This window comes from Hyla sarda, chromosome 8 (assembly GCF_029499605.1).
Source record: "Hyla sarda isolate aHylSar1 chromosome 8, aHylSar1.hap1, whole genome shotgun sequence".
In the NCBI taxonomy this organism is placed as follows: domain Eukaryota; kingdom Metazoa; phylum Chordata; class Amphibia; order Anura; family Hylidae; genus Hyla; species Hyla sarda.
The window spans coordinates 138,664,010-138,952,367 of NC_079196.1; the positions used below are offsets into that span (position 1 = coordinate 138,664,010).

Here is a 288,358-nt window from a genome sequence, read left to right on the forward strand (position 1 = left end):
CGTCTTCTCTATAGTGAAGAGAATACACAATGATATCAGTGATTACAGGTGACGTCTTCTCTATAGTGAGGAGAATACACAATGAAATAAGTGACAACAGGTGACGTCTTCTCTATAGTGAAGAGAATACACAATAAAATCTGTTACTACAGCTGACATCTTCTCTATAGTCTTTTCTTATCTAATTCAGATGGTACATTCCACCAGGACTTGTTTCAACTATATGTTCACTTAGCAGAACTTGATGGTTCCTCACTATGTTAGTGCATTCTGATCCTCTATATGAAAACAATAATTATTATAATACTGCCAAACACCATATCCTTTGACTATAATACTGGCACACACTGTACCCTCTGAATATGATACTACTACACACTGTATCCTCTGAATATGATACTACTACACACTGTATCCTCTGAATATGATACTACTACACACTGTATCCTCTGAATATAAGACCGCCACACACCGTAACCTCTGAATATATTACTACAACACACTGAACCCTCTGAATATAATACTACCACATACTGTGCTCTCTGATTATAACCTTGCCATGAACTCTCTGAATACAATACCGTAATTATGTGGCCAATAAAAACCATACTACCCCAAAATTCCTTATAATATACACTATGGCCAACATGTATAATTGTCTTTAGACTGTTTTTTTGTGTCTAAAAATGGTACAAAAAAGGCGCAAGCAGAGTTTATTTGTGCCTTTTTTGCGCTTGAGTTGTAATCCACTGATTTTGGCAATACACATAATATGGAAGGGTTTTATGAACTGCACCTTTTTGTGAAAAGGCACAAAAAATGCGCGAAACCACTGAAAAGTCTCTAAAGTTACACCAGCCCAGACTTAGCTTTTTGGTGTATGTGAAGAGTGAAATTTTAGAAAATGTGACCTGCACAAAATTTATCAAATGGTCTGCTACCTTTTAATACATTTGGTGCTCCTACACATTACAGCACAAAAAAAGGTGTAAAAATGCTTCACTTACACCTACAATGATAAATGCCGGCCCATACCTCTGAAATGCAAAACACTCTGTGCCCCTCATATATGGTAATAATGCCTCATCCTGTGCCCCCACATATAATAATGATAACCCGTCCTGTTCCCCCCAAATAATAATAATGCCCTCTGTCCTGTGCCCCTCGCATATAATGCACCCTGTCATGTTCCCCTCACATATAATGCCCCCTGTCCTGCCTCCTCAGGGGGCATTATATGTGAGGGGCACAGGACATAGGGCATTATATGTGGGGGGCACAGGACAGCCCAACCCCACCCCGTCATGTGCCCATATAATGCACATATAATGCCCCCTGACATATGTCACTGACTTATAATGCCCCCTGTCCTGTGCCCCTCAAATATAATGCCCCCTGAGGGGGCAGGACAGGGGGCATTATATGTGAGGGGCACAGGACATGGGGCATTATGTATAAGGGGCACATGTCAGGGGGCATTATATGTGAGGGGCACAGGACATGGGGCATTATATATGAGGGGAACATTTCAGGGGGCATTATATGTGAGGGGCACAGGACATGGGGCATTATATATGAGGGGCACAGGACAGGGGGTATTATAAGTAAGCGGCAAATGTCAGGGGAGCATTATATGTGCATTATATTGGCACATGACAGGGGGGCCCCTGTCATGTGCTCCCACATATTATGCCCCCTGACATTTGTCCCTCACATATAATGCCCCCTGGACATGGGGTATTATATATGGGGGCATTATATATGAGGGGCACAGGACATGGGGCATTATATATGAGGGGCACAGGACAGGGGGTATTATAAGTAAGCTGCAAATGTCAGGGGGGCATTATATGTGCATTATATTGGCACATGACAGGGGGGCCCCTGTCATGTGCCCCCACATATAATGCCCCCTGTCATTTGCCCCCCACATATAATGCTCCCTGACATGTGCCCCTCATATATAATGCCCCCTGGACATGGGATATTATATATGAGGGGCATTATATATGAGGGGCACAGGACATGGGGCATTATATATGAGGAGCACATGTCAGGGGGCATTATATGTGGGGAGCAAATGACAGGGGGGCATTATATGTGAGGGGCACAGGACAGGGGGGATTATAAGTAAGCTGCAAATGTCAGGGGGGCATTATATGTGCATTATATTGGCACATGACAGGGGGGCCCCTGTCATGTGCCCCCACATATAATGCCCCCCTGTCATTTTCCCCCCACATATAATGCCCCCTGACATGTGTCCCTCACATATAATGCCCCCTGGACATGGGGTATTATATATGAGGGGCATTATATATGAGGGGCACAGGACATGGGGTATTATATATGAGGGGCATTATATATGAGGGGCACAGGACATGGGGTATGATATATGAGGGGCACATGACAGGGGGGCATTATATGGACACATGACAGGGGGGGGGGTCCTGTCATGTGCCCCCACATATAATGTCCCCCTGTCATGTGCCCCTCATATATAATACCCCATGTCTTGTGCCACTCACATATAATGTCCCCCTGTCATGTGCCCCTCATATATAATACCCCATATCCTGTGCCCCTCACATATAATGCCCCCCTGATATGTGCCCCTCACATATAATGCCCCTGAGGGGGCAGGACAGCCATGGGCATTATATGTGAGGGGCACATGTCAGGGGGGCATTATATGTGAGGGGCACAGGACAGGGGGGCATTATATGGGCACATAACAGGGGGCATTATTTGGGCACATGACAGGGGGGTTCTGTCATGTGCCCCCACATATAATGTCCCCCTCATATATAATAAACCATGTCTTGCAACCTATAATGCGGTCGCTGCCCCCCTGACATGTTAAATTGTGCCCCTCACAGTGCCTTACATTATAAATGGCCCCAAGGGCTGTCACCTTTCTCTCCGGGACCGGGGGACTCTGACTGACACGCTGCGGCTGCTCATGCTCAGTCCTTGTGTCAGTGGGAGCCGCGGGGACGTGACTTCCGGGCGTCAACGTGAAGTGGATGATGTCACCGCAGCTCTCACTGACAGCTGCCACAGTGCGTGTGACTGGCGGAGGTGACGACGGCCCGGGTTGTTGTGTCGGCGTTAGGTGTTGGCGGCAGAACGGGAGGCGGGTCACCGGTCTGGGCGGCCTATGCGGGCCGCTTGTGCAGGCCACTGGGCCTATTTTAATGTAAGGGCCTGGAGCGGCAGCTCCATCCGCCCCTACATTAATCCGGCCCTGGCGATACCATATATGTTTATTTTTATTTACACTGTTTTTTTTTTATTTTTATGGGAAAAGGTGGGTGATTCAAACTTTTGTTAGGGAAGGGGTTAAATGACCTTTGTTAAAGGGGTACTCTGCCCCTAGACATCTTATCCCCTATCCAAAGAATAGGGGATAAGATGTCAGATCGCCACGGTCCCTCTGCTGGGGACCCCTGGGATTGCCGCTGCCGAGTTCGCTCTGTGCGTAATACAGGGGACGGAGCAGCGTGATGTCATGGCTCCGCCCCTCGTGACATCACGGCCCGCCCCTTTAATACAAGTCTATGGCAGGGGCGTGACGACCGCCACGCACCCTCCCATAGACTCGTATTGAGGGGGGCGGGCCGTGACGTCACGAGGGGCGGAGCCGTGACGTCACGATGCTCCGGCCCCTGTACTGCCCGTCATTACGTGCAGAGCGAACTCGCTCTGTGCAGTAATGACAGCGGGGAGCTGCAGCGGCAATCCCAGGGGTCCCCAGCAGCAGGACCGCGGCGATCTGACATCTTATCCCCTATCCTTTGGATAGGGGATAAGATGTCTAGGGGCAGAGTACCCCTTTAACTTATTTTTTTTTTACTTTTTTCTGTAGTGCTATAGCTCCCATAGGGACCTAAAACACTGCACACACTGATCTCTTATGCTGATCCCTGCAAAGCCATAGCTTTGCACGGATCAGTGAGATAGGGGCTCGATTGCTCAAGCCTGTAGCTCAGGCTTGCAGCAATCAAACCCCGATCGGATGCCGCGGAGACAGGTAAGGAGACCTCCGCCTGCGTCCCAGCTGATCGGAACATCGCGATTTTATTGCGATGTCCCGATCAGCCCGACTGAGCTACCGGGAAGCGTTTACTTTCACTTTCAGACGCGGCAGTCAACTTTGACCGCGGCGTCTGAAGGGTTAATAGCATGCGGCACAACGATCGGTGCCGAGCGCTGTTAGCCCAGGGTCCCGGCTATGAATAGCAGCCGGGACCGACCCGCTGTGACCCCGTTTTAAACACCGGGATTGGGGTCAGGGCGTATACATACGCCCTGCATCCCCAAGAGGTTAAAGGGGTACTCCGGTGAAAAACTTTTTTTTTTTTAAATCAACTGGTGCCAGAAAGTTAAACAGATTTGTACATTACTTCTATTAAAAAATCTTAATCCTTCCTGTACTTATTAGCTTCTGAATACTACAGCGGAAATTCTTTTCTTTTTGAAACACAGAGCTGTCTGCTGACATCATGAGCACAGTGCTCTCTGCTGACATCTCTGTCCATTTTAGGAACTGTCCAGAACAGCATATGTTTGCTATGGGAATTTCCTTTTACTTCGGACAGTTCCTAAAATGGACAGAGATATCAGCAGAGAGCACTGTGCTCATGATGTCAACAGACAGCTCTGTGTTTCAAACGGAAAAGAATTTCCACTGTAGTATTCAGCAGCTAATAAGTACAGGAAGAATTAAGATTTTTTAATAGAAGTAATTTACAAATCTGTTTAACTTTCTAGCACCAGTTGATTAAAAAAAAAAAAAAAAAGTTTTTCACCGGAGTACCCCTTTAACCCCTTAAGGACCAGGCCATTTTACACCTTAGGACCGGAGCGTTTTTTGAACATCTGACCACTGTCACTTTAAACATTAATAACTCTGGGATGCTTTTACCTATCATTCTGACTCCGAGATTGTTTTTTCGTGACATATTCTACTTTATGTTATTGGTAAAATTTTGTCGATACTTGCATCGTTTCTTAGTGAAAAATTCCAAAATTTTATGAAAAATATTTTAAATTTTGCATTTTTCTAACTTTGAAGTTCGGATATTCCAAATTAAAAAAAAATTATTCACATATACAATATGTCGACTTTATGTTTGCATCATAAAATTGACGTGATTTTACTTTTGGAAGACACCAGAGGGCTTCAAAGTTCAGCAGCAATTTTCCAATTTTTCACAAAATTTTCAAACTCACTATTTTTCAGGGACCAGTGCAGGTTTGAAGTGGATTTGAAGGGTTTTCATATCAGAAATACCCCACAAATGACCCCATTATAAAAACTGCACCCCCACCCCCCCCCCCAAAGTATTAAAAATTACATTCAGTCAGCGTTTTAACCCTTTAGGTGTTTCACAGGAATAGCAGCAAAGTGAAGGAGAAAATTCAAAATCTTAATTTTTTACACTCGCATGTTCTTGTAGACCCAATTTTTGAATTTTTACAAGGGGTAGAAGGAGAAAATTGACACTTATATTTGTAGCCCAATTTCTCTCGAGTAAGCACATACCTCATATGTCTATGTAAAGTGTTCGGCGGGCGCAGTAGAGGGCTCAGAAGCGAAGGAGCAACAAGGGGATTTTGGAGAGTACGTTTTTCGGAAATGGTTTTTGGGGGGCATGTTGCATTTAGGAAGCCCCTATGGTACCAGAACAGCAAAAAATCCCCACATGGCATACCATTTTGGAAACTAGACCCCTTGGGGAACGTAACAAGGGGTAAAATGAACCTTAATACCCCACAGGTGTTTCACGACTTTTGCATATGTAAAAAAATATATATTTTTTTCACTAAAATGTGTGTTTCCCCCCAAATTTCACATTTTTTCAAGGGTTAATAGCAGAAAAGACCCCCCAAAATTTGTAACCCCATCTCTTCTGAGTATGGAGGTACCCCATAAGTTGATCTGAAGTGCACTACGGGCGAACTACAATGCTCAGAAGAGAAGGAGTCATATTTGGCTTTTTGAGAGCAAATTTTGGTCGGGGGGCATGTCGCATTTAGGAAGCCCCTATGGTGCCAGAACAGCAAAAAAAAAAAAACACATGGCATACCATTTTGGAAACTAGACCACTTGAGGAACGTAACAAGGAAAAAAGTGAGCCTTAATACCCCACAGGGGTTTCACGACTTTTGCATATGTAAAAAAAAAAAAAAAAAAAAAGACCCCTTGAGGAACGTAACAAGGGGTACAGTGAGCATTTATCCCCCACTGGTGTCTGTCAGATCTTTGGAACAGTGGGCTGTACAAAATATTTAATTTGCACAGACCACTGTTCCAAAGATCTGTCAGACACCAGTGGGGTGTAAATTCTCACTGCACCCCTCATTACATTCCGTGAGGGGTGTAGTTTCCAAAATGGGGTCACATGTGGTTTTTTTTTTTTGCGTTTGTCAAAACCGCTGTTACAATCAGCCACTCTTGTGCAAATCACCTCAAATGTACATGGTGCACTCTCCTTTCTGGGTCTTGTTGTGCACCCCCAGAGCATTTTGCTCCCACATATGGGGTATCTCCGTAGTGGGGAGAAGTTGCATTACAAATTTTGGGGGGCTTTTTCCCTTTTACCTCTTGTCAAAATGAACAGTATAGGGCAACACCAGCGTGTTAGTGTAAAAAATTTATTTTTTTACACTAACATGCTGTTGTAGACCCCAACTTCACCTTTTCATAAGGGGTTAAAGGAGAAAAAGCCCCCCAAAATTTGTAACACAATTTCTCCCGAGTACGGCGATACCCCATATGTGACCCTAAACTGTTGCCTTGAAATACGACAGGGCTCCAAAGTGAGAGCGCCAAGTGCATTTGAGGCCTGAATTAGGGATTTGCATAGGGGTGGACATAGGGGTATTCTACGCCAGTGATTCCCAAACAGGGTGCCTCCAGCTGTTGCAAAACTCCCAGCATGCTTGGACAGTCAACGGCTGTCCGGCAATACTGGGAGTTATTGTTTTGCAACAGCTGGAGGCTCCATTTTGGAAACAGTGGTGTACCAGACGTTTTTCATTTTTATTGGGGAGGGGAGGGGGGCTGTGTAAGGGTATGTGTATATGTAGTGTTTTTCACTTTTTATTTTATTTTGTGTTAGTGTAGTGTTTTTAGGGTACAGTCACATGTGCGGGGGATTACAGAGAGTTTCCCGCTGCGAGTATGAGCTGCCGCGCAAAATTTGCTGCATCGCAAACTTGCAGCCTCACTGTAAGCCCCCTGCCCATGTGAATGTGCCCTGTACATTCACAGGGGGGGGGGGGAACCTCCAGCTGTTGCAAAACTACAACTCCCAGCATGCACAGTCTATCAGTGCATGCTGGTAGTTATAGTTTTGCAACAGCTGGAGGCACACGGGTTGGGAAACACTGAGTTAGGAAACAGACAATGTTTCCCAACCAGTGTGCCTCCAGTTGTTGCAAAACCACAACTCCCAAACATTCTCAGGCATGCTGGAAGTAGTAGTTCGGCAACATCTTTAGAGCCAGATGTTGCCGAACTACAACTTCCAGCATGCTTGGAGTTGTAGTTTTGCAACATCTGGAGGACTACAGTTTGTAGATCACTAATACAGTGGTTCCCAATCTGTGCCCTTCCAACTACAACTCCCAGTATGCCAAAACTGTCCAGGCATGCTGGGAGTTGTAGTTCTGCAACATCTGAAGGGCCAGATGTTACAGAACTACAACTCCCAGCATGCCTGGACAGTAAGGGAATGCTGAGGATGTGTAGTTTTGCAACATCTGGAATGGCACAGTGGTCTCTAAACTGTGGACCTCCAGATGTTGCAAAACTGCAACTCCCAGCATGCCCAGACGCCAGGGGCTGGCTGGGCATGCTGGGAGTTGTAGTATACAGGGTCCCATTACAGCAATGCATGTCGCTTTACGGCGACGTGCATTGCTGTAAAGGGCCCGACCGCGGCTGAAGAGGAACTCACCTGTCGCCGCAGTCTTCATCGCCGGGATCCGGGTCTTCAGGGACGAGGTAAGTACAGGGGCACTCCATTGAGCTTTTGGGAAAAAAAATGTTTGGAATGGAAGTCAGGTGCCATGTGCGTTTACAAAGGCCCCCCCCCGTGGTGCCAGAACAGTGGACCCCCCCCCACATGTGACCCTATTTTGGAAACTACACCCCTCACAGAATTTAATAAGGGGTGCAGTGAGTATTTACACCCCACTGGCGTTTGACAGATCTTTGGAACAGTGGGCTGTGCAAATGAAAAATTAAATTTTTCATTTTCACGGACCACTGTTCCAAAAATCTGTGGGGCGTAAATGCTCACTGTACCCCTTATCACATTACATGAGGGGTGTAGTTTCCAAAATGGGGTCACATGTGGGTATTTATATTTTTGCGTTTATGTCAGAACTGCTGTAAAATCAGCCACCCCTGTGCAAATCACCAATTTAGGCCTCAAATGTTACATAGTTAGTACGGTCGAAAAAAGACATATGTCCATCAACTTCAACCAGGGAATTGAAGGGTAGGAGTGTGGCGCGATATTGGGGAAGGGATGGGATTTTATATTTCTTCATAAGCATTAATGTTATTTTGTTCCAGGAATGTATCTAATCCTGTTTTAAAGCTGTAAATTTTTCCCGCTGTGACCAGTTCCTGAGGTAGACTGTTCCATAAGTTCACAGTTCTCATGGTAAAGAAGGCGTGTCACCCCTTGAGACTAAACTTTTTCTTCTCCAGACGGAGGGAGTGCCCCCTCGTCCTTTGGGGGGGGTTTAACCTGGAACAGTTTTTCTCCATATTTTTTGTATGGGCCATTAATATACTTATATACGTTTATCATATCCCCCCTTAAACGTCTCTTCTCAAGACTAGACAATTGTAACTCCTTTAATCGCTCCTCATAGCTAAGATGTTCCATGCCCCATATTAGTTTAGTTGCGCGTCTCTGCACCCTTTCCAGCTCCACAGTGTCCCTTATATGGACAGGTGACCAAAACTGAACAGCATATTCCAGGTGAGGCCGTACCAATGCTTTATAAAGGGGGAGTATTATGTCCCTGTCCCTTGAGTCCATGCCTCTTTTGATACATGACAATATCCTGCTGGCTTTGGAAGCAGCAGCCTGACATTGCATGCTATTCTGTAGTCTGTGATCTACAAGTACACCCAGATCCTTCTCTACCAGTGACTCTGCCAGTTTTATCCCCCCTAAGACATACGACGCATGCAGGTTATTAGTACCCAGATGCATAACTTTACATTTATCCATATTGAACCTCATTTGCCAAGTGGATGCCCAGACACTTAGTCTATCCAAGTCATTTTGTAAGCTATACATCTCCTCTATAGACTGTACCATGCTACAAAGCTTGGTGTCTTCTGCAAAGATAGAAACAGAGCTGTTAATGCCATCCTCTATATCATTGATAAATAAATTAAACAACAGCGGTCCCAGTACTGAACCTTGGGGTACACCACTAATTACCGGAGACCAATCAGAGTACGAATCATTGACCACCACTCTCTGGGTACGATCCATGAGCCAGTGTTCAATCCAGTTACAAACTAAAGTTTGCAAACCCAAAGACCTTAACTTACCTGTCAGACGTCTATGAGGGACAGTATCAAATGCTTTAGCAAAATCCAGAAACACTATTATGGACATTTATCAACGGGTTTAGTCAGGTTTTCTTTACTATAATTGTCGCAAAATTGTCGCAACTGCGACTACGCGATTTTTCGTGCGACATTTTGAATGGAAAGCGAGAAAAGCAAGTTTTGCAAAAATTAACTACGTAGTAATAATTTTAAAATGGACTACGGGTAGTCAGGTATTTACTAACTGCGACAGTCGCAACTGCGCAAACAAAAGTCGCAACAGGGTTAAAAATTGACTAAATTTACTCCAGCTCAGACATAGAGCAGAAAAAGCTACTACCAAAGTAAAAAAAGGAAAAATTGCTTACATGAAAGAAAATTATCAACAGGCTGAAAGCAGTTGATAAATAAGTCACACACGCAAAATGAAAGTAAGGAAAAAATTACTAAAAAAAAGAATAAATAAGCAAACATTGATAAATGTCCCTCTATATCCACAGCCATTCCTCTGTCAAGGCTTCTACTCACCTCTTCATAAAAGCAAATTAGATTGGTTTGACAACTTCTATCCTTAGTAAACCCATGCTGGCTATCACTTATAATACAATTATCCCCTATGTATTCCTGTATGTAATCCCTTATAAGCCCTTCAAACAATTTACCCACAATGCACGTTAAACTTACCGGTCTATAGTTTCCTGGGGAAGACCTAGAGCCCTTTTTGAAGATTGGCACCACATTCGCCTTGCGCCAGTCCCTTGGCACAATACCAGACACCAGTGAATCTCTATATATCATGAACAGGGGTACAGATATTACTGAACTTACCTCTCTAAGAACTCTTGGGTGCAATTCATCTGGCCCTGGAGATTTGCTTACATTTATATTACTTAACTTACCTTGTACCATCTCTACATTAAGCCAGTTCAGTACATTACATGATGTGTTACCAGCACTGACCTGGCCAATGTCAGCTCATTCTTCCTTAGTATATACAGAACTAAAGAACCCATTCAGTAGCTCTGCTTTCTCTTTATCGCCTGTGACAACCTCCCCATTATCATTATTAAGGGGTCCTACATGCTCTGTCCTTGGTTTTTTTGCATTTATATATCTAAAAAAATATTTAGGATTAGTTTTGCTTTTTTTGGCCACCTGTCTCTCATTTTGAATTTTTGCCGTTTTTATTACATTTTTACAGATTTTATTAAGCTCTTTGTACTGTTTAAATGTTATAGCTGATCCATCAGATTTGTATTTTTTGTAGGCATTTTTTTTGTTGTTTATTGCTCTTTTAACATCATTTGTCAGCCATGTAGGATTTAGTTTTAATCGTTTATATTTGTTCCCCTTTGGTATATATTTAGCTGTATAGTTATTTAGAGTTGATTTAAAGATGTACCATTTACCTTCTGTATCAGTATTTGACAACACCTCCCCCCAGTCTATGTCCTGTAGTGCAGCTCTCAGCCCAGGGAAATTTGCCTTTTTAAAGTTATATGTTTTTGCCTTCCCCGCCAGTCTTTGTTTTCTACATTTTAAGTCAAAAGTAACTATATTGTGGTCGCTATTACCAAGGTTTTCCCGCACAGTTACATTACCAACCAGCTCTGCGTTGTTGGAAATGATCAGATCCGACAAGGCATCACTTCTTGTTGGGTCCTCCACAAACTGGCCCATAAAATTATACTGCAATAAATTTAGGAACTGTCGCCCCTTTGTAGTTTTAGCAAACCCCGGACCCCAATCTATATCTGGATAGTTAAAATCTCCCATTATTATCTTCAGTGATATTAGGGGGTCTGTAGATTACACCAAGTATTATTTTTTCAGTATTTTCCTCCTTTTGTAATTCTACCCACAGTGATTCCACATCCTCAGAATCATCACACACTATGGCATCGTTCACACTGACTTTCATACCACTTCTAACATACAGACAGACTCCACCACCTTTTCTGTTCATTCTATCTTTGCGGAACAATGTAAACCCCTGCAGATTGACAGCCCAGTCATGCGAGGAGTCCAGCCATGTCTCAGTGACCCCAACTATATCAATATGTTCCTCCAGTATCTAGGCCTCAAGCTCCCCCATTTTATTTGCTAGGCTTCTGGCATTTGTGAACATACACTTTACATTTCCATCCTTTATGTTATTGGGGTTAATGGGATTCAAGAGTGTAAGTTTTATTTTCCTATGAAGCCTATTCCTATTAACTATTCTAACCCCTCCCTCAAGTCAAAAGTCAAAAGTAACTATATTGTGGTCGCTATTACCAAGGTTTTCCCGCACAGTTACATTACCAACCAGCTCTGCGTTGTTGGAAATGATCAGATTCAACAAGGCATCACTTGTTGTTGGGTCCTCCACAAACTGGCCCATAAAATTATCCTGCAATAAATTTAGGAATTGTCACCCCTTTGTAGTTTTAGCCAACCCCGGACCCCAATCTATATCTGGATAGTTAAAATCTCCCATTATTACCACTGTACCTGCCCGGGCGGCCTTCTCTATTTGTTTATGCAGCCGACCTTCTATGTCTTCAGTGATATTAGGGGGTCTGTAGATTACACCAAATATTATTTTTTCAGTATTTCCCTCCTTTTGTAATTCTACCCACAGTGATTCCACAACCTCAGAATCATCACACACTATGGCATCTTTCACACTGACTTTCATACCACTTCTTACATACAGACAGACTCCACCACCTTTTCTGTTCATTCTATCTTTGCAAAACAATGTAAACCCCTGCAGATTGACAGCCCAGTCATGTCTCAGTGACGCCAACTATATCAATATGTTCCTCCAGTGTCAAGGCCTGAAGCTCCCCAATTTTATTTGCTAGGCTTCTGGCATTTGTGAACATACACTTTACATTTCCATCCTTTATGTTATTGGGGTTAATGGGATTCAAGGGTGTAAGTTTTATTTTCCAATGAAGCCTATTCCTATTAACTATTCTAACCCCTCCCTCCGCTCCACCCTCAGGTACATTTATAATTCCCACCTCTCTATCTACACTATCTTCCCCCTCTTTGCTGTAGGTTCCCTCCCCCCAAGTCCCTAGTTTAAACACTCCTCCACCCTTCTAGCCATCTTCTCCCCAAGCACAGCTGCACTCTCCCCATTGAGGTGCAGCCCGTCGCTACGGTAGAGCCGGTAACCGACAGCGAAGTCAGCCCAGTTCTCCATGAATCCAAACCCTTCCTTCCTACACCAGCTTCTGAGCCACTTGTTTACCTCCCTGATCTCCCGCTGCCTCTCTGGTGCGGCTCGTGGTACTGGTAGTATTTCAGAAAATACTACCTTGGAGGTCCTTGCCTTAAGCTTGTGGCCTAAGTCCCTGAAATCATTTTTAAGGACACTCCACCTACCTCTTACTTTGTCATTGGTGCCAATATGTACCATGTACATAGTGCGCTCTCACTCCTGAGCCTTGTTTTGTGCTCACAGAGCATTTTACGCCTACATCTGGGGTATTTCTGTACTCAGGAGAAATTGTGTTACAGATTTTGGGGGTCTTTTTTTCCTTTTAACACTTGTGAAAATAAAAAGTATAGGGCAACACCAGCATGTTAGTGTAAATTTTTTTTTTTTTACACTAACAAGCTGGTGTAGCCCCAACTTTTCCTTTTCATAAGGGGTAAAAGGTGAAAAAGCCCCCCAATATTTGTAGTGCAATTTCTCCCCAGTTCGGAGATACCCCATATGTGGCCCTAAACAGTTTCCTTGAAATACTACAGGGCTCTGAAGTGAGAGAGCGTCATGCGCATTTGAGGACTAAATTAGGGATCGCATAGGGGTGGACATAGGGGTATTCTACGCCAGTGATTCCCAAACCGGGTGCCTCCAGCTGTTGCTAAATTCCCAGCATGCCTGGACAGTCAGTGGCTGTCCAGAAATGCTAGGAGTTGTTGTTTTGCAACAGCTGGAGGCTCCGTCTTGGAAACACTGCCATACAATACGGTTTTAATTTTTATTGGGGGGGACAGTGTAAGGGGTGTATATGTTGTGTTTTACTCTTTATTAAGTGTTAGTGTAGTGTAGTGTAGTGTTTTTAAGGTACATTCGCACTGACGTGTTATGGTGAGTTTCCCGCTAGGAGTTTGAGCTGCGGCGAAAAATTTGCCGCAGCCCAAACTTGAAGCAGGAAACTTACTGTAAGCCTGCCCGTGTGAATGTACCCTGTACGTTCACATGGGGGGGGGGGGGGGAACCTCCAGCTGTTTCAAAACTACAACTCCCAGCATGTACTGACAGACCGTACATGCTGGGAGTTGTACTTTTGCAACAGCTGGAGGCACACTGGTTGGAAAACCTTCAGTTAGGTTCTGTTACCTAACTCAGTATTTTCTAACCAGTGTGCCTATAGCTGTTGCAAAACTACAACTCCCAGCACGTACTGATCGCAGACGGGAGAAGTAGTTATGCAATAGCTGGAGGTACGCAACTACAACTCCCAGCATGCCGAGACAGCTGATTGCTGTTTGAACATGCTGGGATTTGCAGTTTTGCAACATCTGGAGGGCTACAGTTTTAGAGAACACTGCAAAGTGATCTCCAAACTGTGGTCCTCCAGCTGTTGCAAAACTACAATTCCCAGCATGCCCTGACAGCAAACAGTTGTTTGGGCATGCTAAGAGTTGTAGTTTTGCAAGATCTGGAGGGCTACAGTTTAGGGACCACTATATAGTGGTCTCAAACTGTAGCCCTCCAGCTGTTGCAAAACTACATATTCCAGCATGCCCAAACAGCTGTCTGGGCATGCTGGGAGTTGTAGTTTTGCAACATCTGGAGGGCTACAGTTATAGACCACTGTATAATGGTCTCAAACTGTACCCTGCAGATGTTGCTAGGCAACTCACCGGCTTCCGTCGGATCCAGCCGCACGTCATCGCCGCCTGCCGATCTCCGTCGCCTGCAGCCTCCGTCGCCCGCTCGGATCGGTAAGTGGATCTTCGGCGCCAGTCCCCGTCATTTCCCCGTCCTGCCCTGCCTATTGTGGGAGGGCAGGACGGGGAAAACGAAAGTAAACCCCCCCGCCCTGCTATTGGTGGTCGCGTCTAGACCACCAATAGCAGGGATAGGAGGGGTGGCACCCGTGCCACCTCACTCCTATAGCTTCAGGGGGATCCTGGGTGTCTTAGACACCCGCGATCCCCCTTACATTCCGGGTCACCGGGTCACTATAGACCCGTAATGACCCGGAATCGCAAGTGTGAATCCACTTGCGATTTGCCGCGATCGCCGACATGGGGGGGGGGGGGTCTGATGACCCCCCCTGGGCATTTGCACGGGATGCCTGCTGTATGATTTCAGCAGGCATCCCGGTCCGATCTCCGCCCGGCGCACGGCAGGGACCGGAACTGCCCATGACGTAACTGTATGTCATGGGTCCTTAAGACCAAGGGTGTCGGGACGTAACGTTACGTCATGGGTCCTGAACAGGTTAATAAGGATGGTTGGAATAATCTTTTGTAAGTGACTCAATTTTTTTGCTTGTGGTTGTGTATGTATTTGGGAGGTCATATAGCAATATATACTATAGGGGTATTTATCATACTATAGGGATATTATTGTGTAAACCCCGATATCTGAAAAACTTTTTTCATAGTGATTTATTAGGGTTATAGGTTGAACTTGATGGACTCTGGTCTTTTTTCAAACTTATGAACTATGTTCCTATGTTACTATGTATATCAGTTTGATCCTGGCTGCTTTTAGCAGCTGGAACTCATGGCTAATGCCAGATATTGATCAGTTCTGGTAGCTCAGTGGAGTTGATCAGGACACTTGCAGCTAAATTGCAGGAGCCTGAAGGAATAGCCTTCCTGCCCAAGTGGTAGCTGCAAATACAGTGAAGGAGCTTAACCCCTACCGTATGAGTATGTCCTAAGTCCGGTCCCTGTCTACAACGCGGGGTCCCAGCGGGACCCCACGTCATAGCGGGATGGTCCCGGTGCCTATTCACAGCCGGGACCCGCGGCTAATAGTGCGCGGCCGCGATCGTTTGGCCACACGCTATTAACCCTTCTGATGCGGCGCTCAAAGCTGAGCGCCGCATCGAAAGTGAAAGTAAATACTTCCCGGCTGCTCTGTCGTGCTGCTCGGGGTCATCGCGATAAAATCGCGATGCCCTGATCAGCTACCCGGAGAGAAGGTCCCTACCTTCTTCCATCGGTGTCCGGGCTCCGATTGATTGCTCCATGCCTGAGTTACAGGCTGGAGCAATCAACCGCCGATTACACAGCTTGTTGCCATACAATGGCAAGGCAACAATCTGTGTATGCAATCAGCCATTGCAAGCTCATAGGTCCCTATAGGAGCTATGAGCTCGCAAAAAAAAAAGTGTAAAAAAAAAGTTAACTGCCCGCTCACATAAATTGGTCCCTGTTTAAAAATTAATAAAAATGTTGTTCTAAAAAATATAAATTCGTTAAATACAATTTTTTCCATCCCTTCTGCATCTTTTATTAAAAAAATTCGTAAAAAAAGGCCAAAGGGACCAAAAATGCAATTTCCACACAAAAAAAAGGCTGAAAAAAACACACCAAAATGCAGTAAAATGCTCTGGCCAGAAAAAAAATAAGTGTAATAAACATAGCCATATGGTACTTTCAGGCGAGCGGATTTACAGCGTATTTTACGCGGCAGATCCGCCGCTGAAGGACCTCTGTGTGGTTCCTTTACATGTGCCTGCTCGGAGCGGCAATATGCCGCTACGTGCAGACACACTGAAGCGATGTACAAGTCGCCGCGCATGCGCGGTGTACTCGCACACATCGCGGCCGCTCCCCTTGCTCAATGAGCTAGGCTGAGAGATGCCACGATGTGCGCATGCGCGTGGTGACTCACACATCGCAGTGTCTGCTCGTAGCGGCGTATTGCCGCTCCGAGCAGACACATGTAAAGGCAGCATATAGAGGTCCTTCAGTGGTGGGTCCGCAGCAAAATACACACAGAAAATCCACTCGTCTAAACATACCCTAAGGCTGGAATTCCACTTGTGTTTTTGGGGGTAAAACGCCAAGAAAAATGCCAATTCTGCCGCATGCCGTTTTTTTTTGGGCAAAAATGTTTACAAATTTTAGCTGTAAATCAATGAGAAATTGCAAAATTCTTTTTCCACTTTGCGTTTTTCAGTTTGCTGTTTTTAACCTCTTGGGGATGGAGGGTTTTTCCATTTTTGTACTTTCGTTTTTTCCTCCTTACCTTGTAAAAATCATAACCCTTTCAATTTTGTACCTAAAAATCCATATGATGGCTTATTTTTGGAACCACCAATTCTACTTTGTAATGACATCAGTCATTTTATCCAAAAATCTACGGCGAAACGGAAAATAAAATCAATGTGCGACAAAATTGAAAAAAAAAATGCCATTTTGTAACTTTTGGGGGCTTCCGTTTCTACGCAGTACATTTTTTGGTAATAAATGACACCTTATCTTTATTCTGTAGGTCCATTCGATTAAAATGATACCCTACTTATGTAGGTTTGATTTTGTCGGACTTCTGGAAAAAATCATAACTACATGCAGGAAAATTTATATGTTTAAAATTGTCATCTTTTGACCCCTATAACTTTTTTTATTTTTCTGCGTATGAGGTGGTATGCGGACTCATTTTTTGCATTGTGATCTGAAGTTTTTAGCGGTACCATTTATGTATTGATTGGACTTTTTGATCACTTTTTATTCATACTCCTTGGTGGTTTTGCTAAATCACAGCATGTTGAGCCTATTGTGGCATTTTTGAGCTATCGTGGCGTTTTTCTCCCATAGAAGTCTATGGGAGTAAAGAAATGCCAAGAAAAACATCATGTGGGTTTTACCCTTGGCGTTTTTGCAGGCGGTTTTTATTCTTTCTGGACTCTAGCAATCCAAAAAAGTGATGGAGATACCTTTTTTAATAAAATTTCGTAGGGTACCATTAAAAAATAATACTAAAAAAGATACAGTAGTGATGTCAAATTTTTTATTTAACGTAATGTATCTTTTTTATAACTAAATTTATGTGGGCGGGCAGGGCACTAAAAATGTAGCAGACAATAATAAAAATGTAGTAAAATAAAAAAAATTTCCATCACTACTGCATCCTTTTTTTTTTGGGCCAACAAAGCAATTTCCACACAAATGAAAAAACACCTGAAAAAACGCCAGGAAACGCAGGAATTTGCACTGGCGTTTTTTCAGGCGTCTTTTCTTGCGTTCTGGCGTCTTTTCTTGCGTTCAGGCGTCTTTTCTTTTTTTCAACCCAAAAAACGCAGGACAAAAAAAACAAGTAGAAACAGCCTATTGATGTTTCTTTGTTTCAATTTTGCCCCACAAATAACTTTTTTTGACTTCACCATACATTTTGTGGTAAATGAGTCATTATAAAGTACAATAAGTCCTGCAAACAACAAGCCCTATGCATGAAAAATTGTTGAGAAATTGGAAGAATTATGGATTTTAAAAGACAAGGAGGAAAAAAAATTTACGCAAAAAACAGAAAAAAAAAATCGCTGTATCATTAAGTGTCAAAGTAGTACAATAATAGAAAAACTATTTAACTTGGGTATCGTTTTTAATTGACCCACAGAGTAAAGAGAACATGTCATTTTTACTATAAAGTGCACTGTGTAAAAACAAACCCCCCCAAAAGTAGCAAAATTGCCGTTTCCTTATCAATTTCCCACACAATAATAATTTCTTGGTTTTGCGGTACACTTTGGTAAACAGTAAAATAAAATGTGTCATTACAAAGTACAATTGGTTGCGCAAAAAACAAGCCCTCATATGGTACTATAGGTGGAAAAAGAAAGAGTTATGCCTCTTAGCAGACGAGGAGGAAAAAACTAAAATGCAAAAATGAAAATTGGCTGTGTCCCCAAGGCCAAAATGGGCGGTGTCCTTAGGGGGTATTCCAGTTATGGAAAACTTATCCCATATCCAGCTGATTGAGGATAAGTGTCTGCAGCAGGTCTAACCTTTAGGACTAGAGATGAGCGAACTTACAGTAAATTCGATTCGTCACAAACTTCTCGGCTCGGCAGTTGATGACTTTTCCTGCGTAAATTAGTTCAGCCTACAGGTGCTACGGTGGACTGGAAAAGGTGGATACAGTCCTAGGAAAGAGTCTCCTAGGATTGTGTCCACTTTTTTTCAGCCCACGGGAGCACCTGAAAGCTGAACTAATTTATGCAGGAAAAGTCATCAACTGCCGAGCCGAGAAGTTCGTGACGAATCGAATTTACTGTAAGTTCACTCATCTCTATTTAGGACCCCCGTGATCTCGTAAACTGGGCTCGGCTTTCACTATTTTTGCCTCAACACGTCTGCGCTCCGGTCCCCACCATTCAGCCAATCACCGGTTGAGACGGACCCAGGATACGTTTTTCTAAAGTGGATAACCCCTTTAAGGCAAAAACAAGCTGCATCCTTAAGAGGTTATTACTGGAATGTAGGTACAATTGGTGAGGCAGGGTTTGAAGCAGGTAGAATATGGCTCCAAAACGCCATTCTATTATTTACAACAGAGTCAGTACAGTTTCTGCAGTGATTTTTCTCATTGCGGATTTCCAGACAAGAGACAGGAAAACACCTAAGTAACAATAACTAAAATGAAGTCAAAGGTAACCTTGCAGAAATTGCCCGTGGCAACAAATCACACACAAGCGGCCGATGTAAGCAACAAAGTTTTTTCTGTCTTTTATGATACAAAAACCGCTGCATAGCAAACAGCAGGAGACTTCTCCTCTACCAATATGGTGTCATTGTAACGTCACGCTAACAGGAAATAGAATTGAATGCCGGAAATATGTGGCGCATCAATTATTTCGCTCTTAACTGGATTGAGAATGAGTGTCACGGAGTGAAACATCGAGGAAGTGAGATTATTTTTTTACAGGCAGTATAAGAAATGGATGACTCACAATGGTGTGAACTAATGTGACTGGAGATTTCCGTTCAAAACGAGACTCGTCACTTTTACACAACGCTGTGGACGGCTTGCTTTCAGTCATTATGTCCTGCAGCTCTGCTGAGGTGAGCGGCACTCTCTTTATTTCTTTGTAAAGCGCAGTATATCAGCATAGCTGTAAGGTGTGCACTTGTTTTGTTTCAGCACTTTACTTCAGGGGGCGCTGTTATTAATGTATGTCCCTGTTACTTACCCACAATGCAATGCAGTACTAGAGCAGATTTTATTACGATTGTTCTTTACATATCGTCTGACAATGTCCTTAGAGATCTTGATGTAGCTGTATCCTTGTAGACTGATTTGGATAGTAAGTGATGAAACAGTCCACTAATCTGTTAGGCAGGGTTCACTCTGTTTAACCTTAAAGGGGTACTCCGCCCCTAGACATCTTATCCCCTATCCAAAGGATAGGGGATAAGATGTAAGATCGCCGGATCAACCATGCAGCACGCACCTGTAGCGGCTTCCGCGATGGAGGTCCTCAGGCTCAGTCCATCTCGACCACCGGGACGGAAGATCGTGACGTCACAACTCCGCCCCCATGTGATGTCACACCCCGCCCCTCAATGCAAGTCTATGGGAGGGGTCATGACAGCTGTCACGCCCCCTCCCATAGACTTGCATTGAGGGACGGGGTGTGACGTCACACGGGGGCCGAGTCGTGACATCACGATCTTCCAGATAAACTCAGCCTGAGGACCTCCAGCGGTTCCGGAAGCCGGTACAGGTGGGTGCTGCATGGTAGATCCAGGGCGTCCCCAGCAGCGAGTCCATCTGGAAGATCGTGACATCACACCCCGCCCCTCAATGCAAGTCTATGGGAGGGGGAGTGACAGCTGTCATGCCCCCTCCCATAGACTTGCATTGAGGGGCGGGGTGTGACATCATTCGGGGGCGGAGTTGTCACGTCACGATCTTCCGTCCCAGTGGTTGAGATGGACTCAGCCTGAGGACCTCCAGCGGTTCCGGAAGCCGCTACAGGTGGGTGCTGCATGGTAGATCCAGGGGGTCCCCAGCAGCGGGACTCTGGCGATCTGACATCTTATCCCCTATCCTTTGGATAGGGGATAAGATGTCTAGGGGCGGAGTACCCTTTTAACCCCTTGGGGACGGAGCCCATTATGACCCTAAGGACGGGAGCATTTTTTGCAAATCTGATCACTGTCACTTTAAGCATTAATAACTCTGGGATGCTTTTACTAATAAATTTGATTCCAAGATTGTTTTTTCGTGACATATTCTACTTTATGTTAGTGGTAAATTTTCGTCGATACTTGCATTATTTCTTGGTGAAAATTTCAAAAATTTGATGTAAAATTTGAAAATGTTGCATTTTTCTGACTTTGAAGCTCTCTGCTTATAAGGAAAATGAATATTCCAAATTATATATTGATTCACAAATACAATATGTCTACTTTATATTTGTATCATAAAGTTGACATGTTTTTACTTTTGGAAGACATCAGAGGGCTTCAATGTTCAGCAGCAATTTTCCAATTTTTCGCAAAATTTTAAAAATCTGAATTTTTCAGGGACCAGTTCAGTTTTGAAGTGGATTTGAAGGGTCTTTATATTAGAAATACCCCATAAATGACCCCATTGTAAAAACTGCACCCCTCAAAGTATTCAAAATGACATTCAGTAAGTGTGTTAACCCTTTAGGTGTTTCACAGGAATAGCAGCAAAGTGAAGGAGAGAATTCAAAATCTTCATTTTTTACACTCGCATGTTCTTGTAGACCCAGTTTTTGAATTTTTACAAAGGGTAAAAGGAGAAAAATCCTATCAAAATTTGTAACCCAATTTCTCTCGAGTAAGAAAATACCTCATGTGTATGTCAAGTGCGCAGTAGAGGGCTCAGAAGGGAAGGAGCGACAGTGGGATTTTGGAGAGTGAATTTTGCTGAAATGTTTTTGGGGGGCATGTCACATTTAGGAAGCCCCTATGGTGCCAGGACAGCAAAACCCCCCCCCCACATCGCACACTATTATGGAAACTACACCCCTCAAGGAACGTAACAAGGGGTACAGTGAGCCTTAACACCCCACAGGTGTTTGACAACTTTTTGTTAAAGTTGGATGTGTAAATGAGAAAAAAAAAATTTTTCATTAAAATGCAGTTTTTCCCCCCAAATTTTACATTTTTTTTTACAAGGGGTAATAGGAGAAAATTCCCCCCAAAATTTGTAACCCTATTTCTTCTGCGTATGGAAATACCCCATGTTTGGACGTCAAGTGCTCTGTGAGCGCACTACAATGCTCAGAAGAGAAGGAGCGCCATTGAGCTTTTAGAGAGATAATTTGTTTGGAATGGAAGTCAGGGACCATGTGCATTTACAAAGCCCCCCGTGGTGCCAGAACAGTGGACCCCCCCACATGTGACCCCATTTAGGAAACTACACACCTCACGGAATGTAATAAGTTGTACAGTGAGCATTTACACCCTACTGGCGTTTGACAGATCTTTGGAACAGTGGGCTGTGCAAACAAAAAAATTTTAATTTTCATTTTCACTGACCACTGTACAAAAATCTGTCAGACACCTGTGGAGCGTAAATGCTCACTGCTCACTGTACCTCTTATTACATTCCGTGAGGGGTGTAGTTTCCAAAATGGGGTCACATGTGGGTATTTATTTTTTTGCCTTTAGGTCAGAACCGCTGTAAAATCAGCCACCCCTGTGCAAATCACCAATTTAGGCCTCAAATGTACATAGTGCGCTCTCACTCCTGAGCCTTGTTGTGCGCTCGCAGAGCATTTTACGTCCACATATGGGGTATTTCCGTACTCAGGAGAAATTGCGTTACAAATTTTGGGGGTCTTTTTTTTCCATTTACCTCTTGTGAAAATAAAAAGTAAAGGGGTAAAAGGAGAAAAAGCCCCCCAAAATTTGTAGTGCAAATTCTCCCAAGTACGGAAATACCCCATATGTGGCACTAAATTGTTTCCTTGAAATATGACAGGGCTCCGAAGTGAGAGAGCGCCATGCGCATTTGAGGACTAAATTAGGGATTGCATAGGGGTGGACATAGGGGTATTCTACGCCAGTGATTCCCAAACAGGGTGCCTCCAGCTATTGCTAAACTCTCAGCATGCCTGGACAGTCAGTGGCTGTCCAGAAATGTGTGGAGTTGTTGTTTTGCAACAGCTGGAGGCTCCGTTTTGACAACACTGCCGTACAATACGTTTTTAATTTTTTGGGGGGAGACAGTGCAAGAGGGTGTATATGTTGTGTTTTACTCTTTATTATGTGTTAGTGTAGTGTAGTGTTTATAGGGTACATTTGCACTGGCGGGTTACGGTGAGTTTCCCGCTAGGAATTTGCGCTGCGGCGAAAAATTTGCCGCAGCTCATACTTGAAGCAGGAAACTTACTGTAAACCTGCCTGTGTGAATGTACCCTGTAAGTTCACATGGGGGGGGGGGGGGGGCAAACCTCCAGCTGTTTCAAAACTACAACTCCCAGCATGTACTGACAGACCGTGCATGCTGGGAGTTGTAGTTTTGCTACAGCTGGAGGCACACCTCCTTCAGTTAGGTTCTGTTACCTAACGCAGTATTTTCCAACCAGTTTGCCTCCAGCTGTTGCAAAACTACAACTCCCAGCATGCACGGTCTGTGAGTACATGCCGGGAGTTGGAGTTATGCAACAGCTGGAGGCACACTGGTTGGAAAACCTTCAGTTAGGTTCTGTTACCTAACTCAGTATTTTCCAACCAGTGTGCCTCCAGCTGTTGCAAAACTACAATTCCCAGCATGTACTGATCACAGAAGGGCATGCTGGGAGATGTAGTTATGCAACTACAACTCCCAGCTTGCCGAGACAGCTGTTTGCTGTTTGGGCATGCTGGGATTTGCAGTTTTGCAACATCTGGAGTGCTACAATTTAGAGACCACTGAACAGTGATCTCCAAACTGTGAACCTCCAGATGTTTCAAAACTACAAATCCCAGCATGCCCAGACAGCAAACAGCTTTGTGGGCATGCTAGGAGTTGTAGTTTTGCAAGATCTAGAGTAGGGATCGACCGATATCGTTTTTTAGGGCCGATACCGATAATCGGTGGAGGTTAGGGCCGATAGCTTATACCGATATTCCGGTATAAGTTATCAGCTATTTATCCCCCCGCGACACCGTTGCAGATCATTGATTTATAGCGGGCGCTTTAAATCCATGCACTGCAGTGGCTTTTGCGGTGCCATAGGCCGCTGCCGCCACCCGCTTCTCTCCCCCTGCCTGTCCGGGGGTCCTGAGACCTATCACCGCCACCGCCGTTGGCTGTCCGGGCATGCTGGGAGTTGTAGTTTTGCAACAGCTGGAGGGCCTCAACAGCTGGAGGGCCCACTGTAGGTATAGTATATTATACAGACCCCTGTCAATCCCAGAACCCTGACTCACCTTCCCAGTTGCTGCAGGGACCGTCCGGGGAGGCCGAGCCTGGCCATCCATCCTTCCTGTAGTGTCCAGCGGCATTCCGGGTGGAGGGTGAACCGGTCCGGGCTGTCCTTCTTCTTCTCCGGGGGTCCTCTTCTCCACTCCGGGCAGGCTCCGGCCTAGTAACGCTGCATAGACGCCGCTGCGCAGCGACGCACCTGACGTCACGGCGTAGCGGCGTCTATGCAGCGTACTAGGCCGGAGCCTGCCCGGAGTGGAGAAGAGGACCCCTGGAGAAGGACAGCCCGGACCGGTTCACCCTCCACCCGGAATGCCGCCGGACACTACAGGAAGGATGGATGGCCCGGACCACCCCCATTACGGGTAAGTTTATTTTTTTTTATTGACTCGGAGGGTGGGGGAGGGGCCCGATCGGTATAGCGGCATGGGCAAAAATCCATACCGTGGGAGAAAAAAAACGGTATCCGGTTCATACCGGTATACCGCCCAGCACTACGGTGGGGGGTGCGACGCGGTGGGTCGGGGCGGCGGGGCGGGGCATTATTGGCTTATCGGCAAGGTAATTGCCGATACCGATAATGCCCAAAATCGTGATTATCGGCCATACCGATAATCGGTCGATCCCTAATCTAGAGGGCAGTATAGAGATCACTGTGCAGTGGTCTCTAAACTGTAGACCTCCAGCAAACAGCTGTAGACCTCCAGCAAACAGCTGTCTGGGCATGCTGGGAGTTGTAGTTTTGCAACATCTGGAGGGCTACAGTCTAGAGACCACTATAGTGGTCTCAGACTGTAGCCCTCCAGATGTTGATAGGCAACTTACTGGCTTCCATCGCATCCAGGGAGCCGTCCTCTTCTGCCGCCCGCCGCCCGCAGATCTCCGTCGCCGCCCGCCGATCACCGTCGCTCCGCTGCCTCCGGATAGGTAAGTGGACGTCGGCACCCGATCCTCTTCGTTTTCCCCGTTCTGCCCTGCCTATTGTGGGTGGGCAGGACGGGGAAAACGAAAGTACCCCCCCCCCCCCCCCGCCCCCGATCTGCTATTGGTGGTCGCGTCTAGACCACCAATAGCAGGGATAGGAGGGGTGGCACCCCTGCCACCTCACTCCTATGCCTTCAGGGGGATCCTGGGTGTCTTAGACAACCGCGATCCCCCTTATATTCCGGGTCTTCGGGTCACCATAGACCCCGAATGACCCGGAATCGGCGCAAATGTGAATTCCCTTGCGATTTGCGCCGATAGCCGACATGGGGGGCGGGGGTGTTTAATGACCCCCCTGGGCATTTGCACGGGGTGCCTGCTGATCGATATCAGCAGTCACCCCGGTCCGGTCCCCGCCGCGCGGCATATGGATACGCCCTTCGTCTTAAGGACCCATGACGTATGCATACGTCATGGTCTTTTCCTGGTCTCCGCCGCTCACCCGGCTGAGATCGGAAGCGGATCCCTGCTGAAATCCTTCAGCAGGGATCCAGGGCAAACGCCGAGGGGGGCCACGTAGGCCCCCCATGTCGGCGATCGCCGCAAATCGCAAGGGAAATCGCCCCTGCGATCTGCAGCGATACCGGGCTGATCGGGTCTCTGGGACCCGACCGCCCGGTAATTTTGCATGATCCCGGCTGTTACAAACAGCCAGGACCATGCCAAAGTATAGGAGCGAGGTGGCAAGCCTGCCACCTCCTCCTATCCCCTGCGATTCTTCGGTTAGCTACTTCCTCCCGCCCTGCCCGGCCCCTGGAAGTCCGGAGAGGATGGGAGGAAGACCGGAGGACACGGCGGGGGACGGGGGAGTGCTGGGGCCTGGCCCCGGTACTTACCTCGTCCCTGAAGACCCGGATCCCGGCGATGAAGACGGCGGCGGCGACAGGTGAATGGATCTTCAGCCGCGGTCTGGCCCTTTACAGCAATGCACGTCGCCGTAAAGGGACATGCATTGCTGTAATGGGACCCTGTATACTACAACTCCCAGCATGCTCAGACAGCCCTTGGCGTCTGGGCATGCTGGGAGTTGCAGTTTTGCAACATTTGGAGGTCCGCAGTTTTGGGACCACTGTACCCTTCCAGATGTTGCAAAACTACACATCGTCAGCATGCCCTTACTGTCCAGGCATGCTGGGAGTTGTAGTTCTGTAACATCTGGAAGGGCACAGATTGGGAACCACTGTAGTGGTCTGCAAACTGTAGACCTCCAGATGTTGCAAAACTACAACTCCAAGCATGCTGGGAGTTGTAGTTCGGCAACATCTGGTTCTGTTTGGGAGTTGTGGTTTTGCAACAACTGGAGGCACACTGATTGGGAAACATTGTCTGTTTCCTAACTCAGCGTTTCCCAACCCGTGTGCCTCCAGCTGTTGCAAAACTATAACTACCAACATCCACTGATAGTTTTGCAACAGCTGGAGATTCCCCCCCTGTGAATGTACAGGGTACATTCACATGGGCAGGGGCTTACAGTGAGTATCAGGCTGCAAGTTTGCGATGCAGCAAATTTTGCGCAGCAACTCAAACTCGCAGCGGGAAACTTGCTGTAATCCCCTGCCCATGTGACTGTACCCTAAAAGCACTACACTAAACTACACTAACACACAATAAAATTAAAAGTAAAAAACACTACATATACACATACCCCTACACAGCCCCCCCTCCCCAATAAAAATGAAAAACGTCTGGTACGCCACTGTTTTCAAAATGGAGCCTCCAGCTGTTGCAAAACAACAACTCCCAGTTTTGCCGGACAGCCGTTGACTGTCCAAACATGCTGGGAGTTTTGCAACAGCTGGAGGCACCCTGTTTCGGAATCACTGGCGTAGAATACCCCTATGTCCACCCCTATGCAAATCCCTAATTCAGGCCTCAAATGCACATGGCGCTCTCACTTTGGAGCCCTGTCGTATTTCAAGGCAACAGTTTAGGGCCACATATGGGGTATCGCCGTGCTCGGGAGAAATTGCCTAAAAAATTTGAGGTGATTTGCACAGGGGTGGCTGATTGTTACAGCGGTTTTGACAAACGCAAAAAAAAAAAAAAAAAAACCACATGTGACCCCATTTCGGAAACTAAACCCCTCACGGAATGTAATGAGGGGTGCCAAGAGAATTTACAACCCACTGGTGTCTGACAGATCTTTGGAACAGTGGGCTGTGCAAATTAAAAATTTTGTACAGCCCACTGTTCCAAAGATCTGGCAGACACCAGTGGGGGGTAAATGCTCACTGTACCCCTTGTTACATTCCTCAAGGGGTCTAGTTTCCAAAATGGTATGACATGTGGGGGTTATTTTGCTGTCCTGGCCCCATAGGGGCTTCCTAAATGCGACATGCCCCCCCCCCCGAGCAAAATTTGCTCTCAAAAAGCCAAATATGACTCCTTCTCTTCTGAGCATTGTAGTTCGCCTGTAGTGCGCTTCAGCTCAACTTATGGGGTACCTCCATACTCAGAAGAGATGGGGTTACAAATTTTGGGGGGTCTTTTCTGCTATTAACCCTTGCAAAATTGTGAAATTTGGGGGGGAAACACACATTTTAGTGAAAAAAACATTTTTTTTTTACGTATGCAAAAGTCGTGAAACCCCTGTGGGGTATTAAGGCTCATTTTATTCCTTGTTACATTCCTCAAGGGGTCTAGTTTCCAAAATGGTATGCCATGTGGGTATTTTTTGCTGTCCTGGCACCATAGGGGCTTCCTAAATGCGACATGCCCCCGAGCAAAATTTGCTCTCAAAAAGCCAAATATGACTCCTTCTCTTCTGAGCATTGTAGTTTGCCCGTAGTACACTTCAGGTCAACTTATGGGGTACCTCCATACTCAGAAGAGATGGGGTTACAAATTTTGGGGGGTCTTTTCTTCTATTAACCCTTGCAAAAATTTGAAATTTGGGGGGAAACACACATTTTAGTGAAATTTTTGTAAACATTTTTTTACATATGCAAAAGTCGTGAAACACCTGTGAGGTATTAAGGCTCACTTTATTCCTTGTTACGTTCCTCAAGGGGTCTAGTTTCCAAAATGGTATGCCATGTGTTTTTTTTTCCTGTTCTGGCACCATAGGGGCTTCCTAAATGCAACATACCCCCCAAAAACCATTTCATAAAAACATACTCTCCAATATCCCCTTGTCGCTCCTTCGCTTCTAAGCCCTCTACTGCGCCCGCCGAACACTTTACATAGACATATGAGGTATGTGCTTCCTCTAGAGAAATTGGGCTACAAACATAAGTATACATTTTCTCCTTTTACCCCTTGTAAAAATTCAAAAATTGGGTCTACAAGAACATGAGAGTGTAAAAAATGAAGATTGTGAATTTTCTCCTTCACTTTGCTGCTATTCCTGTGAAACACCTAAAGGGTTAAAATGCTGACTGAATGTCATTTTGAATACTTTGGGTTGTGCAGTTTTTATAATGGGGTCATTTGTGGGGTATTTCTAAGATGAAGACCCTTCAAATCTACTTCAAACCTGAACTGGTCCCTGAAAAATTGTGATTTTGGAAATTTTGTGAAAAATTGGAAAATTGATGCTGAACTTTGAAGTCCTCTGGTGTCTTCCAAAAGTAAAATCATGTCACCTATAAGGCAGTACAACAAAGAATATGTTGTCGAGGCCACCCACTGGGAAAATTCAACACCAACAACAAAATCGTCAGCAACAAGGATGTATGAAACATTACAAAAGTTTATTTATTGAAAATCATATAAAAAATGCATCATAGCAATTTAAAAAGCACAGTGTACACAGCTGGAAGAAAAGGCAGAAACATACAGGCTCAAGGTGAGGGGTATTTGAATAAAGAGAACACTGACAAATGTTGTATAAACAAGGGACTCATATGAAGAGATGCAAACTTATGCAATGAGGTTCAATAAATTGAGTACAAATACAACAGCAGTCAGAAACAATGACAGATGTATATTACCACAACCGAGCCATGTAGTTACCTGCACCTACCCCAACGCACGTTTCACGCCAATGCGCTTCGTCACGCCCCCTGACGAAGCGCATTAGCGTGAAACGTGCGTTGGGGTAGGTGCAGGTAACTACATGGCTCGGTTGTGGTAATATACATCTGTCATTGTTTCTGACTGCTGTTGTATTTGTACTCAATTTATTGAACCTCATTGCATACGTTTGCATCTCTTCATATGAGTCCCTTGTTTATACAACATTTGTCAGTGTTCTCTTTATTCAAATACTCCTCACCTTGAGCCTGTATGTTTCTGCCTTTTCTTCCAGCTGTGTACACTGTGCTTTTTAATTGCTATGATGCATTTTTTATATGATTTTCAATAAATAAACTTTTGTAATGTTTCATACATCCTTGTTTCTGACGCTTTTGTTGTTGGTGTTGAAAAGTAAAATCATGTCAATTTTATGATGCAAACATAAAGTAGACATATTGTATATGAATAAAAAAAAATTATTTTGAATATCCATTTTCCTTACAAGCAGAGAGCTTCAAAGTTAGAAAAATGCTAAATTTTCTAATTTTTCATCAAATTTTGGGATTTTTCACCAAGAAAGGATGCAAGTTACATAGTTACCAAACATTTTTACCACTATGTTAAAGTAGAATATGTCACGAAAAAACAATCTCTGAATCAGAATGATAACTAAAAGCATTCCAGAGTCATTGATGTTTAAAATGACAGTGGTTAGATGTGCAAAAAATGGCCGGGTCCTAAGGTGTAAAATGGCTGGGTCCTTAAGGGGTTAAGGAACGGGCGTTTTTCGGTTTTTGCTCTTTCGTTTTTTCCTCCTTCCCTTTAAAAAATCATAACTCTTAAAATTTTGCACCTAAAAATCTGTATTATGGCTTATTTTTTGCGCCACTAATTCTGTTTTGTAATGATATCAGTCATTTTACCCAAAATTCTACGGCGAAACGGGAAAAAAAATCATTGTGCGACAAAATTGAAAAAATACAGCCATTTTGTAACTTTTGGGGCTTCCGTTTCTACGTAGTACATTTTTCGGTAAAAATTACACCTTATTTGTATTCTCTAGGTCCATACGGTTAAAATGATACCCTACTTGCATAGGTTTGATTTTGTATTGCTTCAGAAAAAAATCATAACTACATGCAGGAAAATGTATACGTTTAAAATTGTCATCTTCTGACCCCCTCTAACTTTTTTTTTTTCCGTGTTCAGGGCGCTATGAGGGTTCATTTTTTGCGCCGTGATCTGAAGTTTTTGTCGGTACCATTTTTGCATTGATCTGACATTTTGATTGCTTTTTATTCATCTTTTCATGATATAAAAAGTGACCAAAAATACGCTATTTTGGACTTAGGAATTTTTTTGCACGTACGCCATTGACCGTGCGGTTTAATTAGTGGTATATTTTTTTTAATCGGACATTTCCGCACGCGGCGATACCACATATGTTTGTTTTTATTTACACAGTTTTTTTTTATTATTGGAAATGCCGGGTGATTCAAACTTTTTTTTAGGGGAAGGGATAAGTCAAAGGGTTAATGATTTTTTACACTTTTCTTTTGCAATATTATAGCCCCCATAGGGGGCTATAACATTGCATTTACTGATCTTTAACTGTGTTCAATGCATCTCCATAGGGGTGCATTGATCAGGGTTTTCGGCGATTGATTGCTCAAGCCTGGATCTCAGGCTTGAAGCATTCAATCGGTGATCGGACTGCAGGAAGGAAGGTAAGAGACCTTCTCCTGTAGTACAGCTGTTCGGGATGCCGCGATTATACCGCGGCGATCCCGAACAGCTCCCTGAGCTAGCCGGGCACTTTTACTTTCACTTTTAGCCGCGCGGCTAAAGGGTTAATAGCGCGCGGCACTGATCACGGCTATTTGAGGCGGGTTCCGGCTTCACTATGATGCCGGGCCCGCCGTGATATGATGCGGGGTCACCGTGGGACCCCGCGTTATATCACGGGAGCGGGACCAAGGATGTACTCATACGTCCTTGGTCCTTAAGGGGTTAAGTACCAGGACGCAAGGGCGTATGCATACGCCCTTCGTCCCCAACAGGTTAAAGGATCACTCTGGTATGTAAAAACGTATCCCCTATCCTGAGGATAGGGGATAAGTGTTAGATCGCGGGGTCCGACTGACGTGGCCTTCACGGTCTCCCGAACGGCACCCCGGTTCTCACCATGAATAGGGCGTGTCGATTCCACTGCAGGAGGCTGCCAGCTGACACATCCCCTCCATTCAGCTCTATGGGAGAGCCGGAGCGCTGCTTTCGGCAATCTCCGGTTCTGCCATAGAACTGCCTTTGAGGGGGCTTTCTGTGAGAAATACCCCATAAATGACCCATTATAGAAACTGCACTCCTCAAAGTATTCAAAATGACATTCAGAAAGTTTGTTAACCCTTTAGGTGTTTCACACAAATAGCAGCAAAGTGAAGGAGAAGAATTTGGCTGTCATGGTTTTTGGGGGGCATGTTGCATTTAGGAAGCAGGAAAAAAAATCTCCACATGGCATGCTATTTGGGAAATTGCACCCCTCTAGAACATAAAAAGGGGTATAGTGAGCCTTAACACCTCACAGGTGTTTGATGGGTTTACGTTAAAGTTGGACGTGAAAATGAAAAATTTGATTTTTAACACAAAAATTATGGTGTTACTCCAAATTTTTTATTTTCACATGGGGTAATGGGAGAAATTGGACCCTAACATTTGAATCCCAATTTTTCACGAGTAAGTCAATGCCCCATATGTGGACGTAAAATGATCTGCTGGCGCACTACAGGTCTCAGAGCAGAAGGAGCGTCATTGGGCTTTTGGAAAGAGAATTTAGCTGGAATTGAAATCGGGGGCCATGTGAGTTTACAAAGCCCCCATTGTGCCAGAACAGCAGAAATCCCCCACATGTTACACCATTTTGGAAACTACACCCCTCAAGGAACATGGCAAGTGAGAACCTTCACCTCACAGTTTTTATTTAATTTTTTTTAACAGTGGGCCATAAAAATGAAAAATATTTTATTTTTAACACTAAAATGATGGTGTTACCCAATTTGATCATTTTCACAAGGGGTAATGGGAGAAATTGGTTAACAAATTTTGGAGGGCATTTTCTCCTGAGTATGAAAATACATCCACATATTGGGTAACGTGCTGGGCGGGTGCACACCAAGGCTCAGAAGTCATAGAGGTCTTGTTTGTATTTGAGGCTTATGGCATATCAGTAACTGACGATTACATACATTCAGAGGAAAATACAAAAAGAAACACCCCCATGTGACACCATTACAAAAAGTACACATCTCCCCCCCCCGGGAATGGATGAAGGGTAGTTTGGGAAAATTGCAATTTTCAACCTTTGCTCTGCTTCATCATTCTGTGAACAACTAACACGTGACCCCAAATTGTTGCCTGGAAATACGACAGAGCTAATGAGTGAGAACTCTTAGCATTTGAGGCCTATGTTTCTTACAGTCTGCGGCGTGGATCGTCAGCCGCAGAATAGGTTTATCCTTAAGAAATGCCATTTTTGGGGATTGGTATATCATTAGTGACCGTATATGGTGGCTTTAGCGTTTATATCTGACACCTAAAGCTATACTTTATCTAGGCAACTTTGAATCATCTGAGCCTATCTAATTTGTAAATACTGGGAGGGTTTGCACTAGTTTACATAATTTATATTAGTGCTGTTCTGGACCTGTTTTTCGGTTTACTGGGGAAAGTGTTTGTATCAGGCAACCTCTAGTACACAGAGGGATCCTATTCGGTTGATTTCTTTGAGGGGATTCATCTATCAGTGTATCGCTGTTTTTTTCAGGGCAGCAATTTTTTGGGATACTATTGTCTGGAGCACTAATATTGTGTAAGACGCTACAAGCAATTCGTTCAGCCTATCATCTGTTTCTACATAATCCAGTGAAGGCTTAGCGCTATATGTCTATCTGTGCCACTTTGAGTCTGTATTGCTACTTGCATACATTGAATTTATGTGCTTTATTTTATGTGCATTATTCCCCTTATTTACGTATATTTATATGTATTTATTTGTTTATTGTACTTTGTGATCCCCTGATGAACTGCTGTAGGTCAAAGGATACATGGGGAAACGAGTCAGGATGTACAGGTGTTCATCATAGGAGAACTTTTTTTGTGTATATGTTCTTTATTATATTTTTTCAAAAATATTTTTCTCTATACCTGATCTATATGGGGTTTTTAGCTCAATGAGATGTTTTAGTTCAATGAGATTTTGTACATCTATGTTTCTTACGGACGTAACTGACAATTACATATATTCAGAGGAAAATAAAAGAAATTGACACCCACATGTGAGCCTATTACTGACCGTACCCCCCCTGAGGAAGGTGTATAGGGGTGAAGTGGACATTTGGAACAGACAGGTGTTCCCTAAATTTCTTTTCCAGGAATAGATGAAATGTAGTTTGGGGAAAATGAAAATTGCAATTATACTACTAATATGCCAGTTATGTTCCCTGAATGATGACCCAGAGTATAGCCAAAAGTAAAAATGATGCCCGCCCCAAACCCTGTGCTCTGAATCATCATTCTGGGAATGTGATGTGTGTGGCCGTCCCTATTCTGTTACCTCAAATACGCACACCGCTCAGAGGCCACATTTGAGGCAACATGCAAACCCCCAATGCTATTGACTCTGTGACCCATTTTTTTGGGGAGGAAAAAAAAGAGATATTATCAGGGGTATTATGATAGAGGTTTTTTTTTTTTTTTTTTTTTTTGGGGGGCGGTGTTGAGAGTGTTTGGGTTTAATGTTTGGAAGACAATGTGCTCAGGACTGGACTAGAATTCTGGGAAATTAAAATGAAAGAAAAGGATTATAAATGTAGTACTCCATGGAAGTGTGATACTCCCTGAAGCAATCTTTAATGCAAAGGCCTGGATGATCAGGGCATGTGTCACACTGAGTGGTGGTGTCTTCCCATATCCCCCTCCTGTGACACACTCTGCATTTTTTCTGGGATCGTCCCTTCTTTCTAGCCTGGGACAATCCGGACGTCTACAGTTTCAGTGGTGCTCTGGCCCGCTCTTTCACGGTTGCCAGAGATTAGGGCCTTTAGAACTTCCTCTTGGAACTAAAGGTATGTCCCTGTGTTGCCAGCGTACTGGGAAAGTACAAAAGAGTTGTACATGGCAACCCGTACCATTTAGACCGCAACTTTTTTGTACCATACCCCTGTTCTACGCATGGCGTTATGTGGCTTGAGGACTTGATCAGAGAGATCAACTCCCCCCATATACCGATTGCTGTCCAGAATACAATCGGGCTTGAGGACAGTTGTTGTGGTACCTAAGACAGGGACAGGTGAGCTGCCGTTACCATGAATTGTAATCAGCATAAGGTCATCCCTCTTATCCTTATACCTGACCAGCAACAGGTTTTCATGGCACGGGGCTCACCTGTAGGGATAGGTGTCCGGAAGGGATAAGTGGGGAGGCCTCTTTGATTCTTCCGTACTGTCCCACAAGCAACTGTGGATCTTTGGCGGCGAGGGATGTGAACAGAGGGATACTAGTATAAAAGTTATCCACGTAAAGGTGGTAACCCTTATTCAGAAATGGGTGCAAAAGGTCCCAAACAAGTTTCCCTCTAACAGCCAGAGTGGGGGAATATTCTGGGGGTTCAAGACGGGAATCTTGTCTCTCGTACACTCTAAACTTGCAAGTGTACGCCATACCTCGCCTGCTTAGAGGGAATATATTGGCGGAAGCTGAGTCTCCCGTTAAAGCTGATGAGACTCCTCAATAGAGACCTCCCTTCCAGGAACATAGGCCTCCCAAAATTTGGCCCCGAAGTGATTGATGACCGGCCTTATTTTATACAGGCGATCATACGCGGGATCACTTTGGGTGGGACGTGCTGCATTATCAGCGTAATGCAAATATTTCCGAATGGCCTTGAACCAGGGGTGTGTCATGGCGATACTGTAGAGTTGGGTCGGGTAGAGGATGTCCCCACTCAAGTATTGCCTCAAACAGTTTTTTTTTTTAACCTGTTAAGGACCCATGACGTAACGTTACGTCATGAGTCCGCTCCTGATCTATAACGCGGGGCCACAGCGTGGCCCCGCATCATAGCGGGTCGAGCCCCGCCTCTAACAATGGCCGGGACCTGTGGCTAATAGCACGCGGCACTGATCGCAGTGCCGCGCGCTATTAACCCTTTAGATGCAGTGTTCAAAGTTTAACACTGCGTCTAAAGTGAAAGTAAAACCATGCCGGTAAGCTCAGGGAGCTGTTTGGGATCGCCGCGGCATCCTGAACAGCTGCAGGACACGAGGAGGGTCTCCTACCTTGCCTCCTGGTGTCCGATCGCTGAATGACTGTTCAGTGCCTGAGATCCAGGCATGAGCAGTCAAGCGGCAGAATCATTGATCAATGCTTTCCTATGAGAAACCAGTGATCAATGTAAAAGATCAGTGTGTGCAGTGTTATAGGTCCTTATGGGAGCTATAACGTTGCAAAAAAAGTGAAAAAAAAGTGAATAAAGATCATTTAACCCCTTCCCTAATAAAAGTTTGACTCACCCCCCCTTTTGCCATTTAAAAACATAGACAGTGTAAATAAAAATAAACATATGTGCGTAAACGTCCGAATTATAAAAATATATTGTTAATTAAACCGCACGGACAATGGCGTACGTGCAAAAAAATTCCAAAGTCCAAAATAGTGTATTTTTGGTCACTTTTTATTAATGTAAAAATGAGTAAAAAGCGATCAATAAGTCCGATCAATACAAAAATGGTACCGCAAAAAACTTCAGATCACAGCGTGAAAAAATAGCCCTCATACCGCCCCATACCCGTAAAAAAAAAAAAGTTATAGTGGTCAGAAGATGACAATTTTAAACGTATACATTTTCCTGCATGCAGAAGTACGACAAAATCCAACCCACATAAGTAGGGTATCATTTTAACTGTATGGACCTACAGAATAAAGATAAGGTGTCATTTTTTACCGAAAATTGTACTGTGTAGAAACGGAAGCCCCCAAAAGTTACATAATGGCGTTTTTGTTTTTTTTCAATTTTGTCTCACAATAATTTTTTTTTTTCCCATTTCACTGTAGATTTTTGGGTAAAATGACTGATGTTTTTACAAAGTAGAATTGGTGGTGCAAAAAATAAGCCATCAAATGGATTTTTTAGGTGCAAAATTGAAATTTTTTAAAAGTAAGGAGGAAAAAATGAAAATGCAAAAACGGAAAAACCTTAACTTAAGGGGTTAACTTGGCCCATATGCAGCACGAGGCCCCAAAATGTCCTCATTTCGGCTGCATTGACTGGGAACCAGCCATTGGGCCTAGCTAAAAATAGCCCGGGTTTGCAGCGACGAACTGTTGGGCGTACAGGTTCGTTTGGTCAACCATTAGATTGACAAAGTCATCACTGAAAAAAAAAAAGTACATTTCAGTGAACCCCACAATGTCTATTGTCGCCAACAAACTCAGGGATCCCAGGCTCATGGTCCGCTGACTCAGTCCAGACAAGTTCACCAGTACGGCACCAGTAAACGTGACTGGGGGGTCTGACTAGTACAAGCGCCAGGATGACTTGTACTAGCATGGGTCACAAGGTCAGTAGCAAGGGGGGTTTGTGGTTCTGCATGGCGGCATCTCATCATCACTACAGTGCCAGATGGCACTAGATTTCACTGAGGGGGGAAGTTTGAATCACCCCCCTTTTTCCCATTTAAAAAAATGTGTAAACCTATGTGATATTCGCCGCGTGCGGAAATGTCCGAATTATAAAAATTTTATTGTTAATTACACCGCACGGTCAATGGCGTACGCGCAAAAAAATTCCAAATTCCCAAATTACCACTAAAAACTTCAGATCACGGCGTAAAAAATGAGCCCTCATACAGCCCCGTATGCGGAAAAATAAAAAAGTTATAGGGGTCAGAAGATGACAATTTTAAACGTATAAATTTTCCTGCATGTAGTTATGATTTTTTCTAGAAGTACGACAAAATCAAACCTATATAAATAGAGTATTCTTTTAATTATATGGACCTACAGAATAATAAGGAAGCCCCCAAAAGTTACAAAATGGCGTATTTTTCTTCAATTTTGAAGAAATAGAACTGGTGACACAAAAAAAATAAGCCATCATATGGATTTTTAGGTGCAAAATTCTGAGTCCAACCACCGCCACTACCCCATTGCCTCCCCCCTCCTCGGTTTTATAATTACCTGTTCCTGGGGTCCGCACTACTTCTGGCTCCGGCGGCGTCCTGAGCTGTCACTGTGCGCACTGACGGTGACGTCGCGTTTAGGACAATAGCAATAGCGCAGGACGCCGCAGGAGCCAGAAGTAGCGCAGACCCCGGGAACAGGTAATTATAAAACCGGGGAGGCAATGGGGCAGTGGCGGCGGCGACGGTCTGTGGCCGGGGGGCGGGGTATTATCGGCAAGGTAATTGCCGATACCGATAATGCCCAAAATCATGATTATCGGCCAAACCGGTGATCGGTCGATCCCTAGTCCACACTATTAAAATATTATGTTTATTATCCCATACGGTAAACGGCGTAAACGTAAAAATTAAACCAAACACACTGATTTTTTTTTATCATTCAACTCAAAAGGTTTTATTACGGAATGGTAAACATAACAATGAAACACAGTTGAAATATAAGAGATCCAAAAATCAGCATGTACAATCCTTGCTTACACACCTAAAGCGGACTCTGAGTGAGAACCTAAGAAACATTACGTTAATAGCAGTATAATGTTCTTAGGCATGAAGAGATCATTCTTGTAGTTCAAGAACAACTAACAGAGTTAAGAGAGTTAGTAGACCAAAAAGAAACTAAAAAAAACGGGGGGGGGGGGGGGTATATAACTCGCTGAAGGTGGGATGGCATGGGATTGGTTAAATTAATGACAGAAAGAGAAGAAAGGTAGAAGGGAAGGGGGCGGGAGATGAGATGAGAAATAAGAGAAAGAGATTGAGATGAAAGAGGAAGGGGGGGGGGAGCGAGAGGAACAAAAAGCACTAACCTCAGGTCCACTGGTCGCCACCTCCAATCAGCCAACCACCCACCGACAGTCTCGTGTAGCATTCCAAGCACCAGATCCAATCTACAGAGAGGGGGAGTCTGGGGTCTGGGTGGGGGGGATGCAGTCAGGGATTGGACAGTTCTATAAGCAGGGGATTCCAGGGGCCCCAAATTGTCAGAAATCTGTCATTGTGGTCTGAGGAGTCCGCCATTAACTCCTCCATTCTACGCAAAAAGAGAACTTCGGAGTACCACTCGGACAATGTCGGGGGAGTAGCGGATTTCCACTTCCTGGGTATTACAGTTCTAGCCGCCATCAATAAAAAGTGGGCGAGAATTTTAGCAGGTGTCCTACGAGAGGAAGGCAAGATGGTCAGTAGGAGCACCTTGGGGTCATTTTGATATTGTACTCCAGTTATGGATTCTATGAGAGACACTACTGAAGTCCAGAAGGAGGTAAGTAGGGAGCAAGCCCACCAGATGTGAGTCATTGTCCCCTTTTCCCGTCCACATCGCCAGCAGAGGTCTGAGACCAAGGGGTACATTTTGTGCAAGACCACTGGCACCCTATACCAGCGGGAGAGGAGCTTGTAATTGGTCTCCTGTGCTCTACAGGAGATCGAGAGCTTGTGACAAAGTGTAAAGGACATCGACCAGTCAGAGGCAGCAAAGGAAGTCTGCAGTTCCGCCTCCCACGCCCCAACAAACTTCGGAGGATTGCTTTCAGCCTCCTCCATAAGGAGGACATAGATTTGCGAGACAGCTCTAGGCATGGGAGAGGAGGAAGTGCACAACGTCTCAAATGGAAGGAGAGGTCTAGCTAAGCGCAGGCGGCCTCCTTCGGAGGTAACAAAGTGTTTTAGTTGCAGATATTGCATGTATGTCAGAGAAGTGCGAAGATGAGCCGGCACAATAGTTTCATAAGGGGAGATCAAGGTGCCATCTAGGAATATTTTTAAGGGCAGAGCTGGCAGTTCCATCTTGCCCAGGAAGGACGAGCACAGAAGTCACGGGGTGAACTGAGGATTGCCTAGTTTCTGGGGAGAATTGTGTAGTGGGTAGGTGGCGCTTAATGACATTGATTAGTTCCCTCGAAACACAGGGGAGAGAGCTCCTTCTCTGTAAAGGAGAGCAGAGCTTCATGCGGTAGCCACAGTACGGACGAGAGCTCCACATCCGCGTCAAACAGTTCTACCTCCACCCATCGCTTCGAGGAACGGCTGTGGAAGAAATCCAGAAATCTTGTCAAAGTGGCGGCTATATAGTAGGTCCTGCAGTCAGGGACCGCAAGGCCACCCGATTGTTTACGTCTAGTCAGTGTACCCTCTGGAGATCCTCGACGGCCGCCCCGCTCAAACAAAGGAGCGAAGAAGTCCCTCCAACTTCTTGAAAAAGGTCAATTGGTATCGCCTGGAAGAGGTATAGCAATCTCGGCAGGATATTCATTTTTACGATATTAGTTCTGCCCAGCCAAGAAAACGTACCCTTAGACCAGTGTTTCCCAACCCAGTCCTCAAGGCACACCAACATTCCGGTTTTTTTCAGTTACTCCATTGGAATAGAACAGGGAAAAATTAACATCCTGGACTGTTGGTGTGCCTTGATCTGGTCAGATCGTTGGCTAATGTGGAGAGCAACTGTAGAAAATTGAGGGCATAACTATCGGACGGATTGGCAGGGACCTGAATGCCTAGGTATTTGATGGATCTATTGGCCCATCTGAATGGGTATGAGGCGAGGGCCTGTAACATTTCACTCCCAGACAGGGTGATATTCATAGCAGTGCTCTTTGTCATGTTCATTTTGTGATTGCTAACTAAGGAGTATGAGTGTAGGGTTTGAATGACAGCAGGCAGTGAAGTGGTAGGAGGAGACGAACAGGAGAAGATCGTCCGTGAAGACAGAACAGAGATGCACACTCCCACCAACCTCAAATCCCTTAATATTCGTGTTACTACGTAGAGCAATCAAAAGGTGTTCCATACACAGGATATAGAGAATCGGTGAGAGCAGACACCCCTGCCTCATACCATTACGGATGGGGAAAGGAGACGATAGGGACCCATTCACACGCACTTGTGCACTGGGGTTGTCATACAGAGCCAGAATGCGACTTGGCATACGTGGTCCAATTTGAGTTAGCGAGGCTTCCATGAACCCCCAGTTCACCCAATCAAACGCCTTTTCGGCGTCCAAAGAAAGGAGCATCAACGGTTGGTGGCGTGCTATTGCCCGGTGTATGATCAAGAACGTGCGCACAGTGTTGTCACGTGCCTCACGAGAACGCATGAAGCCAGACTCATCAGGGTGAACTAGGGGCCCCAGGACCGCCGCCAAGCAATTCGCAAGCAATTTCGCAAACAATTTCGTGTCTACGTTGAGGAGGGATATTGGCCTATAACTAGAACATTGGGTATGACTGTGATGTACGCCTTGAGGGACGAGGCAGGGAAGCCGGTAGAGGGGGGCGATACTATTAAAAGATCTGCACAGTATGGGAACCAGATCGGCCTTCAGTGTTTCGAAAAATTTCCCTGTGTAGCCATCGGGACCTGGACTTTTCCCAGATGGCAACCCCTTAATCGCCTCCTCAATCTCTGCGTCCGTGAACGGCGCCTCCAGTGTTTCCACTGCAGACTCGGGTAATGTGGGGAGTGCAGTCTGCTGGATGCATGTTTCTGAGGTATGAGAGGGTCTTGACAGGGTCGGGTCTGCAGGTGTGGGCGGTAGATTGTAAAGGTCAGTATAGTATAGTTCAAAGGCTCTCAGAATGTCCTTAGTAAGATAGCTCTTAGCGCTCTCTCGCGAAGCAATGGACGGGACATATAGCGCTGCATGTTTAGCCTTAAGGGCTCTCGCCAGGTATTGGCCGGGTTTATTACCCCATTCATAAAAGGAGCTAGAGATTGTTTATGCAGTGTCTCCAAAGTTTTGAGTATCTCAGAGACGCCGTAATTTGGCCGCTCTCTCCCTTTTGAGTCGGGAGCCATGACTAATCAATACCCCCCCCTCAGGACACACTTGAGGGCCTCCCATTGTATCGGGAGGGGAGTGGAATCAGAGGCATGGTCACTAAGGTCCATGCAGATTAAGCCTCCGGGGAAGGACCCTCCGAGCGAGGTCGAGGGCGTCTCTGACGCTGGGGTAGAGGCCAGTCCGGGTGTGGCCGCCTAGTGGCCATTCGTTGATTTGCTCCGAGGGCTTGAAGAGGGGAGAACGGGTCCTTGAGGAACTCTGACCATTCAGGCAGTGTCAAATGAGGTAAGTCAAGGGTTTCCAGAAATCGGGGTAAGTCGCCAGGAACACGAAGAGTGACTGTGGAATCCCTCGAGGTGACATAGAGCGCAAAAGGAAAACCCCACCTATAGGGTAGGCGATGTTCTTGAAGAGTGTGGAGCAGCGATCTGAGCAGTGCCCTCTGCCAGAGAGTACGTCTAGACAGGTCAGGGTAAATTTGTATATTGGATCCATCAAAGTCCAAATCCCCATTTTGACGAACTTTCTGCATGATTTGTTCCTTCAGACTGTGTATTTGTGTATGCGGCATATAACGTCTCTGGGACAAGCTGGGTCTGTGCTGGGAGCTTTCAGGGCTCTATGCGCTCTGTCTATTTCTATGTGCGTCTCAGGGGGTCGGCCAAGAATCAGATTAAAGATACCGGTGACTGTGGGAAGCAGGTCTTGAGAGCGAGTGGCTTCAGGGAGCCCTTTTATGCGCACATTGTTCCGCCTACTCCTATTCTCAATGTCGTCTAAATGGTCAGCCAGGACATGATGGGTATTAGCGTATGAGTCCATAGAGGAACGCATTTCAGTAATGGAGTCAAGCACTGAAGTTTGGAAAGTCTCAAGGGCCTCAACTCTACCCTGGAGAGCGGTCACTTCCTGCTGTACAGGTTGTAAGTCACGCTGCCAGGCTAATTTCAGATCTTGTGCCAGCGCAGAAACTTCTGCCTTAGTGGGGAGGAGTGCAAGCAGTGCCTGCAATTCTGGATGACATTTTAACAATGCAACTGCTTGAGCAGGAGGAGACAGGGTGGAAGTGAATGGGATCATGGGGTCGCTCAGGGGATCCCTATAAGATACAAGGGGAGCCTGTGAATCCATTGGCACAGACCCCTTTTGGGTCTGGGAAGTGGCAGCATGGCAAAGGAAGTCCACTGACCAGGTCCTCTGGAGTAGGCAACACAGGGGTGCCAGGCAGGGTAGCTCCCCCAGGATGATATGTAGTTGTTTCCTCAGCAGCAATTTCCCCCTCTGAGAAAGAGGACTGGGTAGCTCGGGGGCAGGGGGGCTCCTGAAGATGCTTTGGGATAGGGATGGAGAGGGAGCTCTCATGGCTGCAGGGGGAGGTGGTACCTCTGTGCTGTCCCTGGGAAGGCCACCCCCCCCCCGCTCACCCACCTGAACCTTGCTGGAGTCTGCGCGTCTCTTGTCAGCAGCTCGCTCCATCCCTGCCTCTGATGTCGGTGAGGGGGAGAGCGGCTGTCTCTGAAGCTGGGAGTGCGGTCCGGTGGTTCCTGATGTGCGCGCGTGTGTAGCAGCGCTGTCACTTGGCGGGGAGCTCAGTTGTAAGGGAAGCTGAGGGCCCGGAGCTGCCGCCGACTTCTCCGCTGTGGCAGTGCGTCTCCGAGCCTGTTCCCGCGACGGAAGATGTGGCAGGGCAGGTAGGTGGTGGTTTCCGCATTCCGCCGCAGCACTGGGGCCGTTGTTCACCGCTGCTGTGGAGGGAAGGGCTGGAGCACGGTCAGCTCCCCGCGCCATCTTGGACTGGCCTGCCGTTCTTGCTGGCTTCTCTCTGAGCTCCCTCAGGGGCTCAAAGTAGTTTGAAATAGGGACAATAGGTGCCTGGGACAGTCCCTGATTCTTACGGTGCCTGCTAGATCTTCTGGATCCCATGTGGAGAATTAATAACCCCCTTAAAACAGGCCGTGGAAACGGAGCACCGAGGTCCTGCTGCTGCTCCCTCACATGGCAAACCACGCCCCCCCCCCCCCCAAACACACAGATTTTTAATCACATCATATATTGGAAAGAAATAAAAAGCGATAAACTCCCATCTAAACAAAAATGGGACCAATCAAAACTACAGATCACGGCGCAAAAAATTAGCCCTTATACATCCCTGTATACTGAAAAAGAAAAACATTTTAGAGGTCAGAAATTGACAAATTTATGCCTACCAATTTTGCTAAAAAAAAAAAAATTAGCATTTTTTTAAATAGTACAATAATAAAAAAGATAAATTGGGTATCATTTTAATCGCATTAGGTAATGTATGATTTTGACCATAAAGTGCACTGTGTTAAAACCCACTCCCCCCCCCCCCCCCCCAAAAAAAAAAAAAATTAGCAAATTTGTAGTTTTCTTATAAATTTCCGCACACGAATTATATTTTTTGGGTTGAACCGTACACTTTATGGTAAAATAAAAGATGTCATTACAAAGTACAATTGTTCGTGCAAAAAACAAACACTCATATGGGTATGTAGGTGAAAAAATAAGAGAAATGGATTTTAAAAGGAGAGGAGATAAAAATGAAAGTGCAAAAATGAAAAATGGCCTGGTCCTTAACTCCTTGGGGATGGAGGGCGTATGCATACGCCCTCACGTCCCGTCACTTAAGGACGGAGTGATCGGGCGGTGATCGGACCGGGATGACTGCTGATATCTATCAGCAGGCATCTCGTGGCAATGCCTAGGGGGGTTCTGAGACCTCCGCCATGTCGGCGATCGCGGCAAATCGCTGGTCAATTCAGACCAGCGATTTGCCGTGTTCCGGGCCAATCAAGTTTGAGCTGCTGCAAATTTTCTGCCGCAGCTCAAACTCCCAGCGAAAAACTTACTGTGAACTCTCGCCTGTGTGAATGTACCCTAAAAACACTATACTGCCAAATAATAAAAAGTAAAACACTACATATACACCCCCTTACACGTCTCCCCCCCCCCCCCCCCAATAAAAATGAAAAATGTCTCATACGGCAGTGTTTCCTAAACGGAGCCTCCAGCTGTTGCAAAACCGCAACTTCCAGCATTGCTGGACAGCCATAGACTGTCCTGGCAGGCTGGGAGTCTTGCAACAGCTGGAGGCACCCTATTTGGGAAACATTGCTGTAGGATTTTACTGTAGGTAACTGGGTCTGCCCCTATTGCAAATTCCTTATTTAGGCCTCAAATGCGCATGGCGCTCTCTCACTTCAGAGCCCTGTCGTATTTAAAGGCAACAGTTTATGGACACATATGGGGGAGAAATTGTGTAACAAACTTTGGGGGGATTTTTCTCCTTTTACCCCTTATGAAAAAATAAGGTTGAGGGATACACCAGCATGTTAGTGTAAAAAAAAAATGTACATTTTTACACTAACATGCTGCCCCATACATTTAATTTTCACTAGAGGTAAAAGGAGAAAAAGACCCCCAAAATTTCTAACGCAATTTATTCTGCGTATGGAAATACCCCACATGTGTACGTAAAATGCTCTGCGGACGAACTACATGGCTCAGGAGTGAGAGAGCGCCATTAACATTTGAGGCCTAAATTGGTGATTTGCACAGGGGTGGCTGATCGTTATAGCGGTTCTCACATGAACGCAAAAAAAATAAAAAAAACACCCACATGTGACCCCACTTTGGAAACTACACCCCTCACGGACTGTAACAAGGGGTATAGTGAGCCTTAAAGGTGTACTCCGGTGCTTAGACATCTTATCCCCTATCAAAAGGATAGGGGATAAGATGCCTGATTGTGGGAGTCCTGGCACTGGGGACCCCCGTGATCTTGCACACGGCACCCAAGTTAAAACCTGTCCCCGTCACGCCTCCGCCCCCATGTGAGGTCACGCTCCGCCCCTCAATAAAAGCCTATGGGAGGGGGCTTGACAGCTGATTTTAACTGGGGACTGATTTTAACTGAGGTGCCGAGTGCAAGATCACGGGGGTCCCCAGCAGGGGTCCTTTGGATAGGGGATAAGATGTCTAAGCACCAGATTACCCCTTTAACACCCTTCAGGTCTTTGACAAATTAATATAAATAAATACCCCATATGTGGATGTAAAGTGCTCTGTGGGTGAACTACAATGCTCAGAAGAGAAGGAGCACCATTGGGCTTTTTGAGAGATAATTAGACTAGAATTGAAGGCAATGTGTGTTTACAAAGCCCCCATGGTGCCAGAACAGTGGACCCCCTCCACATGTGACCCCATTTTGGAAAGTACACCCCTCACGGAATGTAACAAGGGGTACAGTGAGCATTTATGCCCCACAGATTTTTTGAACAGTCGTCCGTAAAAATGAAAAATGTCATTTTTCATTTGCACAGCCCTCTGTTCCAAAGATCTGTCAAATGTCAGTGGGGTGTAATTGCTCACTGCACCCCTTATTAAATTCTGTGAGGGGTGTAGTTTCCAAAATAGTATGCCATGTGGTTTTTTTTTCCCACTGTTCTGGCATCATGGGGGCTTCCTAAATGCGACATGCCCCCAAAAATGATTTCAGCAAAATTCGCTCTCGAAAAGCCCAATGTCGCTCCTTACCTTCTGAGCCCTCTAGTGCACCTGCAGATCACTTTACATCCACATATGAGGCATTTCCTTACTTGAGAGAAATGGGGTTACAAATTTTGTGGGGCATCTTCTCCTATTACTTGGGGTAACACCAGCATTTTAGTCCCACTTTCACGAAAGTTCGTCAATCACCTGTGGGGTGTTCAGGCTCACTGTACCCCTTGTTATGTTCCTTGAGGGGTGTAGTTTCCAAAATAGTATGCCATGTGTTTTTTTTTTTTGTGCTGTTCTGGCACCATAGGGGCTTCCTAAATGCGACATGCCCCCCAAAAACCATTTCAGAAATTTGCTTTCCTAAAGCCAAATGTGACTCCTTCTCTTCTGAGCATTGTAGTTCACCCGCAGAGCATTTTACGCCCTAACATGGGGTATTTCCATACTCAGAGGAGATGGGGTTAAAAAAAAATTTTTTTTTGGGGGGGGGGGGGGCATTTTCTCCTATTACCAATGGTAAATTTGGGGGGAAAAACTGCACTTTAGTGAATTTTTTTATTTTTTTTCATTTACACATCAGACTTTAACGAAAAGTCGTCAAACACCTGTGGGGCTCATTGGACCCCTTGCTACGTGCCTTGAGGGGTGTAGTTTCCAAAATAGTATGCCATGTGTTTTGTTTTGTTTTCTTTTTGCTGTTCTGGCACCATAGGGGCTTCCTAAATGTGACATGCTCCTCAAAAACCATTTCAGAAAAATTCACTCTCCAAAATCCCATTATTGCTCCTTCCCTTCTGAGCCCTCTACTGTGCTTGCAAAGCACTTGACATACACATATGAGGTATTTCCTTACTCGAGAGGAATTGGGTTACAAATTTTTGGGGGGCTTTTTCTCCTATTACCCCTTCTAAAAATAAAAAAAATTGGGTCTACAAGAACATGCGAGTGTAAAAAAATGAAGATTTTGAATTTTCTCCTTCACTTTGCTGCTATTCCTGTAAAACACTTAAAGGGTTAACAAACTTTCTGAATGCCATTTTGAATACTTTGAGGGGTGCAGTTTTCATAATGGGGTCATTTATGGGGTATTTCTAATATGAAGACCCTTCAAATCCTCTTCAAACCTGAACTGGTCCCTGAAACATTCCAATTTTGAAAATTTTGTGGAAAATTGCTGCTGAACTTTGAAGCCCTCTGACATTAAGTAGAATATGTCACGAAAAAACAGTCTCGGAATCAGAATGACAAGTAAAAGCACCCCAGAGTTATTAATGCTTAAAGGGACAGTGGTCAGAGTTGCAAAAAATGCTCCCGTCCTTAGGGTTATAATGGGCTCCATCCCCAAGGGGTTAAAGGGGTATTCCAGGAAAAAACTTGTTTTTATATACATCAACTGGCTCCAGAAAGTTAAACAGATTTGTAAATTACTTCTATAAAAAAATCTTACTCCTTCCAATAATTATCAGCTGCTGAAGTTGAGTTGTGGTTTTCTGTCTGGCAACAGTGCTCTGCTGATATCTCTGCTTTTCTCGGGAACTGCACAGAGTAGAAGAAGCTTGCTATGGGCATTTGCTTCTACTCTGGACAGTTCCCGAGACACGTTTCATCAGAGAGCATTTAGACAGAAAAAAGCAAATCATAAGTACTGAAAGGATTAAGATTTTTTAATAGAAGTAATTTTCAAATCTGTTTCACTCTCTGGAGCCAGTTGAGATATATATATATATATAAAAATTTTTTCCTGGATAACCCCTTTAACCCCTTAAGGACCGGGGTTTTTTCCGTTTTTGCATTTTCGTTTTTTGCTCCTTGCCTTTAAAAAATCATAACTCTTTAAATTTTGCACCTAAAAATCCATATGACAGCTTATTTTTTGCGCCACCAATTCTACTTTGTAATGACGTCAGTCATTTTGCCCAAAAATCTACGGTGAAACGGGGAAAAAAATCATTGTGCGACAAAATTGAAAAAAAAAACCTCTGTTTTGTAACTTTTGGGGGCTTCCGTTTCTACGTAGTACATTTTTCGGTAAAAATGACACCTGATCTTTATTCTGTAGGTCCATACGATTAAAATCATACCCTACTTATATAGGTTTGATTTTGTCGGACTTCTGGAAAAAATCATAACTACATGCAGGAAAATTAATACGTTTAAAATTGTCATTTTCTGACCCCTAGAACTTTTTTTACTTTTCCGTGTATGGGGCGGTATGTGGGGCTCATTTTTTGCGCCGTGATCTGAAGTTTTTAACGGTACCATTTTTGCATTGATAGGACTTATTGATCGCTTTTTATTCATTTTGAAATGATATAAAAAGTGACCAAAAATGCACTATTTTGGACTTTTGAATTTTTTTGCGTGCACGCCATTGACCGAGCGGTTTAATTAATGATATATTTTTATAATTCGGACATTTCCGCATGCGGTGATACCATATATGTTTATTTTTATTTTTATTTACACAGTTTTTTTTTTTTTATTGGAAAAGGGGGGTGATTCAAACTTTTAATAGGGGAGGAGTTAAATGATCTTTATTCACTTTTTTTTTCCACTTTTTTTTTTGCAGTGTTATAGGTCCCATAGGGACCTATAACACTGCACACACTGATCTCCTATGCTGATCACTGGTTTCTCATAAGAAACCAGTGATCAACAATTCTGCCGCATGACTGCTCATGCCTGGATCCATATGACAGTGTTGAGATGCCGAGAAGTATGTTTGGTTGTCTGTCTGTGCTAAGCCTCCCATCATGGGGTATCGGTGTGGCCCCTTTGTTCCTTGGGTGCTTAACCCCTTAAGGACCGGAGGTTTTTCCGTTTTTGCATTTTCGTTTTTTGCTCCTTGCCTTTAAAAAATCATAACTCTTTCAAATTTACACCTAAAAATCCATATGATGGCTTATTTTTTGCGCCACCAATTCTACTTTGTAATGACGTCAGTCATTTTGCCCAAAAATCTATGGTGAAGCGGGAAAAAAAATCATTGTGCGACAAAATTGAAAAAAAAACGCTGTTTTGTAACTTTTGGGGGCTTCCGTTTCTACGTAGTACATTTTTCGGTAAAAATGACACCTGATATGTATTCTGTAGGTCCATACGATTAAAATGATACCCTACTTATATAGGTTTGATTTTGTCGGACTTTTGGAAAAAATCATAACTACATGCAGGAAAATTAATACGTTTAAAATTGTCATCTTCTGACCCCTATAACTTTTTTATTTTTCCGTGTATGGGGCGGTATGAGGGCTCATTTTTTGCGCCGTGATCTGAAGTTTTTAACGGTACCATTTTTGCATTGATAGGACTTATTGATCACTTTTTATTCATTTTTAAATGATATAAAAAGTGACCAAAAATGCACTATTTTGGACTTTGGAATTTTTTTGCGCGCACGCCATTGACCGAGCGGTTTAATTAATGATATATTTTTATAATTCGGACATTTCCGCACGCGGTGATACCACATATGTTTATTTTTATTTTTATTTACACTGTTTTTTTTTTTATTGGAAAAGGGGGGTGATTCAAACTTTTAATAGGGGAGGAGTTAAATGATCTTTATTCACTTTTTTTTTTCACTTTTTTTTTGCAGTGTTATAGGTCCCATAGGGACCTATAACACTGCACACACTGATCTTCTATGTTGATCACTGGTTTCTCATAAGAAACCAGTGATCAACGATTCTGCCGCATGACTGCTCATGCCTGGATCTCAGGCACTGAGCAGTCATTCGGCGATCGGACAGCGAGGAGGCAGGAAGGGGCCCTCCCGCTGTCCTGTCAGCTGTTCGGGATGCCGCGATTAGCCGCGGCTATCCCGAACAGCCCGACTGAGCTAGTCGGGAACTTTCACTTTCACTTTTAGCCGCGCGGCTCAGCTTTGAGCGCGCGGCTAAAGGGTTAATAGCGCGCGGCGCCGCGATCGGCGCTGCGCGCTATTAGAGGCGGTTCCCGGCTTCACTATGACGCCGGGCCCGCCATGATATGACGCGGGGTTACTGTGTAACCCCGCGTTATATCAGAAGAGCAGGACCAATGACGTACCGGTACGTCATTGGTCCTTAAGGGGTTAATTTGTTATCTCCTGCCCTGCTATTGTTCTAGTGTTGGTCCCTGGGACCTCTCAGGAGTACTTTTGTTTGTATTGTTCCCATTGCGCCATGTTGGCGTTGTTTGTTATTGGAAATGGCTAAATTTAATAAATACTTTAAAAAAAATTACATGGAGGGAGAAGCAGAGTCATAGAAGACTCCATACTTCTCTCCTACTTCCTGTAAGCTGCTGCTCTCCACACTGAAGAAATTATAATAAAGTAACCTCCAAACTGTGTCTCCAGCAGTGGCAAAACTACAACTCCCAGTATGCCTGGACAGCCAAAGGCTCTATTACATGTTATACTACCATAAAGAACGCTGGACATTGACTGTCCAGGCATGCTGGAAATTGAAGTTTTGCCACGGCCGGAGACATAGAGGCCCAGACACCTATGCCCAAGGGTCCCGTGCCCTTACACATGTATACCTGTTGCTGGTCATGTATAAGGATAAGAGGGATGTCCTTATGCTGACTACAATTCATGGTAACGGCAGCTCACCTGTCCCTGTGTGAAGTACCACAACACTGGTCCTCAAGCCCTATTGTATTCTGAACTACAATCGGTATATGGGGGGAGTTGATCTTTCTGATCAAGTCCTCAAGCCATACATGGCTATGCGGAAAACACGGTTATGGTACAAAAAAGTTGCGGTCTACATGGTACAGGTTGCCATGTACAACTCTTTTGTACTGTCCCAGTATGCTGGCAACACAGGGACATACCTTCAGTTCCAAGAAGTCCTAAAGGTCCTGATTTTTATTTATTTATTTTTGTTTTAATTTGAAATTTTTTTATTTTCTGATGTTAAAACAGAAACAACATAGTTACATAGTTAGTATGGTTGAAAAAAGACATACGTCCATCAAGTCCAACCAGGAAATTGAAGTGAAGGGTGTAAGGGGATAAGGGAAAGGGATGTAGTTTTATAATTCTGCATAAGCATTAATGTTATTTTGTTCCAGGAATGTATCTAACCCTGTTTTAAAGCTGTTATTTGTTCCTGCGGTGACCAGTTCCTGAGGTAGACCGTTCCATAAATTCACAGTCCTCACGGTAAAGAAGGCGTGTCGCCCCTTTAGACTAAACCTTTTCTTCTCCAGACGGAGGGAGTGCCCCCTCGTCCTTTGGGGGGGTTTAACCTGGAACAGTTTTTCTCCATATTTTTTGTATGGGCCATTAATATACTTATATATGTTTATCATATCCCCCCTTAAACGTCTCTTCTCAAGACTAAACAATTGTAACTCCTTTAATCGCTCCTCATAGCTAAGATGTTCCATGCCCCATATTAGTTTAGTCGCGCGTCTCTGCACCCTTTCCAACTCCGCAGTGTCCCTTTTATGAACAGGCGACCAAAACTGAGCAGCATATTCCAGGTGAGGCCGTACCAATGCTTTATAAAGGGGGAGTATTATGTCCCTGTCCCTCGAGTCCATGCCTCTTTTTATACATAAAAATATCCTGCCGGCTTTGGAAGCAGCAGCCTGACATTGCATGCTATTCTGCAAGGCGGAATGATAGCGAGAAAGCAGTATGCGATATAGAAAACCAATAGTGTGTGGGGGTACCGGGGGTGCTAGACACAGCTTCTCGAATGTGGTCAGGTCTCTATGCAATGTCGCATATCGCTTAACCGAGGCATAAAAATGTTGGAGCTGCGTATAAATAAAAAGGCCACTGCCTTCGGAGGACCCGTGCCGCACAAGAGAAGCCATGGGCAGCAACGCAGCAGAGGAGAGAATACATTTAAAAAAAAACGCAGAGGGAGCACATCAGGGACCTTCAGTAGACACCCGGGGGACATACCCGGGGGGAATGCAGGGTTACCTGTCACAGGGAGCATGGGTCCATTACGGTCGATCAAAGAATCCCTCAACCTCCGGTCACAAAGGGCAGTCAGCATCTGTCGCGAGGTAAAAGATAAAGAGGGCAGGGAGGAGGGAGGCGGGGACCATGTCCATGGCAGTCCAGCCAACTCTCCCGGGTAGATATCATGTGCCGCTCGTACCCAGAGTTTCGATGTAGAATTGTGTAGTAAATCCAACAGTCTGGCATGCATGGCAGCCAGATAGTATAGACGACAGCCCGGGAGGCCCAGGCCCCCCTCCCCCTTCGGACGGAATAGCACTCTACGGTTAAGCCTCGGTCGCCCCCCGGCCCAGATAAGAGCCAAACCTACCATGCATGGAACGCCAATATGAGGCAGATAGGGTGATTGGGATTGTCTGGAGTAAATACAACAATTTAGGCAAGAGGGTCATCTTTAAGGCGTTCACCCTCCCAAATCAAGAGATAGTTCTGGTCTGCCACCGGTCCAGGTAGGTATTAAACTGGGAAAGAAGTGGGGCAAAATTACGATGATACAGAAGAGATAAGTCCGAAGGGACCACAATCCCTAAATATTTTATGCCTTGGGTCGGCCAAGCGAAAGGGAAATTCCTCCTAAGCAAATCTACCACAGAGAGCGGGAGGGAAACGTTCAAAGCCTCAGATTTAGACACATTAATTTTAAAATTAGACCATTTCCCAAATTCGGACACCACGGATATCAAGGAGGGGAGTGAAATATGAGGGTTGGTAACGTAGACCAAAACTTCGTCAGCAAAGGCCGAGCACTTATACTCAGCATCTCCAATCATAACCCCCGAGATGTCCGGATTGCTACGGATAGAGGCCAGGAGATGCTCCATAACTAATACATATAAGAGGGGAGATAAGGGACAACCCTGGCGAGTACCATTATGGAAAAGTGGAAAAAGTATGGAAAAAGAGGGGGAAAGATAGCCGTTAATCCGCAACCTAGCTGAAGGAAGCAGATATAGGGACATCATTTTAGTTGTGAGAACCGGACCCAGACCGATAGCTTCCAGAACCTCCCTGAGGGACTACCACGAAATGCGGTCAAACGCTTTTTCAGCGTCAAGGGATAGAATCATTAAGGGGATCTTTCTGGATTGGGAAAAGTGCATAATATCTAAGGTTTTTAAAGTGTTGTCGCGTGCTTCCCTCCCCGGAACAAAGCCAACCTGATCAGGATGAATCAACTGAGGCAAATAAGACCCCAACACCTATTCGCAATCAATTTAGAGAACAGCTTAAGGTCCAGATTCAATAAGGAAATGGGCCTATAGCTGGACCAGAGCTGTGGATCCTTGTCAGGTTTGGGAAGCACTGCGACGAGGGCCATAGTAGATTGGGAGGGAAAGGGGCATTCCGGGCCCACCGCATTAAATACAACTATCAGTAAAGGGGCCAGCCGCTCCCCAAATTTCCTATAAAATGCCGCAGTATACCCATCCGGGCCCGGACTCTTACCCCCCGGTAGAGAGGAAATAACCCCAAGGAGCTGTTCCACTGTGAATGGGGCATCAAGTTCAGCTGACACCTCAGCAGATAGTGTAGGGAGCCCAGGCCGAGGGAAAGGGACAGGGTCAGGGTAAGCAGCGGCAGGTAGACTATATAAATCAGTATAAAATTGACAAAACTCCTCTGCTATTTCCGGGGTTGTATGAACCTTCCCACCAGAGTGCCGTTTAACACACAGGATATGGGTTGTGGCTATGCCTTCCCTGAGGGCCCTGGCGAGCATACGCCCACTCTTATTCCCGAATTCGTAGAACTTACTTCGGCATAAATGCAAGGCCCGTCTGGAAGAGGCGTCCAAGAGACGTCTAGCCTCCTGACGCGCCAACATCAGGTCACCCAACACAGAAGTAGAGAGAGCCCGTTTATGAGCCAGCTCTAGGTCTGCCACCTTCCCTAAAGCACGTTTCAGAGCATGGGCCTTCTCCCTTTTAAGCCTAGTGCCATGTTTAATAAAAATCCCCCGGATCACACATTTGACTGCTTCCCATTTCGTCAGAGGGGACTTATGATCCTGTGCATGGTCAAGAATGAAATTAGCAATCGACCTTTCCACATCGGCAACGCACACAGGATCAAGCAAGAGCGGTTCATTGAGGCGCCAGGTCCATTCCCCCCTGAACATGGAAGGCAAACGTAACGTGCACAGAACCGGGGCATGGTCTGACCAAAGAATATTCCCCATCTGAGAGGAGGTCACCCAGGGGAGTGCTTTATGTTGTATTTGAATATAATCAATTCTGCTATAGGAGTTGTGGGAGGGCGAATAGAAGCTAAAGTCCCTATCCGTTGGGTGGAGCAGGCGCCAAACATCGCAGAGTTGCAGCAGCGCGAAGGTCCGCTTAAGGCGTTTAATAGCAGTATAGGAAATAGAGGAACGCCCCGATGAGTTATCTAGGACCGGGTCTAAGGTAAGGTTGAGGTCCCCACAGAGAATGAGTGTGCCTCGGAGAAGTGGCATGACCTCATCCACTAACTGCAGCAAAAACGCAATTTGGTTAACATTTGGGGCATAGACATTCAGCAAAGTAACCTCGTGACCACCTATTAGGAGTGAAAGAAGCACATATCTAGCTTCAGAGGCAATCCTACAGTTCAGGACCTGGTGAGGGAGGGATTTATGAACAGCAATCGCCGTCCCACAGGACCTGGAGGAAGGATTATCAGCGCAATACCATGTAGTGTAGTGTGGGTGTTTGAGGGAGGGAGCATGTCCTACCTTGAAGTGGGTTTCTTGAAAACAAACCAACTGCACTTTCTGTTTATGGAAATGGTGAAGCACCTGGGATCACTTTTCTGAAGTATTCAGCCCCTTGGCATTATATGTAGCAATCTTAAGATCCGCCCCAGACATAATGGGAGATAAAAGTGATAATTAGCAAGTCGGGAGTATGCAATCCGTAGGAGACCAGGGCCAGGAAGGAAGGGGACACACAAGGGGCAGTGGGGACACAAGGAGGGAAAACCACAGGGAGCGAAGACACTAGACAGGCGAGGAAGGGGAAGACACCCAACAAACAGAAAGGAAAAAAAAAACGGAAGAGGAGCTTTGGGGGAGGGGGGGGGGTGAAGAAATATAAGCAAAGAGTAGAGTAGACCAGAGAAGACAAGAGGAACTGAAGTTATAGGTGCAAGGATTGTCCCAGGCCAACACTTTCCAGGTGAGGTCCCCCACACTGGAAAGCAGGGACAATCCCAGAAAAGATGTAGTGTGTGTCACAGGAGGGGGATACGGAAGGACACCACCACTCGGTGTGACACTTGCCCTGATCATCCGGGCCTCTGCATTAAAAACTGCTTCAAGGAGTATCACACTTCCATGGAGTACTACATTTTCCCTATTCATTTTAATTTCCCATAATTTTACCCCAAATGTACCAAGTCCAGAGTACATTCCAAGTTTTAACCCCATAAAACCACTAAATTGCCCAAAAACTCTTTTATTAAAAATAAATAAATAAACCTGATGATAAAACCTCTGGGGGTATTTTTTCCAAAAATGGGTCCTGGGCCACTGAGTCACTATCATCGGGGACTTTTTATGTTGTCTCAAATGCACAGCGCTCTCTCTCCACCTGACTGGGCATATTTTTTAGTTTTGGCTATGCTCTGTGTCATCATTCTGGGAACATAACCTGTTTTATAATTTTATGTCCCACTGTACCCCATTTTAGTTATTTAGTGTACCCCAGTTATTTACCCCATGTAATGCAACTTGAGGGGCCCCTGTTCTGGCTCCATAGGCAGCAATGCACAGCTCAAGGCTCTGACTGCGCTCCTGCACCTCTGAGACCAGTGTGCACGCTGTTTACGCCCAGATATGAGGTATATCCTTACTCCAAAGAAATGTATTTACAAATTTACAGTGACATTTTCTCCTAATACCACTTGTGAAAATGAAAAATTTGGGGTAATCCCAGCATTTTACTGTAAAAAAAATAAAATCTAATTTTTCCTTTTCATATCCCACTTAATGAACATTTATCAAACACCTGTGGGGTGTTAAGGCAAACACCTGTGGGGTGTTGAGGGGTGTAGTTTCCAAAATAGTATGCCACGTGTGTTTTTTTTTTTTTTTTGTGTCCTGGCACCATAGGGGCTTCCTAAATGCGATATGCCCCCCCCCCCCCTCCCCATTTCAGCAAAATTTGCAAATGTGACTCCTTCTCTTCTGAGCATTGTAGTGCGCCCGAAGTGCACTTGACGTCCACACATGGGGTATTTCCATACTCGGAAGAGATGGTGTTACAAATTTTGGGGGGCATTTCTCCTATTACTCCTTGTAAAAATGTAAAATTTGGGGAAAAAACAGCATTTTAGTGAAAAAAAAAAAATTACACAGCCAAAGTTGTCAAACACCTGTGGGGTATTAAGCCTCACTGTACCCCTTATTACGCTCCTTGAGGGGTGTAGTTTCCAAAATAGTATGCCATGTGTTTTTTGTTTTTTTTGCTGGCACCATAGAGGTTTCCTAAATGGGACATGCCCCCCAAAAACCATTTCAGCAAAATTTGCTTTGCAAAAGCCAAAAGTGACTCCTTCTCTTCTCAGCATTGTAGTGCGCCCGCAGTGCACTTGACGTCCACATATTTGGTGTTACCATTCTCAGAAGAGATGGGGTTACAAATTTTGGGGGGCATTTTCTCCTATTACCCTTTGTAAAAATTTAAAGTTTGGGGGAAAACTAGCTTTTTAGTGAAAAAAAAAAATGATTTACATATTCAACTTTAAGAAAAACTGTGGGGTGTTTTTTTATTTATTTATTTATTTATTTATTTCCTAAATGTGACATGCCCCCCAAAAACCATTTCAGAAAAACTCACTCTCCAAAATCCTTCCCTTCTGAGCCCTCTAGTGCACCCGCCGAACACTTGACATACACATATGAGGTATTTCCTTACTCGAGAGAAACTGGGTTACACATTTTAGGAAGATTTCCATCCTTTTACCCCTTGTAAAAATTCAATAACTGGGTCTACAAGAACATGCCAGTGTAAAAAATTAAGGTTTTGAATTTTCGCCCTCAATTAGCTTCAATTCCTGTGAAACACCTAAAGGGTTAACAAACCTTTTCAGGGGTGTGGAAATTTTATAAAAAACTGCTTGTCCACGGGACTAAAATGGAGCAAAATCTACTTGTCCCTCATGATGATCCACTTGTCCGGGCCAATTTTCGCTTTTACGCTCAAATTTTTTCCTCCTCGCCCTATAATAGCCACAATTACCTACTATAATGATACCTTTTAATTGTTCAATAACATATTCTCTGGACCAAAAAAAATATAAATATAAATAAATAATTTTACTAATTTAAAAAAAAATTCTGAACTTTTTCGAATTTTTTTTAATTGACATTTTTGACCCCTGTAACTTTTGTTTTTCTTTTCGCATACCAGGCTGTATGATGGCTAATTTTTTTCACCATAATCAGTTTTTTGTATCGGTACCATTTTGGTATTGATCTGACTTTTTAATCGCTTTTAAACTTTTTTTTTTTTGGGGATATTATAAAAATTGCAATTCTGTGGTTTGGTATTTTTTTACATTTTCCGTACGGGATACATAATGTTATATTTTAATAGGTTGTACAATTAGGCACAAAGCAATACATACCAGCATACCAAATATGTTTATTTTTATTATGTTTGCATGTTTTTATATAGGAAAAGGGGGGGATTTGAACTTTTAACATGAAAGGGGTTAATGTGTGTGTGTTTTTTTTTTTTGTTTTTTTGTTTTTTTACACTTTATTGGACTTATAGGAGGAATCATTAGATTCCTCATAAAGATGAATAGAGTTCTATGGAAGTCATTGGCTGGATCAGGATCTATCAATGACAGAGCCGGACAGCAGGAAGCAAAAGTAAGCCCTCCGGCCACCCCCATAGTGGATCGCCCCCTCGCGATCGCGCTGCGCGGAGGGGGGGGGGGCAATCCAACCAACTAACTCACCAGGGAGCATACACATGTCCCTTTAGACGCCGCTGTCAGCTTTGACAGCGGCGATGTAAAGGGTTAATAGCCAGCCGCGGCGATCGCCGCTTGCTGTCTATTAGCGGTGGCCCCCGGCTACTGAAAACAGCCAGGGCTGCAGAGTATGGAGTATGGAGTGGGCAGGAGTGCGGAGCCCGCTCCATACATACTGCAGAGCGCCTCATTCTGAAGCTCCGCGAATGTTTCTGAAGCTAGAGCTGGGGGGAGCGAAGGCAGGGGACGTAGATCTGCACGGGGAGAAAGAAGCCATGCCCCCCCCCCCGCAGGTCTGGACTGCAGAAAGAAGGCAGAGCAGGGGGAATGAGGACATGCACAGCTTCTCATCTCCCCCTGCTCTGCCTTCAGAGGACGCAAGTTTCCACAGCCGGGGGCTGCAGAGCATGGAGCGGGCACGAGTCGGGAGCCCGCTCCATACAGACTGCAGAGCGCCACAGCGCTTGTCAGGTCCGGCCCTACTTGCCCGAAGTCGGGCTAAGGGCCGGAAAAATTCACCTGCCCGGCACCCGGAACTGCATGTCCTGCGTGTCGGGCGATAGGAATTCCACATCTCTGCCTTTTGAATGTCATTTCTAATACTTTGAGGGGTGCAGTTTTTTGATAATGGGCTCATTTTCGGGTATTTCTAATGTGAAGGCCCTTCAAATCCACTTCAAAACAAAACTGGTCCCTGAAAGATTTCGATTTTGAAAATTTTGTGAAAAATTGGAAAATTGCTATTATAATTTGAAGCCCTCTGATGTCTTCCAAAAGTAAAAACATGTCAACTTTATGATGCAAACATAAAGTAGACATTTTGTATATGTGAATCAATATATTATTTATTTGGCATACTCATTTTCCTTATAAGCAGAGAGCTTCAAAGTAAAATAAAATGCAAAATTAAAAAATTTTTCATAAAATTTTCAATTTTCACCAAGAAATGATGCAAGTATCGACAAAAATTTACCACTAACATAATCAGAATGAAAGGTAAAAGCATTGCAGAGTTATTAAAGGGGTACTCTGCCCCTAGACATCTTATCCCCTATCCAAAGGATAGGGGATAAGATGTCAGATCGCCGGGGACCCCGGGGATCGCCACTGCGGCGACCCCGCTATCATTACTGCGCAGAGCGAGATCGCTCTGCACTTAATGACTGGCAATACAGGGGCCGGAGCATCGTTGCGTCACGGCTCCGCCCCTCGTGATGTCACGGCCCTCCCCCGTCAATACAAGTCTATGGGAGGGGGTGTGGCGGTCATCACGCCCCCTGCCATAGACTTGCATTAACCCCTTAAGGACCGGGGTTTTTTCCGTTTTTGCATTTTCGTTTTTTGCTCCTTGCCTTTAAAAAATCATAACTCTTTCAATTTTGCACCTAAAAATCCATATGATGGCTTATTTTTTGCGCCACCAATTCTACTTTGTAATGACGTCAGTCATTTTGCCCAAAAATCTACTGTGAAACGGAAAAAAATCATTGTGCGACAAAATTGAAAAAAAAACGCTGTTTTGTAACTTTTGGGGGATTCCTGACACCTTATCTTTATTCTGTAGGTCCATACGATTAAAATGATACCCTACTTATATAGGTTTGATTTTGTCGGACTTCTGGAAAAAATCATAACTACATGCAGGAAAATTAATACGTTTAAAATTGTCATCTTCTGATCCCTATAACTTTTTTATTTTTCCGTGTATGGGGTGGAATGAGGGCTCATTTTTTGCACCGTGATCTGAAGTTTTTAACGGTACCATTTTTGCATTGATAGGACTTATTGATTTTTAAATGATATAAAAAGTGACCAAAAATGCACTATTTTGGACTTTGGAATTTTTTTGCGTGCACGCCATTGACCGAGCGGTTTAATTAATGATATATTTTTATAATTCGAACATTTCCGCATGCGTTGATAACATATATGTTTATTTTTATTTTTATTTACACAGTTTTTTTTTTTTTATTGGAAAAGGGGGGTGATTCAAACTTTTAATAGGGGAGGAGTTAAATGATCTTTATTCACTTTTTTTTTCACTTTTTTTTTGCAGTGTTATAGGTCCCATAGGGACCTATAACACTGCACACACTGATCTTCATCATTAATCACTGGTTTCTCATAAGAAACCAGTGATCAACGATTCTGCCGCATGACTGCTCGTGCCTGGATCTCAGGCACTGAGCAGTCATTCGGCGATCGGACAGCGAGGAGGCAGGTAGGGGCCCTCCCGCTGTCCTGTCAGCTGTTCGGGATGCCGCGATTAGCCGCGGCTATCCCGAACAGCCCGACTGAGCTAGCCGGCAACTTTCACTTTTAGCCGCGTGGCTCAGCTCTGAGCGCGCGGCTAAAGGGTTAATAGCGCGCAGCACCGCGATCGGCGCTGCACGCTATTAGAGGCGGGTCCCGGCTTCACTATGACCCGGCTTCACTACTCTGTAACCCCGCGTTATATCAGGAGAGCAGGACCAAGGACGTACCGGTACGTCCTTGGTCCTTAAGGGGTTAAGGGGATGGGCCGTGATGTAATGAGGGGCGGAGCCATGACGTCACGCTGCTCCGGCCCCTGTATCGTCCGTCATTACGCACAGAGCGAACTCGCTCTGTGCAGTTATGATGGCGGGGTGCCGCAGCGGCAATCCCCGGGGTCCCCAGCAGCGGGACCACGGTGATATGACATCTTATCCCCTATCCTTTGGATAGGGGATAAGATGCCAGGGACGGAGTACCCCTTTAATGCTTAAAGTGACAGTGGTCAGATGTGCAAAAAATGACCGGTCCTACAGTAAAAATTGTGTGGGTCCTTAAGGGGTTGAAAAATAAAAAATTAAATCAACTGGTGCCAGAAAGTTATTCAAAGATTTTTTAATAGAAGTAATTTACAAATATGTTTAACTTTCTGCAACCAGTTGATTTAAAAAGAAAAAAGGTTTTCACCGGAGTATCCCTTTAAGGGGTTAAGCAAAGTTAAAGGGGTACTCCACTGGAAAAAAAATGTAAATCAACTGGTGCCAGAAAGTTAGACAGATTTGTAAATTACAATGTGCAAGGAGAAGGTGAAAAAAGTCGGCAGACTCACCAAGGCTTCTTTTTTCAGGGTTGCTTCTTTATTAAATACTCACATACAAAACTTTGTGCGAAAGGGGAGAGAGGATCACATGGAGGGGGTATTCACTGTCAGGCGACAGAATCTGTTTCACTCGGTAGTCGAGCTTCCTCTGGCCATGATTGTTAGGAACACTGTGCTGCTTCTTATACAGGTGGGTACTCAGGTTCAATCACTTAGAACCTCCCATCTGTCTTGACGTAAGACTTCAAGGCGTTGGCTTTTAATCCAGCCCTATAACGCCTTTACTATCCAGCGTATCCAGAATCCAGCGTATAATAATATCAATGGAAGGGATGAGGGAAAAAGTGCATTAAAAACAAGGTATATTAAAAACAAATTGCATAATCTATCTTATCATTCAGGCCTATAGGGCCTGTTGCTGATGTACGAATTATCCAGTGAGTTTCTCGCTGCAACAGTAAGCGATCTGTATCTATCCCCGGTCTGGGTTTAACTCTCTCCACGCCGTAGAAAGTTAATACATCAGACTTCCCTCCGTGGACTTCCACCATATGGGATATAAAACGAGGAGCTCCTTTTAGTGTGCGAAGCGAATACATATGTTCCCTTATTCTCGCACAGAGCTGACGAATCGTTTTCCCAATATAGTGGTAGCCACAGGGGCAGAACATAACATATACTACATATTTTGTTCGACAAGTTATTAGATCAGTAACAGTATGTGTTATGGGTCCCATGCGCATCGTTTTCAACTCAGCATTATACTTAAAAAATTGCATGTTCTACAAGCGTAGTTCCCCTTTGGTGTCAATTGTTCTAGCCACTGTGTCTCTTTCTTAGGAGGCATCGTTCTACTTTTTTGTAGTATATCTCCTAACGATTTATTCTTTCTATATGAAATAAGCGGTTTACGACTAGCTACTTCTTTCAGATCTGGATCTCCCTCTATTATATGCCAGTTACGTCTGACTGCCTGTTCTATGACTTGATTGAGTGGTGAATTTTGAAAGGTGAATGCAAAGCGTTTTTTAATGGGTACTGATTCTTTTTCTTTTTTGGTGTTCAGAAGGGTTTTTCTCTGGCACTTATCTGCTCGTTGGCGACCTTCTTTTATTAAGGTCCTCGGATAGGACTGTTCCAACAGGCGCTTTTCTAGGTCATCTGCCTGTTCCCCATAAATCTCATCCGATTCATTGTTTCTTCGTAATCTCACAAATTGTCCGTAAGGGACACCCCTCTTCACTGAGTCTGGGTGAGAGCTACCATAGTGAAGAAGGGTGTTCCTTGAAATAGGTTTTCTATAGCCTTCGCTGGTGAGCCTCTCTCCATCAACCCTAAGTTTTAGGTCTAGGAACTCTAATGATGTTCCTCCATATTGCGAGGTGAAGGACATATTCACAGAATTAGTTGTATTTAGATATGTGACAAAGTCATGAAATTGTACCTCTGAACCTTACCATGCTATAAGAATGTCATCCACATATCGCATGTATAATTTGATACACGCGATATATGGATTATTGGAAGAATAGACGATCTGGCTTTCCAAAACGGCCAAAAATATGTTTGCGTACGTGCAGGACACCGGGGTGCCCATCGGGGTCACGGTGTCCTGCTTGTACCACTGATCGGCAAACTTGAATGTGCTATTCGATAGAAGGAAGGAAAGGGCTTCCTCTATGAACAGAATAAATTCGTTAGATTTATTCGACCATCTTAGGAAGTCTTTCATAGCTCCTATACCCGCCTCCGACGGGATGCGGGTATATAAGCTAACAACATCAATGGAGCATAAGCTCCAACCCGGTTCCCAAGTCATTGTTTGAATGTTCTGTAAAAGATGGAGAGTGTCCTTAATGTAAGCTGGTATAGATGGAAGAAGTGGAGATAGTAACCATTCTAGATAGTGGGATAAATATTCGGTTACAGACCCCATTCCCGAGACTATCGGACGTCCCGGGGGTGGGGTCTGCTCTTTATGTACTTTTGGAAGATAGTACCATGTTGCCGGTTTAGGTGAATCAGGTATTAAACGTTCTGCATTCTTTTTTGATAGCATCCCTTGCTCTACAAATTTGTGTAAAAGTGTAGTAAGACCTTTTAAAATTTTTGGTGTTGGGTCAGTTTTTAGGGGGGTGTAAGTAGACCTATCACTCAATTGCCTTTCGGCTTCTAGTGTATACATGGTCTTATACATTAATACGACACTCCCTCCTTTATCAGCCCTGATAATAACTAGGTCTTCTCTCTTTTTTAGAGCATTGAGAGCTATTTGTTCTGCGGTTGACAAATTGACAGGGGTTTCTCTGTACAATATAGACCTGACGTCTTGTAATACTGAATTCTGAAATAAATCCAGTTGTCTTCCCGGGGGTATCGGGGGGTTAAATTTGGACTTTTTACCCTTGGTGAAGGCACTCCGACAGTGCCCAGGCTGGGCTCTGTTCGCAGGGTCTTCAAAATCATAGGCTAACATTTCAATACATTTCTTTTCCATTAATGTACATTCTGTGGGGAAAAAAAACTAAACTATCTATTGTAGCTGGCGAATCTGCTTCACATTTACTCTGCTCATTATACTTTTTATTCAGAAAAAACTTAAATAGGTTAATGTCCCGTAAAGACTTGGCTAGGTCTATCTCAAATGTGACTGGGTCAAAACGTTCTGTCAGACCATAGTTCAGACCTCTAGATAACAGGGTTAGTGTTGCTTCATTCAGTGTCTCTGAAGTGAGATTGATAACATTAGATATGGGGGTTTTGGAAGCGTCCTTCTCGTTAATACATCCTATAATTCTGTTCTTCTTTTCTTTGGTTCTTTTTGATCTCTTCCTCCGTCCGCGCCGTGTGGACCTTGTCCTAAAGGGTGGGAGAGGTCGGTTTTTTCTTGTCTTACATCTTTCGAATCTTTGGCTATATTCACATTATATGCGGTTTCAGTGCGATTATTAGAATGGTATGAAGCGGTTCGACGTGATTGACGATAGTTCTTGCTGGTAAATGCTGTCGCTTTTCCATGCCACTGAAATTCTTTTTCTTGGTCATAGTCAGTTTTATCTCTGAGAAATTTTTCCCGTTTCTTTCTTTTCACATCTTCCTGCAGTGACAGAATTCTATTTTCTAATTTAGGAAAAAAGGCTTGTTTCTGTTCATCTGTAGCTCTTTTTGTATACTCTGCTTTTGCTTTATTAAGATCTTTGCTGATTTTGTCGTGCTCTATTCTATTTCTAGTTAGCACGATCTGTAATAGCTTGATAGAATGCTCGTGGTGCGCCTGTTTCCACAGGGTGACAAACGTGAGGTCCTCCTGGAACTGAGCTGGTGCTTTGTACGCTCTAAGTCCTCGTGGAGATCTCTCACTGTGCAGGTAGGACTGGAGTGAGTTAATGGTCCAAAAAATGTTGATTTCTTTATCAGATAGATTAAGAATACGTTGCTCTAATGATTTCACTTCAATGAGCTCCACATCCTCTTTATGATTGCATTCCAAAAAATACCCCCCTGGGTCCTCTCTCCCTGTGAGTAATATATCCTCCATTTTTCTTATCATCCCGTCCGGATCTGTGTCCATGTTTTGTGGCGTGGTGTCAGTCATGTGTAGCGTGCACAAGAACAAAGACAAGTTCTCAAAGACAATACAGGCAAAAAACAGAGATATCAATGTAAATTACAGAGATTTGTAAATTACTTCTATTGAAAAATCTTAATCCTTCCAGTTCTTATCAGCTGTTGTACGATCCACAGGAAGTTCTTTTCATTTAGAATTTCCTTTCTGTCTGACCACAGTGCTGTCTGCTGGCGCCTCTGTCCATGTCAGGAACTGTCCAGAACAGGAGAGGTTTGCTATGGGGGTTTGTTTCTACTCTGGACAGTTCCTAAAATGGACAGAGGTGTCAGCAGAGAGCACTGTGGTCAGAGAGAAAGGAAATTAATAAAGAAAAGAACTTCCTGTGGAGCATACAGCAGCTGATAACTACTGGAAGGATTAGGATTTTTAAATAGAAGTAATTTCCAAATCTGTCTAACTTTCTGGCACCAGTTGATTTACATTTTTTTTCCAGTGGAGTACCCCTTTAACTTTGCTTAACCCCTTAAAGGGATACTCCGGTGAAAACCTTTTTTCTTTTTAAATCAACTGGTGGCAGAAAGTTAAACATATTTGTAAATTACTTCTATTAAAAAATCTTAATCCTTCGTTTACTTATTAGCTGCTGAATACTACAGAGGAAATTCTTTTCTTTTTGGAATGCTCTCTGATGACATCACGACCACAGTTCTCTCTGCTGACATTATAATAATAATAATGCTTTATTTGTTTTTGTCCTTAGTAGGATTTGAACCCAAGTCCCCAGCACTGCAAGGCAGCAGTGCTAACCACTGAGCCACCATGCTGCCCTTAGCATACATCTGCTATGCATGGTTGCTAAAATGGACAGAGATGTCAGCAGAGAGCACTGTGTTCGTGATGTCATCAGTGTTCCAAAAAGAAAGGAATTTCCTCTGTAGCATTCAGCAGCTAATAAGTACTGGAAGGATTAAGATTTTTTAATAGAAGTAATTTACAAATATGTTTAACTTTCTGCCACCAGTTGATTTAAAAGAAAAAAAGGTTTTCCCCGGAGTACCCCTTTAACCCCTTAAGGACGTAGGACGTAAATGTACGTCCTGGTGCGGTGGTACTTAACGCACCAGGACGTACATTTACGTCCTGTGCATAACCGCGGGCATCGGAGCGATGCCCGTGTCATTCGCGGCTGATCCCGGCTGCTGATCGTAGCCAGGGACCCGCCGGCAATGGCCGACGCCCGCGATGTCGCGGGCGTCCGCCATTAACCCCTCAGGTGCCGGGATCAATACAGATCCCGGCATCTGCGGCAGTGCGCGATTTGAATGAATGATCGGATCGCCCGCAGCGCTGCTGCGGGAATCCGATCATTCAGAACGCCGCACGGAGGTCCCCTCACCTTCCTCCGTCCGGCTCCCGGCGTCTCCTGCTCTGGTCTGAGATCGAGCAGACCAGAGCAGAAGATCGCCGATAACACTGATCTGTTCTATGTCCTATACATAGAACAGATCAGTATTAGCAATCATGGTATTGCTATGAATAGTCCCCTATGGGACTATTCAAGTGTAAAAAAAAAAAAAAAAAGTAAAAAAATGTAAAAGTAAAAGTAAAAAAAAGTGAAAAATCCCCTCCCCCAATAAAAAGTAAAACGTCCGTTTTTTCCTATTTTACCCCCAAAAAGCGTAAAAATAAATTTTATAGACATATTTGGTATCGCCGCGTGTGTAAATGTCCAAACTCTTAAAATAAAATGTTAATGATCCCGTACGGTGAACGGCATGAACGAAAAAAAAAAAAAAAGTCCAAAATTGCTACTTTTTTAATACATTTTATTAAAAAAATATATATAAAAAATGTATTAAAAGTTTTTTATATGCAAATGTGGTATCAAAAAAAAGTGCAGATCATGGTGCAAAAAATGAGCCCCCATACCGCCGCTTATACGGAAAAATAAAAAAGTTAGAGGTCATCAAAATAAAGGGATTATAAACGTACTAATTTGGTTAAAAAGTTTTAGATTTTTTTTAAGCGCAACAATAATAGAAAAGTATGTAATAATGGGTATCATTTTAATCGTATTGACCCTCAGAATAAAGAACACACGTCATTTTTACCATAAATTGTACGGCGTGAAAACGAAACTTTCCAAAATTAGCAAAATTGCGTTTTTCGTTTTAATTTCCCCACAAAAATAGTGTTTTTGGTTGCGCCATACATTTCATGATATAACATGAAATGAGTTATGTCATTACAAAGGACAACTGGTCGCGCAAAAAACAAGCCCACATACTAGTCTGTGGATGAAAATATAAAAGAGTTATGATTTTTAGAAGGCGAGGAAAAAAAAGGAAAAAATGAAAACGTAAAAATTTAATTGTCTGAGTCCTTAAGGCCAAAATGGGCTGAGTCCTTAAGGGGTTAAGGACCAAGGACGTACCGGTACGTCCTTGGTCCTGCTCTCCTGATATAACGCGGGGTTACACGGTAACCCCGCATCATATCACGCCGGGACCCGCCTCTAATAGCTATTAACCCTTTAGCCGCGCGCTCAGAGCTGAGCCGCGCGGCTAAAACCGAAAGCGAAAGTTGCCGGTTAACTCAGTGGGCTGTTCGGGATAGCCGCGGCGAAATTGCGGCATCCCGAACAGCTTACAGGACAGCTTACCTGCCTCCTCGCTGTCCGATCGCCGAATGACTGCTCAGTGCCTGAGATCCAGGCATGAGCAGTCATGTGGCAGAATCGTCGATCACTGGTTTCCTATGAGAAACCAGTGATCAATGATGATCAGTGTGTGCAGTGTTATAGGTCCCTATGGGACCTATACACTGCAAAAAAAAAAGTGAAAAAAAAAGTGAATAAAGATCATTTAACTCCTCCCCTAGTAAAAGTTTGAATCACCCCCCTTTTCCCATAAAAAAAAACACAGCGTAAATAAAAATAAACATATATGGTATCACCGCGTGCGGAAATGTCCGAATTATAAAAATATATCATTAATTAAACAGCTCGGTCAATGGCGTGCACGCAAAAAAATTCCAAAGTCCAAAATAGTGCATTTTTGGTCACTTTTTATATCATTTAAAAATCAATAAGTCCTATCAATGCAAAAATGGTACCGTTAAAAAGTTCAGATCACGGCACAAAAAATGAGCCCTCATACCGCCCCATACACGGAAAAATAAAAAAGTTATAGGGGTCGGAAGATGACCATTTTAAACGTATTCATTTTCCTGCATGTAGTTATGATTTTTTCCAGAAGTCCGACAAAATCAAACCTATATAAGTAGGGTATTATTTTAATCGTATGGACCTACAGAATAAAGATAAGGTGTTTTTACCGAAAAATGTACTACGTAGAAACGGAAGCCCCCAAAAGTTACAAAATGGCGTTTTTTTTTCCAATTTTGTCGCACAATGATTTTTTTTTCCGTTTCACCATAGCTTTTTGGGCAAAATTACTTACGGCATTACAAAGTAGAATTGGTGGCGCAAAAAATAAGCCATCATATGGATTTTTAGGTGCAAAATTGAAAGAGTTATGAATTTTTTAAAGGCAAGGAGCAAAAAACGAAAATGCAAAAACGGAAAAAACCCTGGTCCTTAAGGGGTTAAGGACCAGGCCAATTTTCAGTTTTTGCACATCTGACCACTGTCACTTTAAGCATTAAAGGGGTTATCCAGGAAAAAACTTTTTTTTATATATCAACTGGTTCCAGAAAGTTAAACAGATTTGTAAATTACTTCTATTAAAAAATCTTAATCCTTTCAGTACTTATGAGCTTCTGAAGTTTAGGTTGTTCTTTTCTGTCTAAGTAATCCCTAATGACGTGTCTCGGGAACCGCCCAGTTTAGAAGAGGTTTGCTATGGGAATTTGCTTCTAAACTGGGCGTTTCCCGAGACACGTGTCATCAGAGATTACTTAGACAGAAAAGAACAACCTTAACTTCAGAAGCTCATAAGTACTGAAAGGATTAAGATTTTTTTAATAGAAGTAATTTACAAATCTGTTTAACTTTCTGGAACCAGTTGATATATATAAAAAAATGTTTTTTCCTGGAATACCCCTTTAATAACTCTGGGATGCTTTTACCTATCATTCTAATTCTGTGATAGTTTTTTCGTGACATATTCTACTTTGTTAGTGGTAAAATTTTGGCGATACTTGCATCATTTCTTGGTGAAAAATTCCAACATTTTATGAAAAAATTTTACATTTTGCATTTTTCTAACTTTGAAGCTCTCTTCTTGTAAGGAAAATAGACATTCCAAATAAATTATATTTTGATTCACAAATACAATATGTCTACTTTATGTTTGTATCATAAAGTTGACATGTTTTTGTTTTGGAAGACATCAGAGGACTTTAAAGTTCAGCATCAATTTTCCAATTTTTCACAAAATGTTCAAAATCTGAAGTTTTTCATGGATCAGTTCAGGTTTGAAGTGGATTTGAAGGGCCTTCCTATTAGAAATACCCCACAAATGACCCCATTATAAAAACTGCAACCCTCAAAGTATTCAAAATGACATTCAGTAAGTGTGTTAACCATTTAGGTGTTTAACAGGAATAACAGCAAAATAAAGGAGAAAATTCTAAATCTTCATTTTATACACTCGCATGTTCTTGTAGACCCAGTTTTTGAATTTTTACAAGAGGTAAAAGGAGACAAATCCTCTCAAAGTTTGTAACCCAATTTCTCTTGAGTAAGGAAATAACTCATATGTGTATGTCAAGTGTTCGGCGGGCGCTGTAGAGGTCTCAGAATGGAAGGAGCGACAGTGGGATTTTGGAGAGTGAGTTTTTCTGAAATGGTTTTTGGGGGGCATGTCACATTTAGGAAGCCCCTATGGTGCCAGAACAGCAGAAATCCCCCCCACATGGCATACAATTTGGAAACTACACCCCTCAAGGCACGTAACAAGGGGTCCAGTGAGCCTTAATACCCCACAGGTGTTTGCTGACTTTTCTTTAAAGTGTGATGTGTAAATTAAAAAATAATTATTTTCACTAAAGTGCAGTTTTTTCCCCAAATTTCCAGCATTGCGGCCCTCACGATATCCCAATAGCGGGATCGCAAGAGTTGCACTTGCCCGCAATTAATCCTGCAGCTTTCGCGATATCCCCTCAGGGGATCGCGAACGATGCGATCATGTGACCATCACGTCTGGTCATCTTTCTACATTCCTCCTCAGATCAGGTGTGTTCCTTGCCTTTCTATTGGCACACTTACCATATATATATATATATATATATATAATATAATATAATATAATATACCATGCTTAATCCAGTCCAGTTGTGGTGTGAGGCTGGGGTGAGTCCTGTCCCTCTTGCATGAGCCTGTAAACTCCTTTACCTGCTGTAATGCACATGCGCGGCGACTCGCACATCGTTTCAGCGTGTCTGCACGTAGCGGTGTATTGCCGCTCCGAGCAGGCACACGTGAAGTCAGAATACAGAGGGTCCTTCAGCGGTAGATCCACAGCGTAAAGTACGCTGTGAATCCGCTCGTGTGAACGTACCCTTAGACTGTATTTAAACCTGTTTCAGCATGGCCTGACATTTCAGCGTATTTTCGCCCGATGCGAATTTTCACCGAAAAGGCGCAATTGATAAATTCAGCACCAATGCATTTTTCCATCAAAAATAGCCTAGAATGCATCATGAACTAAAAATCCTCTAAAGAAAAAGTTGCATGTATTTAGACTGCGACTTTCTGAGCGACAATTTTAGACAGGAAAAACCAGTCTAAATCCTTTGTTAAAGGGGTACTTCGGTGCTTATACATCTTATCCCCTGGGGACGCCCGGGATCATGCATGCAGCACCCCGTTTGTAATCAGTCCCCGGAGCGTGTTCACTCTGGGTCTGATTGCCCGCGACCGCAGGGCCGGCGCCGGCCCTGCGGTCGACCGTAATCAGACCCGGAGCTAACACGCTCCGGGGACTGATTACAAACGGGGTGCCCCGTGCATGATCCCGGGCGTCCCCAGCTGCGGGACACCCGCGATCAGGCATCTTATCCCCTATCCTTTGGATAGGGGATAAGATGTGTAAGCACCGGAGTACCTCTTTAAATCTCCCCCATTGTGTATTTGAATCAAAATATAATTTGGCATGTCCTAGCAGAGAGCTTCAAAGTTAGAAACATTTTTGGAAATATTTTAATTTTTTTTTACTTGTTACAAAATATGTCAAATTTAAAAATAACTTGTCATATTTCCCACTATTGATCAGCAGAGGGAGCTAACATGAGGAATCTGGTGAAAGCAAGGACCCTGCTGCAAAAGTAGTTTCGCCCATCTGCACCTTCTTCTTGTGTCTGTATGCAAGAGGCAAGGGGGATTTATAGTTTTTTCAATTCCATTAGGCAGAGCCATTTTGTTGGTGATTGAAGAGGGGTAGTACAGACTACCAAAAGTCTCTTGCGCACTGGCTGTCACTGCCAGAAGTCTCTTACCAACATTTCTGCTTTAAAGTCGCAGCTATGTTAAAATTTGCGAATATATATCTGTTACATATTCTTACCAATTTTTCCCACTACATGTACTAACCAATTATTTTTTTCCTACCATGTGTATGCAGAGGACTACTTCATTGACCTGCTTTTTTTTTGGTTTTTGTTAAATTATAATAAAATTATTCGCGAGGGCTTGTGGTTGAGTGGTTTTTGGAATAAAAGTTTTTAAAACGTTCTTTTTTTTTTACTTTACAGGCTTAGTAATTATAAACCTGGTACCCACCTCCACAGGAGTGCCAAGAAGAACCGTTATCAACAGGTCTGGAGTGTCAAAAGTGGCGCTCCTGTGCCTAGGCGATAACAGGCTGGCGTTATTTAGGCTGGGGTGGGCCAGTAACAATGGTCCTCACCCACCCTGGTAACGTCAGGCTGTTGCTGCTTGATTGGTATCTGGCTGAGAATTAAAATATAGGTAATCCCTTAAGTTTTTTGCATAAATAATTAAATATAAAAAAAAAGTTTGTGATTGCCTGTATTTTTATTCAGTCAGATACCAACCAAGCAGCAACAGCCTGATGTTACCAGGGTGGGCGAGGACCATTGTTACTGGCCCTCCCCAGCCTAAATAACGCCAGCTTGTTATGGCCTAGACCCAGGAGCACCATTTTTTATGCTTCAGGCCTGTTGGTATCGGCTATTCCCAGTACCCCAGTGGCGGTGGGTACCGGGGTAATAATGTGGGGTTAGCGCTAGCTGTTTTTAGGGGTAACGCTAAACCCTGGCTTAGTAATGGGTTCTGTCTATAAGACAGCTTCCACTACTAAGCCGGTAAAAAAAATAAAAAATAATAAAACACCATGTTTTAAAAACTTTTATTCCAAAAAACACTCCCCCACAAGCCCGCGTTAACCATTTTATTAATAGTAAACAAAAAAACACGGGTCATCGTCCACCGAATCTGAACTAATCCTCTGCATACACGGATACAAAATGAGAAGAAGCGGATATTCAAGGTGTGTTGGCATGGGCATGTCAAGGTATGCCACCACCTGTGGTTCAGGTCCTGCTCTAAGTCTTCCCGCTGCTGATGAGTTGCTTCATTATGTGTGTGAAGAAAGGTACTCATCAGTGACTGTAGACTCAGGCTGCTGCTGATGGAGCTGGTACTGCTCCTGCCACCCCACCCCTCCCCAGCAGCCATGGCAGTGGAAGGTGAGCGCAGAGGGCCCCCGAGTCAGACCTACGAGAGGATGGACGATGGCGCCAATAGGCATTGGCCAACTGACTACTTAAGATGTCTCTGTAGTAGGTCAGTTTGTCCTCCCTCTCAGTGGGTGTAAAAAAAAAAAAAAAAAAAGCCCCCATTTTGTGCCGGAAGTGAGGGTCCAATAAGGTGGAGAGCTAGAAGCAATCCCGCTGCCGAATGGGGACAATTCGGTGGTCACTACGCAAGCAACTGAGCATGCATCATGCCATTTGTGCAAGTGACTCAGAGGGACTCCCTGCCTCCATCTCCACTGCATACTGCCACGGTGTGTCTGGGTCCTCTCCTTCCTCACAACCCTCTAGCTCCTCTGGCTGCTCCTGCGCTTCCTCCCCGGTCAGATGACTAGAAAAAACGCCCATTTTTCTAAACCTAAACTGTGCCCCTCCTCCTCCTCTATTTCAGCCCCCAAAGAGCTCATGTGGCTCCAGTGCCCTGACCAGCCATGGTTTCCAACACGTGTTGTAGGAAATGAAGTAGTGGAATGACGTTGTTCATCCCGTACTCCTGGTGACTGACTTATAATGTGGCTTCCTCAAAGGGCCTGAGCAAACGGCAGGTGTCACATATGAGCTGCCACTGGTTAACATTGAAGTTACATAAGGGAGTCCCCCTATCCGCTTGTATCATCAAGAAATCGGTGATGGCTTTTCTCTGTTTGTATAGTCAGTCCAACATATAGAGGGTGGAATTCCAATGTGTGGCAACGTCGCAGATCAGACAATGTTGGGGGATACCGTTCTGACGCTGCAGCTCAAGGAGGGCATGCTTTGCGGTGTACGAGTGGCTGAAGTGCATGCAAAGTTTCCTTCCCATTGTTAGATGTCTTGCAAATGGGGGGGGGAACACTTCAGGAACCGCTTGACAACCAGATTGAACACATGTGCCATGCAGGGCGTATGGCTCAGCCTTCCTTGTTGCAGCAAGATGTTCTTCCCGTTGTCGGTCACCATGGTTCCCATTTCCAGTTTTCGGGGAGTAAGCCAATGCTGCGATTTCTTTGTTAATGACTTTTAGCAGTTCCTCCCCTGTGTGACTCCGTTCGCCAAGGCAAACATTGTGATGAACACTGCCATGCCCTGCACACATGGTATGCTGAAGGGACACTGAGACTTGTCTGTGCAGTGGAGGCTGAAGACATGGTGGAGGATGAGGAGGCGGAGTCGCACACTGTCACAGGACGATCAGCCTGAGAACGTGGAGGAGGAAGCGGCGTGACCTGTCCAAGTGGCTTTGCAGGAACCACATTCACCCAGTGGGCCATAAAGGACATGCATTGTCCCTGACCGTAGTTACAGCTCCAAATGTCGGCGCTGCTGTGAACTTTGCTGCACACCGACAGGCTCAAGGACTGGCCCACCTTCTCTTCCACAAAATTGTGCAGGGCTGGTACTGCCTTCTTCGCAAAGAAATGACGGCTTGGGACTCTCCACCTTGGCTCGGCACGAGCCATCAGTTCTCTGAAAGGTGCAGAGTCCACCACTTGAAAAGGGAGGGACTGCAGCACCAGCAACTTGGACAGGAGCACATTCAGCTTCTACGCGGTTGGATGAGTGGGCGCATACTGTTGTCACTTGGACATGGCTTTGCTGATGGATTTCAGGCGGAATGACTGACTCAATATAGGAGGAGCAGGAGCATCTGGAGTGACAAAAGGAGCCTATGACACACTGCTTCCTTCGGTTTAGGGGGTGGAGCCTTGGCTGGCTGAAACATGGAGCTGTGTGCCACTGGGTGATGAAGCAGGCTGGACCACCACATCAGAGCCACGGTTCTCCCAGGCCACTTTATGGTGGCGCAGCATGTGTTGACGCAGGGCCGTGGTGCCAACATTGGGACCCTGGCCACACTTCACCTTCTGCTGACACATCTTGCATGTGGCTATGGTAACCTCCTCCGGATGCTTGATGAAAAACTGCAACACCTCCAGGAACCCCTGTTCCACTACCTCCCGGGAAGGTAGGCTGCCGCGAAGGAGGTGGTCTCCCCCGGGCACATTTGGCTCCAGAATTTCCACTTCTGACACCATGCAGACTGCAAACCATGCTACCACCTTGCTGGCTCAGCTGCTGCCTCACGGGCAACCTGCAACCCTCTTCTCCTGATGATACATAGTTAGTACGGTCGAAAAAAGACATCTGTCCATCAAGTTCAACCAGGGAATGATGAAGCCCCTTCTGCACACGTCTCTCAATTGCGATAGTCTTCCTCATCATCAACAATTGTCTGCACGTCACTGATGTCCTCCTCAGTTTCCTCAACAGTGTCTGCTTCAGGACCCTGAACGCTTGCAACACAACCTCCCATGTGACTCTCCTCATCACTACTTGCCCGCCTAGCGGAGGAAGCGACTGATGTCTCCTCCACTTCTTGGCTGGGCAGTAGCTGCTGACTATCCTCTATTAGATCATCCTCAGTGAATAGTGGAGCTGAACCCACAGCTTAAGATGCTTCTGTAGGGGAGGGAACAGCATAGGACAGAGGCAATGGGGGGACAGGAACTGCTCCCAGGCCATGCCAACTGAGTATTGTGTCTGAGGAACCCACCGACTGTTGACTGGGGGTGTCAGATGTCACTTGTGATGAAGTGGATGACCGTGTTAACCAATCGATGACGGCAGATGGGTTGCTGGTCGAGACACGACCGCTAGCTGATACTGGGAGAACAGGCCTCTCGCTGCGACTCTTGCTGCCACTCGCCCCTAGTCTGCTGCAGCCTCTGCCTGCGCCAGATGAATCTAGGCCTCTGCCGCTCCTCTGTGCACATCCTGGCACTTCTCTGCCTGATCTACTTAGTGCATATATGAGGGGAGTACAATACGCTTCACTACGCATAAAACAGTATTTGTCTAGAACAGCAGCAGGTGTGTACTTTTGGCTGGCCATTTACAGTAACTAGGCCCTTAAGAATTTAACAGGAACAAAATAGTACACCTCTCTAGATGTATGTATGTGGTATGCACTTATGAGGGGAGAAAATTGCGCTACATAGTTACATAGTTAGTACGGTCGAAAAAAGACATATGTCCATCAAGTTCAACCAGGGGTAGGGGTGTGGCGCGATATTGGGGAAGGGATGGGATTTTATATTTCTTCATAAGCATTAATGTTAGTTTGTTCCAGGAATGTATCTAATCCTGTTTTAAAGCTGTTAATTTTTCCTGCTGTGACCAGTTCCTGAGGTAGACTGTTCCATACGTTCTCATGGTAAAGAAGGCGTGTCGCCCCTTGAGACTAAACTTTTTCTTCTCCAGACGGAGGGAGTGCCCCCTCGTCCTTTGGGGGGGTTTAACCTGGAACAGTTTTTCTCCATATTTTTTGTATGGGCCATTAATATACTTATATATGTTTATCATATCCCCCCTTAAACGTCTCTTCTCAAGACTAAACAATTGTAACTCCTTTAATCGCTCCTCATAGCTAAGATGTTCCATGCCCCATATTAGTTTAGTCGCGCGTCTCTGCACCCTTTCCAGCTCCACAGTGTCCCTTTTATGTACAGGTGACCAAAACTGAACAGCATATTCCAGGTGAGGCCGTACCAATGCTTTATAAAGGGGGAGTATTATGTCCCGGTCCCTCGAGTCCATGCCTCTTTTTATACATGACAATATCCTGCCAGCTTTGGAAGCAGCAGCCTGACATTGCATGCTATTCTGTAGTCTGTGATCTACAAGTACACCCAGATCCTTCTCTACCAGTGACTCTGCCAGTTTAATCCCCCCTAAGACATACGACGCATGCAGGTTATTAGTACCCAGATGCATAACTTTACATTTATCCACATTGAACCTCATTTGCCAAGTGGATGCCCAGACACTTAGTCTATCCAAGTCATCTTGTAACTTCTGCACATCCTCTATAGACTGTACCGTGCTACAAAGCTTGGTGTCATCTGCAAAGATAGAAACAGAGCTGTTAATACCATCCTCTATATCATTGATAAATAAATTAAACAACAGCGGGCCCAGTACTGAACCTTGGGGTACACCACTAATTACCGGGGACCAATCAGAATACGAATCATTGACCACCTCTCTCTGGGTACGATCCATGAGCCAGTGTTCAATCCAGTTACAAACTAAAATTTCCAAACCCAAAGACCTTAACTTACCTGTCAGACGTCTATGAGGGACAGTATCAAATGCTTTAGCAAAATCCAGAAACACTATATGCATCCATTCCTCTGTCAAGGCTTCTACTCACCTCTTCATAAAAGCAAATTAGATTGGTTTGACAACTTCTATCCTTAGTAAACCCATGCTGGTTATCACTTATAATACAGTTATCCCCTATGTATTCCTGTATGTAATCCCTTATAAGTCCTTCAAACAATTTACCCACAATGCACTTTAAACTTACTGGTCTATAGTTTCCTGGGGAAGACCTAGAGCCCTTTTTGAAGATTGGCACCACATTCGCCTTGCGCCATTCCCTTGGCACAATACCAGACACCAAAGAATCTCTAAATATCATGAACAGGGGTACAGATATTACTGAACTTACCTCTCTAAGAACTCTTGGGTACAATCCATCTGGCCCTGGAGATTTGCTTACATTTATATTACTTAACTTACCTTGTACCATCTCTACATTAAGCCAGTTCAGTACATTACATGATGTGTTACCAGCACTGACCTGTCCAATGTCAGCTCCTTTTTCCTTAGTATATACAGAACTAAAGAACCCATTCAGTAGCTCCGCCTTCTCTTGATCGCCTGTGACAACCTCCCCATTATCATTATTAAGGGGTCCTACATGCTCTGTCCTTGGTTTTTTTGCATTTATATATCTAAAAAAAAAATTTAGGATTAGTTTTGCTTTCTTTGGCCACCTGTCTCTCGTTTTGAATTTTTGCTGTTTTTATTACATTTTTACAGATTTTATTAAGCTCCTTGTACTGTGTAAATGTTGTAGCTGACCCATCAGATTTGAATTTTTTGAAGGCTATTTTTTTGTTGTTTATTGCTCTTTTAACATTTGTCAGCCATGTAGGATTTAGTTTTAGTCGTTAATATTTGTTCCCCTTTGGTATATATTTAGCTGTATAGTTATTTAGAGTTGATTTAAAGATGTCCATTTACCTTCTGTATCAGTATTTGAGAACACCTCCCCCCAGTCTATGTCCTGTAGTGCAGCCCTCAGCCCAGGGAAGTTTACCTTTTTAAAGTTATATGTTTTTGCCTTCCCCGCCTGTCTTTGTTTTCTACATTTTAAGTCAAAAGTAACTATATTGTGGTCGCTATTACCAAGGTTTTCCCACACAGTTACATTACCAACCAGCTCTGCGTTGTTGGAAATGATCAGATCCAACAAGGCATCACTTCTTGTTGGGTCCTCCACAAACTGGCCCATAAAATTATCCTGCAATAAATTTCGGTATTGTCGCCCCTTTGAAGTTTTAGCCAACCCCGGACCCCAATCTATATCTGGATAGTTAAAATCTCCCATTATTACCACTGTACCTGCCCGGGCGACCCTCTCTATTTGTTTATGAAGCCGAACTTCTATCTCTTCAGTGATATTAGGGGGTCTGTAGATTACACCAAATATTATTTTTTCAGTATTTCCCTCCTTTTGTAATTCTACCCACAGTGATTCCACCTCCTCAGAATCATCACACACTATGGCATCGTTCACATTGACTTTCATACCTCTTCTTACATACAGACAGACTCCACCACCTTTTCTGTTCATTCTATCCTTGCGAAACAATGTAAACCCCTGCAGATTGACAGCCCAGTCATGCGAGGAGTCCAGCCATGTCTCAGTGACCCCAACTATATCAATATGTTCCTCCAGTATCAAGCCCTCAAGCTCCCCAATTTTATTTGCTAGGCTTCTGGCATTTGTGAACATACACTTTACACTTCCATCCTTTATGTTATTGGGGTTAATAGGATTCAAGGGTGTAAGTTTTATTTTCCTATGAAGCCTATTCCTATTAACCATTCTAACCCCTCCCTCCGCTCCACCCCCAGGTACATTTATAATTCCCACCTCTCTATCTACACTATCTTCCCCCTCTTTGCTGTAGGTTCCCTCCCCCAAGTCCCTAGTTTAAACACTCCTCCACCCTTCTAGCCATCTTCTCCCCAAGCAAAGCTGCACCCTCCCCATTGAGGTGCAGCCCGTCCCTACGGTAGAGCCGGTAACCGACAGCGATGTCAGCCCAGTTCTCCATGAACCCAAACCCTTCCTTCCTACACCAGCTTCTGAGCCACTTGTTTACCTCCCTGATCTCCTGCTGCCTCTCTGGTGTGGCTCGTGGTACTGGTAGTATTTCAGAAAATACTACCTTGGAGGTCCTTACCTTAAGCTTGCGGCCTAAATCCCTGAAATCATTTTTAAGGACACTCCACCTACCTCTTACTTTGTCATTGGTGCCAATATGTACCATGACTGCTGGGTCCTCTCCAGCCCCGCCCAGCAACCTGTCAACCCGATCCGTGATGTGCCGAACTCGTGCGCCAGGCAGACAACACACTGTTCGGCGATCCCGGTCTTTGTGACAGATTGCCCTGTCTGTCCCCCTAATAATTGAGTCCCCCACCACTAGTACCTGTCTGGCCTGCCCTGTACTCCTCCCTCCCTCCTTACTGGAGCAGACACCCCCCTGGCGGTCAGAGGCAGTATCCTGCTGCAGTTCTGCTAGCTCTGTAATGGCATCCCCCTCATCTGCCAAGCGGCAAACTTGTTGGGGTGTGCCAGTTCAGGACTAGCCTCCCTAACACTTTTTCCCCTACCCCTCTTTCTAACTGTAACCCAGCTAACTGCCTGACTGTCCTGCAACTCCGTCCCACTGTCCTCCCCCACCTCTATTCCCGAGAGTGCCTGCTCAGTGAGCAGGAGACTCCTCTCCATGTTGTTAATACTTCTCATTGTTGCCAGTCGCCCCTCTAGATGCAGGATCTGGGCTTCCAAACGGACAACTAGCACACATCTCGCACAACAATATTCACCCTCAAACTGTTGTTCAAGGATTGCATACATTGAACAGGATGTACATCGGATGCCATTTTCCAACATGGCGGCCATCTAGTTATGGGGATTTCACAAATATATAGGCAAAAACAGACAGTCAAAATTACACTTAAAATTTTTTGTAGACCTTGTGCGTTCAGAAATTAACACTCACAGCGATCTCAACCTCCTGCTTTCAAACTCCTGTTTTTGAAACTCCTCTTTCACGCCCCCTCTCACACAGCAACACTCAGAAGAGCAAGCTCTAAATAAGAGTCCCAAGCTAAGATTTATACACTGTGCCCAATCTACTCCTCCTCCCCCTAGAGGTGGAACAGAGGGAAAAAAAAAAATGAAAAAGGGTGTTTAAACTCTAACAGTTATCCCACTATGTGCAAAAGAGAAAGACTTACCCAAAATATGAATCTGGACTATAGGCAGTCGCACCCACTCCACAGATTCACTCCGCACAACAGATAATCACAGTTTTTGAAACTCCTCTTTCACGCCCCCTCTTAAACAGCAACACTCAGAAGAGCAAGCTACAGTATGCTTAAACAGGTATTTGTGTACAACACCAGCTGGTGAGTACTTTTGCCTGGCCTTTCACAGTATCTAGGCCCTTGAGACTTCAACAGGAACAAAATAGTACACCACTTAGATGTGCGTATGTGGTATGCACTTATGAGGGCAGAAAAATGTGCTACAGTATACTTAAAAAAGTAGTACACACCAATACTGCAACAGCAGTACACACCAGTACTGCAGCACACAGTCACTTTGTACTACACCCAAAGTTGCACTTATTTCTCTCTCACTCCCTTCCCTATCAGTGCTTCTAGGCAGGATTTGTGCTTGAGCTGAATCGCTGCTGTTCTTCTGAGCAACACACTGATCTCTGTAATAGAACACTGTAGACAGTGACTGGGGGGTAAATCGCTGCAGTAAAAATGCTTTTCTGTGAAACACACACTGCTCTCTGTCCCTAACTTGACTAGGAGGTGAATCACTGCTGGAAAAAACTTTTCTGTGCAACACACAGCGCGGTCTGTCCCTATCTATCTCTCTGCAGTGAAAAGCTGAAGTGACTGGCCGCAATATGGCTGCCAATTATATAGGGCTGTGATATCACAGGGGTGACTGGCTGCTGATAGGCTGCATCCTGCATGTGATTCATTGTCATCCCGCCTATCCTTGTTCCTGCCTTCCCAGGATTTCTTGCTCCATGTCCTCACATGTGGATCTGCCATTTTAGATGCCCTGGAGCCTGGACTGCACTTAATGGAGTTTAACATCTTAAGGACCCTTGACGTACGCGTACATCATGGCACCCTGGTACTTAAGGACACATGATGTACGTGTATGTCATGGGGAATTCTGGTCCCCGCTGCATTGGGATCGGACCAGGATGCCTGCTGAAATCATTCAGCAGGCATCCCGTGCAAATGCCCAGGGGGGTCATCAGAACCCCCCATGTGGTCGATCGCCGCAAATCATAGGTGAATTCACACTTGCGATTTGTGCTACTCTGGGTCATACAGGTCTGTGGTGACCCGGAAAAAAAGAGATCGGGGTCGTCCAAGACACCCACGATCTCCTTGATGGAATAGGAGCGAGGTGGCAGGGGTGCCACCCCTCCTATGTCTGCTAATGGTTGTCAAGAAGCGATGACCAATAGCAGATCGGGGGCGGTGGGGTTAACTTTCGGTTTCCCCGTTCTGCCCACCCACAATAGGCGGGGCAGAACGGGGAAACCGACAGAGGACCGGTATGAGGTGAGATTTCCAAACCCATGCAAAAGTCGAACCGCCTGAAGGAGATAACTAAGCCACGCCGCACACGGGGCACCTTAAATGGCTATTCGGCAGCAGCTGAAGCAGTCTGCGATACCGGATAGCCGTTTATGCGATGGCCCCGAGCCGTTTATGCGATGGCCCCGACATACAAAAGCATTGTATGTTGATGCTTCCTTCAACATGCGATGGCCTCTGAGAGGCCATCGTATGTTGAAATTATCGTATGTCGGGGCCATCGTAGGATGGGGGGTCACTGTAGGTGTTGGTTCACTACAACCCCCAGGAGACTACGAAGATACAATAAAGGTGCTGCTGAACTACAACCCCCAGGAGACTACTGAGATACAATAGAGGTGTTGGTGAACTACAACTCCCAGGAGACTGAGATACAATATAGGTGTTGGTGAACTACAACTCCCAGGAGACTACTGAGATACAATATAGGTGTTTGTGAACTACAACCCCCTGAAGACTACTGAGATACAATATAGGTGTTGGTGAACTACAACTCATAGTAGACTACTAAGACAATAGAGGTGTGGTGAACTACAACCCCCAGGAGACTACAGAGGCAGCATGCTGGTGTTATACCACGGACTGAAGACTCCTGAATGACACCTGCTGGGAGTTGTAGTCCCTTCTGTGTGTGTATGCCAGTGTACCCCAACCAAGGCTGAGTTATATTAGTGTGGTGTGTATAACTCTACACAGGGTGTGTGTGTGTGTGTGTATATATATATATATATATATATATATATATATATATTAGTGTACTGTGTATAACACTGTGTGTGTATATAATATATATTAATGTGCTCTGTATAACGCAGGTTTCCTCAAGGGGAGGACGAACTGCACCTGCTGGCTTCTGCTTTTTCATGGGGTGTTTATTAGCCCCATAAAGAGGACATAGAAATGAATGGGGTTTGTACAGGACATCAACATCACTGTTACCTAACTGGGTGTTTTCTCACTAGTGTGCCTCCAGCTGTCGCAAAACTACAACTCCCAGCATGAACTGATAGCCGAAGGGCATGCTGGGAGTTGTAGAGATGCAACAGCTGGAGGCACGCATATGCAACTCTCAGCATGCCCTGAAAGCCATTTGCTGTTCATGCATGCTGGGAGTTGTAGTTATGCAAGATCTTAATGGCCACAACTGTGGACCCTCAGATGTTGCTAGGTAACTATTCACCTCCTGGCTCCCGTTAACAGCATGATCGCCGCCTGCCACTGCTTGAGGAGGACCTCCACCGCTGCTCACATCACAGTTCCCCCGCTCTGCCCGGTCTACCGTGGGTGGGCAGAGTGGGGGAACTGAACTTTATCCCTCGCGCCACCTCCACGATCTGCTATTGGTCGGTCGCTTCTGACCGACCAATAGCAGAGATAGGTGGGGTGGCACCCCACCACCTCTATCCTATCACTTCAGGGTGATTGAAGCTGTCTTGGACAGCCCCGAACACCCTTATTTACCATTTCTACAGAGACACATATGACCTGGAATCGCTGCAAATCTCCTGTCTGAATTGACAAAGGGGGGGGGGGGGGTCTCAGGAGCCCCCCAGACATTGGCACGAAATTCCTTCTGAACGATTTCAGCAGGCATCCCGTTCCGTACACCGCCCGGTTACCAGTGGTGAACAGAAACGCTGAGGGCATACAGGTACGCCCTTGGTCCTAGACAGGTTAATGATTTAATCAAACTCCACACACAGAATTCTGCAAGTGAAGTTTTATTGTGGTGACCGCCGCCAAAATCCGTTTTCTCCTCCTCCTCGTTTTCTCCTGGATGAAGATGTACAGGCTACTGTGTTATTTCGCCTGTATGTTTGTGCTCCTCTACGTCCCTCCTGACATGGTTTTCTCTCGAAGCTGCTGTGCAATGAACGCTGACATGGAGACCACTGTACAAACCCCGTGCATCTCTGCTTCCCTGTATGGACCCCGTGCATCTCTGCTTCCCTGTATGGACCCCGTGCATCTCTGCTTCCCTGTATGAAGCAGAGATGCACGTTGTCCATACAGGGAAGCAGAGATGCATGGTGTCCATACAGGGAAGCAGAGATGCACGGTGTCCATACAGGGAAGCAGAGTGGCGCGAGGCTCGTATAGGGAAGCAGAGTGGCGCGAGGCTCGTATAGGGAAGCAGAGTGGCGCGAGGCTCGTATAGGGAAGCAGAGTGGCGCGAGGCTCGTATAGGGAAGCAGAGTGGCGCGAGGCTCGTATAGGGAAGCAGAGTGGCGCGAGGCTCGTATAGGGAAGCAGAGTGGCTCTGCTTCCCTGTATGAACCCCGTGCATCTCTGCTACCCTGTATGAACCCCGTGCATTTCTGCTACCCTGTATGAACCCCGTGCATTTCTGCTTCCCTGTATGGACCCCGTGCATTTCTACGTCGCTGTATGAACTCTGACATATAAATGCACAGGGTTCATACAGTGATGTTCATGTCCTGTACAAACCTCATTCATTTCTATGTCTTCTTTATGGGGCTAATGAACACCCCATGAAAAAGCAAAAGCCAGCCTGAGCAGTTCGTCCTCCCCCCTTGCAGCTTGAGGAAACCTTTGTTATACACAGCACACTAATATATATATATATATATATATTATTGTGGGACAAGCTGTTAATGATGGAATTATTGATGAGGAGTTAAAGCTATTTTTGACACAATTGCATCTTAGAACACTTGTTTTATATTGTTTGCCAAAAATACACAAGAGCCTGCAGAACCCTCCCGGTAGACCTATTGTCTCCGTCAGGGATTCTGTGTTTGCTCCATTGGCGATTTACCTTGACAAAATACTGAGAACACATGCTGTAACTGCTAAATCTTGTATACGTGATACAACAGACTTTATCAATAAGATAAAACAGATATCGTGTTCATCTGAGAGTCTTCTTGTATCTTTTGATGTGGTGAATTTATATACTTCTATTGACCACACTAGAGGAATACAAGTGGTTGAGAATTGTCTTTTGGCCGCTGATTTGAGTGATGGGGCATGTTACTTTGTTCTGGACATATTGGGGGTCATCCCCAGACAGAATTATTTCCTGTTTGGAGATGACTACTATGTCCAGAACAGAGGAATTGCCATGGGGTCCAATGTGGCCCCAACATACGCAAACCTTTACGTGACACAAGTAGAGGAACAATTTATTTATACATCATCATTGTTCCAATATGTTGAGAATTGGTTTAGTTATAAAGATGATACCTTTGTCATATGGAAGGGGACACATGCTCAGTTGGAGTTGTTTTTTCATGAGCTCAATGGAATATATTCGGAATTACAATTCACTATGGTGGTGTCAGATAGGGCTATCCAGTTCTTGGATACCACCATAGAGAAGAATGAAGCCACTTTGACCTCAGACTTATTTGTTAAGGAAACAGATAGAAATAGCTTGTTGGTTTATGACAGTTTTCATCCCCCGTCCTACAATAAAATCTCTCCCTTGGAGTCAACTACTATGTGCTAACAGGATAGTCTCAGATCCTGTAAAGCTAGAAACGAGAATTGAAGAGATGTGTACCAAATTCAAGGAACTGGGTTATCCCAAACCTTTACTTGTGAGCCATAAAAGAAAGTTATCTAAGACTTCTAGAAATTCTTTGCTACAATCTAGTCCTAAAAAGAGCACAGATAGGATACCTTTTGTATCAACGTACACTTTCAATAGCCAGAATATAGCTAAAATAATTTGTCACAATTGGTTATTAGTAAGTAAAACATTAGGATTAAAAAAATACCCGGTCATGGCATATAAAAGGGGTAGGACAATTAAGGATCGTCTCATTAAATCGGACGTTGGTAGCTTTAAACAAACCACTGGACAGACTTTTCTTTTGCCACCGAAAATGGGTAATTTCCCATGTAGATCATGTAACCATTGTAATAGTATTTTGAGGGGAGATACTTTCTCTCATCCACTTACAGGTGAAACATTTAAACGGGTACTCTATATGGCATACTATATGGCATCTTCTTTGTAAGTTTAGTTTTTTTGCAATATACATGTGTTATATGTTTTGGCAGCATGTGTGTGTTTTGCTTACCTGTTTGTTGAGCAGGAAGTTCTGTAGTTCAGAGTGTTTTCTTTTACTGTTGTCCACAGCGGCCATGTTCTGAGTCTGCTGGTGGACAAGATGTCATAGCTTTTTTTTTTCTCTGTCTGCATGAGATAAATAAGCCACGCCCCCTCATCTCCCCCCTCCAGGAGGTCTGTATGAGAAGCCAGAGTACACAGCTCCTCACCTCCCCCTGCACTGTATTCTAAGGACGCAGGTCTTCATAAGAAGCCATAGTACACAGCTACTCACCTCCCCTCCCCCTTCTCTGTCTTCTGAAGACGCAGGTCTGCACAGGAGAAGGAACACAGATAAGATAAGTGTGTTATCTGAAGGGGAGGATGATATAAATCTCATACTGGGAATGATCTCTATATGTGAAGGGGGAGGGGGGAATCCTGAATGACACATGCTGGGAGTTGTAGTCCCTGTTATGTGTGTGTATGCTAGTGTTTACAAACCAGTGTGCCTCCAGCTGTTGTAAAACTACAACTCCCAGCATGCCCTGACAGACTTTCGGCATGCTGAGAGTTGTAGGTTTGCAACAGCTGGAGGTACACTGGTTGGGAAACACTGTTCTAGGCTATTTAGCATACACATCATGTTACACCAGTGTGCCTCCAGCTGTTACAAAACTACAACTCCTAGCATGTCCAAAGGCTGTCAGGGCATGCTGGGAGTTGTAGTTTTGCAACACCTGGAGGCACCCTGGTTGGGAAACACTGGTGTATGCCCTATAGAGGTGTGGTGAACTACAACTAGGGCTGGTCGGTATACCGGTTCATACCAAAATTTTTGGGCTGCACGATATGAATTTTTCCCATACCGCAATACCGGTTGGGCCCCTCCCCCTGGAATGAATTATCAGCCCAGCGCAGCGCTGTCCCCACATTGGGGAACTAATCATATGTGACCCGCCAGCTCTGTTCTGCTCCCCCCCCCCCCACCACCAAATCATGTTACCCGCCAGCGCTGTTCTGCCCCCTCCCCCCCCACCAAATCATGTTACCCGCCAGCGCTGTTCTGCTCCCCCCCAATTAATTATCAGCCCAGCGGGGTACATATGTCACTAGCAAGCACTGCCCTCCTCCTCTTTGTTGGGGGCCACCGGCGATGGAACTCTATACTGTACGCCAGTGGTCTCCAACCTGCGGACCTCCAGATGTTGCAAAACTACAACTCCCAGCATGCCCGGACAGCCAACGGACCTCCAGCCACAGCTGGAGGTCCGCAGGTTTGAGACCATTGCTGTACGCTGTATCCCTATGCCCGGGCTGCAAAAGATAAAGAAAATAAACTTTAACTTACCTACGTCGGCCTTATGCTGGGGACGGGAACGTCGGACAGCCGTCAGCCTATCACCGGCCGGAGTGATGTCTCACCCTGGCCAGTGATAGGCTGAGCCCACTGACATGTAAGGAGCTCTGGCCGGCTTCTTACATGACGTAAGTGCGTTTAACCTATCACTGGCCGGGGCGGGAGTTGTAGTTTTGCAACATCTGGAGGTCCGCAGGTCGGAGACAACTGGCGTACAGTATAGAGTTCCATCACCGGCGGCCCCCAACAAAGAGGAGGAGGGCAGTGCTTGCGGGTGACATATGTGAGTAGTACATCGCTGGGCTGATAATTAGGGATGCACCGATATATCGGCGGCCGATACATATCGGCCGAAAATAGCTGTTTCAGGGAAATGCCGAAACAACTAAAAATGTGCCGATAATGACCCACCTCCCCTGCCCGCCCACAGCACAAGTTGCAAACACTGCCAGTGGCAGAGGCACTCGTGGGGGGTGCAGGGGGGGCCGAGCGCAACATCTGGGGGGGGGGGGAGGGGCTCGCTCTCTCTGGGATAGGTATATTTTTTATGTACCCGGGCCGGCTCCCGTGTGTGGCTGCAGGCGGGGGCCGGCCAGAGCATATAAAACCTAATACGGTATACTAAAAACCAGGGAGCCTCCAGCTGTTGTGAAACTACAACTCCCAGCATGCCCGGACTGGCAAAGTCTGTCCGGGCATGCTGGGAGTTGTAGTTTCACAACAGCTGGAGGCCCCCTGGTTTTTAGTATACAGTATTAGTTTTTATATGCTCTGGTCGGCCCCCGCCTGCAGCCACACACGGGAGCCGGCCCGGGCACATAAAAAGTAGTATTCCTATCCCGGACATCCCTGTGTCCCGAAAAATCTTTTCGGGACATAAGTATGTCCGCCGGTCACTCACCATTCCCCGGCGTCCTCCTGCGATCCTCCTTCGCTTCTCCGCCTCTATGGTCGTACGCACGGGACGTCACTGACGTCCCGTGCGTACAACCATAGAGACGCAGGAGGACCGCAGGATCGTCGCAGGAGAACGCACTCCGGCCGGGGCCTGGTAAGTGACCGCGTCATCTTCTTCAGTGTTCTGGTCACTGCTCCTCCGGTCCCGGCACCTACTGCTATGGTCCATAGGCCATAGCAGTAGATGTGACCCCGGGCCGGAGGAGCGGTGACCGGATCACTGTGGGGGCAGCAGTACAGACACACAGCCTCCAGCCGTACACTGTATATGACTGGAAGCTGTGTGTCTGTGGGGGAAAGCTGCCTAATATTGTTGGGGGGCAGCTGCCTACAAATGTGGGGGGGGGCTGCCTAATATTGTTGGGGGGCAGCTGCCTACAAATGTGGGGGGGGAGCTGCCTAATATTGTTGGGGGGGGGGAGCTGCCTACAAATGTGGTTGGGGGGGGGAGCTGCCTAATATTGTTGGGGGGCAGCTGCCTACAAATGGGGGGGGGGAGCTGCCTAATATTGTTGGGGGGGAAGCTGCCTAATATTGTTGGGGGGGAAGCTGCCTAATATTGTTGGGGGGGGGGGGAGCTGCCTAATATTGTTGGGGGGGGGGAGCTGCCTAATATTGTTGGGGGGCAGCTGCCTACAAATGTGGGGGGGGAGCTGCCTAATATTGTTGGGGGGGGGAGCTGCCTACAAATGTGGTTGGGGGGGGGGAGCTGCCTAATATTGTTGGGGGGCAGCTGCCTACAAATGGGGGGGGAGCTGCCTAATATTGTTGGGGGGGAAGCTGCCTAATATTGTTGGGGGGGAAGCTGCCTAATATTGTTGGGGGGGGGGAGCTGCCTAATTTTGTTGGGGGGGGGGAGCTGCCTAATATTGTTGGGGGGGGAAGCTGCCTAATATTGTGGGGGGGAGCTGCCTAATATTGTGGGGGGGAGCTGCCTAATATTGTGGGGGGGGGGGAGCTGCCTAATATTGTTGGGGGGGAGCTGCCTAATATTGTGGGGGGGGGAAGCTGCCTAATATTGTTGGGGGGGAAGCTGCCTAATATTGTTGGGGGGGAGCTGCCAACCTAATGTGGGGGAGCTGGCAATCTAATGTGGGGGAATCTAATGAGCGGAGCGCTGCATTTTACCAGAAGACGGGGAGAAGTAATTTTCGGTTTCGGTATCGGTTTCGGCCGGACATTTTTTTTTATTTCGGTTTCGTTTCGGTTCTGAAATTTCCATTTCGGTGCACCTCTACTGATAATTAATTGGGGGGGGGGGGGCAGAACAGCGCTGGCGGGTAACATGATTTGGTGGGGGGGGAGCAGAACAGTGCTGGTGGGTAACATGATTTGGTGTGGGGGAGCAGAACAGCGTGGCGGGTAACATGATTTGGTGGGGGGGAGCAGAACAGCGCTGGCGGGTAACATGATTTGGGGGGGGGGGTGAAAGAAATACCATTATATACTGTGGAACCACCATAAGTTACAAAAATACAGTGATACACATACCGCCCAGCTCTAGGGTCATTCTTCCTTGACAGCAGGACATCCTGGAATAAGCAAGACCCTACTTCTTATTTCCCGGATCTACTGGTGGCCCCATCTTGAACGTGATGTTTCTGATTTTGTTCGGTCCTGTGTAACTTGTGCCTGTGACAAAACTCCTCGGCAAAGACCTGCAGGACTCTAACAGCCCTTACCGATTCCAGAGACTCCCTGGTCCCATATCGCCATGGATTTCATCACCGATTTGCCACTTTCTCATAATAACACTGTCATCTGGGTCGTGGTAGATCGGTTTTCCAAGATGGCTCATTTAATTCCTCTACCAGGTCTTCCTTCTGCTCCACAGCTGGCGAAGTACTTCTTGTAGCATGTCTTTCGTTTAAATGGTCTTCCACAGCATATAGTTTTGGATCGAGGGGTGCAGTTTGTTTCTAAGTTCTGGTGAGCCCTTTGTAACTGGCTGAACATCAATCTGGACTTCTCCTTGGCCTACCATCCTCAGTCCAACGATCAGGTGGAGAGGGTTAATCAAATCCTTGAGATTTATCTTCGGCATTTTGTTTCAGCTCGCCAAGATGATTGGGTCGACCTTCTCCCCTGGGCTGAATTCTCATATAATCTTAAGGATTCCCAGTCCACGAGGTCGTCTCCCTTTTTTGTTGTTTACGGACTCCATCTCCGTCCTCCTCTTCCTCTCCCAGTCTCCTCCGGTGTGCCTGCGTTTGATGAGATGGTTCGTGACTTCTCCACCATCTGACAACAGACCCGACAGCCGTTGTCCCAAGCTTCTTCACGCATGAAGGCGCAAGCGGATAAAAGTAGAAGACCTCCTCAGTCTTTCTCTCCTGGTGACATGGTGTGGCTTTAATCCAAATACATCCGCTTCAAGATCCCCTGTTACAAGCTCGGTCCCCGCTACCTTGGCCCCTTCCAGATTCTACAAAAGATCAATCCTGTCTCCTACAAACTCCGTCTAGCTGCTACGTTACGTATTCCCAATTCCTTCCACGTCTCTCTCCTCAAGCCTCTTGTTGTAAACCGGTTATCTCAGAAGAATCCTGTACCAACACCTGTCTCCGGCTCAACTGACGTCTACAAAGTTAAACAGATTCTTGCTGCAAAAATTGTGAGAGGTAAACAGTTTTTTTTTTTGGTCGACTTGGAGGGTTATGCTCCTGAGGAGAGATCTTGGGAACCTGAGGAGAATATCCTGGACTGTGACCTTCTCAGGAGTTTTCTCTCTTGTAAAAGGAGGGGGAGACCAAAGGGGGGTACTGTTACACTATGCGTTCCGGCCTCACACGCTGGCCGTGAGCGCATGGTCCCCTTACCTTCTGCTGCCGACGGGGCTGGGACTCTCATCGCGGGACGCGCCCGCATGCGAGCCCCAGTACGTCATTCTCTGGGTGTTTCTCGTGCCCCTGCCTCCACCTCTCTGCTCCGGCGCACGTGTCCCCGTCCCTTAGGTCGTGCGTGCACCGGAGCTTTAAAGACAGCTATCACGCCCCCTCCCGTAGGCTTGCATTGAGGGGCGGAGCGTGACATCAGTCGCCGGTAATCAGTCCCAGAGTGAACACGCTCTGAGGGACTGATTACAAATGGGGTGCCGCGTGCATGATCCCGGGGGTCCCCAGCGGCGGGACTCCCGCGATCAGGCATCTTATCCCCTATCCTTTGGATAGTGGATAAGATGTCTATGCACCGGAGTACCCCTTTAAGATTTAAAGGGCCAGTACGCTCATTAGTGTAACCACCTATGGCTTGTTTATAAATTCCTCCACCTTCCTCATTTCTCTGCAGGATCTTTGTTGCCTTGTGCCCTAGAGAAAGCGTTCCATTGTATTGCCTTGCCATGTACCAGATCTCCTTCTCTTGTGACTTGACATTGCTCCTCTGCCGCTTGCCTACCAAACTCCTGCTATGTCCTGACTACGTTACCGTGCCGCCTGCCCTGACCTACTGCTATCCAGACTAGGAGTTGCCTCATCCCTCCTGTGCCTCGCATCTCCTCAGCCGCCTGTGTGGTTGAGCTGTGCCAGGGGTAGCAACCTGGGTGTCTCCTGCAGCTGCAAGCCCATCCTGCTTTGCGGCGGGCTCTGGTAAGACCGGTGGCACCTTAGATTCCGCTCCCTGGTACGGTCCAAGTCATCTGCCACACAGGTCCATCGGATCCACAAACACCGGAGTTCCTCTCTTCAGAAACGCGAGTGTTACAATATGCAGCCGTTAATAAGTACTGGAAGGATAAAGATTTTAATTTTCTAGCACCAGTTGATTAAAAAAAATGTTTTCCATGGAGTACCCCTTTAAGGACACAGCCCATTTTGGCCCTAAAGTGTACATGTCAGATCCCACAAAAAAATGTTACTCAGTACCTTATCCTGCCATGTACATCTAATTTCTAGGCCTCTATCACCTATATTATAAAAAATACCTCTTTTCATTAGCTCACAATGTTAGAAATCCTCTCAGGGGAAGGGTATATGTCCCTCCCTTGTGGTGGTGGGAGGTGATTGGTGTGTCTGTTCATGTAGCTTTGACCATGAGTCATCTCTTGTCCATGACCCATGGACAACCATGATGCTGCTGCACGACTGGTTAGTGTCCCAGTTTGCATGAGGACCCCTAGTGGTGGGATTTTCAAGAGCCGTTATTCAAAATGTTTAAATCAACCATATTACAAAAGGTCTTTATTTTTCGTCAGTAACAACATATTAAAAGTTTTTGGATCTAACAGTGCCCATTTAACACCTTAAAGGGGTATGCCTGTAGAAACAGTTTTTTTTCTGATCAACTGGTGGCAGAAAGTTAAACAGATTTGTAAATCACTTTTATATAAAAATCTTAATCCTTCTAGTACTTATCAGCTGCTGTATGCTGCAGGGGAAGTTGTATAGTTCTTTTGTGTCAGACCAGAGTGCTCTCTGCTGATACTTCTGTCCATGTCAAGAACTGTCCAGAGCAGGAAAGGTTTGCTATGGGGATTTGCTTCTGCTCAGAACAGTTCCTGACACGGAAAGAGGTGTCACCAGAGAGCATTGTGGCCAGACATAAAAGAACTATACAATTTTTTCTAGAGAATAAAGCAGCTTGAGTACTGGAAGAATTAAGATTTTTAACACGTTAACGAGCATGGACGTGTATACACGTCCAGACAGGATGCACGCTCCCGCACCAGGACGAGTATACACATCCATGGTTCTTGTGGGTACTGCCCAGTGCACTCACAAGATGGCGGCAGAGAGGCGGCTGTAACACACAGCCGGGACCAAAGGCAGTTTAAAGGGGTATTCCAGGCAAAAACATTTTATCCCCCTATCGAAAGGATAGGGGATAGGATGTCTGATCGCGGGGGGGCCCTCCACTGGGACCCCCCGCGATCTCCCTGCAGCAGCCCGCATTCTATGCATAGCTGCATCTGAAGTTTCGGAAATCGCTGGGCTTCCAAGACGGGGACGTGACGGCACGCCCCCTCCATTCATTTCTATGGTTGGGGGCGTAACAGCCGCAACGCCCCCTCCCATAGACATGAATGGAGGGGGCATAGCGTGACGTCACGTCCCTGTTTCAGAAGCCCGGAGGTTTCCGAAACTTCAGACGCAGTAACGCATAGAATGCGGGCTGCTGCAGAGAGATCTCGGGGGGTCCCAGCGGCGGGCCCCCCGCGATCAGACATCTTATCCCCTATCCTTTCGATAGGGGATAAGATGTTTTTGCCCGGAATCCCCCCTTAACCCTTACAGCCGTGGTCGGAAGTGACCGCAGGCTTTAAGTGTTTTCACAGAGTCAGGGAGCTCCCTCTGTCTCTCTCTTGTAGCACCCCACGATCGTTGCTAGTTACCTGGGCAGCCGGGGGTCTGCGTTCAGGCAGTATGTTATAGGTATCCGTCAATCAGCATCATGTAAAAAAAAGTGGTGCTGACGTATACTGTAGCAGCTCCATTCATATCTGAATGAGACTGCTACAGTATACATTGGCATCCCTTTTTTGACATGACAAAAGACACCTATACTGCAGAAATGCAGTATGAATGGGGACTACAACCCAACGGGGGTTGGGTTGTAGTCCCCATTCATACTGCATTTCCCCCCCCCCCCCCCCCCCACACACACACGCACAGCCGTGCGTCACTGCTAGCCGACCAAGGACTGATCAGAGCGGTCCCTGGTCCAACCAATACACTTGTAGGGGTGCGGTATTGTTCTGACAGCTCCAATCCTTTGCAGGCATGGAGTGGGGTCTATAATTCATATAATGATGCCCTGAAAACCAAAGGGGGCTCCTCTCCTTCTTGGTCCTACCAGGCGGTCAGACAACCAGATATGGCCTAAGTAGGGGTACTGCCCAGCCCTGGACGAACAGCATGATAAGTCCATTTCAAAAGCGACTTACCAAAATGATGTCCCATAAATAAAGAATTTGTGGGAAAAAAGCTAATTGCAATCTTTTTTCCACTGACTTTGAAATAATTCTAGCCGCACAATAAGGGCTCAACGTACTCACTTTTGCCCTAGGTGAATACTTTAGGGGGCGTAGTTTCGAAAAAGGGGTCACTTCTGGGGGTGCAGTATTGTTCGGACAGCTACAATGCTTTGCAAGATGAAGTGCGTACAAACAGCATACAAAAGCATACAGCATACAAAAATATGGGGTGCATTTTCTCCTTTTCAGATGCAATGTACAAAAAATATGTCACACAAATGATGCATTTGTGAAAAAAAAAAAAAAAAAAAAATTCCACTGACTTTGTAACCATTCCAGCCACACAAAAAGGACTCAAAGTACTCACTTTTGGTCTAGTTGAATACTTTAGGGGGTGTAGTTTCCAAACTGGGGTCACTTGTGGGGGTTCTGTATGGTTCTGGCAGTGAGGCCTATAATCCATTTGGCTTAAAATGATGCCCTGAAAGCCAAATGGCGCTCCTCTCATTCTGGGTCCTACCACGTGGCCAAGGAACCATTAAACAAAATTTAAAATCTAGACAAACACTGGCCGAGCAGCTCAATAAAATATAGGTGCATTTCACATCCGAAGGGATGTACAAAAAAATGTCCCACAAATTATGCATTTGTAAAAAAAAAAAAAAAAAAAAATGCAAATTTCGAATTTTTAACATTGAATTGATAATTCCTGCCAAAAAACTATGGTGTTAAGATACTCACTGTACCCACTAGTGAATACCTTGAGGGGTCTAGTTTTTAAAATGGGGTCATTGGGGGGGGGGGGGTTCCTATGTTCAACCACCTTCAAATTTCTGCGAACCTTTCATAGCACATGAAAAAAAATTACTTTTTTAAAATTTTCAAAATTTGAAGTTAAATTGTTAGGCTTCTAATTAATTTAAAGTGTTAGTTAAAAACAAAAGAAATGCTTTCAAAATAAAGTAGACATCTGAAAGTATAAGTTTCATAAACTATTTCAGAAAGTATAAATATATGCAACCTATTAGTGTTAAAATTTGTAAAAAAAATAAAATACTAATTATATTGGCTTACTTTTACTATGTACATGAAGGACAACTTTTGACAAAAAAAACTGTCAGAATTATCGTGATTGGCAAAACATTACCAGAGTTATTCTCTAGTCAAGTCAGACATCCCCGATTTGAAAAAACAGGCCTGGTCTTTCAGGGGCATACAGATTTACTTGTATTGGTCCTTTAAGGTGTTAAATAGAAGTAATTTACAAATCTGTTTACCTGTTTTGTACCAGTTGATTTAAAAAATAATTTTCCACAGGAATACTCCTTTAACCTCTTAAGGACCAGGCACGTATGAGTACGTCCCTGCGCCCTGGGTCTTAAGGACCAGGCACGTACTCATACATGCGTGGGAATTTCAGTCCCCGCCGGGCGGGGACCGGACGGGGGGTGACTGCTGATATCTATCAGCAGGCACCCCTCGCAAATGCCCCCCCATGTCGGTGATCGGCGCAAATCGCAAGTGAATTCACACTTGCGATTTGCGCGATTACGGGTCTATGGTGACCCGGTGACCCGGAATATAAGGGGGATCGCGGGTGTCTAAGACACCCACAATCCCCCTGAAGAGATAGGAGTGAGGTGGCAGGGGTGCCACCCCTCCTATCCCTGCTATTGGTGGTCTAGACGTGACCACCAATAGCAGATCGGGGGAGGGGGGGTTAACTTTAGTTTTCCCCGTCTTGCCCATCCACAATAGGCGGGGCAGAACGGGGAAACGACAGAGGTTCGGCGCCGGAGTCTACTTACCGGGGGACTATCGGCGTCAGAGATCGGCCGGCGGCGATGTCGTGCAGCAGGCTCCCTGGATCCGACGGAAGCCGGTAAGTTGCCTATATAGTGGTCTCTATACTGTAGCACTCCAGATGTTGCAAAACTACAACTCCCAGCATGCCCAGACAGCTGTTTGGGCATGCTGGGAGTGGTAGTTTTGCAACAGCTGGAGGGCTACAGTTTGAGACCACTATATGGTAGTCTCTGAACTATAGCCCTCCAGATCTTGCAAAACTACAACTCCTAGCATGCCCACACAACTGTTTGCTGTCTGGGCAAGCTGGGATTTGTAGTTTTGCAGCATCTGGAGGGCCACAGTTTGCAGTGGTCTCTATACTGTAGCTCTCCAGATGTTGCAAAACTGCAAATTCCAGCATGCTGGGAGTTGTAGTTGCAATCCCTCCAGCTGTTGCATAACTACATCTCCCAGCATGCCCTTCGGTGATCAGTACATGCTGGGAGTTGTAGTTTTGCAACAGCTGGAGGCACACTGGTTGGAAAATAATGAGTTAGATAACAGAACCTAACTGAAGGTTTTCCAACCAGTGTGCCTCCAGCTGTTGCAAAAGTACAACTCCCAGCCTGCATGGTCTGCCAGCACATGCTGAGAGTTGTAGCTTTGAAACAGCTGGAGGTTTGCCCCCCCCCCCCCATGTGAACGTACAGGGTACATTCACACAGGCAGGCTTACAGTAAGTTTTCTGCTTCAAGTATGTAAACCTCCGCCAGTGTGAATGTACCCCAAAAACACTACAATACACTACACTAACACATAATAAAGGGTAAAACACTACATATAAACCCCCTTACACTGTCCCCCCCCCCCCCTAATAAAAATTATAAACGTATTGTACGGCAGTGTTTCCAAAACGGAGCCTCCAGCTGTTGCAAAACAACAACTCCCAGCATTTCTGGACAGCCACTGACTGTCCAGGCATGCTGGGAGTTTAGCAACTGCTGGAGGCACCCTGTTTGGGAATCACTGGCGTAGAATTACCCCTATGTCCATCCCTATGCAATCCCTAATTTGGTCCTCAAATGCGCATGGCGCTCTCTTACTTCGGAGCTCTGTCGTATTTCAAGGAAACAGTTTAGGGCCACATATGGGGTATCTCCATACTCGGGAGAAATTACACTACAAATTTGGGGGGCTTTTTCTCCTTTTACCCCTTATGAAAAGGAAAAGTTGGGGTCTACACAAGCCTGTTGGTGTAAAAAAAATAATTTTACACTAACATGCTGGTGTTGACCTTTACTTTTTATTTTCACAAGAGGTAAAAGGAAAAAAAGACCCCCAAAATTTGTAACGCAATTTCTCCTAAGTACGGAAATACCCCATATGTGGGCGTAAAATGATCTGCGGGCGCATAACAAGGCTCAAGAGTGAGAGCGCACTATGTACATTTGAAGCCTAAATTGGTGATTTGCACAGGGGTGGCTAATTTTACAGCGGTTCTGACATAAACGCAAAAAAATAAATACTGACATGGGATCCCATTTTGGAAACAACACCCCTCACGGAATGTAACAAGGGGTATAGTGAGCCTTAACACCCCACAGGTGTTTGACAAATTTTCGTAAAAGTTGGATGGGAAAATGAAAAAAAATAATTTTTATCACTAAAATGCTGGTGTTACCCTAAATTTTTCATTTTCACAAGGGAAAATTGGAATAAAAAACTCCAAAATTTGTAACCCCATTTCTTCTGAGTAAGAAAATACCCCAAATGTGGATGTAAAGTGCTCTGCGGGCAAACTACAATGCTCAGAAGAGAGGGAGCGCCATTGGGATTTTGAAGAGACAATGTGTCCGGAATTGAAGGCCACGTGTGTTTACAAAGCCCCCATAGTGCCAGAACAATGGACCCCCCAACATGTGACCCCATTTTGGAAACTACACCCCTCACGTAATGTAATAAGGGGTACAGTGAGCATTTACACCCCACAGGTGTCTGACAGATTTTTGGAACAATCGTCCGTGAAAATGAAAAATTTTATTTTTCATTTGCTCAGCCCACTGTTGCAAAGATCTGTCAAATGCCAGTGGGGTGTAAATACTCACTGCACCCCTTATTAAATTCTGTGAGGGGTGTAGTTTCCAAAATGGGGTCACATGTGGTGGGGTCCACTGTTCTGGCACCACGGGGGGCTTTGTAAACGCACATGGCCCCTGACCACCATTCCAAACAAATTCACTCTTCAAAAGCTCAATGGCGCTCCTCCTCTTCTGAGCATTGTAGTTCGACCGCAGGGCACTTGACGTCCACACATGGGGTATTTCCATACTCAGAAGAAATGGGGTTACAAATTTTGGGGGGTATTTTCTGCTATTAACCCTTGTAAAAATGTGAAATTTGGGGGGAAACACACATTTTTGTGAAACATTATTTTTTTTTTACATATGCAAAAGTCGTGAAACACCTGTGGGGTTTTAAGGCTCACTTAATTCCTTGTTACGTTCCTCAAGGGGTCTAGTTTCCAAAATGGTATGCCATGTGGGGGGGGGGGGAGGTTTGCTGTTCTGTCACCATAGGAGCTTCCTAAATGCAACATGCCCCCCAAAAACCATTTCAGAAAAACTTACTCTCCAAAATCCCCTTGTCGCTTCTAAGCCCTCTACTGCGCCCGCCGAACACTTTACATAGACATATGAGGTATGTGCTTACTCAAGAGAAATTGGGCTACAAATACAAGTATACATTTTCTCCTTTTACACCTTGTAAAAATTCAAAAATTGTGTCTACAAGAACATGCGAGTGTAAAAAATGAAGATTGGGAATTTTCTCCTTCACTTTGCTGCTTTGCTTCCTGTGAAACACCTAAAGGGTTAAAACGCTGACTGAATGTCATTTTGAATACTTTGGGGGTGCAGTTTTTATAATGGGGTCATTTATGGTTTATTTCTAAGATGAAGACCCTTCAAATCCACTTCAAACCTGAACTGGTCCCTGAAAAATAGTGAGTTTGAAAATTTTGTGAAAAATTGGAAAATTGCTGCTGAACTTTGAAGCCCTCTGGTGTCTTCCAAAAGTAAAAACTTTAAGATGCAAAAAAATTTTATGATGCAAACATAAAGTAGACATATTGGAAATGTCTCGGAATCAGAATGATAAGTAAAAGCATTCCAGAGTTATTAATGTTTAAAGTGACAGTGGTCAGATGTTCAAAAAACGCTCTGGTCCTAAGGTGTAAAATTGCCTGGTCCTTAAGGGATTAAGGATGTACACTCTGCGCTCGATCCTCTTCTATGACTTCTAATTTTTTAAAGAAGTATGTGTAATTTTTACTGAAAAGTGTACTGAGTGGAAACGGAAGCCCCCAAAAGTTATGTTTTTCGTTTTCAAATTTGCCTCACAAATACATATATTTTTGTTTTGCCATAGAGTCTGTGTGAAATGATTAATATCATTACAAAGTAGAATTGGTGACGCAAAAAACAAGCCCTCATATGGGTCTGTAGGTGGAAAATTTTACTTGTACAGGACCCAGGGCGTATGGATACGCCTTCTGTACCAAGGTCTTAAGGACCCAGGACGTACCTGTATGCCCGTGGGAATTTCGGGGACTGGACCGGGTTGACTGCTGATATCGATCAGCAGGCACCCCGCGCAAATGCGCAGGGGGGTCGTCAGACCCCCCCCCCCCCCCCATGTCGGCAATCGGCGCAAATGGCAAGTGAATTCACACTTGCGATTTGTGCCGATTCCGGGTCATACAGGTCTATGGTGACCCGGAATATAAGGGGGATCGTGGGCGGGGTTAACTTTCGTTTTTCCCGTTCTGCCCACCCACAATAGGCCAGGCAGAACCGGTAACCGAAGGGGACCGGGCGCCGAAGATCCACTTACCCGTCGGTGGAGGCTTCTGGACACGATCGGCTGCGGTGATCGGCGCGGGCGGCATGTCATGCAGCAGAAGAGGACGGCTCCCTGGATCCGACGGAAGCCGGTAAATCATGTCAAATTTAAGATCCTTTCTTCACAGAAGTGTACAAAGAAAACTAATAGGTCAAAAAACCGCAGAGAAATTAATTCCAGTCGCACCCAGACCAGCGTATTGGTACCACCTCCCGAAAGTGCATAAGTCGCTGAGCCGACCCCCTGGAAGACCCATTGTGGCAGGGATCGGCTCAGCGACCGAATTCCTATCCCAATATCTAGATTGGGTGTTGAATCCTTTATTGGGATCTATTCCCTCTTATATAAAGGACACCCGCCACTTACTACAAATTGTGGAAGAGATACAGTGGGAGGAAGGTTTGGTTTTGTGCTCCATTGATGTGACAAGCCTGTATACCCGTATCCCGCATGATACGGGTATACAGGCAATACGAGAATATATTAAAGATACAGGTATCACACCAGAAATGATGGAATTTGTATGCGAAGGGTTAAAATTTGTCCTAACTAATAATACTTTTATGGCAGAAGGAAAATGGTATAGACAAGAGACCGGGACCCCGATGGGGACCCCGGTCTCGTGTACCTATGCCAATCTGTACATGGCTATTTTTTAAAATTTTCATATCTATAATAGTTCTAATCCATTCATCAAATACATTAAAACGTATAATCGTTATGTTGATGATATACTGATAACCTGGACAGGAACTAGAGAGCAGTTTGCAGAATTTGTCATGCATCTGAATAGAACTTACACTTTCAACATGGAATTTACCTATCAATATGGGGGTCAAGAACTTGAATTTTTAGATGTGAAATTGGTTCTAGATGAGAAACACATTGTAACAGAAGGGTTTCGTAAAGAAGTAGCAAAGAACACGTTACTACATCACCATAGTTCACACAAAGTAGCAGTAAAAAACGCAATACCATATGGACAATTTATAAGATTGAAACGGAATAACACTACCGAAGAAACATATAATATACAAGCAGAGGAATTAGAAAAACGTTTAATAGAAAGAGCATACCCTAGGAGAGTTATTAAACAAGCGAGACAGAAAGTGGATAAAATCAACAGAAGAGAATTATTAAAAGAAAAAATCTACGTAGATAAAAAAGAAAAAAGATTTACCTTTGTTTTGGAGAATAACCCTGTAAATAAAATAGCAGAAAGAGCCATAAGAAATAATTGGTTCATTTTGGAATCAGACGAAGACCTTAGGGAAGTTGCGTTAAAAAAAACTAGAATAACATATAAAAAAACTAAAACAATAGGGAGCATTCTAAGAAAAAAAGTACAAGAAAAAGAAAAAGATAATAATATTATAAGGACATGGTTAGGAGACGCTCTACCGAAAGGAAACATGAAATGTAAAAATTGCAATTTTTGCGAATATAATATGGAAGCAAAACCTATACATTTAGGAGCATATTCACATACTATCCAAAATTTAATCACCTGTAAGACAGATCAAGTCGTATATGCCTTGATGTGCCCATGCGGCTTTTATTACGTGGAACAAACGAGCAGACAGCTCCGAGTGCGAATAAGAGAACATCTTTATGCGATGCGCACAGGAAAACAAGGAGCTGCCAGACTCATGTCCCACGTAAGAGAAGTTCATAATAATAATCTAGAAATATTGAAGTTTGCAGGACTGGAAAGAGTCACTACCGAGAAAGGAGAAAGACTAGATAAAAAATTACTAAAAATAGAAACAGAATGGATATTAAAAACACACGCGACAGGTGCACTCGGCCTTAATGATAGGACGGAACTATTAGCTTGTTTTTAAATCACAGACACTCCCCTTTCTTCCCCGAGTCGATATGTCATAATCACGTGCACAGCTGTAAGAAAAGGTGATTGGAGAACAGGAAGGCTTACCTAGTATATAGTAATGTTATGTCAGTCTAGAAGAGATGGCCGGACGAAGTGCACCTGCTGCACGAAACGGAGCTTTGTAGCCCATGTAACCCCCCCTGCGTCTGTCCCTTACCCGTTTTTTATGTGAGTATAATAAAAGAAGATATTTAAGAAGACTGGTGAGTGCCGGCTATCATTTTTTGCCTCTTATTTGTTGGATATACATGAACGTCTATTACTAGCCAGAGCACCAGTGCAAGCGTTGCCCAGAGAGACTGCACTTAATCCCCGTACAACACAGTGCCGTATGCACACTTACCATAGGAAGCCGGTAAGTTGCCTAGCAACATCTGGAGGGCTACAGTCTGAGACTGTAGCCCTCCAGATGTTGCAAAACTACAACTCCCAGCATGCCCAGAAAGCTGTTTGGGCATGCTGGGATTTTCAACAGCTGGAGGTCTACAGTTTAGAGACCACTGCACAGTGATCTCTATACTACCCTCTAGATCTTGCAAAACTACAACTCCTAGCATGCCCACACAGCAGTTTGCTGTCTGTGCATGCTGGGATTTGTAGTTTTGCAACATCTGGAGGTCCACAGTTTGGAGATCACTGTGCACTGGTCTCTAACTGTAGCCCTCCAGATGTTGCAAAACTGCAAATCCCAGCATGCCGAAACAGCGGCATGCTCGGAGTTGTAGTTGCGTACTTCTAGCTGTTGCATAACTACATCTCCCAGCATGCACTTTGGCGATCAGTACATGCTGGGAGTTGTAGTTTTGCAACAGCTATAGGCACACTGGTTGGAAAATACTGAGTTAGGTAACAGAACCTAACTGAAGGTTTTCCAACCAGTGTGCCTCCAGCTGTTGCAAAACTACAACTCTCAGCATGCACGGTATGTCAGTACATGCTGGGAGTTGTAGTTTTGAAACAGCTGGAGGTTTGCCCCCCATGTGAACGTACAGGGTACATTCACACAGGCAGGTTTACAGTAAGTTTCCTGCTTCAAGTATGAGCTGCGGGAAATTTCTAGCAGGAAGCTCACTGAAAACCTCTGCCAGTGCGAATGTACCCTTAAACACTACACTACACTAACACATAATAAAGGGTAAAACACTACATATACACTCCCTTAAACTGTCCCCGTCCCCGTCCCCCCCCCCAATAAAAATGAAAAACTTATTGTACGGCAGTGTTTCCAAAACAGAGCCTCCAGCTGTTGCAAAACAGCTGGAGACACCCTGATTGGGAATCAATGGTGTAGAAGACCCCTATGTCCACCCCTATGCAATCCCTAATTTAGTCCTCAAATGTGCATTGGGCTCTCTCACTTCGGAACCCTGTCGTATTTCAAGGAAACAGTTTTGGGCCACATATGGAGTATTTCCGTACTCGGGAGAAATTGCACTACAAATTTTGGGGGGCTTTTTTTCCTTTTACCCCTTATGAAAAGGAAAAGTTGGGGCTACACCAGCAAAAAAAAAATTTACACTGACATGCTGGTGTTGCCCCATACTTTTTTATTTTCACAAGTGTTAAAAGTAAAAAAAGACCCCCAAAATTTGTAACACAATTTCTCCTGAGTACAGAAATACCCCAGATGTGGGCTTAAAATGCTCTGCGGGCTCCTAACAAGGCTCAGGAGTGAGAGCGCACTATGTACATTTGAAGCCTAAATTGGTGATTTGCACAGGGGTGTTTGATTTTACAGCGGTTCTGCCATAAACGCAGAAAAATAAATACCGACATATGACCCCATTTTGGAAACTACACCCCTCACGGAACGTAACAAGCGGTATAGTGCGCCTTAACACCCCACAGGTGTTTGACGAATTTTCATTAAAGTTGGATGGGAAAATGAAAAAAAACATTTTTTCACTAAAATGCTGGTGTTACACAAAATTTTTCATTTTCACAAGGAACAATAGGAAAAAAAGCCCCCTAAAATTTGTAACCCCATTTCTTCTGAGTATATAAATACCCCATTTGTGGATGTAAAGTGCTCTGCTGGCGCACTACAATGCTCAGAAGAGAAGGAGCACCTTTGGGATTTTGAAGAGAAAATTTGTCCGGAATTGAAGGCGTATTTCTGTTTACAAAGCCCCTATAGAGCCAGAACAATGCCCCCCCCCCACATGTGACCCCATTTTGGAAACTACACCCCTCATGTACTGTAATAAGGGGTACAGTGAGCATTTACGACCCACTGGTGTCTGACAGTTTTTTGAAACAGTGGTCCGTGAAAATGAGAAAAAATTTTTTTTTCATTTACACATCCAACTTTAACAAAAAGTCGTCAAACACCTGTGTGGTGTTAAGGCTCACTGTACCCCTTGTTATGTTCCTTGAGGGGTGTAGTTTCCAAAATAGTATGCCATGTGTTTTTTGTTTTTTTTGCTGTTCTGGCAGTATAGTGGCTTCCTAAATGCGACATGCAAAAGCCAAATGTGACTCCTCTTCTGAGCATTGTAGTGCGCCAGCAGACCACTTGACGAAGAGATGAGGTTACAAATTGTGGGGGGCATTTTGTCCTATTATCCCTTGTAAAAATAAAAAATTTGGGGAAAAACTAGCATTTTAGTGAAAAAAAAAAATCATTTACACATCCAACTTTAATAAAAAATTGTGAAAAACCTGTGGGGTGTTAAGGCTCACTGGACCCCTTGTTACGTGCATTGAGGGGTGTAGTTTGCAAAATAGTATGCCATGTGGTTTTTTTTTTTTGGTTTTTTTTTTGCTGTTCTGGCACCATAGGGGCTTCCTAAATGCGACATGCCCCACAAAAACCATTACAGAAAAACTCACTCTCCAAAATCCCACTGTCGCTCCTTCCCTTCTGAGCCCTCTAATGCACCCGCCGAACACTTGACATACACATATGAGGTATTTCCTTACTCGACAGCAGTTGGGTTACACATTTTAGGAAGATTTCTCTCCTTTTACCCATTGTAAAATTTCTAAAACTGGGTCTACAAGAACATGCGAGTGTAAAAAAATGAAGCTTTAGAATTTTCTCAATCAATTTGCTGCTATTCCTGTGAAACAACTAAAGGGTTAACAAACCTTTTGAATGTCATTTTGAATACTTTGAGGGGTGCCGTTTTTATAATGGGGTCATTTGTGGGGTATTTCTAATAAGAAGGCCCGTCAAATCCACTTCAAAACAGAACTGGTCCCTGAAAAATTTTGATTTTGAAAATGTTGTGAAAAATTGGAAAATTGCTGCTATACTTTGAAGCCCTCTGATGTCTTCCAAAAGTAAAAACATGTCAACTTTATGATGCAGTCATAAAATAGACATGTTGCATATGTTAATCAATATATAATTTATTTGGAATATTCATTTTCCTTATAAGCCGAGAGCTTCAAAGTTAAAAAAAAAAATGCAACATTTAAAATTTTTTCATCAAATTTTGGAATTTTTCACCAAACAATGCAAGTATCGACAAAATTTTACCACTAACATAAAGTAGAATATGTCACGAAAAAACAATCTCCGAATCAGAATGAAAGGTTAAAGCGTCCCAGAGTTATTAATGCTTAAAGGGGTTCTCCAGTGCTTAGACATCATACCCCCTATCCAAAGGATAGGGGATAAGATGCCTGATCGCGGGAGTCCTGCCACTGGGGACCCCCGTGATCTTGCACGTGACACCCTGTTTGTAATCAGTCCCCATAGCGTGTTCGCTCCGGGTCTGATTACGGGTGACCACAGGGCCGGCGGCGTGTGATGTCACGCCTCCGCCCCGTGTGATGTCACGCTCCGCCCCTCAATGCAAGCCTACGGGAGGGGGCGTGATAGCTGCCACGCCCCCTCCCATAGGCTTGCATTGAGGGGCGGAGCGTGACGTCACACGGGGGCGGAGGCGTGACTTCACTGGCCGCCGGCACTGTGGTCGCCGGTAACCAGACCCGGAGCGAACATGCTCCAGGGACTGATTACAAACGGGGTGCCGCATGCAAGATCACGGTGGTCCCCAGAGGCGGGACTCCCACAATCAGGCATCTTATCTTCCTTTGGATAGGGGGTAAGATGTCTAAGCACCGGAGATCCTCTTTAAAGTGAAAGTGGTCAGATGCTCAAAAAATGGCCGGATCCTACAGTGAAAATTGGCTGGGTCCTTAAGGGGTTATAGCATTAGGATTTTTGGAAGGTGAGAAGGAAATAACGCGAGTGCAAAAATGAAAAATCCTTAACCCCTTAGGGATATATGTTTTTTTTTTTTGATCAGCAGAAAGAGGAAAAACCAGGCACTGCAAGTGTGAATACGGTCCACACAAATACCAAACGAGATCACAAATGGAGAAAATAGCGGTCAGCTGTGTGTCAGCGTGGTGCTCAATGTTGGACAAAAGCAACAAGAAATCCATAGAGAAAGGTCAAGAGGACATGGCAACTCACCAACTGACAGCAGGATAACTATGTTTATTAGGAAGGTGCTTTACACAGACATGCTGACACGCTGCGGAAGAGTGTAATGGTATCAGGGGCAAGGCAACGTCCGTTTCATGTCACATGACTCTTCTTCCGGCTTCAAATTCACCTTGTTCATAGTGCTTCTAAATGACTTGGGGGGAGGGGCTACTGACACCAACAATTCAGATAAGTGAAGATTGACATAAATAACTATCAGAAATAAATACATAAAAACAAGGTACAATGTTGTAACTCTTCATAAAAAGGCACTTAAATCATTTTGTTCGTTTAATCCTAAAGGACCGAGTGCGCTACATCTGCTAATCCAATTACACTCCTGTTGGAGCAAACAAATGTCTGGTGACAAAGTGCCTTTCGTATTTTTAAGCCTCTCTATACCTGCAAATTTTAAGAATGCTGGATTAGCATCATGATTTTGTTGCATATGCAGTATAAAACTATTAGCACCTTTGCCAGTTTTTAATGAATACAAATGTTCACGAAAAGGTAACGCTTGGTCTTCCCAATATAATAAAAGCCGCAAGGGCATAACATGCAATAACTACAAAAGTACTGCGGCAAGTAATAAATAGTTTCACATATATAGTCTTCTCCCCTAGTCTGAACGAAGGTTTTGCAAGATTATACTTACAATAGGAACAGGTTTTACAAAGAAAGTTCCCCAAAGGCCTTGTCAAGCCAAGTGTTTTTATTTTTTTTTATTTTTTTCCCCCTACATTTAAGATAATCACTAATAGTGATGTCTTTCTTGTGTGTGATGACGCTACTTGACGCTACTTCATACAAGTCTGTGTCCTGTTCTAAAATACACCAGTTATTGTATATGGCATTATGGATAATTGTATTCATTGGAGTGTTATTGAGAAAGCAAAGAAAAAATGAATCTTTTATTGTTCTCACTTGTGGGTTTATATTTAGATTTCAATAATTGAGAACGGCTTAATTGTTCCAGCTCTCCTATAAGCAGGTTCTACAACTTTTTTGGGATAATTACGATGATAAAACCTAGATTTTAATTCAGAAGCTTGTAGTTCATACAATTCAGGGTTGTTATTTACACGCTTCAATCTCAAAAATTGACTGTATGGGATTCTATCCCACACATGGCGGGGATGGGAACTATCATAATGAAGCAAAAAATTTTTGCCATTTCCTTACGAAAGCCAGTAATGACTATTTCGTTATTATTGATGATACGTAATACGTACATAAAAAAAGTCTAGAGATTGGTTTCCATATAGAGAGGTAAAGAACATATTAACATCATTATTAAGATAACAAAACTGTTGAACAGATTTTCTGTGCCCTCCGAAATGATAAAGATGTCATCCACGTACCGTAAAAACATCTTTACATGGCTGACAAAAGGGTTGTGGGATGAACAAATTAAACGACTTTCAAAAATGGCAAAAAAAAATTTTTGCGTAGGTGCAGGAGATGGGCATGCCCATCGCCGTCCCCTGCACCTGTCTATACCACTGATCGCCATGAAAAAAAACATTATGGGAGAGGTCAAAACGAAGGGCATCAGAATCAAATGCAATAAAGTCAGAAGTCTTGTCAGTTGTAGAAAGAAGGGTGCGCATAGCCTCTATACCCGCATTGTGGGGGATGCGGGTATAGAGGCTTTTGACATTTATGGAAGCCAAATGAAAATTATCTTGCCATAGAAAGCCATCTAGTGTAGATATTAATTCCTCAGTATTTAAAAAAAAAAAGAGGGGATACCGGACAGCAAAGGAGATATTAACCACTTAATATAGCTTGATAAATATTCCGTAACAGAGCTGATTCCTGCCACAATGGGTCGCCCAGGAGGGGCAGACAAAGATTTATGAATATTTGGTAAAAAATACTACTTGGCAGGAACCGTCACTGTGGGAATAAGGGTAATTGTGTTTTTTTTTCTCTCACTACGCCTTTGTCTACGTACTTTTGTAGAAGTGATCTGAGCTGATCCATAATTTTAGAAGTGGGGTTATCTATAATTTTTTCATATACTGTGGCATTATTTAGTTGCTTAGTAACCTCAAGATCATATTCCTGTTGGGTCCACTCGACTATTGCGCCGCCTTTGTCAGATTTTAGTACTAAAAGCTCTTTATGATCGGCTATCCATTGTAACGCTCATTGTTCAGCATTAGTAATATTAAGGTGAGCCTTAGGATATATGAGGGCCTTAAAGGGGTACTACCGTGGGAAAAAAATTTTTTAATCAACTGGAGCCAGAAAGTTAAACAGATTTTTAAATTAGTATTATTAAAAAAATCTTAATCCTTCCAGTTCTTTTTAGGGGCTGTATACTACAAAGGCAATGTTTATCTTTTTGGATTTCTCTTATGTCACGACCACAGTGCTCTCTGCTGACCTCTGCTGGTCATTTTAGGAACTGTCCAGAGCAGGAGAAAATCCCCATAGCAAACATATGCTGCTCTGGACAGTTCCTAAAATGGACAGCAGAGGTAAGCAGAGAACACTGTGGTTGTGACATAAGAGAAATCCAAAAAGTTAAACATTTCCTCTGTAGTATACAGCCCCTAAAAAGTACTGGAAGGATTAAGATTTTTTTTATAGGAGTAATTTTACAAATCTGTTTAACTTTCTGGCACCAGTTGATAAAAAAGTTTTCCACGGTAGTAACCCTTTAACATCTCTGGTCACTGCCTGCTGAAAAAGATCAATAGTGCCTCCTGATACAATGGGAGGATTACATTTGGAGGAATTACCTCCAGTAAAGGGCTTTTGACCAGTATCTATAGGAGGGACAGGACGAAAACCTAGAGAATGTAATTTACAGGGAATCTCGCACTCAAGTGTAATATGTTCTCTACAGTTACTTATATTAGCGAAAAATGTATGTAGATTAATTTTGCATAATGCTATGTGTAAATCAATCTCAAACTGATAAAATGCAAAATTTTCATTTATGCCAAAGTTTAACCCCTTAGTACAGATAAACAAGCCTGTGAAAGAGAAAAATCGGTTAGATTAACGACATTGTCAAATTTTAAGTCCTTTGCCAAGTGACACTCTTCCTTTTTTTTGGATATTTGTGCCTTGGACCTGCCCCATCCACATCTAACCCATCTCCTAAAGGGGTGGATGCAGCATGGGACGTTGGCAAGGAGGTTTGAACACGTAAATCTGGAAAATCCTCTGATAAACTACTGTCCTACTCGGTAGTGAGGAAATCACTCATGCGTTTTTTCTTAGTTGCGGTTTTTCTCCTGTTGTTGCTGTGATTGTTTTGTTTTTTATTTGCCCAATTAAAGATGAGATTGTCGAAGTCATTTTTATCACGTACAAATTTATTACGTTTAATTTCTTTTATCTCAGTTTGAAGCTTCAATATTTTTTTCTCTAGACTTTTGGCAAAGGTGGTGCAGTCGTCATCTGATAAGCGTGTTCTTAATTCAAGTTTAGCTTTACATAGTTCTATAGTGATTTTTTTAATAATCACGTCCATTTTTATCAAACACAATTTGTAGACACACAGAATGTATAAGATGAGCATATTGTCATTCTTTCAGGAACAGCCAAAAAAGGGGTGTGGTCAGCCTGATAAGGGGTGTCGTTTTACAACCCGACCTATTCACTATTGAATTCACAGAAAATCCTGTGAATAATCCTGTGAATCAGTACCGTTTTTGTTTTGATTGGACTTTTTGATCGCTTCTTATAATTTTTTTTATTTTTTAGGGTATACACAGTGACCAAAAATATGCAATTCTGGACTTTGGTATTTTTTATGTATATGCATTTTTTTACGTTTAACCGCAATGACCACCAGTTAACCCCTTAAGGACCAAGGACGTACCGGTACGTCCTTGGTCCTGCTCTCCTGATATACCGAGGGGTTACACAGTAACCCCGCGTCATATCACGGCGGGCCCGGCATCATAGTGAAGCTGGGACCCGCCTCTAATAGCGCGCAGCGCCGATCGCGGCGCCGCGCGCTATTAACCCTTTAGCCGCGCGCTCAGAGCTGAGCCGCGCGGCTAAAAGTGAAAGTTGCCGGCTAGCTCAGTCGGGCTGTTCGGGATAGCCGTGGCTAATCGTGGCATCCCGAACAGCTTACAGGACAGCGGGAGGGCCCCTACCTGCCTCCTCGCTGTCCGATCGCCGAATGACTGCTCAGTGCCTGAGATCCAGGCATGAGCAGTCATGCGGCAGAATCGTTGATCACTGGTTTCTTATGAGAAACCAGTGATCAATGATGAAGATCAGTGTGTGCAGTGTTATAGGTCCCTATGGGACCTATAACACTGCAAAAAAAAAAGTGAATAAAGATCATTTAACTCCTCCCCTATTAAAAGTTTGAATCACCCCCCTTTTCCAATTAAAAAAAAAAAAACACAGTGTAACTAAAAATAAACATATATGGTATCACCGCGTGCGGAAATGTCCGAATTATAAAAATATATCATTAATTAAACCGCTTGGTCAATGGCGTGCGCGCAAAAAAATTCCAAAGTCCAAAGTAGTTAATTTTTGGTCACTTTTTATATCATTTAAAATAAGATCAATAAGTCCTATCAATGCAAAAATGGTACCGTTAAAAACTTCAGATCACAGCGCAAAAAATGCGCCCTAATACCGCCCCATACACGGAAAAATAAAAAAGTTTTATAGGGGTCAGAAGATGACAATTTTAAATGTATTAATTTTCCTGCATGTAGTTATGATTTTTTCCAGAAGTCCGACAAAATCAAACCTATATAAGTAGGGTGTCATTTTTACCGAAAAATGTACTACGTAGAAACGGAAGCCCCCAAAAGTTACAAAACGGCGTTTTTTTTTTTCAATTTTGTCGCACAATGATTTTTTTTTTCGTTTCACTGTAGATTTTTGGGCAAAATGACTGACGTCATTACAAAGTAGAATTGGTGGCGCAAAAAATAAGCCATGATATGGATTTTTAGGTGCAAAATTGAAAGAGTTATGATTTTTTAAAGGCAAGGAGCAAAAAACGAAAATGCAAAAACGGAAAAACCCCCGGTCCTTAAGGGGTTAAAGTAACATTATATTTTAATAGTTCGGAAATTTACGCATGTGGCGATTTTTTATTTTATACCCTAGGGGACTATAACATGCAATCATTAGATTGCATACACTGTTCAATGCATAGCATTGATCAGTGTTATCAGTGCTCTATTGCTCCAGTCTGCCATGGCTGACTGTAGCTTTGGATTACTGATCAGATATCGAGTAGGCAGGTATGGGCCCTCCTGCCGTCCTCTTAGCTCATTGGGACACCACGGTTTTACCACGGTGGTCTCGATCAGCACCGCTGAGCAGCCGGGAAGTGTTTTTTTTTACAATTTAGATGCTGGGACAAGCAGGGCTCTGTGCACCGAGACTCTGTGACATGCTCCTGGCTCACACAGTAGAATGATTAACAAGCCAGGAGCCTGCACAGAGCCCTGCTGGTCCCACACAAACTTCCTGTATTTTGTATCCACACAGAGACACACAGGCAATAGTTACAGGGACAGCATTTTTTCACCCAAAAATATATGTATTTTTTAACCAATGTATATTACAAATATACATATAATGTAATCTAAATTATATAAAAAGTTTTTTCAAATGACAGGTACACTTTAATTATAGCTCCCCAGTGCCAGCAGCACTCATACAGGCCCAGACAATGACATTTTCACCACCATGTATGGCTGTAGGCAAGATACACTTGTCATTGTACTCCTCACGTGGATGCTGCCACACACGCGCTTGACACCATCTGAAGCAAATACGTTTGTTAGTTTTGTCAGACTACAGGACATGATTCAAGTAAACCGTGTGCCTAGTCTGCTTGTCCTTAGCAAATGTTTTAGGTATTTTTTGTGCATTATCTTTAGAAGAGGCTTCTTTCTGGGATGACAACCATTCAGACCAGTTAAATGCAGTGTGCGGCAACCTCTGTATATGACGCTGAGCATGTGCACTTAAGAGTAATTTCCCACAAAAAAAAAAAAAATGTTATATGTTACTTAGTACCTAATCCTGATTATGTACATATAATTTTTATGCGTCAAGCACGTATATTTCTCTCACCAATACTGTCTCTCTCTTGCTCACTTGGTTTGTCATTTTGTGCTGTGAAGGGGACATGTCTTCACTCTGCATGACTTATCTTCTTCCCTGAGTCTGCTGTGCTGAGTCTCTTTATCCAATCACTGCAGACTGCTCTGCAACTCCCTCTTCTCTCTCTCTGTTCATGCTGCAGTCTGATAGGACAGGAGTGTGCACAGAGGAGCGCTAGTCCCACCCTAACTTACTGGACTTTATCCTGCCTGTGTTTTAGCTTCGGAAAAGATGGTGCTGCAGCCAGACAGGATTATGGGGGGAAATTTATCAAAACCTATGCAACCTAACCTATGTTTTTTTTTTTTTTTTTTTAACTTTACTTTTAAAAAAAAACAGTCTGTGCATATTACGGTAGTTAAAATAATAATTTGCTGGAAAAACTCTTTAATATCTGTTCATAATTCTTCAACCTCACATCATATTAACTAGGGTTAAGATGAACACCCTGCGGCAAACGGGACGGAGGTAGGGAAGCTCCATAATTGGCTCCCTCCTCCATTGTGCACTATACAGAATTACCATTCTAGCAATGGGGGCCATATCTTAATAACGGCGGGTCCAATTTAAGTGAGTTATACCTCATTTTCCTCTTGTTCACCTGCACTATAAGTGTATTGAGTTTTAGTGCAGGGGAAACAGCATGTCAGTTTTCCTTTTAATCATGAGGAATAAGAGGGGTTTAGAGTGATGAGCACGAATATAAATAAATCAATCAATCATTATGTGACAAAGAGAGGATTTCACATATGGGCTTGCATTTAACTGCAGTGGTGTATAGTTCTTTGGACAATATAAACAGGGAATTAATTATTTTGAACACATATGATTTAAAAGCTTATTCTTAATGAGTAAGAAGGCTTAAAAGGTTACTCCGGTGGAATTTTTTTTTTTTTTTTTAAATCAACTGGTGCCAGAAAGTTAAACAGTTGTAAATTACTTCTATTTATACATCTTAATCCTTCCAGTACTTATCAGCTGCTGTATGCTCCAGAGGAAGTTGTATTTCTTTCTGGAGTTCTTTTCTGTCTGACCACTGTGTTCTCTGCTGACACCTCTGCCTGGATCAAGAACTGTCTCCTGCTCTGGACAGTTCCTTATACGGACAGAAATGTCAGCAGGGACCGCAGGGAGCACTGTGGTCAGACTAAAAAGAACTCCAGAAAGAAATAGAACTTCCTCTGGAGCATACACCAGCTGATAAGTACTAGAAGGATTAAGATTTTTAAATAGAAGTAATTTACATATCTTTTTAACTTTCTGGCACCAGTCGACTTAAACATTTTTTTTCCACCGGAGTACCCCTTTAATGATATAGAATTATTACAGAAAACGCCTTTTTAATCTATGCTGAATTTTGTGTGAAATTCATATTGATATTTTTTTCCCTCTAGATTGAAACCCATGAGAAAATGGCAAGCTATTGTATTAACCCAACTGATCTGTCAGATGAGATACTTCTACAAATCTTAAGCTACATACCAAGCACAGATCTGATTCTAAATGTCAAAAATACATGTCGTAAATTTGCAACTTTATGTCTTGACAAGAGCCTTACCAACACTGTGTTTCTTCGTAAACAGTATCAGGTGGGTTTTTTTTTTTTAATTGCTGAACTCTGAATGAAAAAAAGCAAAAGACCAATTCAGCCACATCCTCCTTATATACAGGTGCCCAAAATTTGACACAATTCTCCATATGTAGAGGAAAAACTATGTTCCTGTCATGAGACTCTGTGCCTCTCTTGATACATCCCATGACTTTGTTAGCCTTGGCAGAAGCTGCCTGGCACTGATCATTAAATGTTATTAGATTATATCCCCCAAGTCATTTTTGGTAGAATTTTTTTCTAATGTTTTACTATTTAGCATATAAGGGTATATTCACACTGAGGAATTGAAAAGGAATAATTTTGGTGAGGAAAAACTTCCACACAAAACCTTTTGTCAATATAAAAAAATCCCATTGACAATAGCCTTTTATTTGTGGATTCCGCCTGAAGAAAGAACATGTTCAGTCTTCAGGCAGAATAGAATTCAATGTATGAATTCTGCTAGCAGAAATTCCTCAGTGTAAAGAGAATTTCGCTCCATGCCTGATTACTGGCGATGCAGGGGCCGGAGGCTCGTGACATCACAGCCCCGCCCCCACGTGACATAATGCCCCACCCCCTCAATGCAAGTCTATGGGAGGGGGCACTCTGTGCACCAGATGATGGGGTGCTGCAGGAGAGATCGTGGGAGTTCACAGCGGTGATCAGACATCTTATCCCCTATCCCATCCCCTTAATGCAAGTCTATGGGAGGGGGCATGACGGTGGCCCCCTCTCATAGACTTGCATTAAGGGGACGGGATGTGACGTCACGAGGGGGCGTGGCTGTGAAGTCATAAACCGCTGGCCCGTGTATCGTGAGTCATCAGGCACGGAGCAAACTTCGGCTCCATGCTGTAGATGACTAGGGGCTGGGCAGAAGAGATCGTGGGGGTCCCCAGCGGTGGAACCCTCGCGATCAGACATCTTATCCCCTATGCTTGGATAGAAGATAAGCTGTCTAGGGGCGGAGTACCCCTTTTAATAGTTCAAGTACCTTATTATTGAGGCTTCTGGCATTAGTATACATGCACCTGGTGGTTTTTATTCAGATTTCCTTTCCTCTTATCAGTAATCTCTGATCTAACCCCTCCCCCCTCTTCACCCCAGGTTTTATTACTTGTCCCTAGCCCTCTGCTTACACTGTCTTCCCCCTCTATATTGCAGCGTCCCTCTACCCCAGTACCTAGTTCTCCAGTAACCCAAACCCTTCTTTCCTAAACCAGCTTATGAGCCACTTGTTTAGCTCCTTAAAGTCCCTGAAATAATTTCTAAGGACACTCCACCCACCTCTTACTTTGTTATTGGTGCCAAAGTGCACCATGACCTATGGGTCTACTTATACCCCTCCCCGTAATCGGTCAACCCAAGCCAATCTGTCAACCCAATGTGCCGAACTTGAGTTTCGGAAGAAGAAAACACTGTTTGATGAACCCAGTGATTGTAACAGATTGTCGTGTCCCCCTAATAATTGAGTCCCCACTACCAGCACCTGTCTGGCCTGGTGTGGTTGTCTCACAAAATAGGAAAAATTGTATTTGGATAGAAAGAAAAGTTATTTTTTTTTCAAGTGTGGGAATAAGGTATGCCGCACATGTCAGTATGTGAAACAGACCACCCAGTTTGAAAACTTTGATGGTACGAAAAAATACTCTCTCCATAATTACAGAAGCTGTAATTACAGTAATGTAATTTATATGATAGAATGTACAGAGTGCAACTTAAAATACGTGGGATACACCACAAGAAAACTGAAAATTCGAGCACTCGAACATCTGAATGACAGTACACTTACTGCAGTGAGACAACGATCTGCGGCATCTGTGCATTTTCATTCTGTACACGCTGGAAAACTAAATACTTTTAAAATCTTCGCCATTGAGCATGTGAAAATGGGAACAAGAGGAGGTTGCATAAAGAAAAAACTTGCAGACCGTGAGGCTTACTGGCAGTTCACATTGGAGAAAAATTGTAATTGGATAGAAAGAAAAGTTTTTTTCAAGTGTGGGCATAAGGTATGCCGCACATGTCAGTATGTGAAGCAGACCACCCAGTTTGAAAACTTTGATGGTACAAAAAAATACTCTCTCCATAATTACAGAAGCTGTAATTACAGTAATGTAATTTATATGATAGAATGTACAGAGTGCAACTTAAAATACGTGGGATACACCACAAGAAAACTGAAAATTCGAGCACTCGAACATCTGAATCACAGTACACTTACTGCAGTGAGACAACGATCTGCGGCATCTGTGCATTTTCATTCTGTACACGCTGGAAAACTAAATACTTTTAAAATCTTCGCCATTGAGCATGTGAAAATGGGAACAAGAGGAGGTTGCATAAAGGAAAAACTTGCAGACCGTGAGGCTTACTGGCAGTTCACATTGGAGAAAAATTGTAATTGGATAGAAAGAAAATGTTTTTTCAAGTGTGGGCATAAGGTATGCCGCACATGTCAGTATGTGAAACAGACCACCTAGTTTGAAAACCTTGATGGTACAAAAAAATACTCTCTCCATAATTACAGAAGTGAAATTACATAATGTCCGTCATGAACTGCTGTTTCACTATTAATATTTTATATAAAAAAATTAAGTGGAATATTGATAACTAAAGAATTATTATTACAAACCTCTTTTTCCCATTTTTCTGATCCCACAATTGTATGAACAATATTATAATATTCATTACAATGTTCCTCTTAGATTTTATATATCTTAAAGAAATGTTTGTTTTTACTAATGTGAACCATGTCACAGATTTCCAGCAAGAGGTGGGAATATGGGAATTTTCTCCCCTCCCTGTGATGAAAATGTATTTAACCTCACCTGGAGTTACCTGTGACATCACCGAAAAAGAGCGCATGCGCTCGAAACGCGTCTGATGTGTTGGCTGATTTTATCCGAGTGCTGTGTCTCAATAAAGCTACAAAGAATTGTGCTGGATCTCCTGCTTCTTTGTTCTACTGTCGGGTGTTGGCTGGACACCGATCCGTGCACATTGGCGGGGTTTTGGTGAGCTGGACAAGTGTCTGTGAACTTTCCTGTCTGGCCTGCCCTGCATCTCTCCCCCATCTCTCCCCCCCCTCCCCCCCCTTTACTGGAGCAGGCACCACCCTTGCTGCATGAGGCATTGTCTTGCTGCAGCAGACTAACATCCCCCCACTGAACTAACGGCCTCCCTGATTCTTATCCCTTTACCCTGCCTTCTGTCTCCTGCATCTCCATACCACTATTCCCCCCCCCCCCCTGCCTACAGATTGTTCATTTAGTGAGCAGCAAACTCCTCTCCATGTTATCCCTGCCTCTTAAAGGGGTACTCCGGCGGAAAACTTATATGTATATATATACATGCTTGAAAAAGGCTCCAGGAGGAGCTGAAACGTTGTAATGCTGACATGAGACATGAAATCACTTATTTTGTTGGAGTGCTGCGCCTGTATCTGGTTTTTATATATATATATATATATATATATATATATATATATGGGTTAGGGATCGACCGATATCGTTTTTTTAGGGCCGATACCGATAATCGGTGGAGGTTAGGGCCGATAGCCGATAACTTATACCGATATTCCGATATAAGTTATCGGCTATTTATCCCCCCGCGACACCGCTGCAGATCATTGATTTTAAAGCGGGCGCTTTGAATCAATGCACTGCAGTGGCTTTTGCGGTGCCATAGGCCGCCGCCACCACCCGCTTCTCTCCCCCTACCTGTCAGGGTGGTCCGGGCCATCCTTCCTTCCTGTAGTATCCGGCGGCATTCCGGGAGGAGGGTGAACCGGTCCGGGCTGTCCTTCTTCTCCGGGGGTGCTCTTCTCCACTCTGGGGGTGCTCTTCTCCACTCCGGGCAGGCTCCGGCCTAGTAAGGCACCTGACGTCACGGCGCAGCGGTGTCTATGCAGCGTACTAGGCCGGAGCCTGCCCGGAGTGGAGAAGATGACCCCCGGAGAAGGACAGCCCAAACCGGTTCACCCTCCACCCGGAATGCTGCCACACACTACAGGAAGGATGGATGGCCCGGGCCACCCCCATTACGGGTAAGTTTAATTTTTTTTATTGACTCGGCGGGTGGGGGAGGGGCCCGACCGGTTTAGCGGTATGGGCAAAAATCCATACCGGTATACCGCCTAGCACTACGGTGGAGGGTGCGACGCGTCGGGGGTGGGGGGGGGGGGCGGTGCGGGTGTCGGGGCATTATCGGCAAGGTAATTGCCGATACCGATAATGCCCAAAATCATGATTATCCGCCGATAATATCGGCCATACCGATAATCGGTCGATCCCTAAATAGAAGGCAACTGCAGCACACCAACTTAAAGTGCAGAAGAGTGATTTATTCCAGAAAATACAGGCAACGTTTCTGTGGCCTCACACCACCATTTTCAAGCAGCATATGAGTGATTCAGAGAGCTTTAAATAGTTACACATACATGCAAGCTCATTAATAATAATTAACAGTGAAAAATTACATAAGGTGCAAAATAAAAATCCAAATATTATCAGTGAGTCATAAAAGATGCCAGAAGGCAATATAGACATATACATATACAAATGCGTAACCATAAAGTGATAATAGTGCGTTAAAAGACAATTTGTCATAGAGAATATGAAAAACAGGTGGTATGTATAATTGGTTAATTGCATATACAGTACAGGCAGGGCTTACCCGGCAGAGTATCTGTGTAAACCGCCATGATGGCGGCATGCAGCAGTGGTCTTCACCCGCAGTGGTCTTCAACCTGCGGACCTCCAGAGGTTTCAAAACTACAACTCCCAGCAAGCCCGGGCAGCCATCGGCTGTCCGGGCTTGCTGGGAGTTGTAGTTTTGAAACCTCCGGAGGTCCGCAGGTTGAAGACCACTGCGGCCTTCGACATCATCCAGCCCCCTCTCACCCCCTTTAGTTCTGTACAGTACTCGCCTCCGCTCGGCGCTGGTCCGGTGCTTTAGGACTGTCCGGAGAGGAGGTCGTCCGGTGGGATAGTGGTTCCGGGCTGCTATCTTCACCGGGGAGGCATCTTCTAAGCGCTTCGGGCCCGGCCCCAGAATAGTCACGTTGCCTTGACAACGACGCAGAGGTACGTTCATTACCAACGTACTTCTGCGTCATCGTCAAGGCAACGCCTCTATTCTGGGCCCGAAGCGTGGAGAAGAGGCGCCCCCAGTGAAGATAGCAGCCCGGAACCACTATCCCACCGGACGACCTCCTCACCGGACAGCCCTGCAGCACCGGACCAGTGCCGAGCGGAGGCGAGTACTGTACAGAACTAAAGGGGGTGAGAGGGGGCTGGATGATGTCAAAGGCCGCAGTAGTCTTCAACCTGCGGACCTCTGGAGGTTTCAAAACTACAACTCCCAGTTAGCCCGGACAGCCGATGGCTGCCTGGGCTTGCTGGGAGTTGTAGTTTTGAAACCTCTGGAGGTCCGCAGGTTAAAGACCACTGAGGGCGGATGATGACAAGAGGATGATGAAGGGGGGGTGTGGGATGATGACAAGAGGTTGATGAAGGGTGGGTGTGGGATGATGAAGGGGGGTGGGGATGATGACAAGGGGATGATGAAGGGGTGGTGTGGGATGATTACAAGGGGATGATGAAGGGGGTGGGGATGATGACAAGGGGATGATGAAGGGGGGGTGTGGGATGATGACAAGGGGATGATGACAGGTGATGATGATGAGGGTCTGGATGATGACAGGCGGTGATGATGAGGATGTTAATGACGGGGGTCTGGATGATGACAGGGGGGGATGATGTATTTCCCACCCTAGGCTTATACTGGAGTCAATAACTTTTCCTGGGATTTTGGGTTGAAATTAGGGGTCTCGGCTTATACTCGGGTCAGCTTATACTCGAGTATATACGGTATTACAAAGGCCCATTATAACCATTCGAAAGAAAGGTACATATAATAAAAGAGAAAGAAAATTAAAATAGAAAAAATAATTTTTTGTCTAAGGTAAGGCTCGGTCTCAAACCCACGTCACTCAGGCACTAGCACAAATTCTCCTATACCCCGTCACTAACACGCTTCGCCACCATCTCCCAGGACTGGGTGAAGTGACAAAGAGTCCTATCTTGGAGGCAGTGTAAAACACAACCGACAAGGACAAGACACACATGCTGCTGACATGTTAGGGTCACACATAAGTGTGAGGAGGGTGCCCATGCATGCTACACTCGCACCGTGGGAAAAAGTCGTTAACCAAGTAATAATGGCGGATATATGATCTTTTATTAGGGCCACAGAAAGTAGTAAATAAATCTGTGATAGGTCAAAACAGAACTACTAAGGAGCGGGAAAAAAATCTTTATAGCAAAGTTTGACTTTTTCTTTAGAAGCTGAGTATCATTCATCTAAACAAAACATGGGTATAATTTTAATTGTATTAGAGAAAACTAAAGAAAAAAGGACGCATGCGCCCCTAGTTAAGTATGAAATATACAGTGCCATGAACAACAGGATAAGGACACTTACCCTGCAGAGTTGCGCTAAGAGTGCAAAATCTGATTGCACATAATACAGTAAACTCTTGGGTCCTGCAGTTTTTTTTTCCTCCCAATTCCAGAAGATAGCTGGATCAGTATGAAATCAGCACAAAGAATGAGTAGCAAAATGGAACTTATACAGTGCCGGACCTCGATATAAAATTAAAACACCAGGTTATGGTATCATAAAAACTTTAAACTGTTTATTGTTAGCACACCTCTATGCGTTTCTGGCCCAAGCTGGGCCCTTCCTCAGGATAGGTGCATGTTAAAAGACATCTAAAACACAGTGGTATATATGCACAACAAAAGAAGCAAATTTTCGTATTCATAAAGGTCAGATTGGGTAAGTAGGTAAAAACATATTACTGTCCACAATTTGCAAACCCTTATGTAAAACATGATTAGAATATTTTACCTAATTAAAATTAAACTTGCCAAATACGATATTACATAATATCCATATTATTCAAACTGGTGAAACTTATACCATATCTCCTCGTGGATTTGGTAACATCGCTATTGACGCTGGTAATTACTTTGTGCCGAGAGCCCTGCAGCCTGTAGAAGAGGTTAAAATGGGGCAGAATGTAGCGTAGCCAGTATGGCATGGTGTGACAGCAGAGAGCTTCCCCCGCATGTCACGTATGGGAGATAGCGCTCCCCACTGGTAGCAGAGTTTAAAAGGGGCAGGGTTTTCTACCGAGACATGGCTAGCTGTGACAATGCGTTCGCAAAGCTCCAATCTCAGGGATCGCCATACAGACTAAGGTGAATTGGGAGGAAATATTGTACAATACAATTACCCAAAAATTGAGATATATGGAGGAAATACCAAAATATTGAAGAATATTTAACTGTATAGTTTAGGGGTTATAGCAACTATGATCGTACTGGCCCTAAAACTGCCATACTATAGGAAGGTGCTATACCCGCCAAAATTGTAGGACATCTATATTGGTATGCTTAATAATGTTGCATGGTGGACCATTACTCAAACAATTAGTAGTACAATATACAGTACATAAGAAGCAATGGAATAAAAGACCTTTGTCAGAACCCGTAGGGTTAATCGGTTCTGAAGTTTCTTTTCATTTGTTTTGGGCTATGCCCAGCTGCCTGGTCTGGTCAGCTGACCTTGATGAGAGCACCTGGTCTGGGCCTATTTAAGCTGGCAGTCTGCTCTCCTTCCTCACCTGCGAAAGAGCTCATACTCTTAGCTAGCGTTTGTACTGTATCTTGTATTTCTTGTTACTGCGATTTGGATTTCTGTTATCTCTTCGTACTGACTCAGCTTGTGGACTGTGACATATTGTGTGTGTGTGTGTATGTTTAGTTATGATTTCTGTTAGTGTGTGTGATTCCATACAGTGTCCTGACCCACGTCTGTATTGTAAGTTTATTTTGTTGATGTTTTACTCCCTGCACTTATTCAGGCAGGGACTGTCACCATGGTTGTGGACCCGTCGCCTAGGGCGCGTATGCAAGTAGGCAGGGCAAGTGGAAGTGGGTGAGTTCAGGGCTTCACCCACTGCCCATACGTGACATTTTTTCAGGCCAACATACCTGCATTTGCCTTGTTCCTGCCTTATGGAAGCTGCTTTGGTGGAGCAAATGCAGAGCTTGACTCAGCTGGTCCAGGATTTAGCTGAAAGACTTCAGCTATATGAGTCTTCTCAGTCTATCAGCATTAGTCCAGACCTTTACTCAAAGGTTGCAAGATCAGGAGCAGTAAATTCAGAGCTTGCTAGTCAGATTTCAGGAGCTGGAGTTTGCCCGAACTCAGGTGTCATCTGTTCCTGTTTCAAAACTTTCTGTGAGAGCTGCAAATTATACTTTAGGTTAAGGCCTTACACATCTAGTACCGAGGCCCAGAGAGTGGGTATTATTATTTCTTTTTTGCAAGGGGGTCCCCAGGAATGGGTATTTTCCCTTTATCCCAATGATCCGGAGTTGTCCTCAGTGGATGCCTTATTTGCGGTATTGGGTCTTTTGTACACTGAACCGCACTGTGCTGTGTACGCTGAGAGTCAACTGCATACATTAAAGCAAGGTCGCAGACCAGTAGAGGAGTACTGTGCAGATCTTAGAAAGTGGCGTGTGGCCTCCAACTGGAATACTCCAGCCTTAATTTGTCGGTTCAGACTAGGGTTATCTGACACCTTAACGGACATGCTTGTAACTTATCCCTCTCCTGACACCCTTGACCAAGCCATGACTTTAGCTGTGTGTTTGGATAGACGTTTGCGAGAACGGAAACAGGAGTGTTCTTCATCCTCTGTCTCTCCTTTCCTGCTTGATTTCTCTCCTGTCTCTAAATCTGTGCCTGAGGATGAACCTATGCAGATAGATATGGTCCATTCGTATCCAGAAAGAATGCAGGAGGTTTCGTCAACTCTACGGTCTGTGTTTTTACTGTGGAGAGGACACTCATTTCATTGGATCCTGTGTCAAGTGTCTGCATCCAAGTGGTAATCGGGGAGGCCACTTGGACACACATGTATGTCATGTCCCTCAGAGAACTAACCCTGGCAAAATTCTTCTGGGGGGCATTGTTTCATCTTCAGTGCAAACTGATGTTATAACTGAGAATGTCTTAAAGCCAGTTTTGCAGCAGCCTTTGGCTGAATCTGTGCATTGTGGCATCATGACCAATAAATGTTTGGCGTATAATCATGTGGATTTGGAGTCTGAAAAGAGTGAAGATGATTGTGAGGACACCAATGAGTGTGACATTGAGGATGAGGATACTGATGAGGATATTGATGATTCATCCATACCTCTTTACTCTCAGGTTGTAAAGGGTCCAGTGGCCCCTTTTAAAGGGGGGGGGGGGGGTACTGTCAGAACCCGTAGGGTTAATTGGTTCTGAATTTTCTTTTAGTTTGGGCTATGCCCAGCTGCCTGGTCTGGTCAGCTGACCTTGAGGAGAGCACCTGGTCTGGGCCTATTTAAGCTGGTAGTCTGCTCTCATTCCTCGCCTGCGAAAGAGCTCATACTCCTAGCTAGCATTGGTCCTGTATCTTGTATTTCTGGCATATTTGACCCTTTGGCTCCGCTCTCTGATGTTTTACTCCCTGCACTTATTCAGGCAGGGACAGTCACTTTGGTTGTGGACCCGTCGCCTAGGGCAGGTGTGCAAGTAGGCAGGGCAAGTGGGAGCGGGTGAGTTCAGGGCTTCACTTCTCCCTGCCCATACATGACAACCTTATTCAATACACGAGTATTAGTACAATCCAGACCAATCAAGAGAGTATATAATAATAATGTAGTAACACCATATGTAACAGAAAATCACCAATTTTAAACAGTCATACAATGTTCACACTAAGATGGTCTCTGAGATCTCATTAAGCCCTTGGGGTTGCAATGTGTTGACCTTATAGATCTAATAGACCTCCAACCGCTTCAAAACCTCAAATCTGTTGGATTTATTATCAGTAACAAAATCTATGGGTAGAACAGTAAATATATCCGAACAGTCTGTGTGTGCCAGGGCCACATGTCTTGATAAACCGTGTAACATATATTTGGTTTTGATGTTAAACCTATGTTTGTTGACACGACTCCTCAACTTCTGCATGGTCCTCCCTATGTATTGTGACCCACATTGACATTGTATGAGATATATGATATATTCCGACTCGCGTGTTAGGTTGAATTTAATGTTGAATCTTTGTCCTGTCACCGTAGAATTAAAATGGTCGCAATTATGCCTTATTTTATTGCAACATAGACATCTGGCTTTGCCATAGCGAAAACTGCCTATTTTGTTTGCCTTAGGGGTTACTGCTACATGATGTTTCACTTGACTTGGAGCAAGTAGGGTCTTCAGGGAGGGAGCCCTACGAAAGGTGAGTAAAGGATTTGTTGGGATGACATCTTTAAGTAGATGATCACTGGTCAGAATGTGCCATTGATCTCTAAGAATTCTCCTAATAGTCAGAGCTGTAGAGTTAAAAGTGGTAATGAAATTAGTGTCACACTGTTGAGAATCATCCCACTTGGTTTTAGGTAAAAGGCATTGAGGTTGAGTGAGGGTTTTTGTTTTTTAGTAGGTAAGGGTACTATTTGTCAGGGTACTATTTTGCTACTTGAGTATAATCAATATAACTGTGTCAAAATCTATAAAGAAAACTTGATATGTTTCATAAGCATCACATTCTCCCAGATATGTAGCTGCTCTAAGCCTCCCATAAATAAATTAGGAGGGCTTCACATTGGCCTCCATAGCGGTCCCTTTCTTTTAGTGAAAAATGTTGCCATTATATGTGAAATTTTTTTTCGAAGATGAACCTTAAAGGGGTACTACTGTGGAAATTTTTTTTTTTTAAATCAACTGGTGCCAGAAAGTTAAACAGACTTGTAAATTACTTCTATTTAAAAATCTTAATCCTTCCAGTACTTTTTAGGGGCTATATACTACAGAGGAAATGCTTATCTTTTTAGATTTCTCCGATGTCATGACCACAGTGCTCTCTGCTGACATCTGCTGTCTAATTTAGGTACTGTCCGGAGCAGCATATGTTTGCTATGAGGATTTTCTCCTGTTCTTAAAATGGACAGCAGAGGTCATTAGAGAGCACTGTGGTCATGATGTCAGAGAAATCTAAAAATATAAGCATTTCCTCTGTAGTATATAGTCCCTAAAAAGTACTGGAAGGATTAAGATTTTTAAATAGAAGTAATATGCAAATCTGTTTAACCCCTTAAGGACCAGGCCATTTTTGACTGTAGGACCAGAGCGTTTTTTGCACATCTGACCACTTTCACTTTAAGCATTAATAACTCTGGGATGCTTTTACCTTTCATTCTGATTCCGAGATTGTTTGTTTGTTTGTTCGTTTATACGTGACATATTCTACTTTATGTTAGTGGTAACATTTTGTTGATACTTGCATCATTTCTTGGTGAAAAATGGCAAAATTTGATGAAAATTTTTTTAATTTTGCATTTTTCTAACTTTGAAGCTCTCTGCTTGTAAGGAAAATAGACATTCCAAATAAATTATATATTGATTCACAAATACAATATGTCTACTTTATGTTTGCATCATAAAGTTGACATGTTTTTACTTTTGGAAGACATCAGAGGGCTTCAAAGTTCAGCAGCAATTTTCCAATTTTTCACAAAATTTTCTAAATCAGAATTTTTCATGGACCAGTTCAGGTTTGAAGTGGATTTGAAGGGCTTTCTTGTTTGAAATACCCCACAAATTACCCCATTATAAAAACTGCACCCCTCAAAGTATTCAAAATGACATTCAGTAAGTGTGTTAACCCTTTAGGTATTTCACAGGAATAGCAGCAAAGTGAAGGAGAAAATTCAAAATCTTCATTTTTTACACTCACATGTTCTTGTAGACCCAGTTTTTTTATTTTTACAAGGGGTAAAAGGAGAAAAATACTCTCAAAATTTGTAACCCAATTTCTATCGAGTAAGGAAATACCTCATGTGTATGTCAAGTGCTCGGTGGGTGCAGTAGAGGGCTCAGAAGGGAAGGAGCGACAGTGGGATTTTGGAGAGTGAGTTTTTCTGAAATGGTTTTTGGGGGGCATGTCACATTTAGGAAGCCCCTATGGTGCCAGAATAGCACAAAAAAAACCACATGGCATACCATTTTGGAAACTACACCCCTCAAGGCACATAACAAGGGGTCCAGTGAGCCTTAATACCCCACAGATGTTTGGCGACTTTTCATTAAAGTCGGATGTGCAAATGAAAAAAAAAATGTTTTCACTAAAGTGCAGTTTTTTTCCCCAAATGGTAATGGGAGAAAATGACCCCCAAAATTTGTTACCCCATCTCTTCTGAGTATGGAAATACCCCAGGTTAGGACGTAAAATGCTCTAGGGGCGAAATACAATGCTCAGAAGAGAAGGAGTCACATTTGGCTTTTGGAAAGCAAATTTTGCTGAAATGGTTTTTTGGGGACATGTCGCATTTAGGAAGCCCCTATGGTGCCAGAACAGCAAAAATACTCACATGGCATACTATTTTGGAAACTACACCCCTCAAGGAACGTAACAAGGGGTACAGTGAGCCTTAACACCTCACAGGTATTTCACGACTTTTTGTTTAAAGTTGGATGTGTAAATGAAAAAAAAAAACTTTTCACTAAAATGCTGTTTTTTCCCCAAATTTTACATTTTTACAAGGGGTAATAGAAGAAAATTACCCCCAAAATTTGTAACCCCATTTCTTCTGAGTATGGAAATACCCCATGTGTGGACGTCAAGTGCTCTGCGGTCGAACTATAATGCTCAGAAGAGGAGGAGCGCCATTGAGCTTTTGAAGAGTGAATTTGTTTGGAAAGGAAGTCAGGGGCCATGTGCGTTTACAAAGCCCCCCGTGGTGCCAGAACTGTGGACCTCCCCACATGTGACCCCATTTTGGAAACTACACCCCTCACAGAATTTGATAAGGGGTGCAGTGAGCATTTACACCCCACTGGCATTTGACAGATCTTTGGAACAGTGGACTGAGCAAATGAAAAATTAAATTTTTCATTTTCACAGACCACTGTTCCAAAAATCTGTCAGACACCTGTGGGGCGTAAATGTTCACTGTACCCCGTATTACATTACGTGAGGGGTGTTTCCAAAATGGGGTCACATGTTGGGGGGGTCCATTGTTCTGGCACTATGGGGGCTTTGTAAACACACGTGGCCTTCAATTCCAGACACATTTTCTCTTCAAAATCCCAATGGCGCTCCTTCTCTTCTGAGCATTGTAGTGCGTCAGCAGAAAACTTTACATCCACATATGGGGTATGTTTTTACTCAGAAGAAATGGGGCTACAAATTTTGGGGGGCTTTTTTTCCTATTTTCCCTTGTGAAAATGAAAAATTTAGGGTAACACCAGCATTTTGGTGAAAACATATTTTTTTTTTCATTTTCCCATCCAACTTTAACGAAAATTTGTCAAACATCTGTGGGGTGTTAAGGCTCACTATACCCCTTGTTACATTCCGTGAGGGGTGTAGTTTCCAAAATAGGGGCTCTGAAGTGAGAGAGCGCCATGCGCATTTGAGGACTAAATTAGGGATTGCATAGGGGTGGACATAGGGTATTCTACGCAAGTGATTCCCCAACAGGGTGCCTCCAGCTGTTGCTAAACTCCCAGCATACCTGGACAGTCAGTGGCTGTCCAGAAATCCTGGGAGTTGTTGTTTTGCAACAGCTGGAGGCTCCGTTTTGGTAACACTGCCGTACAAGACGTTTTAAATTTTTATTGGGGGGGGGGGGACAATGTAAGGGGTGTATATGTAGTGTTTTACCCTTTATTTTGTGTTAGTGCAGTGTAGTGTTTTTAGGGTACATTCGCACTGGCGGAGGTTTACAGCGAGATCCCTGCTAGGAGTTTGCGCTGCAGCAAAAAATTTGCCGCAGCTCATACTTGAAGCAGAAAACTTACTGTAAACCTGCCCGTGTGAATGTACCCTGTACATTCACATGGGGGGGGGGGGGGCAAACCTCCAGCAGTTTCAAAACTACAACTCCCAGCATGTACTGACAGACCGTGCATGCTGGGAGTTGTACTTTTGCAACAGCTGGAGGCACACTGGTTGGAAAACCTTCAGTTAGTTTCTGTTACCTAACTCAGTATTTTCCAACCAGTGTGCCTCCAGCTGTTGCAAAACTACAACTCCCAGCATGTACTGATCACCGAAGGGCATGCTGGGAGATGTAGTTATGCAACAGCTGGAGGGATCGCAACTACAACTCCCAGCATGCTGGGATTTGCAGTTTTGCAACATCTGGAGAGCTACAGTTTAGAGACCACTGCAAACTGTGGCCCTCCAGATGTTGCAAAACTACAAATCCCAGCATGTCCAGACAGCGAAAAGTTGTGTGGGCATGCTAGGAGTTGTAGTTTTGCAAGATGTGGAGGGCTATAGTTCAGAGACTACCATATAGTGGTCTTAATCTGCAGCCCTCCAGCTGTTGCAAAACTACAAATCCCAGCATGCCCAAACAGCTGTCTGGGCATGCTGGGAGTTGTAGTTTTGCAACATCTGGAGTGCTACAGTATAGAGACCACTGTATCCCTCCAGATGTTGCTAGGCAACTTACTGGCTTCCCTCGGATCCAGGGAGCCTTCTGCACGACATCGCCGCCCGCCGATCTCTGACACCGATCGTCGCCCGCAGCCTCCGGAGAGGTAATTGGACCTTCGGCTTCCGGTCCCCTTCGGTTCCCCGTTCTGCCCCGCCTATTGTGGGTGGGCAGGACGGTGAAAACGAAAGTTAACCCCCCCCCCGCCCCCGATCTGCTATTGGTGGTCGCGTCTAGACCACCAATAGCAGAGATAGGAGGGGTGACATCCTTGCCACCTCACTCCTATCCCTTCAGGGGGATCGTGGGTTTCTTGGACAACCGCGATCCCCCTTATATTCCGGGTCACCATAGACCCGTAATGACCCGGAATCATGCAAATCGTAAGTGTGAATTCACTTGCGATTTGCGCCGATCGCCGATATGGGGGGGTTTGATGACCCCCTTGGACATTTGCGCGGGGTGACTGCTGATCGATATCAGCAGTCACCCCGGTCCGGTCCCCGCCCGGTGTGCGTCAGGGACCAAAATTCCAGGGAGCAAAGGCGTACCTGTACGCCCTCTGTCCTTAAGGGGTTAAGGACGCAGGGTTTTTCCGTTTTTGCATTTTCATTTTTTCCTCATCACCTTCTAAAAATCATAACGCTTTAAATTTTACACAAAAAAATCCATATGATGGCTTGCTACTTGCGCCACCAAATAGAAAAAAATTCATTGTGCGACAAAATTGAAGAAATTTTTTTATTTTGTAACTTTTGCGGCCTTCCGTTTCTACGCAGTTCATTTTTCGGTAAAAATAACACCTTATCTTTATTCTGTAGGTCCATACGGTTAAAATGATACCCTACTTATATAGATTGGATATTGTCGTACTTCGGAAAAAAAATCATAACTACATGCAGGAATATGTATATGTTAAAAATTCTCATCTTCTAACCCCTATAACTTTTTTTATTTACCAGTTTTGTATTGTATTGATTAGACTTTTTGATCACTTTTTATTCATTTTTTCATGATATAAAAAGGGACCAAAATACACTATTTTGGACTTTGGATTTTTTTTGCGCGCACGCCATTCACCGTGCGATTTTAATTAATGATGTATTTTTATAGTTCGGACATTTACGCACACGGCGATTCCACGTATGTTTATTTTTGTTTTTTTTACACAGTTTTTTTTATGGGAAAAGGGGGGTGATTCAAACTTTTATTAGGGAAGGGGTTAAATGACCTTTGTTAACTTTTTTTTTTTACTTTTTTTTTTGCAGTGTTATAGCTCCCATAGGGACCTATAACACTGCACACACTGATCTCCTATGCTGATTCCTGCAAAGCCATAGCTTTGCACGGATCAGTGAGATAGGGGCTTGATTGCTCAAGCCTGTAGCTCAGGCTTGGAGCAATCAATCGACGATCGGATACTGCGGAGACAGGTAAGGAGACCTCTGCCTGCGGAATAGCAGCAAAGGGAATGAGAAAATTCAAAATCTCCATTTTTTTTACACCAACATTTTCTTGTAGCCCATTTCGTGTTATTTTTACAAGGGGTAAAAGGAGAAAAAGCCCCCTAAAATTTATCACCCAATTTCTCCCGAGTAAGGAAATACCTCATATGGGGATGTAAAGTGCTCTGCGGGCGCATTACAGGGGTTAGAAGGGAAGGAGCGACAATGAGCTTTTGAGAGCGACTTTTGCTGAAATGGTTTTTTGGGGGCATGTCACATTTAGGAAGCCACCATGGTGCCAGAACAGCAAAAAACACCCCACATGGCACACTATTTGGGAAACTACACCCAAATTTCTTTAAAGTGGGACATAAAAATGAAAAAATGTGATATTTTATTTATTTATTTTTACAAAAATGCTGATGTTTCCCCAAATTTTTCATTTTTACAAGGTGTCACATTTAGGACAAAATGCCCCCCCCCCCCCCGCCCCAGATTTGTACCCCAATTTCTCTTAAGTAGGGAAATATGTGGATGTGAAATACTCTGTGGGTGCACTAGAGCGCTCAGAAGGAAAGGAGCGCCATTGGGCTTTTGGATGGTGAATTTTGCTGGTTGGTTTTTGGGGGAATGTTGCATTTAGGAAGCCCCCATGGGCTTTTTTTTTTTTTATAAATGCTGTTGTTATCCCAAATTTTTCATTCACAAGGGGTAATAGTAGAAATTGTGTTACAAATTTGGGGGGGCTATTTCTTCGGAGTATGGAAATACCTTATATGTGGATGTGAAGTGATCTGCGGGCGCACTACAGGGCTCAGAAGAGGAGCGCCATTGAGCTTTTGGAGTGAGAATTTGGTTGAAATAAAAGTCGGCAACCATGTGAGTTTACAAAGCCACCATGGTGCCAGAACAATGGACTCCCCCACATGGGACCCCATTTTGGAAACTGCACCCCTTACAGAATGTAATAAGGGGTGCAGTGAGCATTTACACCCGACTGGCGTTTGACAGATCTTTGCAACAGTGGGCTGTGCAAATGAAAAATTTTATTTTTCATTTATACGGACGACTGTTCAAAAAATCTGTCGGACGCCTGTGGGGCTTAAATGCTCACTGCACCCCTTGTTAGATTCCATGAGGGGTGTAGTTTCCGAAATGGGGTCACATGTGGGGGGGTCCACTGTTGTGGCAGCATGAGGGCTTTGTAAATGCACATGGAATAAAATTTCAGCCAAATTCTATCTCCAAACACCAAATTTTTCTCCTTATTTTCTGAGCGTCGTAGTGCGCCCGCAGAGCACTTTACATCCACATATGGGTTATTTTTGGGGGGAATTTTTCATCTATTACCCCTTGTGAAAATAAAAAATTTGGAGTAACACTAGCATTTTAGTGAAAAAATTATCAAATTTTTCATTTTTACCCCCAACTTTAACGAAAATTTGTCAAACACCTTTGGGGTGTTAAGGCTTACTGCACCTCTTCTTACCTTTTTAAAGGAGTGTAGTTTCCAAAATGGGGTCACATGTGGGTGCTGTTTTTTTTTTTTTGTTTGTTTTGTTTGGGTTTATGTCAGAACCGCTGTGCAATACACTAATTTAGTATGTACATAGTGCGCTCTGACTCCTGAGCCCTGTTGTGCATGCGCCAGGCACTTTGTGCCCAGATATGGGGTGTTTCTGTAATCAGGAGAAATTGCGTTACAAATTTTGGGGGTCTTTTTCTCCTTTTACCTCTTGTGAAAATGAAAAGTATGGGGAACACCAGCATGTTAGTGTAAAAAAAAAAAAAAAAAAAAAAAAAAAAATTTCACTAACATGCTGGTGTAGACCCCAACTTTTCCTTTTCATAAGGGATAAAGGGAGCAGGAAAAAAAATGCAGTTCCCCACACACTGAACTGTTGGGCTATCCCAATTAACTGTTGCAACTGGAGCTATGACATAATGGTTTTAACAATAGTTTGTCACTTGTTGAACAATTTTATTAAAGAAGAATACAATAAAAGTAACATTTTAGGGGAGTTTCCCGTATAGGGATCTTGTGCCCTGGGCTGTTTGCCCTGGGTTTCTGGTGTAATTAGCTATAAGGTGGTCCCTGACTCCCTTTGGGAGAATTGGGGTCTGTTAATTTTAAAGGGAGAAAAAGCCCCCCCCCCCCCCAAAGTCTGTAACACAATTTCTCCCGAGGACCTAATTACCCCATATGTGGCACTAAACTGTTGCCTTGAAATACGACAGGTCTCTGAAGTGAGAGAACGTCATGCGCAATTGAGGCCTAAATTAGGGATTTGCATAAGGGCGGACTCATGCAGACAGCAGTGTATCCCAAACAGGGTGCCTCCAGCGGTTGCAAAGCTTCCAGCATGCCTGGACAGTCATTGTTGCTCCTGCCACTGGTCACTAACACTGCCGCTGCCAACACTGAGTCCCATCCCACTGCAGTTCTCCGCCACCTTGGTAACCCCGCTCTGCCCGGACTTCGTTTGGTTCAGCGCCGATCACCAGCGAATCACAGCGATCGCCGACAAGGGGATTCTCAGGACCGCCCTTGGCGATGAAGACCCCACTCCTCCCATGTCTCCTTGAAGATACAGCCCAGCAGTTTGGCCCTGTGATCCGCCCCCTCCCCACCCCCACATAGTCGCCCATACCCCCCACGCCCCCACCCCACGGCCCATGCCCCTACCCCGATCACAGATTGTATTGTTTTGTTATTCGGTCTCTTGTGCTTTTCTATTACAGGATTGAGCGGAGTGTTAGAGTAGCATGATGTGCGATGTATAGCTTAGGGAACCTTTGCTGTGTATCGTGCTGTTATGCTTTGTGTGATTGTAATTTATTGTATGACTTGTAATGACTGAACGGACAATAAAGCTCTTTCAATAAACCCCTAGGCGATGTCCTGGGATGGCTTCTGATAGATATAAGCAGTCTTCCCGTTCCGATCACCGCCCTGTGCGCGGCGGTGAACGGAAATGCCAAGGACGCCCTTGGTCCTTAAGTACCTGGGAGCAAGTGTGTACCTGTACGGCCTTGGTCCCCAACAGGTTAAAGGGCGACAAGAAAAAACGAAAGCACAAAAAATGTACATTTGCTGTGTCCTAAGGGCAAAATGGGATGTTTCCTTATGGAGCTAAATATGTTTAGCTTAGAATACTTAGAATACTAGAATACTTAGAATACCAGTTTTTTGCCCTCCTTATTTATGTGTTTTTTTTTTTCCAGGCCAGAGATAAACATGTGAAGCAAATGCTCAGAGTGATATCTCGAGAGATCTGTGAACTTGACATAAGTGACTGCTACTGGTTGAATTCCTCTACGGTGGATAATGTCTCAAGTTGTAGAAAACTTGTTAAATTGGATATGACTGGCTGTTCTGTAACCTCTCTGCGGTTGTCTAAGATTCTTACAAATCTTAAATTTTTGCGTTCATTATCTATTGACATCAATGAAGGTTTTGACTCAGGACAGCTAAGTAGTGAATGCAGAACTACCCTAGGACACTTAAGAGAATTGAAACAGACTCTGTTTGTTCCATCTTACGGTGTTGTGCCCTGTTGCACTAGTCTTGAAAAGTTGCTTCTTTACTTTGAAGTCTTGGACAGAACTCGTGAAGGAATGATAATGTCTGGACAACTAATGGTAGGAGAAAGTAATGTCCCTCATTATCAAAATCTGAGACTATTTTATGCCCGTCTTGCTCCTGGAAACATAAATGAAGAAGTTGTTAGACTGTACCTGGCAGTTCTTAGTGATCGTACTCCAGAGAATCTTAGATCCTTTCTAATATCTGTTCCTGGAAGCTTAACAGAAAGCAGAGCTACAAAAAATCTATTTGAATCCATGGCAAAGAATGTAATGTTTGAGGCCTTCCAGTTACCAAAATCATGGCTTAATGGATCATCTTTACTCCAACACATGAAGTTTAGTTGTCCTTCATATTTGAGTTTTAGCCGCTGCATGGTTTCTGGGGAACTGCTTATTCAGACACTATTAAATGGTGAAAAAGACTGCAAGAGCCTTGTTAGTTTGAATTTGAGGGGTTGCACTCTATGCCTTATTGCAAATGTACCTTTTAAAAAGCCAGATGATGATATTGATTGTTCACTTTTAGATAGACTAATATCTGCATGTCCAAACCTTGTACATTTGAACTTGTCATCGGCACACCATCACAGTTCAGATACATCTGGAACACATCTTTGTAATATTCTTTCACATCTTGAAAAATTACTTTCACTATCTTTGCCAGTGTGTGCAATAGCAGATGGCAGTAAAATAGGCAAAACTCAATCTACTCTACCATCTTCACCCAGTACTTCTGCTATTACACTCAGCAAAAAGGTTCGTATTGGGGCACAAACTTTTCAGGTGTCTGAAGAGCAATGTATGCTTAAATTACAGTCTGCATTTTGGAAACTTCTTAAGGCAACATCAGCGTTGGAGTGCTTAGAATTGATTGGATCAAATTTTTATTCAGTTATGCCCCGAAATGATCCAGCAATACGAAATACTTACCCACCATGTAAACGTTCCCACTCTGTGAGTGATGGAGATGTTGCTGCAATCAGTCAACTAAATTTTTTGCAAAGCCTTACTCTAGCCCAGCTGCCAGGAATACTAACCGGCTCTTGCCTTGTGAACATTGGCAGGAGCTGTCAGCAGTTGCGTACACTGTCACTGGCAAATTGTGGCATGATGGGAAAAGTTATGTTCATGTCCTCTCTCTGTGAGATGTTGACTCATTGCAAACATTTGAAAGATCTGAGGTAAGAGACCTTAATTCTATTGTATTTTATCTGTTTCTATATGTTTTATTAACTCTTTTTCTGCCACAGATGTAACTTATTTGTCATTGCAGGGAGGCACTTCAGTTGCCAAGAACTAGAGTTTGCTTTAATGGGGTTATCCAGGATTATTAAAATATAGCGGATTTATTCCAAACACTGTGACACTCTTGTCCTCTGGTTTTTGCATAACAGATCGGTTCTATTGGAGCGAATGGGACGAATTTGTAATACCACACACAACCTGAGGACAACTGTGGTGCTGTTTCTGAAAGAAAACAGCTATATTTTACGTAAATAAAGATATATATATATATATATATATGTGTGTGTATATGTATATATATATATATATATATATATATATATATATATTTATATATATTTTGTAAAACAATAGAATAAACTGGCACTACAATAAGGGATTGTAATCCCAAGGTGGGTGCTCTGCTTCCCAAGGCCTGACTCCTGACTTTTCAAAATAAAAAGTCCTATTGTTGGATTGAAACGTCACATTGTACACTGATGGGTGAATAAACAGCTTTTTTGATTCACTGAATTGGAGTGCCGCATCTCTACTTATATGGATCAAATATATATATATATATATATATATATATATATATATATATATATATAAACCAAAAAAGTATTGCAGCACTACTCAGCCTCAATGTGTGGGTGCCAGCGTCCAAAAACTTCTTGACCAAAAGTCCTCGGTTTAAATAGGATCCAACAATAACGCAGCACTCCAAAGAACGGTGAAAAAAGTGTTGATTTATTCCTGTCACATCAGTACAAGCAACGTTTCTGCTCCTATGGAGCCATTTTCATATATGCATATATATATATATATATATATATATATATATATATATATATATATAATGTGCACCAAGGAAACAATGGTGCAGCACTTCAGTTTAAGCAAAAAATAAAAAAAATTTATTCACTCACGAAGGAAGAAAAATAAATAAATAAAAAAAGCAACGTTTCAGCTCTTCCATAGAGCCACTATCAAGCTTAGTGATATACACATATTGGGGGGGTTAACTACCAAGTTAAGTGACACATAATTAAGTAATTACATCTAATTCACACAATTATACGCAAAGTTCGTAGGAATAGTTTTCATACATAAATTCCAGGTGCATAAAACATGTACATAGTGCTATTAAAATTTTATATAAAAAATGTTTGATTACGGTGGGACGTGGCGAGGCCATCTTCGGTCCTGCCTCTGGGTTGTGCTCCCGGTCGGGGACTCCTGCACCTTCCCGGGAGTTCCCTGGTGAAGCGGCATCACTAGCAGACCCTCCATTAACCTTTGAGGAAGACTACCTCCTCACTCCCGGAGTCCTGGCGGATGCTTCCGGTCGGGCTTGTGGGCCGAAAACGAGGCTGCCTCCGTGGTCAGAGGATGGGGCCGAAGTGGTGCAGACCCTGAAGACGGTGGAGCTCTCATCACCACGCCAGGTACGGAACGGAGTCCCTCCGGCAGTGCAGCCTATCACCCCAACCCCAGCTGTACTTGCTGCGGAGGCTCCCTTCTCACCTCTCCTACCTCAAGCCTCACTGAACCCTGCACATAAAGGGTCGCCAGTCACTTGCAGACCACCTGGGCCGCTGTAGTGGGGGGCGCACCCTCCTTACCCATCTCGCCCCCTTCTGTTTTGGGACTGTCTGCTACCTTAGCTGCTCAGGAATCCGTACCTCACCCCTGGACCACCAGCTGGTTGCACAGGACTGGGCCTCCTCTCCCTCTCCTGCCCCTGGGTGCACTCTGGACTCCCCACTGGTCCACACCTCCCCAGCTCCTATACCAAAATCTCCCAGGAGCATGTCCTTTGCCCCTAAGGCTGTGGGGTCGCCAGGCCTGGCACCCCTATGGGGCCTGCATCTTCCTCTGGGACCCCTAGAGGGTCATCCTCTTTAGACAGTCTCCCTGATATTGAGCTGGAGTGCTCAGGACTCCCTGCCCCCACACAAACGCCTTTTGACCTCTGTCGGCTATTATCTCATTCCGACAAAGAGGACTTTCGCTCTTTAATTTCTAAAGTCAAAGACGCCTGCCGTGCTGAAATTTCGCCAGGATTTACAACATTTTTCTGACAGAGTTGAGAATTTAGAAGAGGCCAATGATTCTACCAGGGTGTATATCGCCCAGCTCCAATCCACGCTTGCCTCACAATCTGAGTTCCTCTCTGACATGTATAACCCCATGGAGGACCTGGAAAATAGGGGGCGTCGGAACAATATTCGAGTAAGGGGACTCGTCGAAGCCACCCGGGATGAAGACCTGCATGCCACTCTGGAAGCTATATTTAACCTTCTAGGTGAACCCCCGTCCCACAAGATCAAGCTGGATCGAGTGCACCACCCCAAGCCCTCCAGTGGCCCCCCTAGAGACGTCATTTGCTGTGTGAATGACTTCCAACTCAAAGAGGCTATCATGGCTAAGGCCCGATCCCGGAGAAACTTCGACTTTGATGATGCTCCTATTCAGCTGTATCAAGACACCTCATGGATCACTCTCCGGAAGAGGAGGTTGCTCCAACCACTTCTAGCTGTCCTCCGAGATCATCATGTCCCTTACCGCTGGAACTTCCCCTTTCCCTGCAAGCCCGCAAAGATGGACACTCTGCTGTTTTGTGCTCCCCCTCTGATGTTCCTAATTTCTGCTCCACTCTGGACCTTCCTACCCCTCAGGTGCCTCTCCCCTCCACCCCTTCCTCTCCCTCCCATGTGGAAACTGGTCCGCAATCGGCGGTCTGGAGGGGGAAAGAAAGCAGTCCCCCCTGGCCAACATGGCTTCCACACTGCTCCTACTTGAGATGGGACCTGGATGCTGACTATGGCTCCCCTGGTGCCAATGGGACTTTGCTATTCCTTGATTCATTCCTGGGTGGTATTCCTTATGTTACTGTCCCACTCTCAAAACAGAAACAATCCTGGCACAACCACTATTCAAGTCCATACAGGTGTATAGCTATTAGATAAACCTCGGTCTTGCTGTCAGCTCTGTCCATACAGATGGTGCTAAACGTATAGGTACAGTCCAGTACAATGTCCCATGATAAGAGAAGCTAAATAAACGGAGCACTCACCCCAATTCCGATGTAGACAAGAGCTTGTTTATTGTAAGATTTGCAAGCAGACACGGGCATCAACCACACAGGGGAGGCAGAAATGATGTTAAGCAGGGGGATTAGCAATCGCACAGGGGCGATGGTCCATATTGCGCGGTGGCACTTCATCAGGCCCCCTAGCATCTAGCGCTGGGGGCCTGACTAAGCGCAATCGCGCGATACGGAGCGTCACCCCGTGTCATTGCTAAACCCCGCGCTTAACATCATTTCTGCCTCCCATGCACGGCTGATGCCCATGTCTGCTTGCAAAACTTACAATAAAGAAGCTCTTGTCTACATCAGAATTGGCGTGAGTGCTCTGTTTATTATGCTTCTCTTATAATGGAATATTTTCCTTCTGTTACTGTTTTGCACTTTTTGTACTGTTGATTTTGAAATGCACTATGGGGGGAGATTTATCATTAGGTGTCTATTGTAGACACATATCTACCCCTTTACACTGCTTGTCTAGTTTACACTCTTGCTCAAGATTTACTAAAGTTGTGCACTCCTTTAATACATTTTGTGCAAATATAGAAATGCCCCCAGCCCCCTCGCTCTACTGTACCAAGCAGCAACAGCCTGATGTTACAAGGGCGGGTGAGGACCATTGTTACTGGCCCTCCCCAGCCTAAATAATGCCAGCCTGTTAGCGCCTAGGCCCAGGAGCGCCATTTTTGATGCTCCGGGCCTGTTGGTACCAGCTCTTCCCAGCACCCCTGTGGCGGTGGGTACCAGGGTAATAATTAGAGGTTAGTGTTAGCTGATTTTGGGGCTAACGCTAAGCCCTGGCATGGTAATGGATTTCGTCTATAAGACGGCTTCCACTACTAAACCTGAAAATTCAATTATAAAAAACACATCACATTGGAAAAAAAAACACTCCCCCACAGCCCTCGTTAACCCTTTTATTGAAATTTAAAAACCGCTGGTCATCGTCGCAGTCCACCGAATATGACGTAGTCCTCTGCATCCAGGTATCTGAAATGAGAAAAAAAAACAAAAAATATGGAGTAGTAAATTTTTTGTGATCTCCCCTGGGGAGAGCGCACATAATGCAGCATGTTCATAAACAGGGAGCCTCCAATTGTTGCTAAACTACAACTCCCATCGTGGGGGCTGTAGTTAAGCAACAGCTGGAGTCTTCATGTTTGGGAACACACTGACAGAAGGGCTCTGTTCCCATTATGCAAAACGCATAATGAGAACAGAGTCAGGCCTGGACTGTGTAGCTCAATCTGTCCCTCTGCCCTTGGACTACTACTACCATCATGGGACAGAGTCTGTCCCATGATGGGAGTAGTTGTAGACCCGCAGCGCTGAGGGATGGCACTTGCACATCCCCCGGCTGCTGGACTTTTAGGACTACTACTCCCATCATGGACAGACTCTGTCCATGATGGGAGATATAGTCCAGGGGCTGAGGTTCATAATCGCCGCCGCCGGGAGACGGGAGCTCTGATTGGTGAGAGATGTATACAGGAGCCTGGAGCCAGTGGCCAACGCAGTGTAGACGCATGTCCCGCCGACTTGTTAACTTAATAAATGGGGATCGCAGCGGGTCTCTGAAGAATGACTATTCCTTTTTGGGTCGTTTTTGTCGCCGGCTCCGACTCCTCCTTGTGGCCCTTTTCCTAAAGGGGCTGACAGGTTCACCTTCTCTTGTACTTCTACGGATTTCGGATGGTCTCTAGGAGGGATCGCTATTCCTGTTAGGCGGGCTGAATCCGGTTTATAGCGGGCATTGCGGTGGAATTTTTTGTTAATGGTCGGAGGTTTAGTAAACCAAGTGAACAATTTATCGCTCTCATAAATCGGATCTGTCTCTCAAGAATTTTTCAAGTTTTTTATTTTTGACATCTTCTTGTAATGCTGTCAGTCTGGCTTGTAACTTAGGAAAAAACAATCGCACTTGCTCCTCTGTTGCTCTTTTAGTATATTCCGCTTTGACTTTCTTTAAATCTTCATTTATTTTGTTGTGTTCAATGCGGTTCCAAGTAAGAACTATTTGTAGCAACTTGATGGAGTGTTCATGATGTGCTTGTATCCATATAGTCAGAAAAACTGGGTCATCTTGAAATTGTGCCGGGGCTTTGTAGGACCTCAGTCCTCTAGGTGACCGTTCACACTGCAGGTAAGACTTCAGTGAATTGATAGTCCAAAACACGTTGATATCTTTCTCTGATAGGTTAATGATGCGATATTCCAAGGCTTTGAAATCAATGAGTTCGATGTCCTCTTTGGTATTACACTCCATAAACTACCCCCCCGGCGTCCTCCCTCCCTGTGAGTAAAACAGTCTCCATTTGCTCAAACATTCCATCCATTCCAGTGTCCATATTTTGTGGCGTGGCTACTGACATGCTGAGCGTGCTCACGTTGTACAATGCCACAAAGGTAAACCAGATACATTGCGTTTCGCAGGAATTGAAAGGGTAAAACCTAAACCAGGCATTAACCTGGATAAATTCCTGTTAAAAAGAGAAACGCACTGGATCTTAAAAACCGCTGCGATAGGTCCACTTGGACTCAATGACAAAATTGACTATGCACCGTGTTTTTAATTCACACTATGTCCTTCCTTTTTTATCCCCTTGGTTTTAACTAGTATCTCTTTACTAATTACTTTTATGTAATTGTGTTTCTTTACCTGATGCGTTTTTTCAGTCAGGGAGCCGAGTGGTTAGTCCATTAGTTTGGCATGCCCCCTATTGACGACATCAGGACAGGTGGAGTCTCTGATGTCATCCTAATCAAGACTCACCTGTTTAAGAAGCCGCAAGAGATTCTACACTGCAGGCCAGATGAAGCACGCTTGATGTGTGAAACAGACTCTGTAGCCGGATTTGTGTACCCCCCGTCCCTCCCCACGTTCTACCATGTTATTGTGAGTATTTAAATAAAGAAGAAAGTCCTGAAGAGTACCTGTCGGTGAGTCAGCCGTTTTTTTCCTCTGATCTTCATTCTTGTACAGTTCAATTTCTTTGTTTGGAACCAGAGCACCACCGTTACTCCAGGCTATACAGACTCTGCTCTTTTCCTAGTCCGTGTGTCCGGCTTGCTGACCCTTGCAGTGCCGAACCAACTTTTGTGTTCCTTTGTAATTTACAAATCTGTTTAACTTTACGGAGCCAGTTGATATATATAAAAAAAAGGTTTTGCCTGGAATACCTCTTTAAGCTCATCCAGAGTGTTTGGTCTTGCATCTCTCAACTTTCTCTTCACAATATCCCACAGATTCTCTATGGGGTTCAGGTCAGGAGAGTTGGCAGACCAATTGAGCACAATAATACCGTGGTCAGTAAACCATTTACCAGTGGTTTTGGCACTGTGAGCAGGTGCCAGATCATGCTGAAAAATGAAATCTTCATTTCCATAAAGCTTTTCAGCAGATGGAAGCATGAAGTGCTCAAAAATCTCCAGATAGCTAGCTGCATTGACCCTGCCCTTGATAAAACACAGTGGACCAACACCAGCAGCTGACATGGCACCCCAGACCATCACTGACTGTGGGTACTTGACACTGGACTTAAGGCATTTTGGCATTTCCTTCTCCCCAGTCTTCCTCCAGACTCTGGCACCTTGATTTCCGAATGACATGCAAAATTTGCTTTCATCCGAAAAAAGTACTTTGGACCACTGAGCAACAGTCCAGTGCTGCTTCTCTGTAGCCCAGGTCAGGCGCTTCTGCCGCTGTTTCTGGTTCAAAAGTGGCTTGACCTGGGGAATGCGGCACCTGTAGCCCATTTCCTGCACACGCCTGTGCACTGTGGTTTCTACTCCAGACTCAGTCCACTGCTTCCGCATTTCCCCAAAGGTCTGGAATCGGTCCTTCGCCACAATCTTCCTCAGGGTCCGGTCACCTCTTCTTGTTGTGGAGCGTTTTCTGCCACATTTTTTCCTTCCGACAGACTTCCCACTGAGGTGCCTTGATACAGCACTCTGGGAACAGCCTATTTGTTCAGAAATTTCTTTCTGTGTCTTACCCTCTTGCTTGAGGGTGTCAATGATGGCCTTCTGGACAGCAGTCAGGTCGGCAGTCTTACCCATGATTCGGTTTTGAGTAATGAACCAGGCTGGGAGTTTTTAAAAGCCTCAGGAATATTTTGCAGGTGTTTAGCGTTAATTAGTTGATTCAGAAGATTAGGTTAATCGCTCGTTTAGAGAACCTTTTCATGATATGCTAATTTTTTGAGATAGGAATTTGGGGTTTTCATGAGCTGTATGCCAAAATCCATCCGTATTACAACAATAAAAGACCTGAAATATTTCAGTTGGTGTGCAATGATTCTATGAAAGTTAAATTTTTATAATGAACTTTATCACAATATGCTAATTTTTTTAGAAGAACCTGTAAATGCAGATCGCAGCGGGTCTCTGGAGAATGACCCGGTGCGATCTGCCAAAATGGAAGTGGTAGTCCTAACTGTCCCAAAATAGTTCATATAATTCTCAGATGGTTTAGAACACTTTGGTACGTGGTAAGTGCTCTATCGTAAACTTAACCGTAGACATGGCTATGAAGAATTCAGATTTTGCACACAAAAAAAACACAAAAAAACTTGCGCGACAAAAAAAAGCTCTATATACAATGATAAATTACCCCCTATGTCCTTACTGGCGGTCACCTATACCTGCTGCCTTTGGAATGGTCTCGTGCGGTGAGCCTCTCACTTCTCTTCTAGATTATGTCCTATCATCTCCCCACTGAGGCCTTTCCAAATATACAGATTTTTTTGGAGGTGCCTTTGTACCTTGATTTTGCTACTGTTTTGTGCCTCATCTATGACCCGATGGTCAATGGTTTATTCTTTGATTCGTTGCCTTTTTGTCTTTGTTTTTATGTTTTTGTTTCCATCTTTATGTCTTTGGTGGTGTGTCTTGTCTCCCCTTTCCCTCTGTGTCCTGTCCTCCTCCCCCCTCTTCTCTCCTAGGCTTCCAGAGGCGACTATGTTTCCCCTTGATTTCAGCTTCCCTTGATGGTGCCTATGGCTGTGGGACTCCTTGTCTCATTCCTGGGTGAGTGCACTTTCTCTTTCAGCTTCCTCTTGCCCCCTCCTCTCTGACCATGGCTAAGTGTGTTTCCCTGAATGTCAAGGGCTTCAACATCCCCCCCCCCCCCCCAAGCGGCGCCTCTTGCAACCGGAGTTGGCCTCGCAGAGGGCTGATATAGTCTTTCTTCAGGAAACACACTTTGACCACTCTTGCACTTTCCAATTTCTACACCATCTTTACCCGCTTGCCTTTTCGGGCTGGCAATCTTGATATCCCAATCCTGCCCCGTCCAGGCCTCCTCATCCTATACTGACCCCCAAGGCTGATACGTGATAGTGGAGGGTTCCCTCGGAGGTAAACCTTTGCTTCTATGCAATGTCTATGTGCCTAAGGCATCTCAGATCCCCTTTTTTTGTGCCGGGTCCTCCCTCGGTTAAGTAATTCCCCCCTGTCGGCTTGGCTTTTTGGCGGTGATTTTAATCTTTTTTTTTCCCCCTCTATGGACCGTCATTCAGCCCTTGGTAGTCCCGCCCCTCCCGCCCAACTTCGTCTCGCTTCTTTGTTCAGTCACTTGATTTGCTCTTCCTCCTTATATGAACTCTGGTGGATTAATCACCCTACTGACAAATTGTTCACTTTCTACTCCCACCCACACAAACTGTATACCCGTATAGACTCCTTTTTTGGCAATCTACCTATGGTTCGCATGCTCTCTTCTGCTTCTCTTGACCCTATTTCCTAGTCTGACCATAGTCCAGTCCTCCTGTCTTTCTCTCCATTCACCTCCTCGACGCTGCCACTGGTATCTTAATGACTCCCTACTTAAATCCTTGCCCTCCCGGGATTCAATCCAGGCCTCTATAGTAGAATACTTAGCTCTCAATCAGGGATCGGTCTCTTCTCAGGCTATTCTCTGGGAGGTGCATAAATCAGTATTTAGATGGCATTGTATTGCCCTGGGCTCCCGTTTGAAGCATGAAGCCTTGGCCCGAACGCGGGAGTTGCAATCACAAATTTGTACCCTTGAGGTGGCTCTGCTTTCTGCTCCATCTCTCTGTGCTGAGTCATCTGGTTGCGACCTGTGCCCAATTGGGTGAGCTTGCGCTTCGTAAAGTGGAGCAGCATCTTCTCTATGCTAAACAAAGGTTTTACAAGAAGGGTAAGAAGGCCCACTCGATGCTGGCTAGACGTTTGAGAGACTGTGCTGCAGCCCAGACGCCCTCACCTCTGAAGGACCCTTCTGGCACTCTTCACTATCACCGTGATGCTATCTCTCGCCTCTTTCGGGACTACTACTCTAAGCTTTACTCTCTTCCTTCCCAATTGCCTTCTGACGCTGAGGAGCGTGATGCTCTGCTGGACTCCTTTCTCTTGGAGTGCCACCTGCCCTCGCTCACGGTGACTGATCGAGCTACCTTAAATGCTCCGATAACGCTTGAGGAAATTACCGAAGTTCTTAAGTCCTTGCCATCAGGTCACTCCCCAGGCCCAGACAGCTTTTCCTATTTATATTATAAGACTTTCTCCGCTCTTATTCTCCCTCACCTTGTCTCTCTGTTTAATGCTTTCAATGGGGAGAGGGGATCCCCCAGTCCTTTTTGCATTCTTTACTTACCCTTATCCCCAAACCGGGTAAGGATCCCCATGATTGCACCAGTTATAGGCCCATAGCCCTGCTCAATACCGACCTGAAGCTGTTCTCAAAAAATTCTAGCCGCCCGTCTCTGTTGTCTCCTCCCCTCCCTCATCCATAAAGATCAGGTAGGCTTTATTCCTTGCCGTCAGGGAGGGGACAATATGATTTTTGCCTTGTGTATTGAACCCCTAGCTGCCATGATTCGGGGGAATGCGGACATCTCTAGTATAGCCCTCCATGATAGAGAATTTAAAATCTGCCTTATCGCGGACTATGTCCTTCTCACCCTCACAAGGCCTTTGATCTCCCTCCCTAACCTCTACAGGGTTCTACGTTCTTATGGTGTTGTTTCTGGCTATAAAATTAATCTCTCTTTCCGCTCACTTGCATGCTGCCTATTCTTTTCAATGGTCACCCTCTGCTCTTACCTATATTAGTGTTCATCTCACTTCCAGCTACTCCACTCTCTACTCTGCTAATTGCTGTCCTCTATTCCGACACCTTCGTTCTCTCATGGAAAAGTGGCGGTCTCACTATATCTCCTTTTTCGGGCGCATAGCGGCGGTAAAAATTACCATACTTCCTAAATTGCTCTACTTTTTTGAAACGCTGCCTGTGCGAGTTCCGTTGTCTGCCTTGCGAACGTTCCAATCAGCTATTTTTCATTTCATCTGGCATGGTAAGAGGCATCGCCTCCCGATGTCGGTTATGTTTGGCGAGTAGGCACATGGGGGGTTTGTGGGTACCAGATGTTGCTAAGTATTACTGGGCTGCTAATTTGCGCCATCTAGCTTCTTTGACCACATATCACACATATAGCTATTGGCTGGAACTCGAAAAACTGTGGCTAGCACCGATCCATCCAAATACGTTCCTCTGGAGTACTTCCCCCCCTGGCCCCTTACTAGGACCTATGTCCTTCTCCAGATATGTTTGGGGGTATTCCTCCAGGAAATTCCCACTTTTCTCCCGTGTCTGCCCCTTGCAGTCTTTCCTTTACCATCCAGGTTCCCCCCCCCCCCCCCCCGAGCCTCACCTCCATTATGGTCAGGGTGTGGGGAGGTAGGGGGCTCTTTTGTTGGGCTGACTTAGTTGACCCCCCTATCCCGAGCACTGCCGTCCTTTGAGGACTTAGTTTCCCAACATGGTCTTCCCTCCTTCGAACGACTTCATTATCTCCCGCTCAGGCACTTCATGTCATCTGTGCTGAGAAGCCATGTGGTTTCCCTGCCTACGGCATTTGAGCGGTTATGCCGCTCGGAGCGGCAGATGAAAGGGCTTCTCTCTGACATTTACTCTGTTGTAACTGCCCCCCCTGACTGGAAAGCCCCATCTCACCGGTACATGACTCGTTAGGAGGAGCTCTTGAACGCCAGTATCACCCTACCCCAATGGCAGATAATTTGGCAGCGGGCATCTAAAGCTTCTATCTGTACAACATATAAGGAAACACAATTTAAGATGTTAATGGGCTGGTACCACACCCCTGCGCTGCTTAATAAATTGAACCCAAATATTCCCCCTCAACGCTGGCGTTGTGGGGTGGGGCTGGGCACGGTCTTTCACATATTCTGGTCCTGTCCTATAATTGTTCCTTATTGGCAAGTGGTGCAAAAACTGATACTGGAAGTTCTAGGGGCCCGTGTCACCTTGGACTCCCTGGTCTACTTGTCATACCTCTCCACTAAAATCTTAACCAAATGGCCGTTTAAGTTGTTCATACACATGGTTTTGGCGGCTAAAACTCTAATCGCAAAATGCTGGAAGCAACCCCTTCCTCCATTGGAGATTGATCTGGTTGTGAGAATCAGGGAGATACGTTCTCTTGAATATCTTACTGCTTCTATCAATAACTCTTTACCTCTCTTCCTGTCTGTATGGGAGCCCTGGGATAGGTTTTTGGATAGGCAACCTCCTTAGCTTCCACTTCCTCTGAAGCTGCTTTTCTCTCCCCTCCTTCCTGATCCTTTCCCTTCTTCCTCCCTCTTTCCCTACTCTCCATGTCCTCTTTATGTCATCCTGTTGTTGTCCATGTTTGTTTTGTCTGGTAGAGATTTGTTCTTGTCTGTTTTGTAGAGGCCTGACAAAGGGCCTTTTTGGATTCACTCAGGAGATTTTCTAAAGTCTACGCACTGACTGGCAGCTGAGTATTGTATGAGAGATATGTGTGAACTTGATTACTCAGGCGTCTCACTTAATGCCTGCTATTTTCCTGGTACCTGTTTTTGATTCCTACTTTGCATTGTTTTGAATTTGTATTGAAAAAACTTTTAATAAAAATTTACAGTAATAAAAAAAAAACAAAGAAAATATTTGATTACTAGAGATGAGCGAACTTTGAAACTTTTTAAAATCATTTGTGCGATTCGGCTCGGTTCGACACAAACCGGCCCTAAAATGATCCCCAAACACGTCTCTTATGATGCCTAACAGCTGTAAAGCCCTCTCTAACATTGCATTAAAGTATGTATTAAAGTAGTTTTTAAGTGTTTTGAAGGCTAGGTTATGGTGACATGTGGTAATCCATGTAAGTAGTAGCTTCTTCAATGTGCTAGCAGAGGCTTTTAGGCTTATTCATTCTATAATAAAGCAGCATCAAGTATCCCTTGTTGTTGGAAGATATGTGCTATTCTTAAAATGCACACAGAGGTATCTAAAGCCACATTGGCTTTTTTTGAGCGTTCCAAAAATTATCCCTTTTTTGGAGTAGCAAGAGCTTTTTAGTCTCCCAAGCGAAGAAGATGGCACGGATTTCTCCATCCATTCAAAAAACTATACCTTTTTGGGTGTAACTACAGAATTGGCAGGCTATCATTAGCCAGTGGACAGCAGGAGGTGGCGGACTGATATTACTAGTAGTAGCTAGCGTACAGCAGGGGCAGTACTGTATAATCAGTTTAATTTGGCAAAGATTTGTTTTCGAATTTAGCCAGCCAGGTGACCCTGGTCTGGCTCGAAGTAACAGGTTCCTTAAAGATTTTCCATCACTGAGACCTGCTCAAGCACAGACCAAGAGGGTCTTACAGCAAGATCTAGCATGTGTGCCAAAACAGGGACAAAATGAGTCTTTTTTAAAAATTTTGCCCCAGCCAGGCGGCCCAGGCCTGGCTGGAGGTTTCACCATCAAGGGTGATGCTGATGGCATAGAGGTTGACAACAGGGTGAATGGGACAATATTGTTGTCTGGGGGACATGGATTCCTCAATGGATAACTGAAGGAAATGGGAGGACGAGGGGGAAGTGACACTGATGCAGCAAATTCAGAAAATGTGCTGGCTGTTAGACAGTAGGGAGACATCTGTAGGATCATCAGTAGCATCAGCAGCATTTTGCTCACATTGGGGCATCTCGACCTTCCCTTGCAGCCTTGTGGTAAAGCTCCATATGTCTACATAGAGATGTAGTTCCTACACTCGCACTCTGGCCATGGCTTACTTTCTGTTTGCACAGACGACATAGTGCCACATTCTCTGCATCAGGTAAGGTAAAAGAACTTCCACACAGCAGAATACTGGACAGAGACTGTACCACCTGACTCTGCGCCCCCCCCCCCTCTAAAATGTTTTTTTACAGAACCTGAACATGCAGCATCCTCGCTGTCACCTGAGCTCATCAGACCAGCAGCCCTATGTCTGGTACATTTCACAGGTTTTCTTTCCCTACCTCGACTATGCTCTTCTTCGCTACAATACCACTACCCTCCTCCTCTGAACAGGTCAGCTCCTCCTCAACTGGTTCCCACGACCTGTCCACTATGTCATTGTCAACATTAAATTCCTAATCGTCCACTACACCACTCCTCTCTTCATGAACTTCTTGGGCTCCTTGCATAGCCACCATGATGCCTTAAAGTATCACTAGCACACCTAACACCACCAGTCCCGCTTGTGCTACGCAGTAGGGGTGGGAGGCAAAGACTGAGATGAGGAAACACAGCATATTGGACAGAGAGTTCCTTCCTGTACTGGTGCTGGCACCAATATTCTTACTTCCGGAGGACATGGCAGGGGTCTTCTTACCTCTGCCCCGTCAAACATTTCTTTTACCAAACATAATTTTGTAAGGATAGTTTGGATTTGTAGGTTAGTTTTCTTACAAGCAGGTAGGTATAACGCAAGTTTAATCTACCCAAAAAAAAATGTAAACCTACAGCCTCTTGAGAAAGCTAATGCTCATGGGATCCAGAAGCTTTTTAGTGCCCTGCTATTTCCAAAACAGACTGATGTAAACGGTTTGCTGAAACCAATAAATTATTCACAAATACCGTATTTATCGGCGTATAAAAATTTTTGCCTAAAGTCTATCTGCGTGTTATACGCCGATAAGCCGCTGCAGTTCAGTTATTTAAAGCGGGCGCTTTAAGTCAATGAACTGCAGCGACTTTTACTGGCCCAGAGACCTGCCGTCGCTGCCCGATTCTCGGCCCCTGCCTATCCTGGGGTCCAGAGACTGCCGACGCCGCTGCCCTATTGCCTCCCCCATCCCCGGTTTTGGCTCCGGTGTGGCGTCTCCTGCGTCGTTGCTATGCGCTGCGCAATGACGAGTGATGTTGTGTTGAAGACGTCACTTGTCATTGCGTATCGCAGCGCATAGCAATGACACAGAGGACGCCACACTGGAGCCAGAAGCAGCGCGAACCCGACCGCGGCAACAGGTAATTATAAAACTGGGGATGGGGGAGGCAATGGGGCAGCGGCGCCGATAGCCAGGGGGAGAGAAGCGGTGGCAGCAGGGCTCTAGACCCCAGGAAAGGCAGGGGGAGAGAAGCGGGCAGCAATGGCCTCTCTCCCCCTGCCTTTCCTGGGGGCTTCTGCGGGGTCAGAAACAGTTATAGTTACATAGTTAGTACGGTCGAAAAAAGACATATGTCCATCAAGTTCAACCAGGGAATTAAGGGGTAGGGGTGTGGCGCGATATTGGGGAAGGGATGAGATTTTATATTTCTTCATAAGCATTAATCTTATTTTGTTCCAGGAATGTATCTAAACAGTGTATCGGGGTATACACATGCACACACACGCACCTTCATTTTACCAAGGATATTTGGGTAAAAAAACTTTACATGTAGTGTCATCTCTTTATTATCTTATATTTTATTTCATATGTTCCATATATGGATATCAAATTCAATAACCATTTTGAACAGACATCATTCCAAGGAGTCGGTTCTCACTCCTACAATGATTTTATATATTTATAATTTTCTTTTAATAAACTTGACATTGGAATCTTTTAAGACATTGGATTTTTATGACATTAAACTCTTATTAGGGATGTTTCATCTTCCAAAATTGGGTCTGACTATTTAAAAATTGCGACTCTGTATGTCAGTGTTTACAGAACCTTTCTTTCCCATACACTGACTACACATGGGTCACAATCACATTCATAATTGATGCAACTTGTAACGTTGGACATTTATTGCAGACTGATTAATTCAATAGGACACGTGGATACTCTAAGTGCCCTTCTTATGATAAATAATAATTCTCTTAACTATACAAATGTTGATCCTATCATGTGTAGGGGTATCGGGTGCCAACTGTTCCAATGGAGAAGATTAAAGATTATTTGTTGAGGTTTCTTTTCTGTAGGTTTGAGTTTGTAGGCCGCCCTTCTCATCTTTTAGAATTGTCAAATCCAAAAAGTTGATACTTTTTGTTCTGCATCTCAGATCTAAAGTGCATACCCACCTCGTTCGTGTTAAGTGGTAAAACAAATTCATGAATAAAACGGCCCCAAAAAGAAATGTCCTTGCTGTGTTTTTCATTGTCCTCTGTGAATACTACTGTGTCCTCCCACCACCCAAGAAAAAGGTTTGCGTAAGTGGGTGCACACACCGTGCCCATAGCTGATGACCTTTATCTGGTGAAAGTATTTCCCATTGAAAGTGAAGAAATTGTGTGTGAGGACAAACTTAAGGAGTGTCAAAATAAATGAATTGTGCGCGTGAAAATGTGTACCTTTTAACGTTAATTTTTTTAAAAATGTGCTACCGCTTTAAGTCCTAGATCGTGTCTGATGTTGCTGTAAAGGGCCTCTACGTCTAGGTTAGCCAAAATTGTGTGATCCGACACCGTGATTCCATTTATCTTACAAACCGTGTCCTTTGTGTCTTTTAGGAACGAGGGGAGAGCACCTACAAATGGTATCAATAAATCATTAACATACTGACTACATCCTTGTGTGAGGTTATGACACCCCGACACGATGGGCCTGCCGGGTATGGGGTTAACTTGCTCATGCACCTTAGGTAGTGCATAAAATGTGGCAACTACCGGGTTTGGATTGAACATCACTTTATACTCCTCTTCATTGATGAATCCCTCAGATAGGGCCCCCTGGAGTAATTATTGTAACTCATACAGGTAGTCCATTTTTTGGATTGCCTGATAATACCTCATAGGTTTCTTTGTCATTAGGCAGTCGATTCACCATATCAACATAATTGTCTTTATTCAAGACAACTATGTTGCCACCCTTGTCAGATGGTTTTATCTCTGTGTCTTTATTATCCTGCAAGGTCTTAATTGCTTCCCATTCTGGTTTAAATAAATCTGAGGGTTTCAAGTTCTTATTAGAGTGGATCAATGACAGATCTTGGGTGACCAGTTTAACAAAACTATCAATACAACTGTACTGAGAAAAAGGAGGGGTTTTCTTACTCTTCATCTTTAGGGATGACAAAGGGGCCACAGGTGGTTTGGGTCCATTTTCATTCTCTTCCGAAAGGTCTATCAAAGACTCCCAAGGCTACTGATTCCCTATACCCATTGCTGTTTCATTTCTTGTTAGATTGGCGTGGTATTTATGCAAAGCTAATTTTCTCGTGAATAAGTTCATGTCTTTGACCCACGTAAATAGATCAAAATGTGGGGTAGGGGAAAAGGAAAGACCTTTGGCCAATACCTTCGTTTGAGGTTCAGTAAGCGTGTAAACGGAGAGGTTAATTATCTGTAAATCAGCCCTCTGTTCCATCTCCTGGAGCAGGTTTAAACCTGCCTCCTCACCCCTAAAAAACTTGTCACGGGTAGACCACTCAATGATGGGGCTGGTGTGAAACCTGGAGTGATCACATGTGGGGGGCCCAAAAAAGATGTTGGAATTGGCTTGTGCCATTCTTCCCAACTCCTGGCTGTTGTGTATTGATGTTGGGCCTGACATATTCCCCAATGAGGAGGAGGAGGAAGATAAAGGTGAGGGCACAGTAGTTTGGTTTCCACCTAATATGCCCATTGATGGTAATGTCACAGGACCAGAATTTTGAGCGATATGTGGACATGTCGACTCTGAGGGCCTGATCTAGGGTTGCAGGATTTATGTGGTCTTACAAATCTCCTTGGAGTATTTTCGCGTTTAGTGCCTGGTCTATATGGGGCACTATTTGCTTCTACTGAACTATCTGTTTCTGAGGTATCACTGTCAGACAGACCCGGATGTGGATTTCTCATAGACGGTCTATTGGATGATTTATTTTGATTATAAATCCTTCCTGATTCAAAATCAGTACTGTCTCTAACGAATTTTCTGTGTTTGCGCTCTTTTAATTCCTTTTTATAATTTTCGATATTTTTCTGTAAATTAGCTTCTAACTTCATAAAGTCAGGTAATGAGGCAAAAGTTTTAACTTCAGAATTTTTTTTTCCAGTTGTTCAGTGACCTTATTGTAAAACTTTTTTTTTAATCTAACAGGTCATCATACGTAAGGAGTTTTCAGTCAAAACTTTATCCCAGCCTCGTATGAAATCCCCTTCCTCAGAATGGGAGTGTGGATTGATATAAATTCGTAGACCACAATATACAATCAGTTTTTGGATGTATGCGTCCAGGCTAGCAACCTCCCACCATGATCTAGTATGAGCCCTAAATGTGCGTGAAAGTTGTTTAAATGCTGAACTGATATCAATTTGATGAATGGGGAGATTGTCTCTTGAAAAGACTTGAGAGGCTTCAAATTGTAAATTTTCCAAATTTTGACGTGGCGATAGGAAACCTTCCATAATACTATAATAGCCTTCTCCACAAAACTGGAGGGAGGATATGGGGCTAAAGCACACTTAAGCGCCCAGTAGTTAACCAATCAACAAAAAAATATATAAGGTGCCCCTCAGGGAAGGGAGGGTATATTAGACCATTCAACAGTTGTGCCCATAAGGCACATTAATCCCTCTTAGATCCTTCACCGATAAAACTTAACATTTAATAAACTCATATATAAAAAGGTAGAGGGTATGTGAAGTGTGGACTATATACTGGAGAGATTGTATTCAATACTGAGCCCAGTGTTGACCAGGACCCGATATACTTATAGGGCAATGCCACCTGCAGTGTGGCTTTAGCCTCTATATATTCATAAATTTCCAGCCAGAATATCTTAGTGCTTTGTTTAAAACCTAATTCTGCTGCATCCTACATGTTTTGCCACTCTGCGTGGCTTTATCAAGGATGAGGTATAGCAGACTGAGTATCCACGTGTCTGTAAGGCTTTATATGCCCTCTGTATATTGTGTCATGTCCAATCATTAGTTCCGTGTCGCATGTTTTTGTTGTCAAGCTAATTATAAACATCGGTACTACTCAGGTAAATTCCTGAGCCAATCTGCTTCCGTAGCGCTAAAGGAAAAACCCGGTGCCTAGGCTCCGTTCCTGGGCCGAATGGCCAAACCCTAGGCACATGTACTTGCGGCAGTTGTAGCTTCTGTATTTACATCAAGAGGAGGAGGGAATTTATTAATCCCTCTGATGGAAGAACATATAAATTATTTGATTTTGTAAACTGCCGAAGCCAGGGTGTGATATATGGAGCTTTATGCTCATGTCTGCTCCTATACATTGGCATAATGTTACAAGAGCTTAGACGACGGATTTCCAAGCACATCAGCTGTATCAACACCCATGCTGACACTCCATTAGCAAGACATGTGTGGAGTAAACATGGAGGAAATCGTAGGGTTCTGGAATTTTTTGGAATACGGAAAATTTAAATGGGTCCAAGGGGCAGCTGCCTCGACAAAATCCTCCTAAAGGAGGAGACTAAGTGGATCTTTCGTTTGCATAGCATGAGTCCACAAGGCCTAAATGAAGGCTTCACGTATACACCTTTTATTTAAGAATAATCTTGTATAAAAATGACGATGATAGGATTGAATTAATCAGTCTGCAATAAACGTCCAACATTACAAGTTGCATAAATTATTAATGTGATTGTGACCCATGTGTAGTCAGTGTATGGGGAAAGAAAGGTTCTGTAAACATTGACATACAGAGTCGCAATTTTTAAATAGTCAGACCCAATTTTGGAAGATGAAACATCACTAATAAGAGTTTAATGTCATAAAAATCCAATGTCTTAAAAGATCCCAATGTCAAGTTTATTAAAAGAAAATGATAAATATATAAAATCATTGTAGCAGTGAGAACCGACTCCTTTGAATGATGTTTGTTCAAAATGGTTATTGAATGAGATATCCATATATGGAACATATGAAATAAAATATAAGATAATAAAGAGATGACACTATATGTTAACATATAAGTAATTAAACCATTAAGATGTTATTTTATTCTTTTTTTGGAGTGGAAGTTGAGGTTAGCACCTAATGGTTATGTATAGGTGCTCTGATGTAATACAACATACAATCAAAAAAAAACTGCTAACACCTTTTGTTATGCGCAATGTAATGAAACATTGAGGAAGAAAAACTTCAAACACCTATGTCATGCGGACTAGGATTGGTTAATGATCCTGTGAATGAAGTTCCGTGACATGCGCTGAGTGATTGAACAACGGACCAATGATTTAGGATTAGGATTGGCCGGGTGGAGCGCGTGCACGGTGCATCCACGGGGCGCGTCCCAGGAACGGAGCCTAGGCACCTGGTTTTTCCTTTAGCGCTACGGAAGCAGGTAATGTATGAGTATAGGTGATTGACTCAGGAATTTACCTGAGTAGTACCGATGTTTATAACTGGCTTGACAACAAAAACATGCGACACGGAACAAATGATTGGACATGACGCAATATACAGAGGGCATATAAAGCCCGACAGACAAGTGGATACTCAGTCTGCCATACCTCATCCTTGATAAAGCCACGCAGAGTGGCAAAACATGTAGGATGCAGCAAAATTTGGTTTTAAACAAAGCACTAACAGAATCTGGCTGGAAATTGATGAATATATAGAGGCAAAAGCCACACTGCAGGGGGCATTGCCCTATAAGTATATCGGGTCTTGGTCAACACTGGGCTCAGTATTGAATACAATCTCTCCAGTATATGGTACACGCACACACGCACACACGTACACACGTACACACACACACACACACACACGTACACACACACACACACACACACACACGTACACACACACACACGTACACACACACACACACGTACACACGTCCCGGATGGGAAAGGAGTGAATGAATTACTGGAGAAAATACAGATAAAGCCAGATTTGTTGGTTGTAGTTTTAACTTCACATACCCTCTACCTTTTTATATATGAGTTTATTAAACGTTAAGTTTTATCGGTGAAGAATCTAAGAGGGATTAATGTGCCTTATGGGCACAACTGTTGAATGGTCTAATATACCCTCCCTTCCCTGAGGGGCACCTTATATATTTTTTTGTTGATTAATGAAGCTATTTGCGTGATAGAATTGCAGCGATATTCGCATTCGCTGCGAATCGAATAAATCCTGAAATTCGTAACGAATATGGGTCGTCTGCTTCGATTCGCTCATCTCTAATATATATGACATATATATATATATATATATATATATATATATATATATATATGATCTAATGTGAAAGTTTACCTCTACATTTACATGAGCGGAAAAAAAAATATATACATAGCTATATATATGATCTAATGTAAAAGTTTACATCTACATGCATCTACAGTATATATTATTACATATTATCCATATGGTAAACATACTCGATATGCTGGGTTCTGCAACAGTATTGAGATGTGCTGCGGGACCCACCGAAAGTCAGTTTGCAAACAGTGCACAATATATGTTTGCAAGCTGTCTGTGGTTACTGCCGATCCCGCAGCATATCTGACCTGGGTTGAAGGAACGAGACCCGCATCCTATCTAAGTACCCATGGACAGTTTGCAAACACATATTTTGCACTGTTTGCAAACTGACTGTCGGTGGATCCCGCAGCATATATCGAGTATACGTACCACATGGATAATATGTAATAATATATACAGTAGATAGTGGACAACCCCCCGGTGCTAAAGGCTGGTCTCTTGGTTTGTACATCCAAATATTAGTGTCTGGCAAAGGTGGAAGAGGAGGATCACAAGGCAGCATTGCAGATCTGGAAGCGAGTGAGAGTCAGCTCACTTCCCCAACACTGTGAACGGATCCGCCTGGACCAGGTGCGTGACGTCAATGAACAAGATAGAGATGATTCAGCATTCGTGTAAAATCAATACATCAGATAGATGGTGGAAAATATACTGGATGCGTTTCGAACGACAATCCGTCTTTTGTCACAGACGATCAGCATTGCAGATCTCCATTAAAAACACTTGTTCTCTCTCAGCCCAGGATGCGGATGTTGAACGTGTAGAATGTGCTCTGAGTGGATGAGGGGGTTCCTTCCCTTCTTTCGCATAAGCTTCTACAATGGTGGTGTGTATGCAGCGGGCCAATGTGTCTTTTGATGCTTTAAAACCTTTCTTGTGTCCAGAAACTAGAATAAACAGCTTTTCCTCTTTTTGCAAGACTTCAATTCAATGTACATGGCAGGAAAGAGCTCTGTTCACATCCAACATATGAAATCTTTCTTCTTCTTAAGAAACTGGATTAGGAAAGAAATCTGGCAGAAAAAACTCCCCCTTTATATTATCCGAAGTAGCCACCTTAGGAATAAAGGAAGGCATAGTTCTCAGGCATACTCCATCAAGAAGAATCTTAAAGGGGTTCTTCGGTGCTTACACATCTTATCCCCTATCCAAAGGATAGGGGATAAGATGCCTGATCGTGGGAGTCCCACAGCTGGGGATGCCCGTTATCATGCACGCGGCACCCCGTTTGTAATCAGTCCCCGGAACGTATTCGCTCCGGGTCTGATTACGGGCGACTACAGGGCCGGCGGCGTGTGACGTCACGCCTCTGCCCCCGTGTGACGTCACGCTCTGCCCCTCAATGCAAGCCTATGGGAGGGGGCGTGATAGCTGTCACGCCCCATCCCGTAGGCTTGCATTGAGGGGCGGAGCGTGACGTCACACGCCGCCTGCTCTGTAGTCGCCCGTAATCAGACTGATTACAAACGGGGTGCCGCGTGCATGGTCACGGGCGTCCCCAGCTGCGGGACTCCAGCGATCAGGCATCTTATCCCCTATCCTTTGGATAGGGGATAAGATGTGTAAGCACCAGAGAACCCCTTTAAGATACGGTTCTTTTGATGATAATTAGATGGACTTTGAGCGTATTTGCTTTTAGACCCTTATCATGACGTGCTTGTAGAAATTGATGAACAGGACACAAAGACAGATGTAGCAAGACTTCAACTCGATGTAAATGGCAGGAAAGAGCTCAGTTCACATCCAACATATGAAATCTTTCTTCTTCTTAAGACACTGGATTAGGAAAGAAATCTGGCAGAAAAAACTCTCTCTTTATATTAACCAAAGGAGCCACCTTAGGAATAAAGGAAGGCATAGTTCTCAGGCATACTCCATCAAGAAGAATCTTAAGATACGGTTCTTATGATGATAATTAGATGGACTTTGAGCGTATTTGTTTTTAGACCCTTATCATGACCTGCTTGTAGAAATTGATGAACAGGACACAAAGACAGATGTAGCTTGGATTGAATCAGCCATGACTGAAATTTTTTCCATAACCTGGAAGAGATGAAATTAGTGGAAGATTTTCTGGATGCCAATAGAGTTTTGATAGAAAGGCCAAGTTGTTTTAATCTTTCCCCCTTAGGAACCACGCTGTTAAATGCAGACGTTCCGGCTGACGAAAGCCTTTCTGCAGAAGTAGAACTGGAACTACTGGCAATTTCCAGAAATTGCCTTCTGAAAGTTGTAACAGGAGCAGAAACCAGGCTTGACGTGGACAGAAGGGTGTTATTAGAATGACTCCAGAAGAATTTTGCTCAGAACTCTGGGTAAGACTGGAAGTAGAGGGTACAGATAAAGAAATCTCTTCTTCCATGGCAATGAGAATGCATCTATGCATCTAGCACATCTGGACGATTGTGCCTCCTGAGTGATCCGAAAGCTGTCAACTTGCGATTTTCTCGTCGCCATGAGATCCAGTTCCGGGACTCCCCATCTGTCTGTCATCATTTTGAAATATTTCTGATTTAACCCCTTCCCGCAGAATGTCATATATAAACGCCGGGTTGTGCAGTACGTTCGCGCATCCCGACGTTTATAAATGACATTCAGTTAACCCGGCGATGCGCAGCATCGCACAGGTTAACCAGCAGAAGTCACCCCCCAGGACCATCCATTGATGGTCCTGGTCAGCGATCACTGTGATTGGTCCCTGTGGACCATTCACAGTGACCTGGGGTGAAAGTTCAGATCCCCCGCACTGCCCGCCCCTGGAAGTTGGGCAGAACGGGGGACGATGGCTGCGGGGGCTCGCGGGGACCTGCAGCATAGGGGGGGGGAACACGCGGGGACCGGCGGCCTTACCCGAACCAGTGGCGGGACCGAGGAGCAGCGCGGGACCGGCCACGTGGACGAGCAGCGATGGGACCGGCAGGTAAGTATATGGTCCTCAGAGGCAGCAGTGAAGATCTTCACTGCTGCTTCTAGGAGCTTTTGGCTGTCTGGGCATGCTGGGAGTTGTAGTTTTGCAACATCTGGAGGGCCCCAGTTTGGAGACCATTGTATAATGGTCTCCAATCTGTGCTCTTCCAAAACTACAACTCCCAGCATGCACTGACTGTCCAGGCATGCTGGGAGTTTTAGTTCAGCAACATGTTGCCCTTCAGATGTTGCCGAACTACAACTCCCAGCATGCCCTTCAGATGTCTGGGCATGCTGGGAGTTGTAGTTTTGCAACAACTGGAGACACACTGGTTGGGAAACATTGTCTGTTTCTAACTCAGTGTTTCCTAACCTGTGTGCCTCCAGCTGTTGCAAAACTATAACTCCCAGCATGCACTAACAGACCATGCATGCTGGGAGTTGTGGTTTTGCAACAGCTGGTGCACCCCCCCTGTGAATGTACAGGGTACATTCACATGGGAGAGGGTTTTACAGTGGGTTTCTCGCTGCAAGTTTGAGATGCAGCAAATTTTGCGCTGGGAAACTCGCTGTAATCCCCCGCCCGTGTGACTGTATCCTAAAAACTCTACACTACCACAAAATAAAATAAAAAGTTAAAAACACTACATATACACATACCCCTACACAGCCCCCCTCCCCCAATAAGAACGTCCGGTACACCACTGTTTCCAAAGCAGAGCCTCCAGCTGTTGAAAAACAACAACTCCCAGTATTGCCGGACAGCCGTTGACTGTCCACGCATGCTGGGAGTTTTACAACAGCTGGAGGCACCCTGTTTGGGAATCACTGGCGTAGAATACCCCTATGTCCACCCCATGCAAATCCCTAATTTAGGCCTCAAATGCAGATGGCGCTCTCACTTTGGAGCCCTGTCGTTATTCAGGGCAACAGTTTAGGGCCACATATCGCCGTACTCGGGAGAAATTGCGTTACAAGGTTTGGTGGGCTTTTTCTTCTTTAACCATTCATGAAAAGGAAATGTTGGGGTCTACACCAGAATGTTAGTGTAAAAAAATTTAATTTTTTACACTAACATGCTGATGTTGCCCTATACTTTACATTTTCACAAGAGGTAAAAGGGAAAAAAGCCCCCCAAAATTTGTAACGCAATTTCTCCCGACTACGGAGATACCCCATATGTGGGCGCAAAGTGCTCTGGGGGCGCACAACAAGGCCCAGAAGGGAGAGTGCACCATGTATATTTGAGGTGATTTGTACAGGGGTGGCTGATTGTTACAGCGGTTTTGACAAACGCAAAAAAAAAAAAAAAGACCCCACATGTGACCCCATTTCGGAAACGACACCCCTCACGGAATGTAATGGGGGGTGCAGTGAGAATTTACCCCCCACAGGTGTCTGACGGATCTTTGGAACAGTTGTCCGTGAAAATGAAAACTTGTACAGCCCACTGTTCCAAAGATCTGTCAGACACCAGTGGGGGGCAAATGCTCACTGTACCCCTTGTTACGTTCCTCAAGGGGTCTAGTTTCCAAAATAGTATGCCATGTGTTTTTTTTTTTTTTTTGCTGTTCTGGCACCTTAGGGGCTTCCTAAATGCGACATGCCCCCCCCCCCCGAGCAAAATTTGCTCTCAAAAAGCCAAATATGACTCCTTCTCTTCTGAGCATTGTAGTTCGCCCATAGTGCACTTCAGGTCGGTCAACTTATGGGGTACCTCCATACTCAGGAGAGATGGGGTTACAAATTTTGGGGGGGTATTTTCTGCTATTAACCCTTGGAAAAATGTGAAATTTGGGGGGAAACACACATTTTAGGGAAAACATTTTTTATTTTTTTTTACATATGCAAAAGTCGTGAAACACCTGTGGGGTATTAAGGCTCACTTTATTCCTTATTACGTTCCTCAAGGGGTCTAGTTTCCAAAATGGTATGCCATGTGTTTTTTTTTTTTTTGCTGTTCTGGCACCATAGGGGCTTCCTAAATGCGACATGCCCCCCGAGCAAAATTTGCTCTCAAAAAGCCAAATATGACTCCTTCTCTTCTGAGCATTGTAGTTCGCCCGTAGTGCACTTCAGGTCAACTTATGGGGTACTTCCATACTCAGAAGAGAAGGGGTTACAAATATTGGGGGGGGTATTTCCTGCTATTAACCCTTGGAAAAATGTGAAATTTGGGGGGAAACACACATTTTATTGAAAAAAATATATATTTTTTTACATATGCAAAAGTCGTGAAACACCTGTGGGGTATTAAGGTTCATTTTACCCCTTGTTACGTTCCCCAAGGGGTCTAGTTTCCAAAATGGTATGCCATGTGGGGATTTTTTGCTGTTCTGGTACCATAGGGGCTTCCTAAATGCAACATGCCCCCCAAAAACCATTTCCGAAAAACGTACTCTCCAAAATCCCCTCGTCGCTACTTCGCTTCTGAGCCCTCTACTGCGCCCGCCGAACACTTTACATAGACATATGAGGTATGTGCTTACTCAAGAGAAATTGGGCTACAAATATAAGTATACATTTTCTCCTTTTACCCCTTGTAAAAATTCAAAAATTGGGTCTACAAGAACATGCGAGTGTAAAAAATGAAGATTGTGAATTTTCTCCTTCACTTTGCTTCTATTCCTTTGAAACACCTAAAGGGTTTAAACGCTGACTGAATGTCATTTTGAATACTTTGGGGGTTGCAGTTTTTATAATGGGGTCATTTGTGGGGTATTTCTAATATGAAGGCCTTCAAATCCACTTCAAACCTGAACTGATCCCTGAAAAATAGTGAGTTTGAAAATTTTGTGAAAAATTGGAAAATTGCTGCTGAACTTTGAAGCCCTCTGGTATCTTCCATAAGTAAAAACTCGTCAATTTTATGATGCAAACATAAAGTAGACACATTGTATATGTGAATAACATTTTTTATTATTTGTAATATACATTTTCCTTACAAGCAGAGAGCTTCAAAGTTAGAAAAATGCAAAATTTTCAAAGGATGCAAGTTACCACAAAAATTTTCCACTATGTTAAAGTAGAATATGTCACGAAAAAACTATCTCAGAATCAGAATAACTAAAAGCATCCCAGAGTTATTAATGTTCTAAGTGACAGTGGTCAGATGTGCAAAAAACGCTCTGGTCCTTAAGGCCAAATGGGCTTGGTCCTTAAGGGGTTAAAGACCATTCCGTCGCCTGGAGGGTTTCCCGGAGATCTGCCTGTGGATTGTGATCTCCCTTGATGTGTACTGCGCGCAGATCTGATACCATGAACTCTGCCCAATTCATGATTTTCACGCATAGCTGCTGAAGAGCCTGACAACGGGTACCGCCCTGTTTGTTGATATAATAGACTGCAGTGGCGTTGTCCGTCTGCAATAACACCGATTTTCTGAGCACAGAGGATCCATAATGCAGCAGGGCCAGTTGAATCGCTTTCAATTCTCTGAAGTTTGATGATTTCTTTGCCACACTGGGTGCCCATACCCCCTGGACCCATGACTCCTGTGAATGTGCACCACACCCTGTGGCAGAGGCATCTGTGGTAATTATAACTTGAGGGCAGTTTAGAAAACTTCTCCCTACATCCAGATTTGATGCGGTCGTCCACCATAGTAGATCTTTTCACACTTTGAAAGAGACCTTCATCTGAGAGTCCAATGACCGGAGATGAGGACCGGATACCAGAATTTCTCTTTGTAGATCCCTGAATTGGGCCTTTGCCCGTCGGCACCGCTTCTATTGTGGCTGTCAAAATTCCCAGAATGCTCATAGCTTTCTTGACTGATACTGATGGTGTCCCGTATAGTTTGCGGATTACATTCCTTATCTGTATTATCTTCTGAGTTGGAAGAAAAATTTTCATTTCCATTAGATCTATAATCAATCCCAGAAACTGGATAAGAGATGTAGGCTTTAGTTCTGATTTCTGAATATTTATGATGAACCCCATGTTCCGTAATAATAGGATGCGGGACTGAATATGTTCTGTTCTGATTTCTGGTGTACTGGCTATAACTAGCTAATTGTCGAAGTACGGCACAACTCTTATGCCCTGAAGACGCAGGGCTGCCACCAATACAATTACGACCTTTGTGAAGATCCTGGGTGCAGGTGATAGAGCGAACGGAAGTGCTCGGAATTGGAAATGAAATATCCGGTCTCTCGACTCCACTGCAACCCTGAGATATCTTCTGTCCTCTTGTCTGATGGGGATGTGCAGATACGCATCCTTTAAATCAAGGGATGCCATAACTTCTCCGGCCTGAACCAGACTGTAGACTGATCTGGTTTCCATTTTGAATTTAGTTTTTACCAGATGCTTATTCAAGAATCTGAGGGTTATGATAAGTTGCCATTTTTGATCCGGCTTCGGAACCAGAAACACGTGGGAACAGACTCCCTGGAATTCTTTTCCTTCTGGTACAGTCTCCTGTGCTTCTTTGGCAAGAAATTCTGAGAGTAGAGAAAGGACTCTTTGATCCTTTTCTAGATGTAGATAAAACCTGTTCCTTGGCAGATGATGGAACTCTAGAGCATATCCTGCGTGAACAATATTTAGAATCCAGACATCTGTGGTGATCTTTTCCCATTCCTTCAGAAATTGTAATAGCCTTGCATCCACTGGAACCAAACTTCTGATATTAGAATTCAGATTTGTGACTGGTTGGACCTGGAGCCTTTTTGTTTCCTTTAGGTTGGAATTTTGGTCAGAATATTCTATCCGATTTTTCTTGAACTTGATGTCTCCGGAAAATACCTTTCCCTTTCAGACCGCGTGCTCCTCTGAACGGTTTGCCAAATTAATGTGGTAACACCAGGACTTTGTCTTTCTTGTTCTCTTGTAATACTTTATCCAGCTGTCTTCCAATAAGTCGACCTGGTTCAAGCGGAAAAGCACAGAAATGCATTTTAGTTGAGTTGTCACCTGACCATGGCCTAAGCCGGACAGCTCTTCAGACCTAATTGGCAACATCTAGAGAGAAATCACAAAGGAATTCGGCTGCCGATTTTAGTGAGGACAGTTGATCTTTCAACCGATGCTTAGAACCTTTCTCCTTCAAATCACATGACAAATGGCTTAGCCATAATCTCATGGCCCTGGAGACTGGCACAGTCGAAAGTGCTGCTTTGTTTAAAGCAGCCATATTACTCTGCATTCTTTTTAACAGATAATATTGAATCATCTGCAGGAAAAAACGCATTTTTAGACTCTCTGGCAACCGCCAGATCAACTTTACCAGGTTGCTTCCATTCCTCACCGAAGGATCTAGTTTATACATCCTTCTAAACCTTGATCCCATGTCAATGCGCTTGTCAGGCTTTTTCTACTCTTTCTCCATAATATTCTGTAACACCTGATGACCTGGATTTTTTTTTTAGGGAAATTAAACAAACTTTCTTTATCTTTAACTGAATGTTCGTGTTTTCCCAATTCAATACTCTTTTTTTACTTTCTTAATCAATTTGTCAGCACCTTCCGTTTTAAACAAATGATAATCTTCTGACACATTATCAGAATCGGAAGAAGAGGATACAGAAGAAGAAGAGCGGGAAGAGGACAAATCCCTTTTATAATACTTATTTTTCCTTCCATAGGATAGCCAAGCAGAACTTTCAGACGATGATGACAATATCTTTTTATGATTATGCTTCTTCTTAGACTCAGAAGAAGAGGACGAAGTAGAGGACGAGGAAGATCTTTCCCTTTTTACATGCCATTTTCTACCCTCAGAACTAGGTTCCGACATGCGTTTACGCATCCAGCAAAATAAATGTCTAGCTTCATCCTCTAATTCTGCCTTATCAGATGGAAAGCAGGATTTGCATAAATTAGACAGCAATTCCTCCGCCAGATGCTGCAGACAATTAATGCATACTCTTGTTTTATTCACCCCCAGATTGTCAGAATTAGACCTTTTGTAACAGAATTTGCAATCATCAAAAGGAAATTCATCTGGTAAAGGTTCATCACAGGAAACACAACATCTGTGCTTAGACTTGCTCTTTTTCTTCCTGCCAGATTCAGAAGACATCTAAAAGACAGGATGAAAAAGTCAGTCTGACTGACTGCTTGGTACACAAACAAAGAAACCTTGCACAAGAAAAAAGGATTACCTTACTAAACCAAAAGCCCGGCAGCCCAGCACAAGAAGAGGCCGAACGCACCAAGCCCTCAGTCTAATAAGGAAATCCTGACAGCCCCCCGCAACGCTTGGACCAGCGCAACGTCACAGGCGTGGCCCAGGATGGAGGCGCATGCTTCGTGGGACCTCGCATACCGAAGCCAGAGCGCTACAGAACACATCAGGTAAGAACACCGCCACATAAGGTTTAGACACACTTGCCCTTCTCCAGCAGCCGAGGGGAAGCACGGACCTTGCTGTAACTGTGGCCAGGATACTTCACTGGCATAGCAGCAGCGCAGCTTCTTAGCCTGGACTACTCTCCCTCAACCAGATAACAGACAGCGTAGTTTCACAACCGGGACTCTACACCAGCAATAGACAGCAGTGCATAGCATGCTCAGGTTCATGGTGGTTAACCCAGGACCCCGCACTTGGACAACAAAACCCACCAATCATAACCCTAATAATACCGTGACCCCATGACGGTTATATCCCTGCCATCAGCTTTAGGCATGCCAGTACCCTACACTGGCAATAATGATGGCAGAGAAGGGTGCCAGGACTTCGCACTGGCCAATACTTTCTCTAGTACGTTGCAGCCAAGTACCCCGAAGGGCTGATTAGGCGATGGGCAAAAAATAACAGAAGCAGGAGGACAAAAAAAACCACAATGTGGAGTGTGATCAGGGGTACTATATAGGGCTGGGTGGTGAGTATCTAATTAATTATGTTAATTGTAGATAAGCTGTCCTATCTAGGGACGATGAGGATATATATATATATATATATATATATATATATATATATATATATATGTTAGCTGTATTATCAGCTAATTGAATTTGTGGGAGGAGTCTGGCCGCACTATATCAGGGAGAGACCCGGGGCTAATGGGTCTCTGCGATCGTGAGGGCTGCGCTTGTTCATCACTTCCGGTTTAGTTTTTGGCTGACTCCCGGGTCAGGTAAGTGGGCAGCTAGTCTGCCGGGCATTTCCCATCTTTCACGGGCCTCATTGATCACCGCACTCCCGGGTGCTGGCCTGGTCCAGCGGTCCGGCGGTGTGCGCGCATGTTCCCGTAGGCACGCATACTGGCCCGCGGTGGGTACCTGTCGGGGGTCCAGCGTCTGGCCTCCGGGTGCCTTCTTTCTTGTGGGAATCGCGGTTCCGGTATGGTGTGTGCACGTGGCTCTCGTTGGCATTGCCATGGAGCTGATGCACGGAGTAGGCGGTGCCACGTGTGCACGTCATCGGGTCTGGCTCCCGACCGCAGGATTCGTGTCCCGGAGCTGGCGTCATTAGCAACCATCGGGTGTCGTACACTCGGTTGGGATCAGGGATGGCTCTGTCCCCAGGGTCTCAAGTGTGTATACAGCCACGCCGCCTTGGCAGCATATTTTCATGTTAAAAAAAAAGGGGGGAGGGTGCACTGTCTCATACTCGAGTCACACAGGGTCACACATGTCTTTATAAGGATTGCTTGTTGTTTCAGGTTCAAGTGGCTGCAAGTGCATCAGATGTATGATCTTAGGGCTACACTGTGATTGGAGTAAAGCTGGTCTCTGTCCTCTGGAAAAAAAAGTGGGATCGCCATTGTTATTGACAGAGCTGTTGTTAGTTATTTGTCTTATATCATGTTTTTGTCATTTGGGTGGCGACACTAGTTTTATGTCTTATCTCAGTCACGGTCTGGCATTGGCACATCTTTGTACAGTGCTTATATAGGTTTTTTATACTTCAGCATGCCATGCCCTATTTTAATACGTTCATTTGGTTATAGGTTCATGTGACGTATCCTCACGCCTCTCCTTGCATTCCGCATTTTTTACCGCGTCAAGTTGTGGTAGGGATTTGTTTTTTTGGCTTATACTCGTTATTCTGCTGATGCAGGAATATTGCTTTGGTATCTGGCAAGGCACCTTACATATTTTAGTTTGTGTCTTTTCCATAGGTGATTCCTCAGCTGTTTCCCTTTCTTCACCAACTATTTCTCGTGTATTCTAAGGTAGCTTCTTCTTCCATTAGTCGTTATTCCGCGTTAAGCACATATCTGATTACACAAGAGTCACGTTTTATTCTGCTCTTTAGTTCACAAAAAAAAAAAAAAAAAAAAGCTGTTAATTTCCGTGGGTTCCTTTCACAGGGGGGCACTTGTATTTGTCTTTTTATTGATTCTGTCTTACGACTTAGAGGTGAATTGTCGGATAATCCTCGACTCCTCAATCTGTCCAATGAGGGGATGTTATTAGGGGGGCTCGCTGGTAGAGGTGGGTTGCCCTGGTCAATACTCGCTCCTCGTTATCCAGTTTAGGTTGATAATCTAGTTCACTTGTCTTGTCTACATGCACCTCTAGAGGCAGATTGTTTGTCAATCCATGCGCCTCCCATTTGTTCTTCATGTTGTTTCCTATGCAGAAGGTTTCGTACTTACCTTCATGGTTGTCATTGTCATTCTATAGGTGATGTCTCAGATTTCGGACAACATGGAAGGGGCGGCCACTCCACCCTCACCCGCCAGGTCATCTTCCGCAGGAAGCGTACACTCGCTTAGGACCTGGACCGTACCCAGGATTACGGCGGAATTGCGCCGTCGGGGTATTCCTTTCCCTGCAACGGCCAGGAAGGCTGAGCTTTATCGCATCATGTGCTCGCAAGGCACCCCAGGGTCTCAAGATCAGACAGATCGTGGATCTGTTTCACTGATCCAGATACATACCCTGCTCAATTCTCTCTCCACATCCATGCTAAATGTGCAGGACAGATTGACCACTTTAGAGGCGCGCATCACACCCGTGGCTCCTGCGGTAGTCTCAGGGTCCGCAGGAACATCCGCGCATGACACTTCCTCACAGGCGGCAGGTACATCTGGGACTGCGGCTGGCCAGGCTTCACTCAGTCAGGCATGACATCTTCAGAGGTCACCCCCGCGGCAGGGCCTGTAGGCACAGGTACGTCTACTCCGGCTGTTAGTCTCATTCCGGCGCACTTTATCCCGGAGGCCATCAGAAGGGATATTTTGGAGGGGAAAGATGTTAATTTGGCCTCCCTCCTGGTGGCCTCCCAGGATGTGCTCGATAATAAAACATTCGCCTGTGGCAAAGTTTCCGTAGTGGTCAAGACAAGGGATCCTAGGTTGAATATCCCTGAGTTCGTACTTTCTTTTGGCCTCTATAGAGACGTTTTGTGCTCAGCTAGTCCCAACAGGAGAGTCGAGCTCGATCAATATCTACACAAACTGGTCGAGTTTGGGTACAAGTACGGTGGTTTTGATTTTTACGACTGTTACCGCTCATTTTCCGCTCAAGCTGCTGCCACAGTTCCAGTTCCAACAAACTTCCAACTGGGCCGTACTTGATATCGAGTTGTTTTGCAGGCATTTTGCCGGGCTCAGGGTACCACTTTGCGCGGTGTGCCAATCTTCTACGCATGCGACAAATTGGTGCCCTGGCGAGGTCGCCAGCACTTCAGCTCCAGAGTCCAGCGGGTTGCCAAAAACCCAGGTAATGCACAGATCTGTAATAATTTCTCATCATGCAGGTTTAGTCAGTGTACACGTCTGTTGTATTTGTCATCGTGCGCACCCCAAAAGCCAGTGTCCAAAGAAGTCAGGGTCGGAAGCATGACTAGGTGGAGTTTACACACAGGTCCTTAGGAATTATCTGGCCGATCACCCCCGCCCGTATTTGATTGATTTTCTGTGCGATGGTTTCAATCAAGGCTTCAACACCGGCATGGTGTGTCTCCCGCAGGAAACATACTAATGCAGGAATCTGCGGTCAGCTACCATCAACCCGGAGATAGTGTCAGAACTCTTAAGGATCGAGGTTTGTTATTGGTCCCTTCCATAAGGCCCCCTTCAATCAATGGAGGGTAAGCCCTATTGGCGTAGCCTGTACAAAATTTTCTAATAAATTCTGCTTAATTTATGATTTGTCGGCTCCCCATTTGTCTACCATCCCTAGCATTAACTCGCTCATTCCGGCAGAAGAATTTTCATTAAAATACATTTCATTTGATGAAGCCATTCAGTGCATTCTGCTCCTCGGGCCTGGCACTTGGATGTCTTGGATGTCAAAAGCAGACATATCTGATGAGTTCAAGCTGTTGCCAATCCGTTCCGACTTGTGGCAATGGCACGGCATCAGGTGGTGCGGGCAATATTATTTCGCCACCCGGCTTACCTTCGGACCCAGAAGCAGCCCGTGGTTGTCAGACACTTTTGCAGCTGCGCTTGAATGGTCTTTGGTCAATCATTGGTCCTGCAGAAGTGTGTTACACTATCTGGACGACTTCCTGCTTCTCGAAAATCCTGGCTGTCTACCTAAGGATTTGGAGACACTCCTGTCAGTTTTTAGTAATCTGAATGTCCCAGTCGCTGATAAGAAAGTCGAGGGTCCGGTCACTTCCATATCTTTCCTAGGCATCATCTTGAATTCAGTCAGGATGGAAGCCCGTTTACCCCAAGAGAAGTTGGATCGCATCAGGTCCGTGATCCATAGCATGTCCCGTTCCCCAGTCTCTAATAGACAGCAATTGCAGAGCCTGCTGGGTATGCTCACCTATGCCATGAGGATCATCCCACAGGGCCAGGCATTTGTCTCCAGGCTATTAGCTCTTCTACCTTCAGCGCCCGATGCCGATTCCCCAATGACCATGGATCAGACATCCAGAGCGGACCTAGCCATGTGGGATCATTTCTTGGCAGCATGAAATGGGATTTCTATGTTTATCCCCAGAGTAAGTCAGGACTCTCCAGTGGTGGTCACCGACGCAGCAGCCTCAGCGGGTTTTGCTGCGATCTTTGCTCCCCACTGGTTTTCTTCTCCCTGGCCTTCAGAAATCTTAGAGTTACCCGAGTTCACTACCACCTCTGCCCTGTTCGAAATCGTTCCCATTGTGGTCGCTGCCATTACGGGGGGACATTTGTGGAAGGGGCAGACAGTGGTCTTCTACACAGACAATACAGCTACTCGGGACATAATCTGCAAGGGGAGGTCTAAATCTCATAGCATCATGTCCTTTCTCCGTAGATTGACACATACTGCGTTGCTGAGGGAATTCATGTTGCATGTGTTCACATTGAAGGTGCTAGGAATCTTGCGGCTGACGCCTTATCCCGTTTCAAATTTCAGGTATTTCACGAAGCAATGCCAGAAGCAGATGCAGTGGCTACGCCAGTGCCCCCTATCAGTTCTCTAATGGTGGATTAAATAAGCTTTACTCTGGGGCCGTAGATCTGATTTATCACTCATTGGCAGCTAATATTGCAAGGTCTTACAATTTAGCCTGGAACACTTTTCAAAAATTTCAAGACAGTCACCCTACTCAGTCTCCTTTTGATATACAGTACATTCTGACTTTTGTAGTATTTTGCCACTCATCTTTAAAACTATCTCACAATACTATGCTTTATATCTAGCTGGAGTTCAACATTTCCGCTCTTTAAGTTGTCCTAGTCTCCCCTCCATACTGTGCGCTCACCCGGTCAAGGCAGCCCTGAAAGGAATCCAGAAGGCTGAAAGATCCAAGCCTCCTTCCAGGATACCTTTGTCTACAGCTCAGTTCCAGCAGTTCAGCCGTCTGTTGGACGGAGAACCTTTCGGGGTCTCGGCCAGTCTGGTGATAAAAGCTGCCATATAGTTGGGTTACTATGGGTTCCTCAGGCCAGGTGAGTTTACAAAGACCTCTTATAACTCTGTCACTTCTTCTTAAACACCTGTTGCCGGCCGGTTCAGGTTTCAAGCTAGTGCTAGAACACTCCAAAACACAACAGCTTAGGCAAGCTATCATCGACTACTATCCGACTAATAACCCTTGGTGTCCAGTGGTAGTCCTCCAGAAATTAATCGATTTACTGCACGGTAAAACGGCGGATTCACCATTACTTCCATTTCCAGTACAACCACTGTCATCCAAAGATTTTATTCGACATGTTCGTATACTTGCACGTAACATAGGTATGGACCCCAGTACCATATCAGGTCACTCCTTCCGGATGGGGGCAGCCTCATCCGCATCCAGACATGCTGTACCTTCCCACATCATCAAACGATTAGGCCGTTGGAACTCACCCTGCTTCCAGAGATATATACCTGATCCTCAGTCGGTAATGGCCAGCGCTTTTAATCAGCTTGCCAATGTTTAATTTGTGTGTGTATATAAAATAAATAATTTCCCTAGATGTTGGTGTCTTGCCCCCTTCTTTCATAGGCTACCCTGGTCGGCCAGCCAGGCACACCTCAGGCTAGGCTCAGGTTTCAGGTTAGGTGGTTATCCGTGTCATGTTGGCGTTCCCACATGTTAACTTGACCACAAGTGTAAGTTAGCTGTATTATCAGCTAATTGAATTTGTGGGAGGAGTCTGGCCGCACTATATCAGGCAAAGACTCTGGGCTAATGGGTCTCTGCGATCGTGACGGCTGCACTTGTTCCCACCACTCCCGCCCTCTTATCTCTAAGTCCCCTTATATTTATTACTCAAGGGTAGCCCCCTTCTTTCATAGGCTACCCCGGTCGGCCAGCAAGGCCGGTTTCAGTTTAGGTGGTTATCCGTGTCATGTTGGTGTTCCCACATGTTAACTTGACCACAAAAAAAAAAAAAAAAATATATATATATATATATATATATATATATATATATATACATGTATTTGTCATTATATATATATATATTTGTCATATATAAATGTTTTTTTCATATATGTAGTAAATTTGAGTAGCTGTATTAGTCCAGTAATGCAGATGCAAATCAAAAAATGTTGCAGTATCTTGTAATACCTTTTTTTATTGGACTCACAAAATATTGTAGAGACAAGCTTTCGGGATTCCTCCCTTTATCAAGTCCAAAGCAAATCTAAGCTCACAAGCAGAAGACACAGGTTACATCTCACAAATATGCAGGGGTTAAGACAATAGATGTGGAGAATTCACACTAAGATGGGCCATAAATTGTCCTGCTATAGGAACAAGACTAAATAGATAAGGATGAGAAAAAGGGGGAGGGAGGGGGGAGCAGGGGAGAGACTGATTATTAAGCAGGACAAAGTGAGATGCAAAAGAGAATCCAGTATAGTACAGGTTATAAGAAATTTTGATAATGAGATAAAAAGCTCAAATCCACATTGAGTTCCCTGTTTTTCCAGTCAAAGAGAGAGATAGAGATATATAAATCATATATCTGTATATATACAGTGATCCCTCAACTTACAATGGCCTCAACATACAATAGTTTCAACATACAATGGTCTTTTCTGGACTATTGTAACTTTAAACCAGACCCAACATACAATGCTACAGACCGTCCAGATCTGTGAAAAATGTCAATGGCCAGAATTACCGACCAATCAGAATGGACATTTAATTGGTAAATCCCCTCTATTACTGAAGTGCATGCACTGACTGGCTGTCTGGTAGCGCCACCTACAGTACAGGGAGGTACTACATGTTCTATACTACTCTTTACCTATGCCAGGGTTAGTTGCTCCTTTGGACACTATGTGAGGACGGCTCCATGTAACTTTTTTGGGACACTGTGTGTACTGTACAGGACCCTGAAGAATCTCCTGTCCTCTACATAGACAGTGATGTACAGCTCCTAGCAGATCTTTTTTACTTTTATATGTAAGGATTGCTTTATCTCTATTAGTTATCTACTTATTTTTCTTTAATCCTCACTTTTTCCTATTTTTGGATGACATTTTGGTGGCTTTAGAACCAATTACCAGGTTTCCTTAGAGTTATGGTTTCAACATACAATGTTTGTCCTGGAACCAATTAATATTGTAACTTGAGGGACTACTGTATATTAGCAGACAGATGAGTGAAGAACAGGAAATAGGAGGGAAAGACCTTAATTGAATAATGAAACCACAGCCAATTAACCCCTTAAGGACCAGGCCCATTTTATTTTTGCATTTTCGTTTTTTCCTCCTTGCCTTCTAAAAATCATAACTCATTCAACTTCTCAAAATAATAATTTTATATTTCTATCCATAGACCCATATGAGGGCTTGTTTTTTGCATCACCAATTTTACTTTGTAATGAAATAACTTATTTTACCATAAAATGTATGGAGCAACCCAAAAAATATTAATTATGTGGGAAGGTTTTTGGAAGGTTTTGTTTTCACGGTGTACACTTGATGATAAAAATGACATGTTTTCTTTATTCTGTGGGTAATATGATTAAAATGATACCCATGATATAAGCTTTTCTATAATTGTACTGCTTTAAAAAAAAATCTCAAACTATTTTAACAAAATTTGTATGTTTGAAATTGCCCTATTCTGACCACATATAACTTTCAAATTTTTCCGTATACGGGGCGGTATGTGGGCTCAGTAGTTTTTATCAGGACGACTTTTGCTTAGGTTTTATTTTTTTATTTTATTTTTTATTTTTTGGGAATAAAATGTGACAAAAATGCAGCAATTCTGGACTTTTAATTTTTCTTTACAGTTACACCGTTCATGTACAGGATGATTAACAATATATTTCATAGTTCAGACTTTTACGCACACGGCGATACCAAATATGTGTATTCATTTTTTCTCACTTTTTTGGGGGTAAAATGGGAAAACCGGATGATTTACATTTTTATTTGGGGAGGGGATTTTTTTCATTTTAACTTTTTTTTTACACTTTAACCCCTTAAGGACCGGGGTTTTTTCCGTTTTTGCATTTTCGTTTTTTGCTCCTTGCCTTTAAAAAATCATAACTCGGGGGCGTGGCCTGAAGCGGAGGAGAGCAGACGCGGATGTAGAGAGCTCTCCCCTCAGCTCTGATATGGCGGCACAAATCGGCAGTTAACCCTCACAAATTCCTCTTTGACTAACCTCATCTGACAGGGCTTGCGGTGCGGAACGGAAAGAGTCTACCCCGGCCTTTCTGCGCTCGCTGTGACCGGAGTTACTGTGGCCGGAGACCCGGAAGGCGCGAACATAGTGGCGCTGTCGGCGCCATATTGCCACCCAGGCTGTGAGCTACTCACCGGAGGTACGGAGGAAATTTATGGGAGCTGGGGGAGCAGATGAAGTAACTGCTGCTCTTGGACGTCCGGCTGCTGATATCCCGACCTCCTAATCGCTGCCCGCACTCGGCTGCGCTGCTTGAAAGAGAGAAGGAGGCGGGTAGTGGAGACGCTGGCGCCATCTTGCCTGCCTGCTGCTGCGCTCACACATCCTCATTAGCAGCACCACACCACCGAGACCGTGAGGAAGGAGGGGAAAGGGGAGAAGTGGGGGACGCAGTGGCGTCCTTTTGAAAGTGCTCCCCTGGCTTTTGATGAAAACAACCTAAAAGACTGTGAGTACTTTGATGACAGATCACCTGTGGCAGAGTTGGGTTATAGCCTTGTGGAGGAAACTGTACTACCCGTCAGCCATATTGCCCTTACCCTGGTACCCAGACTACTGAGTGAGGCAGCAGTCTCTGCAAAAGCTACTTACAAGGCTCCAGCGCTGGATGAGCTGTACCCTCAGATCTGTGGCTTATAGTTTACAGTAACGTTTCATCTCCCTTTTCCATACTAGTCAACATATTGTATGCTGCATATTGTGATACTGTAGTGGTGATAACTTAAAGAATCTAATACAAGAAAAGTACTACCTTTTACAGTATATTATTATCAGCTTACCCACGGCTTCTCCTAAAGGGTCCAGTGTCATTAAACAAACTGCCACTAGAGGATGCTGTTTCCTCGCTTATTCTCAGTCACTGCAAACGGACTTTGATGTTTCCTTCTCTTCCTTTTACCTGCCTTAATGGCCTGTGGGGCTCCTTTTTCTGAGGGACTGTTGTAACATGTCTAGGAGGCGCTTGAGAAAAAAGGATACCAATAAACTCACCGAATATTACTCATTGAGAAACAAATCTGTTCCCATTTGCAACTTCGCTGACGAAGAAAGTGATTTTTCAGACTTACCTTGTAATTATACCACAGGTGACCAAACATCTCTATCTGCCCCTTTGGGAGCTGAATCTGTAATTCCAAAAACCAACTCACAACTAAGCTCTATATCGGCAGCTGTTACCCATATGTCCAACCCCTCCATTAAATCGCCCGATATGGCATCCAAAATGGAGGATAAAATGCCTGCTAGCATGGAATCTACAATGAGAATCTTATTCCAAGAATTCAGAGACTCTTTACAGAAAGATGTACTGTCATCCATAAGCGTACTTTCTAAAGAAGTGGCACAAATAGGTGAACGCACAGCAAATTTAGAGGACAAACTGGAAAAATTCACAGATGCTCACAATGCACTAGTGGACTCTCAAAATGAGACAACAGATGACATTGTTTCCATTCAATTAAAATTAGCGGACCTGGAAGACAGATCCAGGAGGAATAATATCCGCTTCAGAGGAATACCTGAGTCAGTGCAAAACTCAGAATTGCGTGATTTTCTCACAGATTACTTTAGCGTGCTTACTCCACAAGCTGACCAAAGAGACATGATAGTGGATCGAGTACACCGTCTTCCTAAACCAACACATCTCTCTCGAGACATACCTAGAGATGTCCTTGCCAGGATCCATTTCTTTCACTATAAAGAAGATGTATTAAGAGCAGCTAAGAAGCCTCCTAACTTACCGGACCGATTCCTGAACATCACCCTGTTTGCCGACCTATCTGCTGCAACATTGAAAAGGAGGAAAGCTTTCTCCACTTCCACCGCTGTCCTGAGAGAGGAGGGAGTTCCCTACAGGTGGGGTTTTCCAGTGAAGCTATTGGTTCCCAGAAATGGAGCTACACTCTCCTTTTCCACACCTAGAGAGGCTCTACACATGGTGGGCAAGTGGTTCCCTGACAGAATTAAATCCTCCATGCTGACGGATCCACCTAAATCCAGACCAGCACCTATCCATCAGGAATGGTCAAGAGTACAACGGAAGTCTCCTGAGTCTTCTCACGGACAAGACAGACGCTCCCACTCGAGATCTCGCTCCCCTACCTGAAGAGTAAATGTCATCCTTCCCTCTTATGTTCTCCCTCCCCCCTAACTGCCTTCCCTCTCCTTCTGTGATTTAACTTTTTCGTTTATATACAGGTGACAGACAAGCTCATAGAGACTTTGTGGAACTGTTTACCGTCAAGCCCTCATGACGAACTCCACTGCAGAACTATGTCAAAGACTATTCTTTGGTTGAGGTATCTTGTTGTTTATAGGGTTAACGTTACCAGTTATTGACATCAGGGCGGAATGTCTGCTAGATAATATTGATGCGTGTTCTAACGTTGAAATTGTATTTCCATGCAATACATTTTTTCTCCCACGCCATCCTCTTGGCCGTGTTATACCATGAGGTACTGGCTGGTTCTTACAGAACCAAAAGTTTACGTTCTCGCAAGTTCTTATTCATACTTCTACTAAGGGTCTAGGCTTATTATGGAGCTCCATTTACAGACACGGGTATATGGGATGTGTCTGGTTTGCTTATATGTTTCATTTCAAATGGGGTATGACTGAGAGTCTTACAACAGGTCTTAATTATGGTGTTTAATATCACTACATTCAATGTGAGGGGGCTTAATAGTCCCTTTAAAAGGAGCTTATTCTGGAGGGAGTGTAAAAGGGTGGGATGCGATATTATTTGTGCCCAAGAAACCCACCTGCTAACAACTGACACCTTTAGACTTAAGCATAGAAACTTTCCCAATATATTCTTCACCCCTAACGTTAATAAGAAAAAAGGTGTATTGATAGCGGTGAAAAATTCAGTAGCCTTTAAGATGGTGGATGTTGTATATGATGCCTATAGCAGATATATTATATTAAATTGCGATATTAATAACCGTAAATACACTATAGCCTCTATATACGCTCCAAATAAAAAACAAGGCACTTTCTTGAATCACGTCCTTAACAGAATTGCCCAAAATAAATATGGAGCGCTAATACTGACGGGTGATTTTAATAAAGTACTATCCCCACGAATAGATAAAAATCCCCCTAATATTTCAGATAGAAATACGGACGTCTCCAATATTTTATTTAAAGCTGACCTCTTTGACTCTTGGAGAACTCTCAATGCTGAGGAGAGAGACTACACATTCTTCTCCCATACTCACCGTGTGTATTCACGTATAGATATGATAGTAGTGGATAAATGGCTTCTCCAGCAGTCAAAAACTTCCTCAATAGGAATTATCAGCTGGTCAGACCATGCACCAGTTACAACTAGTCTATTTGAAGAATATAATACCCCTCCAGTTTTTCAGTGGAGAATTAACAATTCCCTGCTTTCTGATGCTCACACCAGCGCCACCATAGATCAAAAAATACAAGACTACTTCCAATTAAATTCCGTGACAGACACTAATGTTTTTACCCATTGGTGTGCTCACAAGGCGGTGCTAAGAGGGGAATGTATTAAATTAGCGTCCCACCAAAAAAAGTTACGATCCCAAAAAATACAATCCCTTATATCTCAAATTAAAATTTTGGAAAATAATCATAAAAGAACTCCCACAAATAATTTGTTAACAGAATTAAAAAAATTACGATTCCAATTGTATCAAGCCCTACACTACAAGTTTGACTTTTTTCTTAAAAAGACAAATACCCAATTTTACGGACACGGAAATAAAGCAGGCAAGATGCTGGCCAATAAATTCAGGTCTATAACGAACAAATCAAAAATTCCACATATCTTTAATAGTAAAGGAGAAAAAATATTGAATCCCAAATTAATTGCAAATGTTATGGCAGAGTACTATGAAAGATTGTACAATCTAAAATCGGACCCTGACATTATTCAACCCCAAGTCTCATTGATTGATCGCTTTTTATCGAATCTAAACCTCCCCTATATAAACTCAGATGACTCTGAGGCTCTCAATAGCCCCATCACTGAGACTGAGCTGAACTCGGTCATATCCTCTCTAAAGTTGAATAAATCCCCAGGACCTGACGGGTTCACAGGGGAATACTATAAGAAATATCAAAGTACTCTTGGTAAATATCTCCTCCCTTTATTCAATTCTATTTTTCAGTCTGGTTATATCCCACCCGAAATGCTACAAGCGACAATTATCACGATTCCCAAGCCAGGTAAAACCCCTGATAGACCAGAGAATTTTCGGCCGATTTCACTTCTCAACATTGATTTAAAAATATATTCAAAAATCCTTGCGAACAGAATTAATAATATTCTCCCTTCCCTGATCAAAAATGACCAGGTGGGTTTTGTCCAACAAAGACAAACAGTAGACGGAACTAGACGGTTCATTAATTTAATTCACCATGTAGAATCCTGTCGAATACCTTCATTACTACTGACTTTAGATGCCGAGAAGGCCTTTGACAGAATTCATTGGGGTTACCTGGGGCGCACACTGTCAAAATTTGGGTTCTCCGACAAAATTAGGACCGCGATCATGGCGCTATACAGTTTCCCTTCAGCTTCTGTTTTTACCTCAGGTTTCATGTCTAATAATTTTGATATCACTAATGGGACCAGACAGGGTTGCCCCCTTTCTCCCCTTATTTTTGCCCTGGCGATGGAACCCCTAGCGGAAAGTATTAGACTTAACCCGACAATAGCTGGCATAAAAATTGGTGATAGAGAACACCGTATTGGCCTGTTCGCGGATGACATTCTGATAATTTGTAGAGACCCTGAGGTTTCCATCCCAAGAATTATAGAAGAACTAGACAATTTTGGTAAGCTTTCTTATTATAAAATTAACCCCTCCAAATCCCATATTTTGAATATGGGCTTAACCAACAAAGTTGTTTCCAGACTGAAAGGCCTGTATCCTTTTTCCTGGGCGGAGAATTGTATTCCTTATCTAGGTATTAAATTAACCTTTCCTACTAAAAAATTATATGACCTTAATTATATTCCACTTTATACAGATCTAAAGAGAATTACTTCCCAGATGCCCAATTTGAAGGTGTCCTGGCTGGGTAAGGTTTCGGCCATCAAAATGATGGTTTTGCCTAAAATTCTCTATACCTTCAGAAATGTGCCGATTGCTTTGCCCTACCGATACATTCAATCTCTGCAGGCACTACTTATGAAATACATTTGGAAAGGGAGGAAGTCCAGAATTAAAACATCTTACCTGTACCCATCCCTTAAAAATGGAGGAATTAGCTGTCCATCTATAGCGTCTTATTATAAAGCGGTTATTATGGACCAATTAAAGTCTCTGTGGCTTCTAGACACATCAAAGTTGTGGGTGGAGATTGAACATTTTGTATTGAATCGTACCCCTATAGCCCACACATTAATTGCTACACATTTATTTCATTCTAAACCCTTCTCTGAGCATCCCATGATTGCTGCCATTCATTCTGTTTGGTCTGCCTATGTCATACCACGTCGTCTTTATCATACCGCACACCTGGAAGCCCCAATAGGAGTATTAGAAGCCCTTATACCCCACCTCACGTTAGAAGCATGGATACATAAGGGAATACACAAAATAGGAGATGTATGGGATGGAGAGAAATGTGTATCCTTTGACGATTTGCACCACTCATTCGATATTTCTCACAAAGATTTCTATAAATTTCTCCAAGTCAGACACGCCATGGAGACTGTACGGGTACCTCTCTCCACTGTTAACTCAGAATTACATAACTGGTTTTCTCAAGAGGGTTACCATAGAGGAGGCATATCTTGGTGTTATAATTTCTTAGTCAATAAACATGGTGTAATAGAAGATATGAACAAAATTAGATGGGAACAAGATTTAAATGTGTCATTCTCGGATGACCAATGGAGTAGAGCCCACTCAGTTGTACCCAAACTTTCTAGGTGCGTGGCCCATTTGGAGACATCCAAAAAACTGTTATATAGATGGTATTTAGTCCCTGACAGACTAGCCAGAGTTACTTCTTCTTCGGAGAAGTGTTGGAGGTGCAAGGAGAGAGGTACCTTCTATCACGTATGGTGGCAATGTCCCAAAATAAGTGTGATGTGGAAACATATAGGTAGATTAATGTCTAGCATTTGCGGCTTCCCTGTCATACTGAATCCAGCTCTAGCTCTACTTAATGTGGATATAGACCAATATTCTTCTTTCCATAAGTCTATAATTATTCATGTACTAATTGTCACTAGATTTCTCATAGTTAAGTATTGGACTTCACCCCATATTCCATCCATTAAAGAGATCGTTTCTAAAGTTAATCTTAATGGTTGGCACGAATATAAGGTGGCTTCGGCTTGTGACAGGGAGGCTGAATTTCTTACTAGATGGGATGTTTGGTTACAGGGCCCACATAATACGATACAGATATAACGGATAATTGAGGTACTCTGTGAGATCCTGGTATACTTGGGCTTGTACTTATACAGTAAACTAAGACCCGGAAAAAAAAAGGAAAGGAAAAGAAAAAAAAAAAAGAAAAAAATAAGACAAAAGTATTTTATGGATATTTTACCTATTTGATGGATGGAACTTGTGTAATGTGTTAGTTATCTTATGTTGTTATTTATTTACACTTTCAGAGAGGTGTCTCACCTCCTTATATGTTCTAAGTGTATTGTGTTCTACTTTTTGTATATGAAAATCTTTTCAATAAAAAGTATTGTTATAAAAAAAAAAATCATAACTCTTTCAATTTTGCACCTAAAAATCCATATGATGGCTTATTTTTTGCGCCACCAATTCTACTTTGTAATGACATCAGTCATTTTGCCGAAAAATCTACGGCGAAACGGAAAAAAAAATCATTGTGCGGCAAAATTAGAAAAAAAACGCTGTTTTGTAACTTTTGGGGGCTTCCGTTTCTACGTAGTACATTTTTCGGTAAAAATGACACCGTATCTTTATTCTGTAGGTCCATACGATTAAAATGATACCCTACTTATATAGGTTTGATTTTGTCGGACTTCTGGAAAAAATCATAACTACATGCAGGAAAATTAATACGTTTAAAATTGTCATCTTCTGACCCCTATAACTTTTTTAATTTTCTGTGTATGGGGCGGTATGAGGGCTCATTTTTTGCGCCGTGATCTGAAGTTTTTAACGGTACCATTTTTGCATTGATAGGACTTATTGACCAAAAATGCACTATTTTGGACTTTGGAATTTTTTTGCGCGCACGCCATTGACCGAGCGGTATAATTAATGATATATTTTCATAATTCGGACATTTCCGCACGCGGTGATACCATATATGTTTATTTTTATTTTTATTTACACTGTGTTTTTTTTTTAATTGGAAAAGGGGGGTGATTCAAACTTTTAATAGGGGAGGAGTTAAATGATCTTTATTCACTTTATTTTTTTTCACTTTTTTTGCAGTGTTATAGGTCCCATAGGGACCTATAACACTGCACACACTGATCTTCATTATTGATCACTGGTTTCTCATAGGAAACCAGTGATCGACGATTCTGCCGCATGACTGCTCATGCCTGGATCTCAGGCACTGAGCAGTCATTCGGCGATTGGACAGCGAGGAGGCAGGTAGGGGCCCTCCCGCTGTCCTGTAAGCTGTTCGGGATGCCGCTGCGAAATTTCGCCGCAGCTATCCCGAACAGCCCGACTGAGCTAGCCGGCAACTTTCGCTTTCGCTTTTAGCCGCGCGGCTCAGCTCTGAGCGCGCGGCTAAAGGGTTAATAGCGCGCGACACCGCGATCGGCGCTGCACGCTATTAGAGGCGGGTCCTGGCTTCACTATGACGCCGGGCCCGCCGTGATATTACGCGGGGTTACTGTGTAACCCCGCATTATATCTGGAGAGCAGGACCAAGGTCGTACCGGTACGTCCTTGGTCCTTAAGGGGTTAATAGTTCCCAAAGGGGACTATTTATAGCAATTATTTGATTGCTAATACTGTTCAGTCCTATGCATAGGGCATAGCACTGATCCTTGTTATCAGTGATCTTCTGCTCTGGTCTGCTCGATCTAGTCTGCCAGACCAGAGCAGAAGACCCCTGGAGACAGATGGAGGCACGTGAGGCAACCTCCGTCCGACATTATGGATGATCGGATCCCCATCCCCACAGATGTCGTGATCTGTATTGATCTCGGCATCTGAGGGGTTAATGGCGGACAGCCGCACAATCTCAGATGTCCGCCATTACCGGCGCGTCCCTGGCTGCTGATTGCAGCCGGGACCTGCCATGCATGACACTAGTCCGGTGTTCGCAGTCATGGTGGAGCATAAATGTGCGTCATGGTGCATTAAGTACCATGGCACCATGACTTACATTTACGTCCATTGTCGTTAAGAGGTTAAGGTCAAACCAATTAACCTACATCCTTTTGATGTTCTATTACCTATTTGACCTTAATTGGCTGTGGTCTCATTATTCAATTAACCTTAGTTTGCTCCAATTAGAGCAGCTACTGTATATTTCAAAACTTTCTTCCATTCATATGGCCCCAGTGACTCCCTGACTGTTCCCACTGCAACCACTGTGATTGCAAGTGGTGACAACTGGAATTCAAGAATTGCAACTCCCATCACCCCCTACATAAAAAAAAAAGATTTTTCACATATATAAAAAGGCAATCCCACATCCATGGTTACATATTCCCTTCTACAGCTTACAGCAACGAAAGAGTCCTTTCCATCCTACTGAAGTTATAGCTCCCATCCATGTCTTCCTGCATATGCAGAGACATTGGAATTACAAGAAGAGTTTTACAGTAATTTGTCATTTAAAACCACCACACCACATCTAAATGCCTGAAAAAATAAAACAAATAGGGCTAAAAAAGTTAAGTGAAATTAAAAATTATTCTGATTTAGAATGAAAACTAGAAAAAAATTATGAAATGCACTCCTCATTCATTTTTAATATTGAGCGCTGAATTTTCTGGTCCCTGCCTGCTCCCAAAAATTTAAAGACAAAAAAAGAAAAAAAAACTTTGTTAATTTTTTTAACAGGGATCAATTTATGTGGGCGGGCAGGGACCTAAAAATGTTGCCAACAATAATTAAATTAAAATGTAGAAAGGGGCCATTTAAATGTAAAAATTATATATATTTTATAATAAATTCAATTTTTTTTATTAGTAATGTATTTTAACTCCTTAAGAACTTAGGACGTATGAGTACGTCCTAAGTCCGGTCCCTGTCTATAACGCGGGGTCCCGGCGGGACCCCGCGTCATAGCGGGATGGTCCCGGCACCTATTCACAGCCGGGACCCGCGGCTAATATAAAATTATAACTAATAGCTTATAACTCTTCCGATGCGGCGCTCAAAGCTGAGCACCGTATCGAAAGTGTAACTAAATGCTTTCCGGCTGCTCAGTCAGGCTGATCGGGGTCATCGCGATAAAATCGCGATGCCCCGATCAGCTACCCGGAGAGAAGAAGGTCCACAAAAAAGTGAATAAAAAGTGATCAAAAAGTCTGATCAGAACAAAAATTGTACCGCTAAAAACTTCAGATCACGACGCAAAAAATGAGCCCTCATAGCACCCTGAACACAGAAAAAAAAAAAGTTATAGGGCAAAAAAAGTACAATTTTAAACGTATAACTTTTCCTGCATGTATTTATGATTTTTTTCTGAAGTAATACAAAATCAAACCTATACAAGTAGGGTATCATTTTTTCTTCAAGTTTGTCGCACAATGAATTTTTTTCTGTTTCACCGTGGATTTTTCGGTAAAATGACTAATGTCACTGTAAAGTAGAATTGGTGGCGCAAGAAATAAGCCATAATACAGATTTTTTGGTACAAAATTGAAAGGGTTATGATTTTTTAAAGGCAAGGAGGAAAAAAAGAAAATTCCAAAAGTTGAAATCGCTCAGTCCTTAAGGGGTTAATATTGTGTTTAATAAAGTGTGTATATGCGTGTTTCACTTTTTTTCTCTTTTAAAATTTTTTAGGTAGTAATACTACTCCCAGCATGGAACATATTGTTCCATGATGGGAGCTGTAGTACCTGTACTAATAGACACTCCTGACACCCGATGCGATCTATTGCAGAGATGCAGAGCGGCTTTCTTCTGCGCTCGCATCTCTGCTCTCTTCTTGGAGCCAGCCAGTGATGTGTATTAAATTCACATCACTTATTCATATTTCCCGCAGAGAGCTGTGATTGGCCAGATGGTTCCAGCCAATCACAGCTCTCTGCGGGAAATATGAATAATAGATTTATATACGGCATATACTTATTCTGTAGTGGGACCAGAAAAGAGTGGGAGGCCGCCCGCATCTATACATTATAAAGGATGATCTTTCCTTAACTGCAGGTACTACTGCTCCCAACATGGAGCACACTCTGCTCCATGCTAGGAGCTGTAGTACCTGCATTAATAGACAGATCGCAACAGGGGTCAGAAGTGGCACCCGCTCTGCGATCTGTCTATTAATGCAGGTACTACAGCTCCCAGCATGGAGCAGAGTGTGCTCCACATTGGGAGCAGTAGTACCTGCAGTACAGGACAGATAACAGCGGGTGTCACTCCTGACACCCGATGTGATTGTCCTATCAATTGCAGAGATACAAGAAAGCCGCCCGCATTTATACATTATACAGGACGATCGCAGCGGGTGTCAGGAGTGACACCCTGGGCAATCTGTCTATTAGCACATGTACTACTACTCCCATCATGGAACAGTCTACTCCATGCTGGAAGTAGTAGTACTACCTAAAAAATGGAGGGAAAAAAGTGAAACACACACACATTATTAAAATACATTACTAATAAAATGCCCTTTATTCTTTTGTTGTCACAGGTATATGAATTGACAAAGAGCAAAGATTTTTCTTAGTTTCATTTTGGCTATTAGCGGTATTCTTAGTAAAGAAAGAGCAAATAAATTTGATTAAAAAAACTGTTTATCATCTATGTTTAATCAAGGAGAGATGATATCCCTTGGCTTTAAATTTTTTGTCTAGAATTTTACTTTGCACTTTGTTTCTTAGAATCCTCAGTGCAGTTGTGCCGGATGCACTTGTATTGCCCAAAGGGAATGTTGTGAATCTATTTCTCGTAATGGCAACTCGAGTAGTCCAAATAATTATTGCCGTCAACTGGCTTAACCACAGGTTTTTTCATTTTGGAACTTTCATTTTTTTCTTCCTCACCTTCTAATAGTCATAACACTTTCAATTTTCCATCTACAGACCCATATGAGGGCTTGTTTTTGCGCCACCAATTTTACTTTGTAATGACATCAATAATTTTACCACAACATCTACGGCAAAACCAGAAAAAATATATTTGTGGGGCTAAATAAAAAAATAAATAAATGCCATTTTGTAACTTTTGAGAGCTTCCGATTCTACACAGAGCACTTTTTGGTAAAAATTACACCTTATCTTTATTCTGTAGGTCCATACTATTAAAATGATACCCAACTTTGATTTTATTTTGTTATACTTCTGTTAAAAAGTTATAACTTTATGCATGAAAATTTGTAGGTTTAACCCCTTAACGACTTGGGACGTAAATGTACGTCCTGATGCCTTGGTACTTAATGCACCAGGACATACATTTACGTCCTATACATGACGCGAGCACCAGAACGGTACTCTCATCATGCGCTGTAGGTCCCGACTGCTATCAGCAGCCAGGGACCCGGCGGTAATGGCGGACACCTGCGATCACGCTGATGTCCACCATTATCTCCTCAGATGCTGTGATCAATACAGATCACGGCATCTGCGGCAGTCGGCACTTAAAATCATCCAGCTTGGCGGCCGGAGGTCCCCTCACCTGCCTCCGGCCATCTCCAGGGGTCTTCTGCTCTGGTCTGAGATCGAGCAGACCAGAGCAGAACCTATGCATACCACTGAACAGTATTGGCAATCAAATAACATATGGGGACATAAAATGAGTTAAAAAAAAAGGCAAAAAAATTTTGAAAAATCCCCTCCCCCAATAAAAAATTTAAATCGTCCCTTTTCCCCATTTTACCCCCAAAAAGCGTCAAAAAGAAAATGATGAAACATATATGGTATGGCCACATGCATAAAAGTCCGAACTATCAAAATATAATGTTAAAGATCCCTCACGGTGAACAGTGTAAATGTAAAAAAAAAAAAAATAAATCAAAAATTGCTGCTTTTTTGTCACATTCTTTTCCAAAAATCAAAAAATCTATAAAAAATTATTTCAAAGTTTCATATACGCAAATGTGGTATTGATAAAAAGTATAGATCACGGCACAAAAAAATAGCCCTCAAAAAGCCACTTAGATGGAAAAATGAGAAAGTTATAGGTCGTCAAAATAGAGGGATTTTAAACATACTAATTTGGTTAAAAGTTTGAGATGTTTTTTAAACAGTACAATAATAGTAAAGTGTGTAGTCATGGGTATCATTTTAACCCCTTAACGACGCAGGACGTATATTTACGTCCTCTGCCGGCTCGCGCGATATGTTGCGGTGTCCCCGCGTCATATCGGGTCGGTCCCGGTGGCTATCAACGGCTGGGACCCGCGGCTAATTATTAACCCTTCAGACGCGGCAATCAAAGCTGACCGCCGCATCTGAAGTGAAAGTGAAAGTATCCCGGCTGCTCAGTCGGGCTGTTCGGGACCGCCGCGGTGAAATCGCGGCGTCCCGAACAGCTTACAGGACACCGGGAGGGCCCTTACCTGCCTCCTCGGTGTCCGATCGACGAATGACTGCTCCGTGCCTGAAATCCAGGCAGGAGCAGTCAAGCGCCGATAACACTGATCACAGGCTTGTTAATACACGCCAGTGATCAGCATGAGAGATCAGTGTGTGCAGTGTTATAGGTCCCTATGGACACTGCAAAATAAAAGTAAAAAAAAAGTGTTAATAAAGGTCATTTAACCCCTTCCTTAATAAAAGTTTGAATCACCCCCCTTTTCCCATAAAAAAAATTAAAGTGTAAATAAAAAAAAATAAACATATGTGGTATCGCCGCGTGCGTAAATTTCCGAACTATAAAAATATATAATTAATTAAACCGCAGGGTCAATGGCATACGCGCAAAAAAATTCCAAATTCCAAAAAAGCTTATTTTTGGTCACTTTTTATACCATTAAAAAATTAATAAAAAATGATCAAAAAGTCAGATCAAAACAAAAATTGTACCGATAAAAGCTTCAGATCACGGCGCAAAAAATTTGTCCTCATACCGCCCTGTACGTGGAAAAATAAAAAAGTTATAGGGGTCAGAAGATGGCATTTTTAAACGTATACATTTTCCTGCATGTAGTTATGATTTTTTCCATAAGTACGACAAAATCAAACCTATATAAGTAGGGTATCATTTTAACCGTATGGACCTACAGAATAATAAGGTGTCATTTTTACCGAAATATGCACTGCGGAGAAACGGAAGCCCCCAAAAGTTACAAAATGGCGTTTTTTCTTCGATTTTGTCGCACAATGATTTTTTTTTTTCGTTTCGCCGTGAATTTTTGGGTAAAATTACTAATGTCACTGCAAAGTAGAATTGGTGACGCAAAAAATAAGCAATAATATGGATTTTTAGGTGGAAAATTGAAAGGGTTATGATTTTTTAAATGTAAGGAGGAAAAACGAAAGTGCAAAAACTGAAAAACCCTGAGTGCTTAAGGGGTTAATTGTATTGACCCATGTCAATATGTCATTTTTACCATAAAGTGTACAGCGTGAAAACCAGGGCTGAGGAGTCGGAGTCGGACGAAATTTTGAGTACCTGGAGTTGGAGTCGGCAAACAATGCACCGACTCCGACTCCTACTAAATTTAATAAAATTAAGAATAAAAAAAAGCAAGTTTAAATGTCCCAATTCACAAAAAGTTATAATTAATGACTTCTCTACTTTAAGAATAAAGACCAATGCATGCAGTGCCTCACGTAACCGCAAAACGAACACGTTAAGTGACCGTTAAGAAGCATGCTTTTCATGTGCTTTACTATATGGCACACAACGCACAATTAGGAGCGGCAATACTTATACTTTCCATAGTGTTGTGTTCTGCTGTTACAGGGAACCCATGGGTAACCTAGCCTCTCACTGATAAGGGATTAAGTAAATATGTTTTTGCAGGACTAGAGACACTTGTATAAGTGAAGGGAATGGAGGGTCAATAGTTCAAGACTGAAGCTGTAAACCATTGGAAAAACTGCTGCCATTCAGCTAAGGCTATTAAAACTTGTAAACTCTATTGTTAGCTTAAAAGGGTACTCTGCACCTAGACATCTTATCCCCTATCCAAAGGATAGGGGAAAAGATGTAAGATCGCCAGGGTCCCGCTGCTGGGGACCCCCGGGATTGCCGCTGCGGCACAGCGCTATCATTACTGCACAGAGCGAGTTCGCTCTGTGCGTAATGAGGGGGCGATACAGGGGTGGAGCATCATTACGCCATGGCTCTGCCCCTCGTGATGTCACGGCCAGCCCCCTCAATACATGTCTATGGGAGGGGGCGTGGCAGTCGTCATGCCCCCTGCCATAGACTTGCTTTAAGGGGGTGGGCCGTGATGTCACGAGGGGTGGAGCTATGACGTTACGCTGCTCCGTCCCCTGTATCGCTCTGTATCCGTCCCTCGAACTCGCTCTGTGTAGCAATGAAAGCGCTGTGCCGCAGCGGCGATCCCGGGGGTCCCCAGCAGCGGGACTCCGGCGATCTGACATCTTATCCCCTATCCTTTGGATAGGGGATAAGATGTCTAGGGGCGGAGTACCCCTTTAAACTTTAAACATGACTATGGGATTCTACTAGGGAAATCATGTTTTATAATAAATGCCCCTTCCTTGATCCTCCCACTGCCCTATCTTCAGCAGCAGATCAGCACACAAACTGTTCAATACAGTAGACTGTTGGCTTCCCAGCCAGTAGTCCTGTGGTAATGACAGGTATGTTACCTTTCTTTCCTTCAAGGAATGTATAAAACACATTCTCATATTAATACAGAGGAATCGGGGAGTCGGAGTTGGAAGTACAGAAAACGTCGGAGTCGGAACATTTATCTACCGACTCCACAGCCCTGGTGAAAACAAAACCTTCCAAAATTTGGAAAATTGTTTGTTTGTTTTTTATTTCCCCACACAAATAATATTTTTTTGGTTGCACCATACATTTTAGGATAAAATGAGCGATGGCATTACAAATGACAACTGGTCATGCACAAAACAAGCCCTCATATGGGTCTGTGGATGAAAATATAAAAGCGTTATGATTTTTAGAAGGCGAGGAGGAAAAAACAAAAATGCAAAAATAAAATTGGCTGTGTCCTCAAGGCCAAAATGGGCTATGTCCTTAAGGAGTTAAAAATGCCCTCTATAACTTTTTTATATTTCCGTATTTGGGGATGTGTGAGGGCTCATTTTTTGCACCATGGTCTGTAGTTTTTATCGGTACAATTTTTGTTTTCATGGGACTTTTTGATCAGTTATTATACATTTTTTTAGGGTATGCAAAGTGACCAAAATACGCAATTTTGGACTTTGGTGTTTTTTTATGTATACGCCATTGACCGTGCGGTTTAATCAACATTATATTTTTATAGTTCGGACATTTATGCATGCAGCGATACCACATGTTTTTTTTTATTATGGAGATATGGAGATTTGGGAAAAGGGGTCTGATTTAAACTTTTAATATGGAAGGGGTTAATGGGTGTTTTTTTAAACTTTTATTAGATCCTTCATAGATCAATGTAGTTCCATAGAACTACATTGATCTGTGTGCTCTGCGCTTGATTGATAAAGCCTGGTCAAGTTGGGACCAGCGAGGAAGCAGAGGTAAGCCCTCTGGCTACCTCCACAGTGGATTCGCCCCCCCCCCCCCCCCCCCCCAATCCCCTATCCCGGCGATCCACCCATTTGGACTACCAGGGACTGGTTAATGGTCTCTTTAGATGCATGGTGAGCTTTGACAGTGGCGATCTAAAGGGTTAATAGCCCACGATATATACTGTTAATGGCACAAGGCTGTGTATACATGTCATTGGTCGTTACCAGTTAAAGTAGGTTTTGTTTCCAATCTTTTTGTCTGTGCTGTAACATTCAGATATTCGGCACTGTTAGTGTAATGGTTGGATGTAAAATCAATATTTTGATTCAATTTTGATTCAGTTCAATGAAAAAGTGTCTAGGTCGTCCTTAGTTCAATACCAGATGATTAATATGTCATCAATGTAGTGTTTGTGCAATTTACAGTGGTGGAAAAGTTGGTGCATTTTAACACCGGCCTGCATCTACCGACAACCAGGAATACTTTATGCTGCTTTACTTTGGTGTGATTAAGCCTAAAAAAAATCAGCAATCTGTAACAGTTACCATTGGTTACAGCATGTCGCCATAACTGATCCTTAAAACCACTTTATCAAACTACTTGAATACATTCCTAGCAGTGTTAGACAGGGCTTTAGAGCTGTTAGGCAGTGTTAGAAATGTGTGTGGGGCTTATTTAATTGCAGGTTATGTTGAACTGGCAATTTTGAAAAAAAGTTGAACTTTTCAAAAGTTTGCTCATCTCTAGTCATAAAATATAGATAGAAAAATGTAAAATAAGAAAAAGCATATAAACATATTTCTAAAGAATGTTTGGTGAACATAAAAACCTGATTTAGGCAACAGGTCTTTTTCTGATGACACATTGCCTTTAAGAAAAAATGACCGTAGTAGCAACAAGATAAATGTCTCCTGAGTGGCTGCACCAAAATTTTCTCAGTAAGGCTGCATTCACACCATGTTTTTGCAATACAGTTCCCGTATCAGGTTTTTGAGGAAAAACGGATTCCTCAAAACCTGACTAAACTGTATCAAAACGTGTGTACAATTTTTAACCCGTATACAGTTAAAAACCATATACGGTTTGAAAAATTACATCTGGTTGCATCTGTTTTTTAAGAAAAAAACGTATAAGTTTTTAACTTTTCACTCCATTTTGAATAAAGTTTTACTTGTTTGATTGAAATTCCAAGAAAAAAAAACTGGCCAAACTCAAAAACCGTATGGTGAAAACCGGATGGAACTGTATGCACATACAGTTCTGTACGGTTCCCATTGACTCCCATGTTTAAAAAAAACGTATACGGTTTAATACAGTCTTTCAACCGGACCTAAAACCGTGGTAGACCACGGTTTTGGGTACAGGAAAAAAACCTGACAAAACCGTACAGGATGCAAAACGGACACAACCTGATGCATCTTTTGGCATACGGTTTTCAAAGGAGAGTCAATGCATACGTTTTCAAATACGGTTCCATGCGGTTTTCACATAGAAAAAGTATACAGGAACTGTATTGCAAAAACTTGGTGTGAATGCACCCTAAAAAGTGTTAGAAACAGTGGGGGAGATTTATCAAAACCTGTGCTGAGAAAAAGTTGACCAGTTGCCCATAGCAACCAATCAGATTGCTTCTTTTGTTTTTCAGAGGCCTTGTTAAAAAAGAAAGAAGCAATCTATTTTATTGCTATGGGAAACTGATACATTTTTCCTTTCCACTGGTTTTGATAAATTTCCCTAAGTGTCACCCGCACTAGGGCAGTGGACCCTGCAGTCAATTTCCCTTTAATCGTTTAGTGTAGTATATTAATGTGTCATCACGCTTGCTGTTTTGTCATAAAAAAAAATTGTATATAAACATGTTTTTTTCTCTCTCTTAGACTGGAACAACCATATTTCCCAGCAAATGATAAGTTCTTTCTGGCTCTTAGTCGCTGCTCATCCTTGCAACGTCTATGTATTATATCGCGAAATGGAAATTTCCAAGCTGATGCTGTGATTTCATTTATTGACAAATGTCAAGAGCTAGTCATGTGTCATCTGTTCACCGGAGAAACACTTGCGGCTTGTAAAAGCCTTCAGAATGATATAATAAAAAGGTATGTATATAGTAATAATAAAAAATGAAATCCTAATCTTTTTTATCCTTAATTTTGCTTCATCACATAACAAAAATTACCATCTCATAATGGGAAATATAAATCACATACCGTATATACTCAAATATAAGCCCGAGTTTTTCAGCACGATTTATCGTGCTGAAAACGCCCCCCTCGACTTATACTCGAGTGAACTCTCCGCCTGTCAATCCCTTCAATCACTGGTCTTCAACTTGCGGACCTCCAGATGTTGCAAAACTTCAACTCCCAGCATGCCCAGAGTTTTGAAACACCTGGAAGGTCGCAGGTTGAAGACCACTGCTGGGCCTTTGTCATCATCCAGACCCCCCCCCCCCTTTAGTTTTCTACTCACTTCCCCTCGGTGGGAAGGAAGGGTGAGCTGGTCTGGGCCATCTATGCTGCAGGGACCGTCCGGTGGGGAGGGTTAGTCATTCTGGGCTGTCCATCTTCACCGGGAGGCCCTCTTCTCCGCTCCGGGCCCGGCCCCGGACTAGTGACGCACGTTGCCTTGACGACGATGCACAGGGACATCCCTGTACGTCGTCGTCAAGGCAACGTCACTAGTCCGGGGCCCGGCCCGGAGCGGAGAAGAGGGCCTCCTGGTAAAGATGGGCAGCCCGGAACGACTAATCCTCCCCACCGGTCGGTCCCTGCAGCATAGATGGCCCGGACCAGCTCACCCTTCCTTCCCACCGAGGGGAGGTGAGTAGAAAACTAAAGGGGGGGGGGGTCTGGATGATGGCGAAGGCCCGGCAGTGGTCTTCAACCTGCAGACCTCCAGATGTTTCAAAACTACAACTCCCAGCATGCCCGGACAGCCGATAACTGTCCGGGCATGCTGGGAGTTGTAGTTTTGCAACATCTGGAGGTCCGCAAGTTGAAGACCAGTGATTGAAGGGATTGACAGACGGTGATGATGAAGGGGGGGATGATTACAGGGTGATGATGACGGGGGTCTGGATGATGACGGGGGTCTGGATGATGACAGGGTGATGATGACGGGGGTGATAATGACAGGGGTCTGAATGATGACAGGGGGGGATGATGTATTTCCCACCCTAGGCTTATAGTCGAGTCAATAACTTTTCCTGTTTTTTGGGGGGTGAAATTAGGGGCCTCGGCTTATATTCGGGTCGGCTTATACTCGAGTATATACGGTAATATGATATCCAACATTTAGTTTTTTTACTTACACCTACCCCCCCTGCAGAGGGCTAAAGATTAACAAGAAACTCATCCTCACATATCTCAACAGAAAACTTCAATAGAGGCTGGTGGATTCCAGCAAAGCCTCAATATTACAGACCCTCTGAGCAATCCAGTTCCTAGCAATCAATAATGTAGCATAAAAAAATGTTGTTAATATTTTTGCATCATCACCCAAAATAGCGATTTGAGAGCAGACCTCTGAGGGGAATTTATCAACAGACTTTTTTGGTGTAGAAAAGTTCCAGAAATGTCTCTGTTGGGCAAAATTGGTGCAACTTTTTTTCTAAAGTGATTTTTGACTAAAAAGTAGCTGATTTATGAAGTGCAACTTTTCTTTAAAAATAAAAAAATAAAAAAAAAGAAATCACAGATTTATCGCAATGCCCTCAATTATTTCAAACATACACCAGCCCAGACCTGGCTTACAAAACCTTCTATAGACAGCATTTTAAAAAATTTGCAGAGAAGGAATGATACAAAGTGGTGTTCTGAAGTGAAAGTTAAAAAGAAAAAAAAAGTGTACTAGCACCATATTTATCACACGCCCTGCACCATTTAATAAATTATGTGCATGTTCACTCCAACTACACCATCAAAACCTGTGTATCCCGTCAGTACATCTACACTGACTTTGATAAATGCCCCTATTTTTTTTTCTAGCCATTTTCTTAACTTGTTGGGGACGGAGGGCGTATGGATACGCCCTCGCATCTTATCATTTAAGGACGGAGGGGGTAGCTGTACGCCCTCCGCATTTCCGATCACCGTTGCTCGCCGGGCGGTGATTGGACTGGGATGACTGCTGATATCTATCCTGAGACCCCCCATCTCGGCGATCACCGCAAATCGCCGGTCAATTCGGACCATTGATTTGCGGCGATTCCGGGCCAATGGGGTCACTGGTGGCCTCATTGCCCAGAAAATAACAGTGATCGGAGCTGTCACAGACAGAGCTTCGACCATGCTAAAGGATAGGAGCGAGGTGACGACCAATGGCAATTGGGGGCGGGAGGGTTAAAGTTCATTTCCCTCGCTCTGCCCATCGAAGTTCGGGCAGAGCAGGGGAGAAACAAGGGGGGCGGAGACTGGACTTACCGGCGCGGCGGCTGGAGAGACGGCGGAGACATCAGGAGTGCGGCCGGAAAATGCGGCAGAGGAGGCTGCAGTGAAGATCGCCAGTAAGTGATCTTCACTGTGGCCTTCCATAAGTTGCAAAACTACAACTCCCAGCATGCCCAGACAGCCTTTGGCTATCTGGGCATTCTGGGAGATGTAGTTTTGCAACATCTGAAGTGGCACAGTTTAGAGACCGCTATACGGTGGTCTCTAAACTGTAGCCCCCCAGATGTTGCAATACTGCAATTCCCAGCATGCCCAGACAGTCAGGGATGCTGGGCAGTGTAGTTCTGCAATATCTGGTAGGGATCGACCGATATCGTTTTTTTAGGGCCGATACTGACACTCTGTGGAGATTAGGGCCAATAGCCGATAATTTCCTTCCTTCCTTTTTATGTAAGTATTTTACCTGCAATAAAGCATGAAAAAATGAAGTCCTGGTGAGTGCTGTTTTTTCCTCTGTCTTCTATCAACTGTATAGCCGATAATTTATACCGATATTCCGGTATAAGTTAACGGCTATTTATCCCCCCTGGCGACACCGCTGCAGATCATTGATCTAAAGCGGGCGCTTTAAATCAATGAACTGCAGCAGCTTTTGCGGTGCCAGAGACCGGCGCCACCACCCGCTACTCTCCCCCTGCCTGTCCTGGGGTCCTGAGTCCTACCACCGCCACAACCCCCCCCCCCCCCCCACACCGCACCGCCCCGGCCAGAGACCGCCGCTGCCCCATTCCCCATTGCCCCGGTTTTATAATTACCTGTTCCCGGGGTCCACGCTTCTTCTGGCTCCTGCGGCGTCTTCCTGAGCTGTCACTGTGCGCACTGACGGTGACGTCGTATTGAGGACATCACTTGTCATTGTGCTGCGCAGCGCACAGCGTAACACAGGACGCGCAGGAGCCAGAAATAGCGCAGACACCGGGCCCCGGGAACTGGTAATTATAAAACCGGGAATGGGGGAGGCAATGGGGCAGGGGCAGAGGCGGTCTCTGGCCGGTGCGGTGGTGGGGGGTGCGGTGCGGTGCTGTGGGGGCGGGGCATTATCAGATTATCGGCAAGTTAATTGCCGATACCGATAACATCCAAAATTGGGAATATCGGACAAACCGATAATCAGTCGATCCCTAATATCTGGCCCTTCATATGTTGTAGAACTACAACTCCCAGCATGCCTGGACAGTCTGGGCATGCTTGGAGTTGTAGTTGTGCAACATCTGGAGGGCTACAGTTTGGAGACCACTATTTAGCGGTCTCCAAACTGTTCTTCCCCGTTTGTTGCATAACTAAAACTCCTAGAATGCCCAGAATTTCCAGGCATGCTGGGAGATGTAGTTCTGCAACATCTGAAGGGCCAGATATTGCAGAACTACACCGCTCAGCATCCCTGACTGTCTGGGCATGCTAGGAATTGTAGTTTTGCAACAGCTGTAGGCACACTGGTTGGGAAACACTGAGCTAGAGTCTGTTTCCTAACTCAGTGATTCCAACCCGTGTGCCTCCAGCTGTTGCAAAACTACAACTCCCAGAATGCACTGACAGATCATACATGCTGGGAGTTGTAGTTTTGCAACAGCTGGAGGCACAAGGGTTGGAATCACTGAGCTAGAGTCTGTTTACTAACTCATTGGTTCCCCACCAGTGTGCCTACCGCTGTTGAAAAACTACAACTCCCAGCATGTACTGTCTGTCAGTGCATTCTGGGAGTTGTAGTTTTGAAACAGTTGAAGGTTTGGGGTACATTCACACGGGAAGGTTTAAAGTGAGTTTCCTTCTACAAGTATGAGCTGCGGCGTAAAATTTGCCGCAGCTCAAACTTCCAGCGGAAAATTCACTGTGAACCCACTCCTTTGTGAATGTACCCTAAAAACACTACACTACACTGACACAAAATAAAAAGTAAAACACTGCTACATATACCCCTACACAGTTACCTCCCCCCAATAAAAATTAAAAACCTCTCATACGGCAGTGTTTCTAAAACAGAGCCTCCAGCTGTTGCAAAACAACAACTCCCAGTATTGCCAGACAGCCATTGACTGTTCTGGCTGGCTGGGAGTTTTGCAACAGCTGGAGGCACCCTGTTTGGCAAACACTGCCGTAGGGTTTTTGGTGGAGACCAGCCCCATCCTTGTATCCGGGTCTGCCCCTATTGCAAAGTCCTAATTTAGGCCTCAAAGGCGCATGGCGCTCTCTCACTTCAGAGCCCTGTCATATTTCAAGACAACAGTTTAGGGCCACATATGGGGTATTTCCGTACTCAGGAGAAATTGTGTTCCAAATTTTGGGGGGGATTTTTCTCCTTTTACTCCTTATGAAAAGGTAAAGTTGGGTAAAGTAAAGTTTAAAAAAAAAATGTTACACTAACATGCTGGTGTTGTCCCATACTTTTTATAAAAAGTAAAAGGAGAAAAAGACCCCCAAAATTTGTAACGGAAATACACTATTTGTGGACGCAAAGTGCTCTGCGGGCACACAACAAGGCTCAGGAGTGAGAGAGCGCCATGTACATTTGAGGTCTAAATTGGTGATTTGCACAGGGGTGGCTGCTGGTTACAGCGGTTCTGACATAAACAACAACAACAAAAATACACACATGACCCCATTTTGGAAACTACACCCCTCACGGTATGTAACAAAGGGTATAGTGAGCCTTAACACCCCACAGGTGTTTGACGAATTTTCGTTAAAGTTAGACGTGAAAATAAAAAATTTGCTTTTTTTCCCCCCTGAAATGCTGGTGTTACCCCAAATTTATAATTTTCACAAGGGGTAATAGGAAAAAAGCCTCCCAAAATGTGTAACCCCATTTCTTCTGAGAATGGAAATACCCCATATGTGGATGTAAAGTGCTCTGCTGGTGAACTACAAGGCTCAGAAGAGAATGAGTGCCATTGGGCTTTTGCAGAGAGAATTAGGCTGGAATTTAAGGCCATGTGCGTTTACAAAGCCCCCATGCTGCCAGAACAGTGGAACCCCAACATGTGACCCCATTTTGGAAACTACACTCTTCATGTAATGTAATAAGGGGTGCAGGGAGCATTTTACACCCCCCAGGTGTTTGACAGATTTTTGGAACAGTGGTCCGTGAAAATGAAAAATGCCACTGTTCTGGCACCATGGGGGCTTGCTTTGTACACGCACATGGCCCCTGACTTCAATTCAAACCAAATTCTCTCTTCAAAAGCCCAATGGCGCTCCTTCTCTTCTGAGCATTGTAGTTCACCGCAGAGCACTTTACACCACATATGAGGTATTTCCATACTCAGAAGAAATGGGGTTACACATTTATGGGGGCTTTTTCTCCTATTACCCCTTGTGAAAATGAAAAATTGGGGGTAACACCAGCATTTTATTGAAAAAAAATATTTTTTTATTTTTACGTTCCATTTTAACAAATGTTCGTCAATCACCTGTGGGGTGTTAAGGCTCACTTTACCCCTTGTTACCTTCCTTGAGGGGTGTAGTTTCCCAAATAGTATGCCATGTGTTTTTTTTTTTTTTTGTTTTTTTTACTGTTCTGGCATCATGGGGGCTTCCTAAATGCAACATGCCCCTCAAAAACCATTTCAGTAAAATTCACTCTCCAAAAGCCAAATGTCGCTCTGTGCACCCACAGAGCAATTTACATCCACATATGAAGTATTTCCTTACTCGAGAGAAATGGGGTTACACATTTTGGGGGCATTTTCTCCTATTACTCCTTTGATAAAAATCAAATTTTTCATTTTCACGTCCGACTTTAACGAAAGTTCGTCAATCACCTGTGGGGTATAATGACTCAATTTACCCCTTGTTACGTTCCTTGAGGGGTGTCGTTTTCAAAATAGTATGCCATGTGTGTTTTTTTATTTTATTTACTGACATCATGGGGGCTTCCTAAATGCGACATGCCCCCCAAAAACCATTTCAGCAAAATATGCTCTTCAAAATCCCATTGTCGCTCCTTCCTTTCTGAGCCCTCTAGAACACTTTACATCCACATATCAGGTATTTCCTTACTCGAGAGAAAATTAATTACAAGTTTTGAGGGGCCTTTTTACCTTTTACCTCTTGTAAAAATAAAAACAATGGGGCTACAATAACATGATAGTGTAAAAAATGGAGATTTAGATTTTTCTGCTCCATTTTGCTGCTATTCCTGTGAAACACCTAAAGGGTTAACAAACTTTTTGAATGTCATTTTGAATACTTTGAGGGGTGCAGTTTTCATAATGGGGTCCATCATAAGGGATTTGCAACACAAAGACCCTCAAATTCACTTCTAAACTTAACTGGTCCCTAAAAAATTCAGATTTAGAAATTTTCGTGAAAATTTTGAAAATTGCTGCTATAATTTGAAGCCCTCTGATGTCTTCAAAAAGTAAAAACATGTCAACTTTATGATGCAAACATAAAGTTAACATATTGAATATGTGAATCAATATGTAATTTATTTGACATGTCCCTTTTCCTTACAAGCTTCAAAGTTAGAAAAATGCTAAATTTTGTAAATTTCTCCTGACATTTTGGAATTTTCAAGAAATGATGCAAGTATTGATGAAAACTTACCACTAACATAAAGTAGAATATGTTACGAAAAAACAATCTCATAATCAAATTTATAAGTAAAAGCATCTCAGAGTTATTAAAGGGGTACTCCGGCACTAAGACATCTTATCCCCTATCCAAAGGATAGGGGATAAGATGCCTGATCACGGGGATCCCGCCGCTGGAGACCCCCGCGATCTTGCATGCAGCACCCTGGTTACGATTTGCTCCGGGTCTGATTATTGGGCGATCACGGGGGCCGAAGCATTGTGACGTCAGCTGTCAGCTTGCATTGAGGGGGCAGAGCATGACGGGACCCCCGTGATCAAGCATCTTATCCCCTATTCTTTGCTTGAGGAAACCTGAGATAACAACTGTCGGGTTTGTTGCCAGATGTTGGAGAAGTCACGGACCAGCTCATCAACAGCAGGCACACTGGAGGAAACTGGGAGAGGAAGAGGAGAACAAAGATGGAGTCCGTAGACAACAAAGAAGGGAGATGACCTTGTGGACTTGGAATCCTTATGATTTTATGAGAATTCAGCCCAGGGGAGAAGGTTGAACCAATCATCTTGGAGAGCTGAAACAAAATGATGAAGATAAGTCTCAAGAATTTGATTAACCTACTCCACTTGACCGTTGGACTGAGGGTGGTAGGCCGAGGAGAAGTCCAGATTGATGTCCAGACGGGTACAAAGGGCTCGCCAGAGCTAAGAGACAAACTACACTCCATGATCCAAAACGATATGCTGAGGAAGACCATGAAGACAAAAGATATGCAGCAAGAAGTACTTCGCCAGCTGTGGGGCAGAAGGAAGACCAGGTAGGGGAATGAAATGAGCCATCTTGGAAAACCGATCTACAATGACCCAAATGACAGTGTTATTACGAGATGGTGGCAGATCGGTGATAAAATCCATAGAGTGTCCAGAATGGGTAAAGGCCAGCAGGTCTCTGCCAATGAGTTTTGTCACGGGCACGAGTATCACAGGAATGGACAAAATCAGAAACATCATGTTCAAGATGGGGCCACCAGTAGTGCCGAGAGATTAGAAGTAGAGTCTTATGTATTCCAGGATGACCTGCAGTCAAGCAAGAATGACTCTCAATCTGGTGGGCACAATGGATTTTCCAGGAGGAGCTTGCTGAATTTCTGCAGGAGCGGCAGAAATCAATCGATCAGGAGGAATAATATGCCAGGTGTGGAGTCCAAACCAATGACGTCAGAGGACCTGGAGAGGGCATCTGCCCTGATGTTCTTGTCTGCTGGGCGGAAGTAAATGAAGAAGTTGACCCTAGAAAAGAACAAAGATCAACTTGTATGGTAAGGGTTCAAACGCTGAGCAGACTAAAGGTATAGAAGATTCTTATGGTCGGAGTAGATGCTGACCGGATGAGAAGATCCTTCCAATAAATGTTGCCATTCCTCCAAAGCAAGTTTGATAGCGAGGAGTTCATGCTCTCTGATGGAGTAATTCCTCTCAGCAGGAGAAAAGGTCTTGGAGAAGAACCCACAAGTTAAAGTCTTGCCCTTGGCGTTTTTCTGAGAAAGAACGGCATCGGTTCAAATAGATGAGGCATCAACCTCCAAAGCAAAGGGCCTCTCTGGATCAGGTCTTGTAAGCATGGGAGCAGAGGCAAACGCAGACTTTAAACGTGAGAAGGCCAATTCGGCCTCATGAGGCCAAGACTTATGATTAGAAGTCTTTTTTGTGAGAGACACAATTGGAGCAACCAAGGAAGAAAAATGTGGGATAAATTGAAGATAATAGTTAGCGAATCCCAGAAAGCGTTGAATAGCACGCAGGCCAGAAGGACGAGGCCAATTCAATACCACTTTATCTGGACAATTTATCTGGATCCATCTGCAGGCCTTGATGAGAGACAATGTATCCAAGAAACGGAAGACTAGATTTCTCGGTTAGGCATTTCTCCAGTTTGGCATAGAGATGATTCTTCCGTAGACGCTGAAGAACCAGACGAACATGAGTTTGATGCTCCTCTATGTTGGTAGAGAAGATCAGAATTTCATCTAGGTATACAACAACACAGGTGTAGAGATCAGGGAAGATATCTTTGACAAACTCTTGAAAAATGTCTGGAGCATTGCAGAGACCAAAAGGCATTACGAGATACTCAAAATGTTCATCACGAGTATTGAAGGCTGTTTTCATCTCCCTTGCGGATACGAATGAGGTTATATGCTCTTCGTAAGTCCAACTTGGAGAAGACCTTGGCACCACGTAGACGGTCAAAAAGTTCTGAGATAAGAGGTAGTGGGTAACAATTCTTGACCGTGATTTTGTTTAGTCCCCTGTAGTCAATGCATGGACGGAGTGAGCCATCCTTCTTCCCTACAAAGAAGAAACCGGCTCTGGCAGGAGAAGAGGACTTATGGATAAATCCCTTTTGGAGATTCTCCTGGGTATACTCAACCATGGCTTTGGTCTCAGGAACCGATAAAGGGTAAATCCTTCCACGAGGAGGAGTGGAGCCAGGCAGAAGATCTATAGGGCAGTCGTAAGGACGATGTGGAGGCAGAGACTCAGCCTGCTTCTTGCAGAATAAGTCAGAAAAATCTTTGTAAGGTGATGGCAGGCCAGGTAAAGGAGGAAGACGAGAAACAACTTTAGACTGAACTGGTTGGAGACAACAATTTTGACAGAATTGTCCCCAGCGAATAATTTCTCCAGTTCTCCAATCCAGATGTGGAGAATGACGTCGTAGCCAGGGAAGGCCAAGAAGCAGCTCAGAAGTACAATGTGGCAGTACATTGAATTCAATCTTTTCTTTATGCAACACTCCCACTTGCATGATGAGAGATTCGGTACGGAAGTGCACCATACAGTCCAGATTTTGTCCATTAACTGAGGAGATGAATAAAGGCTTGGCAAGCTCAGAGTCCTGTCTACAAATGCCTGCAGTTTAGGTAATAAAATCTATGAACTTGGGTCAATAATGGCATCTGAGAATGTAGATTTAGTGGCTGTTACTGAGACATGGTTTAATGAAAGGAATGACTGGGACATATCCATACCAGGGTACTCTTTATACAGAAGAGACAGAGAAGGCAAGAAAGAAGGAGGAGTGGCCCTATACGGGAAAGATAGCATAAAATCTAACCTAATACAAGTTAGTGAGGCCAACATAGAGTCAGTTTGGGTTACGTTGCAGTTTGGTAATCATGCAGTAACTCGTGTAGGTGTGATAAGACCACCTGGCCAAGTTAAAGAAGTAGATGATCTACTAGTTGAAGAAATATTGAAAATAACAATGAAAGGAAAAGTTATCATTATGGGAGACTTCAATCTTCCGGATATAAACTGGAAAACCAAAATAGCTAGTTCTGCCACAGATAATCTAAATTCCCTACTGGGATTATCTCTACAACAAGTGGTTGAGGAGCCAACCCGGAGAGAGGCCATTTTGGATTTGGTATTCACAAATGAGGATTTGGTATATGATGTTATTGTTGCCGAAAGCTTGGGATCTAGTGATCACCAATCAGTGTGGTTTAATATAAGTACAGTGAAGGAGCCACACCACACAAAAACAAAAGTTTTAGATTTTAGAAAAACCGACTTTTCAAAAATGAGATTAGTCATAAATGAGTCCCTATCATACTGGAACAAATTACATGGAGTTCAGGAGAAATGGGATTACTTAAGACACATTACTGAAGGCAACAGAAAATTGCATTAGATTTGGCAGTAAAAGCAGAAAAAAGGAAGAGACCACTGTGGTACTCAGCAGAAGTGGCCAAAATCATAAAAAACTAAAAACTAGCATTTAGTAATTATAAAACAACCCAGAGCAATGAAGATAGGGAAATCTACAAGACTAGGCAGAAAGAGGCCAAGCAAGTTATAAGAACTTGTAAAGCACAGGCAGAAGAAAAACTAGCTCAGTCTGTGAAAAAAGGGGATAAGACATTCTTCAGATATATAAATGAAAAAAGGAAATCAAAACAAGGAATAACAAAATTAAAAACAAAGGAAGGAAGGTATGTTGAAGAGAATAAGGGGCTAGCCGACTGCCTTAATGAATACTTCTGTTCAGTTTTTACAGAAGAAAAAGGACCTCCATTAGAGAGGAAAATTAAGGAATCGTTTGATGCATGTGTCTTTACAGAGGAAGAGGTTCTACGTTTGCTGTCTAAAGTGAAGACAAATAAATCACAGAGGCCTGATGGGATAAACCCAAAATTATTAAAAGAACTTAGTGGTGAGCTAGCAAAACTGTTAACAGATTTATTTAATCAATCACTGGTAACAGGAGTTGTCCCGGAAGATTGGAAATTAGCGAATGTCTTGCCCATTCACAAGAAAGGTAGTAGGGAGGAATCAAGCAACTATAGGCCAGTAAGTCTGACATCAATAGTGGGGAAATGAATGGAAACCCTACTAAAGGATAGGATTGTGGAACATCTAAAATCGCATGGAATGCAAGATGAAAAACAATATGGGTTTACTTCAGGGAGATCATGTCAAACAAATCTTATTGATTGTTTTGACTGGGTGACTAAAATAATAGATGGCTGAGGGGCAGTAGACATCGCATATCTAAATTTTAGTAAGGCTTTTGACACTGTCCCACATAGAAGACTTATCAATAAACTGCAGTCATTGAGCTTGGACTCCCATATTGTTGAGTGGATTAGGCAGTGGCTGAGTGACAGACAACAGAGGGTTGTAGTCAGTGGAGAATATTCAGAGCAAGGTCTTGTCACCAGTGGGGTACCTCAGGGATCTGTACTGGGACCAATATTGTTTAATATCTTCATTAGTGATATCGCAAAAGGTCTCGATGGTAAGGTATGTCTTTTTGCTGATGACACAAAGATATGTAACAGGGTTGATGTTCCTGGAGGGATACACCAAATGGAAAAGAATTTAGGAAAACTAGAAGAATGGTCAGAACTCTGGCAACTGAAATTTTATGTGGATAAGTGCAAGATAATGCACCTGGGGCGTAAAAACCCTCAGGCAGAATATAGAATATTTGACACAGCCCTGACCTCAGTATCTGAGGAAAGGGATTTAGGAGTAATTATTTCAGAAGACTTAAAGGTAGGAAGACAATGTAATAGAGCAGCAGGAAACGCTAGCAGAATGCTTGGATGTATAGGGAGAGGCATAAGCAGTAGAAAGAGAGAAGTGCTCATGCCGCTGTACAGAACACTGGTGAGACCTCACTTGGAGTATTGTGCGCAGTACTGGAGGCCGTATATCCAAAAGGATATAGATACTCTAGAGAGAGTTCAAAGAAGAGCTACTAAACTAGTACATGGATTGCAGGACAAAACTTACCAGGAAAGGTTAAAGGACCTTAACATGTATAGCTTGGAAAAACAAGATACAGAGGGGATATGATAGAGACGTTTAAATACATAAAGGGAATCAACACTGTAAAGGAGGAGAGCATATTTAAAAGAAGAAAAACTACCACAAGAGGACATAGTTTTAAATTAGAGGGGCAAAGGTTTAAAAGTAATATCAGGAAGTATTACTTTACTGAGAGAGTAGTGGATGCATGGAATAGCCTTCCTGCAGAAGTGGTCGCTGCAAATACATTGGAGTTTAAACATGCATGGGATAAGCATAAGGCTATCCTTCATATAAGATAGGGCCAGGGACTATTGATAGGATTCAGATTATTGGGCAGACTAGATGGGCCAAATGGTTCTTATCTGCCGACATATTCTATGTTTCTAAGATGATGTTTGTGGACCAAAGAAGCATCAATAAAGTCACCTGCAGATCCAGAGTACAAAAATGCAGTAACGCTGAAGGAAGACTTGGTAGAAGCGAAGACATGTACAGAAATGGTTAAGGGAGGAGAGGTAGTATTCACACCTAGGAACGCCTCTCCCACATACCATAGGTGCAAGCGTTTCCCGGACGCTGTGGATGAAGTGTACAGTCCTTGAGGAAGTGCTCCGGGCTAGCACAATGCAGGCACAAATTTTCACTGCGACGTTGAGATCTCTCTAGTGGCGTCAAGCGAGATCGATCCACTTGCATATCTCTTCAACAGGAGATGGACTTTGGAACAACCTCTCCAAGCATAGTTCTTCCTGCCTTTTGGCAGAACACACATTAATACGTGTAGCAAGATGGATTAATTCACACAAGGAAGATGGAGGATCTCGGGCAGGGAGGGTGTCTTTAATTCTGCTAGACAATCCTTTTTTGAAAGTGGCACACAAGGACTCATCGTTCCATGCCAACTCAGAAGCCAGAGTGCGGAATTGAACCGCGTAGTCACCAACAGAGGATTTCCCCTGGCTGAGATTCAGTAGAGCCTTCTCAGCAGAAGCATGTGAAATTCGGCTAGAAACGCTGTCAAGTTGGAGGTAACCAGGTCCCCACGATCCCAAATAGGAGTAGCCCAGGCCAAGGTTTTTCCAGATAGTGGACTGACCGCAAAGGCCACCTTAGTTTGTTCCATAGGAAATTGGTCCGACATGAGCTCCAGATGCATGGAGAACTGTGTAATGAAGCCTCTACATAGCTTAGGACCACTGTCATACTTGGAGGGTAGAGGTAAACGTAGCTTGGAGCCAGAAGACACAGCTGGAACAGGAGGAGATGCTGGGCCAGGTTGCTGCTGCTGCTGTTGTTGTTGCTGCATAGCTAGTGGTTGTTGTATCATTGCAGACAATTGAGTGAGCTACTGCGCCTATCGGGCCAACTGCTTCGACTGTCACACTACAATTGAGGGAAGATCTGCAACTTCAGGCAGGGGTACCTCAGCGGGATCCATGGCCGGATCTTACTGCAACACTCACGTTTCAGTTGACAGGAACACTGGTGGTAGTGGATCCGCTGGACCTGTGTAGCTGATGACACAGACAGTACCAGGGAGCGGAGTCTAAGGTGCCACTGCTTTTCATCAGGGCCCACTGCAAACCGGGATGGACTTACTGCGGCAGGCGGCACCCAGGTCGCTTGGCTCGACCACACAGGCGTCTAAGGAAATTTGAGGCACAGATAGATAGGATACAGCAACTCGTGGTCAGGATAGCAGAAGGTCAGGGCAGGCGGCACAGTAGCGTAGTCAGGAACGTAGCAGGTGGTCAGTAGGTAGGCGGCAAAGGAGCAAGGTCAGGCCAAAGAGCAAAGGGGAAAATACATGGCAAGGCAATACACAGAAACGCTTTCTCTCAGGCACTAGGGCAACAAAGATCCGGCAGGGAAGTGTGGAAGGTGTGGGCACACTGGCCCTTTAAATCTCAGAGCTCCGGCATGCTCGCCCTAGGGGACGCGGACACGCGCGCTGGAGCAGAGAGGCAGAAGAGGAGGCAGAAGGAGTAGGAGGTGAGTGGCGGGCTGGGATTCGCATGTGGGTGCGCCGCGGGCAGCAGAAGGAGATGGGGCCATGCGCTCACGGCCAGCGCGTGCGGCCGGAGAGCAGATCTTAACAATTTGCTAGTTTCCTTCTTTAAATTTATTATAAAAGTATAAACCCAAGACTAAAAAGTGTAGCATCATTTTACAGGAATATATATACAAAGTTCCAAGGTAAGTTTCTTGCTCCCCTTAATGGGTTGTGTAACCAGAACACAGGATGTGTGTTTGGGTATATAAATTGCATTGAAATTAAAGGTGTTATCCGGCAAAATGTTTTATTATGTCAATATGCCCGGGCTGCCACATTTAAAGTAATAAACTTTAACCCGTGGACCACGGGTTTTTCTGTTTTTGCACTTTCGTTTTTTCCTCCTCACCTTTTAAAAATCATAACCCTTTCAATTTTGCACCAAAAAATCCATATGATGGCTTATTTTTTGCGCCACCAATTCTACTTTGCAGTGACATCAATATTTTTACCCAAAAATTTACGGCGAAACGGGAAAAAAAATCATTGTGCGACGAAATTTAAGAAAAAACGCCATTTTGTTAGTTTTGGGGGCTTCAGTTTCTACACGGTAAATTTTTAGGTAAAAATGACGCCTAATCTTTATTCTGTAGGTCCATACGATTAAAATGATATCCTACTTATTTAGGTTTGATTTTGTCGTACTTCTGGAAAAAATTCTAACTACATGCAGGGAATTTTTTTTGTGCCGTGGTCTGAAGTTTTTATCGGTACCATTTTTGCATTGATCAGACTTTTTGATTGCTTTTTATTCATTTTTTTTCATTACATAAAAAGTTACCAAATATACGCTATTTTTGGACCTTTTTTTTTGTATATCAACTGGCTCCGGAAAGTTAAACAGATTTGTAAATTACTTCTATTAAAAAATCTTAATCCTTCCAATAGTTATTAGCTTCTGAAGTTTTCAGTCTAACTGCTCAATGATGATGTCACGTCCCGGGAGCTGTGCATGATGGGAGAATATCCCCAGAGGAGCTGGACAGCTCCCGGAACGTGAGTCATCAGAAAGCAGTTAGACAGAAAACAGCAACTCAACTTCAGAAGTTAATAACTATTGGAAGGATTAAGATTTTTTTAATAGAAGTAATTTACAAATCTGTTTAGCTTTACGGAGCCAGTTGATTTAAAAAAAAAAAGGTTTTGGCCTGGAATACCCCTTTAATTATATTTTTTATAGTTCGGACATTTACGCACGCGGCGATACCGCATATGTTTATATTTATTTTTATTTACATGGTTTTTTTTTAAATGGGAAAAGGGGGGTGATTTGGACTTTTATTAGGGAAAGGGTTAAATCACATGTATTAACAAAAAGTTATTTTACTCTTTTATTTGCAATGTTATAGCCCCCATAGGGATATAACATTGCATACACTGATTGCCAGCACTGTTCACTGCAAAGACATAGCTTTGCATTGATCAGTGTTATTGGCGGTTGATTGCTCAAGCCTGAATCTGAGGCTTGAAGCAATCAATCGCCAATCGGACGCAAAGGTGGCCCTGATCAGCCCCACTGAGCAGCGGGGAAGGTTTTACTTTCGTTTTAGATGCGGTGTTCAACCTTGAACACCGCGTCTAAAGGGTTAATAACGCGCAGCACCGCGATCGCTGCCGCGCGCTATTAGCCCCGGGTCCCGGCTTCAGTTACATGCCGGGACCGGCCCGATATGACACACGGTATATCGCGGGAGCTGGCCGTTAAGGGTTTAAAATACCTTCCACCGCTCCCCCAGTGCCACTGGAATCACTCTCCCATCCTCCAGCCCGGGACTTCCTTCTGCTTTTTCTGGCCCAAAATGTCACACAGTCCCGATCAGGTTACTTTCTTTCCTAGTAACATGTCCCTCTGTATAACAGGATCACAATTGGTCCAGTTTGGTCACAAGTTCAGTGCTGTCATGCTTCACGTGACCTGTTGACTACATGACAACTGCATACTGATCTGAGAAAGGAAGAGATTACCTCTGAAACGTGTAATCTACTTCTCAATTTTTGTTATTTTCACCTATCAATAAATTCAGCACTCCATAACTATCATTGGTCTGGATCTTTTTAACTACATGTAAACTGGTAATACCTAAGTAGGTCTTTGTTTCTTCATCCCCCTGTATTTGGATCAAATTTGGATCTCCATTTCCTGTGACCTTCAGGCTAGCAGCTGTTTTCCCACCTTTAATACCTACCGTATATACTCGAGTATAGGCCGAGTTTTTCAGCACGATTTTTCGTGCTGAAAACACCCCCCTCGGCTTATACTCGAGTGAACTCCCCCACCCGCAGTGGTCTTCAACCTGCGGACCTCCAGAGGTTTCAAAACTACAACTCACAGCAAGCCCGGGCAGCCATCGGCTGTCCGGGCTTGCTGGGAGTTGTAGTTTTGAAACCTCCGGAGGTCCGCAGGTTGAAGACCACTGCGGCCTTCAACATCATCCAGCCCCCTCTCACCCCCTTTAGTTCTGAGTACTCACCTCCGCTCGGCGCTGGTCCGGTCCTGCAGGACTGTCCGGTGAGGAGGTGGTCCGGTGGGATAGTAGTTCCGGGCTGCTATCTTCACCGGGGAGGCCTCTTCTAAGCGCTTCGGGCCCGGCCTCAGAATAGTCACGTTGCCGTGACAACGACGCAGAGGTGCGTTCATTGCGAACGTAATTCTGCGTCATTGCCAAGGCAACGGCTCTATTCCGGGCCGGAAGCGCGGAGAAGAGGCGCCCCCGGTGAAGATAGCAGCCCGGACCACCTCCCCACCGGACCACCTCCCCACCGGACCACCTCCTCACCGGACCACCTCCTCACCGGACAGTCCTGCAGCACCGGACCAGCGCCGAGCGGAGGTGAGTACTCAGAACTAAAGGGGGTGAGAGGGGGCTGGATGATGTTGAAGGCCGCAGTGGTCTTCAACCTGCGGACCTCCGGAGGTTTCAAAACTACAACTCCCAGCAAGCCCGGACAGCCGATGGCTGCCCGGGCTTGCTGGGAGTTGTAGTTTTGAAACCTCTGGAGGTCCGCAGGTTGAAGACCACTGAGGGCGAATGATGAGAAGAGGATGATGAAGGGGGTGTGTGGGAATGATGAAGGGGGGGGGGGGTGTGGGATGATAAGGGGATGATGAAGGGGGGATGTGTGGGATGATAAGGGGATGATGAAGGGGGGATGTGTGGGATGATAAGGGGATGATGAAGGGGGGATGTGTGGGATGATAAGGGGATGATGAAGGGGGGATGTGTGGGATGATAAGGGGATGATGAAGGGGGGATGTGTGGGATGATAAGGGGATGATGAAGGGGGGATGTGTGGGATGATGACAAGGGGATGATGATGAGGATGTTAATGACGGGTCTGGATGATGACAGGGGGGGATGAGGTATTTCCCACCCTAGGCTTATACTCGAGTCAATAACTTTTCCTGGGATTTTGGGTTAAAATTAGGGGTCTCGGCTTATACTCGGGTCGGCTTATACTCGAGTATATACGGTAATTAGAAAAGGGTGATACACTTGTTTCTCATTTGCTTCAGCGACCATTCTACAGGGGCCTTTTTGCTTTTTCACTTAAAGGGGTACTCCAGTGGATTTTTTTTTTTTTTTAAATCAACTGGTGCCAGAAAGTTAAACGGATTTTTTAATTACTTCTATTTAAAAAAAAAATCTTAATCCTTCCAGTACTTATCAGCTGCGGTATGCTCCATAGGAAGTTATTTTCTTTTTGACTTTATTTTCTGTCTGACCACAGTGTTCTCTGCTGACACCTTTGTCCATGTCAGGAACTGTCAAGAGTAGGAGCAAATTCCCATAGCAAACCTCTCCTGCTCCAGACAGTTCCTGACATGGACAGAGGTGTTAGCAGAGAGCATTGTGGTCAGACTGGAAAGAAATTCAAAAAGAAAATAACTTCTTGTGGAGCATACAGTATCTGATAAGTACTGGAAGGATTAAGATTTTTTAATAGAAGTCATTTACAAATCTGTTTAACTTTCTGGCATGAGTTGATTTAAAAACGCTAAGGCGCGATACGGTTCCGTCACCCGTTGTGATGTGAACCCCCCCCGCTGTGTGTTCCACCTGTCTGCACCCCTCTATGTCCGTCTCCAAGTGAGTAATAAAGAAGCTTTTTATGTTGCAACGCTGGAGGTTAGTGCTCCGTTCTTTTCTATCTTGGCGTGTATTAATGCTTTAAAATCATTTGAAGGTAACTCCTCCCCTGGCCTGGATGGCCTCCTATTCAAGGTATATCGCTAATTTCGGACGACACTTCTATCTAAGCTTAAAGGGGTACTCCACTGGAAAATATTTTCTTTTAAATCAACTGGTGTCAGAAAGTTAAACAGATTTGTAAATTGCTTCTATTAAAAAATCTTAATCCTTCCAGTACTTATCAGCTGCTGAATGCTACAGAGGAAGCTCTTTTCTTTTTGAATTTTCTTTCTGTCTGACCACAGTGCTCTCTGCTGACACCTCTGTCCATTTCAGGAACTGTCCAGAGTAACATAGGTTTTCTATTGGGACTTTTAACTACTCTGAACGGTTCCTAAAATAGACAGAGGTGTCAGCAGAGAGCACTGTGGTCAGACAGAAAGGAAAAAAAAAAAAAAATAACCTAGTGTAGTTTACAACAGCTGATAAGTACTGGAAGGGTTAAGATTTTTTTAATAAAAGTAATATACAAATCTGTTTAACTTTCTGACACCAGTTGAATTACAAGAAAATGTTTTCCAGTAGAGTAGCCGTTTAAGGAGGTAATTGATTAATCCTGCACGGGAGAAGGGCTGCCTGCTTCACTGTGAGAAGCGTTAATTATTCTAATCCCCAAAAAAGTAAAAAAAAATTAAAAGAAGCAGAGTCATATCACCCTATCTCACTATTAAATACTGACTTTAAATTATTTTAAAAGGCCTTATAAAGCCCTAAATGAGTCAACTTGTAGGAGAGGAACAATCAGGATTTATGGCAGGGAGGAGTGTATTTGACAATATTAGGAAAACCTATATAGCCATGCAAATGGGCGCTCCATCCTGTGACTAAACGCTGCAAAGACGTTTGACAGGGTGGAGTGGGCATTTCTTCGGAAGGTTTTAGAGAGGGAAGGTTTTGGGGAATTTTACATCAACATACTGAGAACACTATACATCAGCTACATGTGCTCGAATTAAAATTAACCAAGGGATTACAGATAGTTTTGGATTAGGAAGAGGCACAAGGCAGGGATGTCCCCTATTACCATTGTCATTTATAATGTTTTTGGAACCTCTGGCAGAATATCTCAAGAAAAAAAAATTTAAGGCCTTTGGGCAAAGGGGAGCTAAGGTTAAAGCCATTTACTATGCTGATGATATACTACTTTTTGTAAAAGATCAAAAAACTAGACACAATGACTCATAGTCTATGAGATAATGGCATTAGAAGCCTGTGTAAGAACCCCACTGTTTCATAAATCAAATCCTAAAGTCCTGGGGTACCAATTTAAAATATAACTTTTAATAATACTTGATAAAATGTATAAACACAAGTAATTAATTATAAACACCTCTAAAGTGCATAGATCACCATAATAGATAAAGTAAAGTGAAAAAATCCACACAAACAATAATATATTGCACGTAGTCCGATATTTCACTTGCACTTTCCTATACCCATAAGCTCATAGTCAATCATGAATTATCAGTCAATCGATCTAAACATGATTCTAAACATTCAAGCAATATGGTGCATAGACCAGGAGTAAATTGCACATATGCCCAACAAAAATTACACAGATAATGGTAATAGAGGTGGGGGGATATCCAAAAAAGCAGTGGCTTATATTAGGAAACTTGCTGGGAAGCCATATATGTATCTCTCCCTATGTTCCCTATGAATCCCTATAGTGTAGTGCAAGACTCCCTATTCTATATGCACCCTAGCTGTGTGGCACGTAACTGGGGCACTCGCCCTAGAAAGGGCGACCCCCGTGCCTCAGGAACCTGTTTCCTACTCTGTACTGTCCCTGATTAATACACAGTGATACAGTAATAGGGTGCAATGAATGAAAGTGCAGAGTGCTGTTCAGTGCAATAAACCTGACTGCAGCGTGTCTCCTACGCAGCGTTTCGTCTTTGGCTCATCAGGGAGACTTCAGCAGCATTGGCAGTCATAGCATAATAGCAGCAGGATGGCAGTGGCAACTTACCTTACCAGCATGCGATCTTTAAATATCCTCCTGGCGTCCATTACCTGTGCGCGCCAACACGCCACAGGCAGGGGGAGGGCGCATACGCTCTCACTGGGATTCCTGGCCGGGACTGACATCACTTCCGGTTGCGGCCGTAACTTACTGCACCGCCCTCGGAGCGTGTCATAGGGTAATTCCCGGACCATGGATCCCGCCCCCTCTCTCCAGCATTCGGCGTGTCACGCCCAAAGGGGAGGAATCGATAGTAACCATAGGGACTAACAGCGCGTCCCTGACTGAGATTAACTCCTCACAAACCTCTCTGTTAGCTGCGTTTAACACCACAAGGTATATAAGTTACTTACAATATAATACAGCACAGAAATCAAATTACAACTTGTCCTCAGCTAACAAGCAGGCGGTTAGCATCTAGAATGTTATATTAGTAAAGATGACAATATCCTAAAGGAATGTAGTCAAACATACCCTGGGTCACCCTACCTAAGGGTAATCATTGGTGGCTGGTACAGCACAGTACCGCCCATAGGTACCCTCTAAAGATGCTGGTGGTGGCCCAAAGTATAGAAAACATGTATAACACTCCCCAGGGAAGATTGAATACAATTTTCCATTCTTATTCGGGGATAATAGTCCCCAGTACTACCATATCAAAATTAAATTACTGAAATTGATAGATCACAGTAGTTATAGATACCAAAGTTTAAATGAAGCATATGAAATTCTGGGACTCATTCAAGCCCCCTGGTGCCAAAGAATTCAGAATCCATCTGCATTCAATTTGTAGCAATTTCTTATCCCAGTCACCTCCACGGGGGCCTCTTTCCACACTTTGAATGCCTATGAATCTTAAATTTTTGGGGTCACCGTTGTGCATTTGGAGAACATGTCGGGCCAAGGACGTGTCCCTCTGGTTAAGAATATCAGTGGTCTCTTACTCTCCGCCTAAACTCACGGCGTGTCTTGCCCACATAGTCCATGGGACACGTACATTGTGCCAAATAGATGACTCCCATACTTTTACAGTTAATGAAGTCACGGATTTCAAAGCTCCTTCCGTTATTCGAACATACAAAGTTTTTACATTTCTTAATGGATGGACATGCTAAGCACGAACCACATTGAAATGTGCCGCTAGGTCTGCGGTCCAGCCATGTTGTGGGACCCCTCTTTGGTGGCAGATGACTATGTACGACCAGATCCCTGATACTGGGACCTTTTCTGTATGTAATAAGTGGTCTGCTACTCAGGATTGGTTTAATATCCTCGTCCGCTAGCAATATGTTCCAGTATTTTTCTAGGATATTTCTGATCTGCCCATGCATAGTATCAAAGGTACCAATCATGCGAATGGTGTTTTGTTCCTCTACCTTGTCCTCCACATCATTCTTTTTTGGGATTAGGAGATCCCTCCTATCCCGGGAGATAGCCCCATCAAAGGCCACCCTTAATACATCATCCGGGTATCCTCTTTCATGGAACCGGCACCTGAGGTCCTGAGCCTGACTCAGGAACTCTCTGGTCCCCGAGCAGTTTCTTCGCAACCTCAGGTACTGGCCCCTTGGTATACCCTTTTTGAGGGCCACTGGGTGCGAGCTATCCCACCTCAATAATCCATTAGTAGACGTTTGTTTTCTATAAATGGATGTCTCAATGTTGTTGAGAGGTCCTTTTGCGATCAGTACGTCCAAAAAGGCCAACTTATCCGGATTCCACTCACAAGTGAACCTAAGATCCAGGTCATTACAATTGAGGACCCCCACAAACTCCTGGAATTGTTCTCCCGTTCCTGCCCATAAGATGAATATGTCATCTATATACCTCAGCCACATGGTCAGATGTTTGTGCCATGGGCTGAGGCCTTCCTCAAAGACCACCCTCTCCTCCCACCAGCCCAGGAGCAAGTTGGCATACGTGGGGGCACAAGGGCTCCCCATCGCGGTGCCCCTGAGCTGGTGGAGGAAGCGGCCATTGTAGAGGAAGTAATTATGCATAAGGCAGAATTCCAGGAGTTCCATCGTGAGTTCGCTGTGGGGACCAAGATTCAGGTCCCTACTGGCCAGGAAGAATCTTGCTGCCCGTAAGCCCTAATCATGCCTGATTGAGCTATATAGAGCCTCCACATCGATGGATGCAAAAATCATATTGTCATCCATCGAGATCCCATCCAATTTCAAGAGTAAGTCTGACGTGTCTCTGATGTAGGATGGCAACGTGAGAACAAAGGGGCGCAGGATCTCATCAAGATAGATTCCTACGTTCTGTGATAAGCTCCCCACCCCAGAGACAATTGGTCTTCCCTTTAGGGGATTGACCCCTTTGTGAATTTTGGGGAGTGAATAGAAAGTAGGAATCACCGGATGTGGAGGGACCAGAAATGATGCTTCATTTTCATCAACTAGTTCATTTTCAAGTGCTCTAGAAATGATACTTTGAAGTTTATGGGAGAAAACTAGGGTGGGATCTCGTTCTAATGCTTTATAGGTGGTCTTGTCATTAAGGATAGCCAGACACATGTTTTCATATTGAGCCCGATCCATCACCACCACATTATTTCCTTTATCCGATGGTTTTATTACAATCTCAGAATTTTGTGATAGTTCCTTTAGGGCCTTCCTTTCTTTAGGAGACAAGTTGTACCAAGCTTCTCCATTTCCCTGTCTAGCCTCTAATTCCCTAAGTTCCTTACTAACCAAGGATTCAAATATCTCAATATTTAGGCAGTCAGTGACCGGGGACACCTTGGTACTTTTATTTTTAAGGGATGTAAACGGTCCTTTGCTTTTATCCCTTAAACCCTCCCTCTCTAGGGAATCTAGTGTCCTAAAGGTCTCCATGTCAGATGGTACCAAATTCCTCTCCTGGCATATTTCTTTTTCTTGCCTGGAGAAAAATTTTTTCCATTTAATTTTCCTCACAAAGAGGGAAAGATCCTTTACCCATGAAAAAGAGTCATATTTCATAGTCGGCACAAAAGAAAGGCCTTTTCTTAGAACCTCCATTTGTCCGTCCGAGAGGATAGTGGTCGATAGATTTATGACCTCTGTTGTACTCCCCCCCCCCCCCCCCTTCCCCCCTGATTCCTCTCTCTCAGATCGTAGTCTCTGGGGGGAGGGGCATTGGCCAAAAATCCAAGCTCTCCTCGACCTCTTCCTCTAGGGCGTCTCCCTCTGCCTCTCGATCTACCACGGTAGGGGCGATATTCCCCTCTCCTCTCGTGACCCGATTCTCTGTCCGTATCAGATCCCTCTACCTCTGAAGAGGAAATATCCACCTCCTTTTCTCTAACTTCCTTATTAAGAAATGAATATGCCCTCCTTTCTTTAAACTCCTGCAGGTCCCTTCGGAACTGCTGGTGTTTTCTTTCCTTCAGCGTATATTGGAATCTTTCAATAGAGCCTTGTAGCAATGTTTCCTTTTTAACAAACTGTGGATCTGTTTTAAATTTGAGGGCTTGCTCACGCAACTCCTCAATTTTTTTAGCTTTGATTTCCCATGTCAATTTCTCTTCTTCTAACAATAATTTCATAAACCTCATGGAGCTAGCTGTCGCCTCCTGTTCCCATTTCTCTATCAAGCTCGTGCTGCGGATACGTTCCGCTGGGGCGACAGCTATCCTTAACCCCTTGGGTACGACACTGTTCTTTAAATAGTTCTCAAGGGATTGGATCTCCCACCAGGACACTATGTAATCTTTGTATGCCTTGGTAAGTTCTCTAAACAATCCCTTGATATTAGTACTTATTGGTTTCTGGCTGTATTCTTGTTCAGAAAAAACCTCTCTAACTTCCGAAACCCAACTATCAATGTTGAGAGTGTTTGTGAGGAAACTCGCCATTAAAGCGCTAAAATACTCAGAATTAGATCAAAAAACTAGACACAATGACTCATAGTCTATGAGATAATGGCATTAGAAGCCTGTGTAAGAACCCCACTGTTTCATAAATCAAATCCTAAAGTCCTGGGGTACCAATTTAAAATATAACTTTTAATAATACTTGATAAAATGTATAAACACAAGTAATTAATTATAAACACCTCTAAAGTGCATAGATCACCATAATAGATAAAGTAAAGTGAAAAAATCCACACAAACAATAATATATTGCACGTAGTCCGATATTTCACTTGCACTTTCCTATACCCATAAGCTCATAGTCAATCATGAATTATCAGTCAATCGATCTAAACATGATTCTAAACATTCAAGCAATATGGTGCATAGACCAGGAGTAAATTGCACATATGCCCAACAAAAATTACACAGATAATGGTAATAGAGGTGGGGGGATATCCAAAAAAGCAGTGGCTTATATTAGGAAACTTGCTGGGAAGCCATATATGTATCTCTCCCTATGTTCCCTATGAATCCCTATAGTGTAGTGCAAGACTCCCTATTCTATATGCACCCTAGCTGTGTGGCACGTAACTGGGGCACTCGCCCTAGAAAGGGCGACCCCCGTGCCTCAGGAACCTGTTTCCTACTCTGTACTGTCCCTGATTAATACACAGTGATACAGTAATAGGGTGCAATGAATGAAAGTGCAGAGTGCTGTTCAGTGCAATAAACCTGACTGCAGCGTGTCTCCTACGCAGCGTTTCGTCTTTGGCTCATCAGGGAGACTTCAGCAGCATTGGCAGTCATAGCATAATAGCAGCAGGATGGCAGTGGCAACTTACCTTACCAGCATGCGATCTTTAAATATCCTCCTGGCGTCCATTACCTGTGCGCGCCAACACGCCACAGGCAGGGGGAGGGCGCATACGCTCTCACTGGGATTCCTGGCCGGGACTGACATCACTTCCGGTTGCGGCCGTAACTTACTGCACCGCCCTCGGAGCGTGTCATAGGGTAATTCCCGGACCATGGATCCCGCCCCCTCTCTCCAGCATTCGGCGTGTCACGCCCAAAGGGGAGGAATCGATAGTAACCATAGGGACTAACAGCGCGTCCCTGACTGAGATTAACTCCTCACAAACCTCTCTGTTAGCTGCGTTTAACACCACAAGGTATATAAGTTACTTACAATATAATACAGCACAGAAATCAAATTACAACTTGTCCTCAGCTAACAAGCAGGCGGTTAGCATCTAGAATGTTATATTAGTAAAGATGACAATATCCTAAAGGAATGTAGTCAAACATACCCTGGGTCACCCTACCTAAGGGTAATCATTGGTGGCTGGTACAGCACAGTACCGCCCATAGGTACCCTCTAAAGATGCTGGTGGTGGCCCAAAGTATAGAAAACATGTATAACACTCCCCAGGGAAGATTGAATACAATTTTCCATTCTTATTCGGGGATAATAGTCCCCAGTACTACCATATCAAAATTAAATTACTGAAATTGATAGATCACAGTAGTTATAGATACCAAAGTTTAAATGAAGCATATGAAATTCTGGGACTCATTCAAGCCCCCTGGTGCCAAAGAATTCAGAATCCATCTGCATTCAATTTGTAGCAATTTCTTATCCCAGTCACCTCCACGGGGGCCTCTTTCCACACTTTGAATGCCTATGAATCTTAAATTTTTGGGGTCACCGTTGTGCATTTGGAGAACATGTCGGGCCAAGGAGTCACGGATTTCATATGCTTCATTTAAACTTTGGTATCTATAACTACTGTGATCTATCAATTTCAGTAATTTAATTTTGATATGGTAGTACTGGGGACTATTATCCCCGAATAAGAATGGAAAATTGTATTCAATCTTCCCTGGGGAGTGTTATACATGTTTTCTATACTTTGGGCCACCACCAGCATCTTTAGAGGGTACCTATGGGCGGTACTGTGCTGTACCAGCCACCAATGATTACCCTTAGGTAGGGTGACCCAGGGTATGTTTGACTACATTCCTTTAGGATATTGTTATCTTTACTAATATAACATTCTAGATGCTAACCGCTTGCTTGTTAGCTGAGGACAAGTTGTAATTTGATTTCTATGCTGTATTATATTGTAAGTAACTTATATACCTTGTGGTGTTAAACGCAGCTAACAGAGAGGTTTGTGAGGAGTTAATCTCAGTCAGGGACGCGCTGTTAGTCCCTATGGTTACTATCGATTCCTCCCCTTTGGGCGTGACACGCCGAATGCTGGAGAGAGGGGGCGGGATCCATGGTCCGGGAATTACCCTATGACACGCTCCGAGGGCGGTGCAGTAAGTTACGGCCGCAACCGGAAGTGATGTCAGTCCCGGCCAGGAATCCCAGTGAGAGCGTATGCGCCCTCCCCCTGCCTGTGGCGTGTTGGCGCGCACAGGTAATGGACGCCAGGAGGATATTTAAAGATCGCATGCTGGTAAGGTAAGTTGCCACTGCCATCCTGCTGCTATTATGCCATGACTGCCAATGCTGCTGAAGTCTCCCTGATGAGCAAAAGACGAAACGCTGCGTAGGAGACACGCTGCAGTCAGGTTTATTGCACTGAACAGCACTCTGCACTTTCATTCATTGCACCCTATTACTGTATCACTGTGTATTAATCAGGGACAGTACAGAGTAGGAAACAGGTTCCTGAGGCACGGGGGTCGCCCTTTCTAGGGCGAGTGCCCCAGTTACGTGCCACACAGCTAGGGTGCATATAGAATAGGGAGTCTTGCACTACACTATAGGGATTCATAGGGAACATAGGGAGAGATACATATATGGCTTCCCAGCAAGTTTCCTAATATAAGCCACTGCTTTTTTGGATATCCCCCCACCTCTATTACCATTATCTGTGTAATTTTTGTTGTGCATATGTGCAATTTACTCCTGGTCTATGCACCATATTGCTTGAATGTTTAGAATCATGTTTAGATCGATTGACTGATAATTCATGATTGACTATGAGCTTATGGGTATAGGAAAGTGCAAGTGAAATATCGGACTACGTGCAATATATTATTGTTTGTGTGGATTTTTTCACTTTACTTTATCTATTATGGTGATCTATGCACTTTAGAGGTGTTTATAATTAATTACTTGTGTTTATACATTTTATCAAGTATTATTAAAAGTTATATTTTAAATTGGTACCCTACTACTTTTTGTAAAAGATCCACATAAGCATATTAAGGTCATTTATCATTTAGAAGTACAGGTAATAGAATACCCTCAATCTATAAAATATTTGGGTATAGAAATGAATGCAAAGACACAAGACTATTTGAAAATTAGCTTAAAACCTGCAGTTGAAAAAGTAAAAAAGAAAATTTAAATTTGCTTGAAAATTTCTCTATCAATGGCGGATAGGTTAGCTTTAGTTAACGTGGCAGTTCTTCCCCATCTGCTTTATTTTTTGCAAGCTTTACTGGTATATATAGGAGATAGATGGTTTAGGGAGATTGATAGTATTATTAACCCCTTAAGGACCAAGGACGTACCGGTACGTCCTTGGTCCTGCTCTCCTGATATAACGCGGGGTTACGCAGTAATAGTGAAGCCGGGAGCCGCCTCTAATAGCGCGCAGCGCCGATCGCGGCGTTGCACGCTATTAACCCTTTAGCCGCGCGCTCAGAGCTGAGCCGCGCGGCTAAAAGTGAAAGGGACCGGCTAGCTCAGTCGGGCTGTTCGGGATAGCCGCGGCTAATCGCGGCATCCTGAACAGCTGACAGGACAGCGGGAGGGCCCCTACCTGCCTCCTCGCTGTCCGACTGCCGAATGACTGCTCAGTGCCTGAGATCCAGGCATGAGCAGTCATGCGGCAGAATCGTTGATCACTGGTTTCTTATGAGAAACCAGTGATCAATGATGAAGATCAGTGTGTGCAGTGTTATAGGTCCCTATGGGAGCTATAACACTGCAAAAAAAAAGTGAAAAAAAAGTGCATAAAGATCATTTAACTCCTCCCCCTATTAAAAGTTTGAATCACCCCCCTTTTCCAATAAAAAAAAAAATACAGTGTAAATAAAAATAAAAATAAACATATATGGTATCACCGCGTGCAGAAATGTCCGAATTATAAAAATATATCATTAATTAAACCGCTCGGTCAATGGCGTGCGCGCAAAAAAATTCCAAAGTCCAAAATAGTGCATTTTTGGTCACTTTTTATATCATTTAAAAATGAATAAAAAGCGATCAATAAGTCCTATCAATGCAAAAATGGTACCGTTAAAAACTTCAGATCACGGCGCAAAAAATTAGCCCTCATACCGCCCCATACACGGAAAAATAAAAAAGTTATAGGGGTCAGAAGATGACAATTTTAAAAGTATTAATTTTCCTGCATGTAGTTATGATTTTTTCCAGAAGTCCGACAAAATCAAACCTATATAAGTAGGGTATCATTTTAATCGTATGGACCTACAGAATAAATATCAGGTGTCATTTTTACCGAAAAATGTACAATGTAGAAACGGAAGCCCCCAAAAGTTACAAAACAGCGTTTTTTTTTTTCAATTTTGTCGCACAATGATTTTTTTTCCTGTTTCACCGTAGATTTTTGGGCAAAATGACTGATGTCATTACAAAGTAGAATTGGTGGCGCAAAAAATAAGCCATCATATGGATTTTCAGGTGCAAAATTGAAATAGTTATGATTTTTTAAAGGCAAGGAGCAAAAAACGAAAATGCAAAAACTGAAAAACCCCCGGTCCTTAAGGGGTTAATAGGACATTAGAAAAGAGCCACTCAGCTCACTCACCACATTAGCACAGTAATGTTCATATAGGGAGATGCCGGGTTTCAGAAGCGCTGGAGCTCGGAGAAGCGGGCCGCCTGTCCGTATGTTATACTGGAGAAACAATGGAAGGTATCCAGCTTCACAGCAAACTGTTAAATAGTTCAAGCTTTATTATGATCCATTAAAAAACATGGTGATGGATGGTAAAAGCAACCGCGCCGACGTGTTTCGGACTTACAATAAGTACTTAATCATGGCAAGTTATAAACAGAACTGTGCTGGTTTAAATAGTGTACCTGAATACGACGTGGTATCAGGAACGTGGGCCGGCGTGTGACAGCAGATCCGGTGGATGTCTGGTGAACAAGACTTCAAGGTATGTGCGAGGTTACACCAAAAACCTGTACTGGATGTGCTATATAGATGTATGTTCACTATTCATCGCAGCACGTGAAGAAACCCAGAGTGTGAACATAAGTATATGTTCACGAATTATGAAAGCAAAGTGAAGAAACGCAGAATATGAACATACATTTAGATGCAGTCTTAATCACAATCGCAGAATTCAGAAAAGTGGTTTTAGTCACAAATACAGACTTTAAACATTTTTGTAACAAATACTGTTAGTAAAGAATAATTATATAAATTTAGCCACTTTAGACAAACTATTATATGTAGTTCTGCATCTACCGCATAATCAGCAAAGAGGATTTATGTAACCCAACAATGGCTCAAAACTTGTGCCATAATTGCACCAATGAAAGCACCACAGATGGCATATAATGTGAGGATCAATGGATATAGTTATAATGACATGCTTATATAGAATGTATAATAATAGCGGTTACATATGATTGAACATAACCTATAGTTCATAAATTAATGGGGGAAAATGTATCTAAGCTGCATAGAATAAACCATATCCAAAAAATATAAAGAATATAAATGTGGGATGTAAAATTAAAATTAAATGACTTAAATCCTCTGCATTGGGTATTTCATCAGTGCCAAGGTAGATAGAGGGTATCAATTCTTGGTTGCCCCTTCATGACAATGTAACATGTGATATAATTAATATATGTACATTAGGTTATTACGGTAATTTAACCTTTTGGGGTGCATGAATCTAGGGATAAAATACAATAGGCCTCTCTGGATTGTACCATCCGTGTCCAGTCACCGCCTCTGCTGATTTGATGAACTTTTTCAATGCCCCAGACCGTTATGTCTGAACAATCCCCTTCGTGTATCTCCCGGATGTGTTTACTGAGTCCCGAGGACGTGCAGGCACTACTGAGAAGGTGCGTTGGTGTAGCTGCTCTTAAGTGTTCTGCTATGCGAGTCTTAAATTTTCTGATGGTACAGCCCACGTATTGAAGTTGGCATTTATGACATGTGGCTAGATATATTATATGATGAGAGTTACAATTCATAATAGTTTTAATAGGAAAAGTGGAATGATTGGCTGTAGAAGTGAAACTACGAGTATTATTGACCAATTTGCACATAGGACAACGGGATTGATTGCATTTATGAAAACCTGTGGAGGATAACCAAGTTCCAGACTTGATGGTATCTTTGAATTTGCTAGGGGATAGCCGATTCCTATGGGATTGCCCTATCCTAGCGACAAATCTGATCCTCATTTGAAGAATTTTTGCCGCAATAGAATCTTGTTACAGTACTGGTAGATGTCGTTGAATTACGTTACAGATATCCTTAAATTGTGGTGAATATGGGGTAGAGAATGTAATTTTTTGAGAATTTTTAGGTTGAATGATGGTATTTAAATTGTGGTTTTCTTCTTTCCTTTTCCTTTTCTTCTCCACAATGCCTTTGGCTCTAGTCAGAATGGATGCTTTATAGCCACGATTTTTTGAGTCTTTTGTCCGCAGCTGTGGTTTTATACATCTCCAACGTAGAAGAAGCTCTGTCAGCCCTGATATACTCTCCGATGGGTAGGTTTTTTTATTGTGTGAGGAGAATGACAACTGGTGGCATGTAGAATTGTGTTGTCAGAGGAGGGTTTACGTACACTGATGTGTATATTTTGTTAGTTGACTTTAAAATCCCCTTTTAAAGTTATATCTAAAAAATTAACGGAGTCCTTATGGATACTGTAGGTGAATTGTAAATTAAAAGTGTTGTAATTAATGTATTGGAGAAATGACAGAGCCTCCACATTTGATCCTGTCCACACCAGGAGCAGGTTGTCTATATATCGGCCGTACCACCCAATCCGGGAACAATGGGGGTTGACGGCCGCATATAGGTAGACCTCCTCCCAGTGTGACATATACAGATTGGCCAATGAAGGGGAAAATGTTGCGCCCATAGGGCAACCCAGGCACATTAGGAAAAATTGTCCATTGAATTGAAAAAAATTATGTGTGAGGACAAAATGTAAAACTTTAAATATGTATTGTTGCAGGGTAGGTGTGTGATTACTGTATTTTGGCAAATGGTACTGTACTGATTCCAGGGCTTTGTGGTACGGTAAACAGGTATAGAGTGCAGAAACATCGCACGATAACATGTATAATTTTCTTTCCGGTTGGATTAAGTGATCTAACCAAGATCCTATCTTTTCAAGTGGGGAATCAATTCCTGCAACAATAGGGCGAAGAGGTGGCGGAAATAGATTTTTATGGATTTTAGGGAACCCATGAAAAATGGGGCATCTGGGGAATTGAGGTAACAGGTAGTCATGTTGTTTTTTATTTATGACTCCTAGTTGTAATCCTTCATCCATAAGCTGTTTTAATTCCAGTGTGACTTGTTTCATAGGACTTGATGTGAGGGCTTTGTAGGTGGCTGTGTCATTCAATTGTGATCTGATGGACTTTTCATATAATTTTTTGTCAAGCTCCAATACGGCCCCACCTTTATCCGCTTGTCTTATTTCAATGATGTCATTTTTCGTAAGATCATATAAAGCTTGTCGTTGTGCTTTTGTGAGGTTGTGTTTAGATGTAAAGGTAGAATTCATCAGATTTTTTAGATCTTTTTCAACTCGCAATTGAAATAGGTCCATGGCGTCACATCTCGAGTTTATGTGATAGTAAGTAGGATTCGGTGTGTAAAAATTGTCCATCACATGGTTTTGTTCATTTTCAGTGTTACACTCCATTGTGTTATCCTGCAAATCTATGAGGTCTAAAAGTGTAGTATGATCTTGGAATGAAGCGGAAGAGTGTTTAGTGCTATGTCGTTAAGATATGATCTCTCCGTTTTTGGTGTGGATGGTGATATAGGTGCAGTGTCCTCTGAAAAGAAATGTCTCTTAACTGTGAGAGATCTTACAAATTTATTTACATCTTTGATAGTTTGATATAAATCCGGATTAGATGTAGGAACGAAATTAAGGCCCTTGCTGAGAACTTCAAGTTGTGCTGTGGTAAGGATGCACGCTGACAGATTAAGTACTGACGAGTTTTCATATTGGCAGGCATCTATTTGCGGTATCTGGTGCGGTATTTGATGTAAAACATTTTTATGTTTTCTGCCTGCTCTGGTCGGCATCTTCCTTTGGTTTTGACGTTTTGTTTTTGTTCTTGTTTTTTTTCTTGATTGTTTGAAGGTTTATAATGAGGCTGTCTCGTATGGTGAGCTGGGGCTGCTGCATTAGAAAATGATTGTTCATCCAAATCTGAAGCTTCAGTTCCATAATCAGTAGATTCATTGTCTGAAGAAGAAGAAAAACTAACATTTTTCTTGGGTCTATATGTTTTATAAGTATTGGTCTTCAGAATTGATCATGGGGTATTGGTCCTGTTCTTATACCATATATATACTTCGTCATTGGAGTAATCTATGACATCTCTTGTAAATTTGGATTTCTTTAAAGGGGTACTCCGCCCCTAGACATCTTATCCCCTATCCAGAGGATAGGGGATAAGATGTCAGATCGCCGCGGTCCCGCTGCTGGGGACCCCCGGGATTGCCACTGCGGCACCCCGCTGTCATTACTGCACAGAGCGAGTTCGCTCTGTGCGTAATGACGGGCGATACAGGGGACGGAGCAGCGTGACGTCATGGCTCCGCCCCTCGTGACATCACGGCCCGCCCCCTTAATACAAGTCTATGGCAGGGGCGTGATTGCAGTAACTCCCCTCCCATAGACTCGTATTGAGGGGGGCGGGCCGTGACATCACGAGGGGCGGAGCCATGACGTAACGATGCTCTGGCCCCTATACTGCCCGTCATTACGTGCAGAGCGAACTCGCTCTGTGCAGTAATGACAGTGGGGTGCCGCAGCGGCAATCCCGGGGTCCCCAGCAGCGGGACCGCGGCAATCTGACATCTTATCCCCTATCCTTTGGATAGGGGATAAGATGTCTAGGGGCGGAGTACCCCTTTAAGGCTGTGATGGTATCCTCTAGTTTAGTTAAATTTTGTTGCATTTTATCCTGCAAAATAGAAAAATTTAAGCTGGTTATATTGCTGTAGAGACTGCGATATTGTAGCAATTTCCTTCTCCAGAACTGTCAGCTTTTTTCTTCTTGATCAATAATTAATCGCATTAGTTTGAAGGAGCATTCATTTAGAATTTCATTCCATTCTACTGTAAAAAGTTCATCATATATAGCCATGAAACGAAGACCCCTAGGGATCATATTTTGTTCAACATACTGCGTAAGTGTGGTGGCATCCCACCAAATTTTAAGTTGTTGTATTTAAATTTTTCTAAATCTTATGTGAGTTGTTTCATGTCTGAGGGTACATTAGACTGTGATTTTTTTGTAAAAATATTAGCAACTCTTGTTTTACATTCTGCATTATTAGACACTGAAACATCATTAGTAGGTTCCAATGTGTTAACATATTCAAGTATGTTATCCATGTTAAGAATTTTATGTGAATTACTTGGTGAATATACTGTTCGTATTATAAATGGCAATCTCCATATAATAGATAATGAAAAGTTAATATTTGCGGGATAGCGCCAAAACACGTCGGCACGGTTGTTTTTACCATCCATCGCCATGTTTTTTAATGGATCATAATAAAGCTTGAACTTTATAACAGTGTGCAGCTGGATACCTTCCATTGTTTCTCCAGTATTATTAATAGTTTAGTCTGGGGGAAAAAAGCAGGCCCAAATGAAACGGAAACATATGACACTTCCTAAACAAGCGAAGGGACTGGCACTACCTAATTTTAGAATTTATTATTGGGCGTCACAGTTATCTCAACTTTCCGGCCAGAATGGAGTCCCTTTTTGAGAATTTACAACAACAACAAAACAAAAAAATGTTTATTTGTGAAAATTGAATCTGGGGGGCTGTCAGAAGGGATGGGGAAAAAATTTACCTTATTAAATGAAATTGATATGATATGGCATACAATTAAAAAAGAGCTAGGAATAAAGGGATCATTTTAATTCACTCTATTATGGAATAATCCAAACTTGAAGGAATTCTACAAAATAAGAGGCTACGATTTCTGAAAGCAATATGATATACTTCGGATTACGTAGTTTTTTTTTTTCAGAAGGGGAAAATGCTCAACTTTGAGAGGATTCAGGAAAAATTTCAAATTCCCTCTTCTCAGAAATATAGAATTCTTCTAGTAGCACATGCATTAAAATTTTCACCAAAGAATTGTTACAAATAAACTCACATTATTTGTACAAGGTGTTTTTTCACAGGAAACAAAAGTGTTTCCTTACTGTATAAAACAATAATAAGAGTGTACCCACTTGTAATTTCACTAGTTGTGGTAAATGGGAAAAAGATATAGGCACATTAGATGAAGTACAATGGCAACAAGCACTGATCAGCCCACAATTAGTATCCCGTAATCAAAATCATAGGATTGCACAATTTAAGATTGTACATGCATTATTCTACAAAGAAGATCAACAATTTTAGAGGCAATCAAATGGCCAGGTGTGCGAGATGTGGTGATCAAAACGCAGATCTGGTCCATATGTTTTGGAATTGTTCAAAGATTAATTGTTTCTGGGTTAAGGTCCTCGCTAAAATTGAAGCTTGTTTGGGGGCCAGAATGCAATATGATCCCAAATTGATTTTACTGGGTTGCTATGACCAATTAAAATCTCATGAAACCAATTTTTCGCTTAATGTGTTTTTTTAGGGAGATTATTAACTTTAAGGAACTGAATGGATTTGACCCCTCCCACTATTGAAATGTGTGATGGGAAAGTAGAAAGAACTAAAAAGATGGAAAAGGCAAATATTAAATCTCCAAAGTCAAGGAAGTACTGAGGGAAAAAACTGTAATATATGGATATAGTTGATGGGTTTTTATTTTTTTTCTTCTCCTTGCCGGTGGGGTGGGGGAGGGGTGGGGTTTAATGGATCATAATAAAGCTTGGAGTCACTTTTTGAGAATTTACAAATGGAGTCACTTTTTGAGAATTTACAAAAAAAAAAAAAAAGTTTATTTGTGAAAATTGAATCGGGGGGGGGGGGGGGCTGTCGAGGGATGGGGAAAAAATGTACCTTATTAAATGAAAGTGATATGATATGGCGTACAATTAAAGAGCTAGGCATAAAGGGATCATCTTAATTCACTCTATTATGGAATAATTTAAACTTTAAGGAATTCTACAAAATAAGAGACTACGATTTCTGAAAGCAATATGATATACTTCGGATTGCGTCGTTTTTTTTAGTATCCCTTAATCAAAATCATAGGTATGCACAATTTAAGATTGTACATGCATTATTCTACAAAGAAGATCAACAATTTTAGAGGCAATCAAATGGCCAGGTGTGCGAAATGTGGTGATCAAAATGCAGATCTGGTCCATATGTTTTGGAATTGTTCAAAGATTAAAGGGGTACTCCGCCCCTGGCATCTTATCCCCTATCCAAAGGATAGGGGATAAGATGTTAGATCGCCGCGGTCCCGCTGCTGAGGACCCCGGGGATCGCCACTGCAGCACCCCGCTATCATTACGGCACAGAGCGAGTTCGCTCTGTTCGTAATGACGGGCAATACAGGGGCCGGAGCAGCGTGACATCATGGCTCCGCCCCTCATGACATCACGGCCCATCCCCTTAATGCAAGTCTATGGCAGGGGGCGTGACGACTGCCACGCCCCTTCCCATAGACTTGTATTGATGGGGCGGACCGTGACGTCACGAGGGGCGGAGCCGTGATGTAACGATGCTCCGGCCCCTGTATTGCCCGTCATTACGTGCAGAGCGATCTCGCTCTGCGCAGTAATGATAGCGGGGTGCTGCAGCAGCGATCCCCGGGGTCCCCAGCAGTGGGACCCCGGCGATCTGACATCTTATCCCCTATCCTTTGGATAGGGGATAAGATGTCTAGGGGCGAAGTACCGCTTTAATTGTTTCTGGGTTAAGGTCCTCACTAAAATTGGAGCTTGTTTGGTGGCGAGAATACAATATGATCCCAAATTGATTTTACTGGGTTGCTATGACCAATTAAAATCTCATGAATCCAATTTTTCGCTTAATGTGTTTTTTAGGGAGATTTTTAACTTTAAGGAACTGAATGGATTCGACCCCTCCCACTATTGAAATGTGTGAAGGGAAAGTAGAAAGAACTAAAAAGATGGAAAAGGCAAATATTAAATCTCCAAACTCTAGGAAGTACTGAGGGAAAAAACCTGGAATATATGGGTATAGTTGATGGGTTTTCATTTTTTTTCTTCTCCTTGCCGATGGGGTGGGGTGGAGGGGGGATGGGTAAAAGGGTAATATGCAATTAATGATGTATAGAACTGTATGTTTTTTTTTTCTGTGACCTATTTTGTTGGTCTGTATGTATAAATAAAATAAAAACTAAATAAAATAAAAAACTATGTCCACCGATGTATGTTAAATTATATAACCATTGACACAGTTGTTAATATAGTTTCAGGAAAAGAATAAAGGGAAAGTAGTGTCCTCTAATACAGGGGCCCAGCTGGATTAAACAAGTCATTTCATTTACATATTCTGAGTCAAGGGACCCTGTCTCATACGTGTTTAGGGCTCATTCGACATGCTCTGTTTCAACTATCTGGCCAGAGAAAGCATTGGCCTCTGTCAATCAGATACTTGGAGCTCACCGCACAAATTTTTTATACACTATAGGCTCCCTTTATCAGCCATAAAGGATTTACACATTGTCAAGAAGGTCCTGCATCCAAAGTCATATTTAGTCCTATTCAGTTAACTCATTAATGTAGCAGGCTAAGGTGGGCGCCAGCTGTGTATAGCTGACACCACCTGGCAACAACAGCCCTCAGGCCAGCAATGATAGTACTACTATTATACCCTGAAAGGCAGGATATAATAGATCACTGAAAAGTGCATTGTATAGTTGAATATGGAGCATCTTTTCTTAGAACTCTGCATTGTGCCATTCCTAGTCTGCACTGACTAGGACCTAAAAGATGCTGGTTGATTAGCTTTTTCTTGGTTATTGAATATCTGCAGAAAAATGATAAAACAAAGTATGTTATAACAGTGATCCTGGGGAACTGAAATGTTGCAATATGTCTTATGATCTTTGTTAATTTTTATGACGAATAAACCACCGTTAGGGTGTATTCACACACATATTGGATATGCTGCGGATTTGAAGTTGTGGATTTCACAAGACAATCACTTAATTCATATGACAATAAAAAATAGATATGAATTGCCTTGTAAATTCTACAACTGCAGATTCTACTACTTCAAATCTGCAGTGGATCGGGTGTGTGTAAATGCACCCTTATAGTTCATTTTTGAGCAGTGTGCTGTGGTCTGTTTGAAGTATATTTTGCTTGTTGGTTATCTCAACAAGTAACAGATTATCATACTTTCTGATACAGTCAGAGTACAGTGATAAATATATGTACACAGCAAATTTATGTTCTGATTTTATCTAGCGTAATTTGTAACCTTAATATCAAGCAATAGTGTTTTGTTTTTCTCATTTGAAGGTTTTCTTTAGAACGACCGGCATTGAACATTGTAATTTTCCCCTTGCTTCATGAGAATTTGGCTGAGGTGATAAGAGATGTTCCATTGATGCATTTGGATGAAATAACTTTATTCAAAAGTAGAGTGGCAGAGGAGCCCCCAAACTTATGGCGCTAATTTTTTTTACAGTCTGCAAAAACAATCAGCATGTAAAAAAGTCAGCAATTGCCTTGCTTTGCATTATATTGTAAATCGTACATCTTAAAAATGTTTAATATGAACCATATTACAGCCACTAAAACATGAATATTGTTTTTCTTTTTATGTGAAATTTTTTGGTACAAGAGGAGTTCCTAATATGTTATTTTAAAAATTTATGATCATGCAATTTATTGGCATATTGTTATTATTTGTAATGATTATAGTAATACTTTACAGTCTTTGAAATTATTTTTGATGTATCCGTAATTAAAGTTATAAGGCTTTTCTGACAGGTTGGCTTTTTACTGCGTTTTTGTGTCTGTTTTAATGTTCTAGTACATTTAAATTTGCTGTATAAAAAAACATAGACAACTATGCTATTGCAATTCATCTTTTTTTTTTTTTTATAATGTAAGAAAATGGGAAACAGATTAGGAAATGTTTTTAGCATCATCCAACATATATATTCCAGCTATAACAAAAATTACCTACAGGCAAGAACTGCATATAAAAAACAAAAACCCTTTGCTGCCATTTCTATATTCCCCACCAAAGTGCTGTAATGACACCCAGTACATCTTGCATGCTTGATAAAGACCGAGTTAAAGGGGTACTCCAGTGGAAAAATGTTTTTTTTTTATATCAACTGGCTCCAGGAGGTTAAACAGAGATTTGTAAATTAAATAAAAAAATAGATATGTGTAGCTCACAGCAAAAGTATACGAGGTTAACTGGGATATTTTCACACCCAAGAGAGTAAAGAAATACAAAAGAAAAAATAGATTACTCAGTCCTCAGCACACCAACCACAAAAGATGTAGGATGGATTATTGGTTCAAATGAAAAAAATAGATTTCCAGACCAGTGTTCAATATAAAATTTTATATATTTAAATCAATACATCAAGAATGTTAATAGCAACACCCAGCGGAGCCCTACGGCTGTGTTATCTATAAAAACACCAACACGTACTGGCGTAAAGGATATTCAATAAAACTATCCCAAATGAGTAAGCCTTATGGAGTACTATAAAGATAATTGCTCATTGTAATAAAAATCCAAATATAACCCTGTAGATATTATACAATAAATATTAAATGCAGTAATAAGTAGCAATGAGTCCAAATATAAACCTGGAAATAAAAAATGAAAGGAAAAATAGCAGTTTGGGATTTTTATATTTCATGTAATTTTTACCAGTCCTAGAGGAAAAATATGTATAGCACAAGTCCTATGGTGGAAGACAAACTTGTGTGATGACCTTGTGAAGGAAAAATATTGAAGCAAAAAACAAATAACAAAAGTTCTGTGCAGGAGAATTGTGACACCTGTACCAGAGATAAAGACTAGGAGCCTGGCTGAATGGAATCCGGCTGCTTGTAGGTTGCCAGTATTGCGGTTCCTTTAAATAAATGATGCAGGCACTATGTGTCACTCACCCACTCCACGTAAGTCCCGATGGTTTCTCGCTCTAGCTGGGAGCGGTACGAGCACAAGCAAGTGCAGCCGCCCACTGCTGCAAGCTCCCTGCGTGTGACGTGGATCGTGGATGGTCACATGATTAGCAGTCAGCTGATCGGGTAAGTTCAAACACAGGCTCCGTAGAAAGGCTCAACATTATGAATGGTGCAGGTGCCTCAATGTTCAGGTGGATACAGATGAGTAGGATAGCTTCCGCCGCTAGCCGGTTGGGGACCGGATCGGGATGCCTGCTGAAATCCTTCAGTAGGCACCCCGGCACATCGCCCAGGGGGGTCCTGACCCGATCATCTTGAGGGCTAGGTGTGAGGTCGCAGAGCTGTGATCTCCTCCTATCCCCTGCCATTGATCAGAACTGATTCTGACCAATGGCAGAGCAGGACAGTGGGTTGCCATGGCAACCCCCCGTTCTGCCCACCCCTGGATGTCGAGGGGATCATGGGAAGAAGATGGAGGCTGGTACCTGCAGGAGAAGATGCCTGGGGACCCTGGATCTTCGCTGGAGACTGCTGGATACTGGATCAGGTAGGGAAGTGACGGTGGGGGGAGGGGGGGGGAATTGAAAGTGAAAGTAAAACGATCTTTACTGTGGCTACCACTAGGAAGGCCAAACTGCAACTCCCAGCATGCCCATACAGCCAAAGGCTGTCTGGGCATGCTGGGAGTTGTAGTTTTCCAACATCTGGAGGGTCACAGTTTGGAGACCACTGTTACAGTGGTGCCCAAACGGTAGCCCTCCAGATGTTGCCAAACTACATCTCTCAGGATGCCTGGACTGCCCAGGCATGCTGGGAGTTGTAGTTCTGTAACATCTTTCCCTTCAGATTTAGCAATTTTCATGAATTTTTTGAAAATTGCTGCTCTACTTTGAAGCCCTCAAATTTTTTCAAAAAGCAAAAACATTTTATGATGCCAACATAAAGTGGACATATTGTATTTGTGAATAAAAATACAATTTATTGTGAATATCCATTTTCCTTACAATTAGAGAGCTTCAAAGTTAGAAAAATGCTAAATTTTCATGAAATTTGTGGATTTTTCACCAAAAAAGGATGCAAGTAACGCCGAAAATTAACCACCAAAATAAATGTAGAATATGTCACGAAAAAACTATCTCAGAATCAGAATATTCGTTAAAAGCGTTTTCGCGTTATTAATTCGTAAAACGACGGTGGTCAGAATTGCGAAAAAGGGCTCAGTCCTTAAGGTGAAAAAGGGCTGCATCCTTAAGAGTTAAACACGCTTTATCTAATCATTTTTCCCAGTACCACAAAAATGACCCGTCAGGGTTATTTTTTTTTGCAGGTATTATGGTTATCAGGAAAGACTGGTGGGGGGGGGGGGGGGGGGGGTCTGTCATGTTGCGCATGTCTAACGCCGAGAGCCAAAAGATCTTTGAATTTGACAGTATGGAGTCCAGAGGCCTTAACTCTAACTTAGTACTCTTTGGTTTCCTTTATGGGTTAGTTGGTCACCATACCGTGTATCCTCTTTTTCTTTTTTTTTTTATAGTTTAGGGGGTTCTTACCATTCTTCACTATTATCCCATATTATTTTTATTTGGAGTATTCAATAGCCATTTATTTGATCATATTCATTGTTTATTAATGATTCTTTTTTCATTTATTTTTTTTTATTCATATTTATTTTTATTTTTAGTTTATTATTGTTACTTCATCTATGATACAATACAATTATATGTTTTGTATATATTATTCAGTTCTATATTTGTTACCATCCATCTATATACCATGTGACCTATGACCTTTATATTACATAAGATTATGCACAGCTCATGGGTCTACCACTATGCAAAGTCACATGTGTTTTGGAGTTTCAGTGTAGCAGATATAAGCATTTTAACCCCTTAAGGACAATGGACGTACTCCTACGCCCCCGTTTCCGAGTCCATAAGGACCAAGGACGTAGGAGTACGTCCTGTCCATTCCTGCCCCCCGCCGCCATCCGGAGGGGAGCCGGTGCCCGATGCCTGCTCAAATCGTTCAGCAGGCATCGCGGCATATCGCCCAGGGGGGTCATGATGAATCCCCATGTCGGTGATCGCAGCGCATCCCTCTTCAATTCAGACGAGCAATGTGCTGCGATTCCGTTCCCCGCCGCTCGCCGGGCGGGGATCTGCACCGGATGTCTGCTGATTTCATTCAGCAGACATCCCGGCAGTGTGCAGGAGGAGGTCCAGAGGACCTCCTATACCTTCGATCGCTGCAGGGTGCCGGTAACTACTTACCGGCGTACTGCAGCGGTTCCAGGTCATCAGGGTCACGTGTGACCCTGTGACCCAGATATAGATGGTGACTGGTGGTGTAATATACACCACCAATCACCATCCGTGCTGTACTGGGGGCTGGCATTGTGGCCACCCCCCTCAGTACAGTTGTGATTGGGTGGCCACACCAATCACAGTGTAATGGGAGGGGATGGTGGGGGCTAGGAGCATGTTGCTCCGTTCTGCCTGCCATTCCACAGAGATCTGGCAAGCAGGATGGAGCCCCGTGCTGCCCACCATCCCCTCAGTAAAAAAAAAAGTGCTCCTTGCCCCCTTTCTGTGGCCCCTTGGCACAGAAATCTCCCAGGGTTAGTTTTAGATTAGGTAGGGACAGGTTAGGGTTAAAAAAATAATAATTTTTTTCAGCGTACATCAGTGGGTGTTCAGGGGTCCATAGCACCTTTAGCTGCGTGACCCCGGCCCTGCTGGGTCGCTGCAGTCTGCCACCAGTGTTTTTTTTTGGGCACAGATAAAAAAAAATTTCACCTAAGCGTGTGTGTGGACCCTCTTAGTTATAAAAAAGCGGTCCGCCACCGTTTGTTAAAGCCCACCCGCCGCTGATCAGTCCCGTAGTACTGATCAGCGTTTTTTTTTTGTGGTGTTGGTGCTTTTTTCGGGTTTTCTAGGGCTTTTTTGCACCCATAGGCTGTCCATGTCACCAGTAGCAGGTGTGTACTGTGTGGCTGTACCTGAGTGTGTGCGGCGTGCCTCACCGCTGTCGGTGATTTATCACTGATCAGCGTTTTTTTTTTTTTTTTTGTGGTAAAGGCACTTTTTTCAGTTAACACATTTTTTTTTTCTTGCACCCATAGGCGGTCCGTGCCACCAGTAGCAGGCGTGTACTGTGTGGATGGACCGTACCTGTGTGTGCAGCCTGTCCCACCACTGTCAGGGATTTATCACTGATCAGCGTTTTTTGGGGGTTCAGGTGGGTGCATTTTTTTCGGGGTAAAGCGTTTTTTTATTTTATTTTTCGGTGTTTTTTTTTGTGTGGGGGTCTGTGTACAAGCCATCAGCCACTGTTCTGGGCTGAGTGGCCGGACCCCCCACTGACTTCTGCGCCCCCAGCCGCCACAGGTGCTAATCAGTGCACACACCACTGATTAGATAAACGCTTTTTTTTGGCGCAGGGCTTTTTTGCGCTAGAAGTCCCCTTTTTTTTTAAAAAATTCCCCTTTTCATTTTATTTTCTGTTAGGGTGGGTTAGTTTAGTTAGGTTAGGGCGGGTTAGGGAGGTAGTCTCGCACCACACCACACAGCACACACATCAATAAAGTTTTCCCCCCCACACGCACACACACCCGTATCCCCATTAGAGTAGGGAAATGGCCCGCAGAGTGTTTTCGGCGGAGGAGGCATATGACATAATTGCCTCCGACACCGAGAGCGGCTCAGAGGACGATGAAGACCCCCACCTTCCTTATTTCATCGACCTCCTCATCATCTAGTTCAGATGATGAGCCACCAAGGCGGCGGAGACGCCGCTGTGCGGCGCCGCAAACCTCCTCTGTCCTTGACCCTGTGCCCCATGCTAGTATGAGTCCCCCTGGCGCTCATACTAGTGAAGCCCCCCAGTCAAGATCACTGGTACATCGTACCGGAGAACTTGTATGGATTCAGCCAGCGGAACACGAGCCCATGATTCCTGAGTTTGTTGGCGACTCAGGAATCAAAATTAACATCGCCGGGTTCACTGAAAAGGACTTTTTCGTCATTGTTTCAGTGACGACTTTGTTAATTTGATGGTTACGCAGACGAATCTGTATGCCCAACAGTTCATCGCCGCTAACCCGGGCTCACTTTTAGCTAGACCCGGCGGCATTATGCTGATAATGGGGCATTATGCTGATAATGCGGCATGTCCCCCCCGAACTGATCCTGCGTATGACCGCCTGTATAAAATCAGGCCGGTCATCAATCACTTCGGGGCCAGATTTTGGGAGGCCTATGTCCCGGGGCGGGAGGTCTCTATTGATGAGTCTCTCATCAGCTTCAAGGGGAGACTCAGCTTCCGGCAATACATCCCTACCAAGCGGCCGCGGTATGGCGTGAAGATGTATAAACTTTGCGAGAGTACCTCCGGGTACACTTGCAAGTTTATAGTGTATGAGGGACGAGATTCCCGTTTTGAACCCCCAGAATGTCCCCCCACTCTGGGTGTTAGCGGGAAAATCGTTTGGGGCCTTTTGCCCCATCCCCTAAATGCTCCTATCCCCCGGGGTGAGTCCCATGCCTTTTCCCATGAGAACTTGTTGTTGGTCCGGTATAAGGACTAGAGGGATGTCCTTATGCTCACCACTATTCATGGGAATGGCAGCACCCCTGTCCCTGTGCGAGGTACCGTGGGACCGGTCCTCAAGCCCGATTGTATTCTGGACTACAATCGGTATATTAGGGGAGTTGATCTTTCTGATCAAGTCCTCAAGCCATATAATGCCATGCGGAAAACACGTGTATGGTATAAAAAGGTTGCGGTCTACATGGTACAGGTTGCCATGTACAACTCTTTTATACTGTACAAGTACGCTGGCAACACAGGGACATACCTGGAGTTCCAAGAGGTAGTTCTAAAGGCCCTCATCTATGGTGACCGCCAAAGAGCGGGTCAGAGCACCTCTGGAACTTTAGGTCCCCGGGTCGTCCCCGGCCAACACTTTCCAGGTGCGATCCCCAACACTGGAAGGACGGGACGAACCGAGAAGAAATGCAGAGTGTGTCACAAGAAGAGGAGACGGAAGGACACCACGTACCAATGTGACACTTGCCCAGATAATCCGGGCCTCTGCATAGGCTGCTTCAGGGAGTATCACACTTCCATGGAGTACTAAATTTTCCATCTTTTGCCCTAATTTTCATTCCCCAGAATTTGGCTCCAATGTACCAGTCCAGGGTACATTGACTTCCAAATTTTAAACCAAAACCCCCCCCCCCCCCCCCCAAAAAAAAAAATACCCCAATATCTTATTTTTTTTCTTCCTCCTAAAAAGTGGGTCATGGGACACAGAGTCAACAGCATTGGAGGTTTGCAGTTGCCTCAAATGCGCAACGCTCTCTCTCCCCACTTGAGCGGGTTGCGCATTTGAGGTAACAGATTAGGGACGGCCCCACACATCCCCTTCCCAGAATGATGATTCAGAGTATAGGGTTTGGGGCGGGCATCATTTTTACTTTTGGCTGTACTCTGGGTCATCATTCTGGGAAAATAATTGGCATATCAGTACTAAAATTGCAATTTTCTTCCCCCCATAGTACACTTCATCCATTCCTGGAAAATAAATGAAGGGGACACCCGTCTGTTCCAAATCTCCACTTCACCCTATACACCTTCCCTAGGGGGTGTAGTTTGTAATAGGTTCACATGTGGGTGTTCCTTTCTTGTATTTTCCTCTGAATGTATGTAACTGTTATGTCCGTAACAAATATCCGCCTCAAATGCGAAGAGTTCTCGCTGAGCTCTGTCGTATTTCCAGGCGACAATTTGGAGTCACATGTTAGTTGTTCCCAGAAAAATGAAGCAGAGCATAGGTTGAAAATTGCAATTTTCAAAAAGCTACCCTTCATCCATTCCTGGAAAATAAATTTAGGAAACACCTGTGCGTTCAAAATGTCCTCTTTACCCCTATACCCATTCCTCAGGGTGGGTACTTTCTGTAATGGTGTCACATGTGGGTGTTTAATTTTTGTATTTTCCTCGGAATGTATGTAACCGTCAGCTACTGATATGCCATAGGCCACAAATACAAAGTGACCTCCATGACTTCTAAGCCTTGTTGTGCGCCCGCCCAGCACGTTACCCCATATGTGGATGTATTTTTATAGTCAGGGGAAAAAGCCCTCCAAAATTTCTAACCCAATTCCTCATATTACCCCATGTGAAAATGTTAAAAATTGGGTAACCCCAGCATTTTAGTGTAAAAAAAATCTAATTTTTCAATTTATGGCCCACTTTTCAAAAAACCTGTGAGGTGTTATTTCCCACTGTACCCCTTGTTATGTTCATTGAGGGGTGTAGTTTCTAATGTGTTTTTTTTTTTTTGCTGTTGGGGGCTTTATAAATGCACATGACCCCCGACTTCAATTTCAACAAAATTTTCACTCCTTTGCATTGCAGGGCGTCCACATAGCAATTTACATCCACATATGGGGTATTTTTTTTTCTCAGACAAAATTGTTCTACAAATTTTGTGGGCCTTTTGCCCTATTACCCAATGTGAAAATGAAACATATGGGGTAACACTATAAATATAGTGCAAAAAAATCTAATTTTTCACTTTTATGTCCCACTGTTCAAAAAACCTGTGAGGTGTAAGTACTCACTGTAACACTGTTACATTCCCCGAGGGGTCTAGTTTCCAAAATGGTATGCCATGGAGAAATTGGGCTTCAAATTTTGGGGGGTATTTTCTGCTTTAACCCTTTGTAAAAATTTAACATTTTTGGGAAACCAAGCATTTTAGGTAAAATGTATTATTATTTTTTTACATATGCCAAAGTCGTGAAACCCCTGTGAGGTATTCACTTTACCCCTTGTTACGTTCCCCAAGGGGTCTAGTTTCCAAAATGGTATGCCATGTGGGGTTTTTTGCTGTCCTGGCACCATAGGGGCTTCCTAAATGCGGCATGCCCCCAGAGCAAAATTTGCTTCAAAAAAGCCAAATGTGACTCCTTCTCTTCTGAGACCTGTAATGCGCCAGCAGAGCACTTTTCACCCCCATATGGGGTGTTTTCTGAATCGGGAGAAATTGGGCTTCAAATTTTGGGGGTATTTTCTGCTATTACCCTTTTTAAAAATGTAACACTTTTGGGAAAACAAGCATTTTAGGTAAAAAAAAAAAATTTTATTTTTACATTTGCATGAAGTCATGAAACACCTGTGGGATATTAAGGCTCACTTAATTCCTTGTGACGTTCCTCAAGGGGTCTAGTTTCCAAAATGGTATGCCATGTGTTTTTTTTTTGTTTTTTTTTTTTGCTGTTTTGGCGCCCTAGGGGCTTCCTAAAGGTGACATGCCCCCCAAAAGCCATTTCAGAAAAATGTTCTCTCCAAAATCCCCTTGCCGCTCCTTCGCTTCTGAGCCCTCTACTGCGCCCGCCGAACACTTTACATAGACATATGAGGTATGTGCTTACTCAAGAGAAATACAAATACAAGTAAAAATTTTCTCCTTTTACCCCTTGCAAAAATTCAAAAATTGGGTCTACAAGAACATGCTAGTGTAAAAAATAAAGATTTTGAATTTTCTCCTTCACTTTGCTGCTATTCCTGTGAAACACCTAAAGGGTTAACACACTTACTGAATGTCATTTTGAATACTTTGGGTGGTGTAGTTTTTATAATGGGGTCATTTATGGGGTATTTCTAATATAAGTGACAGTGGTCAGATGTTCAAAAAATGCTCTGGTCCTTAAGGGGTTAAACTTGCGGCGTAATAATAATCTAAACAAGGAGAAAAGGAGGTGACCATGAACATATGTGCCAATTTTTCTACATTATTCTAACAAACAGTTTCAGAGAAGAAGATATTTGTAAAATTATTGTGCAATCCAATATGGCGGCCAAACCATGTGATTAGTAGACTTGTAATGAACAAATCTGACTCAGGACAACAGTGTAACCACATACAGCAAATAATATATATGTAGCTTTAATGGTTCTAGAGAAGAAGATTTTTTAATATTGTAAAAAAATGTCCACAGAAACAAAGATGGCGGCCTTACCATGTGGTTCAGGGGACTACCACTATGCAAAGTCTCATTCATTTTGGAGTAACAGTCCAGCATATATAAGCATTTGAAATTCGTGGCGGAACAATAATAATAAAAATAATAACAATAGGTGTCCCGAGCAACTTCGTTGCTTGGCCACCTAATAATCTGAGTAGAAACAGTGGCTGACATTTATCATTGTCTTTAGACTGTTTTTTGTGTCTACAAAAGGCACAAAAAGGCGCAAGCAGGGTTTATTTGCACCTTTTTTGCGCCTTTTTGTTTACACATTTCTGCTGATTTTGAGTTGCAATCCACTGATTTTGGCAATGCACATGATATTGAAGGGATTCATGACCTGGCGTAGCTTTTTAGTGTATGTGAAGAAAGAAATTTGAGAAAGTGTGACCTGCACAAAATTTATCAAATGCTCTGTGAACATTTAATAAATTTGGTTCTCCTACACATTACCAGCACTCAAAAAAGGTGTAAAAAATGCTTCACTTACACCTACAATGATAAATGAGGGCCAGTATGTGTCCAGTGAAACTTCATTGCTTGGCCACCTAATATTAAATATAGCTGCAAGCAGCAATACAGGGGGCCAAGCTGCACAGCCGGGTTATAGCACATGATTGCTGTGACCCCCGATGGTGGAGAAGCTGATCGTAGACGTGTGCTAATTTTCGCACTGTTCTGACCAGTCATTTTAGAGAAAATTATGTTTGTAGAATATTGCGCAATCCAAAATGGCCAACAAGTATGGTGAGCAATTGTGGTACAGAAAGTGATCATGAACATGTGTGATCATTTTCACCCTGCTCTGACCAATAATTTTAAAGTAAATTGTGTTTACAGAATATTGCGCAATCCAATATGGCCGCCAGGTATGGTAAGAAATTGTGGTACAGAAAGTGATGACGGACGTGTGCAAATTTTTACACTACTCTGACCAGTAATTTTAGAGAAAACTATGCAAACTTCGTCCAGTAGAAATGAAAAGGCCAGCACTCACCAAGTTCTTTTTTCTTCTTTTATTGAGATATACTCACATACAAATACAGGACGGGAGACGGTGCAAAAGTGCCTGTACCACCAGGCTACAGCACTGTTTCGCTCCTTACAGAGCTTCAACGGGCCTGTAGTTCATGGACATCAGTGAAAATATATACAGGTGTGTTTCTCTACCTTCTCCAATCACCTTCTAATTTCACCTCACGTGACAATATGACGTACTTGATCTACGTATCAGGTAAAGCAGCTCATGTCTAAACGTTCATTTAACCCTAGGGGTCCCATTGCTTCACTTCTCATTATCCATACTGCTTCTCTTTGAAGTAATTTCTTTTCTTGGCGTTCGCCTGGTTTAGATTTAACTATTTCTATCCCCGCGAACAGTGGGATCTCCTCCGTGGATACTATTTACGTGGGATATTAGGCGAGGTGAACCTTTTCCTGTACGGAACGAATAGAATTGTTCACGTATTCGAATCCTGAGTTGCCTCTTTGTTTTTCCCACGTAATAGTATCCACAGGGGCACATAATTACGTATACCACATTTTTCGTACGACAGGTTATAAGTTCATTAACACTATGTACAACTGCGCCCATTCTAATCGTATTCGTGTTCATATTAAAATGACAGAAATTACATGATTTACATTTTAAGTTTCCTTTCGGTACTATCTGTTTTATCCATGTATCCTTTTTCTGTTGTTTATTAGTTTTATTGCATCTCCTATTGTTTTACTTTTACGATATGTTATCAGTGGGTTATTTTTTGCTATTGAGCTCAATTCTGCATCTCCTTCTAAAATATACCAGTTTTTTCTTATTGCTTTTTCAATAATTTTGTTCATTGGGGAATTGTTAACAGTAAATGTGAACGGGGCGTGGCTTGGACGCCGAGCTGAGCGGACGCATTCTGCTGTAGCTCCGCTGAGAGTCCATTATTAACTGCATACTGAATTCATCCTGGACTCCCTAATCTTACCCCAGAGGCTCCAGAACCATAGTGGGTTGCTGGGATCCATCATGCCAGCGAATAAAAGTGGTGCGGCGGCAGCTGCGAAACTTCAAAGTAATGCCCGCGCTGTGGACCAAGATGGCGCCGGCACCTCTCTTCCCTCACAGGCTGGAGCGCAACCCTCGACTGTGGCGACTGCTACCGCTACTATGCAGGAACGAACCCTTGGAGATGTCTCAGCCCAGCTCCTCACCGCCATCACTGCCTGCAAGACCTCGCTAACTAACATGCTGGAGGAGGTTAAAGTGGACATTGGTCTCATACGCCAAGATCTTCATAATCTACGAGACAGGGTGAGACACGTGGAGGATTGAGTCTCCTCGGTAGAGGACACTGTGGGGCCGCTGCCTGCCTCCGTGGAGGCCCTAGAGCGCACTGCCTCGCAATGGAAAGAGAAAGCTGACGACCTAGAGAATAGGCTAAGGAGGATCAACCTCCGCATTGTGGGCTTACCTGAACGAGTGGAGGGTAAGGACCCGGGCCCCTTTGTGGCGAAATGGCTACGGGAGCTCCTGCCGGATGCTCCCTTTTCGGCAGCTTTTGCAGTAGAGAGGGCTCATCATGTGCCAACTCGCCCTCTTCCTCCGGGGGCTCCTCCACGCCCGCTCCTCGCCAGAATGCTTACCTGTAGTGACCGGTACCTGGCCCTACGACTTCTGAGGCGACTCTCTGAAATCACTTACAATGGCTCCTCAGTCTCCATCTTCCCGGACTTTTCCCCGGACCTTCAGAAGAGGAGAGCCCCCTTCCAGGCGGTGAAACGAAAGCTCTGGGAACTAGAGGTGCCGTACTCGATGATCTATCCGGCCCGCTTGCGTGTTGTGGACGGTGACCGTGCTCTCTTCTTCCTTACGCCGCATGAGGCGGACAAGTGGTCTTCGTGGAGATGCAATGCCAGACGCTGAAGATATTACGCCATGCTTCCTCCATTGCTGACCCGGGACCACGCTGTGCTGACTGTGCCGTGTCCTACTGTTACCCAGCGGTATCGTGAGTACTGTGTACTGACCCTCTCCCCACCCAGTGCCTGCCATTGTCCATAGCTTCTCCCTTGTCACTTCCCATTCCCACCACTGGAAGAGACACGTCTCCTCTCGGACTGCTACCAGCTTGTGACTGTTTGTGCTCATGCCTGGTTGGTGTGCCCGGCCCTGCTCTTCTTTTTCTAACCACCCTTCCCCTTTCTCTCTGCTCCTTCTTCCATCCCTCTACTCTTTATTTTCCACTGACCGTGCAAACTCTTTCTACTCTCCCTTCAGGTTCTCTCCACTATGGCCCTTATGGCCGCCATGAAGTGCCTCTCCCGGAACATCCGAGGCCTTGGATGTCCACGTAAGCGCTCCCGTGTATATGCCACGATCCGTAAGCACAGCCCTCTACTTGTTTGCCTGCATGAGACGCACCTGGTACCGGACTCAACCCGTTGGTTGTCTCACCCATGGGTGCAATGGTCTATACATACATGTCACACTTCCCATTCTAGGGGAGTATCGATCCTTGTCCACAAGTCACTACGATGGGAGGTCCGTCATTCACAGGTAGATCCAGAGGGTAGGTTTATCTTTCTTTCCTGCCATGTGGATTGTGTCCCTCATGTCATACTTGGTGTTTATGCCCCCCCCCTGGGGATCTATATGTAGTCCATCAGGCTGCTGTATATGCTGCCTCATTCCCTGGGGCAAAAGTCCTTTGTATGGGAGATTTTAATAATGTTCTCGACCCAGCTTTAGACAGGAGAGGAATGGGTGCTTTGGCCCCGTCCTCGCCCACGCCTTTAGCGGCATTGATCCAGGAATTGGGATGGCGAGACATCTACAGACACCTCTACCCCACTGCCCACACATACTCTTGTCAAGCAGCTAGTTATAACTCACTTTCACGCATAGACATGATGCTGTGTAACGTCTCTTTACTCCCATTGGTGACCTCTATAGCCTATGTGACGCGGGGGGTGTCTGATCATTCCCCGCTTCACTTTGTCGCTTCCTGGTCCCCCTATGATCCGGACCTGGAGGTTGAACCCCTACTGGCTGTCTCTCTTTGGCCCTCATGACGGCATTCCTGTACAACTGCAGATGTTCATGACTGACCATGGTGACTCTGGGGATCGCCTTGTTGTGTGGGAGACGTCCAAGGCATTCTTGAGGGGCTGCTTACAGTCAGCTATCTCCTTTATTAAACGAGAGGCGGTGAGGGAGGAGGATGAATTGGGGGCACGGTGTACTGAGCTGAAGAACCGTTATGTGCAGGATCCCACCGAGTCCAACAAAGATACATGGTTGTCAGCCGGCTGTCAGTATCTCCACTGTCTTCAAGCTAAAGCTGCCCGTAAATTATTCTTTAACCGACAGGTGGCCTTCGAACTGGGCAATCAGTCTAGCAAGCTACTGGCCCACCTCATACACCAAAACTTGGCTTCTCCAACTGTCCTACAGATTCGGGGCCCGATTGGTTCGATCCTCATATCTAATTCACAAATCTCGGACAGGTTTGTTTCTTTCTACACTGATTTGTACACTTCGATGGCTACCTACTTGGCCCAAGAGCTGTTCGACTACCTTTACATGATTGCCTTCCCTAGACTCTCGGCTGAGAGTGCGGCCTCTTTGGAATCTGACTTCACAATGGAGGAACTTGAAGATACCCTGGGAGCCTTGGCGAGAGGAAAGTCGCCAGGCCCTGATGGCCTCCCGCTTGAAGCGTATCAGCAATATAGGGAGCAGCTGGCTCTCTGTTTGCTGTCCATGTATAACGCACCTTTAGCTGCTGGATGTTTACCAGACTCTTTTTATGATGCCTCCATTGTGGTTATACTGAAGCCAGATAAAGCCCCATTTGAGTGCGCCTCCTATAGACCAATATCTCTCTTGAACCTAGATTACAAAGTGCTCACCAAAATGCTTGCCCTTAGACTCAACCGAGTGATATTGGAAATTATACACAGGGATCAGTCGGGCTTTATTCCTGGCCGCTCGACCTCCAATAATATCCACAGGGTTCAGGTCTTGACACAGTTGGGGGTCACCGGCGGCCATGATTGGGCTATGGCCTCCCTGGATACCACTAAAGCCTTTGACTCTGTTGAGTGGCCTTACCTGCTTGGGGTCCTACAGCGGTTCGGGTTCTTACCCAACTTTGTCAAGTGGATATCCATATTGTATAGTTCCCCGAGGGCTAGAATGTCGGTAAATGGATGTGTGATGTCCCAGAGACAGGAGCTGATGCTAGTATAGAGCCTGCTGGGACCTGTAGTAGCCAGATGAGGAGTCGTCTGATGGCGTTGCTGTGTTGATCTCTGGGGTGAGAGTTGCTGCCAGTACAACCTGCCCTGGAGATTGTGCTCCAGAATCTGGAGGATTGCTGGGATAGAGGAGCTGAGGCCGCCCTCTGGAACAAGGAATCGTGTTGGAGTTACCTGTGGACTTAGCTGTGGACCCCTGTGAACTGAGGAGCGGATGTGAGGACCGGACCTCCCAGGAGACTTGAGGTACCACTAGACGTGGAGCTGTTATCTGTGGACTGTGGACAATACATTGGAGTGTGGAGTGTTGGACTCGGAGCTGAATCCCGGGATCTGCAGTTTGTTCCTTCCCTGTGCCCAGTGACTGTTCCCTTCTGTTGCCCATTGTTTGCCCAGACTCCGGATCACCCCTCATCGTGTGGATTGTGTTTTGTTTTGTGGTCTCTGCCAATAAACCTGATGCTATTCTCCCATCTCCTGCTCTGTTGATTGTGTGACAATCCTTACGTGTTGAACCCCGCCACGGAAACGGCCCTAACCAAAGTCACTAACGATCTTCTGATGGCCAAATCAAATGGCAATTTCTCTTTACTGATTCTCTTGGACCTGTCTGCGGCTTTTGACACTGTGAATCATCAACTCCTCCTCAGTAGTCTCCGCTCCATCGGTCTCAAGGACTCTGCTCTCACCTGGTTTTCCTCCTATCTCTCTGGCCGCTCCTTTAGCGTCTCGTTTTCTGGCTCTACTTCTCCTCTTCCCCTTGCTGTCGGGGTTCCCCAGGGATCGGTCCTGGGTCCTCTACTCTTTTCACTCTACACATCCCCCATTGGAAAAACAATCAGTAGATTTGGTTTCCAGTACCACCTCTATGCTGATGACACCCAACACTATACCTCTTCCTCCAACATCACCCCTGCACTTCTACAGAATACCAGTGACTGTCTCTCTGCCGTCTCAGACATCATGTACTCTTTATATCTGAAACTAAATCTTTCTAAAACAGAACTTCTTGTTTTTTCTCCATCAACTGATACTGTGCCTAACCCTGACATTTCCATCTCGGTATGTGGTACTACCATAACTCCCGGGCAGCAGGCTCGCTGTCTTGGAGTTATACTTGACTCTGATCTGTCTTTCACTCCCCATATTCAGTCCCTTCACGTTCTTGTCACCTGCATCTCAAAAACATTTCCAGAATCTGCCCGTTTCTCACTACTGAAACTGCTAAAACTCTCATTATTGCTTTGATTCACTCCCACCTCGACTACTGTAACTCTTTACTAATAGGCCTCCCTTTCTCCAAACTCTCTCCTCTACAGTCCATCCTTAATGCCGCAGCCAGATTCATCTTCCTCTCCAGCCGCTACACCAATGCCTCCTCCCTGTGCCAGTCACTTCACAGGTTACCAATTCAGTCCAGAATACAGTACAAAATCCTCAGTCTCACACACAATGCTCTCCACAATGCTGCACCTCCCTACATCTCCTCTCTCCTCTCTGTCTACCATCCTACACGTTCTCTACGATCTGCTAATGATCTCACACTAACATCTTCTATAATCCGAACTTCTCACTCCTGTCTCCAAGACTTCACTCATACTGCACCGGTTCTCTGGAATGCTATCCCTCAATCCCTCAGACTCAACAACAAAATCCATAGTTTCAAACGTTGTCTAAAAACACATCTCTTCAGACAGGCCTATAACATTCTCTAATTGGCCTCAACATATCCTCAATATATCCCCACACCTCTTGTTTGAATAGTTATTGTGTAATATTATGTCTGATACTTGTCTTTGTTTGTACCCCATAATTGTAAGTGCTTTGGAATCTGTAGGCGCTATATAAATAAATAAAATAACATAATAAAATAAATTGAGTCCTCTCCCCTTATTTCCCTCTTACTCAGGGTACGCGTAAGGGCTGCCCTATCTCTCCCCTGTTGTTCGCCATCGCTATAGAGCCACTTGCTCTTCAAATTCGTCAACACTCCGGGAGGATAGGGTAGGCCTGTATGCCGATGATATGATTCTATTCCTGACTTACCCAAATATCACGCTCCCACGCAGCATAAATATCATTGATACTTTTGGTGTATACTCCGGCCTTAAAATTAATTGGGGCAAATCAGTGTTTATGCCTATGCGGGATGGTGACTGGGGACAGCTCATTCATGGCCTGAAGGTAGTTTCTAAATTCAAGTACCAGGGCATTGTCATAAATAGGGTGTTTGGTGATGACCACTTGACCAATACATTACCTCTGCTGCCTTATGTGCGAAAGAAGTTTAGAGTGTGGGCCGCCTTACCGCTCTCGGTTGCTGGCCGAATCAACTTAATTAAAATGATGGTGCTCCCTAAATGCCTTTATTTGCTGGAACATGCCTCCGCACCGGTGCCTAAATCCTTCTTTACACAGTGATTTATTAGTTCTTTGATTCAACGCCCTGTGCCCTTATCCCTTAAGATTTGTCTTTTGGGAGTCCTAGATGATGAACAATGGTCCCCCTTTGAAATGACGTTCCTCAGGGAAGTGCTGTTCTTAGCTCGCAAGGCCGTAGCCCTGCGATGGATGGACTCGAGAACCCTGACTTTACCTGGCTGGAAAGCTTTGGTTAACACTTCTGTGAATGAGTATGTAGTATATAAAAATCGTAAAAACCCCTCTAAGTTCTACAAAATTTGGTCAACTTGGTGCGCTTCTCCTCAGGCAAATTTTACAGCCTCCCGCTACCTGGCTATTAGAGACCAATTCACCTCGTAATTCGTATTTTACTTCACGGTCTGCTAATCTATATAGTGGCAGTACCTGGCTATGTTTTCGCCTGAGCATCTTCCCTCCCCCCCTCCCTCTTTTCCCCTTCTCCTCCCCCTCTTTCTTTTATTTCCCTCATTCTTCCTACCATCTCTCCCACACTGGTCTTTCTCTTCCTCCCCTTTCATCTCTTCTCCTTTTTTTTCTATTTCGGGCACTGTCCGGGCATTCGTTCAATGTTTGTCTTTTTGTCCTAGACAAGCTGTTTGTTTGTCCTGTCTTTTGTCTGTCATGGTTCCCACTGATAGTGGTTGGTTATTTAAGTGTGCTGTTCTTTTTTTTTTTTTTGCAGTGCTAATTTTTATTGCCGTGCTAATCGCTCTATGTAGACAACTCACTCAGTAACCTGACACGTCTCTGAGAACTGTATTTCTCCTGATAGTGCTGCTGTTTATTGTTACTGATTCTGTTAACTTATGCACATTACAATAAAGACAGTTTAAAAAAAAAGTAAATGTGAACTGTCTATCTTTATTTTTGTTTTTTGATCTTTCCGATGTTGACTCTTTTTCTTCTACTTTTTTTCTTCCTTCATTTATTAATTTTATGGGGTATTGCCTTTCTATTAACCTTTTTTCCAATTGATCCGCTTGTATTTTGTATGTCTTTTTTTTATTTATTCTTTTTAATCGAGTGAATTGCCCATATGGAATTCAGAATATTGCGCAATCCAATATAGCGGCCAAATCTGGTGATCAATTGTGGTACAGAAAGTGATCATGGACGTGTGTGCTAATTGTCTCATTGTTCAGACCAGGAATTTCAGAGAATACTATGTATACAGAATATTCCTTTAGTCTCTCTCTCTGTTTTTGACTCATATTAGGTAACAATTGCAATGCCGTCACCCAGCTTTCCAAAAACCTAGAATGACACATGAGTTAAAAAGGGGCTTATAATGTAGACATTGCATGAGGAGGATGTATGTCAGTCCTCACTGTACCTTTTGTATTCCATGTTTGAATGTCTGGGCAGTGCTGGTAGACACCATTTAACTCATTGTACAGAAATTTACATTTCTTTCTGCAATGCCTGCATATTTGTCAATCTTCATTTAAGGTTTTTATTCTGTTCATGAAACAGGATGCTTAGGATGACCAATACGGCAGACTTACAATGTTATATAGGAAACAATGTTACAGTGAATCTGGGGCTTTCTTTTAAATGCCTAACTATGTGTCAGCCTTTACTGTGTTTCTTGAATTCTGTTAATAAATTATTAGCCTCAGAATGAGCAGTGCATGTCATATAAGTCACTGACACACATGCCGTATAACACTGACACACATGCAGACATATTTTTGTGTATTTCAGAACTAATAAAGTAATAGTCCACATGCACATAATGCAATTAAAGCTGTGTTTAATTCTTTATACATGTTATTTAAGTTTAGAAATATAAATGTATCTTTTTGTCATTTCAGTAACTTGTTCGTGTAAAACAACATGGAGCCCCAGTAAGATAAGAAGTAGTTCTAGACCGAAAGACATTAATTATGTCACTTGTATTGAGAGGGTGAGGCGTAAGAGCTAATTTACCGTTTCATGGTAAAGAGAGTTTGAGTAAAAACCTACACAAAGTTCTTTATAGTTTATAACATAAAAGATTCCTTGTTATAAACGGCAATGAAAGACGTAGGTAGACAGAGAGGTATCCAATAATATTGATACATATGATATACAGGGTGGGCCATTTATATGGATACACCTTAATAAAATGGGAATGGTTTGGTGATATTAACTTCCTGTTTGAGGCACATTAGTATATGTGAGGGGGGAAACTTTTCAAGATGGGTGATGACCATGGTGGCCATTTTGAAGTCGGCCATTTTGAATCCAACTTGTGAAAGCCTAATTAGGCTGTGTTTGTGAGAGGGGCGGATGTATCTCCACCCCCCTGCATGGCCAGGGGGACATAAGGGGTTGTGGGCAGGGGCAGGGGTATATAAGGGCGTTCATGACATTTGCAGATGTCAGGCTGCTCATGGAGGTCAGGCATGCTGTACAGCCGTAACCAGTGTTTTGAATCTCCCGCGGTTTGGAGCTCCGACGGTCGCTGACGGGGCTAGCTGCTAACTGGCTTGGCGGGAGACTCGCTTTTAATATCCACGTGAAGGTTATGGAGCGGCTTAGGTGGTTGCAGTGGCTTGAGATCTGGGGGTCTTGAAGAGCAGTAGCGATCAGGTGAGATCGAGCCTTTGCGGCCTGCCGGCGCTGTGGGATCCGGGAGCCGGGCTCACATGTGAGGGAGTACAATCTCCCAGATTTCGTGATGTTATCCTTCTGCTGCCCGCTCATGCAGCGTGCAGGTGGCACGTCTGCAACATCTGCAGTGTTATTTTGCTTGGCTGCCTGATTAGCGTTACTTGCAGTATAAATGGGGGATGGAGTCTTATTCATAGTGCACTTGAAGGTACAGTTTATTCTGCTTATAGGCTGAGTGCATATAGTGCTCACGATTAGTGATACACTCGGGTCTGAGTCAATGCTTTACTCATCATTCATAGGGTCATTGTATCACAATAATTACAGCCACAGTGTTTCTATACAGTTTATTAGGTCACAAGGTTATACAGTATACAATCGTTACCCACAGTACTGTTTTCATGGTGGTTATGCAGCACAAATGGTCATAAAATTTGATTCAGTTTACAGGAGTTGTGCATTTCATTCACACCATACACCCATCACAGCACTGATACATACATTTATACCTTGCCTCAATTCATGGCATTATGCCGGAAATTATACTGTGATCTCAGTCAAAGTTGATATAATTGTGCGTTCATACTGTGCATTCAGTCAGCATTCATACTGGGCTTTCATTTATACCGTGCTTTTCCATAGCATATGGTGCATTGACTTATAGCATTGATATCATGCATCAAATCCAGAGTTAAAAATAAATAAATAAATAAAAAAACTAAAAATGTGGATATGTTTCTTAGCACTTTTTTCAGACACATTTTCCAGTAGTTGCATGGAAAGGTCCCCTCGTCTCTGTACAGCGCATGTACTCGTGTTCGGTACCATTTGAGTTGGTACTGCGATTTCCTCTTATTCGCCTATAGCACTTGTACTGCACGCACGTACAGGGTAATAAAATATATATATATATATATATATATCGTTTCGCACTAGTGCTAGTACAATACCATACATATGGCAATAGTGGTTGTTGCACATACATGGTTCTATCCATACTGTTCATACACTAGCGGTTGTTTTAACTACCATGGTTTGGTCGACACGCATACGCGGGTTATATCATACCGTTACTTCATACGCTAGTAGTAACGATAGTAGTGGTTATGTTGTACATACGCTACTAGGTGGTCACTACTCATACACTGTTACCATTCACATTGTTTATACGCTAGTACAATCGACATATATCAATGATTGTTTTATTTGTTGTAGCTACATGTGGGTGGATTGCTGCATACTTGTTCTTTCTGTGCTGTCATTCGGTACATATGCTAGTGTTTGTGACCGTAGTAGTTGTTATACTGTACATGTGCTAGTAGTTGTCCACTATTGCAACTGTCATTCTGTACACACGCCAGTACTTGGTTTCTGCACATACGCTTGTTCATTTACTAATGGTAGTTTACTGTTGTAGTCATACGGTACACACGCTGGTAGTTGATTGCTGCACACACGTTTTCGTGCCATTTATACTGTACACATGCTAATGATTGTGACTGTAGTAGGTGTCATTATAGTAAATGTGCTAGTAGTTGTTAAAATTGTACATACACTTATAGTTGCCATATGGTACATACGTTGGCATCAGTTATACTGTACAACAGGTTAGTGGTTGATACCATAGTAGTTGGTATATGTACACACGCCTGTACATTCACGCTAGAAATTACACTGTACTTGCTGATACTATTGACACAGTACACACGTTGATAGTTCAAGGTACACACGCTCATATCATTAGTGCAGCAGATTCGATTGGTGTCATATTGTACATGCTCGGACAAGTTATACTGAACATACGTTACGCCATTCATACGGAACATACGATCATTTAGTACTTCATTTAGCTTTATACCATGTTACTATACATATGCTCACAACTATACTGTTCACAAGCTTATATTGTGATACTGTATATATACTATATATACGTTCGTAGTTCGTAACAAGATAGATTTCTCTCCAATCTTGCTTCATAGGCTCACAGCTTTTGGATACATGCATTAGGTCTTGCACTATTTACGCTAGTAAGTACACCGTACTTGCTGATACCATTGTCACTGTACACACGTTACGTTGATAGTTCTAAGGTACACACGCTCATATCATCAGGACTGCAGATTCTCTTGGTGTCATATCGTCCACTATGCTCTGGCAAGTTATACTGTATATATACGTTTCTGCCATTTTATACGGAACAGGCGATTATAGCTGTAACTTCATGTAGCTTTATACTGTATTACTATACATATGCTTATAACTATACTGTTTACTAGCTTATAGCATGTTATTGTACATACTATACACACGTTGGTTGTTTCGTAACTACATAACATTTTTCTCCAGTCCTGCTCCATAGGCTCGTAGCATTTCCGACACATGCATTAGGTCTCACACTAATTCCGCTAGTAATTAGACTGTACTTGCCGATACTATTGACATAGTTCACATACTGTGACACTTCTAAGGTACACACGCTCACATCATTAGACTGCAGATTCGCTTGTTGTTATTTCATACTTTATGCTTGTGCAAGTTATACTGTACATACGTTGCGCCATTTACACGGAACATGCGACCATAGCTGTACTTCATTTAGCTTGATACTGCGTTAATATACATATGCTCACAACTATACTGTTAACAAGCTATAGCGTCATGCTGTGCATACTATACATACGTTGTAGTTTTCGTAACTACATAGCATTTCTCTCCAGTTATGCTTCATAGGCTCGCAGCTTTTATTCGCTTCATGCAGAAGGTCTAGCATTGATGGGATACAAATGGTCATAGCTTAATCATGTATTTTGATTATAGTTACTTGGTGCATGTGCGTAGCTTTCCTGGAAATCATGGGCACATGTTCACAGTTATACGGTACATACGGTCTCAGCCTTAAGTTTTGTTCATATTGTTTAATTCGATATTCACTCACGTCACTCACACGTACCTCATGCTCTTAGGTGCTTAGGCCATGTCTGTATACGGGACATACGTCATAGCTTTCATACTGTTATCATTCCGTACATAACTACATTACAATCCGGCAGTCTCATTCATTGCGAAGATTGGATCAGCACACCACTCAAACTTGGTTGACCTCGCATGTCACATTTCATATCTCGAGCATACGCTACTTTGCTGTTAAAGTCGGCTTTCGTTTCCACAGCCGATAGGTTACGCCAGATACTTCAGCAGTTGGGGTTGTTACTGACATGTCTCCAAAGATACATAGGCGGTCGTTTACCCTTCGTACCTGCCACGTCTGAAAGGGGATGCACTGCTTAGTCATTTTGTTACTGTCACGTCTTCAGAGCACAACGTCACAACATATAGGTGGTTGCATACCCAGTATACCTGCCATGTCTGCAGGGGGATGCACTGCACAATTGTTCTCGCCAACACGTTTTTAGAATAACAACTTATTGACACATAGGTGGTTGTTTTACTGGTTATGCCTGCCACGTCTGCAGGGGCAGTTTCACACAGGTTACTGTTACAGGCACAGCTTCAGAGCAATAACTTACAACACATATGTGGTTATTCCGTCACATCTGGTCATTCTTACGGACACGTTTTTCTGAGCAATGTCATTTGACTCACAGGTGGTTGTTTACCCGTTATGCCTGCCACGTCTGCAGGGGGGCACCAGACAGGTTATTGTTACTGACAAATCTTCAGAGCAATAGCTTTCAATACACAGGTGGTTGTTCACCCGTCATGCCTGCCACGTCTGCAGGGGGAGACACCACATATGCGGATGTTACTGACAGGTTTCCGAGCAATAACTTTTCCACACATAGGTGGTTGCTTAACCATTATGCCTGCCACGTCTGCAGGGGGAGCACCACACAGGTTATTGCTACTGACATGTTTTCAGAGCAGTAACATTGCAACATATAGGTGGTTGTTTACCCGCTATGCCATCCACGTCTGCAGGGGGAGGCGCCACAGGTTGTTGTTACTGACACGTCTTCAGAGCAATAACTTTTCGACACTTAGGTGGTTGCTTACTGTCATGCCTGCTAGGTCTGCAAGGGGGGGGGGCACCACACAGGTTATTGTTACTGACACATTTTCAGAGCAGTAACATTTTGACACATAGGTGGTTGTTTACCCATTATACCTGCCACATCTGCAGGGGGAGGCACCACACAGGTTGTTGTTGTTGCTGATACGTTTTCAGAGCAATAACATTTCGACACATAGGTGGTTGTTCACCCGTTATGCCTGCCACGTCTGCAGGGGTGGCACCACGCAGGTTATTGTTACTGACACATCCTCAGGTCAATAACATTTAAACGCACAGGTGGTTTACCCGTTATTCCTGCCACGCCTGCAGGGGGGGCACCACACAGGTTATTGTTACTGACATGTTTTCAGAGCAATAACATTTTGAAGCATAGGTGGTTGTTTACCTGTTATTCCTGCCACGTCTGCAGGGGGAGGCACCACACAGGTTGTTGTTACTGACACGTTTTCAGAGCAATAACATTTTGACACCTAGGTGGTTGTTTTTTTGATATGCCTGTCATGTGGGGGAGGCACCACACAGGTTGTTGTTAATGATTCATTTCAGAGCAATAACTTATCGATACATAGGTGGTTGTTACCTGATATACCTGCCACATCTTCAGGGGGAGATACCACATAGGTTATAGATTACTGACACGTCTTAAAAAAAAAATAATATATATATATATATATATCATTTTCGTCACATAGTTGGCTGTTTACTTGTTATGCCTGCCTCGTCTGCTGGGGAAGGTTTCATGTAATTCACCGTTATTGACACAGTCTTAGAGCAATAGACCTGTAGGCACACAGGCGGTCGGTTATCCGTATGACTAATATCCAGTCAGAGTCTGACACGTCAGCACCATCATATGCTCAAGGGCCCAGTTGAGTGGACGATTGCTCGCGCATAGAGCATTAATGTCTGCAGGTACTTTGGGTATGCTAAAACTATAGACACGGTGGAATCAGAGGATGTGTCACTCACAGGGGGACACTCCTGTTACTAGTGGAGTCAGGAATGGGGCAGTTCAGGCTTGGCCAGTTCAGGTAAGGTGTTTTCGGACATTTTTTGATCTACATGCTGTCCAGGTTACTCGGGTTGTGGTGCTTGTGCGTCATCTTGCTAGCAGTTTGTATTTTGCCACTTAATAGCAGAGACATGATGAGCTTCATTAGGCCTGACAGGTTATAATTGTTCAATCTCATCCTGAGATATTGGGCAAGCATGCAAAAGCAATTAGCAGCTCGGATATTAGCTCAACCCTCCTCAGGTGCCAACTCAGGTTTCAGTTAGAGTAGGCATGACTACCACAGTTCTTCAGTTTCTAAGCATTGTATCCCAGGACGGTCAGTTCACTCTCAGTTAACGTCAGTCTTACCGTTAGAGCTATATCTTGGTTTGTGTCAAGTTAGGGGCATCAGTTTCATGATTATTACATTAATTTCCCCCCTACCATATTGATTTTTGCCCACTAAAGGCGTGGCCTCGGTCTCGGTCATTGGGCACAATTCAGACCGATATGTTAGGTTTAAATGTCTTACATAACAAGAAAGTATGCCATGGTAATCACGAGCACGATTGTGTAGCCCCGATCACAAGTGAAAGCCTAATTAGGCTGTGTTTGTGAGAGGGGCAGATGTATCTCCACCCCTCTGCACGGCCAGGCGGGACATAAGGGGTTGTGGGCGGGGGCAGGGGTATATAACGCCTCTGCCTCCTATGAGGAGGGCATTCATGACATTTGCTGACCCCTCCCAACCCTCCCTCTTTTTCTCCATTTCATTTTAATTTCATCCATTATAGGGCATGCCCACTAAAGGCGTGGCCTCGGTCTCGGTCATTGGGCACAATTCAGACCGATATGTTATAGGTATAGGTTTAAATGTCTTACATAACAAGAAAGTATACCATGGTAATCACGAGCACGATTGTGTAGCCCCGATCACAATTGCTTTTTCAATAGGAAGAGGGTCATCTGACACATCAAACTTATTGGGAATTTCACAAGAAAAACAATGATGTGCTTGGTTTTAACATAACTTTATTCTTTCATGAGTTATTTACAAGTTTCTGACCACTAAAATGTGTTCAATGTGCTGTCCATTGTGTTGAATTGTCAATGCAACCCTCTTCTCCCACTCTTCACACACTGATAGCAACACTGCAGGAGAAATGCTAGCACAGGCTTCCAGTATCCCTAGTTTCAAGTGCTGCAGAATGGGCAAAACAAAAATTGGAACAGGACCCTCAGTTTACGCAGAAGATTTTGTTCAGTGATGAGGCAAACTTTTATGTGAATGGTGAAGTTAACAAACAAAACCACCGCTATTTGTCTGACACTAACCCACATTGGATAGATCCCTCCAAGACTGTTGGAACACAAAAATGTATGGTATGGTGTGGTATATGGGGTACAAAGATAGTTGGGCCATTCTTCATCAATGGAAACCTTAAGGCCACTGGATATGAGAAATTGCTACATGATGATGTGTTTCCCTCTTTATGCACTGAAGCTGGCACGTTCTCTGAGCTTTTCCAGCAAGATGGTGCACCACCACATTATGGGTGTCCGGTCCGAGCATTCCTAGATGAACAGTTTCCTGGAAAGTGGATTGGTCGTCGTGGGCCAGTTGAATGGCGCCCAAGGTCTCCCGATCTGACCCCCTTAGACTTTTATCTTTGGGGTCATCTGAAGGCAATTGTCTATGCTGTGAAGATACAAGTTGTGCAGCACCTGAAACTATGGATACTGGAAGCCTGTGCTAGCATTTCTCCTGCGGTGTTGCTATCAGTGTGTGAAGAGTGGGAGAAGAGGGTTGCATTGACAATCCAACACAATGGGCAGCACATTGAACACATTTTATAAGTGGTCAGAAACTTGTAAATAACTCATGAAAGAATAAAGTTACGTTAAAACCAAGCACATCATTGTTTTTCTTGTGGAATTCCCAATAAGTTTGGTGTGTCACATGACCCTCTTCCTATTGAAAAAACTAAAGTTGGATTCAAAATGGCCGACTTCAAAATGGCTGCCATGGTCACCACCCATCTTGAAAGTTTCCCCCCTCACATATACTAATGTGCCACAACAGGAAGTTAATATCACCAACCATTCCCATTTTATTAAGGTGTATCCATATAAATGGCCCACCCTGTATATTAACATAGCAGAGTGCAGTCACCCCTACTACATTAACTTAGTGAAGTGCAGTTGCCTCTGCTACATTAACATAGAAGGATGTACTCACCTCTGCTATGTTAACATAGCAGAGCACAATGGCCTCTGCTATGTTAATGCAGCAGAGTTCAATGGCCTCTGCTACATTAACATAGCAGAGTGCATATGCCTCTGCTACTATTGCAAAACTACAACTCCCATCCTGCCTGGACAACCTTTGGCTGCCTGGGCATGCTGGGATTGGTAGCCCCTTCACTGTATGACTAAGCTAAGCTGCACCCTATGCTGCACTCCCTAAACTACACTCCATATCCCTGTAAAATTAAGCTAGCTAGGCTACACCTGTGTAAAACTACACTAACCCTTTGCTATGCTAACTATGCTACACCTGTGTAAAACTACGCTAACACTACGCTACACCTGTGTAAAACTACACTACGCTAACTATGCTACACCTGAGTAAAACTATTCTAACTACACTACATCTGTGTAAAACTATACTAACACTACGCTACAATGGTGTAAAACTATGCTAACCCTACGCTATGCTAACTACACAACACATGTGCAAAACTACGCTACACCTGTGTAAAACGTTAACACTACGCTACGGTCCACTGGTGTAAAACTACGTTAACACTACACAACACTGGTGGAAAACTAGGCTACGGTACACTAGTTTAAAACTACGCTAACACTACGGTACGCTACACTAGTGTAAAACTACGCTAACACTACACTATGCTACACTGGTGTAAAACAACCTAACACTATGCTATGCTAATTACTCTATACCTTTGTAAAACTACGATAACCCTACACTATGCTAACTACACTATACCTGTGTAAAACTACAACCACATCCTGCCTGGACAGCCTTTGGCTGTCTGAGCATGCTGGGCATTGTAGTCCCTTCACTGTAAAACTTCCAAAACTACAACTTCCTATCTCCTATATTTCCTATCTCTAAATTAGCTGTTCCTTTGTTCACTTCAGGAGGCAGAGAAATGGCTATATGCCCGGCGCTGCCATGTGGATCCCCACAACAAGTGTTGTTTAGTAAAAACTCATTTATTTAAATAAAAGCAAAAAATACAACAACAAACAAAAAGTCCAATAATGCAATTGAGGGCCTGCCCCCTTCCTCAAATGGAGAGAGAGAGAGAGAGAGAGAGAGAGAGAGAGAGAGAGAGAGAGAGAGTACAGGAAGAGTATACAGAGATGTAATAAAACAATACCAATTATAAAAACAAGAATCACATAATAAAATAAAATCACTATTGATACAAAAGTCAAAAATAGACACACACAGTGCCAATAATAGTAACAATGCATATAAATAAATAATTACAACCCTCCAGTATACAGGAAAATGAGAAAAGGGCAAATTTAAACCTACTCATATTGTAAAAAAAGTTAGATCTTATTTTTTTTTTAAAGCAGTACAATATAGAAAAACATGTAAACAGACTAAAGAAAACATGTCAGTTTTACCATTCAAGGGGTACTCTGGGGAACTAAACAAATAGCCCATCCTTTCCCTCTCATCCACCGATTAATTTGTCTAAATATCATTTATTAGCTTTATAGAGCAGATACCCTCCTTGGTTGTCACTTACATGCATGAGGTGAGGGAATTACCTCAACCAGTCATCCACTCTGTCTCTGTCCCACCTGCTCTCTGAAAGCAGCGCCAACACCCTCCTGAGAGACACAGATCATGTGGTTTGTGCCCTCCAGTCATGAGTAATGCTCACTCTAGTGCTGAGAACAGAGATGTGTTTGCAGCCTCAGCCAATCAGACACTGAATCTCCCTCTGCAGCTCAGAGCAGAGCAGAGAGTGGGTTTGGTTTGGTTTTGGTTTCACCATACACATTATTGTAAAATGAGTGGTGTAATTGCAAAGTACAATTGGTCATGCATGAAACAAGCCCTTATGAGCGTTATATCTCTTAACCCCTTAAGAACATTTCCCATTTTGGCCTATTCGGTTTTACCCCTTCTGTGAATTTCTTTTGGCCCCAAAAAAATTACCTATGTTGTGCTTTCTCTAGATTAAATTCTTTATACCTCTTCTGGGCTTTCTCTAATTTTTTCCAAGAGTCCCTACCTGTATTATTTGCACATTCTGATTCAAATTATATAATATTCTTAAATAGGGTTTCTTATTTCTATCTAACCTGTTTTGCATACTGGGCAATATTTTTATATAAAATTCCTCCCAGGTACTCTGTAGTTCCTTTGTCTCCCAAAACCATCTAATTTCTTCCTCTACCCCTTTGTTACTTCCTCAACTTCCAGCCAATGGGGATTATTATACGTGCTCCTATTTTTGGGGGTTCGGGGCTCACCATACACCAAATTACACACCATCATAAAGTAATCTGAAATACACTTTGGTTTATAACTTGTTTTGTTAATAGCTTGGATCCTATTATCGGTAGCCAAAATCAAATCTATTCTTGATGCCATTCTATGAGTGTTATTATAGCAAGAAAACACTTCCCTTAAAGGGTACATGCATCTCCATACATCCTTCCATCCAAGTTCTGCACAAAAACTGCCTAACTTTGTGACCTCTTCTCTTATTTGTCCATCACTCCAATCTTTAATATTATTCATCACACAATAAAGTCTCCCATGAGATATAAATCTTTTACTATACTGTTTTTCCCTTATAAATTTCACAAATTTTTTCAACACCACTAGGGAAAATGTGGGAGGAATATAGACAAATGCCAGTATTACATCCTCCTCTTCCTATTTAGCAAAAAAGAAACCATTTTCAACAATATTTACCATTTTGATCACACAGCACCGAGAATATACTGTATTTACTTTACATTCTCATGTATTAGTACTGAAACCCCTGATGAATAATTTGACCCAAAAGAATGTAACACTTTTTTTTTATCAATTCTTTATTTAGATTTTTGCAATATATCAACAAAAGCGTATAAGGTACACAGTAAACCTAACAGACATGTTCCTTTTACAAAACATTGTCAAGAATACAAATAAAAGTCAAGTAGGCGCAAATATTTTAAAAGGCTACTTATGGGAGTCAACCGGAGTCAACTGTAGGTAAGTCCAGCCCTGCATCATCTAGCAAAGTTGTTTGTGCCTGCAAGGAACTAGGGCTCAACAACACGACCACCCCGATCAGTGGGCCAAACACAACATACTAGATAATAAGAGTTGGTATGAAGCCAACTGTTAGGTGGTTTCACCCATTTTTTTTAAAGTAAGTATACTGAATACTCTACTACATAAATTATGGCGGGTAAATAATTACTAAGTCTATCAAACATACTTCCTTTTCTCTTTTAAACCTTTTACGTTCCAAATTAAATGCTACCATAGTTGTTCTCACTTCCTTTTGCTCCTATGCTCATTTACTATCCTTTATCTAACATTTTTCCCTTCATCTCATACCATGCCAGGCGGATACAAAAAAACAACAATTTTCCGTTAAAAACTATCCATATTTGCTTTATTTGATCTATCTTCATGTATCTTCAAGTCATGTATCTTTTCTTTCAAATATTTTTTCCCTTTTACAGCTTCTTCCTGTGCCTTCTCCACTGTCATCACTTTAGTGTCCAGTTGGGGAATCAACTTCTCTACCTGACCAACTCTCTTCTTCAACATAACATCCGCACTTAAACTCCCCACTTGAACTGACAAATCTTCAAGCGCTTTATTACTTTTTTCTACTCTGTTTAATATAGAGTTCAGAATTGTGCATTTATTTCTCCACTCTCTCCCTCCTTCACTGTGCCTTTTTCTTGTAGGACAGCGTATCTTGACTCATTACTTTTATCTCCATCTCCATATATTTTTGTTCTAGTTTTTGTGTTCCCAGCCTCCTTCCAGTTCCATTGACATCCACCCTCTGCTTCCTGACACCTCTGTTCTTGTCAGGAACTGTCCAGAGCAGGAGAGGTTTGCTATGGGGGTTTGCTCCTACTATGGACAGTTCCTGACAAGGACAGAGATGACAGCAGAGACTCTGGTCAGACTGAAAAGAACTATACAACTTTCTTTAGAGCATACAGCTGCTGAAGCAGCTGGAAGGAGTAAGATTTTAACATAGAAGTCATTAACAAATCTGTTTAACTTTCTGGCACCAGATGGTTTGAAAACAATTGATTTCTACTGGAGTGCATCTTTAAGATACTCCAGAATAGCATCTCTAAGAAAACCCTCAAAAATCTCACCCACAATAGATGCTAAACTTACAGGCTTATAGATTACAGGATGTGGAACAATGCCTGCTATTATAGAATCTTTAAACATAAGGAATATGGGTCTGTTTAGTACAGTACTTATTTTCTGCAAAAACACCTAATTTCTGCCACCTTAAAATCAATAACTCTCTGCTGAAGTGGATTGTCTGTGAGGACTCTATGCGGACATTCCCCTGACAGGTTATTTACAAGGGGTTCTGACATAAAGGCCCTTAAATTTACTTCGGAAATTAACTGGTCCATGAAAATATTTGATTTTGAAATTTTCTTAAAAATTGTGAAAATTGCTGCCAAATTTCTAAGCCCTTTAACGCCCTAAAACAGTAAAAGGACATTTAACAAATTATGCAAACATAAAGTACTGTGATCCCTCATAATAAATGTAAAATATGCTAATATATACAGAGATAAAGCTCAACTAACCAATCAAAAAGTAACATGATGATTTTGACGTCATAACTAAACCTCCCTTTTCTGTCACATTTAACACAATGTACTTCCGTGTAATTAAGCAGAAACTCTTTTGAGAACTCTCGGGGACAATTTCTGAGTTTCCTGCTGAGGAAAGAGTTTTAATACCAACATTCTGTCTGGAATGAATCCATTGTGCCGGCCCTCAGCAATATGCAGCAGCGGTCACTCACATTTTAATGCCTCACCGCAAGCCATCTTTAACAGTTGGCAATGAGGATGGGATTTTACGTTTCCTGGACCACACTCGAGGGAAGAGCCAAGTCTGGTGGACCGACACCTTCTCAGCCCAACCCAGAACTGTCCAAACTAGGAGTTAAAATCTCCACAAGAACACGGTAAGTCTGCTGATTTCTTTATGAAACTGTAGCTTATCTGTGTGTCTTTTGGACAGGCCTGGGAGCCTAGGAAATGGCTACTGTCGACCCTCCATGACTAGCCCTAGCGGCAGGAAATCTTCCCCCTGTGTGGTCTCAATTTTATAGAGGAGTTCTAGTCGTAGGTGACTGATTGCTGCTACTTAAATTTTTTCTCTCTCTCTTTCCTCCTTGTTTTTTTGATTTTGTAATAATGATGATGCTGTTAATGAAGAGATATTTTGTAATATTAATGATGATGCCGTTAACGAAGAGATATTTTGTAATAACCATGATGATGCCGTTAACGAAGAGATATTTTGTAATTTATACCTTTAGCGATATTACTGATAATGATAATGAGATTACCGCGATGATATTACTGATGATTATAATGAGATTACCACGATGATATTACTGATGATGATAATGAGATTACCGCGATGATATTACTGATGATGATGATTGATTTTTGTGTCGTACTGCTGGTATAAACCCAGTCCAGTATCGTACTGCTCGTAACTTTTGTGTGAAAAGCTGTCTGATATCAGTTGTATGTACGAGTTCAGTATCTGTATCAGAGAATAACTTTTGTGTGAAATCGTACTGGTGGTAAAGTTTTGTGCTGTATCAGAGTTATCTGATATTTTTTTTATTGTACCAGTCCAGTATATTTTTCTATATTTAAAAGCCAGACTTAGATGGAAAGGTAGAACTGTATTTAAATGTGTCATGTGTTAATTGAGCCCTAATGTTTTTTAGGGGTGGGTGACTGAGTTGGGTGACTGAGTTGGGCAAAGAGAAGGATGTATGGCTGTGTAAAGAACTGTGCAGAGTGTGCAAAGATGGGAAGTATGTAGAAGAAGTTTCAAAACTGTGTCTCTGTTGTAAATTAAGTTGTTTAGTAGGATTCATTGTCTCAATGTCTCATAAAGAATGTTCCATGGTGGTTTTGGGATATTGTAGTTTGAGTGGACAAATGGCTATGTGCATTGTGTTGAAGATGTCGGTGGTTTTGGTCCGGGAGTTGATGGTGTGTACAAGTGGTGCTCCAGGTGAGGTGCTGCAGAAGATGCAGACCCAAGGAGTTGGATTAGCAGAGCTGAAAGCGTTCGTATAAGTGATATTATGGTACAAGAATGTAGAAGAGTCCAAAAAAGTTTGTTGAAACTGTGAAAAAGTGATAATCTTTTGTTCAGGAATGTTTGGTGCTGTGGAATGCTGAGCCCTGTGGGGGCTGAACTGGAGGAGGAGGATGATGAGGGGCAGAGCGGAGCACAGTTTAGGTTAGATGAGATGGCCGGTGTTTCTAGTCTTCGGACAGGAGAGGAGGAGCAGGAGCAGCCAGAGGAGTTGGAGGGTTATGAGGAAGTTGAGACAGAGGATCCAGACACACTGTGGCAGTATGCAGTGGAGATGGAGGCAGGTAGTCCCTCCGAGTCACTGGCACAAATGGCACGATGCATGCTCAGTTGCTTGCGTAGTGACCCCTGAATTGTCAAAATTAGTCAGCGGGATGACTTCTGGATCTCCACCTTATTAGACCCTCGCTACCGTCCCAAAATGGGGACCTTTTTTACACCCACTGAGAGGGAGGACAAACTGACCTACTACAGAGAGATTCTACGTAGTCATTTGGCTGATGCCTATCGGCCACATGGTCCATCCACTCGCAGGTCTGACTCGGGGGGCCCTCTGCGCTCACCTTCCACTGCCATGGCTGCTGGGGAGGGGAGGGGTGGGAGGAGCAGTACCAGCTCAATCAGCAGCCTGAGTCTACAGTCGCTGATGAGTAGCTTTCTTCACCCGTATAGTGAAGTAACTCATCAGCAGCAGGTAGACATGGAGCAGGACCTGAACCAGCAGGTGGTGGCATACCTTGACATGGCCATGCCAACAACCATTGAAGATCCGCTGGACTTCTGGGCAACCAAACTTGATTTTTGGCCACAACTAGCAGAGTTTGCCCTGGAAAAGCTGTCCTGCCTGGCCAGTAGTGTGCCATCAGAGCGGGTGTTTAGTGCGGCCGGGGCCATAGTCACCCCAAGGCGAACTCGTCTGTCCACTAAAAATGTGGAGAGACTAACGTTTGTCAAGATGAATCAGCGATGGATCAGCCAGGATTTCCAGCCACCAATGCCAGATGCCTCAGAGTAGATTGACCAAGCTGCTACACCAACATTTCCCAATTATGGTTGGTTATGAAACCCTCTTGGGTTATCAATTAGGGTTATGGAACCCTCTTTGGTACTGCGATTGCCTGCTCCTGGCTCATCCTGTGTCTTTCAGGAACTACTTGCCTCACTGATGCTTCTGGCCTTGGGCCTTTAATTTTGGAATGTTTAGCAGTAGCTAAATACATGCTTAATGCAAATTTCAACATTCATCTTTAAATGTAAGGGGTTGGTTAGGAAACCCTCTTGGGTACTGCGATTGCCTGCTCCTGGCTCATCCTCTGTCTTTCAGGAACTACTTGCCTCACTGATGCTTCTGGCCTTGGGCCTTTAATTTTTGAATGTTTAGCAGTAGCTAAATACATGCTTAATGCAAATGTCAACATTGATCTTTAAATGTAAGGGGTTATGAAACCCTCTTGAGTACTGCGAATGCCTGCTCCGTACTCATTCTGTGTCTTTCAGGAACTACTTGCCTCCCTGCCCTCAGGCCTTGGGCCTTCAATTTTTAGATGTTTAGCAGTAGCTAAATACATGCTTAATGCAAATTTCCACATTGATCTTTAAATGTAAGGGGTTGGTTATGAAACCCTGTTGGGTACTGCGAATGACTGCTCCTGACTCATTCTGTGTCTTTCAGGAAATAATTGCCTCCCTGATTAAATTTTTGGAAGTTTAGCAGTAGCTAATACATGCTTAATGCTAATTTCAACAATGATCTTTAAATTCTCGGCACTCTGCTAGGGCCTTCTCCTACCCCGCCAGGGCCGATCCGAGGACCTCACTAAACCATCCAATCGGTAGTAGAGACATGCGGTGTGTACAAAGGGCAGGGACTTAATGAGCCCAAGCTTATGACCGGCGCTTAGTTGTGATTCTTCTTTCCTGGCAAATAATTGCAATCCCTGATCCCTATCGTGAAGGGGGTTCAGCGGGTTACCCGCACCTGTCGGTGAAAGATAGACGCACGCTGGTCCGTTCAGTGTAGCGCATGTGCAGCCCCGGACATCTGAGGGCATAACACACCTGTTATTGCTCGATCTCGCGAGTGATCGTGCAATGTAAGGGTTTAGTAAAGCCTCTTGGGTACTGCTGATGCCTACTCCTGACTGCTCCTGTGTCTTTCAGGAAGTACTTGACTTCCTGATGCTTCTGGGCTTGGGCCTTTAATTTTAGGATTTTTGAAATACATACATACATGCTTAATTAAAATTTCAACATTTATGGTGCAATGTATGGGGTTATTAAACACTCTTGGGTAGTGTTTTTTTCAAATTTTCTGAAAATGATCACAGTAAAAAACTTTAATTTTCTACAATAATAGCCATTACACCATTGAATGATTGTTGCATGTGATTTTTAAGTAAAATTTTCAAAAAAAAATATGCAGAGGGATGAACTCTGCTTCTTTGTTTCATAAAAAATTCTTTTATAAAAGAATGTCTTTTGGTGGTCCACCGTCCTGCATTATAGAGTCTTCTGGACTCTTGGATATGCGCTTGTTCTTAAACAAAGGTACAAAAACCAAAAATGGCCGGTCAGGGCTATGGAGACGTTGCGCCTACATCTTACGGCCACATGAGCCCTGTGGGTGCTTGTGAGATTAGGTCCTTTGTACCCACACGGCTGGGTCCAGGACCCAAATTTTGATTTAAATTTCAAATTAAAAAAATCACACATTTCAATGGTCTCCTCATGCTGCAGCCAACTCCAGGCTGCGTCATTCTGGTAATATATAGAGAGCACTCGCTGTCCTAAATTTTCGTTAACATTTTTCGTCAAAAATGTTTGTCTTTTTTATTAGGGATTGTGAAGCTTTGGTGCGTACTCATGCATCAGCCAACTCTAGCCTGTGTCATTCAGGCAATATATGGTTTACTGATGGCGCTGCTGGGCCTGGGTCTGTTAATTTCAAATTTTCTCATGGGTAGCACCCGCTATCCAAAATCTTTTTCAAAAATTTCTAAAATTGTGGTGTTTTTTTGGAGGGATTGTGAAGCCCTGGTGTGTACTCGTGCATCAGCCCACTCCAGGCTGTGTCATTCAGGCAATATATGGGTTGCTGATGCCGCTGTGGGGCCTGGGTGTCACGGCCCATGCCATGTCCCGGTGCGCTGCGCGGGGCCGCCTGCGCCTTCTCCCCCGCTCCTGTGGGCCCGTGCTCCGGCATTCACCTCCCCGCTACTTACCTTCCTCCTTTGGTGCTTCTCCCCGAGTCACTCCTGCTGGGCAGCCTCCTCGCCCCGCTCGCACGGGAGCCGCGTCCTTGGGCTTGTCTCGGCGCGTCTCCTGTGCACCCTCCTGCAGTGCTGGTGCGCGCGTGTCTCTCCCCCAGGGCGCGCGCGTGCCACTCTGTGAGATTTAAAGGGGCAGTGCGCTTTTCATATGTCACCTGGTTGGTCCCACCTTATTTAAGCATGTCACTTCCCTTGTTCCCGGCCGGATCTTTGTGCTATTGCCCTAGAGAAAGCGTACTACTACTGTTCTGACTACCTGTGCTACCTGACCTTTAGCTACGTCCCTGACTTCGTACCTTTGACGCCAGCCCTTGACGTACCGTTTCGTACCTGACTACGCACCCTGTCTCCTGCCTCAGACCTCAGGTTGACCCAGCCCTCGACTTACCACCTGCCCGGCCGGTTGCCCACTTCCTACCTCCCGGCGACTCCTTTCGGTGCCAAGTTCCACCTCGGCTGCCCGCGTGGTCGAGTCGTACCAGCAGAAGCGACCTGGACGTCGCCTGCCGCAGCAATTCCATCCTGCTTCGCGGCGGGCTCTGGTGAAGCCCGGCGGCGTCTTAGATTCCGCTCCCTGGTGCGGCTCTCTACATCTGACACGCGGTGCTCAGCGGATCCACCTCCAGTCCTCTCCAGTGAGTGCCACACTGGGTCTGGTAATTTCAAATTTTCTCATAGGTAGCACCCGTATCCAAAATCTTTTAAAAAAATTTCTAAAATTGTGCTGTTTTTTTGGAGGGATTGTGAAGCCCTGGTGTGTACTCGTGCATCAGCCAACTCCAGGCTGTGTCATTCAGGCAATATATGGGTTGCTGATGCTACTGTGGGACCTGGGTCTGGTAATTTCAAAGTTTCTCATAGGTAGCAACCGCTATCCAAAATCTTTTTCAAAAATTGTGGTGTTTTTTGGGAGGGATTGTGAAGCCCTGGTGTGTAATCGTGCATCAGCCAACTCCAGGCTGTGTCATTAAGGCAATATATGGGTTGCTGATGCCGCTGTGGGGCCTGGGTCTGGTAATTTCAAACTTTCTCATAGGTAGCACCCGCTATCCAAAATCTTTTTCAAAAATTTCTAAAATTGTGGTGTTTTTTTGGAGGGATTGTGAAGCCCTGGTGTGTACTCGTGCATCAGCCAACTCCAGGCTGTGCCATTCATCCACTATATGGTCTCCTCATGCTGCCAACACCTCCATGCTGTGTCATTCAGCCACTATATGGTGTCCTCATGCTTCAGCCTCATCCAAGCTGTGTCATTCAGCCACTATGTGGTGTCCTCATGCTGCCAACACCTCCACACTGTGCCATTCAGCCACTATATGGTGTCCTCATGCTGCCAACACCTCCATGCTGTGTCATTCAGCCACTATATGGTGTCCTCATGCTTCAGCCTCATCCAAGCTGTGTCATTCAGCCACTATATGGTGTCCTCATGCTGCCAACATGTCCATGCTGTGTCATTAAGCCACTATATAGTCTCCTCATGCTGACAACACCTCCATGCTGTGTCATTCTCCACTATATGGTGTCCTCATGCTTCAGCCTCATCCAATCTGTGTCATTCAGCCACTATATGGTGTCCTCATGCTGCCAACACCTCCATTCTGTGTCATTGAGCCACTGTATGGTGTCCTCATGCTTCAGCCTCATCCAAGCTGTGTCATTCAGCCACTATATGGTGTCCTCATGCTGCCAATACCACCACACTGTGCCATTCAGCCACTATATGGTGTCCTCATGCTGCCAACACCTCCATTCTGTGTCATTGAGCCACTATATGGTGTCCTCATGCTTCAGCCTCATCCAAGCTGTGTCATTCAGCCACTATATGGTGTCCTCATGCTGCCAACCCCTCAACGCTGTGCCATTCAGCCACTAAATGGTCTTCTCATGCTGCCAATACCTCCACGCTGTCATTCAGTCACTATATGGTCTCCTGACACTGATGCCACCACCAGGCTCTGTCATTGTGCTGTTGTGCGGCAGTGATTCTAAAAGTGATGCCGGTAATCTGCATGCTATTCTGAATAACAGTATTATTTCATTAACCCAGCACACTCCATATGCGTTTTAGAACACAGCAAAGTGTTCTATACCCCTATAGAGGCTGTATGTAGGCTAGAAATAGCCTTCTTTAATATAGATTCGCCGCCAAAAAATTTGGATCGAAACAAAATTTTCCGGAAAATTCGGCGAATCGGCCGAATCAAATTTTTTAAAAGTTGGCTCATCTCTAGTGGTTATGCTGGACAGAGGAGAAAGGACAATTTTACTACAGAACCAGAGACTGAAGATAAGACTTAGACAGGGGAGGGGGAGCAGGGGTGTAATGGTGTTAGAGCAGGGAGAGGGAAGACAGTTTAGCAAAGGTTATAGAAAATTTTGATAATGGGATGAGAAGCTTAAATCCACATTAATCCATTCTCCACATATGTTGTTTTAACCCCTGCATATTTTGTGAGATAGAACGTGTGTTTTCCCCTTGTGAGCTCAGAAATGCTTATGACTTGATAAAGGGAGGAATCCCAAAAGCTTGTCTCTACAAAATCTTGTTAGTCCAATAAAAAAGGTATTACAAGATACTGCAACTACAGATGATTTTGCTTTATATATATATATATATATATATATATATATTTGTGGTCAGGACTTTGAACCGTGCATGGGCTTACCTGTTATCTCCTGCCAAGGCCACCTGCAAGAAACTAGATTTACCAAGACCTAACACAAAACTCTACTTATAACATAGAACAGCGGTTGAGGTGTGCCTGAAAACCTGAAAACCGCGTCGAGGGTCCACCTATAGAGGGCAAAAATACACCACCAGTTAGGGTAATTAAGTATCATTTATTTATAATGCCAAAAATTGAAATGCCTCTGCCATTTCCCTTGAGGGATCTGGGACATAAGTGGTATATGCATCAGAACGCCACCTCCCCAACTTCTGGATGACATGTACAGGCACCTTGTGCCTGGAGGCCGCCGATGCTGCTCCTATGCGGAATGAGTGACCTGAGAACTCTCTGGGGTTGTGTCCTAAATTGCCAAGCAGCGTGCGGACATGCGATGTGAAAAGAGAAGTGGTAAGAGCACCCCCACCAAAAGGCAACAGTGGCGACTCCGGAGGCTTATCATGGAGGAACTCAACCAGTTGTGCCAACACCGCCACCGGGCACCAGTTGTTGCCCGAAGGAAAATACTTAACCACCGCCCCCCACCTACAAGTTTTTGTGACAGACAGTGAAACTTCGAACCAAGAACCCTGCCACCTTAAATGAGCCTTCTGTGGATGTGTCGCTCCCCGCCTGACACATGAAAATTCACCCGGCCGGAGGAAGCCATAGAAGGCTAGATAAATGGCAGATTTGATTATCAGACTGCGCTCGAAGCCAAACGGGTTATTGGCTAATGCGTCAGACATGGCTCGGAACAGCTCGCTGCCGATCGGTTTCCTGAGAGGTGGCGCTGTGGCGCTATGAGCCACCACCCCTCTGAGCGCAGCCTTGACAGCCTGAGATGATAGGATAGATAGCCTGTCTGGGTGGGATAACGAAATGAAATGCTGAATGCCCGAAAGGTAAGATTTAATAGTGCTATGAGACAGGTGCAGAGAAGAGTGGCAGAAACCGATGAAAGATAGAATGATAGTGGTGTCGTAAGAAAAGGGGATGCTATGTTGCGACAGATATGACCTGAAGGTGTCGTGTGCTGCATGATAGGTCTTTCTGGTATTGGGGGCTAAGGCGTCCGACATTAACTCCCGGGCCACCTGTGTGTAATAATTCAGTCCAAGATTAATTGTGCCAGGCAAGGGGGTTGTGTTCCTACTGCGTCTGCTTGCGGAGCCACCTGTGAAAAGAGATGGAAATTAGCCCTGGACAGAGCATCTGCGGCCGTGTTGTCTACCCCCGGTATGTGTCTTGCTACAAAATTGAAGTTGTGTTGTAAGGACACCCAGACTAGTCTGCGCATGAATGACATGACAGTAGCATGCCTGGAACTGCCCTTGTTGACTATGGCAACTGTCGCCTGATTGTCACACTGAAACTCCACCGTCTGCCCTGACCACTTGTCGCCCCATGTCACTGCAGCTGCTACAATGGGGAAAACCTCAAAAAGTGCCGAAGTGCTGCTGAAGCCTGCCAGAGCCAATACCTGCTTGGACCATTGGCCCGCCATCCACCTGCCGCCCCACACTGCACCATAACCGGTGGAAGATGATGCATCGGTGCAGATCTTGGGGGACAACTCGGAGGCTGGCGGGACAAACATAGCCGTCCCATTCCATTGTGCCATGAACCTATCCCACATGTTCAGGTCAGCCAGGGCTTGGCAATCTAACCAAACCCTACTGTGTTGATGAGGGACACCATGCAGCAAAGACAATATTCTGGATACGAACGCTCTGCCCTGCGGAATTGCTCGCATAGCAAATGCCAGCATTCCCAGCAAGCTCTGCAACTCGCCCTTGGTCGTGACCTGGGAGATCGTGTACTTGTGGATAGTGTCTCTGATACGGTTGAGTTTGTCAGTGGGCAAGCTGACTTGCATTGCGACTGAATCTAGGATTACTCCCAGAAAGGTGAGACACTTAGTTGGACCGACCGTTTTCTTGGGAGACACTGGCACCCCAATATCAGTGAACAGTTTCAGCAATCTGACCAACTGGTCCGGCTCTTCCCTCGGGCGACTGAGCAGAAGAAAGTCATCCAAATAATGGATGACCTGGCTGCATCCAGAGACATTAACCAGCAGCCAGTGCAATGCCTGGGCCAGTTTGTCAAACAGCCACGGGCTGCTCTTGCATCCGAAAGTCAACTTGGAAGCAAAATAATATGCCCCCTGCCATTTGAGCCCAAACCATTGCCACTGGTCCCTGTGCAATGGCAGCAACTTGAAGGCGTCAGTGATATCCGCCTTCGCCATCCAAGTCCCTGGGCCGAGCGCCAAGATGACCTGAATAGCCTGGTCTATGGAAGAATAATGCATGCTAAACTCCTCGGATGGAATGAGAGAGTTGATACTGGGGACAAGTGACCCATGAGGAGCCGACAAGTCAAATATCAGTCTCTTTTTTCCCATTGAACTTGCCTGTTACCACCCCTACCGGTCTGACCCTCCAAGACCTGAATGGAGAAACTAACAAGGGGCCAATCATATAACCTTTCATTAGCTCAGCATTTATTAATTCAGTGACAACAGCGGGATCGTTTACGGCAGACAGCAGATTGTCCCATTCAAATGTGGCCTGCGGCAGTGTGACCATGCCGGCGTGGAAGCCTCTATCAAAACTATTGATCAACCATTGGACCCAATCTGGGTCCGGGTGATCCGCGAGCAGAGCGGCCAGGACTGGGGTACGTACCCCGCCTAGTCATGCTGGCCCTTTCTGCGTACATGCAGAGCCCGGATGTGCCCTGAAGCAGTAGAAGCAGACGTGTAATAACCTGCAATTGCTGAAGTTGCACGAAGACATGTTATAGTTGTTACAAATTTGGGAGCCTCCGAGATAGTGTACTGGACGGCCCAACTTATCCACGGAAGGTGCGGACCTGCTGAAACTGTCTGTGGAAGTGGACGGTCTGGTGGCGCCCTGCTCGCCCTGTTGAGCCAGCCCTGCACACCACGCCGTAGTATGCGTGATTGATTGACAGGCGGCACATGCGGGGAATTTGAGATTTGCGAAGTGGCTGCAGAACATCTGTGAATCTTCGATGCTCCAGTCCGTGAGGTACCCATCTTGGCTGAAGGCCGCCGCTGCCATGGCTGAGAAACTTCTATGATAATCGTAGAAATGGGTACCACCGTATTTGTATGCATATTCAGTAACCCTCAGCAAATACAGGTCGAGCTCCTCTCTGCGCTCCGGCCTGGCTGAGCATATCACCTCCCTGTATTTGCTGAAGGCAATCACAAACTCGTGGATATTTAGCTTTCGTTTCAGCCTGGAGTCATTACTCTTAAGGACAACAGATAAGTCAGCGCACGCTACCGTTCTAGTGTCCTCAACGTCGAAGGCAGATAGCAACAGGGCCGCCAAATTGATGTCCTTCCCTTCCAGTATGTCCTTTCTCAGGGCCGCTGGGACAAATGGACTGGTGACACCCTTGGTGGCCCAGAGCGCCTACCTGGGTTGCCTACCGGAACAGGGGCAGACATCTGTGTAGGCGTTGGCGCTGGTTGGTTGCTGGAGGCCCCTGAATGCCCCTTCTCTCCAGAGAATCCAGCCTGCCCAACATGGAAGTCATCATTGCATGCAGTTCAGAGAGGGTGGACTGGCCCGAGGTCCCCTCCTGACTGTCGCCAGCCCCCTGATCCGCCATGAGGAGTTTGTACAACTCTGCTTTCCGGGCGGTTGCTGGAAATGGAATTGCTCTCTTGCGCAACTCCTCCATCAGCTTGGGTATTGTCCAAGCCCTGTAAGCTGCAGAGGAGGGCGTCCCTCGCACGGAGCTTCTAGCTGGTGTATCAGGGATGGACATCGGGTCCTCTATGTCTGACACGTGAGACATGACCTGTCCGGGCCGTAACGGGTGCCGGGGGGAAAAAAAAAAAACGGTAATCGTGAGTCACCAGATATGAGAAACGTGTACCCCCCTTGCTGAGTACTGACTGACCTTACCACTACTGTAACACAACAGTAAGACGTCTGAAACGAACAGCAAATCGACTGTAACCCTGCAAACAACCGAATACATACTTAATGTTAGCTTACAGCTGCAGATGACTGCCTGTGCAATGTGGCCGAACCCAAGAGTGCTGACCGTAGTGCCAGTGCGACCCAGAGTACCACCTGAATAGTTTGAAACGAGGCCTGACCGTGTGTCTGACCGAGAACGTGTGCATGACGCGTATAGTCATGAATAATTAACCGTGAACACCTCCTGACTGCGAGTCAAGATTACAGTGTGCACCGTTTCTAACTAACTAGCGATGGCTCTGAAGACGTGTCAGCAACCACCGCAGGCAAGTGGTCACCCTTGAAGAAGAGTCAAGATCGCAGTGACCACTACCCGTGTAAACGGAATGCTCTGTATGCGTGACAGTAGCAATGACGCCTTGAACCCTATCTGACATGTCAGATATACAGTGATTCAGGGCCTATGTGTAACAGCAGCAGTACGTAACATTAAATAATGTAACAGGAGTATTAAGCATTTGACTGAAATGACGTAAACTAGCGTCTGCTAGCGAAAGTGATGACCACCGTGAAACGTGAATAAATAACATGAACAACCGCCGTACGGTTGGTACTGACCGTAGCCAAGTTTGCAATGACCAGGAACGTAACGACCACCTAACTGGATACGCCCACCCAATCTGCAAGAGAAACTAACAGTGTTCTAACCATATGGTTTACGCACCACCTACCACCCCTGACCCATACATGCTGGCACCCCCTAGCCCCCCCCCCTATGCCTGAAACTACCCCAACCCCACTAATTACTTGACTACCCCAAGCCTCTGACCCGGTACCCCGATATGCATGACCACCCCCCCCCCCTAAACCGAAGCCACAGTAATATGGATTATCGTATTATTAACTTTACAAGCTGCCCCTTGTCTGCGACAGTGCATGTGTCAGGAACTGTGGCCTGACACCGGTGCACCATGAGCCAGCCCCTTATTACTGCATGGTACCAATACACTCTGTAAGCCTAACACATTTCTTCACACACATTTTTTTTTTTTTTTTTTAGCGCCACCTGCTGGCCATCCGTGGAGCTATACCGCCGGCTCACTGGCATGCTGTGACTCCGCCCGTTCAGAGCCCCGTGTTACACGTGAGACGCCGGCACAGGGAGACCCACGTGGGTCGCGTCTCCCCGCGCCTGCCATGCCGCCAGCTGCCGCTGGGTCCAGAAGCCGTGTTCACTGCGGCCAGCCCGGGCACGCGCTGCACCGACGGACCGCCGCCTACATAACACGCTGGGTGCCGGAGCCTGCCCGCCAAACGAGGGGAGCAAATAGCAACAGACCAGGGCCCCAGTAAAAGAAACCTGCCGGTCACCCGGCACTTACCTGCACCACCACACACCTGACCCAGCGTACGCAACGAAAGAACCCCCGCAATTTCGCCATACCCAGCATACGCCCAGAGGGAGGGGCCGATGGATGTTAAATAGCCAAAGCCCCTCCCACAAATTCAGCCTGATAGGCTTCCCACATATACAGTACAGACCAAAAGTTTGGACACACCTTCTCATTCAGAGTTTTCTTTATTTTCATGACTATGAAAATTTTAGATTCACATTTAAGGCATCAAAATATGAATTAACACATGTGGAATGATATACATAACAAAAAAGTGTGAAACCACTGAAAATATGTCATATTCTAGGTTCTTCAAAGTAGCCACCTTTTGCTTTGATTACTTCTTTGCACACTCTTGGCATTCTCTTGTTGAGATTCAAGAGGTAGTCACCTGAAATGGTTTTCACTTCACAGGTGTGCTGGTGTGGAGGAGGAGGTGTGATGTGTGGGGGTGCTTTGCTAGTGACACTGTTGGGAATTTGTTCAAAATATAAGGCATACTGAACCAGTATGGCTACCACAGCATCTTGCAGCGACATGCTATTCCATCTGGTTTGCATCCAAAAGTCTTCATAAATTTCTACAATTGTTGTGTTTTTTGGGGGGGATTGTGAAGCCCTAGTGTGTACTCATGCATCAGCCAACTCCAGGCTGTGTCATTCAGGCAATATATAGGTAGCACCCGCTGTCCTAAATATTCGTAAACATTTTTTTAAAATTGTTTTTTCTTTGGGATTCTGAAGCCCTGGTGTGTACTCAATGCTGCTTCCTGCTACTCTCTGTCAGCCCGTTGGTCCTGTGACAGTATGCTACTCCGCCTCCACATCCTCCACTGTGTCTTAAGCCTCCACTGCCTGGACGAGTCTCATTGGCCCTTCAGCATACCATGTGTGCAGGTCACGGCGGTGTCATGCTGTTCTTCACATGGTTTGCCTTGGCGAGAAGTCTTGGAAAGAATGGCCGGTCAGGGCAATGGAAACGTTGCGCCTACATCTCACGGCCACATGAGCCCTGTGGAGGCTTGTTGAATTTGGTCCTTCGTACCCACATGCTGGGGTCCGGGACAGCAAAGGTTGTTTTAAACTTCAAATCAAAAAATGATGGCGCTGCTGGGCCTGGGTCTGGGAATTTCAAATTCTCTCATAGGTAGCACCCACTATCCAAAATCTTTTTCAAAAATTTCTAAAATTGTGGTGTTTTTGGGGGGGAATTGTGAAGCCCTGCTGTGTACTCGTGAATCAGCCAACTCCAGGCTTTGTCATTCGGGCAACATATGGTTTACTGATGCCGCTGTGGGGCCTGGGTCTGGGAATTTCAAATGTTCTCATAGGTAGCGCCCACTATCCAAAATCTTTTTCAAAAATTTATAATATTGTGTTTTTTGGGGGGGATTGTGAAGCCCTGCTGTGTAGTCGTGAATCAGCCAACTCCAGGCTGTGTCATTCAGGCAATATATGGTTTACTGATGCCGCTGTGGGGCCTGGGTCTGGGAATTACAAATTTTCTCATAGGTAGCACCCGCTATCCAAAATCTTTTTCAAAAATGTATACTTTTTTGTGTTTTTTGGGGGGGGGATTGTGAAGCCCTGCTGTGTACTCGTGCATCAGCCAACTCCAGGCTGTGTCATTCAGGCAATATATGGTTTACTGATACCGCTGTGGGGCCTGGGTCTGGGAATTTAAAATTTTCTCATAGGTAGCACCCGCTATCCCAAATTTTCGGTTTAAATTTCTTAATTCATCTTTTAATTATAGGGATTGTGAAGGCCTAGTGCCTACTCATGCTGCTGGCAACTCCGGGCTGTGCCATTCATCCACTATATGGTCACCTCATGCTGCCAACACCTCCACGCTGTGCCATTCAGCCACTATATGGTCTCCTCCTGCAGCCAACACCTCCACACTGTGTCATTCAGCCACTATATGGTCTCCTCATGCTGCCAACACCTCCACGCTGTGTCATTCAGCCACTATATGGTGTCCTCATGCTGCCAACACCTCAACGCTGTGCCATTCAGCCACTAAATGGTCTCCTCATGCTGCCAACACCTCCACGCTATGTCATTCAGTCACTATATGGCCTCCTGACACTGATGCCACCACCAGGCTCTGTCATTGTGCTGCTGTGCAGCAGTGATTCTAAAAGCAATGGCGGTAATCTGCATGTTATTCTGAATAACAGTATTATTTCACTACCCCCAGCACACTCCATATGCGTTTTAGAACACAGCAAAGTGTTCTATACCCCTATAGAGGCTGTATGTAGGCTAGAAATAGTCTTTTTTAATATAGATTTGCCGCGAAAAAATTCGGATCGAAACAAACTTTTTCGGAAAATTCGGCGAAACGGACAAATCGAATTTTTGAAAAGTTCACTCATCTCTAGTTAACACACTTACTGAATGTCATTTTGAATAGGGGGTTTTGAATTGAGGGGTGCAGTTTTTATAATGGGGTCATTTGTGGGGTATTTCTAATAAGAAAGTCCTTCAAATCCACTTCAAACCTGAACTGGTCCATGAAAAATTCTGATTTTGAAAATTTTGTGATAAATTCAAAAATTGCTGCTGAACTTTGAAGCCCTCTGATGTCTTCCAAAAGTAAAAACATGTCAACTTTATGATGCAAACATAAAGTAGACATATTGTATTTGTGAATCAATATATAATTTATTTGGAATGTTAGATCAAAGTTAGAAAAATGCTAAATTTTTAATTTTTTCATCAAATTTGGGAATCTTTCACCAAGAAATGATGCAAGTATCGACAAAATTTTACCACTAACATAAAGTAGAATAACGTATATACTAGAGTATAAGCCGAGTTTTTCAGCACGATTTTTCGTGCTGAAAACACCCCCCTCGGCTTATACTCGAGTGAACTCTCCGCCATCGGCTGTCCGGGCTTGCTGGGAGTTGTAGTTTTGAAACCTCTGGAGGTCCGCAGGTTGAAGACCCCTGCGGCCTTCGACATCATCCAGCCCCCCCCTCTCACCCCCTTTAGTTCTGTACAGTACTCACTCCGCTCGGCGCTGGTCCGGTGCTGCAGGACTGTCCGGTGGGGAGGTCGTCCGGTGGGATAGTGGTTCCGGGCTGCCATCTTCACCGTGACTATTCCGGGGCCGGGCCCGAAGCGCGGAGAAGAGGCCCCCCACCTCTTCTCCGCGCTTCGGGCCCGGCCCCGGAATAGTCACGTTGCCTTGACGGCGACGCAGAGGTACGTTCATTACCAACGTCCCTCTGCGTCATCGTCAAGGCAATGCCTCTATTCCGGCGCGGAGAAGAGGCCCCCCGGTGAAGATGGCAGCCCGGAACCACTATCCCACCGGACGACCTCCCCACCCGACAGTCCTGCAGCACCAGACCAGCGCTGAGCGGAGGGGAGTACAGAACTAAAGGGGGTGAGAGGTGGCTGGATGATGTCGAAGGCCGCAGTGGTCTTCAACCTGAGGACCTCCAGAGGTTTCAAAACTGCTGGGAGTTGTAGTTTTGAAACATCTGGAGGTCCGCAGGTTGAAGACCACTGTATCAGACATTGACAAGGGGATGATGAAGGGGGGGGGGTTATGACAAGGGGATGATGAAGGGGGGGTGTGGGATGATGACAGGGGGATGATGAAGGGGGGGGTGTGGGATGATGACAAGAGGATGATGACAAGAGGATGATGACAGGAGGATGATGACAAGGGGATGATGACAAGGGGATGATGAAGGGGGTGGGGATGATGACAAGGGGATGATGAAGGGGGGGGTGTGGGATGATGACAAGGGGATGATGACAAGGGGATGATGAAGGGGGGGTGTGGGATGATGACAGGCGGTGATGATGAAGGGGGGATGATGACAGGGTGATGATGACAGGGTGATGATGATGAGGGTGTTAATGACGGGGGTCTGGATGATGACAGGGGGGATGATGTATTTCCCACCCTATATTTATACTCGAGTCAATAACTTTTCCTGGGATTTTGGGGTGAAATTAGGGGCCTCGGCTTATATTCGGGTCGGCTTATACTCGAGTATATACGGTATGTCACGAAAAAACAATCTCGGAATCAGAATAAAAGGTAAAAGCATTCCAGAGTTATTAATGCTTAAAGTGAAAGTGGTCAGATGTGCAAAAAACGCTCTGGTCCTACAGTGAAAAATGGCCTGGTCCTTAAGGGGTTAAACTAGGGACTGGGGGGGATTGAACCTACAACATAGAGTGGGAAGATAGTGTAGATAGAGGGGGGGGGACTTAATAATGTACCTGGGGGTGGAACGGAGGGAGGGGTTGGAATAGTTAATAGGGATAGGCATCATAGGAAAAAAAAACATACACCATTGTGCGTGTTGATTAATGCCAGAAGTCTGTCCAATAAAACTGACGAACTGGAGTAGAAAATTTCTGAGGAGGATTATGACATAGTGGGTATAACAGAGACTTGGTTGGATGATAGCTGTGATTGGGCGGTCAACATACAGGGTTATAGTCTATTCAGGAAGGATCGGACAAAACGGAAAGGGGGAGGAGTCTGTCTTTATGTAAAGTCCAATTTGAAGGCCGCACTGCTGGAGGATATTTGGGAGGGAAACGATAATGTGGAGTCATTATGGGTAGAAATAAGCTATAAGCCACCAAACATAATGGAAGAGCCAGAAGATCAATTATTGAGGCAAATAAAAAAGGCAGCAAATCAAAATGATGTGATAATAATGGGGAACTTTAACTATCCTGATATAAACTGGGAGAATGAGACCTGTGAATCTCATAAAGGAAACAGGTTTCTGACTATAGCTAAAGACAATTATCTGTCCCAAATGGTGCAGGGCCTGACAAGAGGGGGGTCCTACTAGACTTAATATAAACCAACGTACCTGACATTAATGTGCAAGTAGATGGACACCTAGGAAATAGTGATCATAATATAATTATAACTTGTTCTTCAATAAGGGAATAAAAGAAAACCAATATGGATGAATAAAAATGTTAAGGGTGCAATAAATGACAAAAAGCATTTAAATTACTAAAACAGGACAGCAGTGAAGAAGCATTAAAAAGCTATAGAGAAAAATTTAAAATATGTAAAAAAACAGATAAAAGCCACAAAAATAGAGACAGAAAGACTAATTCCCAAAGAGAGTAAAACTAACCCCAAAATGTTCTTTAACTATATAAATAGCAAAAAGCTCAAAAATGAAAGTGTAGACCCTTTAACCACTTAAGGACTCAGGGTTTTTCAGTTTTTGCACTTTCGTTTTTTCCTCCTTACCTTTTAAAAATCATAACCCTTTCAATTTTCCACCTAAAAATCCATATTATGGCTTATTTTTTGCGTCGCCAATTCTACTTTGCAGTGACATTAGTAATTTTACCAAAAAATGCACGGCGAAATGGGAAAAAAAATCATTGTGCGACAAAATCGAAGAAAAAATGCCATTTTGTAACTTTTGGGGGCTTTCGTTTCTACGCAGTGCATATTTCGGTTTGATTTTGTCACACTTCTGGAAAAAATCATAACTACATGCAGGAAAATTTATACGTTTAAAAATTTCATCTTCTGACCCCTTCTGAAGTTTTTATCGGTATGATTTTTGTTTTGATCTGACTTTTTGATCACTTTTTATTCATTTTTTAATGGTATAAAAAGTGACCAAAAATGCGCTTTTTATGACTTTGGAATTTTTTTGCGCGTACGCCATTGACCGTGCGGTTTAATTAATGATATATTTTTATAGTTTGGACATTTACGCACGCGGCGATACCACATATGTTTATTTTTATTTTTTTTTACACTGTTTTATTTTTTTTATGGGAAAAGGGGGGTGATTCAAACTTTTATTAGGGTTATTAGTTAAATGTATTAGTTAAATGACCTTTATTAACACTTTTTTTTTTACTTTTTTTTTTTTTGCAGTGTTATAGGTCCAATAGGGACCTATAACACTGCACACACTGATCTTTTACACAGATCACAGAAGTGTATTAACACGCCTGTGATCAGTGTTATCGGCGCTTGACTGCTCCTGCCTGGATCTCAGGCACGGAGCAGTCATTCGCCGATCGGACACCCAGGAGGCAGGTAAGGGCCCTCCCGGTGTCCTGCAAGCTGTTCTGGACGCCGCGATTTCACCGCGGCGGTCCCGAACAGCCCGACTGAGCAGCCGGGTCACTTTCACTTTAGAAGCGGCGGTCAGCTTTGACCGCCGCTTCTAAAGGGTTAATACCGCACATCGCCGCGATCGGCGATGTGTGGTATTAGTCGCAGATCCCGGCCGTTGATGAGCGCCGGGACCGACGCGACATGATGCGGGATCGTGGCGTGATCCCGCTTCATATCGCGGGAGCCGGCGCAGGACGTACATATACGTCCTGTGTCGTTAAGGGTTTAAAAAATGATGAGGAAGAAATTATAAACGGGGATCAGGAAAAAGCTAATATATTAAACAAATTCTTCTCCACTGTATTCACTGAGGAAAATGAAATGCCAGGTGAAATACAGTGTGATAAGGTAAACTCCCCAGTACAGGTCACCTGTCTAACCCAGGAAGAAGTACAGTGCCGCCTACAAAAAATCAAAATAGACAAATCACCAGGTCCAGATGGCATTCACCCACGTGTTCTAAAGGAATTAAGTAATGTAATAGACAGACCCTTATTTTAATATTCAGGGACTCTATAGTGACAGGGACTGTTCCCCAGGACTGGCGCATGGCAAATGTGGTGCTAATATTTAAGAAGGGGTCAAAAGGTGACCCCAGGAATTATAGACCTGTTAGTTTAACCTCAGTTATATGTAAATTGTTTGAGGGTTTCCTAAGAGATGCTATTTTGGAATATCTTGATAAAAAATAAATGTATGACCCCGTATCAGCATGGATTTATGAGGGATCAATCCTGTCAAACTAACCTGATCAGTTTTTATGAGGAGGTGAGCTCCAGACTGTACCAGGGGCAATCGCTGGATGTCGTATATCTGGATTTTTCCAAACATTTGATACGGTTCCACATAAAAGGTTGGTGCATAAAATTGGAAGGATTGGGCTGGGGGAGAATGTGTGCAAGTGGGTAAGTAACTGGCTCAATGATAGGAAACAGAGGGTGGTTATTAATGGTACTTATTCTGATTGGGTGACTGTTACTAGGGGGGTACCACAGGGGTCTGTCTTGGGTCCTGTCCTATTTAATATATTCATTAATGACCTTGCAGAGGGGTTGAATAGTAAAGTAGCAATCTTTGCAGATGATACTAAACTCTGTAAAGTGGTAAACACTATAGAGGACAGTGCACAGTTACAAATGGATCTGGATAGGTTGGAGGTAGAGATGAGCGAACTTTTCAAAAATTCGATTCTGAAAAAGTTTGTTTCGATCCAAATTTGTTCGCGGCAAATCGATATTAAATAAGGCTATTTCTATAGGGGTATAGAACACTTTGCTGTGTCCTAAAACGCATATGGAGTGTGCTGGGGTAGTGAAATAATATTGTTATTCAGAATAGCATGCAGATTACTGGCATCGCTCTTAGAATCACTGCCACACAGCAGCACAATGACAGAGCCTGGTGGTGGCATCAGTGTCAGGAGACCATATAGTGACTGAATGACATAGTGTGGAGGTGTTGGCAACATGAGGACACCATATAGTGGCAGAATGACACAGTGGGGAGGTGTTGGCAGCATGAGGAGACCATATAGTGGCTGAATGGCACAGCGTGGAGGTGTTGGCAGCATGAGGACACCATATAGTGGCTGAATGGCACAGCGAGGAGGTGTTGGCAGCATGAGGACACCATATAGTGGGTGAATGGCACAGTGTGGAGGTGTTGGCAGCATGAGGACACCATATAGTGGCTGAATGGCACAGCGTGGAGGTGTTGGCAGCATGAGGACACCATATAGTGGCTGAATGACACAGCGTGGACATGTTGGCAGCAAGAGGATACCATTTAGTGGCTGAATGGCACAGCGTGGAGATGGCTGATGCACTAGTACACCACACACCAGGGCTTCACAATCCCCCCCCCCCCCAAAAAAAACAACACAATATGAGAAGTTTTTGACAAAGATTTCTCATAGGTAGCATCCGCTATCCAAAAATTAGAAATTCCCAGACCCAGGCCCCACCTCTGCGGCATCAGTAACCCATATATTGCCTGAAGGACATAGCCTGGAGTTGGCTGATGCACCAGTACACACCAGGGCTTCACAATCCCCCCCAAAAAAACAAGACAATATGAGAAGTTTTTGACAAAGATTTCTCATAGGTAGCATCCGCTATCCAAAATTTTGAAATTCACAGACCCAGGCCCCACCTCTGCGGCATCAGTAACCCATATATTGCCTGAAGGACACAGCCTGGAGTTGGCTGATGCACCAGTACACACCAGGGCTTCACAATCCCCCCTCCAAAAAGAACACAATGAGACATTTTTGTCCAAGATTTCTCATTGGTAGCACCCGCTATCCAAAAATTTGAAATTTCCAGAACCAGGCCCCACCCCTGTGGCATCAGTAACCCATATATTGCCTGAATTACACAGCCTGGAGTTGGCTGATGCAAGAGTACACACCAGGGATTCACAATCCCCCCCAAAAAACAAGACCTTGAGAAATGTTTCACAAAGATTTCTCATAGGTTGCACCCGCTATCCCAAATTTTGAAATTCACAGACCCAGTCCCCACCTCTGCGGCATCAGTAACCCATATATTGCATGAAGGACACAGCCTGGAGTTGGCTGATTCAAGAGTACACACCAAGGCTTCACAACTCCCACCCCAAGAACAACATAATGATAATTTTTTGACAAAGATTTTAAATTATGATCTCAAATGAACGAGCTGATGAGGCCCCAAAATTAAGGACGGTGGACCACCAAAAATCATAATTTTCACCAAAAAGCATGAAGAAGCAGAATTAATCCCTCTTTGTATTTTTTTTAGTAAAATGTTATGTAATAAATCACAAGCAACAAGCGTTCCGTTGTGTAATGATTATCCTTTTGGAAATTTCAAATTTATTACCCTGTTTCCCCAAATGTAGGACATCCTCGGAAGATACTTACTATACCATACTAGGACAAGCTGGCTTGCAATGGCATCTTGCAAGTTACCCTTTATTCTGAAACGTGCATCCCTGCAAAAAAGTTTCCAGAGAACGTTTGATGCCTGTCAGAAGATTGGCGTGACAGATGCCCGTCTGAAGCTAGGCATGAAGGATGCCTGTGAGAAAATGGTCGCCAAAGATGCACGTTTCAGAATAAAGGGTAAAGTGCAAGATGCCCGAGAGATGTTGAATTCTAAAAAGCAGCAGGTGGGTTTTGCAGTAAAACCACCAAAATTGATGAACGCTCGGGAAAATATCAGTCTGAAGAGGAGCGCACCGGCCATCACTATGAACTCCGCCATGGCTCAATGGTCCTCATCCATAAACATTACCAAGACCATCCAGATTTCACAGCAGAAAACCATTACCCCAGGTCTTAGTAACAGCGTTAAGGGAATGCAAATAAATGTTGTCAACCATCAACTGAATGGCACAGTGTGGAGGTGTTGGCAGCATGAGGACACCATATAGTGGCTGAATGGCACAGCGTGGAGGTGTTGGCAGCATGAGGACACCATATAGTGGCTGAATGGCACAGCGTGGAGTTGGCTGATGCACGAGTACACAACACACCAGGGCTTCACAATCCCCCCCCCCCCCCCCCCCCCAAAAAAAAAAAAAACCACACAAAATGAGAAATGTTTGACAAAGATTTTTCATAGGTAGCACCCGCTATCAAAAAATTTTAAAATTCCCAGACCCAGGCCCCACCTCTGCGGCATCAGGAACCCATATATTGCCTGATGGACACAGCCTGGAGTTGGCTGATGCACCAGTACACACAGGGCTTCACAATCCGCCCCAAAATCAACAAAATTGTATAAATGTATACCTTTGTGTAAGAACAAGCGCATATTCAACATTTCAGAAGACTCTATAATGCAGGACGGTGGACCACCCAAAGACTTTCTTCCCAAAAATAATAAGCCACACAATGTTTGAAATTATTTAAAAAAAATTATTACATATGTGTGTAAGCGCATCTGTCTCCAAAAGATCAGATCACCAAAGGAATTTTTTCGCCAAAAATGATTAAGCAGAGTTAATACCTCTCTGGATTTTTTATTTATTTTTTCATTAAAAAAATCACACGCAACAAGCATTTCGTTGTGTAACGGTTAGCATTCTGCAAATTTCTATTTTATTACTCATAAAATTATCAGTAAATTTAACTGCACCAGGAACAGTCAGGAGTAGGCCTCAGCAGTACCCAAGAGGCTTTAATAACCCCTTACCTTGCCCGATCAATTGCGAGATCGAGCAATAACAGTTGTGTTATGGCCTCAGATGTCCTGGGCCGCACTAGCGCTCCACTGAACGGATTAGCGTGTCTCTATCTTTCAAGGACAGGTGCGTGTTACACGCTGAAACCAGTTCGTGATAGGGATCTGGGATTGCAATTATTTACCCTTAAAACAAGGAATTACCAGTAAGTGAGGGTCATAAGCTCGCGTTGATTAAGTCCCTGCTCTTTGTACACACCGCCCGTCGCTACAACCGATTGGATTGGTTAGTGAGGTCCTCGGATCGGCCCAGGCAGGGTAGGAGAAGGCCCTGGCAGAGCGCCGAGAATTTAACGAATATTGTTGAAATTTGCATTAAGCATGTATTTAGCTACTGCTAAACATCCAAGAATTTAAGGCCCAATGCCAGAGGCACCAGGGAGGCAAGTAGTTTGTGAAACACAGAATGAGTCTGGAGCAGTCATTCGCAGTACCCAAGTGGGTTTCATAACCCCTTACATTTAAAGATCAATGTTTACATTTGCATTAAGCATGTATTTAGCTACTGCTAAACTTCAAAAAATTATAGGCCCAAGGCCAGAAGCATCAGTTTCCCCCATATTAGGAGTATAGTTGTCCCCCAGATTAGGAGCATAGATGTCCCCCAGATTAGGCAGCATAGATGTCCCCCAGATTAGGCAGCATAGATGTCCCCCAGATTAGGCAGCATAGATATCCCCCAGATTAGGAGCATAATTGTCCCCCAGATTAGGCAGCATAGATGTCCCCCAGATTAGGCAGCATAGATGTCCCCCAGTTCGCCTTGGGGTGACCATGGCCCCGGCCGCACTAAACACCCGCTCTGATGGCACACTACTGGCCGCGCAGGACAGCTTTTCCAGGGCAAACTCTGCTAGTTGTGGCCATAAATAAAGTTTGGCTGCCCAGAAGTCCAGCGGATCTTCAATGGTTGTTGGCATGGCCATGTCAAGGTAAGCCACCACCTGCTGGTTCAGGTCCTGCTCCATGTCTACCTGCTGCTGATGAGTTGCTTCACTATGCGGGTGAAGAAAGCTACTCATCAGCGACTGTAGACTAAGGGTGCTGCTGATTGAGCTGGTACTACTCCTGCCACCCCTCCCCTCCCCAGCAGCCATGGCAGTGGAAGGTGAGCGCAGAGGGCCCCCCGAGTCAGACCTGCGAGTGGATGGACCATGTGGCCGATAGGCATCAGCCAACTGACTACGTAGAATCTCTCTGTAGTAGGTCAGTTTGTCCTCCCTCTCAGTGGGTGTAAAAAAGGCCCCCATTTTGGGACGGTAGCGAGGGTCTAATAAGGTGGAGATCCAGAAGTCATCCCGCTGACTAATTTTGACAATTCGGGGGTCACTACGCAAGCAACTGAGCATGCATCGTGCCATTTGCGCCAGTGACTCGGAGGGACTACCTGCCTCCATCTCCACTGCATACTGCCACGGTGTGTCTGGGTCCTTTGTCTCAACTTCTTCATAACCCTCCAGCTCCTCTGGCTGCTCCTCCTCTCCTGCCCGAAGACTAGAAACACCGGCCATCTCATCCAACCTAAACTGTGCTCCGCTCTGCCCCTCATCATCCTCCTCCTCCAGTTCAGCCCCCACAGGGCTCATGTAGCCTTAAGATGTAGGCGCAACGTCTCCATTGCCGTGATCAGTCATGGTTTCAATCATTTGTTGTAGGAAATGTAGGAGTGGAATTACTTTGTTCATGGCATAATCCAGGCAACTCACAAATAATGTGGCTTCCTCAAAGGGCCTCAGCAAACGGCAGGTGTCATGTATGAGCTGCCACTGGTTCACATTGAAGTTACACAGGGGAGTACTCCTATCTGCTTGGATCATCAAGAAATCGGTGATGGCTTTTCTTTGTTCGTATAGTTTGTCCAACATATGGAGGTTGGAATTCCAACGTGTGGCAACGTCACAAATAAGACTATGTTGTGGGATACCGTTCTGACGCTGCAGCTCAAAGAAGGTGTGCTTGGCGGTGTACGAGTGGCTGAAGTGCATGCACAGTTTCCTTGCCATTTTCAGGATGTTTTGCAAATGGGGTGAAGACTTGAGGAAGTGCTTGACAACCAGATTCAACACGTGTGCCATGCAGGGTGCACGTTTCGCACTTCCTTGTCGCAGCGCGGACACTATGTTCTTCCCGTTGTCTGTCACCATGGTTCCCATTTCCAGATTTCGTGAAGTAAGCCATACTCAGATTTCTTTACGAATGAACTTTAGCAGTTCCTCCCTTGTGTGACTCCGTTCGCCAAGGCAAACCATGTGAAGAACAGCTTGACACCGCCTTGCCCTACACACTTGGTACGATGAATGGCCACCGAGATTTGGACGTGCAGTGGAGGCCAAGGACACGGTGGAGTATGAGGAGGCGGCGTCGCACACTGTAACAGGACCAACTGCCTGGGAGCGAGAGCGTGGAGGAGGAAGCGGTGAGACCTGTCCAAGTTGCTGTTGTGGCTGTGCAGGAACCACATTTACCCAGTGAGCCGTAAAAGACAAGTAATGTCCCTGCCCGTAGTTACAGCTCCACACGTCAGCGCTGCCATGCACTTTTGAACACACCGACAGGCTCAAGGACTGGCCCACCTTCTCTTGTACAAACTTATGCAGGGCTGGTATAGCCTTCTTCGCAAAGAAATGACGGCTTGGGACTCTCCACCTCGGCTCGGCACAAGCCATCAATTCTCTGAAAGGTGCAGAGTCCACCACTTGAAAAGGGAGGGACTGCAACACCAGCAACTTGGACAGGAGCACATTCAACTTCTGCGCCGTTGGATGAGTGGGTGCATATGGTTGTCTCTTGGACATGGCTTTGCCGATGGATTGTTGGCGGAATGGCTGACTAAAAGCGGGAGAAGCAGGAGCGACAGAAGGAGGGTTTGACACACAGCTCCCTTTGGCTGAGGTGGTGGAGCCTTGGCTGGATGAAGGAGGGAGCGGATGGCCACTGGGTGATGCTGCAGGCTGGACCACTACATCGGAGCCACGGTTCTCCCAGGCCGCTTTATGGTGGCGAAGCATGTGTTGACGCTGGGCCGTGGTGCCGACATTGAGACCATGGCCACGCTTCACCTTCTGCCGACAGATCTTACATGTGGCTACGTGAACCTCCTCCGGATGCCTTATGAAAAACTTCCACACCGCCGAGTAGCTGATTTTCCCACCCACAGTCTGCACTAATAGACTGCTACTGGCGCTGTCTCCAGGAACCCCTGTTCCACTACCTCCCGGAAAGGTAGGCTGCCGCGAAGCAGGTGGTCTCCCCCGGGCACGTTTGGCTCCTGAATTTCCACTACTGCCACCACGCTGACTGCCAACCGTGCTACCGCCTTGCTGCCTCAAGGGCAACCTGCAACTCTCTTATCCTGATGATGATGAAGCCCCTTCTGCACCCGGCTCCCAATTGCGATCGGCTTCAGCATCATCAACAGTTGTGTGCACGTCACTGATGTCCTCCTCAGGTTCCACAACAGTGTCTGCTTCAGTACCCTGAACACTTGCAACACCGCCTCCCACGTCACTCTCCGCATCACTACTTGGCCGCCTAGCGGAGCAAGCGGCGCATGTCTCCTCCCCTTCTTGGCTGTCCAGTAGCTGCTGACTGTTCTCTATTGGATCGTCCTCAGTAAATAGTGGAACTGAACCCACAGCATAAGATACTTCTTTAGGAAAGGGAACAGCATAGGACAAAGGCAATTGGAGGACACGGACTGCTCCCGGGCCATGCCAACTGAGGGTTGTGTCTGAGGAACCCACCGACTGTTGACTGGGGGTGTCAGATGTCACTTGTGATGATGTGGATGAGCGTGTTAACCTATCGACGACGGCAGATGGGTTGCTGGTGGAGACACGACCGCTGGCTGATAACGGGAGCTCCGGCCTCTCGCTTCGACTCCTGCTGCCACTCGCCCCAAGTCTGCTGCCAACTCTGCCTGAAGTATTTAGGCCTCTGCCACTCCTCTGTGTACGTCCTGGCACTTCTCTGCCTGACATACTTAGTGCGTTTATGAGGGTATTACAATACGCTACACTACTCTTTAAACAGTATTTGTCTAGAACAGCAACAGGTGATTACTTACTGCTGTCCTTGAACAGTATGTAGGCCCTTGACAGATTAACAGGTACTAAATGGTACAATACTTGAATGTACGTATGCGATATGCACTGATGAGGGCCTATTAGGAAAAAAAAACTCAGTATTTTTGTAAAACAACAGCCGGTGGATACTATTGTTTGGACTTTGACGGTATGGAGCACCTTGACAGCTTAACAGGTACTAAATGGTACAATAATTGGATGTACCTATGCGGTATGCACTGATGAGGGAAGTAATATGCCTAACTATTAGCAGAAAAAACTCTGTATTTTTGTAAAACACCAGCCGGTGGATACTATTGTTTGGACTTTGACGGTTTGGAGCACATTGACAGCTACTAAATGGTACAATACTGGGATGTAAATATGCGGTATGCACTGATGAGGGCAGTAATATGCCTAACTATTAGCAGAAAAAACTCTGACTTTGACGGTATGGAGCACCTTGACAGCTTAACAGGTACTAAATGGTACAATACTTGGATGTACGTATGCGGTATACACTGATGAGGGCAGTAATATGCCTATTAGCAGAAAAAACTGTATTTTTGCAATACACCAGCCGGTGGATACTATTGTTTGGACTTTGACGGTATGGAGCACCTTGACAGCTTAACAGGTACTAAATGGTATAATACTTGGATGTACGTATGCGGTATGTACTGTTAAGGGCAGTAACATGCCTATTAGCAGAAAAACTCTGTATTTTTGTAATACACCAGCCGGTGGATACTATTGTTTGGACTTTGACGGTATGGAGCACCTTGACAGCTTAACAGGTACTAAATGGTACAATACTTGCATGTACCTATGCGGTATGCACTGATTAGGGCTGTTATATATGCGTAACTATAGGCAGAAAAAACTGTCTAAAAAAAAAAAAAAAAAACAGCCGGTGAATAGTATTGTTTGGACTTGCACAGTATGTAGCCAGCCCCTTGACAGATTAACAGGTACAAAATGGTGCAAATGCACTACAGTCCACTGAACAATCACGTATTTCTGAACAGCAGCAGGACCCAACAGTGCAGCACCACAAAAAAAAATCCAGGGATTAAACCCTAAATTGCACTCTGTCACACAATTCTGAGCAGCAGAAGTTTTGTGGAGCAAATTTAAATAAACTGAATTGGGCTGAACAATGAGGAGATAAGATGCTTCAGAAAGTTCAGGCAGCTTGAAGATCTGTATGAGGCAGCTGACAGCTATCTGCCCCTCTCTGCTGCAATGCTCAATAACGTGAATAGGAGGTTTAGCAATCAATGATCCTTCTCAGTGTAACAGCACAGCACTCTGCACTCCTGACTTTCCCTAATGCTGATGTGAGTAGCAGTTGCAGTGTAACGCTGTGGTATGAGCTATTCACACACACACACACACACACACACACACACACACACACACACACACAGAGTCCCGTCCTCTCCATCTGAGTGCATAGATGAAATGAAGAGAGGCAAGATGGCCGCCGATTATATAGGGGCTGTGACATCCCAGGGGTCAGTGAACACTGATAGGCTGCATCTCACATGTGATTCAGGGTCAGCCCGCCTACATTCATTCTCGTCGCTGTTTCCCACCCTCCCATAATCCCCTGCCCCATGTACTCACATGTGGATCCGCCATCTTAGGTCCCCAATAGCCTGGAACTCTGTAAAATGGAGTTTAATTAAGCGATTCGCGTGATAGAATCACGGCGATATTCGTAGCGAAT

At 44.0% G+C, this 288,358-nt stretch overlaps 1 protein-coding gene across 3 annotated transcripts; it reads left to right on the top strand.

Annotated features, from left to right (window-relative positions):
* Positions 1–18,966: 18,966 nt before the first annotated feature.
* Positions 18,967–228,000, top strand: FBXL18 (F-box and leucine rich repeat protein 18). 3 transcript variants are annotated; one of them, XM_056536630.1, is made up of 5 exons: positions 18,967–19,618; positions 112,264–112,458; positions 131,689–133,232; positions 149,132–149,232; positions 189,376–189,426. In XM_056536630.1, exons 1-4 carry the CDS (start codon positions 19,598–19,600, stop codon positions 149,181–149,183), a joined length of 1,812 nt encoding a protein of 603 aa, XP_056392605.1. In that variant the 5' UTR covers positions 18,967–19,597; the 3' UTR covers positions 149,184–149,232; positions 189,376–189,426. The 3 variants fall into 3 exon arrangements, with proteins under 3 accessions (XP_056392605.1, XP_056392604.1, XP_056392603.1); XM_056536628.1 differs by lacking the exon at positions 149,132–149,232 and adding an exon at positions 227,534–228,000 and having other exon boundaries at positions 18,973–19,618; positions 189,376–189,594; XM_056536629.1 differs by lacking the exons at positions 112,264–112,458; positions 149,132–149,232 and adding an exon at positions 227,534–228,000 and having other exon boundaries at positions 18,969–19,618; positions 189,376–189,594.
* Positions 228,001–288,358: the final 60,358 nt, after the last annotated feature.

Bases quoted from the DNA above. Each gene is read 5' to 3' on its own strand.
- FBXL18 (XM_056536628.1), top strand. From the start codon at position 19,598: ATGTCCTGCAGCTCTGCTGAG. The intron at 133,233-189,375 runs GTAAGAGACCTT...TCTCTCTCTTAG, and splicing joins AAACATTTGAAAGATCTGAG to ACTGGAACAACCATATTTCC. The intron at 189,595-227,533 runs GTATGTATATAG...TCTCATTTGAAG, and splicing joins CAGAATGATATAATAAAAAG to GTTTTCTTTAGAACGACCGG.